The following is a 262408-nucleotide window of genomic DNA, read 5'->3' as shown; positions in this document are numbered from 1 at the left end:
TGGATTATGTAGCTCCTCTGAAAATAAGTTTCATGAATCACAATGCTTTGAGTCACCTGGTCAGAAATTCAGTTTTCATTTGCAAATGTCTGTAGCTCTCCCTACAGCTTTTCAAGGGGACTTTAGCTCCAGCTTCAAAGAAAAGCTATTTCACGCCCAGTTGTGCTCAGCTGGAACTAGCACATTTGCAATTTGCTATCATTTGATGTGTAGAGGTTGAAAGCAAAGGAAATATTTGGAAATGGCAAAAAAATATACACAGAAAGTAGGCAGAAATACACTTTCCTTCTCTCTCAGTGAATGTCTCAGTGTGTTTGGTGTTTCCTGGAGTAATTCACTCATCACCCCTGGCATGGGCCAGGCTGGGGCTGCATGCTGGCATTGCTGGAGGGATCCACAGTGGAGCTCTGGATCCTGACAGGCTGCCCTGCCTAAGGAATTACCTTCAAACCTTAAGTGTTCCACAATGTCCCATGTAGTTTATATACATATGTATAACATTATTTTTAGAAGTTCTTTACTGACAGCAGTAAGATTCTTTTTATAAAACATACCTGGCAACTCTGTCTTCTGCCTAACTCATCAAAGTACTCTAAAAAAACTGTGTCGGTCTTTAAATAATTTGAACTATTCTGGGCTTCAAGTCAAAAAGATCCTTAAATTCCTGATGAGCTAAGGAACAAACAGGGAAATCTTTTAGTACTTCCCTATGTGTTCTCCCTTCTCCAATTTTATGCTGGCTGTAAGTGTTCTCCTCAGAAGTTTTCTCAAAGTTTTCTCCTCAGGGTTTTCCCAAAAGCTTTAAGCAAGTCTCTCCTTTTTCTCTTCCTCTAATCCCATTTCTTCCTCAGCCCACTTATCTGACCAGTCCTTAAACTCCTTTGTTTCTCTTCCAGTTCCCCAGAAGATGGGAACAGCCACTGGGCTGCTCACCAGCTCCAGACCTCACAGGACCCTACAGTTCCAGCATCAAATCAGCTTTGAAGGACAAAAGGAAGATCACACCAGCTCCCTGGATTTGTGCACACTCATTTCTGGGCAGGTTGTAGCTCCAGCCAAAATTCTGCTGTTCCTTCTCATACCAGATGAACCCTGCCTGCTCTGAAATGTCACACTCCTGTGGCCATGGCCAGGCTGGGAGGTGACCTGCATTCCAGCCAGCCCTGCCCTGCCCTCGCTGCTTGGTGCCCTGAGTTTGATGTTAATGCCTCCCATGCTGTGCGTGCCACGGCTGTAATGACTGCAGGCACAAGCCATTATCATTATCCCTGATTCCTGAGCACTGGATGCTGCAAAAACTGCCTGAAGCACAGAGGGAGGCGTCTTCATTATTGCTTTGTAGCTCATGTCTTAAAGCCACATTTCCTCCTGCATTTTCAGCCAGGCCAGGTTTCACTAAAGAACTGGGTCTCTAATTTATCAGGTTTTAATATTGGTATTTTTTCTCCACTTTGTCCTTTTCTAGTTCATTCTTTATAATAATACAAGTGATTTCCCCAGCTTTTCTGTGGAATGCATTGTCCAAACCAGCCTCCCAAGGCCACTGGCTTTTCATTATCAGGGTCCAAGTACAGCCACTAAAGTGCCAGTCAGATGCACTACTTTATTTTCCCATTCAGCAGCTTCATAGTAGAAGAAATGTATTTCATCCATACATGCAGTAATGTGAGAGGAAACCACTTCCCACATACACAAATTCCTGACTCATTCCTTTCAAATGTGGCTGAAACAACTGCTGAATCCAAACATAAAAAGCTATAATACCCATTCAATAGGCTTTTGCAGGCTCCCCAGTATGAGGAGGAGGATCACAGGGAGATGGCTTGTAACTAGAGCACTGATCAGAAGTTTGAACCTCTCTGGGTGTGTTTTCAGTTCAATTACTCCATTTGTTAGTCTTGGGCATCTGGTGTCTCTGCCCAGGTTCACCCATGTGAAACAATTATAATAACACATCCTTAAACATTTTGTGTGGCTGTCTTGTGTGTTTAGAAGGAGGGGCTCACATCTCTGCAACCTGACATTTCACATATCAGAAAGTGTTGTACAGAGGTAGAACAATAACACTGTTCCACTGCTCTCACCTCCTTGATTTTTGGTGACACATTTGTCCCCAGCATTCAGAAACTGAGCTTTTCTGGGAAAGGAGAGATTGGGTGTTTGCAGCCAACAAGAACATTTTATTTACTCCTTTATAGAAAAGCAACACCACATATCTAATTGTTGATGTGTTAAGTAGAAGGAGGAATGTAGGGCTTATTACATGTACCTTCACAGCCAGTCTCACTTGGACACAGGCAGAGCTAATCTCAGCAAATTGAGTGGTCACTAATTGAGGCTAAATTTGAACAGTAGTAATTAGAAGGATGAATGAACTGTCTTTTTCTCAAAGCAGATCTGATTTAATAAAATACTCCACTTAGACACAGTTGCAGAGAAGCAAAAAAAGAGAAGGTGTTTTGCAGAACTGTAGTAGATTTACTGGGTAACTGAGACCTGAATTTAGAGGATCTACCACATGTTTTATAGGAAAAATTCAGCTCTCTGGGGAGCTCTGTAACAAACCTGTGACTGATTTAACTAGCCACTAAAAGGCCCTGCTGCATCCAAGGAATCACCTACAGAATATGCATAAAAGGGTTGTACAATATTGCTGTTTTACAATAGCATCTATTTGCTTAGCTACTGAATTAAATAAAACTAAGTAAAACTTAAGGGGTTCTTAATTTGCTTATTCCTTGAGCATCCTTCAGTAATGACATGTTTTAAGGTTTTGTTGCCCACTTAACTAATTGAATAGTCCACAGGTACACTATAAAGTGTACAGGGAAAGGTAAGAAGATTAAAAAGTAAGAAGAAAAGTGGCTTTTAAAGGTGTCTGATTCCATCTCCCTTCTTCTGTCAGAAAGAGCACACCTCCATTAGGCAAAGCTATGGCCATCTTGGTGCTGTGAGATGTGATTTTTAGCTGAATAGATGTCTCCAAGCCAGATGTAATGATCAGCAATGAAGATTCAATAGTGCAGGTGCCAGCTGTCAGAGCAATTCAGTGTGATCTCTGGCTGGCTCGGACAGCCCATGCTGAAGCCCAAGCTGTTACATGCTCGCTGCTCTCATTAATTATCAGCCTCAGCTGAAGCTAACCAAGGCATTCACTCATGTCGCATCAGAACTCCTAAATGAGTATAAAAAAGACCAAATCTGTAGTTCATCTGCAGGATTTGAAAAAGCATTTTGCAGTCAGATAATTTTGTAGCCCATGCTGCCATGAAGCTACAAATTGCTTACAGCAGCACAGCACAGAGAGAGGCACAGAGAACAAATGCTCACTGAGGGGTGTGTGGCACAGCAGCTGCTTGTGCCAGCACTGCCACTTGAAAATTCACTTATCAAAGGCTGCCTGGATGCACCAGCATTCACCTCAGCTCTGGAGCCAGCCCACTGTAAAGCCAGCTCTTTGGAGTGCTCAGAGGGACAAACAGTCAGAGGCTGTACAAAGACTGAAATTGCTCCAAAGCCTTGTCATAGCTGCTGCATTAATAGCTTACTGCTTGATGGCTTCTTGGGTTTTTACACAAAGATGCCAAATAGCGGATGAGCAAAACCACAGGAACAGGAAATTTACCCTCTTTCCAGTATTCACAGATGATAAAACCTTCCTGACAGTTATTGTTCTGTGTTTTTCAGAAGGGATGAGGAATCCACTGCCACCCAGCACTGCAGCATAAAGCAGCCATCTGATGCCCAAAATCACAACTCTCTTGCCAGGAAATTTGCCATACTAATGCTGCTGCCCTAAGCAGCTCAGTCTTTAATCTGATTTCTTTGTTTCTTATTTCAGGCAAGCTGCTGTAACAGCAATGTTCACTGAAGGCTGCTAAGCCTCTTGGCATGTCTGTAAAACTCAGGCGTGTTAGCAATTCTCTAGCTGGCCAGAGTCCTGCCCACTTGCATTTAAGGAGGACTTTAATGTGTTTGTACTGCTCTGATATTGCACAGATCAGGGTGTAGTTACTGTTTTATTTCCCTAGCTGAGCTAAGTAAATATTGATAAAGATTTATATGGCCTACTTTCACAAGGAAAGTAAATCTTTGTAAGTAAAAATTCAAAGTGAAGTTCTAACTTGCTTTTTTTGGAGCCATGTGTTCACTGTGTATTTAATCATATTTCTGTTGTTATTGGATTTACTGGATGCATTTTATAAAGTGCATTAGGAGATCCACAGGGATGTCTATTCAGAGGATGTGACCCAGCAGGATTTTTTGGCCAATGATGGAAATAGAAGCCAGATCAAACCAAGCCTGTTAAATTTTAGCATTTAAAAAAGCCTTCTCTGAGATTGAGAGATAAACAGTAATCAAAGGTAAATAAAAAGAAGTGATGTATTGTAATTTATATCTAGTCTGGATTTAAACTGCAATTTTTACAAGGAAAGAGATATCAAGAATACATTTTGTATGCCCAACCTGAATCCAAACCTGAAATTATCCATCTGCTGAAAGTCACTATCATTCCACTGAAAAATATGGGTGGATAAATTCTAAAGGGACTAACTACAAGGATCAACATAAAACTCACTGTTGAACCACCCATAAAGATCATCTGCTCAATTTAAGCCATAATGGTTTTTTGAGGGATCTCAAATCTACACAAAATTCCATGTCAGTAAATCAGCCGAGACAAAACTGGAGTCAGAAAACAGTGGAAATATAGCTGCCTGGGGACAGCCCACAGGCTGACTGCAGAAGTGCTGGTCACTGGGTTAATGACACATTGAAACCCTTTTGTAGTATGGGGGAAAAAAAAAAATCCATTAAAAAACCTACAGAGACATCTAGCTCTATGACCTAACAGCTGCAGTTGTCTGCCATACAGTGGATTATTATGGAGATGAGCAAGCATGACAAAAAGGTTACAATAATGGAGAGATTTTAAAAATGGGAGACTGGAAATACAATGCTGTTTTACTTGCAAAGTGTTTCTCATGCAAGTGTCCCTGGGAGATTTTTAAAATAAAGTTTGAATGAAATACAATAAAAATCAAATCAAAGCCCATTCACTACGTACCAAACAGAACAGCTTAGGTTTCAGATTTGGTTTTAAAGCCAGGAAGACAATTTACTTGATGAATTTCTGCTGCTGCTCAGAATTCCAGAAGAAAGAAAAAGACAGTTGCTCAAAAGGTAGTTTACAAAGAGTTTGGATTTAAAAGCTGATGTTGTCAAGAGATGAAAATTGAAAGAATCACAGAATTATTCAGCAAGAGCTTCAAATATCCATAAAATAAACAGAAATCAGTTCTATTCCAGGATCAAAAGCAGAATTTTACATGTACAGCATTTTCTTTTCAAGCATGCACATGATAATTACTGCATGCAGAAGTGTCAGTGTATTACAGGTTGAATTTGCATGAAAAAGCCATGCAGCTACAGGCAGAGCTCAGCCTCACTCTGTGTGCACCCCACCAGTACAGCTTTGTGTGTAACTCCACAGCCCTGGGTGCATGAGGTTATTCAAATTCAATATCCAAACACTGATTTGAAGCACAACAGGTGGTGCTGAAGTCCAATGTTCACGTTGTTATTTGACCACTGTTGGAACTTCCCAGCTGGACTCGAGGGAGTCAGGTAACATTTGCTGACTTGAAAACCAAACACCTCCTCTGGTGGTAGGTTTCCATTCCCGAATACAGGTCCAATGTGGTTGCAGCCCAAAAGGTATTTCTGCTAATGATTCATAAAATTCTAGATGAAATTAAAGCTCCGTGCCAAAAGCTGTCTCTGCAAAGGTGTAAAGGCTCTCAGGTTAATAGTGGTGATTTCCAGCCCTGGCCAATTTCCACGTGGGGAATGTTACAATCAAGCTGGCAGTGATTTTTATGTAAATTGGTCCATTATCAGAGCTATATATATCTGGTTACTGGGCCCTTAAGGGAAATTGGCATCAGTATTTGCAAGACAAGCACTTTTTTCCTTAATGTTCCAAACACTGTTGTTTGTTGGGGTTTTGGGTTTTTTTAAACAATGGTTCCAGGTCAATAGTTTGATGACTGAAAAACAGATCATATATGTAAAAGCTAGTTCTTAATACCCAGAAATATGAAAACATTTGGTTTTGTTAGGTCTATTATCATTTTTTACACAATCTAGTTAGATAAGCCACAGAAAAACAAGTAGGGCATGAAAAATAAGCAATCTATGAGGGAGAGGAGGGATTTAACATAAATAAAAGCATGCTGAAGGCTTCTGAAACCTTGAAGAAGCTGTGAGAGAACACATGGGAAGCATTTAGATGGTACAGAGAGTTTAACCTTGTATTAGCTGTAGGCCTGTCAGTCTTGCTGCAGTACTCACCTGCTGGTTCACCGTGGGCAGGTACAGTTTGCACAGAACCAGCCATCATCAGTCTAATCTGGAGTTCTGTGGCCAGCACTCACCAACACTGCATCCCCCAGGGAAGGGTGTAGAACCATTTTCATTCCTCTTGCATATATTGCAAGTGCCCATATTGCATGAGCTGGTGGTGGTAAGTAACTCTCTGACCTTGCTGGCTGATCTGCATAATTTTACCGTAATTTGTCATAATTTGTCCCCTCCATGGCATGGTTTAGCAAACAGAAGGTAGCTCGATTACAGAGCTTTTTCTGAATCAGTAGTGCTGCTCTCATTGCAAAACCACACATTACCTTTTGTTTCTACTTGAAATATTGAGGTTTCATGGAAAGATGCAGGATGGAACAATACTCCTATTGCAGTTTTCTTGTTGTTCTTTGACAGGATCAGGGTTTAGCTACTGACTCCTTGTGCTACACAAAGTGTGTGTTATGTAGAAGGTCTCTTTTATCAGAAGCAGAAATCAGGATCCTCATTACTGAGCAAGCACTGCTGTAATGCTGCCAGCTGGGAGCACAGCTTGTTAAAGGTACAGTCTTGTACAGTATTTTAGACACCTTGTTAAGAATTGCCATAAATACATGGAATAAAATGATATTCTAGGAACACCTGGGTGAACAAATTTGAGAAATAGGGAGGTGAGTCATAACAGAGTTCAGGACCCAAAACACTTTGTGCAAAGCAGTAGCAAGATATTCAGTTAGCCTCTCATGTCCTGATAATGATATTGGAAATGCTTTTGTGCACTGCAATTTTGGTCTTATGTCTGGCAAACTTCTTTTGATGTATTCTATTTGATCAATGGTTTGGATATCTCACTTTAGATATTGAAATTGGATTTTTGTTTCCAAACAGGCACAGGTATGAAACATCCAAAGGCAGGGCCCAGCACTTCACAATCATTGAACCTCATGCAATTGGCCTTGGCCCATCAGTCCAGCCTGTCCAGACCCCTCTGGAGTGTCTTCTCTGGCAAATCAGCATTCCCACCAAGCTTGGTGTCATCTCTGCAACTTCCTGAGGGTGCCCTCCACCCCCTGGACCAGATGATATCTTTTATGAAGATATTTAACAGAACTGGCCCCAGTGTGGAGCCCTGGGGAGCACCACTTGTAACTGGCAGCTGCTTGGGGCTCCTCAAACTGGGAGATTTTCTCCTGATTACAGACTACCAGGGAGATTCTAGCTCTGTGGAATCAATGGAGTCTGGCTATTGGATTAAAGGAGCTACCAGCTAAGTCTCTTTTAGGTTAGTAGCAAACAATTTACTTCAGGAATGTTGTCTACTCAGGGTTTCCTGAAGGTCATCCTTATGTCTGTGCCCCATTGTCACTCAGATCATGAACTACCACTTAGTGACTCGTTTCACACATGCCACCACCCCTAGAGCCCATGTACCTGCATAAATAAACCTTTAGGGACATCTAACAAGCACCTGTCAAACAGCCTGAGAGACAGCATGGGGGAGGCAGGCAAAGGGGATGTCAAGCATGTCACACTTGTGGTTGGTCCCTGGAACACTCTGTCAGAGCACTGGAGCTGCTCCATCTGAGCAGGATCTCATGGAGCTCCCCACGTGATGATCTTTCAGGGACTCACAGTACAGCTGCACTCTCAGAGGGGTCACAGGGATCTCCTGCAGCACCCTGAGGGCCCAGGGATCTGCCTGAAAGAAGCTCAATGCAGGACTGTGGGCTGGGTCACATTGCACTTAACATAAGGACTTCTGGTCCTGAAAGTGGCCCTTGGGCATTGATGTACTGTAACAATTAAATAATGACACTAATGAAACTTGCCAGCACAGTTGTGTGCATTTCATGCAAGCTGAGAAGGCACCATAAATAAAGCAGCTCTTCCACCTTGTGGTTACACAGACAACTGCTGGCAGGGAACTGGATACCAACACTGCAGTTAAACAGAGCCAGGCCATGTGGCTGTTGCTGTCTTCTTGTAGACTGATGCTACAAATATGAGCTAGCCTTGATTTGTAAGGTGAATCCCCGTGTGTATGTGCGTGCACTCACACAGGTGTGTACAAACATCAGCTTTGCAGTGCCCTCGGGCCATCCCAGCCCACAGCATGCCAACACTGGAAGGATTCCTTCATCCTCCCTGCTGAGGAAAGGTCCTCACTCAGCACAACAGGCAATCTGGGCACACTGATCAAATGTGCTGGTGTAAGAACAGGGCGTGAGCAAGTCACAGACGTGAAAAATTTGATTTCTTCAAGGAGGGATTGTAGCTGGTTTCTGCAAGCAATGACTAGAACAAAAAGGAACCATTTAAAGGCAGACACAAATTCATCTATGCTGGTCTCCCCATTTCTACACTCTGCCCCCATTTTCTGCTTTTTACCTCTGGCTACTGAAGCAATCATGTAGTCTTTGCTGTTTGCATCAGGGCACAACTCAGCACCTGCAGTCAGTCACCACAGAGCAAAGCTTGATTTGCAAAGCAGTAATTAAATGTCAGCTTTGCACTAATGCAATAGAGGTATATTGAGATAATTTTGCAGTAAAGGCTGAAGATTTGCGCTGTGTGACACTGGCTAACAAACTCCAGTGCCAGTAAGTGAATACTACTGTGTTTAATGGTCCTAAAGTACATTATTTCTGGAGCAGGATCAGCTTGGTTATATGAGAGACTGATTTAGTTTGAAGAAGAATAGCAAAACATGAAAAGAACAAGCTGTTTTAAGTCTACATCTGCTTCTCAGATGTTGCTGCTCTCTAAAGAGCAGTTTATTAATTACATGCTATCCTCCTCCTCTTCATCACCAGCATCATCATCATTCCAGCTGTACCAGCTGGCACCACTCCACGCTGAGTCTTCTTGCAGTAGTAGGTGCTTCCAAAACAGTGTAAAAATCAGCCCTAGAGTATAAAATTCCATTTTTGTCACACTGTCTGCAATTAGCTGCCAAAACAGTTCCCCAGGATAAACTGTCAAGGTCAGGGAGTCATACCAGGCCAAAATTTGATTCAGTGTCTCACATGGCTTTACTGAAATAGTGCACCAAGAACTGTATCTTCAGTTTCTTTTGCTTTTCACTTGAGCAGAGTGACACTTGATTATACAAAGGAGCTGAACTTGTTTCCTCTTTATATATTTTTTACCTCAGTTGGCAAAGCAGTTTCCTTTTCTCTCTCTAAGATCTAAGGAAAGCTTGCTTTCAGGAACCACTATTTCCACCTAGAACTGAACTTCAATGGCAAATTTCACTTGAAGGACTGTACCCTCTTCACCCAAAATGTGAAGCTGTTTAGGCCCAGGATGGACAAAATACAGAGGTAGGCAAAATCTAATGAGTTTTCATCCTCCCTAAGCAGACAATTCTGTGTAATTATACTTTTTTTTTTTACAATAGACAACCAAATTATCTTACTGTCTAAAATTATTTAAAAAATTAAAAACAGGAACACAAGAAGTCTGACAGGTGATATAAGCATGCTAATAACAGTCTATTAAACTTTTTTTTTTAATATTTTTATGGCACAGACAAAGTTTGCTTACACAAAAAGCATGTGTGACTGTGCAAATTCTGGCACCTCATTGCATGCTTCTACCATCAATCCCCTGATCACTGCTGTGCTTCCCTATCCAGACTCCCAAAGAGCCATTGCTGATTCTCCCTTTTCCACTTATCAGCTCTGATAAACCAGCACAGTGCCCACGTTACTAAATCAAAACCATCTCATCAAATCAACTCTGCAAGACAGCATGTCACTTGGAAAGCAGTTGTTTTATCTCTAATTAGAAATGGGTGGATTGAAACAAGTTTCAATACACTGGATGTTTTGAAATGAGCAACCCTGGACAAGAGCTAAAACATTCTCACAGCCATTGGCAATGTCTTCAGTAACTCACAGATGAGATGCATGGTTTCAGAATCCTGGAGAAGGGCAAATATACAGACCAACAATAAAGAAACGTTAAAAAAAAATTACATGGAAATTAGGGCTGGTCTTTTAAGGGATGAAATAATCAAACAAAGCATACCTAAGTGCTCAGAAAATATCAGGGAGATTTTGTGGAAACAATTACACACTTTATAGAGTGTATACACTGACTTTAACTGCTTTGTATCAGCACCTCTGTTTGCTTTAATCTTTCCCTTGACTTGTGTTTACCTTCCCTTTCAGACTGCTGCTAACTGCCCCTGCAGAGGCCTGGAAAGCGCACAGAACATTGAGTGCTTCTGGCAAGAAACACCTCAGACAATCAGCCCCTGGAGCACGTGTCCCTTGCTGGTGCTGCCGGGTGACAGTGACATGTGGCTGGCCCGTCACTTCCTTGACACGCAGCCCAAATTTTCACCAATGTTTCACATTTCCACCAATGTTTCACATTTTATTAAAGCCCAGCTGGATCTAGGTGCGTTACACACGGCGCCTCGAGCAGGCAGGGACTGACTGTGGGACACTGATACCTGGAGCTGTCTGACATGGTGTGAAAAATGCCTATTTTATGATTGGCTTTTTGCAAATATTAAAATGAATATTATATGTGTTGTGTTAGAAAGAGATGCTGTATTAATTCTCTTAAGTAGTGTGTTAAATACAGTTTTAGGTTATAACAAAATGTTAAAATAGAAACTGTGCTATGTAGGATACTTTTTTTTAAAGAAAGGACTTGCAGTGAGATAGCAGCCACAGGACACCTAAATCTTTCAGAGAAAGAGAATTTATTTGTCCATTATCAGGAGAAACGAACTTCTTCCCTCCTCGTTCAGGCAGGACGACGCTGTTAGGATTATGAAGAAGAAGTTGACGAGGACCAGACAGAATTCTGTATTTGAATGCAATTTATGCATCATGTATGAGATGTATGAATATGCAACAGGTTATTGTTTTTCAGGGTTAATCCTCTGTTAACATGTGTCCGTTTTCAGGCTTATGCTGCTCAGAAAAAGTACCCAGACGTCCGTAACTCTTTGCTTCTATTGTCTCATATTGTCCTAATTCAAATTATCCAAATTACTATTACTCTAATTGTATTACTATTTTATAATAACTTTATTCCTACTAAACTTTTAAAATTTTAAAAACAAGTGATTGGCGTTTTTCACAATGGGACACCCAAAATACAGGGTGAAGCTGTCACCTGAGTTCCCTCTATGATACAGATAAATACCTCTGGAGGATGACTCAACTCATCTGAAAATATGTGAGATGCACAGTGATTTCTCCAGAGATGAAAGGTAAGCAGAGTATTTCTCTACTTGTATCTCCATTAACCACGGAGTCCAGAGAATGACCTACACAAATCATTTCTACATGGCCAGAGGAGCTGAGACATTTGCACACAGCTGCTCTTTCTGCCACCTGACGCACTTGTTGTGTGGCAGGTGCCAAGAGATTCTTACTGCACAGCAAAGCCTACAACGTCCTGCTACAAAAACACACAACCAGGAAACGAATTTTAAGTGTTTATTTATGTATTTATCTGTTGAAACCTCTTAAACCAGCGCGACGCTTTGTGGTAGCCAAAACACGCGTCCCTAACACAGGAGCCAGTCCCATACCATATCAAGATGGCGGCAGGCAAGGACTACAATTCCCGTCAAGCCGCGCGCCGCTATGGGCGGCACCCGCGCCATGGGGGTTATTGTGCTCCCTGACCGCAGAGCACGATGGGAGTTGTAGGCGGAGGGCCTTGTGGCCGCATCCCGGCGCATGCGCGGCGGCGGCGGCGGCGGACGCGGCGCGTGGCAGGAAGCGGAAGGGGGCGGCCGCGCTCGGAGCCTGACGTGTCCCTCCCGCCGCGGCCGCCGCTCGCTGCTGCTCGGCCGGCGCCGCCATGGGCAGTGAGTACCGGGGATCCGCGTCCCGCCGCTCCCCTTGCGCTCCTGCTTCTCCCCTCTGCCCGGGAAAGAGCCGCTCCCGGGGGTGGCAGCTCATGGCGGGGAGGGAACCGGCGCCGTGTGCCCCGTGCCGGGCGCTGCGGCGGGCCCCGCCAGGCTGAGGGTGCCGGGCGCGGTGCCGGGTGGCGGGGCCGATGTCACCTCGGGTGTGACCCCTCAGGGACAGTGGCACAGGGGTTACAGACTGTGCCTGCATCCCGCGGTGATCGATCCGTGCGAACCTGCAGGAAAAGCTGCTTGGGAGGCGTCTTAGTCGATTGCTGTGTTGCTGTAGACCTTGATTTGGAGAGACCTTGATTTGAATTAAATTGAATATCGCGGTCCGATGTAGCTTTTCAGATATAATCGTTTGAAATTAAGAAAATATCTTTTGTGGTCAAGTCTTAGCTTGCTGCTGAAGTTGCAGCCTTCCGTGGAAAGGCAGCAGTAGTTTCAGTTCTGCACTGTTGTATTCTTAGTTCAAATCACTCCAAAATACGGATGCAGCTCTAGATTTGTCCTTGCGGTTTTAGAATTAACTCTCCCAATTCAGAGCTCTCTGCTTATGGGAGACCTTGTGACTTTGCAAATCCCCTCTTCATTTAATGCTTATTTTAAGACAGACTTCTGACCTAAGGATGTGTCTTTTTTTGCTAGAAGGGGATCATGGCATGAGATATTCTGTAGACTAACTTCAGTTGATGTTTCTGAATTGCTTGGGTAGGAACTGTTAAGTTGTATGGCCCAAAAGTGTGTAGGAATTCTTAAACTATGGCTGAAAAGTACTATATATATATAATACCCAAGGCAGTTTTTTCTCTCTAATATTTGGCTGAGGAGAAACTACCATGAAATAAAAGTTCAAGGGTATTGGTAAACTCGTGTAAAGCAATTAAAGGTTTTTTTGGTGCTGTCAGCCTACTTGGTGGAATGGGAAAATGCTTGATTTTCTTTAATTCTGTTCCTAGTCCATACTGTACTTAAAACATGTTAGCTTAATGTCTGTGTAATTAGAACAGATAAGAATTTAATAATACAAAACATACACCCTGCCCCAAACTAACCAAACAAAATTTCCTCAGATTTGGGACTTTTATTTAGAGTACATGTTCAAATTCAATTCAGTTTGAGCTTTTTAGTGTTCATTGTGTCTGTGTGCTCACTTTGTCTTTTAACTTATTTCTGTACAGTAAAATTCCTTGAAGTGATCAAGCCCTTCTGTGTTATCTTGCCTGAAATTCAAAAGCCAGAACGGAAGGTAGGTTAATAAAACTTACTTCCTAGGTTTGTATTTGTGTGCTATAAAATCAGAGTTTGCATTTGTGGGATTTGGGGTTTCTTCCCTGAGGGGAGAATAGCAGATTTAGGTACAGCTGTTTTTAGTGGAGTGCATGTGGGGTGCATCTCATGTGGATGTGGTTGTACAAGAATGAATGGGGTTGGGCAGATTTGTTTATGTCACAGCAGTGCATGGTGAGATGTTGAAGGCAGCACAGATTGAAGTGTAAACTAGAGTAATTTAAAGCAACAACTTTAAAATCTCTGCTTCATAAGCTCTAATCTAAGATTATTTGCTGAGACAAGCTGCTCCCTATTACTGTTTTTTTCTCGTCATAAGCTCTTACTCCTGAAAATGTAACATTCATTTCTGTGGAAGTACTAGAATTACCTTGCATTGACATGAGCTTGTTTATTTGGGTTAAATTTTGAATAAAGCTTTGTAGCTTTCCTTGGTCTTATGTGGGATGAAAGGGATGAACAGTATGTTGTTTTCTTTTGGGTATTCTGTTGTTTGTACCTCCACAAGAAAATCAAATGTGCAGCTGTGAAAGTTTACTTGATGTACTAGATCTTATTATCTTGACAGCTTTATCATCTGTTGTTGATTTTTGGTTTTGTGTTTTTCCCTTTAGATTCAGTTTAAGGAAAAGGTACTATGGACAGCTATCACACTCTTCATCTTCTTAGTATGCTGCCAGGTATGTTTCCTTCCCTTTTTAAGGAAGAGCTGAAATGTTTCAAGCATGCTATGAAGTCTCTAATTTAATCTCTTGGTTGGAAATGCAGATTCCCTTGTTTGGCATTATGTCATCAGACTCTGCAGATCCTTTCTACTGGATGAGAGTGATTTTGGCATCCAATAGAGGTATGGTCAGACTTTCAGGAGGGAATGTTTTTTATCTTGAATCAAAATGGTTTTGGACTTGCATTCTGCTCCATTGTAATGAATATAAAAACTGGAGAGTGAAAAGTAATTTTTCTGTATTATTTAAAGTGATAAATTAGTGTGGCATTGGGAAAGGCACATTCTGGACAAAATGAGTTTATGGCTGACTGTGTGCAATCTATTATATGTAAAAAAATTGAGCTTTTTTTTTTTTTTTTTGGAGGGAAATGGTTAGGAAAGAGAGAGTTCCTAATTACCTGCATTGCTGCTGTTGCAATCTTCAAGATTTGTGTTTCAAAATCATTTGTGTTTCCTTGAGTGCTGTGGTTTCCTGGATGACTTCTTTGAGTCTGTCACAGAGAAGATTGAAATGCACAGTAGTTCATGTAAATTTCATTTTCTTGTAGAGGCTTTCTAATACAGGTGTGAAAGTTAAAATTCATGATAGCTTCCCCAGGAAACAGAAATTTATATAAACTTTCTAATGCAGCTATAAATTAAGAATGTTGACAGTTTCCTGAATGCTCTTTATCATTCTATATCATTTGATATATCAGTTTACATCCTACTTTGTTTTATGTAGAGTAAATATATTCTTGACAGCAAAAAGCCTTTTTCAGTGAGCACAGTATTTTTGAGGTACTGAGGAGTACTACATGTCAAACTGACTTGTAACAAACTTTTGTTATGATTGATAATTTTTACATTTACAGAGATTTGGAGTTTTAGATCTTCTCCATTGTGATGTAAAGGTTGATAAAAACTAACTTAACTAACTGTGTCTGGCAGGAACATTGATGGAGCTGGGCATTTCACCCATTGTCACCTCAGGGCTCATCATGCAGCTCTTGGCAGGTGCTAAGATAATTGAGGTTGGTGACACCCCAAAGGACAGAGCTCTCTTCAATGGAGCCCAGAAATGTGAGTAACAGCTCATGTTGAGCACTGGTGGTTTAGAGTATCTCACCCTGACAGTGGAAAGTGAATTTACCAAGGGATGAGTAGTGCAGTTGGGCTTGTGGGTTTGTGTCATTTTCTGCTGCAGACACCTGCATTTCATCAGTCTCCTACTGACAGCTCTCTGCCTTGTTGGCTGTGAAGCTTGAGAAAGGTGTGAAAAGGAAAAGAGTCAGTGCCATTGGCATTGCTGCTGTAATCTCCCCAGATAAGTGAAGCAGTATAGAGACTGTGGAGACTCAACTTTTGAACTGTGTTAATCTGAGTGTTTCATGGTGATAAAGATGTTGGTTGTAGCTGTTTATACCGTGCAGCTCCAGCCATGGGTCTTTCTCATCAATAAGGGGTCTCTGTGGTCACCTGATAATGACTTCCAGAAAAAAAATTGGGTGTTTTGTAGCTATTTGATGCTGTACACTATTTACTGATATGTGTACTGGAAAAAATTATAAATTGCTACAGTAATATCTTAACACCCCCAGAGTTTTCAGTATCTAAAGCAGCCTTTGGTAACCAAACCCACTTGCTTCTAAGTGCATTTGAACTATCTGTATGTATTTCTATTTTCAGTGCCAGATTGCAGACAGCAAAGTTAACTTGCTCTTGAATTTAAACACGGTGTGACTTATGTATTCCTTCCCAAATGTTGTGGTTTAACCCCATCTGGCAACTAAGTATCACATGGGACACTTGCTCACTCTCCTGTGGGAAGGAGAGGAGAATGAGAAAAAAAATAATAAACCTCGTGGGTTGAGATAAGAACAGTTCCATAACTGATACAAAGTATAATACAATAACAACAACTGTAACAAAAAGGAGAAAGAGAAGTAAAACCTTAGAGAAACAAGTGATGCACAATGCAATGCTGACCACCTGCTGGATGCCCAGGCAGTTCCTGAGCTGAGATCAGCCCCTCCTGGCCAGCCCTCCCTGATGAGCCTGACATTCCAGGGTATGGAATATCCCTGTGGCCACTTAGGGTCAGCTGTCCTGGTCATGCTCCCTGCCAGCTTCTTGTGCACCTGCTGGCTGGCAGAGCAGGGCACACTGAGAAGTCCTTGACTTGGGGCAAGCACTGCTGAGCAGCAACTAAAACAGCAGCACATCAGCCTCTCATGGATTATTCTCATGGAAAATCCAAACCTCGGTACTCTCCAGCTACTACAAAGAAAATTAACTCTATCTCAGCTGAAACCAAGATTCTCTACCAAAAAGTGATTTCTGTTTCTCTAATTGCCCACTGACATAAGGATCCAGGACAAATACATACTTGTTCTTTTTATTCTGTAGTGTTTGGAATGATCATTACCATTGGACAGTCCATTGTGTATGTAATGACTGGAATGTATGGAGACCCATCTGAGATGGGTGCTGGTATCTGCTTGCTTATCACAATCCAGGTAATTTCTAATCTTCTCTACTTACTCTTTCCCTGAAAGGGTCAAAAAATCAGCCTTACGTACAGGCTATCCCTCATGCAGAGCAAAAAGGCCCAAGTGTACTTGCTTCTTCACATATAGCCTAATCTTTTAGTACACATTATTTTTCTAACAAAATGAAAAGGACATGGAACTAATGCTGTATTTCTTTTGTTTGCTGTAGCTTTTTGTTGCTGGTTTGATAGTTCTGCTCTTGGATGAGCTGCTCCAGAAAGGATATGGTCTTGGTTCTGGCATCTCTCTCTTCATTGCCACCAATATCTGTGAGACCATTGTGTGGAAAGCATTCAGCCCCACCACAGTGAACACCGGGCGAGGTAATATGGCACAGTCTGTTTTCTTTACCAATAGTTTGTAAAAAAAGCAACATCTTTTTAATTTTTTTTAATGTTAACTTAATGCCAAATGCTGTTGCTGCCATCTTGACTGTGTAGTGAATCTTGCTAGTGCAGCAGGTGCTGCTGTGCAAAGTGCAAGCACAAAGATATTTTTTCTCAATTTGTAGTATTTCACAGGATATTTACTGAACTTGAGTTTCTTACAGTGCCTTCATTAGAAATCAGCAGTAGTGGACTGCCATTGTATTGTGGCTGCTGTCCAACTTACAAAATATTAGCTGTTTCTTTCTGCTCCTTGCTTTTTGTACACTTTGCCCTAAAGACCTTAGTCTCCAAACTCCATCTGGAGATGATCCTGTTTGCTGCTGTATAGTAGAAAACAGAAGTGAGGTTATGCCATTTGCTGTAATCCAAACAGTAACTTGTGTCTTACCACAACTGACACTAGAAAGCCTGATATTGGGTTATGATTTAGATTCTAGGCCACTACAAGGGGATTTAAAAAAAATTTGGAAATAACATAGCTGACATGAAGGGTGTAAATATAAAAGTCTGATAATGTGCTCAAGATGCAAAAGACTCAGAGCAATCCCATTCTGAATCCTGTAGTGCAGAAATACACTTAATGGGACAAAACACTGAAACTTGGAGATAATCACAGCTCACCTAAGTTTTTCTTTTCCTTTCCAAGGCATGGAATTTGAGGGAGCCATCATTGCTCTGTTCCACCTTCTGGCTACTCGCACAGACAAAGTCCGAGCTCTTCGTGAGGCCTTTTACCGTCAGAACCTCCCCAACCTCATGAATCTGATTGCCACCATCTTTGTCTTTGCAATTGTCATTTACTTCCAGGTCAGTTGGAATAATGGGGGTTGTAAAACTGTATGGACTGTAGGTCTGAAATTTGCTTCCTTCTACATGACATATATTCACAAGGCTCATTTTTGTACATGCAGCATCTGGTTGTTCATTATACACTGTCTTCTCTTAATCCGTTTCTACACTTATCATAGTCACACAGAAGGCTTGAGGCTTAGTTTGGTCTCTGAAGAAAGAAACAAAAAACCAAATAAAAATACCCCAGATGCATGTGCACATGTGATACTGTATAACCCAAATGCTATTGCTTTTTACTGGGAAACACTTTGAAGTTTTTAGGCCTGTTTGTTGCTGAAGAATATAGGAAGTTGTAATGTTTCTTTTCCTGGATGCTTTGTTCAGTCTTTCTGAAACTTCAGATTTCTTCTGGTCTGAATCTTTCATACCTTCTTGTGTGTGTCTGTGTGTTTAGACAGCCATGCAGTTTTGCAGTTTTTGGGTTCACATCCAGATGTAACTGGGGACTTTTTTTTGAAAACTTTTCAGGGCTTCAGAGTGGATCTTCCTATCAAATCTGCTCGCTACCGGGGCCAGTACAACACCTACCCCATCAAGTTGTTCTACACTTCCAACATTCCCATTATTCTCCAGTCTGCCCTGGTGTCCAACCTGTATGTCATCTCCCAGATGCTTTCTGCCCGCTTCAGTGGCAACTTGCTGGTCAGCCTGCTGGGCACCTGGTCTGTGAGTATTCCTTCTCCTCCTGCATACATCTTTACAAGGGCACCATTGAAATGTGGGCTTGAAGAGATGGTCTCCCAATATGAAGACACACTTTGATGATTGACTTTTTCAGTCATACACTCTGAAACTCCTGAATTAGTAATTAGTTTGAATTAATAGTAGCATATGAGGCTTGCTGTGATGAATGTAAATTTGTGTGCTGCTGCAGTAGTAATGATGCAAAATGACACAAAGGTGATACAAACTTTTCTAAGACTTGGCTTAATGGCTAAGAAATAATGAGAAGATTGATGACTGACTGCTTGCTTTCTTCGTCCAGGACACATCTTCTGGAGGCCCTGCTCGTGCTTATCCAGTTGGTGGACTCTGTTACTACCTGTCACCTCCAGAGTCCTTTTCTTCAGTGTTGGAAGACCCTGTACATGCAGTTGTTTATATTGTATTTATGCTGGGCTCCTGTGCTTTCTTCTCTAAGACATGGATTGAAGTCTCTGGCTCCTCTGCCAAAGATGTAAGTTTAAAATGACAAATTATGTGAGCTTACATGATGAAAACAGATGGGCAGTTGTAAGAATAAGACTGACTTTCTTCTGAAAAGCTGTTCTGCTGGTAATATTGTTGGTAATATTCATTGTTTGTGGAAACAGGGACTGTATCTTTTTTTAATTGAGAAAGATTAGACAGAATGGGGGTAATTTTTTTCCTGTTTTCTTTACTGCTTTTTCAAAACAACATCAAAACTTAAATTGCTTTAATTGGAATTAGGAAATTTAGAACATAGAAATATGTGATCAGTGTGAGAGTAGAAAAGGTAACAGGAGAGGTAGAAACTCTTTCAGTGCCACATGACAGATGCACTGTGTGCAAGGCAGTTGCCACTTAAAAACTTGCAGGTAAAGCTCAGACAGCCATTCCTGACACAGAGTTCTGAGCTTCCTTTGTGGAAAAATTAACTAGAGGTTGTTACTTTTAACTAGAGAACACTGACAATGGAGAATATAATGCAGTGCATTGATGTACTTGAGGCTAGCTTCTCAAAATTTCCATTTGCTACAGGATATTTAACATTCAGGAGCTACATCACCCTGAAATTGGAGTTGGAAAACAAAATGGAAAATTGCTGTCATTGTGGTATATTTGTATTGTGTGATTCTGGGTAGGAGGTGAAGTTTGGCAGCCATGTGGAATGGTTTAATCCATTCTTTTACAAATAAGTAATTGCATAGTTACTGTAACAGTGTGAGCACTCTCTTGTTTTGCATCTTGCTGCTTCTCAGGCATGCAGGGAGGCACTCACAGCCATGTCCAGTCAGGTTTTATTTCAGAGTAAACCAATCCAGTATTCAGAGTAGACAGTTTTTAACACTTTAATACTTTTTCCTGATACTAAATAAAATAATTTTAGGTTAATGCAAAAAAGGTCGAAATAAAAGTTGATAAATCATTAATTAAATTTCCACTGTGTAGTGGAAAGCTGACAGCTTGCTCATCTCAAAGTGTGTTTTCTCAGTGCATAGAGTCAGTGATGAGCACATTCATGTTCCCCTGCTAGAATTTGTTACCCACAGTTGTTAGTGAAGTGTTTGCAGGGCTCTGCTGTAACCCTGTGCAACTGCAGAAATCCAGTTTAAGAATAATGTTCAAAGAAGGGATTCTAAGTCTAGTTTCTAGTGTGGCTCCACAAATAAATAGTTGACTCAACTGAATGCAGGAAACTAAAATGGAATAAACACTTCAAGGAATGATTTTGCAACATCTGCAAAAACCTCATCAGGGGAGAGGTAGATGGGAAAACATGGATTGAATTATGTGTATGAGAGCCTACCAGTATCCAAATTTTCCTTTTCTCACTAGGACTAGAATTATCCAGAAAGCTTTGAATAATTGACAGGTAGAAAAGTGCCTGTGCTTGTAATTTATATGAAGTTAAAATAATGGATGTTTTGAACTCAGATGAATAATGTAAAACACAATCCAAAACACAAAACAATACAAAAAACACCCAACCCCACCACCATTTATTTCTGTTTACCCACAGTACTACATTGCATGGCCTTGGGCAATCACAGTAAATTTGCTTACACTATTCCTTGATTCAATACAGGTTGCCAAGCAATTGAAAGAACAGCAAATGGTAATGCGAGGCCACAGAGAAACTTCAATGGTACATGAACTCAACAGGTGAGCTGCATATTCACTGGCTGTTCGTGCAAGGTGTTATGGGCAAACAAAGGGCAAAGTTTGCTTTGACTTGCATTTTCTAGATCCTAGAACACAGATATTATTTCAGCTTTGATGTCACATGCATAGGACATAGAACTTCATCTCATTAAGGGAAGACTTGTACAGTACAGCTTATTTTTGCCTTGCATTTAAAGAATTTGCCTCAAATTCTGAACCTTTTATTTTCCTGGTTTTTTGTTTTTTTCATTTATGTACTCTACTCAGGGTAGCTAATAATGAGCATTTCAGTGTACTTTACTATTTCAAGCTGACCCAGAAATATTTTCTTACTGTAATTTTTCTTGTGTTATTAGTCTTGAGAGCTGTTTTCATGCAGACCTTGCTTCTAAAACAAGTAGTTACTTAAATCTTCTAGGTGCAGAGGTGGGCGGGGGTTGATGTCTTTAGGTTTTCAGATTTCAGGGCAGGACCTATGTACCCTTTGTGGTACCAAAGGTACCCTTTGTTATGGTAATGTTATTATAACTTTGGATTTCAGTCACCTACAGATGATTTGAAGAGCCAGTAGCCATGAGTTTAATATTTGTGCATAATTGCATGGTGGACTGTAATACCTTCTCCTCTCAGTGTAGCATTTTTTTCTTCTCCAGTCAGGTTGAGCATTTTATATTCTTATCCAGATTGCAGATCCACAAGGGAAGAGAGTATTCTGCCACTGACTTTTTGTTGCTATCTAAGCAAACTCTAATGCCCCTTTCCTATTCTCATTCATGTTTTCCAGGTACATCCCTACAGCTGCTGCCTTTGGTGGGCTCTGCATTGGTGCCCTCTCTGTGCTGGCAGACTTCCTGGGGGCAATTGGCTCTGGAACTGGAATTCTGCTCGCTGTCACCATCATTTATCAGTACTTTGAAATTTTTGTAAAGGAACAGAGTGAAGTTGGCAGTATGGGAGCTCTTCTTTTCTAAACCTAGCTTCTCATGGACCCAGGAAAGAGAGGAGGGACATTCTCAAAGTGTAGCCAGTCAGGAGAAAAGAAGTACCATAAACTTGATAGTGTCATTCTATAGAAACGCATATTTTAATAATGTTTCCAAAGCACATTCCCTTATGTTCAAACTTTTCTAGCATACTCTTTGCATTTTATAAATTGATGAGGAAGATGTGCAAAAAAATTTTTTAAGAAAATTGTTTTTTAATTATGTGTTAGGAGGGTCAGTTTTCTGACTTGGATTTAGTTGAATGACTCCTAAAAATTTTTTGAGCCCCTTTCACATTTAGTAACCTGAAGCCTTTACAGGTTTTAATTAATGTTTGTTAAATGAATTTTTGGAAGGGATTTTTTTTCCATTTAACTTGTTTTTGCAGCTCCTTTGCAGTAATGGTGAAAAAAAATCTCTCCATCTGACGCTCAAGTTCCATAATTACGGTTGTAAGCACAAATGGTGTTTCATGTGTTAGGGGTTTCTTTTTTCAGTATGGCAGATTTGAAAGGCAGTTGTTTCTTTTTACTATGATACAATATCTATAATTCCAAATGTTGTCTCGTGTAATTACTACACTAGACTTTGTCAGCTGTTGAGTATTGGCTTGAGACTGTTTTCAAGTTTCTGTGTAAGAAAGGGATGTGTCCTTTCCCACCACCTCTCCTCCACAAGCAGAAAACTCAGGTAAATCTAGATTCTGCCAGAACCTGTGCCTAAGAGTTGCTACTTTGACACTTGGTTAAACCAACTTTGTAAAGCCTTCTAATTAGTCTTTATTGCCATTAGTGGCTGTGCTTCTAGTTCTCATGTCAGCTGAAAGGAATGAGTGTTATGGCTGCTTAGATGCAAATCTGCCTGTGCTCTTTGCTAAAGTGAAGTTTCTCTCCCTGATAATGAATTCTGGTCACGTAGCAATCAGGATGTTATCTGATTACTCATATCTAGTGAATTTTGAGTCTCATTACCACAAAAGAGTGGAAAGAATGGATGCTACTTGTCTGCTTTTGTAGATCTAGATAGGAAACCCTTGTCAGATAACTCCACTAAGGGGCTTATGTAGAAGGCTTTTCCATCCTATAATCTCTTGGATTTGAGTGGTACATAGGCAAATACTCTTTCAGAAGGTATTGGGATTCCTTTTTTGAAGATCACACCTTCAAAATGGAGAGTTTACAGTTAAGGCTGTAATGGACCATAATAAAACTTAATTTTCCATTTTAATTTCGGTTGTCAGTGCTAATCAGGTGCCTAGGACCAAATGCAAATATTTGTGTATGAGTCTTGTAAATGCACTTCTCCTCAATCAGTATTGGACAACATGGAAACCAGAAGGAGGAGTTGTGGCTGCTGGAACTTTTCTTTACACTGCATCAACATGCATTCTGTGCATTTGTGCATGTTGGGCAGACAGTCCTTGAGTCACTGTTCCTGCTGGAGTGGTGGGACTCTGTTACACACCCAAGGAGCACAGATGACATCCAGAAACCTTGTTAATACCCTGAACTCAGATACCAAACATGTGGGAAGTCTGCAGATGTGGAATGAGATGCACCTATCAATGAAAGCCAAATGCCCGGGATGAGGATCACGATTGGAAAAGGAATAAAAGAATTGGGATGAAGTATCCATGAAATTATCACTGTCAGCCATTCACTATGATGTCACACTACATTGAATAATTTTTGTGGTTTTTATGAAGTATTAATGCACCACAGCACAACTGTGATGTGAAATGGGGACAGTGACAAAGTGGCATTAAAAGGAAAGAGTTCTGATACAATTCTGCTTTGGGGATTCTGTTGTTGTTTTTCCAGGAAACCCAATACAAACTATTTTAATATAAAAATACTCCACTTCTGTGCATGCTGCTCTGGCTGGGCTGGAGCTGTACTTGTATTTTTGGTCATATCTGTTTGAACTGGTTGCAGTTTAGACCATTTGCTCTATGGTATCTAAGCAGCACTTGTTCTGTGCATCTGTATTTTTGTGGTCTAGTGGTGAATCTTTGTTATCAAACACCTATGTCCTCAAAGCAGAACCTGCTGGCCATACAATGGATGTTCACAAAAAGAAATAATGCCTATAAAATCTGCTTTATAATGAAATAAAGTACATCTTTGGAGCTAGTGCTTGGCTTTTGGTGCTTGGATACTGTTAAAATTCTAACACTTGTGGAGTAAGGTTACCCACCTATGACACTGAGATACTGGTACCCTCAAAACACCTGATCAGAGTGTCAGTGTGAAATAAAGACAATTTGTATTTGCTCCAAGGACTCTCAGTAGTGGGTTGCCAAAATTACTGGATCCTGACCATTCCTTTGGGCTTTTTTTTTTTTGAGTTGCTATTTTAAAGGCACTGCACAAGTAAATAGAAGGTGAGTGGGGTAATGATGCATTACTTTAACAAAAACTATTTCCGTTAGAGATACAATGCCAGTCATTTTGTAGTGTGATAAGACAAGAAAACTTAAAGCTGATGATATTCCCAATATTGTTTTGCCTTCCTCCTGAATAGCTATATCCCAGTACTTGAAAGCAAATTTACCCAAAATACTGTTACTAGATGCAGGAAGTTCAGCCACGATTTTGGTTGTGTTTGAAGCAGCCTGATTTCTCCCTTGCTGTTTTATTTTCCATCAGGAGACTTGCACTGATGACTCTGGTTGCTGTGGGAGTTTTATGTCATCACACATATGATCACAGAAATAATTGAGGTCACTGTAGATGTGATGAGTTATGTGCAAGAGCTGGATGAGAACCAACACCAGGGCAACATCTGACATCTTTCTGCTGGGGCTGTTTTGTGCAAAATTCTTGATGTGTCCTTTTCTTCTGCACTGCAGGTTTCAGGTGAAAGTTTCTTTAGCATTTAAGTGCTGGCTGTTTAATTTTTGTCCCTTTTGTCATTATTCATGAAGCTTTAAAAATCGTCTGGTTTATTCTAGTTCACTTACTCTTAGGGCCTACTTCCATGTAATTTTGAGGTGGCAGACAAATGGACTTACCTTTCTAATTTCTCAAACATTTAAAAAGAAATTAAATCGTTTTAGTTGCAACTGTAAAGGTTGTTGTTTGAAATGTTTCATGACTGTGCTCCCTGATTTTTTCTGGGGATAACTCTGTCCCATACTGTAAACAGACTGATTTATGAAATTTGTGATTTAGGTTTTTTTAGCCAGCTTTGGGAAAAGGAGGAAGCCGAGTGGCCCAGTGACTGCTTGTCCTAACTGTCCTCTCTGGAAGGAGGAATGACAAGCTTTAGGTGGCCCTGCATTTCCCCACTGCTGTGGGGAGGCTCCGAGGTTGCTGGCAGCTGTTTGCTCACGAATGTGCTGTGACACTGCCGGGTTCGGGCCAGCATCCCTGCCTGCATCCCAGACCTGCTCCGGGGGCTGCTGACTGCGCCCTCCAGCCCTTCCCGGCCCGGCTGCCTCCCTGCGGCTCCGTGCGGGCTGTTTCACCCGTGGGGAAGGGACAGGACAGGGACAGTGTCCCTCTGGGCAGCGAGGGACACCGGTGCCATCCCTGCTGTACCCGGTGTGCGCTTTGCCTGTCCTTCAACCTCCTTTCCCCGCCGCTCCTCTGCCGGGATTCTCCTGCCCCTAAAGGAGATGCGGGGCTGGGACAGCGCCGGGGGCTGCGGCTCCAGATCGGATCCTCGGTCCCGGGACGGCTCCTCAGCCCCAGAACGGATCCTCGGTCCCGGGACGGCTCCTGAGCTCCGCCGAGCCTCCCGAAGCCCCGAGCCCGGCCCGGAGGCTCTGCCCGCCGGGTGGCAATGTTACCCTGCGAGTCAAACGCAGCGCTCGGGATCAGGGAAAGACAAATCCAACCTGTCCCAAATGTGTCCTTTCCGTACAATGTAAAAAGTTCGGAGCAGAGTTTGCTAATATTTACTTAAGCTTCCTGGAGCTGCGGCCATGCTTGAGGTTGTTTTAAGATGAAACGCTGAAAATAATATGTTAGAGCATTTATAATGTTTATAATATTGTCTAATATATTTCAATCATGCTGGGTGCCAAGGGGCACTTGTCTTCTTCTGCCACTTAAGCCTAGACTGAGACAGTCTATGGGATTGGAAAGAAGACAAGAAAAGAAGCATTTAAAAGCAAAATCAATATTCTAAGCTGGGGACCTAATTAGTCAGCTAGACTTTAAGCTCTGGTTTATAATGTGCTTCTGGATGGATCTGCTCAAATTGAAACTCTTCTGTGGGCCAGGTTGTAGCAATCCTCTGGCCAGTGCCAGCGTGGTTCCAGCCAAGCTGGCAGCATTTGGCAGAAAGGAAATACCCTGACAATTGGCACCTCCTTTGGCAGCTGTGTCACACAGGCTGGAGACTGAGGGAGCACAGACATGATACACTTTGTCATCACAGAGGGGGCTCTCAAGGTCAGAGACGGGATGCTGGCTCTGAGATATTTCTTGCCGAAGAACAAGAAGACTGGGCCAATATCTCAGAAATAGGAATACCTGTGAGCTTAAAACAGAGGGAACAAATAGGACAGTGAGGATACATATTTTTAAGAAACTGTTTCAGATATTTTTATATTGCTTTGAAGAAAATCAGGATACATGGCACATACATAAATCCCAGATTCCCCTTCTTAGATATTAAGGCTAAAGTGGATGGTTCCAAAAATGATGTGAGCACGGCTGGGGAATATTAGCTATCTGAAATCTCAGGCGAGTATTATCCACTTTAATCTTCAGCGTGTCTGAAGCTCTCTGATGTTCTTACAGCTCTAATGTGTCTCTTCTTTATACCTGTGGTGTGAAGATTTATGAAAGAAGGCAGCTCCAGACATACAGGAACAAGGTACAGTGAGCAGAACATTCTGCCTGATTAACTTTGCTATATAAGTGTGATTTTTATTTTTGTTTAAATAGCTTCATCTTTTGGCAGTGCAAGAACGTGAAATTGTTGCTGCTGGATTCCCTTGGGCTGCAGAACTGTGCCTAAGGCAGGTAGAGCAAGGGCTCCCTGAGCACAAATGTGGTCACTTACACAAGGATGTGGGATTACAGAGCTCAGCTGCAGGAAGTAACTGGAAGTGTGTGGAGAGAGGCCATGAAGGAGTTGTGGGAAGAAGCAGTGCAGGAGCCAAGGGGCAGTGAGGGGATGTACCCTTGGGAAGCTGGGATGTGGTGGCATGATGTGCCTACACCTAAAATCAGCGCATCTGAAAATGGTCTTGAGCTCCAGGATTCTGAAGAACACCCACAACAAATTGTGAGTGCTTTGTGTGGCTGTGGATGGAGATTAAAATGCAAAGGGGCAGCTGCCTGCTGGATCTCCCCTGCCAGACAAGCCCAGAATACCTGTGTGCTATAGAAATCAATGATTTGTTTAACCTTGGTATTCCAGACTGACCTCACGTTTCCTTAACACTTTCCAAAGTTTTCTTTGTGCTCTGCAGATGTAGAAACTTGTAAGATAGAAAAGTGTATTTGTTTATTCTTTTTCTAAGCACTTTTATCTTGGATATTTGAGGATAAAGCTTAAACTGTTGATTTTTAAGTTATTAGGAGAGCATTTTTTTTAACCTATCGCCCTTGCTTTGAGTGACTCTTGAAAGGAAGAGAGATTTATTGGGGGGGACATGTTAATTTCCTCAAGTAGGTAGAAAAGGGCTGTCTCTTATCTCAGTGCTTCCCATTCCTTAAGCAGAGCAGGCTGGCAGAAACAAGCCAACATTTGGGATAAGACTTAGCTAATTTAGTGATGGAACACAGTAGCACAAGCCAGGGAGTGTGACACTACTTTCTGCAACTGAGGTATATCAAAGTAAACCCAAATATTTTTATTTGGGTTTAAACACAGGTATCCACCTTTTTGTAGAGGATAGCTGGAAGCTCACAGGATCCATTAAACTGGAATGGTGACAGGGATGCAGCACGTGAAGAGTTCTAGTTGCAGAGCAAACAGACTAAAAGTGTTTCCATTTTTATGAAGTGGGTTGTCATCTGTAATTTGTGCTGCAGAAGTTGTTTCTTCTGCACGTGAGCTCTCATTTTTGTGAGTGCTGGCTGTAATTACAATATCATGGAGATTTTTGCTTCCAAAAATTGTGCACTCTGGGAAAAAAAAAGTCCCACATTTAAAAAGAAAAAAAAAAAAAGCTGCAGAGCAGGACAGAACCTGTCCCCAGTCCTAGAGCTGATCATTACAGGAGTCCTAGCTCAAACAATGTCTGTCACTTCTTTACTTGCCTCTTCCACTGATGTTGCCTCTTAAAGAACCAAAAGTGTTAACTGAAATGCAGATCCAAACTGCACACATGTATGTATATAAAGCAGCTGTCTTTAAAACATAACTATCAACGCTTAATTAATGAAATAATACCCTTAATTCTGTACTTAATCCCAAAATCAGTGTGTGAGCAGTGAGCTCACACCTGTAGGAGAATGAGGGTCAGAGAATTGAGTGGTCCTTGTGCCATCATGGTCATGTTTTCCTTTGTTCATACAGAATTGCTGATGCATCACAGTCTTGATATTATTTCACCCTTGCAGAATATTTCTGCTTCTCCAGAGAGTGTTTCCTTTATGCATAATCCATTAAATGATGATCAGAGCTGAGTGCCTGCAATTCATCAAGTTTAACACTTTACTATAAGAGAAGACAAAACCATTTCTCTGTGGTTTTGGTTGTTAAACATAATAGCTATAAAATCGACTCAATCTAGACCTTTTACCTAAGCAGAGGTGACAGATTGATGCTGCTGGGGTTCTAGAAGGTGTTACTGGAGACATAATGAAGTTTCCTGCAGGCTGTTACATTGCTTCAGCTCAGGGAGCTCTGTGTGAGCATAATGAAGCTGCACCCTCTAATCATCAGGAAAAAAACATCTTCATTTAGCCCAGGCTCCAACCCACAACTTGAAAGCAAAATCCTCCACTTTATTTCCTTGTGTTCCCTGGGTGGATCTGAGCTGGGAGGTTCTTGCACAAACCAGGTATTTCTCATGTCAGAGCTTCAGTCCTGAAGTGGAAGTGACCTTAGACAGTCCAAACCTCACTTTTCTATAATAATGTGCTGCTGCAAATGCAAACACATTGGGGAGCACCCTGTTCCCCTGCCTGGAGCCCCTCAGCAGGTACCTCTGCCATCTGAATAGAGGCTGTTTCGTTCCATTACCGTGCAGAGCCATTACTGCAGCAATGAGGAGCAGCTTTGCCTTTCTCTTGTCAATCCTCTGGCAGGAGCACAACGTGGCTCTTGCCAAGTGCCTCTGTCAGGGGTAGGAAGTGCCAGGGGGTTTGAGGAGCAGGAGAATGCCCAGAGAGGTGAGCAGCAGAGGTCAGAGATGGCCTTTCTTCCCTGTGCATCAGAGCTTTGAGCACACACATCTATCTGCTGGAGGGCACAAGAGCCTCGTGCCATTGGCTGCCAAATCTGATGGGGCACAGGAGCTTTGTGACCTTGCCCAACATGACCTTTCAAGGGTGTGAGATGAGCTTCACGCAATTTATTCTCACCTTTCAACAGTAAGAGCAACTTGACCGTGTAAAACTATTTTGCTATATTTCTATCTAAAAGGCTTAGCAATTCCTGGATGTCATTTTTTTTTTATTTGCTCACTTGTTCCTATATACGTGTGTTCCGTTGGTCTTTAAATGCCATTTGATGAGTGCTTTCCTGCTGCCCCAGCCCTGCTTGGGTGGGGTTGCCTGCACTGATTCTGTGTGAGGGAAGGTGACTGGTTTTTCTGATGATATGTGTGGATAGCCCTGGCAAGATCCTGCCTTCTGGATTGGACAAAGCAAATTCATCCTCTAAAAAAATCTATCCAGAGGGACAGGACCCTTTAGGAATATATAGTTATCAGTCTCTGTAATCTTAGGTGCCTATCACCTGTATCCAAGTTGTACAATACAGATGTCCAGAGGGGCTGGAGCCATTCAATAAAGCTGCTGCAATAGTTCTCTACATTAATACTGAGTTTGAACACATCACTCCTGCAGTCACTGCTCTGGAAAACCACGTGCAGCTCTCAGACCTGGAGAGCTTTGGGGATAATAAAAGAACAGGCTGAAGCAGGGCTGAGGGTCCTGACAGTCCCCACTTGGGACCCAGCAAAGGTGGTGCTGAGGAATTGTTTTTGGCCCCTGTGGCAGCACTTGGCTTGCTAGTTCCCAGTATTTACCTAAATATATTTCAGATTGCTGCAGCTGCTATTGTTTGTGATAAAGGCTCGGACAAAAGGTCTATTGATCAGGCAGTGCTGGCCATCCATCTCTGTCTGCCTCTGCAGACAGCCGGGCTGGGCTGGCAGCGATGCTGCTGAGCCTGTGCCCTGCACCAGGGCTGTGCTCCCTGCCAGGGAAAAGGGTGACCCCACCACAGACCCCTTTGCCTTTCTCCCCACATGCACACGGGAATCTCTGTGTGATCACAGAGCGATTGTTGATGGGCTCTGAGCCTGGTCCAAAGCTCATGGTGATCCTGCTCCCATGGTCTGGTTTAGTAAGGAACAGTCTGCCAGGTTTGAATGCTCATGACATTCAAGCCTCAGAGAGCAGAGAGATTACCAAAAAAAAAATTCTGAATTTTATACTTTTTTTTAAATGAAGTCAGTTATTGAGTGGAGAAAATCTTGTGACTGGAGGAAAACTTCTGGGTTTCTTAGGAAAAGTGAAATATTTCCTGTAGTTATTGTTTGAGCTAAACTTTTTCTGCTTGTCTAATGATGAAAAATGGTGTGTGGTGCAATTAGATAACACATGGAAAATAATCATATTTCTGGAATACTTGTCAAAATACAGGCCATATTAGAAATGAAATTGTATCTCATGCAACAATTCTTGCATTGACAAAGAAATTAAATACTTTTATTCCTAAAATAGGAGAGAATAAGATACTGAAAATAAAAGGCAGCAATATTGTTAATATACAAGAAAAGATGGTTATATCTCATGGCTCTGAAGTCGATCTTACATCCAGACATAATAATGCAGATACATAAAAACTTCTATTTTGAGGAACTAGATGGGGGAAAAAACAATGTGAGATTTCAGTATAGATTCTTTTTAATGTAGTTAAGAGAGTACAAACTTAAGGACTGACAGTAAAGTTGGCCAACAAGTGGGAGTTGTAGTTACCTGTTTTAACATGTAACAGCTCAAATTGAAGTATTTATTAATTTTATAGGAGGCTTTCTTTCCAAGCAGTGGAGTACAGAAGTAACAGTATCACTTCAAAAATTAATATATTTTATATGTGTTACCATGTGTTCCTAATTTTTTTGTTTGTTTTCTCAGCTGAGCCCTCCCTGTTTCTGACACCTCCTGTTCCCGATGCTGCTGTCAAAGGTGGTGTCGGTGTCCCCTGGCTGGACCCAGGGCTCAGCACAGCACAGAGGTTCTGGCACTGCTGGGTCTGGGGGATTTTAGAAGCCCGGAGCGGGTGGTGCCTGTGGAGCACAGACAGGAGGGAGCTGGGCCGTGGGTCATGGGGCCATGGGGTGTTTGGGCAATGGGGTGATGTGGCTATGGGGCAATGGGGCCATAGGGTGATGGGACAATGGGGCGATGGGGCCGTGGCGTCATGGGGCAATGGGGGGATGGAGCTGTGGGGCCATGGTGTCATGGGGCCATGTGGTGATGTGGCCATGGGGCTGTGGGGCAATGGGGCCATAGGGTGATGGGGCAATGGGGCCATGGGGCCATGGGGTGATGTGGCCATGGGGCAATGGGGCAATGGGGCCATAGGGTGATGGGGCAATGGGGCCATGGGATGATGTGGCCGTGGGGCCGTGGGGCTGTGGGGCCATGGGGTGATGTGCCCATGGGGCTGTGGGGCCATGGGGCCATGGGGTGATGTGGCCATGGGGCCGTGGGGCCGTGGGGCAATGGAGGCAAGCGCCAAGCCCCGGGATGAGCCCGGCTGCTCTCGGGAGCAAGGGAGCCCCTGTGTCCCCGGCATCTCGGCAGGCTCCGGACGGGCTGATAGGAAAGCTGAAGTGTGGGAGTCATTAACTCCACCCGGATGGAGGAATTGTCCTGTGCCTCCCCTCCATGCCCTGCCCTGCCCTGCTCACCGCTCCCAGGGCCGCTTCCCCTGTCCCCGCTGTGTCCCCCGGCCCGTCCCCGCTGTCACCCCTCGTTTGCCGTCGCTCACATCAGCGCGGGGCCGGCGGGGATCCCCCGTGACCGATGTGCGCCCCGGGGAGGAGCAGGAGCGCTCGGACAATGGGACGCTGTGCCCGGCTCTGTGCCCTGCCCGGGACAGCCAGCGTGTCCCCACGGCTGGCAGGGCACGGCCGGGTGATGCGGGAATGATGCTGCAGATGTGAGGAAAGAACTCTGGGGGAGTGAATTGTGACTGATTTTGGCCGGTGAGGTAATTGGGGGGAACTGAGTGTTTTGAGCAGTATGATGAAAGGGGTGCAGGTTTGAGGTCCCCCATGCACAGAAATTTGGAAATCGTGTGTCCAAGAAGGTGTCTCTAACAGTAACTGAATACATGATTTGATTCATAACTTGAAGTAAAACTTCTCCCTGAGCTTTTGGTGGATTTGCTTCTCTACTCAACACTCTTTGCCCCCCACCCTTTATTTGTTTAGTGGCATTGGCTTCCTGGGAAGAAAATTGCCAGAGAGCCCTCTGCATTTCCAGGGGATTCCTCTTTCTCTTGCTTTCTCCATTTCACCTTTCTACTCTTCCTCTCCCTTTCTCTTGTCTTGTGATGCACAACCTTCTTTCAAACATCCCATCTCACTTGTGCTTCTCCTCCTGCTTTCTCTGGGATTGCATCTGCTACACAGAAGGTTTATTCCTTCCCTCTAGTTGTGCTTTCTCTTGCCTTTCTTGGCATATTTCTGCCTTTCTCTTTTTCTTTCCTCATTCCCTAGAATTTCTTTCTTCTTCCTCACACTTTCTTCTCCTGTTTTAAGGAGTTTTATTTTCCATTCTCTTCTTCCTTGTATCTCTCAGGTTTGCCATCCTCCGTTGCAGAGTCTGCGCCTTGTTCATCAGCCCTTTCCTTCAGTCTGTTCTGTTTTCTGCTGGGTGTCTCAACAGGCAATAAACTGATGTCCCATGGCCAGGCCAGAGGTTTTGTCCAGTGTGAAGGGCAAATAGGATCCTCCAAAGGAGCAGAGGAGTTTATCTTTGTGAGGTCATTGGAAATTACACCTACCCTGCCAGCTGCCCCAGCTCTCCCTCTCACTGGCAGAGGATAGGGGGTGTCTGCTGATCAACCTTGACTTCCCAGTGTGGAAAAAGTGATGTTGAGCCCTGCCCATGCTTGGTGAAAGCAGGCACATGGGATTATTTTGTTAGGTAATGTGCACCCTGACCCATGATCCAGTCAAACCTCATCACCCAAGAAATATTGGAATGAATCAACTCAGATGGGAAACTTAGCTCAGATGCAGAGATGTTGCAGTGAATGATTTGAGGATGGTCTTGGTTGCTGTTGGATGTGGGTGATAATTCCATATAGCAGAGAGAGTCCTGGGCTGTGAGAGGTACTGTGGGTCAGAGATCCACCCTCACAGCCCTCACACCTCCACACTTCAGGGTGTTCTTGTCATAGGATTGAGCCTGAAGAATCCCCACTCCCAACCACTCAAACCCAGTCTCAGTGGTTCAGGAACATTCCATACTTTCTGTTCTGGGCTCTATATTTTCCCAGACTTTTCCAGTGTGGCATTACCTTGCTCCATCAGTCATATTTCACCCAAGAGATGGTTGTCTCTTGGTGGCAGATGGAGTGATTGAAGCACTACTAGGCTGGGCCACTGTAAAATATTCTTTATCAAAAATGAGCCCTGCAAAGAGGGCTGTAATTCTTTTGACCCCCTCCCTTTTATTTTATTTTTTCCTGTAGGAGTATTTCAGCTATGTAATTAATTTTTTTTTAATATCTCTCTTTCCAGACTTTTTATTCCAGCCCCAGTGCCTGCGGTTCCTGCGGGGTGTGAGGAGGAGGGCTGAGTGACAGGCTAATAACCTGCTCTGGCTCTCGCTCCAAGCCCAGTGGCAGGTGTCCCAGAGCCCCTATTGAATGCCACCATCCAAAAAAAAAAATTATCAACAATCTTCCTTCAACAATGATTTATTATTGCCATAATTTGCCTTGGTACAATGAGCTGCAGAGTGTATTTCTGCACCCGACTGACAGGTATTTGATGGCTCCAGGTTCCTATTTTATTTAGTCTTGAGCCTAATATGATTTGGTTACCCTCGCTCCCTCCTTCCCATCCCTCTTCTCCCTCCCCACCCAACCTTTTCTCATTTTGTTTTGTTTTCTAAGAGTGTGTTTCGCATAACCCTGGGCTGGCTGACAGCGCTTGTAAAAACCAGAAGTCGATCTCGCCGTGGCTTTTCACCATTAATCAAGCTGCCTGGAATTGGAAAGTAACACTGACAGGCTTTTATCTTGGAGAGAAGGAGGATGGCAGATGTATTTTATGGTGGATGAGCCTTCACGGCTTCTATTAGACCGGGACTTCAGTGGTACAAGGCGGTGGTTTGGGGAGGAGGGAGCGAGGGGGAGGAGAGGCCGGGAGCAGCCTACAGATAAATAGATCCGTCAGTCAGGCGATGTGGAGGTCTCCAGGCGGCCAGCCATTGTAGGTGACAGAAAAGGCAATCAAAGACAAAACAAATCAAAAGGTACATCTTATCAGCAGCAGGCCAGCTGGACTTCCACCGCACTCAGAGGCCCCGCCGAGGGCAGGAGAAATTAATCCTGCTGTCGAGGCCAGAGAAATTGTCGCTGCTGAAGGTCCAAGTTCAGGGGAGCGGAGGTGGCCAACATTAAAGGAGAGGAGAGCAGGAGGCGGGAGGAGAGGAATGGGGGAGCCAGAGCCCTGTCCCAGCACCTCTCCCTCCCTCCCTCCCTCCTGACAAGTGCATTCATCGTGCGATGATAGCTCGGCACCTATGATTGGTACCTTTAATAATATAGCCCTCGCTCAGCTGTCACCCTGAAAGAACAATTTTTCCTCCCGCTTCCCTTGATGCAAAGATACATCTGTAATGAGAAGGGTGACAGAAAGTGGGAGCACGGGGAGCCAAGGAAAGTTTGGAAGAACATTAATCTAAAAGTGAAGTTGGAGGTGATGCTGGCTGCTTGAGGTGCCCGTGCCTCCAGTGGGGAGCCAGCAGTGGATTTGAAGCTGTTGTTGTCATGTTTCCTGGCCTTCAGTGCTATGGGGCCCCCTCTGTGAAGGGAGAGGGATCCTTGGCCCGACCTTTAACAGGAGCAGCTTTGAAAGCCACCATCCTCCTGCATGGCAGAGCTGGTCATGGTGGGAGGGACTGGCAAGCAGCCCCGTGTGCTGGGAGTCCTTGGCATAAACTGGAATGACTCCATTGTGTGGGGATTTAGGCTGGGCAGGGATCTCTCTTCACCCCTGCAGCCTGGAGGAAGAAATGTGTGGTTATAGATCCTGTGAGTATTCCTGCAGCAGGGCCCTGCTCACGTCCCACTCTGGTTTATCCTTTGGTGTCAGCCAGACTCAAACCACAGTGCCATCATTAGCAGCACTGTGCAGAACCCGCCCTATTTCCCCAGAGCAGCTCTGCCTTCCAGGGCAGGATGCCCTCATCTCCAGGCTGTGGTGTGGCTGCCCCTGGCTCAGGTGCTCTTGCGCTTCCTTGTGCATTGGCAAAGCCTCCCTGGAGCCCTGATTTCAGACCAAGCTGCAGTGCTGGGCTCCCTGGAGCAACTGCCCACATGTGTAGGCACACGGTTTGGGGTGACTGGGAGTGGGGCTGAGCCTCATCATCCCCAGTGGGCACAGCTGTGAGCAGCAGGTGAGCAGCACTGGCAGCAGTGAGCCAGGGAGTGCCCAGGGCACTGCCCAACCACCAAAGGGAGCAGAGGGCACACAGGTGCAGGGCATCAGCAGGAGGGGATAAAAGGCTGGGCTGAGGAACAAGAGCAGACCCTTGCAGGCTCCTGAAGTGATGGGATGTTACTCTGCATGGGCGGGTGCCTGAAGCCTTCTGAGGAGGTGAGGTGTTACTGTATGGGTGGATGCTTAAAGCCTTTTGGAACTCTCTGGTGATGCTCTATGTGTTGTGGCCCTCTCAGTTGCAGCGGGTTCTGTGGTGTGTGCTGTGACACACTGCAGGAGGTGCCCAAGCAGCCTCTCGAAGCAATTGTGTTACAAATCTGGGGAAGTTTGTGGGGGTCTATTCCACCCCAGTGTAAAAGAGACACTGTCAGCCCTGTTCTGGGGGGCTGGGGAGAGCAGCAGGTGCCCAAATCTGTGAAAGGCACTGAGGAGCTCATTTTGTTGTATTTAGGGAACGTGTCTATTTTAATTTAAGGCATAAGCAGCAATGCTCTCAAATGCAGTTATCTCCAGTGGTTTTCAGCAGCTTTCCTGGCTGCCCAGCTCTGCTCTGCAGTTGTCAGTCCCTCCCTGGTAGGAAGCCCCTGGGCTTGCATTCTTTAGCATTAGCATTTGGCAGTTGTTCTCTCATTCTGTGCTCTCTTGTCCCTACAAATGATTTGCTAATCTGCATCTGGTTTTGTTTTTCTCCCAGTGAAAGTGGGGATTATATGAAGAACTGTATCAAACAGGTTGCCTGTAAAATCAGGGGTGCTGCTCTCTGTGGTGTGCAGCCTCAAATCCCACAGGATCAGGGGGAAAGCAGGGAGGGTTAGGCAGCATCTCCAAAAGAAGCAGTTTGTTCTATCTGGTCTCCAAAAAAATCAGTGGTGATTGCTCCATGGAAGCAGATGATAACTCCTGCAGACAGTGGTTGGTGGGTGTGGGAGCCATATGGATGGGATCAGTGTTGGTAAGAAGGAGTGGTGAGAACAGTCCTTGAGGAATGTTTCCTCATGCAAAGGGAAGTGTTGAACCCAGAATGGACAAGCACAGCTCACACAGGGAAGCAGAGCTCTGGTCTCCATGTGGATCTCACTGAGGAAGGGAAATGTGTCCTGCACTGTTGGTTTGGTCTGTCCAAGCAGGAGCCTCAGAGGATGCTTAAAAGGATGAACCCTTCATAAACACCCCACAGAGATGGTTCAGATGTGTTTTTCTGGTGCTAAAATGAGTAAATAATGCTTTTGTCTGGTAACATTTTCTGTAGTGCGTGAAACTGTAAGAGCAGGGATTTCTAACTCAAATGTTCAAGATAATTTTGAAAACTGAACAACAGATGTCCCATTCAGGACACACACAAGGTTACTAGACAGTTTAAAAAAACTTTTCTGCTTTGCTTCATCTCTGTTGCAGTGCACTGGGGCTCAGTTCAGTTACCTGAACACACCTGGGGTGAGGTGTGTGCCATGGGACCCCACAGCAGCTCTGGCAGGTGGAGCAGCCTCTCTGCAGGGGCACAGTGGGTGAATGTGGGGCCTGTGATTGAGTGTTGGGGTTTTGTGGGCAGCTGCTGCTGTCCTTGGGCAAGGTCTCCACTTCCACGAGGGAATCCAGAGTGTTTTGTGGTCTGTGGGTTGTGGCAGTGCTGGTCTCGCTGTTCTGCACAGCAGCAGTGGCTTCAGATGGGCTCCCTGGCAGCCACAGATTTGTCTGAAAGCAGAATCTGTTTTGTCCTTCGCACAAGTGCTGATCCCTGAGGGCTACCACCATTGCTTTTGAGGGTGAATAGCACCGCAGGGCAGAAAGCAGCAAGGCAGGCACCAAGGGGATGGATCACTGACCCAGAACACACCAAGTGTGCTGAGCACCCTGTGGGGCAGAGCCTGTCCTGGCCAGGGGAGCTCACAGCACTGGGAGGGGGGTGACAATTGCAGGGACAGTGTCCCGGTTCTGGGGATCAGGCATGTGCTGGGAATGCTGCTTTTGTCCTTGCTTGACCAATGAATAGGCAAATGGCTTTTGCTGCGGGGAGTGCAGTGCCACCCCTCTCCTGCATGGCACTGTAGGAGCTCTGCCCAGGGCTGGGTCAGGGCAGCCCTGGTGCTCTTGGCACCACAGTGTTCCCAAAGCCCAGGAGCCAGGGCTGCCCCTGCCGCCTCCCTCCTGTGCTGCTTGAGCCCAGCCTGGGTGTTGTTTTCATGGCAGCTGCCTTCAACATCCCTGTGGATTCCGGCTTCCCCCAGCAGACAGGATCTGTGTGATCAGTGGAATCTGGGGCCATGTTGAGCTGGCAGTAAAACCTCAAGTTGTGCCATTTTCCCACTTTTCATTGCAGACTCAGGAATCTGAACTTTCTTTGGGAAAGAAAGCAAGCATCAGCTGCAGATGTGAGTGCGCTCTTGGCCTCTTTGCTGTCCCTGCACCCCTTCCTGTGCCTGGTTTCCAATCTGAAATGTGCTCAGATCTCTCCTCTTTACCCTTGCTTGCCTGGTTTTACACCAGAAACCATCACAGGCTCCCCTAGCAGAGTCATGGGGGTGTCAGCCAGGGCAGATGAGCAGTGCCAGAGCTAGAGATCAGGGCTGGGAGCCCAGCAGTGCTGCACAGTCACAAGGTAAAGTGTCCTCTTCTGTTTGGAAATCTTTAATTGGCACCCAGAATAAAAACCCAAGTGAAGGCTGTTTAGACTGTTTTGTAATAAAAATTAATTCATTCTTAATTTTGTTGTTTAAAGGGGAAAAAATCTGCCCTTTCCCTGGCCTGCTCACTTTATCAAAATATTGCCACTAAATAGAATTTGTGGCTGTAACTCCCAGGATAGCAGTGCTGCTGCTTTGCTGGTGTCAGCGACTCACTTTAACATGCACAATTAAAAATGTGTGTGGATGCACAGGCTCCACAGGTATTAATTGGCAGAAGAGATACAAATTGTGAACTGAGATCCCACAGTGTGCTTACACCCAGCTCCCAGAGCTGGTGCAGGGCATGGCACTTGTTCATTCCTTCCAAAGAAACCAAAATGTTAGGCAGGAAAAGCTCCTGTTTGCTTCAGGGCATCATGAGGCTGGATGAGAACCGCGGAGTTTAAAATAATCTCCTGCTGGTAATGACTCTGAATACCACGGTATCTTCTGTCAAAAGAAATAAAAAACATCATCATCTTCACCCCTCTGAAGTGTTTCCAGCCTGAGGAACACTGATGTACCTCACGCTCCAGCTGCGAGTGCAGGCACTGGTGCAGAGGAAGGGTTCCCAAATGTTTTGGGAAGTGTTTTGCTGGCCCTGCAGGGAGTAAAACAGGTCACTGGTGTGACACCAGCACATCCTGAGGAAAGGTTTCACCTGTGTGTTGTGCCTGCTGACCACAGCAAAACTCTTGCCATGCTTTGAGCTGCTGCATTCACTCTGGTGCTGTTTGTGGGTACCCCAGTTTCAAATGGTGAAAGCCAATGCACCAAGGGAATAAAAGCTATTTCCTCTGAGGGCATCTGGACCAATTTTTGAGGTGGGAAGTTGTCAGGATGTGTACAGTCTTGAGTTTTCATGACAATGGTGGTTTCCTGGCTGGGTCAGCTTTCAGACTATCTCCTGCTTTTCCCCTAGAGGTTAATTTTGTTTTAAATGTTTTTGGCCACATGAAAACTAAAGACACGGCAATTTCTGCCCTTGGTGTGTATAAACAGGAGGAATCAACTTTCAGGTACCAGCAGCCCATGGCATCTGCACAGGAGGCACGTACACTGGATTTATGGTATGCCCTGCCTCAGAGCAGGATCCAGTGTGGCATTGCTCCACATTGAAAGGAAATCACAGCTTATAATATTCAACTGGTTACTAGAGCCCCCACCCACCCCAGGTTTAATATTAGAACTATTTTTCACGTTGAAAACGAAATAGTACAAAATATGGGCTTGCTGTAATTGTTGTTAGATTATGTGTCACCCTGATAAGATGTAACAAATATTTTCCTATACAGCAGGACCCGTTTCCCTGCAAGTAATGGATGGAGAAACTTCTCATAGTGTGTAAGCAATCGGTCGTAAAAACTTCCCTGAGAAGATTAATGCACCAAGTGCAACCTTTGTGGAAAATAGAAAGAAAAGAATTAAAATAATAGTTTGTTCTTTCATGTTTAATATTAATAACCAAACTTATTTGGTGGGAATGTTCCTTGCTGCCTGTGCCTTCCTCCTTCAAGGGGTAGCTTTGTGTCAGGAGTATTTCTACTTTTTCTGGAGATCTTTCAGCACCTATTGTATATGGTGCAGTGATTCTTTCAACACAACTATTTTTATCAGTAATATGAAAGACCTTTTTTCATGGGCACAGCTTTGACACCACTAAGTCTGCTGGACGTCCCTTAATAGGCCAGATAAACATTGGCTCACGGTTCAGAGTGGAAGGATTTTCCCTTGGTAGCACAGCTCTACATCTTCCCTGGGCCCTTAATGGCCATCAGAGAGGTGGCACCAGGGGACAGGGGCCTGCAGGGCCAGGGCTTTGTGCTGTGCACACTTGAAGGTGCAGAAGGGAAAAGGAGCCCTTCTAGAGGCAAATTCTGGGGGTGACCCCAGGCTAGCCCCTCCTGAGCACACTCTGCACCGAGTTCTGCCCATTAGAAGGGTCCTTGCTCTTCCTGGAGATTCTTTGGGACCAGCCACTGCTCTGCCACAGACTTGGCAGATGTAAAGATGCTGTTACACCATGATGTAATTATTTTATTTTTAATTACTCAAGGTTTAGAAAGACTGATTTAGTTTGATTGGTGCTGCTTTCTCCTCTGTGTGTATTTTGAAATCTTGTTTTCTTACTGAAGTACCCTTGTACCTGCAGTGAGTTTCAAGTGACAGGCACCATCAGTCATGGAGTCTGCTGAGAAACCAGGGTCAGATGGAGCTCCTAATTTGCAGTGTGTGGCACACAGTTCACTTCTTCCCAGGTCTTTGCTTGTATCTGAGGTCTGGCAGGCTACACAGCTTGAGTTTTACAGAGAATCACTTGTTTTAGTGTTGTGAGAACAGATATTTCTCCCCAGTTTTACAGAGCTTGAATTTTTATAAAGAACATTTTGTAAGCAAAGAAACAACTGGCTTGCTAAAGTAGAAACAAGAGTTTCTGTCCCTTCCTGCTGATGGTAATTGGGAACAGTGGTCTAGGGATTTCAGTATCCCAGGAAATCCACACTTCACTGCCACAGTAGGTCTTTTGCTGAGTGAACAGAGACAAATTCATCACTAAAAAGCCAATGCCATCAAACATTGATTGGGCCTTTGAACTGCTCTGGCATTCAGAATTATTTAGGGCTTTTTCAAACTTCTTTCTCAATTGATCAGTTAGATATTTCAGAAAACTCAAAGAAAAATGGTGCTTATATTCTTAAATAACTACATTCATCATTGCCAAGAAGGACTTTCAAACTGCAACAGAAAAAAAGAAGGTTCAATTTTGATCATGCAGCAGCTTAATTCACCGTGTCTGTCTCTGTGCTGCCAGAGCACTAAAACAGAATGTGCCATCCAGCCACAGTAAAAAGAGATTTTAGAAGCACTGTGAAAATTATTCTGCTGGTGTAATTGCAATCTTTATTCATTTGGAGTTAGTAAGAGAGCAGATTTTTAGGTTTGAAAGGAGGAATGCTCCTTGGCCAAAAATATTCACAGATAAACCAAAAATAATTAATTAAATGTATCTGTCATTATTGTTTATTTGCAGATGTAGAGAAAGGAGTAGGTAGATTATTTAAAGTACAAAAGCTAATCAGGGCTGGCTGACAAGAGTACTGAATTTTACTTTGAAGAATGGGACAGGTTTTTACATGACTGAGATGGTAGAATATGATCAAAACATTTTTTAATCCAAACCACCCAGCTTCCTTCCAGCTCTATTTTTTTCTCCCCAGCAGACTGCAGTCCAGTCCACAGTTACTGGAGCTGAAAAATCATTAGCAATTTCCACTAACAGCACTTCAGCACAAGGAAGAGACAAGCCTCTAGAGCATAAAGGGGTGAGGACAGAGATTTTTAGCAGTTGATCTCCTTCCCCAAGGAGATGATGACTGAGCTCCTGCGTGTTTTAGGAGGCAGAATTCCCTGATTTAACAAGGGAGCTTTGTTACATTTGGTATGTATCAATTAACCCATGTACATTATTTTATACAAGTGTGCATGCTATGGCTTTGTGATAATTTTAGCTTCTTTAACTACCACAAAGTCTCAGATAAAACCTCTTAGGAAAGCAAAACGAATAACAGAGGTAGATTCGCCTGTAAGGACAAAACAAAAAATCCACCCCAAAGTGTGATTAATTTCCCATTACTGAGACTCTCCCCACATGAGGAACCACAGACTTCCTGTGAAGGACTTACGGAAGGCTGAGTATGTTTGGTATTTGTGAGGCAGTGTCTCATTCAGGAACACAGATTTAAATTTTTGATGAGTTAACTGAAGTCATCCTCTTCAATGTCCACTTTGCACATGCTAAAAAGGACACTTAGACCTTGCCTCCTGTGGTAAATTACTATTTTTCCCACACTACCCCAAGAAATGCTTATTTAAGTAGTGTACATAGATCACCTCAAAGTGCTGTGAAGCAATCAGGTATCCATGCTTCACACAACTGAGAACGTGAGACTAAGCTGAAGTTCATCCAGACTGTGCAGAGAGGGATTTCAGTTTTAGTTTGAAAACTTTTTCTGGTTCTGAGTGATCAAGAAAGTGGGGATAATGCAAAAAATAGCTAATCATGATGGAAATGAATTTTTTAAAATCTGCTTTAGGAAAACCCAAGAAAAATTTAAGTTTCTCTGGGGAAAAGGCTTTAAATAGGGCAAAGATAATGATTATGTATTTCTGCATTCTCTAAGGAAGTCTTCAGAAAATAAAACCCAAACCCTACAAAGCAGTAATCAAAAGGGCCCAATCTATCTTTCCCTTTGCTGCAATCTATTTTTGTGTTGAAGATCCATTTCACTCATATTTGGCTTTTTAAATTTCAGTTTATTTGGACTGTTTCTTAGGTCAACATCCAGAGTGAACACACACACACTTCCAATATTCTTGACATGTTTTATTATAAAGCACTTCAGACAAACTTTGATTCAAAACCAAAAAGTTATCATCTGTAAAAGGAAACTATTTTAAAACAGGATTCATAAAGAAAATAGACTGTTCTTAAGCATCAACTTCAGTTGGAGCTCTTCGTAACGAAATCTAAAGACAAAACTGATGGGCCAAGAGCTACTAATGTCACATATACTGATAAAAGGGAGACTAAGATGTTACACACAAACCATGGAGCATCTTATTGATAATGAAACAGGAACACTCAATAGTTAATTCTGGCCTGATAAAGCAGTCCAACATCTAAATATTCTTCAGTCCCAAAAGAGACAAACCATTAACATTTCTCATTCAATAACTAAGCCAGCCTTGGCTAAGGGTTAAAGCTACTTCAAAGCATGGAACATGATAAGCTCTTCATTTCATGTACTTCTCCTGTTGATCAGCCAAGATTTTTGCTGAGGATTTAGCATCATAGAAAAGTTCATTTATTTCTTCAATATGCTCTTTCTCAATGCTGTCTTTCCCATTAATCTTGGCAAGCAGGTTAGCTGGGGTCAGCAACTGCACAGCATACCTGTGATCAAACAGAGGCAGATGAGTAATTACAATTCAGTGCATCCCAGGGAATGATGACAGAGAGCTGGGACATTTGCTAGGAAACACAGCTCTAGCAGCAGTATGAGAAAGCCAGCAAGCACTCCAGCACGTTCATTCATTAAAGAAGAAAAGAGGAGCATTACCACTCTCTTTTTAATGATTGCTAACAGACCATGTCATTGTAAAGGAAGGTTTGTCTGCTTCCAACAGTGAGTTATCCTACAGTGGCTTTAGACCCAGTCATGCTGAACAGAAAACTGTGCCCAACTTACCTTAGGGTTGTCTTGGTACCAATTTCCCCTAAGTGGTTTAGAGCTTCTTCACTGATGTTAATCCCTTCTGTCTGAGCACGAAGTTTGGTGATCTGTTGGGAAGAGTAAGTGAGGTATGTGCCCAAGCAATTAACATGCTAAATTACTTAACTTAGTATCTGTAAACTGTCAGCTTAGAGATGAGACATGCTACAAAACAAGACGGTGTGGAGAGTTACCCTGGTGTAAATTATCACTAAACCAGAATTTGTAGAATTCTAAGTCTTTGAAGAGGCAAATATAATGGTAAAAAATATTATCACACAAGGAAGGTAAAGTAACACATCTGGACTGCTAATCCTTCACAGTAACTCTGCACACTTGGCAAACCCTATCTACAAATAAGGAGCAGAATATGAGCACTTATATAAGAAAATGGAAAATGTATGCTAGAAGTTAGTGGCAGCTGGAGGCTTCTGGATAGCCACGGCAGTTACTGAATTCTGCAGTGTATCACTGGTGCTGCACAGCAGAGCCCTCCTAAAAGCCCTACAGAAAACTACACCCTTTCCTTAGCAGCTCACAACACACTTTTTATTCAATTGACAAGAAGATAGTAAAATAAATCAAAAAGTTACTTTCTATGATTCACCTATTCCTTCAAGAAGAAAAAAAAAATCACTAAGAAAAATCTAATCTTTCAAGAACAGTCTCAGGCTTGTACCAGTCTGAAGATCTTTACAAAGTTGGAGAGGAAGATATCACCAATAAGCCTGAGCATATAAAGCTGTAACAAAAGTGGCACAAGTCTCTCGGTAGTCTGTATTACCAGCTGAGTGATAAGGGGCAGACTGGATAATGATGTTGTGTTGTAGTGCAGAGATAACTCTGGAACTGCAAGCCTCATATAATACAGGTATTTTTCACTTTGGCAGCTTTGTAAACAAGATATCAAGAAGCACTCGTTTAAATTAAAGCCATAAAAATGCACTCAGGGAGCAGAGGAAGAGAGGGGCCTGAAATGGCAGAAAGTTGGTGCTAAGATATGTGCACTGAATATTGGCAATGCTGCTGCCAATTGCAATTTCAGGCTGAAGATTTTTTTTTACCTGTAGATCACTCAGACTTCCCCTTCCCTTCATTCAAACACTGCTACTTTGTTCTTCCTCTGCTACAAACAAGGTTTTGAATGTCGCATCTTCAACAATGTTTTTTAGAATAACTTTTTATCTGTAACCTGGTAGAACACTGCCTAAAGACTAGGGCCCAAGCCATTAATCCACCACTTGCTTACATATCCATTTACTATGGAATAGGAAAACAAGTGTTTATCAGGTGAAATACATTAGGAACAAAACATCTCAATTATAACCTTTAATATCCAAGGCACATATGCAAAAAAGTTTGATTACATCACCTGACTAGAATAAGCATAAAAGTGCATTTTTTCCCTATTCTAGCTGCACTAAGGTTACTGTGTGTCTTGTCTCAGAGCAGCACTTCACAATGGGATTTCTACTTTATCAACATGCTCAAAAAACATTTTGAACTGGTTATGAACAAACTTTCAGTAGATACATGACCAGATTCTGTGCTGATAAAGGACTCAATGGTGAAGGCAAAGAGTCTCACACAGAAACATCAGCAGCAGAAACTTCCTCCTAACATGAAAGACAAATAATGAGAGCAAAAATAGAGAACTAACTTACTTATGCCTTGTTTTTACCCCCATCCCAACTGTACTTAGAAGCCAAAGTTAAGTGTAATAGCTCCTCCTCTTCTCCCATGAGAAGTTGCCATTCAAAAGCCTTAATTTAAGGGAAGATGAGGTTATCTGACTATGGGAACATGATTTATGGGGCCAAATGTCTGAACTCTACCTTTAGGAAATGTTACTCTGAACACTTCCTTTCCTTCAGCTCTGGGGAGGTGGAAATCCCAGCATTTACCCAGCCCTTCTGAACAGCAGCATTCAGAAAGTGTCTTACCTGCATGGTAATCCAGCACTAACTACACAGAATTCACTTACACTACAGGGAAATCCAGACAGTCTCTAATATCCCCAGGTTGAGTAAAAGTCACACATGAAAATTTGTTTTGTAGACTAAACCTAATTGTATTGTTAAATCACTGGGCTGCTTCTACTGCAATTTACACCACAATGCTTCAAAATGTCCTCTAGGTACAAAAAAAAATCATCCTGAGAACAGCTCAGGACATCATCAATGAAAAGCTCCTCAAACCAAGTGAAATGAAGCTTTGCCTCTGTTCCATAAATGCATCCACATCACCTTGGCACTTCTCCAGCAGCAGGAGACCATTATCTGGCATAACACTCTCCTCCAGTGACACTATCTCTTAAATAATACAAAGAATTGACATGGTAAACCCTAATGTCTTCTGCATTGTGTCACTTCCCAGCACTGAGAGGCTAATGAGGGGGGGGGGATCTTTGACACAATGCATCCTAATGGCACCAAGCATTATAATCAATATACAATGCATTGTGATGGCCCCACAGGAAAACTTCCAGGCATTTGGAAGGATATCTCTGCAACACTTTCTGCGTTTATATTTCCAAACTTAACTAGGGGCATTAAATTCTCCCTATTTCAGGAGACAGCCCCAGTAGGTTAAAGGTACATAAGGGCATAAAGGCAAAAATGCAGCACATGAGGGTGTATTCCTCAATCCCTCTCATGTGAGGGAAAAGCCTGAGGTCTGGGACTAAAGATCCCATGATGTGACACTTCATCTTACACCAACTGAAAAAGCATCACCTGCTGAAATCTGCAAACTATGGCAAGTACATCTGTGCAAGAGGTAGCTTCAGCTAACAATTCATCCCTTCCTGCAAGTGAGGTGCCACTTTCAGCTCCACATGTGCTCAGCAACTCCTCAGTGGCTGGAGTCAGAGAGGTTGTGTGCACAGCTTTAACCAGCTCTCTGTATTGACTCCTAGAGAAGCAGGCTTTTAGCAAGCAGGGAGCTTTCTGGCACAAGCCCTGGTGACCACAGAGCCAAACATCTCTACACTAACAGAACAGACAGAAGCTCTGGGGACTTGTAACAAGCTCTTTAAAATGCTGTGCATACCTGCTTCATTTCCTGGGGTGTATAGAGCATGGTTCTGATAATCATGACTCGATCCAGCAGGTCCAATGGTATTCCATGAGGAGACACAATATCCTCTGTGCCTCTAGAGGAGAAACCAAACAGAAAGAAATCAGACATTACTGGGAGTTCAGTACATTGATTTGGTTAAAATCAGTAAAGAGTGACTATATTAGTTTACAATTGTTGTGTGTCCACAGAGACACACACCCCTGGGTCAGAGACAGGAAACATTCTGGTCTAAGGTTTATTCCAGACAGCCCCAGGGAAACAAACACTATTGCTGGAGCTCTTAAACGTGCCTCAAATATAGTGAGAGGTGCTTTCTTGTATTCTCACAATACAGCCTTATCTAATGTTCCAAGGCATCCTCCAGCAAGGAACAAATCATTCTTACTAAGTTGTTTAGCAGTATCAGCAGAAATTATATATATTATCATTCATTTGGAGAACATGCCCTGTGGCTGAGCAAGGCATTCTCTCCAGTCCCTCCAGTGAATACTTTGGTGGTTTACATTCCATGCCTGCAATCCAGCAAACTGAGAAGTTTAGGTCTCTGTATGAAGGACAGGGCAGGATCTAGATCCCCAACCACTTTATTTGTTTGACATACAACTCCCAACAGCACAGCCTGCAGACACATGCACTCTTGGTTTCCCAGGACCACTGTAATTTACTGTGAAGTCAAAAGATACCCAGATTTAATTTAGGAGAATTACACAGATTGCAGTAAGAACAGTGAAGTGCAGGTGGAGAATTATACTTTTAAGTTCAGTGCTAGTATTTAGGTAGCTGCAGCTCTGGCCATGTTCTCCAATATTAGCTGTCACTAATATATGGAAAATTTCCTTTCTTAAATCACAGCTTTTTCATAACAAGATCTGCAGTGAATCCATGCCGACGGATCTCTACTTCCTTTACTTTTACAAGACAGCTTTTTTACATCTTTGCAAACAGACTGAAGTAATGTCCATCCTAAACATTTTTGAAGGGCTTATCATTCTCACTTCTACCCAATGCAAACAGAGAAATATTAATACCAGATGAGCCTCTATGAGGGAAAGGAAAAGCTGGTTATACAGCTGAATTAAATCAATCCAAAGAGTAGCAATCATTGCTAATGACAGCTTGTTTAGACGTAATTAGACCTAGACCACAAACTGGTAGTAGAACTTACAGAAGCCTGAAATCAGAGGAGGGAACTTTTACTGAACATGCAAAGAATGCATTTTGTGGGTGCAAAATATCAAAGTGAAGTGGAAATTAAAAACAAGTTGGTTGGCAAGACTGAAGAATCACAAAATGTCAGACCAACAGAGCAGGAAAAGGGAAAGGCTGAACTGTGACACACTTTACCAGTATGAACTAGAAGCTGAAGTCTGACGGAATTAGGATTGCAAGCAGCAAAATAATCCAGAAGCAGGAAACAATGGTTTTTAGAGGTTTGTAGCTCTGGTGCTTTTGATGTCCCCAATGTGCAGGTAACAGATGTATGGAGGTATACAATGACAATGGTAACTGTCACAGATCACCCAGAAGTGAAACAATTCAGAGACTGTCAGAGGAGAGACGGGTTAGGGGAAAGGAGGAATTCCAGTCAGCCTGGTGTTAAATGCTTGTCCCATCATGAAGCTCTTGAGCATGAATGCAGCTTGCAACTCATGCAGAGGATTATCACAGGTGCCAATTTGAGAGACAAAAGCCTTCTAAGATTGTAACTCTACTGACACAGCTAATTCCAAGATTTTTGTAACAATGCAAAGTGGCAAATTCCAGTTTAGCCATCCTACCTGATAATGCAGTTTCCTCGGTTGGAAGCAAAGATGACAATGGGGGAAATGGAAGATTCCAGGGCTCGGTGCAGGTATGTGAAACACTCAATGTCCAGCATGTGAACCTCATCCACAAAGAGCACACCTGGCACCAGCTCTGCAATGCCTTGATCAATGTATTTGTTCACCACCTTATTTATCTCTCCTCGAAGTTTGTCTGAGAACAAAAAGAAACTGTTGGTTGTTCTGCCAGTGAACTATGGGTCAGAGGGTAAGGCTTGAAGTAAAGAAAATTCTTGAACTTTTCCATGGTTTGGTATCTTACTGCCACAAGGAAAATACCTGTGACTCTAAAACTTTGTGACATTTCATAGTGCTGGGGAGACATCTGTGCAACAAAGTATTTCTAACTGAAATACTCACATTTGAAAAATTCATGTCCTTAGACAGCTGTTACAGAGGTGCCATTCTTCTACCCCACCAAAATTCAGTATGATTGCTACATCACTTTCTAGAATTTGTGACTTACTGCTGTATTCAGTTTGGCTCTTTGTTGAAAGCCTGAACCTCACACTGTGGCAGGGATGTTGTAGGATGGGCGCTGGCATTCTGACCTCTCACCAGAAGATGGGTGCAGGGCACTGGATACATTTTACCACTACATGCACGAACCAGTAACCTGTACTGAGTCCAGCCATTGTAATTCTAGCAACTGTATCATGCTTTTGGAAATCTGAGTAGTTGTGAATAGATAGTATGTAGTTACTCATTTAAATATAGTAACACTATTTAAAATCATTTTCTAACTGGAAAACACATAGATTACACAATCTCAAAATGCCATACAAATTTCATACCAGTAATTTCAGTTTTCTTAGGTTTCATCAACTGTCCCATCATAGAAAGGATGTCTTGTCCTCCCTAGGAAAAGAAAGTGACAGATCAGCTTTGAGGTCATGTAGTAAGCACACATTTTGGGAAGTTTTTAGATCAGGAATTAGTCAAAGAAGTTGTTTCTAAGAGCAGTCTTTGATAATCTGTCAAAGTTTAGGTCACCTCACCACAGGAGTATTCTAAACAATCACCTAGCTACCCCCCCATCCTTGCTCATTTGGAGAGCATAAAAAATCAAAATGAGATATCCTCTCTTGAAAAAACTGTCACAGAGGAACTCTTAAGGAATGAACTTGTCAGGGCACACAAAGATGTGGACTGCCTGCATGCACAGTAGGTGCTCAGCCTGTCAACACAGGAAGAATAATTCTAAATTTTATAACTTTTTAATACCATTATTTTTATCAAATAATTCTTTTTGTAAATTATTTTGAAATTGAATAAGTTAATGAGTTGTATTGTTTTACTGTAGGGATTCCAGCATTTAAACTTGTTAGTGACTTCTGGTTTTGACAGAGATAGAATTCCCTCAAGAGTGGATTTATGTGAAGACACAGCAAGGAGTAATTCTTCTATTTTCTGGGGTTTCTTTTGCTGCAATACATGCAGAGCCCTACTGAAATTCACAAAGAAGTTTAACAAGTGACTATGAAACATTTCTGAAACAAGTAAGAATATCAACAGAATCCACAGCAGTGAAAAATACTTAAGACACCTTTTATCACAGTCCTTGCAGTTTCCACTTCATAATTATAAAACCATAAACACAGAGCAGAATATATTAATCTGCATTCAGAACCTCCATTAAAATGAAATTATGCAGGTCTGGCTGTTGCTACCTCACACCTTACCTACCTCAAACCTAGGCAGCTTTCCCTCTAGAGAGAAAGCAATAATCCCTTTTTCTGGTCAGAGGCAACAGCCCACAATGCTCTTTTTCTGCAAGTGATGAGGCACAGCAGTGGAAGGAAAGAGAGCAGGGTCTAGATTTTGCATTAACTGTGAAGGTGGTGGATTCCAAATACCTGTGTGGAACCTGTCCTACAACTCCCAGACCATTCTCTGTAGTGCCAGGAGTGTTATCCTGACAGTATTCCATGACCAGGTGCATGAATTCTAAGGAAACAACTGCTTTAACCTCCTTAACCTCCATGGCAGAGCCCTGGGCTAGACTGGCTTCCAGGTGTAACACCTACTGCCTTTCCTACAGTGGAATCTTTGAGGGTGAGTTAGCTCAACTTCCTACATCTCAATTATTCTGGTAACATCACATCTATCCCAAATAATTTTTCTGTAAAGACTTAATCTGTGAAGTCAGATACCTGAGGTCGAGCATTGGCCACATCCAAGTCATGCAGGGTGACATCCTGAATAATTTCCTTTTTCTTGTGCACGTCACCTTTTGGCAAAGGAACATACTCTTCAGCTTCAAGGTCAAATTCTGTAGCATAGATATCACACCTGCCTTGCCTCTGAGGAACAAAAAGGAGAAACCCAGGTATAGAATTAATTTCAGTACCAAAACCTTGAGTGACACGAATTTGATAACATGGTTAGTTCACAATTCCAGTTCTGACAAGCTTCAGCTGACAGTTCAGACATCCCAGTCCCTACTTAGCAACAGGCATACCCTATCTGCTGATCAAAGCTCAAAAACTCTGTTGAGAAACACCTGATATTTTCAGTGGCAACAATATTCTACTCCTCTCTCCCCTTCTTTTACTGTACACAATTCTTGCTAAAGGACAAATCCAGCAGATTAACCAGAGATTGGGAGAACCTCCTTTGTAGGTGGGTGATTTATTATGATAGAAAATATTATGCTCATCCATTAAACAGCAAGTATCACTATACACTTTCTAAATCAGATATGAAAAGAATGCTAACTAATGCAGTATTCCCTTCTACATGTATATATCTTGTGGAGAAAATATCAGAGCGATAAAAGAAAGATTAAATACACTGCACATGTCAGCTTGAAAATGACTAAAGTTGTTTGGCTCTTCCCCTCTTCCCTTAGAGATGCCTTGATCTTACAGAAAAGAAAACCCATCCAGACAGCATCAGTGATAGCTTCCTTGCCAGATGACCTTAATTGTGAACCAGATCTCCACATCCTTTGGGTGCAAAAGAGACTTTTCTCTCCCGATAAGGAAAGCACTGGGCTCTTTTTAAAATTTCCATGTAACCATACCATGTCAGTTAAGGTTAATAAATCAGAGAACCTTCTGACAAAGGCAGAGAAAGGTCTGCAAAAAACATACACTTGCATAAAAGTACAGAACTTTTCTTTTACCTTGACAGCTCCACTGTTTGCTTCAATATAAATAACGTCACCGGTTTCCACTCGCTCCTTCTGCAAGCTCTCAAAAATGCTCGGGTCCAGCTGGAGACAAGCAAACAGCACAGCTGATCAAAACAGCTCCATATTGTTATGGTAATCAAGGTAAAGAAATTCTGTTTGAAGCTCACTCCCATCAGCTGAAATTAAACTGCAACTCACCCTGACAATACCTCTAGGATTTTATAAAGCTGTAACGTTTGGAGTAGGGATAGCGAATAAATCTGGAAGATGCACAGAACTTGCTGTCTTACAAAAAAATCTGCTATCCAAAAGGAAGTGACAGTGCCAGAAACATAATGGTACCAGCTACAAAACATACCTCTGAGTAATGTGACAATGTATTTATACTCAATAAACAGTAATTCTCTAGCTTTCCAGGAAAACTTTTATAAAAAATCTGCCTATAGCATTGAATATATGAATCAATATTCCTTCATTTCTTGAGTCCTTATCCTCTGTGGAGCTCTGTGAGGGAGAGTGGGTGTGGAATATATTAGATGCCTTTGTTTCTCCTGGTACATGTTTATTCACTTTTGCTCTTCATTTCCTTGTTTTCAGAGTGAACAAATGAAAGATGATACTTAACAACAGAGACAGCTTTTAGTTCTCTCCAAGTCTGACAGGGAAATTGAATGGAGACAAGAAAACAAAAGGAAAGTGGGCCTGAGTTGGCAACACACCAGCTCAATTTCCAGTTCTCTATCAAATATTCACTAGAGCATGACACCCCATGTAGAAAGAAAAGATGTGACAGAAAGAATAATTTATATTTAAACAGGCAATATTTCCCAAGCTATCCTCAAAAATTTGGTTCCTGACAATCACAAAAACAAAACCAAACAAGGCCTTTCTCGTATGTTTATTACCATGAACATTAATTTATAGCCAGGGTCAGAGTGTATCACAGACTGAGACAGAATGAAGCTCAGATTGTCAACTCAGCCCATTTTTTGTGGTATTTGTCATTTACAAAATTGCATCTGGATCTCTTTCTATCAAAACTCACTTTTAACTCCTTGAAGACATACAGGTGAGTGTTGCCAAACAGAAACAGCAGCTGCTCACCAAGTGATGATGGGTTTATCTCCTATTTCTATTAGTAGGACACAAGACCAATATCTAAATATCCTACATAAAGCAGATAAACAGTCAGGATAAAGTTGTCTAGCCAAAGAAGGCAGCCTCCTGGCAGCTCCACCTGACAGAGTGGATCAAGAGCTTGAAATGGAAATAAGAAGTGCTAAGAATAGAAGCTGCAGACCCAAAATACTTAAGGAAATCTCTGAGACTCTACCAGACTTACCTTCAACTGTTTGGTTCCCTTTGCAGTTTTGAGTCCTATAATTACATGGCTGATGGTTTTGCCATATCCCCCCATGGGATTCTCAGTCTCACAGGGAGTCAGTTCTGTGACTTCTCCTTCATAAACTTCCTTGGTCTCTTTAATCCTCAACCCTGTAAGAAATTGTTTAACATTGTTTCAGTATACACTTGTGAGTCTGCTGCTTTACATTTACAAAATGTAATTTATTGTTAGGGTGCATTACATTTCATGGTAATGCTTTACTTTTAAAGGCAGAAAGATGAATTATTGCTCTCTTCTTCAATATTAAGCGAGAATATCCATCCTGTGCACAAGAATGAAGCTCAGCCCAAGTTCTGACCTGCTAAGAAGTTTATTAAACTTTTAGAAATTACTTCCTTCTATTTCTTATTATTAGTTCTTGAAGTAAATGCTAGGATCCTCTTTTTTCCCTCCCACAAACAGGGAATTGCTTGATTTGCTCCCTATGCTGAAGCCAGAAATACAGACCATCTTCTGAAACTAGTGACATTAATATGACATTTATACAATTTCTGGACCATCAAAAAAGCCCTGCAAAGTCACCAAAAATATAGAAGAAAAAAAGTAAACTTTATATTTTAGCAACTGAGTTAAAAACACAACATAAATTGATTAACAGGTATTGTGCTAGAACATAATAAAATTACTAAAGGGTTTATGTATAATTCTAAATATTTTCCAGTTAATAGCAAAAGGTGAGTTAGATAAAATTTAGCAGAAACTGCTACAACAGAAATTTAAAACTATTTCAAAATAGCTGAAAATTACATCCTCACTTTGTCATTTTTCAGACAGCCAAGCAATCATCAGAATATCTGGCTATCTTCTGTTCCAGTCAATTACTGTAATTAACTAGGTTATTTTAAATTGATAAATAATATAGAGCTGAAGACATTTGCAGGCAGACTGTTTCAAAGCAAACCCACTATCATCACCACCACCACTACAATTATGTATGCTCTTACTACACAGAAGTTCAAAGAATCCACATCTGAAGAAACTCCATGAAGTATTTTATGAGACACACATGCCACACCAAAAATAATGAATGGACTGTAACAAGATATAGGGAAGTCATCCTGCCCAGTCTGAGGGTATTGTGACTTTATAAACCTTTGCTTGTTCCGTAACTTTTCATTTTGCTTTGAAATAGATCAGACACTTCACCAGTAATTTTGAGCTGCTGATAGAGGCTATAAAGAACTGACAAACACGAGTCTGTCTCCCTCTACTGGGGCCAAATTCAGACAAGGATCTGAAATGTCAGAAACAGCCTAACTGTGACAAGTTCTTGGTAGGAAATGTTTGCTTTCTCTTACTTACGATGACATAAAAATTTGTGTACAAAGTTAATTTCAGTAGTTTTAAAAATGTTCTTCAGGTGTGCCAAAGCATCAGACAGAAATTAATGAACCTCTGAATTAAAAAAAAACTGACCTAGACAAGGCTGCATCACACTGGCTCATGAGCAATGAGTATGAAACAATATGGGAATCTGCACACTGAAACTGCTATAGCCACCAAGTGGACCAGGTTGCTTGTCCTCTTTGTTTTGCTTTAGATGTCCAGCACAAGCTCTACCCTGCTCTGAAAATGTGGCAGCCTGTTTGTGTTTGGGGTATGACTTGTATGCTGCTGAAGCATGCAATGAATCTTCCAGTTCCATTTCATCTGGAAAGAATCCAGTTCAAGTGCTCATTCTGCTCCACAACACAAGTCAAAGCCAAGTCAGCGAGGGCAAACCCAGGGATTTGCTTCAGAAGCATTCCTCTAATCCAGACTAATGGGCTCTTAGAGAGGTGTCTGTAGAAAATATTCACAGATGAATGTGATCTGAACAAAGGTAATTGATGCTTTGAACTTGCTGCTGATTATCCTTTGATTTCAAATGAATACCTATGTGTCAACTACAAACTTCATTCTCAGTGTTCTCAGAGATCTACTTCCAAATCAGACCCAAATCCAAGGCAGCAGCTGTGGGCTGTTTGATGCTTTGGTTCAAGAGCACTCCATGGAGATGAACAGGGTTTGCTCCACCCATTGGCAGGTACAGCTTGGCAACACAAGGAACAGTTACACCACAGAAGTGGCTCCTGCAGCAGTTATTTCTTACTGCAGCTGAGCTCCTAACATTAGCTGCTATCATCATCCTCACCAGCTGCTAATGAGCTCTATACTGAATTATCTCTCCCAACTTAAATTACTTTTAACCCATACAACAATTTGATCTCCTCATTTCCACTCTGTCCTTTTAGGTTTCTTACATATTATAATCTCTCTACTGCATCCCAAACACTACTTGGCCATGAAACTACATTATTAAAAGACACTTAACAATAAAAATTCTGTAGACTCAGAATAAGTCCTACTTTCTTGTAAAGTGACCCAAACCAGTCAGACTGTAGTTTCCAAGGAAAAAAACCCCAACTATTAAGTAAAAAATTTGATGTTAACATCTCTGATAATTTTTAACAATTCAGGTGGCTAAACCCCTTGAAAGCAAAATGCATATCAGCAATGATGATGCACTCAGAACCTGCTACCAAGGAGACATACAAACAAAGCTTAATAAAACCTAAATTAATACTTTCAATTACTGATGGACGTGTGAACCAAAGCTTCCCTTGCAACCAGACCCAACCACACTGCACAGAATATTTTTTTTAAATATACCCTTGTAAAATATTTCTTTAACTAGCAGGGAAGGTAAAACCTGAGATTAAATCTCAACTGGAAAGTGTTTCATTATAAGAAATGGTGGTTACTAGTCCTTTAAAATAATTTGGAGAACTTTTTTGAAACACAAAAATATTCAATAAAGGCTGTGTTACAAAAATGTGACATGGAATTCAACAGGAAGGAATAAAAGAAGCTCCATCTTTCATTAACATTAATATTTGTTTAGAAGTGTCTCTCTACTGACATTCAGGGAATGCAGGGAACTAACAATGTAGCTGGCTGTTAAATCTCTGCTATCTCTAGAACTGACAACATGGATGGCATAAGTTCCACCTGCTGGTTCAGGTTTCCAAACCTCTGACAGGGAACTTCATCACATCAAGGAAATTTTGCAGACTACTGAGGCTTCCCTCCCCCAGGCCCTGCCAGTTTCATGGTAACCAGAAGACCAGAGCCTACTGAAAGCTGCTTTCTTATAAAAGTCAATAGAATACTTTTGTTTCACTGAAGAGCTGAGAGGCTTCACCCTGCTGCTGCCAGATGAAGTCCAAGAGGAAACATGGTACTGAAACAGGAAAATTACTGTTAATATGTTCAGGGCCAAAATCAACTGGGCTCTCTTTAGCAAATCCTCACACAAACAAGGGCCACTTCTATCTGCATTTATCAGCTGTCAGCAGCAGCTGTGTACGAGATTTTAGATAGTCACTGAGGCTGTGCTGCAAATTAAACCAATTTACATCAAACTTGTAAATGCACTGTAGAATTGAGGATGACATTAAGTTACAGTGTTTATTCAGTTGGCATGGAACTTTCTCTGTGCTCACTGGAACAGTAAGTCAGGCTAATGCTGCTGTTTGGGAGCCCCTGATTAAGCCTGTTTATTTAGTAGAGCATTTTTCTGTCTACAAGTATTTCTGCTAACATAAGAAACTAAAAATTATTTTTTTCTTTTGGCTTTATTAAATCACAGGCAAAACAGAGAGGTGAATGTGGAGGATGAGAGAATCTGGTGAAGTATAAACCAAAATACAAAAATTGAATTTTGTTTTGTTTTCTGTTTACAGTTTGTAAACAGAAAACCTGACTCCACTAAGTGTGAAAGAGATTCACTAAATTAGGATCAGCACTGAAGAAAATAAGCATACAAAAATCTGAAAATGTCTTGACCACTGAAAAGTTTTTCCTTTTTAGATGACTGGGAAAAAGCAAAGTCAGTATCATGCAAACACTTAATTCTTCTTTTCCTGAAACTTACCAATTGCACGTCGGAAGTTTTCCATTAGAACTTCTGTTTTCTTGATCTCAGTGGAATAGACCTCACTTCCAACCATAGGACAAAAAGGAACTTTGCTTCCCAGTTCCTGAGCAATAGCTAAAGCCAAAGCAGTCTTTAAATGGGAAAAAAAAAAAAAAAAAAACAAACCACAGACATTCATTTTGGAGAGAATTAAGAAATTATTCCTTTTGCACAAAGTTAACTTTCCTCATTACATCACCTTCTATACATCAATTACCAATTTAATGGTAAGACCATTCTGTCTGACATGTATTTCTCACATATAACAAACCCTCCTCCAACACTGGTGACCTTGGCCAAAGACTTTAAAGAAACCCCTGAAAACACAAAACTGGGCATTTGAATTTGAGAGTTGATCCAGATGTAAAAAATAAATAAATAGCATGGGGGAAAAAAGAAAACCAAGCAAAAAATATTCTGGCTTTTAATATAAAAGTAACTTCTAAAACTTTTTCAGAGACCTTGTTACCTATGTGTTTAGTAACCTACAAGAGGTGGTTTCACTTTAAAGATGCTGAACACATCACTGGGTACTGCCAGTGTCAATGACACCATAAAAGTAAAAATATCAAGTAGAAAACTACATCAATACGTTGACTGAAAACAAATTCTAGTATATGAAAACATTTTGTAACCACTATCCCAAAACAGTTTTGACAAATTAAAATACATTTGAAAATACTTTATTTTGTAAAAAAATAGAAGAGTAATACCTTGCCAGTTCCAGGAGGTCCTGCCAACAGCACTGCTCTGCCAGCCATTTTTTTGCTTTTGATTAGCTCCACTATAACCCCACATGCCTGTAAATTAAATATTTATACTGTTAACACAAGTATTGCTATAGTATCCTTTGTTTCAATGCTACTTAAAGTGTTTAGAAATAACAGGTTTAACAAAAAGTAAAGATTTCAATTTCATGCACACAAAAAGAAATAAAATATTAGGGAAACGTACTTTCTACAATCATTTTATCTGACACAGACATTAAAAATCACAGAAAACGAAACTCAATCTGTGAGCCCCGACTCCTTTTCCACTCTTGCAATCCCAAACACAGAGACAGGTTTGAAAGTAAAGCCAGAAATTAATCTTGGCTGCCTGAGCCGAAGATGCTCTACAGATCTCCTTTCACGGCCAGGTTGGACGGGGCTCTGAACAACCTGCTCCAGTGGAGGTGTCCTGCCCTCGGCAAGAGGGTTGGAACGAGAGATCATCCTTAAAATCCCTTTCAACCCAAACCGATCTGGGACTCTGCGATGGTTTTCCTTAAGATCCCTTCCAACCCAAAGCAATCTGTGATGGTTTTATCCGGCCCCCGCACTGAAGCGGATGCTCCAGTCCCCATGTGCACCAAACCCGCTGACTTTTGCTCGGTTCCGTTGCCTCTAACGCCCCAATTTCTACGCCGGTACCCGGGAGACCGCCACGGTCCCTGCGCGGAGCAGGAGCAGAGCAAGCACAGCCCCGACCGCCGCCATCGCATCTCACACGGCAGCGGCCACACGGAGGATCCCGGGCACGGCTCTCACTCTGTGCCGGGGACTTGTCACCCTCACCGGCCCGGCGCCGCGCTCACCTCCCGCGCGTTCTCCTGCCCCACCAGCCCGGCCCCCGCCGGTTTGGCGGCGCCGCTCTCATCCAGCCCCAGCCCCTTGACATGGCTGTGGGCGGCGATGCGCTGGGTCTTCGAGGTGCTCTTCACCTCCTCGATCTTCATGGCGGGGCACGGCGGGACAGCGGCAGCTCCGGCCCGGCCGCCCCGCGCTCCTCGCACGCGGCCCGCGCGTTACCGGGGCTCCCAGCGCGCGCCGGCGCGCCCCGCCCCCGCCCCGCCATTGGCCGCCGCCACGGCGCTCTCGGCGCTCATTGGGCGCGGGGCCTGTCCGTCAGCCGCGGGGGCTCAGGGTTTTAGGGTCCGCCCGCCCGTTTCCGCGTGCGGCGCGAGCGGTGGGTCCGGGCGGGCGCGGGCGCTGCGGAGGAGTAGGGCCGGGAAGGAGGGGGGCGGTGGAGTGGCTGTGCCTGGAGTCGCTCAGGGAAACGCTGGACTCGGTGCCAGGGTCTGGTTCAGAACGTGGTGACCCCTCATGGGCTGGAGCTCTTTTCCAACCGAAGCGGTTCTGCGATTCCCTGAGTCGGCGAGGGGGGTTTGGGGAGAGGCGAGTGGAGCCCCCCTGGAGGCGGAACCAGCTCGTTCTTGCTCGCAGGTTTCTTGGCCCTGCAGCACCAGGAGCGCTTTCCTTCCTTCTTTCGTTCTCTCTCCAATCCGATGTGGCTCTGGAGCCAGTGTTTGTGCTGCTGCCGGGGCTGGGGCAGGGCTGGGTGCCCCCGGCTCGGTGTCCTGCCCCCGGCTCGGTGTCCTGCCCCCGGCTCGGTGTCCTGCCCCCGGCTCGGTGTCCTGTCGCTTGCCCGCCCACAGCTGCTGACAGCGCGCCAGGAGCCCCTGAGCTTTATCAAAACCTCGGCTGGCTTTAGCTCATAAAAATAAGCTGAGGCTTTCCCAGGGTGTTTTCTAAAGCTTTGTCAAAGATTCACAAAATCGTTAAGATTGTAAGGGACCACTGGAGACCGCCTAGTCCACCTCCCCTGCCAAGGAAAGCGTGGTGGTCTCTCACCTGCTAGGTTTTGCTCACTGTTTCTAGCGCTCAGTGAAACTGCAGAATAATTCTGTTCTACATCTTGAAAGCCTTCCTGTAAGCTTTAGAGGCTGTGACATGTGCTGCACCTACAGCACGTATTCCTTATGAGCTTTGAGCAATTGAAATGGGTGAAACCACTCCAGCTTCCCATCAGTTCTTTTCATGGCCTGGCAGAAAAATCTGTATTTCCAAGGTCTGTGATGCCACAGCTCCTTACTGGGGCTTGGTGGTGACTCCTGCACCTTCTGTGTGGGGTTTAAAAGCTTCATATGGAGATCACTGACAGTGAAATTTTAGATGGGATCTGGGAGCCTGCAGTTCCAGTGAGTTCCCTTTGTTGTAGGTACTGTGATCTCTCCCACAGAAAAAAAGACAAGGGACTCTTCCCATAGATACAGAGAGTTTTCTGTGATTATAAAACCATGTCTGTGTCTGCAGTGTTTGAAGCCAGTGGATTAATGTGGTATGAGGCAGGACTGATGTCTGGTGCCATCTTGGCTTTCCTGTGCACTGCCAGGGGAGTTGCACAAGCAGTCCTGTGACAGCACAAACTCAGAGAGCTGTTTTAGGGAGAATGGGAGTTATGGTTCAATTTGCAAAAGCCCAGTGAACCATATACATGCTATTCATTCCCTCTTTGTTCAAGAGCTTCCATTAGTTTTGTTATAAATGTAATTTGGCAAAGAAAAGACTTTGCTTATTGTTGCTTGCTTTCTCTGTTAATTGTTCTGTCAGTTTATATTTACATACTCTAGTTTAAATTTGTAATTACAATATAATTGCACACATGTGTGGTTCAGCACCTTTGTAAGGGTATCCTGCTATAGAACCATTCAGCTAAGAATTTTTGACTAGCAAATATGAGCTATTCTTTAAATAATTAGAAAAGTGTGTATGTCATTAGACTTTCTACATCCTCTCAGGGTCATATTAGTCGCAGAATACAAACACCTAATGGTAGTGAGCTGCAGACTTTTTCCTTTGTAAAAGAGCAAATATACAACTCTGATTTCTCCAGTGCATTAAACTGCCCCAAGTGCTGTGGGTAAGTCTGGTCAGAGTTCAAGTTTCTGCCAGTTCTGGAAGAATAATTAGCAAGTCTGGTAAGAGCTCTGAAGGCAGGGGTGTTGCTATCAAGGGGTTCAGGCTAGGAATGACCCTCCTTCTCAAAAGGGTGAAATATATAATAATTTGTTAACTTAGACTGAAACTTGTCCATATGGTCCACGTTATCTTGTTGGATGTTGCAACAAGACCTGTTTTTGAGATTATGGCATTTCAAAGTCTATTTAATAATATTTGCTTATTTATTTTTGGTGAAATTCAATATACAGGAATGTAGATGGTAGGAATAGAGAATTGCTGTTAATTTTCACTGTACCTTGGAGGAAGGATAGAAATATTCTATGTCTATAAAAATCAGATATGCTACATAAGATTCTTCAACTTTGGAAATACTAATTAGGGATTTTTCCTGCTTAAAGTGGATAAGAAACAGAGTGTTAATTGTTTGTCTACAGCAATAAGATATCTCAGACTCAGAATTTAGAGCCTAAAACTTCTGTCTGCTAGTGACCATTGCTGTTCAGTAAATAAAATCTGCTGCCACAATGAAGGTACAATTTTAATATTGACCTGCAGAAAATGTGATTGAAATTATTTGGGCTTGTGTTTATAGTAGAAAAGGATACCTCAATAGAAATAAAAGTAAAAAATAGTTTGCAGGATAAATGTAAGGCTGGATTCTCCTTATTTGCTCACAGGTAATAACTGTGTCAGGTTTGGCATTGCTCATTGTATTGACTGTTTTACTCATTCCATATGTTCTTTGAGGATTGTCCTGAAGCTGCAGTTAAAGAGGGACAAAAGAGGATATTCATATGAGGGAAAATAAACAATAATCCTTTAGACCACACAGGATTAATGGTTTATTCCCTAGGAAGAACAGAGTACAAGTGGAACTACTGGGAAGTTTAGAACTAAACTTCCACATTGTGTATCATCTTTTATAGCTGGTCTCTTGTGTTGTGATGCATCAGTACGAGGAAATATAAAACCTCAACTTTTACATGATTTTCTGTGATTTTTTAAAGCTAGTTAATGTATTAGAGAGGGAGGATAAAATAATTCAATTGCAAACATGAGTCTTCTTCCTCCTTTGTCCAGGCCACCAGATGGAACATAGGTTGGTTGTACAACCATCCTGCCCAGCTCCTTCTATGGATGCTTTGAGTATAATTTAATATTTCACTAGCCAGCTAACCAGAAAAAAAATATCACTAACAGTCTGAACTGTTATTCCCCAGGTTTAACCAACTCATTTTACCAAGGTTTCTTTTGCCCCCTGGTTTGAGGTCCTCTGTTTGGCACAGACGTCATGCGATACCCGAGGTGGGAGCTGGAGACCTGAGAGCTGTTTTCCTAGACTAAATGTTTGAGGTTACAGGACGTGGCCTAGTTTCACATAAGCTTTCAAATTTCAGTGGGACATGCTGAATCCTGAAACTGTCAAATAGTGTATTATTTTTGGAGTGAGAGAGAGTATGTGTGTGTGTGTGAATGACCTTTACATTTTTACCCTATCCCAAAAGTCTGACTTCCTGCCCTTTCTCCCATGAGTCCATAAACTTGAGCATTAAAGTGAACATGTTTTAAGGAAGAAATTCCATGCAGGAGAGAACAACTGGGATGGAGAATGGTTTATTTATGGGAAAACGGCTAAATGCTACAAATTTTGGGAGGGATATAGAAAAATCTGGAGAAGCTGGGATTCTCTCATTTTGCCAGCTTTCCCTCTCCCTCTCAGTAATACCAAGACCTTCATGTAGGGGTGGGGAGTGGTGGGGATAGTGGTCATGTCTTGTTTTGTTCCCTGCAAAAGAAACTGATTATTTTTCTACTCTTCAAAGGAATAGGAGTGATGTGAACTACTGAATGCCACACCTTAATTTCAAAATTTGTAATTAATTCTAAAACTTTGGAAGCTAACAGAATGGACCTTTCTAAATGCTGAATAAAAGTACTTCTGTCTGTCTTTATCATATTTCTTCTTTGATATTGGTGATTGAAGTTATTAATTTCACAGCTACTGTGTGCACTGTGATATTTCCTCAAGTGATATGTGACAAAATCAGACCCACAGGCTTTAAAACGCTGGAGACAGAAGTATGATCTCAGTGGTAACAACAAAGGTGTAGGCACTGAGTTTTTTTCCTTCCTTCTACAGAAGAGCAACTGCTTCCCTATGTTGAAAGTTGCAGATCTTTTCTGTGTCTAAAAAGATAAAATTAAACCTCCATTTCTATTCCTCCTTATTGCAGGTCACTCAGGAGTAAAAGAAGGGCCCATATTTTTATGTGAGGAGTGGAATGAAAACCATTTTCCTGTGGATTTTTATCATCCTTCCTTATTAGCTATCCTTAACAGAAAGAATTATATTTTTTTCATCCCATAAGTTCTATCCAGTATCTCTCTAAATTCTGGCTGAGCAAAATGCATCTCTTTGTTATGCTGGCAGACCAGAATGGATCTCAGGTGAGTCCTGCTGTGGCCTCTTACAGTGTGAGTATTGAAATGGGACCTCCTTGACCTCATTGCCAGTTTGCTCAGGAGTTGTAGAAAGTTTTAGACCTTTCTACATTGTCAAGGCTTGTTGAAAAATAGCTGTTATTTTAGATATTTCGAGAGGATTTCTGGATACTACCTTTTCTGGTTGAAAATCAGATCTTTTCCCACCTCTTCCTTCTGAACTCATCTAATAATGCTAAAAGAAAATAATTAAAGGGTAGGTTATATGATACAGGGATATCTGTGTGGATTCTGACTTTTTGGGGCCTTATGGGAATTGATGTAAACTTTCCCTTTCCTTTGCAAGTGCACATTAATGTAACATATTCAGCACAAGGAAGTGTATATGAGCCTTATGATTTAACAGGAAACTATTCAAAGCCTGGGAACTTGGTCTGAAAAGTGACATTATGCTTAATTTTGCTCCCATGACAGATTCCATCAGGCTGAACTATTCTGCTCAAGAAGCTGATTAGCTAGGCTAGCTCAGTATTCCTTGAGAGTTCATGTCTTTCCTTCAGGGAGACAGTTGTCTCTCAAATAGCACTGAGTGCTAGGAAGAAATGCAATTTTTTTTCCTCTTTTTCATTTGAGTCATTGATTCTGTCATCTTGACTTCCATGTGTTTGGGAAGGAGGAGTAATTTGCACCCAGCTTTAAACCAAACTTTTTATATTGAAAGTGTTGGTATATAAAACAATTTTCATTGTAGGAAATAGCCTGGAGTTTGGAGTCAAAGCCTCAAAACCAAACCATGATGTTGACAATAGCCTTAGGCAAGTCACTTTACACTTTTGGCTCATTCATTAGTTATTCGGGTGTGAATGTTATTACTATGAGCACTATGTATTACTGCACAGAGTGAGCAGAAAAGCAACTGCACTTCCCTCAAAGAAAAAAAAAAAGTAGAATATAGAACAAGTCTAGTCTACTTTGACACCTGTGAGAACTCCAAGTCTGTGACACCGTCTTGGTTTCTTGGCTTGCAGAGAGCTGTAATCATTTGAAGAGGTACTCTGGGCTCCTTAGTCACTGTTGAAATGCTGAGCACACGTATTAAGCTTTATCCTGTAAAGCATTTATCTCCCTGGGTAATCTGTAAAGCGAAGCGACTTAAATCAGTGAAGGAATCACGCCCTTAGCCTCTAAATTGCCCTCAGGCTTCTCCAATGTTCATCTGCTTGTTGTTGTCTGTTTTGGTGGCGGTAGCGGTGCTTACCAGGAGATCTGTTCACCACTGTTAATAATCTTGGATTCTGCATTCATTAAAGATATGATTTTTAATGCAGCATTTAACCTAACTTAGATATCCCTTTAGAGGAAAATTAATTGAAGGCTCGAATTTATTAAGTGTAAGGTGAGTAAATGATCCAAACGTGACCTTCTTCTTCACGTGGGTTTGCAATGTCCGTGGGACTTCAAAATCAAACCTGGTCACCGCAGTTCCAGCAGCACCGGGGCCTGACTGGGGGCAGAATGGAGGGGGTGATGTGACAGTGAGCGTGTTTAAGCAGCTGCAATGTTTAATTAGCGTGGGCGGGGTGTGAGCGAAGGTGTGGATGCTCAGGGTGAATCCCATGCCCCCTTCAGGCCGGGAGCACATGGGGAGGGGCCCCAGCTGATGGGTATTAAGGTAACCTGCTGAAATTGGTACTCCCTGAAACTGATCAAAGAAGTTGAGGTTCGTGGTCAAGTTCAGGGAGTGATGCTTGGGGCGGCAGGTGGTTTGCTGGATGGAGGATTTATCGATACCAATGACACGAGTTTAGGTTGGATGATTAAGGAGAAGGTGAGTCATGAAGTGAGCATGATAAAAAATCAGGGGCTGGGATTTAGTTGAGGCATATCATTAAGGAGGGGGAGAGCCCTCTTTCTTTAGCTTAAAATGCTAATGTTGGTTCATAGCTTCTTAATGATTAGGATGATATTAGAGAGGACCAGCTTTTGAAGTTAGCGAGTGCGGCAGATTCTACCACGACTGGCATGAAACTGCAGTTAGCTCCGCAGATTTCTGAGCGTTGTCCGGAGACGACTCCGGGTCGAGAGGCGAGGAAAGAGGTTTGGTTGAGGCGTCCTGGGATTGCGTCGGTTTTCACACCTAGGCTAGGACAGCTCATGAGTGAAGTACATCGTCTGCAGTGAAACTCAGGTGAGGTGAGCTGGGGCGTGTGCCGGGCCGGCGTTCCTCATCCCCGGCCGCGGAGCGGACGAACCGCGCCGGCTCCGAGCAGCCCTGCCCGGCGCTCGCTCGGCCCTGCCCGCGCACCGGCCCCCGGCGGGCGGAACGGCGGCGGCGGGGCTCGCGTTGCCGCAGGGGCGCTGTGGGGACGGACCGTGCGCGTGCAGCGCCGCCATGGCCGCCCGAGTGCTGAACGTGAACGTGGGAGTGCTGGGCCACATCGACAGCGGGAAGACGGCGCTGGCGCGGGCGCTCAGCACCACCGGCTCCACCGCCGCCTTCGACCGGGCGCCGCAGAGCCGCGCGCGGGGCATCACGCTGGACCTGGGCTTCTCCTGCCTGCGCACCGAGCTGCCGCCGCAGCTGGGCCCGGGGCCCGGCGAGCTGCAGCTCACGCTGGTGGACTGCCCGGGGCACGCCTCCCTCATCCGCACCATCATCGGCGGTAAGGGGGGTGCACGGGGGCCGCCCCGGTGGCTGCCGTGCCTCCCGGGGCGCTCCGGGCCCCGCGGGGCTGCGCCCGCCCGTGTCCGCGGGGGAAGCGGGGCCGCCGGGAGCCGGGGTGTCCGCTGTGCCCAAACCGAGGGGACGGGGCGAGACGGGTTTTTCACGGGCCTATGACTTTGCTGGGCTTGCTCGTAGTTGCTCTTCACGTAAAACAAACTGTGCTCATGGGAAAGCACTCTGCACACGTGAGTTCTTGGAGTGCTGTTTGGATGGGCAGATGTGCTCAGGTTTCTTACACTTACTAGAAAAAAGGTTTTATTTATCGTGTATGGAGGATTATTAATGGCACCGCACAGCCCTATAAATTGCTGTTTTCTTGCCCGTTAAAGCTGTCAGAGTTTGATGTTGTCTGTAGTTGAGAGCTGTGATGTAGTGGCTGAACATGCCCATGTCGTCTTGGAGGACTAGGGAGTTGTAACATGATAATTTTAAGCTTACAAATAATTTTGTGGATTTTGGTAACTCTTCGTTTTAGTCTTCATAGAGTATGTCAGAAGGTTAATTTGGTTTGCATTAGGACTCATTTTAAATTAGTTCACCGTATTCTGTCTCCCCTTCCAGCTCTTTAGAAGAGTGTTGAGAGGTGCTCGGTGCTTGGCTGAGGAGATGATGCAGTCACAGCTGCAGGGGTTTAAAGTGGTCACAGGTTGTTGTAACTGCGAGGATCCGCCTGCCAGTTCAGTTCCTCTGCCAGTGTCTCTTTAATGCCAGCTTGGTGGTTGTTTGGTGGGACAATGTTTCTTGGCTAGACTGAGGTTCGGGCTGAGTTACTTGTCCCGATGTGGGAATTCAGCTCCCTTTTGAGCAATTGTGCTATTTGTAAGTTGCATTAGTGGTAACGCTGTTGTATTGTTTGCACTTCTTGTGGGTAGGATAATAAATATTTACTTATTTGTGCGTTTCAGCAGCAGTAAAATGGTCTGTTCCACACCCGTGTGCTCCGCAGCTGCAGGGAAGGCGTGCCCGTGTGCTTAATTCCAGGAACCTGCGGTCTTGTGCTCATTTCTTGTACTTGGCAAGACCTTATTATTCTTTAGTAATTGTAAGCACCTGATTATCTTCTAAAGAGCAAAGTTGATTTTGGCAGATGTTTCTTGGATGTACTGAAGAGTCACTTGTCAGACATTCCTTTCTGCCAGAAGCAGCTACTCTGAATGGTGTGAACTTTCTCATGGAGGGGACGTGGGAAAACTTAGAGATCAGCTTCGACCAGTTTTCTTTTTCAGTAACTTTAACACTTATTTGGGTGGTTGTTTGATACACAGACTTCTCATTGCTTTCTGTTATTTTTATGAAGATCTTTAAAGTATCTCGTCACAGCTGAATAAGTTATCCAGATTTGCTTATTGATAGGCTGTGCAGGGAGAAGGAAGCATGGATGGGATGAGATGATGATAATTTTCTTCCCATCAAAAATAATTCTTGCTAGATGGTAATTCAGACACATAAGCACATCAAACTTGCTTAGTTCCACTTATGCCAGGTTATGTATTTTATTGAAGTAAAACAGGTGATTAATGTGACTTACTGGTGTTAAGAAAGGGTTGTGGAGAGGATGCAGTGTTGTGTTAATAGTTTAAAGAATTAGGAACTTCAGTTTTCTGCTTGATAATAGATGTATTTTGACAGTGAATGCTTTTTTTTTTTACTATCAGGTTTGAAAGGTGAAACCTTGATGATAAAACCTGATCAGTGCCTGTGGGACTACTTAGGTGCTTACAGGTTTGGTGTGGTTTGGTGAAACTCAAACTGAAGTGTAGCATGTCCTGTGTAACAGGATACATTCTTTGGTGTTCACGTGTGTTTCAATAATGCCAACTTTTTCATCACTTCAGGAATGGAAAGTGAGTCCTCCCAGATAATGGTACTTGAAAAATTTAGGTTATTTTCATCTACTTCCTTGTTACTAAGCATTAAGGGTTCACCATTCCAAACATTTTCTCTGCAGCCAGGAATGTCACTACCCTTTTCTTTTTGATGGAATCTGTGATTTCCCTGTTACTATGTGGTTTCTTTATGTATGGCTTTTCATTAAGACATAAGTGCAAAGTACTTAATCTTCCTGTGTTTATTCTGCATTTCCCATACCTCTTTAAAATGTCACTGTTCTGAATTGAAACCCTGGGGTAGCTACAGGTGGAAGTTGACCTGCAGAAAAGCTAGAATGCCTGTGAGCAAGGGAGCTGGATGTGAGGATTTGGAAGATGGAGTGACAGCATGGGTGAGAGGGCTGCTTCAGGACTGTTAGTCATGTGCATGCAGGGTTTGCAGGAGAAGCTACTGCTGTGAAAATGTTTCTGCATCTTCTTGTTTGCAGTTCTCCATTACTTGTCTTCCCCTTGAGTTCTCCCAGCTCATGGAAACACCCTCTGCTGTGGCAGGGTAGCACCAGCATTGTTCACTCAGGTCTCCCATGAGGTGAGGAGCTCAGGGGTTTCCATCTGAGGAGTCACTCTCTGCCTCTTCTCTTCCAAAGTGCCATTTTCACCAGTGGTGTCCCAGGTTATCTCTCTTGTAACTCTCATCTTTTCTGTGCTCCCAGAGTGCTCCAAGAGTTAATTCCTTTGCTGTACAAACTGATAAATCTGCTCACAGGTTAAATGTTACTATTTACCACTCTTTAACATATTTCTGTACGTAGCTAATTCCTGAAGTGGATTTTTTCATGTCAGAATCTAGCATTGCATTTTTGTCATGCTGTGCCAGGTAGTGCTTGACCTTGTGAGAACTTCTCCCAGTCACTCACAAGATGCTTGTTCAGACACAATACCTTAGGATTAAATGAATGCAGAATATTTGAGCAGTAACCAATTGGAATGAAAAATAGAAGTCGTATTTCATTCTGTGTGGCAACATTTTTCTTGCAAAACTTGTCCTTGAAAACAAAACATATCAAATGTTAAATCAAAAGTGTTTTGTTTTGGATGTGCTTTTTTTGTTGTTGTTTTTTTTTTTTTTTTTTTTTTACCTGCATGCTGGGAATGGGAAATGTTGCAGACAGTTTCACCCAAGATGTTTTGTTTAAGTTTTAGATGGAAGGTGATAGTCAAGGTTGGAATGGAATAAGTAATAGTCACTTGGTGTACTTCATCATGCCTTTCACTTGTATTCAAACCATACTGGTTTATATTCTTCTGAGGCTCTTGTGAGTCTGTGGCAGGAAGGCATTAAGTTATTGTGGGTAGCTGTGTGGCTTGGACTGTGCTCTGTATTTCTGTCTTACTCTTTCAAACAATAAGAACAGAACTCTTTATTTTAAAACACAATTTCAGACTTTTCCTGTGCTTTAGCAGGATCTTGTCTCAAGCAAGGCAACAAAACCAGTATTTACAGCCATTTGTGTCTGACTTGTGCCAAGCAGTAAGAAGCACTCAGATCTGCCTTACACTTTGGTTTGTGCACTGAAGGAATGACTGCAAGATGCAGGACTGATATTTGTCACTACTGCATTCTTCTGTTGCTGTAGAGATTTAGGGTGGTATTTTTGGTAAAATTTCACACTGAGATGGGATACTTTCTATCAGAGCACTATGGGGTTTTTTAAGCCTCTGTTCTTTTTTTGATGTCTGGCTCCTCATCTTCCACAAAACTGATGTTAATGTCATTGAAATAAAATAAGAGTTGCTTTTACATTTGTTTGTCACAGGCCTGTGCACCAGTAGGGTCTGGAATGGTTTCTCAAATGAGTTCAGCAGGAAGGGATGCCTGCAGAGAGGTTAGACAAGTTAATCTGCCAGACGAAATTCAATCCCCATATTTCATTTTAAGACCACTTTGCGTAGCAAAGTAGTTTAAGCGGTAGCAGATTTTTTCCTTGCTGATGGTTAATTTCATGCCCTACAAAGGGTCAGCACACTAATATAGGAGAACATGATTACCTCATCCCAACTTCCCCCACACAGGCAGCCAAGGGTTACTGAGTGTTTGCTTTAGGTGAGCTGTTGTTGGATGCCCTTTATCTGTTTGATTTTGAGATGGGTCCTCAAAACAACTTCTAAATCAGAAAATTGTCCTTTTTTTCTTTCCCTGTGAAGTTCAAAGGACAAAGTATCCTTATAGGGTTTTAATTGGAACGCTACTGCTTGACCCTGGTTGTTTAAACCTGGGCTGGGGGGAACTCTGACAAACTTGTAGTTTTGTAATCCTTATGCCTGTCTGAACCTTTGACCTTTTTACTTTATAACTAGAACTTCATTGTCACCATTTGTCCCTGCAGTTCCTTTCAAAGCACACTGCCTTGCAAGTGTCTGTTTCCACTTTGCTGCTGTGTTCAGCTAAGGAAGGGTATTAATTCATACCTGATACATTGGAAGGGCCAAGACTTTTGAACTTGCACTAGAGCTTGGAGAGGGGGAAATGAGCATAGCAAAAGCATGTCTTGCTGATGCAAATGAGTACAATGAAAACAGGCCTGCGAGATCAAGGGAAATGTGGTCTTGCTACCAGCATCCAAATTCAGTCAGATGCAGATTATTTGTAAGATTAACATATCACAAAAAATCCCCACCTTTTATCACAGATTAGTTGTTTTGCTGAGTTTGTTATAAGCTTTTAAGAGGATTTGTAAACTCGAGGTTACCTTTGCTTTACTGCCATGAAAACACCCTTCTGTCAATGTGAGCTTTTGTTTGTTGAGATCTTTGTGAAGATATGGCAGTTCTTGGTTTTTTTTCTATTCTAGGTGAGTGAGCAAGTAGAGTTTTATAGTTGTAGATATATATGTGGATGACTTGCTGTTGAGTACAGATGTCAAAGACGGGAAACCTCTGGAGGGAAAGAGTGCCCTGTATTTAGTGGATATCATTCTGTTCAGAGAGGAGTCACCAGAGAGTCTTTGGCTGCCAGTTGGAAGTGAGAGTAACATAAAGAACCCTGTTCTGGTGGAAAAAAAATAAAATTAACATACATCTTGTGTAATGTAATTCCTATCCACAAATCTTGATGTTGTGGTTGATGTTATGGAAGTACTTGTTAAGGGACTTCAGCTAGCACTAGTGGGAATGTTTTCTAAAACCTATTAGACTCTTTGGGTTCATGGTGCTTGTGAATTGCTGACACTGCTTTGTATTAAAATTTCAAATAAACTTTATTTCCTTAAATGAAATTGAAAGAGTGTCTTTTTTTTGGTCCCTATAATTTGGCTGGTGCTAGATACTTGTCTGACAACACAAAGGAGTATTTTTATCGATATTTTAAAATGAAAGCTACATTTTTTTTTTTTAAATTATGCATGAAGAAGGGCAACCAGTATAAAAACTTTGCGTGGTCTCCACAACCCTGGAAATGGGACTTTGTCTCCTGGATGTTGCAGTGCACAAGAGGGCAGTGTTTGCTTGCATCGCAGGATCTCAGGGATAAGTACTCGGGTAACAGGTCGGCCTGGGGGGAGTGACCTCACTGTGAATCGAAGCAGAATTAAGTACACGATTTGGAACACAACTCCGGGTTAATTTTCTTGTTCTTAAAGAAAACATCCTCTGTGTTTTAAGGAAGGTTAGTCTTATTTCATCTATAATTTGAGTTGTGCTTTTTATACCTTAGGCAATAAAAACGTGTGGGGTGTTGTCTTACACATGACATGAGACACAGGTAACAGGTGAGAAAAAACAACTGGTTTGATGTGGGAACCATGGAATTTATTGTGTACAAGTCTCTTATTTCCTTCCTCATTTCCCCATGTGTGTAAATAACTGGGTAAAAGGAATCTAGTTGTACTAAATCTGCTCTGAACCACTACTGTGTGCAATAGAATTTGTTGTGTGATATTGGGTAGAATGAAACTTGGGGGGCTGTATCAGGGTTCCTTAAAACAGAGATCTTGTGGAGTTTTTATCTGTCTATATCATAACTGTAATAGTTCTAACTTTCTATGTATTGCATTACTTCTTGTTTTTGTGGGTTTTGTGAGTGATGTGACAGTGGAAAGGGATTACTGTTATTTCTGTTCTATGCCCTTTTCTGCAATTTTGACTTGAAGCTGATTTTGCTGTAAAAGTTACACATTCAACAACTTCCTAAACTTAACACAACAGCTCTTAGGCAATATTAGAGACTGGAGCAGGAGGAGTCTTCTATTCATTTTTTGAGTCAAGTAGTTTACAAGGAGCAAGAGACCCATTTTCTCCTGATATCAAAAGTTATAGTGAATAATCACCTTCCCTTCTGCTGCTTCTTAGAATCCTGTCAGAAATGTATTGGTTTCTGTATGGGGTTTAAAAGATAAAAATAATTATGCATTTCATGTTTGGAACATGTGATTTATAATGGAATTCTCAATCTAAAGTGTAGATTTTAACCAGGAGTGGTTTTAATGAAACTTGTTTGAATGTGAAATTGTCCCTTGCTAATATATGACAATTTTTCTACAAAGCTTCTGAGTGGTTGTGTTTGTTTGCTTGTATACAACAAAAGTGTGCTATTTGACACTTTGGTATTTGACACAAAACCATGACAGCTTCTCAGGAAAACTTAATAACCAAGCATTGTAATTATGCTGTTTAAGTCTGCTTGATCATTTTTCTTATTGGTTTTAAAATGGAATTTCTTTGTTCCAGCATAGTGTGTGCAAGCATTCATCAAATAACCACTTTTCACTTTTGCTTCATGTTTATTCTTGCTTTAAATTATTTTGTAAGCTGTTTGGAAGAGCAGGGAAGCTTTGTTAATCAACTTTTAGATGCTTTAAAATATTAGCTAATGTAGTGAAGTATTAAAAATAGCTGCATAAAATGTAGAACAACTTACTGTAAAATATGGAACATATTTATAGTTAAAATTACCCTTGTCAAAGTAAATTTAAAGCACATTTTTCAAAGTAGCATTTTTAGTAATGATGGATATGCTTGATTGCTAAATAGTACTGTTGAGCAACTCCATGATCTGCTAATCAGCAAACCAGCCTTATAAGATTCTACTGTATGGGTTCTGCATCTTGATTTAAAAGTTGTCTTCAATTATTAGATGCTAGATATAAGCAGAGGGATATGTTGCTTATGTATAAACCTATTTCTAATAGTTAGTTAGCTTGATGGAGCCATGAACTGTATTTTCTTAATATATTTATTTTGGGGTTTTTGTAGTTAAAATAATGCATGTTCTTGCATGGCTGTTGTAAAGTACTGTTTATAAAAACCCCTAGAGAAACAAAATGTTGATGGAAGAATTGAGGTTATAATTGTAAAGCAGATATCTCACTAAGGGTGCAAACCAAACCTGCACACTGTCATTGCTAAAGTCCTTTAAGTGTAATCAGAGTTGTTTTTTCCTTGTGCCAGTGAGTTTTCTGTCTGGCAACCCTAAGGTTGGCCTGGCAGGCTGAAGGGCAAGGGCAGCTGTTTCACAGTGGTCATTTCCAGCTGGATTCTTGAACATGTTGTGTTCTGTGCGTCTCAGCTCCTCATGGGGTAAAACTGAGCTAAAATTACCCTTGTGAGCTTCAGCAAAGAGACTCGAACAGCTCACAGGATAGCTGGGATTGCAGAGATACTCTGCATTCTGTGAGAAAATATTCCTTGTGCTATCTGTGAAATTCAGATTAGGGAGCTGGGCTGAAGTGCTTCCTTTAAACTGTTTGCTTCCAGAAAGTGTTGCAGGCTAAGTAAATACCAATAATTCTTATTTCCTATCTCCTTATCAATTATTTTACCAAAATGTTCTCATGCAGTTTATCTAATCTCTTCAAGTGAACATGAAATGGTTTGTATTGGCTTCCAAATTGAATGACAATCTCAGTTTCAAACTTAGGCTGATTAATCCTACATTAGATTGTAATTATCAGCATTAGCAACACTAGGAGTAGTTGGGACCAGACAAACAATAATAAATATTTATTTCTGTTTAATGCAGCAGCAGAAGGAGTTGGTGGATAGTAGAAGGAGTGGAAATGGAATAGACAGGGTAGCTTAAATAAAAATGAAGAAACTGTATTCAGGAGTGTCATGGAGGTAAATAATGATAAGGGGGAATAAAAATTGAAGTGTGAATTTTGAGATTTATATTGGTCTGGGTAAGAATCCAGGTTCCCTCAACTCAGGCTCTAGAGAAGAGATGATTCATTTGTGCATATGGTTTTGTTGTGAAGCTCCTTACTTCATGTTATAGAAAGGATAATGATGATGACTCTTGTCCACTGCAGATCCGGCTTGTTCTGCAGTACTGGAAAAATGAATTTAATATTGTTGCCTGTAGCACTTTCTTGTTTTTTGTGCTTATGTTTTCCTTTGTTTTCTGTCCTATTTGGGATGAAACGTATGATTGGTATATGATTGTAAGCTGGTATTCTTGGATCTCAGGAGCTCTTTTTAGTTGTTAAACTCTGCCATAATTTTTTTGCCCAAGTTTTACCTGTCTTGTTTCCATTAAATGCATTGTAGAGCAGATGACATACTTTAGATGTGATTCTTCAGTGTATGTAAAATTTGAAATGGTCTTGAAGAACCTGTTGGGTAAAAAAAAGCTATAGGAGTGTTTGAGTGTTGTTGGTAGAACTATCCTATCACATTAATAAGGATAGGCATAGGAAATGTTTTTTGTTGTTGTAGATGTTTATTTATGCTTAAATTTACTTCTCTTATTTTAAAAACTAGCCTTGCAGCAGTATTGCTTTGGGGAAGAAAGTTTTCCAAAGTATGCAAAAACCGCATTTCAGAGAGAAAAACAAAATTGTAGCTTTCTTTTTTAGGATCCAGAAGAGGGGGAGGGAAAATGGTTTCCTTGTATTTGACTGTGCTGTTGGATGGAAGACAAAGCTCAGTCTCTCTTGCTGACTAATGTCATCATCAAGGCATTTTTTTCTCCCACAGAGCAGTTTTGTCTCCATTGAGACCCCCACAGCCATTGGCATGACCATGGCCTGAGATTAAATCTCACGCTTGGGTGAAATTCTAATGACTGTAATTGTTTCCTCTTTTTAAGTCTGTGGTCCCTTCATCAAAGAGTGGTGTGGAAATTATGCATTTATGTTGTAAAAGGAGAGGCCATGATTACCTGAACCTGTGGTTGACTTTGGGGGGATTGCGTGTGGTGTTCTGGCAGTGGTTATGCATGCTGCCATTGCGGTGTGTGAGATGATTTAGAGAGGCTCAGAGTGCAGAGTGGCACAGCTCGGTCCTCGCTGCCTCTGGGCTGTCCCTTCAGGTGAGAGTGGCAGCAGCAGCAGCTCTGGTGTGCTGGTCACCTCTGGGACAGCAGGGGAGAGGCACTAAAGGTGGGCTGAGGGAGTTTCTGTGAATGATCCTGTTGAGTTTGTGAGGGTTACCAAGGACAAGGTGAGAGATGAGAGTCTGACTCTGTGTTCTCAGAAGGCTGATTTATTATTTTATGATATTATATTGAAAGAATACTATACTAAAACTATATTAAAGAAAGAGCAGGATACAGACAGGAGGCTTAACAAGAGTGATAATGAAAAACTCATGACTGACTCCTCAGAGTCCAACACAACTGATGGTGATTGGTCATTCAGTTAAAACAATTCACAGGAAACCAATCAAACATGCACCTGTTGGTAAACAATCTCCAAACCACATTCCAAAGCAACAATCAGATAATTATTATTTGCATTTTTCTCTGAGACTTATCAACTTCCCAGGAGAAGAAATCCTGGCGAAGGGTTTTTTCAGAAAATACGACAGTGACATGATCCCATGCAAAGGGCCTGGGACTCATCAGCAAGTGTTAGTGTTAACCCTAAAAATGCTTGCTGGAGGTGTTCAGCAGCTTGAAGGACAGCACCAGTGTGGTGGGGCTGGTTGTGGAGGAGCCCAATGTTAGTGTGAATATGGATATGCAAAGAATTGCAGATAACTTTGTAGGGAGATTGCCCCATCCTGTAAAAATTGGAATGTATGCGTGCAGCAGTGTTGCTGTGTGATGGAAAGATTCACATAATTATTTTGTGTTCTTTGGCTTTAATGTGCAGTTTTGTATGTATACAATTTTGGGGACTGTGCTGTTCCCTAAGTCTGAAGATTTATGAAAAAATGAACTGTACATTAATTAGAAAACATTTTGAGCTTGTACTCTATAATTTAGCAAGTATCCTTTAGACATCAAAAGATCTGACCAAGACACATTTCATCAGAGAATAAGGAAAATTATTCAAATAATAGTACCTAATTTTAGGTGCCTAGGTTACATTTAAAAACTAAAGAAATCCCAACACATCATCATTCTTAAAAGCGTTCAGAATTAGAATCTTTCCCTGATCTCTGAAATGATGAGTATTCAGTTTAAAGTATTAAAAAGTTTATCAACAAAAAGCCACCAAGTGTCAGCAGTACTGTTCCCCTCAGGGACTAGCTTTGGGCATTTGACACTGAAACTGGCCCCTGTCTGGCTATATAATAGCTTCAAATCATATGATAATATGCCTAATTTTAAAAAATCCTTAAAGCCGAAAAGCAAGTTTTTACACTGAAATTACATCTGTTTGTTTATATATGTATAAATAAAGGAAATAATAAAACCATTTAAATAATAGTTAATATTTATTCTTGTGTATGGCTAAAAATTCAAAAGTCACAGGTCAGGCACACCTGATGGGTTTTTTAAGGAAAAAAAGGAAAAAGATTTTTAAGGAAAAAGTGTTGTTCTTGGGATTTGCTTGCTGTTTAAAAGGTTTTCACCTGTGGGAGGGACCATTATGAGTATTTGTTTCTCTGAGTGGATGTTTCACCTGACTAACAGCTGAGATGCTCCCGTTATTTCAAGTGCTGTGATGGAGTTTTGATGCCTATGTGTAGTTGAGGTCTCCATTCACTCTCTCTGGTGTGTATTGCCATATCCAGCCATTGTGGCTTTTTCTGTATAAAGCTGGTGTTGAACTGAAGTTTCTTGTGGGAACAGATTCACCTGTCTGTGGTGCTGCATAGTGCTTTTAGGGGAAATACCAAAAAAAAAAAAAAAAAGTGTATTTGGTTAAATTGAACTGTATCAAACTTGTGCAGAGAAAATACTTTTCCGGTTAAGGGAACAAAAGAGTTTGAACTGAAGCTAAATTCTATTTAAGAAAAACAAAACAAAAAACCAAAACAAGTGACTGAGAATTCAGTCTTTATAGAAAGTTTGTTTGAGGTGCTTTCATTACTGAACTGTGTTCACTAACAAATTATGTGGAGGCAGATGTTTGGGAGTTCTTTCATTGTATGTCCCTAAGTGTGCTTTTTTATTTCTTTTTAACTTTATATGCAGTATAATATAGTTGATTATTTTGCTAATGTCCAGCCCTGCTTAATGTGCCTGAATGTTTTCTTTGTTGTAATTTAAAGCCAAACAAATCAAAGTGAAGATAAATTTAGCTGTCTGTTTCTTTACTTACCCTGCACCAAGAAACCAGGGAGTCCTAAACTTACTATGTAAAAGAATGTTGTTTTTTTTAAGACTTGCTGTCAAATTGATGCAAGTTATTTTGGTCACTGTACTTGGGTTTTTTTTGGTTTTTTTTTTTTTCCTTTGCATTACAGATATTTATTTTTGCCTCATTAAGAGAATGGTGGAGTGTAGCTAGGAAGAGAATAGATCACATAGAAAGTGATAACAGGTTTATGGAGTTTCTTGTTATGTCCTTGCATATGATTGAGTCAATCCTAGGTAAAACCAGAAATTACTAATGGGACTCAGCAGTATCCAAGCCTGAGTTGCAGTTCATTCTCACAGCTGCAGGGAAATGGGCTTCTCTGCCTGCCCAGTGCTGCTGCAGAGGGAGGAGATTGATGCTGCTCTCTTGGGACTGAAAACTTCAAAGCTTTCATTTTGCTGGTGAAGCCCTTCCTAAAACTTGTGTGCTTTGAGATGTTGTGATTCAGTTTTCCATTGACCAATAGAATTTAGGTCCTGGAGAGAGGCAAATCTTCTCATTGTACATTGAATTCTTGTTTTTCTGAGTAAGAGAAAACATTAGGTAGGTTTAAAATATGGTGATTCCGGATGAGGAAACTGTTTTAAAAACTCTTTTCCTGAACTCTTGTGGTGTCTCAAGTCTTTGTCCAGCCCCAAGGAGTACCTTGCTTTTAACACGACACTAGAAGTAAAAAGCATATAAACAGATGCTTTTATTACTTCATTGAGGGAGGAAAAAAATTAAATATCCATTTCTGTGGTTATTTGATTTTTTCTTCTATGTACACCAGTCATTAGACAATTCCATTTTATGTGCCTACATACCTTTTTTCCTCTTTATATGCTTTATTTCAATGTTATATTTTTACAAAATGGCAAGATAATCTTTTCCTCAAAAGCAAATTAACTATGACATTTTAAATATAATTAATAAAGATAATTTATTGGAAGTACTTTAAGGAAATCCTCTAACAAAATTTAATTTAAATCTACAGTAAATTGTCAATAAGAATATACTTAATAATGTTCCATTGTATTTCTCTTCCGTTATTATTATTATAGGCTTCTCCAACACCAGTTGTCTCCATCATTTGATGCAAAGGCCAAAGTAGTTAGATAACAAGTATATTTACTTACGTTCATTTGAAATTAAATTCTCATTCTGATTTTTCCATCCCTTGTTCTGTAATTCTAGTTCTTGCTGTCAGGAAGTTCAATTTAGAAACCATTGTACTCTCTGAGTCTACAAGATATGAATGGGAAAGGAGACCTAACAAAATGTGAAAAGCAATAATTAAAAATATAAAAAAGGCTCGTACAAGGCAAGAGTATCTAAGAAGGGGTTTTGTGAAGGACTGAAGTATGTCATCTTTAAATATTCTTTGTGTACTTGATATACTTTTGATCCTGTTTTGTATTCATGCTTCGGAATTTCTTCTCTAAGTCACAGAGATTAGATTAGCAGGGGCAGATGACTTCATTGCACTTGTGGGTGCTTCGTTTCCAGAGCCCCATCCAAGCTAGAGAGTGATGGATCTGTGCCTGCACTTGCTGCTCTTTGAATTTTTGCTGGGACTGGTGTTCTCTTGCCATGTGCAATTGAATTAAAATCCACTGTTATAGCTTTGGAGTAGCAGCATTAGTGCCTTGCCCTCCATGTTGTTTTGTTGTTTATCCAGGATTCCTGTTTGTTGCTTATTTTGAGTGAATAACTTGAGCAGTGCCAGCATTCCTGAGAGCTGGTCACATGAGCCTGGCAGAGCAATGTGTATTCTGAGCAGACTTTGTTTTGTGTAGGCTTTCTTCCCACTTCCCTGGGGATGCTGTCAGCCTTTGTTTTAACTTGAAAATTTCAATTTTGATTTGTGAGGAAAAAAAGTGGTTTTCAATGATTAAATGAAAAAGGAGGGTGAATGTGGGATGCAAAACTGTGAGACCTGCTGTACTTAGCTCCTAAAGATCCTCCTCTGTCACAGTTTTGTTCTTGTTGAAGGTTTTGAGCTTGAGTGATGTTTTGCTTAACCCACAGGTGTTATTGCTCACAAACTCAGCTTACAGAAACTGCTACTACTGCTTGTAAAATGCTTGTTCCTTTGTGTCAGCACTTGTATTTTATTCAGTTGTTTGTTCATCCTGGAGAAAATGCTGGAAGGGCTTGCACTGAATTTTACTGAAGTATCTATGATTAGATAATCATGTTCTGGTTTGTATAGTGTTTGAGCTGTCTTATGAAATTCTATGTGAACAACTTCACTTTTGGAAATTCTTCAAAATACATAATTGAAAACTCTTTTCCTATATTTATGAGAGCTTTTAGAGATAAAGGGCCTGGTTTTGTATGTTGATGGTTTCTGTATGTTCACCTCACAAAGATCTGTGCTATTCTAAGTATAAAACTTGAAACAATAAAATAATGTGGTTGTGTCAGAGATTAAAATACTTTCCTTATTTAAGGGAGCAAGGGTCTAAATTTAGTCTATGAGCTTTGTGAACCTAGGGCCTTCTTTTGTGTTTATCTGTGAGGTGCCATGCATATTTGCAGCTCTGTAGAAGTACCAGTTCAGTGCCCAGCCGGGTGTTCTGAATCCATGAAGCCTTGTAGGAATGAACTCAGTAAGGGAGACTGCAGGATTAAGGTCCAAACCAGAATGAAGTCAGACCAGGTCTGTATTTTACTCCTTGGCTGGAAAAGTTCATTCCCATGAATATCTAATGTTAAATAATAAACTATATAATTCAAAACGTTTAAAGTATTTATTTTTAAACTAATATTCCCCCAGTGAAATTTGGAATATCTTTATGGCACTCACTCTGCTGTAACTTTTTTTTAAGATGTCATCTGTCTATAAATCATGATAACTTAGATTTTTAACCTTGCCTTTTCTTAGTCCTATGGACAACATTTACTCAGGCATTGCTACTGACTCTTATCTTGGTGTGGTTATAGATCATTAAATTCCAGCCCCTCTTAACACAGTATAAATTTTAGTCTTGACAAGAATTGTGCCTAGTTTTATTTAGTAATTAAACTTTGCACAGCTTTCTTCCCTTACGGTGAGCTTCACCTTTTATATTTTAGTGGACTTTTATTAATTATATGGAGAATGTAATAATGTGAAACACAAATGCCATGCACCCTGCAATTTCTGGAGTGCTTTGTGGTGTTGGCAGATTAGATACCATATCCACATGATATAGTTTGTTTTGTCCTGAAGTGCTGGGATGTGAAATCTACGTGGCTGTTGACCCCTTGGGACTGCTCCGAAATGAGGTGTGTATCTTCTGCAATCCTAGTCAGCAAAAATTTAAATAAAAATAAATCCACTGTCAGAAGCCCTTGTGCTGGCCTGGCAGGAGGTATGAAATAGTACCCTGTGCTTGATAATGGCCTGTTGGAGAAAAATCTCTAGCACAAGGGGATGCGACTTAGTGGAATAACAAATTATGCAAAATGCTTGCTATTGTCATTAGATAGTGAATTGTTGGGCAGGGCCTGGTGTCTGCCATGGGCTGAAGGCCTGACAACTAAATACAAAATAAATCTTGAATGAAATTTGAGTGGTGAATCCAATTTATCTTTTAAGACAAACAGAGGTTACAGCCTTTGTGTATAAACATGGAAAACTCTGTTAAAGTAAACCGAGAATAAACAAATATATCACTGCTTTGACTGTGGTTTTCAAGTGATATGTTTGTGGTGATTTTTCCATATACAAACTTCCCTTGGTAGTTCAGTATAAAGTCTTAAAAACCTTAACCAGAATAATGTAATAGCAGAATTAACTCTTCAGCTACCCTTCTGCTGAAATTTGCAAGTTAGCAAAGCATAAATCAGGGTAACTGACTGATGCCTAGAATGTGTCCAGAAAAATTTGTTTTCCAAAGTATTGCTTGTTTACTTTGGCTCTAATTATCTGTGTACACTGCAGAGAATAAAAGTATTTTCTTTCTCAGAACTGGCATCCACAATTTGTTTGGGACTGATTTGTTTGAGATTTCTTTCATGCACTCCTATGGCTGTCTAGTAATGTGGGTGCTTAAAATAAAGATTGACATAAAAACTAAGCTTGTTTGCAGGGTGTCTTTCTTGAAAACAACCTACTTTTTGGACATGTATCTTATTTTTCATCCTTGATCCAACTACTATTCTGGTAAAGATTATAATTCTTTTTGGTGTTTAGATATGGTGAAGGTTTGGAGAGTAGTAGTGCTGTAGAAATTTCACAGAATTTTTTATTGTGACATGTAATTAATTTCCCAATTTGCATGTGTGTGGAGTTGTATGTTGAAATATTAGACAGAAGAAACAACCTAATTGTTCTCCCTTTTTATTTCCATTTGGTTATGTTCTGCAGCTGGAGTACCATCATGACAGTTTTCTGCATTACTGTCACAGAAATCCAGAAACTTGCATCAAAACTGGGGTTCACCATGCTCCAATGGACAGGCGACTCTAAGGCAAAATGCAACATAGTTCTGGTAACTTGAGGTAGTTGTCTTCCAACTTCCCACTAGGTATTAGTAACTCTTCTGCCCATTCTACATTGACCTGCTTAAGATAAGCAAAACTGTAGTTGGAAGAAAAGAAAAATCACTTGGAGGACTCACTGCAGTTGAGTGTATGAAAAGGGTTATATGTCAGATTTTCTCTGGTACGGGCATGTTTATTGCTGCCAGTTTTAGGAATGCTCTTTGTTCCATGTTATCCCCCTCCATTTGGTTCTCAGTTGTGGTGAGATTTGCCCTTGGTGGATTGACGAATTTTCAAACTGTCTGCGTAGCGTTCTGTCTATGCAGGCGATGACTTGGCTTTGCAGCCTTGCTGTCACTTTGCAGCTGTGCACCAGGTTTGGTTGTTTTGGGCAGGCTCTCCTGACTCCTGCTCAGAGCTGGGGCTCTCTTTGAGAGGAGCTTCTTGACCCTTTGTACTTTGTTTGGTACCCGCCTCGCAGGCGGGCTCTGGAGCCGCAGTGTGGAATGCGTGTCTAACGCGTTCCACTCGGACCTCAGTTCCATTCCATAATGTTAGCTTTAATTGGCTGCTTTGAAACTTTCATGTCCAATTTGGTTGTACACGGTAAATTACCACCCTCCTCGCCTTCTCCTAGGAGCACGAAAGTAGAATCCAGACTCTGCTTTCCCTGCTGCCTTTTGGTATTGCCCTTGAGCTCTTTTAGGGACAGCACTGATGGGTAGTGTTTCTGTTAGAGGACAGAATTTTTTTCTAGTGGATTTTTTTTACATCTTATCTTCCAAAGACTGTACCTTTTAAACATTGTGTTAAACATTTTTGAACTGAATTCTGCATTTGAAAGTTAAAAAAAATTAATGCTTCTTGCCCAAAGAAGTATCTCTAGCTTAATAACTGTTGCCTAACTCTTAATGTGGCTAGATAGCCAGTGTGTCCTCCAAGTGATTTTTATTTTCTTTTAAATATTCCTGTATTTTAATTTTAGTTACTTTGTTTGAGTGCATGAGGACATTAGGGCAACATCAATGATCTAACCAAGGCTGGACTTTACCATGTAAGAATGCCTTTGTAGGTGCTTCTAAAGTGTCAGAATGTGTAGTGTGGGCAGAATGAGAGTCTGTTACTAGACAGATTTCATCTAGGCTTAAATATATGATTGGAGCATCACCAGAGCTACTTTTGAGAAAGATGAGTAGTTGAGTTACTTGAGGAAAAGGATGGGCAGTGCTGCCTACAAAACAAATTTTGCAGTTCAAACTCAAAACAGTGATGAGTCTCTTGTTTGTACTTGGTATGAATGAGGTAAAACAAAGCCTGTCTTTATTCTCCACATCAGGCTTATAAGCTCATGTTTCGGCTTTTCCTTTCCCCTCCCTTTCTGACATGGGCTCTTGCCTTTTTTTTCCTTGCTGAACAGACAGTAACTCTCCACAATATTTTTAATCTCAACAAGATGTCCAGTGGCTGATGATGCAAAAGTGTTGCATCAACAAAGAGGGGATGATAGCTGGAGCATTCCAGGTCTGACATTTTTGGCTGAGGAGCTGTGTATTGTGGCCACTGATTCCTCCTTGCACAGCATGCTTGCTTGGGGCAGGAGACTACTTTTCATTGACTCCTGTTGTGTGGCTCCCTGCTCCTTATTTTAGGTTTCCCCAAGAAGTTATGACTGGGAGTCTCATGGTTTTAGATGAAAGAGCCTGTTGTCTTACTGAATTATCTCCTTTCTGTCTATATTTAAACCAAGTTGGCAGGTAAAAAAAGCCAAAAAGATACAGTAAAACAAAAGCTCTCTTATGGTAATACCTGAGGCTCAATTAGAATAAAAGTGCAATAATTATTTAATATTTTTTTATTTGCATATGTTTGTTGAGGCTACTTGCTTACCTGTAGTCTATTGGCACCCAGCAGTGGAACTGACCTCATTGCATTGACCTTAAGATGGGTTCCTGGGCCCTGGTGGGATCTGACTGGCAAAAATTTTTCCACTGAAATGGATCATACAAAGTATTAGATTATTTGGAATAGAAAAATTAATATTATGGAATTTCAAAATAATACACATTTGTAATTATGGATATTGAGTAGCCATGTAGTGTGCAAGTGCTTTTACTCCTAAATTTTTGAGAGAAAAATTACTTTAAAGTGTAAAAGAAACATTTTAAATTTTTTTTATGCTCTAGTGCAATATTTTAAGGTAATAGCATTTTTACTGACTGAAGTGAACCCAACTAGTGCAACATTTCATTCACTAAAACTATAGCTGATGCTTTTAAAAACTAAGGGCTTAAGAACTTCCTCATGACAGCTAAACTTCTTGAAACCATATAAAAATCTGCTTATACCATAATTCAGCCTTGCAGCCGTGCTTTTATTGTGTGCAGAACCTATAAGAAATTGATTTATAAGCTTGTTGTTCCCTAGCTGTGCCTGTTTGTTATGTACAACTGTTCTTGTTCATAGTCTGTGTTCCTTCACAGCATCAAACCTTCACCATCTCTGCAGCCCTGTCTTACACTCTTTCCATCAGGTAATACTTCCAGCCATGAAGTTATCCCCAATTTAATAAAGGTAAGGTGGCATAATTTGTTGACTGCTACCTAAAAGCATCATTAACCATTGCAAGAGGGGAAATGAGGGCGTGGGTTTGGTGACTTTTTTCCTTTTTTTTTTTTTTTGCAAATCTTATTTTTGATGCAAAGGCAGTTCTGTCGCCAGCCAGTCCAGCGTGCAGAGACTCTCCCCCCTGCCATAAAACAATGAGCACATTCAGGCACAACTAGTGTTTTCAGTTATTAAAAAACGGAGCCGTCTGTCTCTGCCTGTGACTTTAATCTTTAAGCCTTTATTCCCTACACCCCACCCCCTCTTTCTTTCCCCAACCTTTTGTTTGTGAAGTGCAGAGCTACAGGATATGTGGGCCTGGAGTTGCTGAATGTATTGTACATTCCCCTGGCAATTACAGATGTTTATAACCCTGACTGATGTTATTTCAGTATTGTGGAGGGTGAACAGAAAATTAAAGATTGCATTTTTCATTGCCCCTAGCAATCTTTAATTTTTTTTTTTTTTTTTTTTGAGGACAGGGGAGAAAAAAAAAGCAAAATGTAAACTGTTAATTTAAGAAAAAAAAATCTTGTTTCAGATGAAGTACATCTGAGAGCTGTGCAGGAATATCTTCCCATACTCTACCATAACTCTTTTGTTAGGACAGTGTGTTACATGCTGTGTTGTAAAAACATAATAGGACTGGATTTTAATACAAAAGAAGCTCCTTAATGCAGGGTGTGAGACTTTTGCATACTTTATTTCAAAGACAAGGTAGCTTAGGGTTTGTAATGACTTAAGAGCAGAATCACATACTTTTTTTTTCAGCTTTGAATGGAACTCTGGATATTTTTTGTAGAAGAATGATTTAGAATCTGATGAGTTCGAGTTTTACTTTTGGACTTGGTGACAGAATTGTTTGAGAAAATTTATTTTTGATAGTCTTGTAGAAATATGCTCTTGCTCTGTACAAGGTTTTAAATCAATTTCTTACTAGTGGTGGTTTAGCTATCTAAAGCTGCAGGTGCACTGTAAGATTAGTGTCCTTGAATTGACAGAGGGGTGGAGGGAAGAGAATCCTGTAGCAAATCTCTGTGATCAAGGTGATAATTGGTGTGTTTCTTGGAGACCCCAGTGCATTCCATGATTTTTCAGAGTAGTTGGCCTAAAACATTGAATTTAAGTAGAGAAAAGTTAATTGGAGTCAAGAATTTCAAGGTGGTTCTGCAGTATCTCTCTGGTACAACTTTCATATCTCTACCTGTTTTCAACTGCATGCAAACTGCTGTTTATAGGTTTTGGAAGTTTGGAGTTGCATATCTAAATGTATATTCAGGTCTGTCTACCTGTGTGATGGTCCTTATCTCCAGTGACTGCTGCATGGAACTTTTCTTTAGACTGATCTTTCAAAGATATGGCAGAAGAGTGAGCAGGAATTTACAGTGAGATATCCTTTGGCTAGGCAGGACTTGAAGAAGTTAACACAAAAGATAGCAAAAAAGTCTCCTTGTCATCTAATATTAAACTGATAAAAATATGCTTAAAGAAATTCTAACGTGTTCCAAGATGTTTATAATTCAGTAATTCCCCAAAGCACCCCGAGGGAGGCAATAGATGCACTGTGGTAACAGCTCCCCAGTCCTCTGGCAAGGAAAAACCCAACTAGTTGGTCATTAAGCATAGCACATTCTTTTCATCCTGAGAGAATCAAGTACTAAAGTTGTGTGTTGCTTGTGTAAGGATTTCTGAGATGTGCTGGTTCTCTTTGTGGTAAAACATGGGGGCACGGGTGGGATTGAATCCTAGATATGCTAATGGAAAGATACCATCTTGTACAAATGAGGTTAACTTGAAGATTCAAGAGCTGAGTGTGAAGTAATACTGATAGAGACCAGAATTTATAGAAACTTCATAGGTGCTGTTCATGAGTCTGGTTTTGCCCCCACTCTGAGTCCAGTACTGGGCTTGTATGCAATAGTAGATTCAAATATGGGCAGAAATATGAACACATTGGTTGGGAAACTTATCAGTTGGTCTGTTCTTGGAAATCAGAGTGTTAAATTGTCTGAAAAGCTAACACAGGAGTTCACTTATTGAAAGAGCTCACTGCTTTGAGGGAAAATGTGTACACTGGTGGCTGTTTATGGGCTTCTCTGCCTGACACAGTCTTGGAAAATAGATCAAGTTATTCCACTAATTGTTGTACTGCTTTTCTCTTTCCAGTATAAACCTGGTTCTGCCTGACTTATCATTCATAGTGGAAGGCATACTGGTATAGGCTGCTGTCAGCTCTGGCCTGAGCATCCTGTAGTGTCAGGGAGGCAGCAGGAATTTCCATATTTGTAGGTACCACAGAGGCTTTCACTCATTATTTGTCTCCACACTCCAGTTAGTGGAGAAACCTCAGGTGCAGCATTCTTGAAGCTGGGAATAGTCTGTGTGGTGTGAACTGAGCCATTAGAGATGAGCAGAGGACTCCAGACATGTGGAAGTCAGTCAGAACTGGACATGGGCTCATGTCCTCATTGGTGCAGGTTCAGTGCCTTTGCAGTTCTTCCAGATGTTTGATTCTTTTTATACTGCTAAGTTGCTATTTTCTCTTTCAGGTCTTGGAAATAGCTTCAGAGATGGTCTCTGCTGTAATCTGTGAAACATGCAAAGGACAGAATGGTCATACTTGTAGTTCTGTTTTTTGCCACATATTTAACATTATCACATGCAAATATAGTTACTTTTTTTTCCTTGAAACTTGGCAGGAGATCTTGTAGAGAGCAAATGTAAAGCTGATATGGGTCAAGACTTATAAAAAGGGTAATTTTTTTTATTCTTGGTCCTCTGACCTGTTTGCTTTTCAGTGTTTACAGTAAAGACTTTATGGACCATCAGGGACCATTTATGGTCACTATATAAGGCCCAAGTGTAATGTTACCTCACATTTAACTCTTCAGAGCTGTGCAAAGACACATACCAAAACAAAATACCTCTGAGTAACAAGTCTGAAACTTGAACTAATCACTCATTAGGCACTAGGAAAGCTTACTAGAACCCTGAGCACGCAATATCATCTGAGGAGGTCAAAGCAGGGTTTTACAAGTATCCATTTTCCATTTTTCTTACTTTGCATCTTTTTTCCTGAAGCATGAACATAAAGTGTTTATTTCTTACACAACTTACTGTCCCATTGTTTGAGAAAGCTTATTTTATGAACTGAACAACTCCAGACAAAAGGAACAGGGCACTTCATTGCCAATCTCTTAAGTTTAGGTTTGATATGAATTGGTGGAATTACAGGTGCCATTTTTGTATCTCATTTGGGAACTTAGAGATATTGAAATAGCCTGAAATGTTTTATAGCCTGAATTCCAAAATATGAAGCTGAACTTTTTTCTGCTAGGTGTAATATAGGTAGTGCAAAAACCAGACAAACAAAATCCCACCAAACACCCCTGGACAAACCAGGTTTGTTACTTGGATAGTAATAATCTAGTTGGTTTCTTATATGCTTTCTTTTTCTTTCAAGTCTATGAAATAATAGTTTTTCTTACTATATGCTACAGATTATACAGCTCATCAGCCATGGAGTACAATGACATTCAGTCTAAAATGCTAAAACTGTAGTTTTGTGCGGTATCCTAAATATTTAAATTCTCAGCTTTTACTGGTGTCTATATTTGCATATACATATGTATGAATGACACTTTAAAAAGTTAATGTTTGCTAACTAATTCACAATTTCTGCACTTTTGACTTCATGCCAAGAAAGAAATTAATGCAGCTGAAATACCACGGTGTTGAGTAATTCAGCAAATGCTACCTTTTTTTGTAGCAGTCATCTGTGTCTACTCAGAATGATTGTTGCTCTTCCAAGATATGTAGGCTTTTTTCAACTGTACCATAGTTTATGTTTTCAGCATTAAAATAAGTAGAGGTCTGTTTTGGACTCTGTCCAGTTTGTGCCCTGTCAATATAGAAATTCAGATCTAGTAATAGGTAATATTACAGAACAGGATTTTTGTACATATGGAAGAAGGATGACGTCTTCTCTCATATGGTGCTTTACCTCCATTTTTACACATGCTATGTATTACATGGCATTTCGTGTTACAAGGCAAGGATTGTTTGCTTTGCTCTCCCCTCATTGTCCATAGGATTTCCATTTGGGATGATTTTCTGGTTTTTGACAAATATTTATTTAAAGAGCAGGAATTTAAATGCCAGACTGTAGTAGTCACTCATCTGGTTTGCTACATTTTCTTTGGAAATCACTGAAATGATTGGTTTTGAGGGACAAACAAGAAAGTCAGTGATGGAATAAAGTATCCCTTTCTTTAAGTTTCATCTTAATACTTCTTACACAGGATAAAATCATAAATGTTTCATTAAAAAAAAAGAGGCTTCATCTAGCTGGATGTAGGTCTAAAATCTTAATGATGTAAATATCAAAGCTGTGTTTTTATTTGTGTAAAGACAAATGGTATTTAGCATTTGAATTTGAATTATTGTTCTGCTTAAAATTATGTGATTGATTGTGCTCTTTTGTTAGAGGTGTTTTATTTCCATTCTTTCACTCAACTTCATTTGCTTTTCTCAGTGTGTGCTGTTAACGTGAATTTTTCTTTATGGAGGACCTAACTGCATTTGTCTTGTTTCGTTTTTTGAAGCTACTTTATCTTTAAGATTCCTTTTCCAGAAAGTGACCAGATCAAAATGCAGTATTTTATTTCAATATGATATTGTATATAGGCAAAGTCTAATTCTTTACTTTTCTTTGCTGCTTCTAAACTTAAAACAATTTTGCATTGAACAGCATATAATGACTGTATCTTTTCACCATTTTCTGAAGTTATTGCACTAGTTTTGTGTATATACAGATGTAGTTCAGTTTCTTTCAATTCTTCCTAACAATCTGTGGACTATTTATTCAGCTTTAAGTTTCTCTGTAGTTCCTCAGGCTGCTGTTCAATGAGTCCCTTGGCCTGCAGCAGCATCTTGTCCCCAGAATCGGGAGGTTTGCTTTGCTCTTCCCCTTGTTACCTTTGCAACTCTTGGCTGGTCCTGCTTGTGCCAGCTCTGGCTCTCCCTGGGGTGCTGCAGGAGCTGGCTCAGGGAGAGCTCTCTGCTGTGCCTGGGTTGAGCTGGCTGGTCTGAGCATCAACTTTGCCTTTCATCAGACCCACTATAAGCTGTGGGAAGCCTCAATAAACACAGTGTTGGGGAAAGGTAACTGGGAGCAGGGACTTCCCAGCTCGTGGAGCTGCAGCCTCCATGAGCAGGTGCCAGAGCCTTTTCACTGACAGCTGTTTCTAGATCACTCCTAGATCACTGCAGGTAGTGATGTAGATCAGCACAATAACAAAGCAAAGTGTGTGATTGCCCTGGCTTGAAACCACGTGGGTAAAATTGCCTTTCTCCCTTGCATGTTTTGTCTTCATAGTGGAAGTGAAGGATGTTAGTCATGGCCTTTCCTTGGCTGTGGAAGGATGTGAGGATGTGTCCTTAGCAGTGGCCATTATTGTGCTGCTCTAGTTTATGCTCAGGCTGCAGGAGGTGAGGTGTACTGAGGTTCTTTTTGTGCTGGGGAGAGGGGAGGACAAGAATAGCAAATTAATGTGTTACCTAAATTTAAAAGGTTCATAGCAATCTCTCTTTAATAGTGTATTTCTATTTGGAAGTCTTTGAAAGAAGGTTTCTCTGTAATTTTGCATATTTTTTTTACAATACTATGTGTCATTTTAATGTGTGTTTAACCAGTGAATTTAGTCAGATTGCAGCAAGGGCATCCTGTATTTACCTTGTTTAAGAATAGTCTCTCTTCCATAAGTGGTGGAAACTACCAAAGTGTTCAGACATTTCTCAGGCTTGGTTTTCCTCTGAAGAGGCTGAAGACAACATGGGAATCCTTACATTCTGTAAATCCCTGCAAAGGATCTCCTGATAATATTTCTTCCTTTCTTCCAATCTTTGTGTTGTTCTATGTTTTTTGAGAGTGTTTTCACTTTAGGGTTTGTTTGTGATTTTTTTTTTTCTCAGTAACTCATCCATTTCATGTGAGCTTAATCCTGTGTACTATATTGCAATGGCTAGACCAGCCTGTAAAAATTATTGGAAGATCCTCGTCAGTCTTTCTTAGCTTGACCTTCATAGAGGCTTTATCAGCTTTGTTTGTGCTACTTCAGCATGGCTGATCAAGCTTATTGACATACTCTAATCATTACAGGCATTTCCTCCCTTTGAAGAACACAGACTTGTTTCTGACATGTTGTTAGAACTTAGTCAAACAAGACAGATCCTTGGATGACTTGACAAAGGAGATGGTAGAGGCATTATCCTTTATCCTCCTCAGAACAATATGGCACACTCTTTCTTCTCCAGATGAAGTATAAAGTATATTCAAGGGGATTTTTGTGTGACATACTTTCAAAAGAACTCTTTTATTTCTTATAAAAAGTTATCACCTACTACTTGAGTTAGACTCACGTTTACTGAGTAAAATAAATAACTGTAATAGATCTGTTATTTGGCATACAAGAAATGGACTTCTTCCAATTATGTATGTCCTTATGGCCACACTGCTTTCCCTTTCTAGCTCTCAGTTACAGACCAACCAGAGTGGCTGGTTTTCATCTGAAGAGAATTCATGCAATGACCTAATGCTTCTAATTTTAAGCTTTACTGTGCATTCAGAAATGTTGTGGGTGATGCTTTCTATCTGATGTTACAAATGCTCTGGAGTTTGAAGCTGCACAGCTCACTGTTTGTGCTCTGAGCTCCTTTGGAAGTGATGGTGGGATGCTTGAGCTCCATGAGCTCCTTTTCAAAGTATTTCCTTTGCATTGCTTTACAGAAGGTTTCTTCATGTGTAATTCATGTTCCCCAGTTGAGTGCATACCTCTCCCTGCATCACACCTCCTATTTCTATTTGAATTTTGGGGGATTCCATATCCTGTAAAACATCTTCCTTATTCATCACAGTGCCTCCCCTAAGGTAACTAGCAAAATCCTGTGTGACTTGTAACATCTCCCAAGGGTGCAACTGTATAAAAACAGGGAATAATTCAGTTGTTTCTGAATAAAGTTTCTTAACACAAAAAAAAGTTGGGGGAGGGGGCTGTGAAAGGGGAAGTTGGATACTCTCTGCATGATATAGACAATATTTCCTGAGACAGGAGATACTAACCTCAAAGAATTTAAAATAAAACATTGATTTAATTTTTTTCTTTTTTTTTTTTGGAAGTGGAATAGCGGAGGTAAAAATGGTAGAATAGTTGGTCTTTTTATCCTGTGTGCAGATGAAATTGATTAAACCTTAAAAACTCGCCTCAGTCCACCCGGTTTATTAATTGAAGAATTTCCTCTTCCCCAGAATGGGAAGTGCACATTAAAACAGAGCTTTGCCCTTGAGTAGCAATGATACTTGAGAACGGTACATTTTCTACAATCCTATTTTCTCTTCTACACTAGAGGAAATCCTAACATGGTAAAAAGCATATTTAAAAAAAACCCAAAAGTATGTTTAAGGAAGTCCTCTTTCATTTCCTTGTAGAGCATGAAATCAAATTATAGCCCATGGCCCACAATTATTTTATTTTTACATTTCAAATTCCATTTTCTGCTTCCTTTTGCTGCCTGTGAACAAGAGTTGTACTGTTTGTGCAAAGTCAGCTAAAAAGATTACCACAAACAGGACAGGACACAGTAGCTTAAAGAAGGCACCACTCAGAATCTGTGCCTATGTTCCACGTGTGACAAGCAAAACGTCCCCTTTGTTCACACAGGGACCTGATCCCCTCTTCTCTCTACTCACCAGGTTTCACCTTTTGAAGCCAAGTCAGCTTTATATTGATTTATTATTGGGAATACAATGCAATATTTTAGTTACGCTTGCCAAAATAATACTGCTTAAAAGGCTCTCATATTCTATGTCTGCATTTGGTAAAGACAAACCAATTGAGATTCTGCTTATTTATTGAAAATGCCTTTTGGGTGAGCTTTTCAGTAAGGAATTGGTAGCTAATTTAGTGCTTGGAAATTGTAGCTAGATGGTTCTGAAAGTGGGCTCAGTGCATGTACAATAAAACACTAATACATTTTTGGAACTGATAAATTAATACATGAGGCTGAAGTGTTTGTTTGTTTGTCTTCCTAGATCTAATAATGTAATTTTTTTCTAAGTTAGTGTTAATATTATGTTTTGCTGCAGGGACACAGCTCAGTCTGGGAGTTGGGGTATAAAATTTACAAGCATGCAGGCTGCACCAATGGAAGGTGGTTTGAGTTCCTGTACATGCAGAACTGCAACAGCCTCTGTGGTTGAGGTTGAAGAAGGTTTATTATTTAATATGAAATGTTCTGCTGCAGAATAAAACATGGCAATTACAGTGCTTTACTGTTTTCCAAAATGCATCTGATATCTTGGCTACTCCCATGTGAAACTGATATAAGAGCTGATTTTTACTAATTGTGTGTGACACTAAACACATTTATGAGGAGTGAATTTGATGGAGGGGATGAAGGTTTGCAGCCTTGTTGCCTGGAACTCTTGGCAGGCTTTGTTTCCTATTTCAGCAATGGTTTGAAGATACATTGAACTAAATAATGCAAATAGAGAGAATGCAGTGAATTTTCTCCAAAAGACTAAATGTTGATCAATACATACTTTTGAAAGGCATACTATTCTTTTTCAGTGTACTCAGGCTGGTGAGTTCTTTCAGGATCCAAGAGTGAGAGCTAGCTAGGAATGATGTTGCAAGTGCACTTTAGGGAAGCTTGAGTTGCTTCCTTCTGCTCTTTGGAAATATGTCATAATCTCTGACATCTGTGATTCAAATCCTGAGTAAAGAGTAATAAATTACTTCCTTGATGACTTTATATAATCAGACACTCTTCAAAATTCAGGAGCAAGCATGGGTTGTGTGTTCAAAGCAGTAGCTGGACCTTTTCTTGATCTTGTCTCTGAAGGTATTTTTCTTATTTTCTGAGTTTTGTGTTCCCTGTCACTTTTGTGATACAAATGAGTGCTGCTGCCTCCAGGTTTAGCTGGCACTTGCAGTCTTTGTGATGCTGTGCTGCTGGTCTTGTGTTTTTCCTGTATCTGGCTGTCATCCAGAATATCTCAGTTCATGTTTTATCTTTCTTGTTTGTTTTTCTTCACTCAGACTATCTACTTTATTTGTGCTGTGGTTTAGCTGCTTATCTTTAAAGTATAATGCCCATCTTTCTCCACCCCCTTGTGTTTTCTGATGACAACTTGTTTATTTCATTTGCTTTTTGCAAGGCTTCATCTGAGCTGTGTGTCATCACACAAAGGGTACTCCAATAATTGATCTTTCATTTTCAAGCAAAGTGAGAAGTCACATGTCAGGATTTATCTTTTCAATGTTCTTGAACATGTCTTTCATAGATGAAGTGGTAAATAAAAGGTTACACCCCTGTTTTCTCTGTAGAAGAAATAATTTGAGTATCTTAGTTTAACTTTTTCATTGATTTTATGTGACCTGCTTCAGTGCAGATAAAATGTTTTTGATTGCTGTGCTTCCTGGTATGCAGACCCGTCCTTTGCGTGTGTCTCTGCTTGGTTCAAACTAATTTCAAGCCATTTTCTTGTTCTGAAGGTTTGAGGAATATTCAAGTAGTCCATAATCTCTTCCCTATTACTAGTTTTAACTGTGTAGGCCCATATTCTGTCTCCTTTTTTGAGGAGTGCTTTTTTTTGTCCTATGACTTCTTTCAGTTCTTCTGTTCCATTTGGCACAAGACCCCATGGCTGACATTTTGTTATCAGATAGTGCAGGTGTGAGTAATATTTTCACCTTCTTTAACTCTTGTTACTGTTTTTGAATCTCCACATAGTATATCTGCAATATTTTTATGTCCCATTTGAAAAATCTTTCCAAGTGAGGTTGTATTCAAAAGAATATTGATGTAGTCCATCCTTGCTTCACTGTTTCTTGTTAAATCTTACTCTGCTGGAGAAAATTATTCAGAAATATTGTTTCTTTTGTTGACTGAACTCTGATATGATAGTAAGCTAATTCTTTACTAGAGATTTAGTAAATTTGAAGTTAAACATATTCTAAGTCTGCTATTACCATTTATATGTTATGAGGAGAAAATGTATTGCATGAAAATGTTCCATGGGAGAGGGTTACAGTTTTGTCATCTTGCCAACTTTCCTGATTTGAAATGTGACATTGGTGAATCCTAGTACACTTATCTAGATGATTTTTAGTGTTTATTGAACTTTATGCATGACTGATGGGCAGTGAAAGAAATGGGTTCTAGAATAAACCAAAATGTAAAACTATGTAGGAGAAGATGGGGGATTGAGAAGAAGGTGAATTGTCAAAGATGGTTTATTAATCAGCTCAGAAAGGAAAGTTGAGGAACCAAGTTTTAGCAATATTTTTTCACCTTGTAACTCAAGGGTCCTGTAAACCTGAGCACTCTTGCCTTGACATGCGTGAGTGGACACATACAAAACATTACAAAACATCCTTATGCCTTGGTGAGAAGGCAGTTCAGGTATTTCTGTCAGTGCTGTTGTGGTCTTTGCCGTGATTCCGTGATCCTGTGAAGGGCAGCACTTCCCACCCTGCCCTTGTGCCAGCTGTGCCTTCTGCCCCAGCTTGTGCCATCTCTCAGGAGCTGTGGCCAGCCAGTCACTGGGGCTTTGGAGAAGGCACAGTAGTTGTGCTGACAGTGTTTGTGAACTCGTGTGTGCTGCTGCTCTCCTTGACTTGAAATATTTTTGTCTGGAGTGTCATGGTGCATCTTCTGGTGTTTTTCATGGACTGTACCGTTATTTCTCTTAGTTCATCTTCTATGAAGATGAGGCAATGCCACAAGGCAGACATTCTCAGCCTTCTAGCAACTGGGTTGGTGATTTTTATGGCTCTTTTAAGTTGTTGCTAATAGATTCATAAATATAGCAATTGCAAGCATTTGAGTATAGCAAATGAATTTGAAGCAGTTGATTTGGAGCTTCAAGGTAAAGTGACCCCTTTTACTGAAACTGCATATTACAACTCTGTGCAGATTTTGTGTTCTTTTGGAGGGAAAGATACCACACTGTACATAATGCATCTTTTCAAGGCCAGGTTTGGATCTGGTGGCTTTGGCTTAGTTCTGGAGCATGAGGATCACTGTGCTTTAGGAGTCACAGTAATGTTTGGTAAGGCTCAAGCTGCAGCATTGTTGTGTTACCAAAATGTCCCTTTTAAAGTATTAATAAAGAATTGGACTTGATGATGTGGTTTCTATTTATTCCCATTCCTTTTCAGGATGTCAGCTGTGTAGAACAGTGTAATACAAAATCTGTGTATTAGGTTTAAAACAGCCCTGCTGTATGCATTCACAAAAATGGGTCCATTCTGATTGTTAAGTGCTTTGTCCCACTCAAACCATTTTCATGCTGTTTGTTTCCCTTGGTTTCTGACCTTCAAGTCTGCACTTGGGTGGTGTGTAAAGTCTGAGCCTTTTGTACAGGCTTGATGATGTTTTTATTGAAATTTAAGCAAGCTCTAAATCACTACAATTCCCAAAACAATAAAAATGCAAACTACTTTTGAAGATATAATGCCCATCTTTGGTTTGTCAGGGAGAGATATTTGAAATGATTGGTGAAAATTCTGCAGGAGCCCTGGAAATACTATAATTATCCAACTAGTGCTCTGAAGGGCTTAACATTCATTTTTACAAGATGAAAGGTCTTGTAGGTTGAAATAGTCATTTGTAGCCATAATTTTTTTCTTCTTGTAGTTCCCACCCACTCATTCACCCATGCACTTCAACCTCGGAATGATTTCCTATCCTGAGTTCATGGGAACTGGGAACAAGGGGAGCTGTTGTCATAGCCATTGTAAAAGCCTTAAAAGCAAAAAAAGGCAAGGGAAAGGCTGGACAGCCTGGAGAAACAAGGAACAGTTGTATTGATTTCTTGCTCTTCTGATCTTAAAGCCAATATTAAAAGTACTTAAGTTAGAGAACTGGAATTTTACATGATTTCCAGCTTTTATCTTTCAAAATGTGCTTTTTTTGGCATATGACTTTCTGGTACTAAAGCTTTAATTTTTTTGTTACTTTTTTATGTTTAAACTTTCTCAACACTTGAGTCTGTTGCACTTTTCTGTTTTAGTATTCAGAGCATTTCAGTTACCTCAATTGAAACAAGAAAATTCTGAATGTAATTAGTGGAAGGCCCAGTGTTCATCAGAAGCTTCCTTGAAAACTAAATCCATGAAATTCAGGTTGCTTCAATCAAAAGATTAAGGGTTCATGACAACAATATTTTGAAAAATAAAAATAATCTATAAGCATGATAGGTAATGTCAGCCTAAAATTTAGGATCCTTTCTATGAAGAGATCTAGGAATCAGATCTGTTCTTGTGTTTGAAATTACTTGTTCAAGTTATGTGGATCAGAATTGGGAGTGAATGGTGATACACTGCAGGTTTTGAATTGTCTCTTTCTGACACTGAGGGATTCAAGAATTTCTTTAGACTTGGGATAAACCTGTCTCTGGTGGTGGTCATGGTCTTCACTTTTATGAAATTTTGGGCTTGGAAAGAAAAGTGATAGGAGGGAGGTAGGGACTGAGGCTTGTGGATGTTTTATGGGGTACCTGGTTGGCTCTTGTTGGGGTTGCTCTGAGTGTGCAGCTCCCTGCAGTGTTGCTATGTGTTTCTTTGGCTGTATTAGATTCTTGCTTGTCTGCTTATATTATAATTTTTAATTGAGGCAAATGTCATGCCTGTGTTGCTACAAGCTTAATTTTCTTAGTATATTTTTAATGCAATGATAACAGCCTTGGACTTGAACTATCGCATTCTTCCCTGGTTCTTATGACTCAGTGATAGCCTATAATAGCTTAAATTCCCAAGGTCTTAATTTCAAAAGAGCTGTGGAATTCAGTGCTTGTGTTCTGTTTGTCTTTCTAGGCATTTGTACATATGTTGACAATTTTAAATGGAAACTAGTTGAGAAAATGATCCTTAATCTTTTTATGCTGTGGCAATACTGACTGTGAGTTCTCCTCCAGGTGCCCAGATTATCGATTTAATGATGCTTGTGATAGATGTGACAAAGGGGATGCAGACACAGTCAGCAGAGTGCTTGGTAATTGGGCAAATTGCCTGCCAGAAGATGGTGGTAGTCCTGAACAAAATAGATCTCCTTCCAGAGGGGAAGAGACAGAGTGCCATTGAGAAGATGACTAAGAAAATGCAGAAGACCTTGGAAAATACCAAGTAAGTGAGCAGTAATACTAACAGATAACTTATCACAAAATTTATTTTGGCAAAAATGCCAACATTTCTCTTCCAAGGTGCTTCTAAACATGGTGGCATATCTAGCAAAAATTATGTGAAGAGAGTGAAAAGATTTACAGAAACTCAGAAGCAATTCCAAATTCACCTCTGCAAGTATCATGTATACAGAAATGTTTTCCTGCAATTAAGCTTTTAGATTTAAAGAGCTGCTTGGAGTTTGGATAGGATAATGCAAAGCCAGAATATCCAGGTGAAGAACTGTTGGATGTGGTTACAGCACATCTTTGCTTTGCTCAGAGATATAAGGGGACATAACTATTGGGTCACATTTTGAGTTGAAGGAAAAAAGGAATAGGATTCAGAGTGCAGAGGAGAGAGAACCAAAATTCAGTTTTGTCATGTGCAGTCTGTGCTTGATGGTGCTTTGAAAGCACTGCTGATGTGGGTGGGATTGCAAAGTGCCTGCTCTGTTGTATCTCGGGCATTTGGAGTTTCTCCACAGCGTTTTTTCCCACTTGACTTTGAATCTCCAAATGTGTGGTTTTAAAATGCTTTTCTATTCCTCAACTATTCTTATTAGCAGGATATATGGTTATACTGTTTGACAACTGCCTCTAAGGACAATTGTGGTTTTTTGGTTTCGTTTTTCTTTAAAAAAGCTTACTTGTTGAAATACTTTCTCTACACACATAGGTGTGCATGTGGAATTCCATAGCAGTCAGCAAAGCTGAAGGCTGTTGCAGTTGTAGAGAAGATGTTGCCACCAATGCTGGGGAAATTATTGTAGTGTTGTCAAGAAATTGTATGGAAGGCAAAAAAAAAAAGACAGAGAAATGTAACTGTTGTATATTTGCATAGTTTGATGCTTCTGAATTTACCTAATCAAAACTCAGTTTCCTCTGAATTGGTACCAAAACTAAAAGCAAACTGTCCCTGTGAATGGAATTTCTATTTTTAAAAAATTTTTTGCACATCAGCTTCTCCCTTTGTCCAGCAGGATCTAAACTCTGCAGAGAGAAATTTGGTTTGATGGAGTAAGAGTTTCAGTCGGGCTGGATCATGTTTGAAAGTGCCTCCAAATGCACTATACAATTACTCCAGTTTGTTCTGGTGTATGGGAAGAGGAATAAAGCATTTGGTTACATGTAAATTTCTGTTTATTGCCATACAGTGCTCTGAAATACTTCTATGAAAATGCATTTCCAAAAGTTTCATGGTTAATCACAGGAATTTTTAGTGCATGTTTTTATTACCCTTTGTCCTTAGATGCCTCAGGCTTATGGCGTGTAAACAAAGAAAATACCTCATGTGCCTGGTTATAGCTGGGGCACCGAGTGAGCTCCCTTTCTAGAACTTAACATTTCTTTAGCAAAGCACCATCTCTTCCCTCCAGTTTGGTACCTTTTGTGAGAAAATCAGTGAGGGGTGGGTGTCAAGAGGATAGCCAAAATAATTAATTTTGGTCTGAATCTGTTGCATAAGAATGAAGCTAAGAGAGCAAGTCACTTTTTCGTGTAATTACTGATTACACTAGGTTGTATTTTAGAAAAAAAAAAAAGAGAAAATCTGCTGTAAGTTAAGGACTTGAAGAATAGAACTGATTGTAGGATAAAAGGTAAACTGAGGTCAGCTGGCTGTACTGCTCCTCTCTGAACCTTTGTGTATTTGAGATTTGTGAGTTTTGCAGACTTTGATTTCAGAAGATTTAGATCTTTCTGTTGTCTGCAGATCTTGCAGACTCAGGTAGGCATCATGAGGCATCTTGCATTTGGCTCCCATTTTGAAGGTTATGACTTTAGAATTTTAATTGTTTAATGAAAGTTTAAAAAATGCTGGTCTCCAATTAAAGTGACTTTGGATGCAAAGCACTTCATTAAGACTGGATAACAGTAGATGTTTGCTTGTGAAATAAGCTGAATCTTGCATTTGATGTCACAGCACTGAATCAGTAGCTAATGTGCAAGAGGACTGAAGCTTTCATAGTGAGGTCCAGTAGTGCTGATCTGCTGGCAATTCAGGAAGAAATTGTCAGTCACAATGGGAGAAGAGCAGATTTATTAGAATTTTAGGGAGTTTCCTAGCCTTCAGATGAGCCTGGAAGTTCTCTGTATTGACATGTGTAGGAGATATGTGGTCTGATGGTGAAAGTCTTTCTCTTTCAGATTCTCTGGGTGTCCTGTTGTTGCTGTGGCAGCAAAGCCTGGTGGACCAGAAGCCCCGGAGTCTGAGAATCCACTGGGTATTTCTGAATTAATTGAGGTACTCACTGAAGAACATAATAATAACATCAAAATATCCATTCTCAGATGTTAAAAACTCTTCGTTACATGGTATGGTGTTTATACTGTGAAGGGCAGGATACCTAAAGTAACTGAGAGCAGTTTGTAGCTTGCAATAGACTTGTCACCCTTTCTGTCATTAGCTTAGGGAGAGGAACATCTTTGCCCTGGAGGGATGCCATTGTTTCTTAAGATAACAGAAAAAAGTCCCAAAACAAAGGCATCATTCTTTGAAGACTTGTCAAATTCTGACTTGGGTGCTGCCAGGTTTAAAATACTTAAAAATTGCTGAAGTTAAGGTGCAGCATCATCATCAAAAATCTAGGGATGCCTGGCCCTGGGCAGCCAGGCTTGTGTAAAGGCAGGATATTGCACGAGGCTGCTGAGCTCTGAATGCTGCATCACCTGCCAGGCTGTGAGAGGCAGGATGGGCACGGGGATGTGATGTAGTGTGGCCTCAGACCAGACTTAGCCAGGACCAATCTGCCCTCAGTAGTTTCTAGGGATGAAGATATATGCAAGTGCTGACTTCTGCCTTTATCTGCCTCCTGTTGGATTTACTGGGATGTTCTCCAGGGTTAAAACCTTTGAAGGAAACTCTCATTGGAGCTGTTTCATCAATTGAAACCTAATATTAGATGAGCTGGCAAATGCTGTGTGAGCCCTGCCATTGAACTTGGAGCTGTTATCCCTTCTGTCCTTCCTAAGAGACTCTCCATTGTTCTGCCATTACAACCTGGGCTTGGGCTGCAGTTTTTGACCTTAAAAACAGATGTTAAAGGCAATACCAATTGTATATGCAGGTGATATAACAGAGAAAGAGATCAAAAGTGATTTGAGACAGGAGTGAACCAGTTCCTTTGAAACATTGTTGAGTATATTACTTCCTTTCTATAATTAAAATCTTTTGTCTGTTGATATATTTTAAGAAATGTAGTATTTGTCAACAAAAGAAAAATGCTAAACTCAGAGAATTTCTCTAGAAAATTGTACTTATGTAGTTTTATTAATGGATTGATCCTTCAAGAGGCACTAACAAAAATCTGAAGGGGAAGTTGAATTTGAAACTTAACCCAGTATTACAGTTTTTCTGGGAGGGAGACAGAGATGGGCTTTATGGGGCACTAATATCTGTATGTAAGTTTATTTTCACAAAATCCAAAAAAGCTGAAGTAGCAAAATGCTCTGTAAAATTGTCCTTTTGAGAGAGACAGGAAAAAGGGGGAGATGACACACATACAGTTTCTTTTCCTCTTTGCTTTGCTGCAGTGTTTATATTGAGTTTGGCAGCAACGTTATCGCCAGTGAGGTTTTGCTAACCAAGCTAAATGTGCAGCACCAAATCTTTCTAAGGCAGAAAATCGAACTGTTCCTGCTGCTAAGTGTGCACCTCCCCTATGGCACACACAGTTAATTTGACATTGGTGAGTTCTGAGCTCATTGGGAGATGCCTGAAATCAGTAAAATTGCAAGCTTGTTCAATCAATCATCCATTTGCCTGCCTTCTGCTGTGTTGCTGTCATGACTTTTCACCCAGGCATGGTGCTGCTTTTATCTTTTTTTTCAGGTCTTGAAGTCTCAGGCTTACCTGCCATCAAGAGACCCCTCAGGACACTTCCTTATGGCAGTCGACCACTGTTTCTCTATTAAGGGTCAAGGCACAGTGATGACAGGGACTATTCTTTCTGGCTCTGTTAGCCTTGGTGACAATGTGGAGATTCCTGCCCTGAAGGTGAGTCTCTCATTTTCATTCCCCCTGGTTTTCCTGATAGAAAGAAACACTCAACAAAGAAGAGAGTGTTCTCATCCAATCTGAATTATTTTCAATTTTTATTTTTGTACTCTATTATAACCCAGCTTATAACAGTAAGAGGCATAGTGATTTTTAAATAAGTCAGTAAAGTTACCTGCTCAATAATTTAGTTGGATGAAGAGAAGACTGATCTAGATTAGCATGTTAGGCTTTCAAATTCAGAGAAGCAAAATGGGCATGTTTCCAAGCTGAGATGCACCCAAGGACTGAACAAGGTTTGAGGGAGGTTACTCTCATTTGAGATGTGCTGCAGTGAGGATGTTTGCAAAAGAATCTATGTAGGTAGGCTTCCAGAAATGTCTGAAAGCAAAGGTAATGACAAGAAGAGGGCATTGAAATGCTTGATGAACATTCTCTTTGTTTGCTGAGGCTTTAATTTGTGTCAGCATGTTCTGAGAGAACTGCTGGGATGCAGGAGGTGGCTTGCTGCTATTGGGCTCTTCAGAGAGCCAGTAGAAAGTCAAAGAGACCTTCCACTGGCCTTTGAACTGCTCAGCTGTTCTTACTATTTAATTTCCTTAAAATATATTCATCCTTTAAAAGAAAACAAAGTGACTTTATGCTTGGAACATGTGAAATCTATTTCAGAGGTGCTGATTATCACTGCTTTGATTTTCCCTTAGCATTAATTGCCCAAAATGAATTAAGACTTGAGGAGTATTTTGCAGCTGCCACTTAAATGGGGACCGAGCTCATTACATTCTGTGGGCAGGCAAGTTCTGGCCTAACAAGCCTGGATGGGACTCCTTTGGTGCTGTCAGTATTATCTTCAAGTCATTTTACTATAAGGACCTTAGTATTTCATTGAGTGAACATGCTGTTTTCTCATTTTTCACTGTACTGTTTGGGCAAGTGAAGGGCTACAGGAGGCATCCTAATTTCACCTGAGATATTTGGCTGGTAGTGGACAGTTCATTTCTGGCCAGCCTACTCAGTGATACCTGTGGCCATCTAGTTTATATCCTGTTGTCCTTTGCATAGAAGTGATTTGTACTATACATACTCTGACATTTCTACTTCCCCAGTCGAGTTCCTCACTGCCCATATTCTCATTTACAGCATGCAGTCTATTTTGGGAGCCGTGCTTTCAATTCCTGCATGGAATATACTGGCTGGGATTGTAGCTGTAGCTTCAGCCTCTCCTGGTTTCCACTTGGCAGCATTCTTTCCTCTGCTGTTGTGTCCTGTTCTCAGTCCTGGGCCTGCCTGTGCTTGGGGTCCAAAGAGGGACAAGTAGTCAGGAGTGCAAGGAGTGGGAGATGGCTCCTGCCCAAACAGGGCCTTGCATAGCGAGTTCACTGCTTTCTTTCTGGCATAGCATTTGCCAAACTTCCTGTCATTTTGTGCTGCAGGAGACGGGGGAGACAGGGCAGAGTAATTATTTCTTGCAAAGAAAGAATGCATCACTAGATTATATCTGGAAATTACTATTCTGCTTTTCATCTGTAGTCCAAGAATGTTTTGAAGAAATGTGTTTAGAACTAAATCTGCTTTTTGAGAATCCATATGAAGGAAGAAATGACAAAAATATAGTAAATAACTTGTGAATTGGTATTTAAAAATGGAAATAGACTTTGTATGTTTTCCAACAGTGGAAAAGACTTCGTGTGAGTTTTTTAGTGGGCTTTCTTCCCAGGTGACTGGGAGAGTAGTCACTGAAGTGACAGACAACTTAGCAGATGAACAGGTCATTTGCCAGACAAGCCAGATCACTTGGCTCTTATGGCATTAACTACTTCCCTCTAAGTTTTAGTTATTTTTCCAGTTGCTGTTAATGAATTAAACCTTCCACTGCTGTGTGTGAAATGGGAGATGTGTCCATGCCTTGGGATAATAATAGCTGTGGGCAGAATTTTGTATTTTGGCACTAGCAACTTGTGGGCATTCACCTTCATGTTGCACAGGTATGGAAACCGAGGCACAGTAGAAGGAAGCAATGTTTGTAAGTGTGAGCTGTGAGTTGTACTTACCCCTGCCAGCATCATGCAGAGCTGGGTTAGGATACCTATGAAAGGTCAAACCTTTCTCAGGCGTACAAGGTAACGGAGGAAGCACATTTCACAACACATTGTGGTTTATGACTCTCTCTGACCTTTTTTTGCCCTGACCCAATGGTAACTGAGATTGACAGCTGGTACATTTAGGGACGTTACAAACTAGCTGCTTTTTTTAAATTTGAAGAACCCTCTCACCAAATGGAGTGGCATCACCTTCCAGTTCTGCTAATGGACTTCGACATCTTTGACCGCTTGAACCTGCACAAAGGAGGGACACAGCAATTAAAAATAAACAGTGACATTCTCAAATGCCCATGCTGGCTCTGATTGAGGCTGAGAGCACCAGCAGTGCATGGATTCCTTTATGCTTTGCCTATGTAAATTGCCATCTGGGGTTGATTATCCATATGGCAAAAAGAAAAATTATATATGTGTGTTTGGAAAAAAGCTTTGACACAGCAAACAGTTCACTATCCAATTGAGTTAGTACTATTTGCTCCTTAGCACTTGAAATCCACCTTGAAGAGCATGAATCTAGGATTTCTGCAGCAAAAACATAGCGTTGGCAGAATTCTAAATGTCATTTAAGATAATTTCAGTGGTCTTTCAATCTCTATAGTATTTGAGTTTATAAACTGCAACAACTCGTGACACTTCTATTTCTGCTTTATAAAAGTTACTGGAGTTTGAATAATAAGAATTTTTTGCAATTTAGTTTTGTTTTTATTTTACTGATATCTAAAGTATCTGTTGTTTAGAAATTTCAGTTTAAATGAGGATGAATGTCAAACTCCAGTGCTGCTGGGTCTTTTTATAGCACACTTAACTGAAAAAGAAAAGTGTTTTCATTTCAGTGGAGGAAAGTATCTTTTGCCTTCCTTATCCAGGTGAGAAAGATTGTAGAAAAGGTCAAGTCTGAATTGGGTGAGGAGGCAGAGAGGGGTGTACACAGCTCATGGACCTGGTTATCCTGGAAGTGTCCACTCAGCATTGCCTTGCTGTGATCAGGGCTGTGGGTACACAAGACCCCGAGCACAGATGTGGCAGCCCAGTATGAAGACCACTGCTGGGGCTCTATTTCAGGAATTGCAAGAAGTAGAAACTTTTCTCTTTGTCTTATAGTCAGGTTCCTGTTTGTCCTGTTTAGTGAATTGCTAACAAATGCTGGAGCAGATTGGTGCAAGCTGAGTGGCTGCTGGAGGTAAATAACTCTGTAAAGTCCAGTGCTGCCATTTGTACTGTGTGTGTGTGTCAGAAGTTGGGAGTGTCTCGAATGCTGAGTAGCTGTGTTCCTGCTGAGTGGTTACATCCATGTTTTTCTTTAAGGGATCGTGTGGGGATTCTCACTCTGCTGAATCTGAATAACTTATCTGGTGTTGTATTGTAAAAAGTTGTTTCTTGTGTAATAAGTCTAATTAAAAGGAAAGAGAAATATTCTTACCAGTTCCAACCTTGACCATCCTGGAGGTTGGTACTAGTCAATTGCCATTTTTAGTGTGGAGCATCTCAGTCTCAAAAGTTGCAACCACACTTACAAAATGCTCCCCTCCTGTTGGAGAGCAGTTAAACAGATTGTTTCAGTACTCAGGTGAACTTTCACAAGCTCATGTGAGACTTAGATATGAAAAATGTGAGGAACTTGCTTCTGTTTATCTCATCAAGCCTCCTAGTAAATGAGAGTGTTGGTTTAACCCAGTAGTGATTCTGTCTTGGCAAGAGCCTATTGACTGTCAAATTAAACTGACTTTATGAACTTTAAAGAAGCATAGTTTTGCATGATACTGGGAAGCTTCATGGCTTCATATACTTTCATCATATGAAGAGAGATGTTTCCTCCTAAGCTTTTTTGTTGGCTAGATAACCTTGGTCTGTGTTTTGGCAAATGATCTGTAGCTTTTATCACTGATACAACAAAAAAAATTCCCCACTGTCTGATGGAATAACGCAAATAGTATTTGAAAGGCTATTTCCTTCAAACCATTGTAGCTGTTAAAATTGTAACAGAGATGTACTTTTGTCCATGTAAGTGCCTCAGTCTGTCTGATGTCCCAGGACCTCTGATTAGTGAGCTTTATTATGTGTATACATGTAGTAAGGATTAATTTTAGTTTATTTAAGGACTTTTGCACAATCAGAGTTGCACAGTTAAGCCTTGTCAGAGGACAGTTAAGTCTCAGAAAACAAATTTGGATCAAACCCCACTGAATTGGATCACAAAGATGTTTGTATGTGGACTTTCATGGTACAGTCTTAAAGTTAAGTTTTTCCTTTTACAATTTTGAGCGCTTTGGGCCTCCTAATACTCTCCTTCCAAACTGCAGTCAATGTTGATTGCTTTTAGCAGATAGAGAGAACCCTTGCTGTATATTCTGAGAGTATGTCTAAATATTGCTTCTACATCTCTTTCTTCCTGTGCTACTTGGGTTTTTCTTGCTCAATACTGATACAAACACCCTTTAAAATGCAACAAGTCCTCTGCTGAAGGGGAGTTTTGCTTGCCTTGAACTTTTTTTTTTTTCCACTCATTGGAGTGCTGTGAAGAAGGGCAGTTCAGAGAATTGAGTTGAGAAAGAATTACCTAAATGTAGCTGGTAAATTGTGAAAAGGTAGTTTATGGTGCATATTAAAAGATGTGGGTGCAAAAATGCAAGAACTTTAACTCCTAGAGCAATAAACGAAATGTAGAAACATAATGTTTTACTTGGGGTTTAATTCAGGACAAGAATGAAACTTTTTTTTATTATTTGTCTGCTGCTTGAAACACGGGTTATGGTTTTTTGGAGATTTTCTTCTTTCCTAGAAAACATCAGTGTGAATCCTACTGGTTTTGCATCTGCTGTGGCATTACTTAAAAGCAAAATATGCAGGATTTGGCTTATACTGAAAAGTACTCTGCTTTGAGCATTTAGGATATTATCAGTTGTTTTGGAAGAACAAAATTGCTCTGCACAGTTCTTTGTGGTTAAGTGGAGGATGAAAGATCTGATCCCGTGCCTGTGGAATGAAATTTAGATCTGGCAATAAAAACTTCTCAAATCTTTTTGGCTCAATCTCTTAAGAGAATAAGGGTAGCAGATGCTGAGTTCTTTCTGAAGATCAGTTCCCTCATTTTCAAGCATGGTTTTGTAACTTTTTACTGTGTGGTTTGTTCGGTTTTGTTTTCTTATTTCTGTTTTAGTTCACGTTTTTAAAAAACCCAAACCAACACCAAGCCCTCAAAAAAAAAAAAACAAAAAACAAAACAAAACAAAAAACCAAACCAACCAAAAAAAAACCACCTAAAGACTGCGAAGCACAAAATCCATTTTAAGGTTGTTTTAAAAAAACATACAAAATTGTGGTTAACTGTAGACCTTTAAACTTACAAAAACCCCCTCAGGAATAAAAACATTCAGCAAGAGATTTGTATGTTGCTATTCATTCTCTACCTGTTACCAAAGTACAATGTTTAGTTCAAAACACTTGCAATGTTTTCTTGAGTATCATGTAGGTATAGTAAAGTGAGGGAGCAAGATAAAGGACTTTGTGCATTAAGGTTTGTCTTATTCAGGACCAGGGATAATACATAATAGATATATGTTGTGGGGCTTTTGATTTTTTCCTACTTGGTCTGAGCAGAAGGGAAGGAAGCCAGGGGAGAGCAGCCAACCTGAGCAGTGCTAATCCAAACCATACACTCTATTTCTGGAGCTTGTGTGTCTAATGTGATCTCTGCAGGCAGAAAAGTGGCCTAGTCAGTGCTGGCCAATTAACTCTTCAAATACTGAAATTCATCTGCAGCTTTTCTGCTTTTATTGGAGGTCTAGATGTACCATGTGCTCCCTGCCAGATAGAGACAGTTGGGTACAAGATTGGGTGATTTTTCTCATCCATTAGAAGGCAAAGCATATGAGTTTCTTCCTGCAGGGAATCTGAAGAGAGTTGTAACTTCTGTGTTGCTTCTGTCTATTTAAATAAAATGTCTGTTGAGATCAAGGCTCCACCTAGACATGCAGCATTGCTGGAAACAGCATTGCTCTCCAAGGTAGAATTAACTTCTGCAGCATTTCCATGGCACTGCTTGCTTGTGCAGGGTTATCTGCAGTGTTGACTGGTAGTGGCTAATGCATGAGATTAATTTGGAGTGTGTTATTTTGTGCCATTGCCATGCAGATAATTTTGCCTTAATATTTACTTAGTGCAGAGAACTGTTACTGTCTAAGAACTGGCACACTCTTTAGTGGAGCTAAAAGTGAAAAAATAATGCAAGATGATCTTGACTCTAAGTAGAAGAAAATACTGTGTGATATGAATGTCATACTTTTATTTTATATGATGACTGATTTTCTTAGATAAATCAAGATAGATTTTTTTCTGTCAAGATTTCAGTAAACATTTTGTCCCCTGAGAACTGCTAGAAAAGCTAAAGAAAGTTGTGACAGAAATAAAAGGTGGGGAAGAAACTGAGCTGAAGAAGAAGGAACCACTGTACTGACAGGAAAATGATCCAGGCAGAGTTGTTCTGAGGTTGGTCTTGGCACTGAAGTGTGATGGTTCCACTAGTGACTGCATGTGCTGCCCCATGTATGTAGGAGTTCTCCCCACTCATTTGCCTCTTTACTGTGCTCTTCAGACTCCTGGAGAGTGCTGGCAGATGTGATGTCCATGTGTAGTCTCTCATGCTCAGTATTCTGTAGCTCTTTCGGAACTACCAGCATACTGGGTTGCAGGATCTGATGGTAAATGCCAGTGCACAGGTGTGCCACAAATGGAGAAATGGGTTTTGTTCTTGTTTGCTACATGAGTGAGCAGTTTGGCCTTTTTATAGCAGCACACAAAGATAAACAAATATGCAAGTTTGTTATTCCAAAATGAGGTTGAAAAGAAAACTAAACATCTAATGAGCTACTCCTGACATCTAGATTTTTATGTATTCTCTCAACTTTCTGTATCTGCTCACTCTTACTTTTTCTTCTCCCTGTGCTTTTTTGTCCATTTCTACCTTCCTTTCCAGTCTCAGAGCTTGCTCTTCAAAGTGATTGGTCATTTCTACTTATACCATAGATTGAACTTTTTTCTTCTTGCATTTTCTCATCTGCTGTTGCAAATTTGAGCTGTGACTGGGATACAGCTGAACAAAAAGGCACATATTATCCTGAGACTTAGTAGGTAACATCTTTCCTGTTGAACCATTGCAGCTCCAGGGATCAAGTGTTGTGTTCCTGGCTTTGTGTACCCTGGGGTTCAAGATCAGTTTGGAACTAAGTTAATGGGCATTGCTGTAGTAGTCACAAGTTTCATCCAAATGCCTTTTTGTTTAACTTTAGGGTAACTCCTTAAAGCAAAGGATGGCTGGATTGTGTTTGCATAACTTGTTTGCTTAAGCATTGCCGCTGCCAGGTCATTAACTTTATTTTCATTTCTTTTAATTTACCAGGTAGAACTGTTCTCAGTGCAGTTTAATTGAAAGCAGACCAACATGCATGTACACAAACAGTTGGAGCAGGAATCTTAGTGGGATGCTTGAATAGTAATTGGGAAGGTAACCTCCTGTATGGTGCACACAGCCTTCACATGGCATTGCTGCTGGGAATTTAACTTTATTAGAAGGCTTAGTAAAGGCAGAGAGGAGTTCTCATGTTTTAAATATTCAAATTCATGTGCTGGAGGCTTTGGCAAAATTTCAGTAATCAGAATGAAGGGAGGGAATGTCACTCTTCTTCTTCCTTGGTCATCCATACACAGTACAATTCCTCATTTGATGAGGCTTTTAGAAGCAGAACAGCTCAGCAAGTGCCACATTAACTAAGCTGTGGTCTGTAAGTTATAAAGTTCTGCTCAGCTCTGGCCACTGGCAAAGAAAGGATCTGAATATTGAAAACATTACTTAACCAATGCTGCTGAAAATAAATATGACCCAGAGACAGAAGAAAATGGATTAGTGCATAACTGCACAGAAATCTGTATTTATTACCAGAGTACTTTCTTGAAGTATTCCTATAACACCATAGGAAGTTCTGTGGATTTCGTGCCTTGTACTCTGTGTTTCTGAGAGGGCTTCACTTAGAGAACTCTCTGCATTTTATTCTTTGATACTGCCATGAAAATTATGTGAGAATTTACTTTGCTCTTAAGTGTTTATTCAGCTCCTCACCTGAATCATCATATGCCTGTGACAATAACATGTATTGCTGAAACTAAATATGAGATGCATCTTTTCACTAAAATATTCCCATCACTTCATGTTATAATAGTTGGTGCAGTTTGAATTGGAAAAGTTAATGCTAGAGAGAGCCAATATTTACAGTATCAGCTGGAATGCTAAAATTAGTTTAGCTGCCCAGATAGTGCTGTGATGAACATGATACGAATGCCTAGATACAGATTTCCATTTGCAACTGTTTGAAATGAAAGCTGCAAACTCCCAGGCTCTTCAAGGGAGTAAAGATTAACTTCAAAGCATATGACATAAAATTGGCTTCTCTTTCTTTCTCCTCTAATGAATGAATAATCAAGAATAAACATTTCACACTTTAGAAATAGCAAGGAAAGCTCAAATAGCCTTTTAAAGAGTCTCTTTAGCTAATACAGCTTTAAATACTAAAATTGTAGACTTAAAAACTGTCAGGCCTTTGTGAAAGATTTACTAGTTGAGCTGTCCCTCTCTAGGCAACCTGTATTTAAGATATATTCCCTCAATATTTGTCTATAGGGTATGTAATAGGTTCTGCAGAAGAATAGCAGAGGTGGCCTTAATCCTTGTGCAGTTTAGGTGGCAGAAATCAGCCATGAGAACAGATTAACTCATGGAAATAAATAATCCCAGTGTATATATACAGCTGTCAAGGTTTTTTCTTCAACAGAAAGGGGATAGAGGTATGGAAACCAAGTCAGAAATTTGTTTGTCATGTAAGTTTTGTGTGGGGCTTCAGAATGTCTAGAAGTTTTTCTGCTCTTTCTTGGTATTCCTTTAACTTACTTGTTTTTGTTTTCTTAATTTCAATAACTGTATTGTAGTTGCTTTTTCTTAATATTAATTATGTGATGAATTTCAATAGACTGTTATGCTAAGCATCCCTAGAGGAGGTTTTTGTCTGATGTGCAATACCTAGTACATAGGACTGCAAAAAGTTAATTGGTGGCTTAAGGACAAAATATGTACTGTTATTAATAAGTTCATTTTTGAAATATGTGTATTATTCATGAGGTATTTTCTTGCCTAATTGAAGACGTCAGTCCTGCTGGTGGAGATTAGCTGACAACAATTTAAAGTCTTGAGGGAGTGAGGAATATGCAGGTATACCGCAAACACTCAAAACCACAGAAAAAAAGGGAAGCTTGAAAGTATGTATTTTTACTAAAGGATTAGAATAAATGTTCAATACATGAAATAAATGTCCAGTTTGGCCTTGAGTCAGCGCAGAGCAACACCAGTTGGTTTTGTCTAAATGCAGATCTTTGTAAAATAAAGTAAAATACAACAGTAAATCCCACTGGGAACTATTTTGCATTTGGTTTTAGGAGGGAGTTGGAGTCAAGTGGTGATTGAACAAGAATAATGTTTTGTATAACATGTGTTTCTGTTTCAAATGTTCCCTTTTCTGTTGCTGACATGATGTTCTTGTTTGGGGGAAAGCAGTTGTGTGTACAAAGGGTATTAAAGTGGCAAAGACCCTGATATTAATGCTTCCTTCCAGCCTTGTCAAGGGCTGCTCTGTTGTTTGGGTCAAGAGGAGGTTATTGGATATCTTCACCCCAGGGTAGGTCTTTAATCTCCTAAGGATGGAGGTGGAGAAACTTCTCTAAAATAGGGATACAGAGCGAGGCCCCAATTGTTCTGAGCCCTCTGGTGAATCTGCGATGTTACCTAAGAGTGAAGTTCAGTATCATTTATGCTGGTGTGTTAATATATTTCAGGCATGTATTTCCCTAAATAGTAGCAAAATGGTGGAGAATTACTGGGTTGGTAGGAGTCTCAGTGTCTGCTTTTCTTTCTTGCAGAAAGCACTAACAGATAAGTCAAAAGTTCTAAAATACAATTGTGGTCAAACATTTTTCGTTGTACAAATGTTGGGGTTTTTTTCAGGTCTTCCCTCTCACTTGTCTTTGCCATGTTTTCATCTTCACTTTTCCTGCCTACTCATCCTTTCTGTGGAGGTTTTTGAAGTTCCATTTTTTAATCAGCGTTCCAGATGTGTGATCTGTGCAGGTAGCACATCCCTGTTGTCAGAGCTGAGATCACAGGCTCTGGCTGCACTTCTGGAGACATCCTTGGAGATTTTAAATCTTTGTGGCAGGGGGGAATTTTTTTACAACTTGAGATTTACTGTTGGGAATAGAGAGAATGGGATTAATAAGAGTAAGGAGAATATTTTTAGGGAAGGCAATTGTGGCTTCATCTGCCTCCACCTCTGTAAAACGTGTATGCTGAACTAATGTGGGGAATTACTAGAAACATTGAGGTGCTTTTTCTTAAAGGGGTATTTTTGGCAGGAAATTAATCAGTATCTTTGAAAAAATGACAGTAATTTTCTAGTAAAAACACACAAATAAGAATGTGAAGGTAAGGGTTCTATTCAGTTGCTTTGTGGGTTTTTGTGGTTTTTTGTTTTCTTTTTTGTTTGTGAATTTTTGGTTTTTTAATTTTCAGGAGGATAAGGGTTTTGGGCTTTTTTGTTTGTTTTGTTTATTTAAATAAGGGTGGTTCTAATTCTTGTCGGAGGGTTTCATGTATTCAATATTGGCAAGATGCTTTGAAGGTGCATATATGGGTAAAGAGGCAAAGAAGTTTTTATGTCAGATTTAAATGGAGTAGGGGAGAAAGAAAAGTTAATGCTCAGGCATAGTTCTGTGGTTATAGTGTGACTCACAAGAAAGACTTAGTCCATGTGACACATACATTACAAACAGTTGTAAAAACATGCCTTTAGATATCCAGAATGAGGAGTGGGCTGAGTTAATGTTATTCTGAATCCGTAACATTCACGTTTTCTGGCACAGTGAGAGTAATGCTGCAAATCAAGCGTTGTATTACTGCTCTTGCTTTTACATTACTTTGTTGTCCCTGATGGACAATGTCCTTTCTGATCAGCTAGCAATGAAGTTTTAATCCTGCCTTTCATTTTTTCCATGCCATCTAGTGATGCTGACACTAGGGCTTTTTATCTGAATTAGGATTTAGATACACTTCGACAGGGAACTCACTGATGTGATTTAAAATTTTATAGTTATGTGAACTGCTTTAAAGTACATGCTGATTTTCTTGCTGTTTTCCTACCTATGAAGAATCAAATTTTCAGGTTAGATTTATGTTTAAATGTGATTAAGTTTTTATTAATGTCTCCCTCAATCTCCGTTGTGTGGTGATAATTTTCCTCAGTGTATTTGCATAAATATAATTTTAAACCATTGGAGCCATACCTGTATCTGGGCATGGCCATGTAGAAATGGGTCTTGTATCTTCCTAATGTTTTGTAGGTCATTAATATTCATTGGTAATCTTTGTTCAGAATTTCAATTCTTGTGTTTTAAGTTTTTGAAAGTAGTGGATTTCTTAAGTTCAGTCTTGGGTCTAAAGGAGACACTTACTGTAGTTTCTAAAAAAGTTTCTTTTAAAATTATTATCTGTGGCATGTGCTGTATCTAAAAGGGGTTTTTATATTTTTATTTCAGAAGAGTTGTTTGGTTTTTTTCTAGAAACCAATGAAAATGAGCCTTTTTTTGTGATAAAGACTGAGCTTTAGGATCTGTTTCATATTCTGTTTAATCTTAGCTTTAACAAAGTTAAGATTTCATTCTGTGTTCAAATCCCCTTGCTAACATAATTTATTCCATCTATTTTTTTTACCTGTGTTTGTAAGTCAGCTACTAAGACTCCAGTAGGTTGATAAAGAAATTAAGAACAGCATGTGAAAAGAAAAAAATCTTCTCCATATGCAGCAATTGCAACAAGTGGGATTTGGTTTGAGACGCTGAATGTATCTCTTACACTGATAGTAACAGGAAAGTTTCAGAGTGCACAGAGATGTCACAGCAGGTCTTGAAAGCTGAATGTGTAGGGGTGTTTTGTTTTTTGGGGGGGTGGTTGTGAGAGTGGTTGTTAGATTTTTCTAATACAGATACTAAAAGTTCAAGTCACAAAGGAAAACATATTCCCAGAGATGCTGATTATCCCAGTTACCACTCAAATAATTTGCAGCCACGAGATCTCAGCATTAATATAAAGCAGACTGCTGTGATTTAATGATAGATTTAGTTATTTAATTGTAAAAAAGGCCAATGAAGTATCATAAATGTGGGGGTTTTTGGGACTAAGAGTTTCCCCTGTTACATTTAAAGATCATATTAGATGCATTTCTCATATGCAATTTTTCATGTGGCAGTTCTATCTAGATTGAGTTTGTAGTGCTCTGATAATGATCAGAATTCTGCAATAATGAAAAATAAATCAGAGTTGGAACAGGCAAATCTGTGTGCTTTTGAACCTGCAGAGTTATTTTTTATCTTTTTTTATTTATTCATAAATAAAACAAGCTTTAGTTTCTTTGAAGGAGACATCTCTCTGCAAATGGGAGAAGCTGAAACCAGCACAGGCAGGTGTTGAGCAAATGTCTCCAGTGAGTTTTCACAAGGGTTATGTTACAGATTTTTCATTCTTTTTATTACTCTCCTCAGAATCTCACTTCTCAGGTTTGTACTTAATTTCTGGGTGATTCTGTGATATAAACCTCCAGATGTTTACCTGTTGTTTAAACCTGATTCCAGCCATTCTCCCAAGCAGAATTGTTTACCCCTTGTACATCCAAGGTTCACTCAGGTACCTTCTCCTCAGAGCTGGAATGTTGTTGCTTCAAGGTAATTTTGGCAGACAAATTTACAGGACCACACACTTGGGGTATTTAGTTGTACCTTTTGAACCACACTTATGAAAATGTAGGTGATTTACGTGTTCCAAAAACATGAGCGTTTTCAACCTCATCAATTATTTTTAATATTAAAAGTCAGCAGATGGAGCTAAAGGCTTGTAGAAAAATGACTTGTGCTGAATGTATATTAAACCACAAAGCCCACTAAGTTTAACTAATAATGTTTCTACTAAAACTTAAAACAGCAAAGCTATTTATTTGCTGCTAAACCTCACATTAGGATTCTTCTTTCATTCCCTTTTGTCTGTGCAGAGTGAGAGCTCATCCCTTCATGTACCAGGGGTCTAGCAAGACTAAAAAGAGTGAAGTTTGAGTGGGAACCTGATTTTCTTTGTAGATTTACATCTGTGCAGTATTTTCTGTGGCAGGCATTTACTACTTTATCTGAAAAAATGGTGTTACATTTTGTCAATATTTTTCCTTCTCCTGTGAGCATGGTAACTGGAATCCACTATTGAGGGTTATACTGGAATTCATTGCAAGCTCATTTCAATTGTTGCATGCTTGGTAAGGTACTGGGATTTTGTGTTTTTCTTCTGAAAGGACTGAAATAATTCTTTGCCTTAGATAACTTGCCAGATTTGGTATCCTAATAGGCTAATCCTATGCTTTTTGTTAAATATTAGCATCCTTCTGGGAATTTAAATAATATTTTCATAAAAATAAGGGGATGGGATGTTTTCTAAACAGTGTGGGCAATTTATCCTGTTTTTATAAAATTAGAAAACCCCAAAGGCAATGTAGTGCATACTTTTTGTAGGAAAAGGGAGAAAAAACTATCATAGTTTTAAAATATGATATCCAGAGGGGATGCAAAAAAGTATGATGGCTGACCAGAGAATATTTCAGTGGTACAGTGATATTTTGCATTTTAAGAAAGACAGAAAAATGAAATTGGAAAGTGACTAATGGCAGCTGTTTTGTTGAACTTTATATAAAAACTTTTCTCCTCTAAATCTAATTTTCTGATGGAATATGAAATGGGCATATGTTACACATAGAATCTACAGCCAGTGGGATATAAATGTATGCTTAAATATTGCATGTATATTTTTTCTCATTTTTGTTTTACTGTTTCTTGAAGCTTGGTCTCTTCAGTTTGGAGCAGGAATCTCCTTAGAGAGGCTTGAGTAACTTGGCGTCCTGGCCAAATTAAAAGCTTTTCTTGTTTTTCTGTTTATCTTTGGCCTCATCTCTGTTTAAATTATCTTTCCTGCACTCCTGCTGTTGAAAGACAGTGATAAAACTTCCACCAGTTGTACCAACTTGCTGACTTAATTTCCTCTAATGAACATTGGCTGCAGTAGCAAGAGTTTCTAAGGTTGACGTTTTTCTTTCAATTGATACGGTCAGGTTTTAGTTTCAGATTCACTCTGGACTTAGTCATAGGCTTTTCTAGTTGGCATTTTGCTTCCAAAATGTGCTCAGTCACTTCCAATGAAATTATATTTTCTTTTCAAGCCCCTTGCATTGTGTTAGAAAAGTCATACAGGACTGGGATGGTGCATCCCAAATTATATCTTTATGCAGTCTCCAGGTAACTGAACGTTGCAGTTTCACTGTGATGTATCTTCTATGCTTCTATTTGCTGTAGATGAACATATTTGCAACTTTTAACACAGAGAAAATAAACTGATAACATAGGAAGGTACAGTGTTTTTTGCTATATTGGAGCTACGAGAGCTAGTGACTGTGATAAAAAATATCTGCAGATAAGGAAGGCTGATTGTGAAGGAGTGCATCTAAAAAAACTGATTAAAATTTTTGAAATATGTTGCCCCCACCAAAGAAAAAATGCATACAAAAAATCTGATGAAACTTTTTAAAATATCCCACCAAAGAAAAAAATCCAAACACCCAATCCTAACAATCTAGTTTCTAATAATGGAAGGTATTGCGTTGCTGGATAGGCTAAATAACCTTCTTTGGACTGGATTCAGTCATCTCATAGAATTTTTTTTGGCCTGCACACTTTGGATTACATGTAATTTCAACTTTAATTTTAAAAAATAAGGTTCTAGCTTTCCAGCCTTGGGAGGGAGTGACACTTGGGAGGGAGTTTTACAGTCTTGAGTGCAGGCAGAGCAATCATATGGAAATCTTCTCCCACTCCTGGGATATTAATTTTGAAGCCCAGTTTGAATTGCTTTGAATTGGCCATTTTAGTGAAGGTTGTCTCAGCAGGTGTGATTCAGCAGCTACAGCCCTGAGACCCAAAGGACAGGAAGTGACAGATCCTGTGAGGAAAGAAACGGAGCAGGAGAGAAATACATAGAAAAAACTAAAAGGAAGTGAAAAGCTGGTTTTTGGTGTGCTGCAATACTACATAAAGAATTGTTCTTTACTCTGTGAAATAACTTTATGTGCCAACAGGCTGCTGATCTTTCATAGGTTTCAAGTTGCTCCCATAACTTTTACCAAGCTTCTGTCCTTTGTGATTTGCTGGCAGGTGTCCTTGCTGATGGCTCTGAAGCTGTCTCCTCTGTTAAAAATGCATGTTGCAATCCCAGTGAGCCTATTTTTAAGGTTCTCTCATAGACCACATCCAACTTCCTTTTAGAAGGCCCATAATGGATTAAAATTATTTATAAATTGACAACTGTATACCATCTTTGTCCTGACTGATGACTGCTTCCTTATCATTGATATATATATATAATCCCATTGAGCATTCTCTTTACCTCAGTGGTTCTTGCACATCTCTGCTTGATGGGCTTCTTCCCTTCCCTGAGGTGCACTGGATTTCTGTGGTGTCTGTGACACTTGATACTGGAAAATGATGCTTGTTTTAAATAAGAAATGGATTTGCATAGTGTGAGAAATGATGCTCACTTTTAACTTTTAAAGGTTTATTAAACCTTAACAAAATATAACAAAGGACTGAATAAGGAAAAATGACAGTGCTGGGAGCATGGGGCTTCTCTTAACATACATGTAATATTCATCCCTTACTTGTGGGAGCCAACCATCACATTACTCATCTATAACACATAGGTACTCAGAAATACGAAAATATGCTCTTGATAGTTGTAATTTCCTTGGATCTTGATGAAGGTTTTAAAAATCATGTCAATAGGACTGCCAGTAAGAAATGCCTGTGTGCAAAATGTGGAAATATTTATTCACCTGATGACAGTTGAAAGGTTTAGGCAAATAGAAAGATAAAAGAAGATTAGAAGTGTTTAGAAGATAACAGTTTGTACTTCTATCATTTGAATACAGCTCCTGTCTGGCATTGTCAGAATATACTGGTGTGCTTGCAGTATGTATGGGGAATTACTTATTTTATATAGTCACACCTAGGGTTTTTCAAATTGGACAGCTCTTCCACAGCAAGGTAACAAATCCTTGAGAGGCAGAGAAATCCCAACTCTTTGTCTATTGTAAGTGCTTGTTGTATCAGAGGTGAGGGCCCTTTTCATGAGTTAATCAAAAAGACCTATGCAAACAAGCAAGAGGATTTTTTCTTTGGTCAGTCACTACAGTTTCTGAGCCTGACATTATTAGTGAACCTCCGTGATCTCATAGGCTGCTGCAAACTCTTGTGCACCAGAACCCTCTTAATAAAAATGTGAGGCACTGGATACACAAATTCATAGCAGCTGTCACAGCTGGGCTGTGGTGAAGTTTGGTCAAGACCCTTTGAACTTTTTATTTCACACTAATCCCATTTAGTGTGATCAATATACAGACCTCCAGCTCCTAGGTCTGTTAATTGGGTGTCAAGTGTTGGGTTGGCCTGTGTCAGGCTGTAAAATACAAACACAGAAGAGACTATCAGTAGGGAAGTAAAGTGTTTATTGTCTGAATGTATAAGATTGAAAAGTTGCCTTCCTAGCCTGAGATGTCCTTAGGGATCTTAAGGGTGTTTTGTTTCTCTCAGTAAGGTAACAGTATAGTTAAATATGCATTTTACCAAAAATAGTAGAGCAGTTGGGGGCTGCCGAATGATGTAAAAGATCTAGTTCTGCTAATAATTTGATGCTGGAATACCTCTTTGTCTACCTACCCTCCTGCTTTTTTTCCTGATAATAAATATACTTAATTGCTCCTGTGACTGTTTGAGTTGGGTTGCTTTAAGATGGGAGTCTTTTCTTGTTTTGCACGTGTACGTCTAAAATGAAGTTTCTTCTAAGACTTAACAATATTTATTTTAACTTGTGCTTTGTAGCAGTCAGGGAATAGACAGGATAACTTAGATCTTCATTTCCCCATCTCGGAGAATCTCGGGAGGTTTTTTAACTCCCCCATCTTTAGTTCTCTATCATTCAGGGAAGCGTAAATATGTAGAATGATATTTCAACTTTCATACATTTTTGGATTCTTTTATTTCAGCCTTTCAGTGACAGAAAGGACTGGGGAGTTGTGAGTAGTTTGTTTCATCTCCTTTGAAGAAAACCTAAAATTTATAATCCCAGATCAGACCTTTCCTATAACTCACGCAACTCATCCTGTTAACTGTTTTAATATATGGCACCGCTCTTTCATTAAACAACATCCAGGAATAATTAGTTCAGCAATGATGCCTCGGAACAAAAGCCCTTGATTTAGTTTAACTTTATAAGTTGGTCTCTTTTGATCTGCAAGAACACATCTGGGGCCTTTAAGAAAGTAGAAAGAAAAATATTAAATGTTTAGTAAGGCTGTTGGTGAAGGTTTCAAAGCACAGTAACCCTTTGGTACCATGACGTAGCTCAGAAGCAAAAAAGTGTGAATTTCTTGTTTCATAAGCTATCACATGGCACCTCTATATAGTAAATGCAGTTTTTGTTACCTGATGATGACTACATTTTGCCTTTATTTCCAGTTTCAGAAGAGGGAGTATCTTCATTCTTCCCCCGCTTTTTTTCATTCTTTTTTCTGACCTTTTACCTCCATTTTCCCTTGGATGCATTTGAATGAAGTAATCAGAATCATTACTGTAAACATGACATTTTTTTACCAGGTATCTTTGCATCAGAATTTATTTTTGCTGCATGAAACCTTTCACTGTACTGCTTTGTTCCTTTAATAGCTTACTATAATTTGCCAAGGTGGTAGGGATAGATCCATTTGTTCTTTACTTTAGACTTAGCTGCTTAGATTTTGCAAATATCCTAAGGACTTGCAAAAGTTCAGAGGATATAAATTTACTTGTCTAATCTTAATCACTGTTACTGACTTGTAATAGAAAATTGCTTACCAGTTGAACTCTTTAAAATTTGCCACTAAAAAAATCCTGCCTCGAGGGAAAGCTATAAAGATTTTGTATACCAATTGTTTTTTATTTCGTCAACTAAAAAGTACTGCGAAAAATACTTGTCTGATCATAATTAATTTGATTTTCTTTTCTTCTCCTAGCAGAGGTAGCCTTTGTTTTGATTGTAATTAGTAGAAGGAATTCACCAGGAGTAGCACTGTATCATTTGATTTGTACTGTTGTGTGTGTTGTGTTTGCTTGTTTGCTGTATTGCACCCGGGTGCTGCTGTGTTTATATTCCAAGCGTTGCCTAGAAAATGTACAAATCATCACAATTAATGTTAGCGTTTGCCATAGCTAATGAAGCCTACCAGATCTCTCAGTAATTATTCATCACCTTTGTTTCATTTTGTATAAATCATGGCTTCTATTAACAAGCTTATTTTAGAGAAAGGACAGGAGAACTTTGTTCATGAGAAAGAAATGAGCAAAACAACTTTTTTCTTTTTTCTCCCCTTGGCCATTCAAAATAGAAGTGAAAAGAGTTGAAAATATTATTTTTCATTATTTTTAAATGCAGCTTTATGTTCACTCTGTTTGTTTTTCTTCGTGAGCCTGTAACTCTAAGGTTGTGACCCAAAAATGACCTCCTTTTCCACTCTCAATTGCTTTTGAACTACTCCAATAAGTAAAAAGAAATAACCCAACAGAAGGGTAACCAGATCACTGCTACCACACCAAGCAAACAGGCAGGCTTTGGGATGCTCTTCTTTAATCTCTCTATCCACAGAGCCTTCATTTTAATTTGCAAAATTGAACCCAGATCGAGAGCAGTAAAGCCTGAATACGGTAAATATTCATGCCTCAGTGATCTAGAGTGGCTCCATTACATTTTAGAGATTGGGAGAATTACCTTTTGGATTATGTGTATTCATGGGCTGATTTTTATTTGAGATCTAATATTACTCACATTGGGCTACATGTCGCATATTCTGTCAAAACCAGCCTTCTCACAAAGCTCCAAATGTTCCTTACATGTTAAAGTTTTACTTCTTTTCCCTATAGTTTCCTCCCTTTTATGCTTTTCAAAGACTGGTAGTAAACAAATTTCTTTTAAAGAAGAAGGGGGGAAAAAAGCCAGTACAAATTCTATAAAACCTTCAACCCTGTGTTTACTGTGATATATTTTTTTGCATGTGACTTTGAAGTCTTCAGATAAAAGTATTATTATTGTTCTAAACCTAAATCTATTTAAAAAAAATTCAGTTTGTTGTGTTGGAAGAAGAAAATTCCAGACAGCCTTTCTTTAACCTATAATTTTGCATTGGTTTTGACTTGTTTTCTCTTTGAAAAATGTTTTATTGAAATATTTTTGATAAGTTGCAGAAATTTTAATTGGAATGTAAATGTTAAGCTGCTTCTGTGTCATAGTTTTACTATGGGTCTGACATTCCCTGCATTGATACTTGCTACCTCAACTCATTGGCAGTATACTGTGCTTTTAAAATGCTTACCTAGTCATCTGTGGTGGTAGGTGGCACAAACAGTACCACTTAATTTCGGATGCTTGACATCATAATATTCCATTCTTGTTAAAAACAAACCAACAAACAAAAAAACCCAAAACCCTGAGATATTTTAGTCATTTTGAGATGAAAGGATTATGGTAGGTGTCTGCCTTCTGCATCCTTCCACAGATCCAGGGGTCCAGGGATGTATTCCCTACCTGCCAGACATTTGTTGTGTGTGGCTGTTGGGCTCTTTTGGCCAGAGGACCAAAATGGGAGGTGATCCTCTCCTGTGTGAAAAGATTAACCCAAATCTGGAAGGGGCAAAGCAGAGAGAAAATGAAAGTGCAGTGGAGCTTGGCAGAGGCGAGGGGTGGGATCCCAAGAGTTCTTTAAGAACTTGTGTTACTGGGAAATGCTGCAAGGTGCTTGAGCAGCCTGGTTGCCTTCTGGGGCAGAACAGAGACAGGAGGAGTCATGACCTGAGTGGGGTTAGGACAGCATCTCTCACAACAACGTTCTCATGTGGCATTTGGGGAGGGATGGGATGGGCTGGGGGGGTTGGTGTGAGTTAAAAGTTGTCTGAAATGGTTATGTTTACTGGAAACTTTGCTGTGGATGAGGAAGATTGCTATGAAGTTATAATAATTCTTTAATAAGTCATTATAATTCTTATAATAAGTTGGCCTTTTCCTCTTAAAAAGTGGACATTGTTGGGTTTGTTTTTTTCTTGAGAATTTGAGTTGTGACAAATGATGCAGTTGAATTTATCTGCAGTGAGGCGTAATGCCATGTTACATCACAAGGGTGACAAGATTACTGGAGTTTACCAAATAAATACTCCAGTAAGATAGCCTACATGTAATACAGAGGGAATTTGATGGTTTACAGTAAATAATGAATTCTGGGCAGTTCAGTCATGAGAAGAAAATAAACAGAGGACAGGATTTTTTTATTCAGTGAGATTTGTCCAGCCTGTACATGGGATAGATTAGGTTCTGTTGAAAAAAATTTGGGTTTATATGTTTAAAGGCTAGAAGAGACTGCTTAAGCACAGAAGGTCACTTAAGTTTACCTGAACAATCTTAATCTTTGATTTTTGGCTGTCTGCATGAATATAGCATACATGTAATATAAATTAAAATTATGGTATTGGAGTTGCATGAGAGTAAGGTCACTGACCTGCTTCTTTATATATTGGGTGCATAGTCATATTTCAGATGCTGGGAAAGGGAATAACCCAAATGGATTTTAGTATCCCTTTTTATATTGCTTTATTCCAGTGTTGCAGTGCAGACTCTTCAGGCTCTGGTGTTATTTTATCCAGAAGGAGAATATATTAAATATAATCTTATAGTATATGTGGGGTGTTACATAAGCACCACAGTGGTCTTATGGTGAATGCCTTTATAAAACTCACTTTAAAAAAATTAGAGTTAAAAAAATCATTCAATATGAAATTTTTTTTTTCTCCAGATGCTATATTTCTTTCCCACATAGAGGTGAGGCCATGCAGAAATAATAGAATCTAGAAGTATTCAAGGTCTTTCAGATAATTGCTAGTAAGCCCCATGATCTTGCTGGAACCCACAACACACTTGGAATTATTTCTGACTCTTGGAGGTTTCTACTCTTTGTAGCTGGTCCTAGCTGCTCCTCCTGTGATGTAGGCTCAGAAGAGAAAGGTCTCCACAACCTGAGCAGTGGGCAGAGGCTGCATTGTGTGATTTGCTGTTCAATGATGTGTTATTGACAGCTCTTGTATTATTGACACCGCCTGTTTTATCTCCATTTTATGCTGTTTTGAAATCCTGGTTAAAATTTTGTAGCTAACTATTTACTGTGTGAACCACAAAGGCATCTTAGAGAATCTAGAAAATACTTCCTACATTATTTCTTAAAACAAAAGATTTTTTTAACTTCAGTGGAGGATGTGACTTTTTATTTCTGATGGTTCATTGTTGCTCTCTTGTGCCTTCATATCCTGTATGTCCTTTTAATGCTTTTGAGCAGGAGTGGTTTGCCAGCTTCACTAAATATATGGCTGCTTGCTTATTTATGGGATTTGGCTTTGCCATCCCTCATAAAGCAAAGAATTCAACATTCTTTGTGTTTAGAAGAGGATTTATAAAGATATCTGCTTATGTGGAAGGAGCAGTTTTATGTTTGAATTGGAGCTTTGCTTTGCTTAAACACAGGCTGACTAAAAACTAAAAATTTTCAGTCTTCGTGGCCTTTCAGATTAGAGGCCAGTGTAGTTTGGTACCTTCTGGCCACCAAGAGAGGATACTGGAAGAGAGAAGGTGAGATACCTTATTCTTTATTTGAGTTTGTAGTAGATCAACACGGAGGAAGGCTCTTGCTTTGAAAAGCAGCAGGTATGGGATTGGTGCTTGATGCACTGATATTGCATTTTGGTGATGCACTTGGGAGTTTGCTGCTCCCCTTCTGCTTATAAAGATGCACTTCTGGATGATTCTGGGGTGGTGTTTCATGCATTTGGCACTTTGCTACAAGGTATGGCCAGCTGGGACTTCTGGAGAGAGAGGGTTTTTCTTGCTAGGGCACTGATTCAGGCAGGCTTGTGCTTGATGTATTTTTAAACCTTTAAAGGGTTGAAATGATGCTGTCTTAATTTTAGTTCCTTTTTCAATGTAAGTTTAAAGATGCAGCTCTTAGTGGATGGGCTGTGAAGTGTGATTTTTATCTTGAAACTTCTTGGAGTCCTCACTATTTGAAGTGGGGTAATTTTTTATACTGCATATGCAATCCTCCTTTTATAATACTGCACTCATAATCAGTATTTTCTCTAACATATTATTGAGACTAATTATTTTAACTTTGCAGTTTCTCATCAGCATTACAGGGAAGCCTGGTTGCTGTATCTCATATCAGAAAGATGCACTCACAGCATTGAGAGGCAGCAGGATGGCTAGGATTTTATCTAAAGAAGCTATGAGCAATGGCATATGGCTGATAACTTAATGGAAGTTGGATAAATAAAGGAAAAAAAGGTCTGACATATCAGTGCAAAAGGTCATTAGTGGACTTCTTCTGTATCCTGTTTTCTATTAGTCTATAGTAAACTGCTTTGAAAATCTTAGTGGGCTTTTCCTTTGGTCTTAAAATAACAAGTTCTCATATATTGGATACATTTGTTTATCTCAAGGGCTGAACTGTTTGGGTGCTTTTGATTTCTTTTTTGTGTTTTTCAATCTGCATTTGAATACAAACTTCTTTCTCACCCTTTTTATGGCTTTTTACATAATGCTTTAGGAACATTAATGTGATTATGCAAACTAAAATTTAAAACAGGAAGCAAATCTCTGCAAATGATGTAAGATTTCAACATGTGGCTCTTGATTTATATGTTGATATACAATCAAGTCCCCTGTGCCACAAGAAAACAAAATGTGAGTGATTTTCTTAGCAAAGTTTGTGACAGGTTTTGTAATGGTATCCATGTTCTCCATGTTTACCTACATAGTTCACAAGCAGTAAAGCCTGTCACTTTAAAGTTGCACTCAATAATGTTCACTTTCTGTGTCTGAAGGCCTAATTTTCCCACTTTGAGTGGATTGCTAAAATGGGCCTTGGGTAATTTTAATGGAGGACAGAAGATAGAAGTTGTTTTCCGGACAGAATTTTGAGAACTAAAATAGGATGCTTGAAATAAATGCAAAAAAATGCCAAAGATATTTGTCATAGCTGGTCTCGGTTACAAATTCCTGTTGCTCAGGACAACAGTAGAAGTATTTTACCTCATTCTAGTGGTGGATGGGTGGACTGAATGATCCAGCCCCAACTCCCAACTTGAAAAATCCATTGCTGTAAAGCTAAAGAAAATATGTGAAAGCTTAGAACTCTGTTATAGCTTGTAGGGATCCCTTACATAGGGAAACTAGATATGCATAAGAGAAACAAATCTAATACTGGGGGTCAGTTGCACCCTTTTCAATGCTTCTGGGTTTGTATTTTAAAGGCCAGACAAAATAAAGATGGATGTTACTTATGTATTTGAGCCTCTTGAAGAAAAACCCTACATTTGGAGTATTTTAAACCATGGGCAAATGTCTCTGTCAGTCAGGATCAGAGTGAAATGGAATGAAATACTGTACTGATGTTCATGGGCTGCTCAGCAAACAGGAAATCAGTGATTTAAAGCTACTCTGGCTCTTGTTATTTGATACAGTGGGTGCAGACCAACTCCCTGATTCACTTCTCTGCTGGTTCCATGTCTGACCTTTTGGAGGAGAAGCAACTCCAACTCACTTTGGGTGATCTAATCCACCCCCCAGTCACACTCTGTGTTCTGGTCAGATTCCAGTTTCTACAAACATTATGCTCTTGGAACAGAGGTTGTGGTCAGTTAAGGTGCTCTGCTGTGTGCTCCTCTGACAGTTCTGGCACTGAGAACAGGAGGGGAAAAAAGAAATGGCCTTGGATGTGTTCTTTCTCTGATAGGCTTATGGAAACTTCAGATACAATAATAGATACCAATTAGAGCCAATATAGATGGGCTGATCAAATAATTTGCAGGGTACTGGATAGATGAGCATGAAGTGGTGATTCTCAGTAGGCTGAGTGATGCAATGGCATTTCCTACTGTGCCTGAGGACAAGCAGACCTGTGTCAAAGCCAGACCCAGCTAAAAGGAAACCAGGTGATTCTGAGAGCTCTGCGTGGGCACAGTCACAATTCCCTCCTGGGAGAGAGTTTGGGCCAGCACAGATAACCTGCTTTGTTGGGGGGGGGGGGGACAGGTGCGGGTGGATCTTTACATGATTCTGCAAATTTTCAGTGTGTTTTCAATTAGTAGGCTAATGTTTTCTGAAAGAGAATTAGCGAGGATCCAAACTGTTCTTGAACTGGCATTTGAAACTGAAGACCACGAGCAAATGTAGGAGCTTCATTCAACACTGGGAAATACTTTTGTGTCCATACTCCACTACAGTGTTTATCTTGCACACAGGAATTACAGCAGACTTTTTGTCACAGGAAGTGATGCTTTACAACTGTGTATTGTTTAATGTAGATGAACTGAGGATTTTGGCAGAACACAGTTATATTCTGATACAATCCAGCTTTGTATGTTATGGTTGAGAACTGTAAATCACAATGAAAAAAGGTTAATCATGTGAAGTGAATATTTGAAAAGTACTTGTTCATTCTCCTTCTGATCACTGTCTATGAGCTGCATGTCAGATGTGCCTAATCATTTGAGCTAATTTAAGAGGAGAGAGTAGGCATAACATAGGAAAGTTTCATGGATGCCTAATTAAAAGCCACTATGTGTTCTGAGTATATGCACACAACTCTGTTTTCTAATCACAATTTTTAGTTTTAAATGTTATCTAAAGTCTGTAAAAGATATTTCAGATTAATATACATAGACTGTTTTTCTAATACTTTCATTCATCTGTTTAGGTGGGTAATTGCTAAAAAATAATATTGTAATCTGGAATACTACTAATAAAGTCTTTGTGACTTCATTTAAAATAGAAAGCTAGACAGATCTCTTCTGCATCTTCTGGTTCCAATTCTGTTTTGAGGAGTGACAGTACTGGAAGATTCCTTAGTTTTTGCCAGTTTATTGACCCCATCCATGGTTGTAGAAGAGGAAAGATTCACTGTTGGTATTATCACATGTGAAATCACAAAAGTCTTTCAAAATTGTTTGGGCTGGTACTTTTCATGCTATAGATTCATTCTTGTAGTGCTTGTAATGTCATTGAAACACTTATGTTTAGAAAACCTTGGGTTTTAATGTTTCATTTTTCTTCTTGAAGTCCTATATAAGAATGAGGCAACCATAAAAATGGTTGAAACTGGAGAGGGAGGGGTAGTGGGTGAAAGAAGGAAGGGTTTGGGAAAGGTTTGATTCAAGCCCCTCTGCTTCCAGCCTTTAAAATACAATCTTGGAAGTCAGCAGAAAGCTGGAGGTAAATGCCGAATTGTTTCTCTCCAATGTATCTGTTTGGTTCATATTGTTGAGGAGGTTTAACTAAAGGGGTAATGAATGTTTATTTGAGTACAAAAATGCTTTAAACTTAAACTACCAAGTATTTACAATGGCCTTTTAAGTCTGTTTTGACATTAGTTAGTATCTTGACAAACTACTGTGGTTCAGGCATTTTTAGTGAGAGTTTTTTCACTTACCTGAACATACCTCTTGATCTCCTTTCTCATAATATTTTGTGGATTCTTCAAGAATTCACAGGCATTGATGTGGCATTTGATTTGAAAAATGTTGTAGTAATAACATTATAATCTGTAACAGAGTGTTTCTTTTGGTTTTGGTTAGCAGCCAGAGGCTCAGGGAACCCAAACAATATTCATAGTGGGGAAGCTCATGGGTATTGTTATTTGTATAATTATGATTTCCAAAAGGAATACAAGATTTTGGTTGTTTTCCAGAAGGCATGTAGCTGCTGTATTTTCTGGGGTTTTTTAAGAGCTTTGTGTGTATTGCCTGTGACCATTTTTTGCTGACTTATTTGGAGACTTCTTTATATTTCAGTTACTGAAGATTTTAGTTCAGCCAATAGACTTTTCATCTGCTCTTCTATTTTGATCTAATTTTCTGCAATTTGTTCCCCTCTGGGTCAGGTGATGTTGGGAATAGGCATAGACAGATTATTTGGAGCCAAGTGAGATGTCCTCCATACAGGGCAGCAGGCTTTGTGGAAAAAGGGAATGTGAAAAACATCATTTTGTTTCCACTTGTGTTGCAGCTAACATGCAGAAAACAGCTGATACATTCAGTATTATGAATTACTGAGTAAATAGCTCTGTGATGAAGATAATTAAGTCGCCTAGACTGTTCTGAATTGTCCAGCCTAAATGCTGTGCTCTGAAGCTGTGTGACATCTGAGGATGAAGCCCAGCTCTGCTGAGTCCAGTCCTTTGGTTTGGAATTCTCCTCATCAGTGCTTGCATATTTTATGGGTTTTTTCAGGAGTTAGAAGATAAATGAGTGGGCTGGGATTAGAAGATGGGCTACCAAGGGACATGGGGTGGTTGGAAATTGATTTGAGAATAGTTCCAGCTGAGCAAGAAAGTAAAAGCTTGAATGGTGAGAGTTGCACAGTAGCATTTGGCATGAGCCTTTTTGATAGCTGTAGAATTGATGATAAGTAAAGGGAGATGGAAGAAGAAATTATGCTGAGAGTTGAGATCTGTCCTGGCAATGTTGTTGTTCTGTACACATTCACAGTATAATCTATTGCATGTAGATAAATGCATACTAAAAAAATTATCTCTGGAATTGAGCATTCTCATGAAGACTTGAGTTCTTGGATCTGAGTGTTGAGGTTTCAGCCCTTCAAAAATGCTGTGTATTACTTTTCTGTACTAAGGACTTTTGTCCAAGTACATGATATTTATTTAGGAGATAGTTTTTTTTATTGCCAAAGATAAAATTTCAGTATTAAAAGCTATCTGATGTAGAGACTTGAAGCAGAGGGGTTACCTATAGAAGCATCCATCATTAGTAGGAATACAACAGGTGGCACCATAAACATATTGCCAGAAAAAACTTTTGGTTACATTCAACTTGAGGGGATGGGGGTACTTACTAAGGGTGAAGATTTGCTGAACTGAAAAAGGAAAAAACCAAAAATGAATCCTTGTTAAACTAAACCAGTTTACTCTGATCAAGCTGAGCCTAGACTGATCTTTAAAAGTTGATTTCATTCTTCTTCTCTCCTTGAAATAAGTAATACAATAGCAAGCTCATTAAGGCCAAAATTTGATAGCACCTGGGAAATTGTAATAAAAGTAGTGATTGATGTTTCACTTTTCCTATGATATTCCTGAAATATGAAGCCCCACCTTTTAGTGACAGCAGTGCTAGCTGTATGTTCATTCCAATCTTCCTAGGAAGGCTTTGAGGCTTTTCTTTTTTAGTCTATGGAATATTATAGACCAGGAATGGGTGGGCTTTTGTATTACTGATGATTTTGTAGTGATGGTTCATGAGTTCATTGTGCTTGGTGCTGTGCAAATACGTTTTTTTTTTTGCTCTGCACATTTTACAGTTTATTCAAGCATGCCAGAGAAGTGTGTGAAAGGTTTTTCATGGAAGGGGTGGGAAAGCAGACACATAGGTGCATGAATGGGTATTGTAGTGCTAAATTTTTGATGCTGCAGATGCTCAAGGGAGTATATTTAAGCTATTCCCCAGTGTGGGTATATCTGATTATTTGCAGATAGTATTGTGGGTACTGCAGCACAGATGATGTAAATATCAACAGTTGGGGTCATGATAGTCCTCAGTCTCATGAAGAGAAGAAGAGTAAGCTGGTGGTAATTTTAAATGATGGAGTTCTTCTACTTTTTGATTTGTGGACTCTTCTAGAAGGTCAGTTGTCTTGCAAGACAGCAGGGTGTCATGTGGCTGTACATCACAATATAAGCAGATATCATGTGACATGAGCATATGAGTGCTTATGATGCACTCATGTGCAATTAATTGTTTCATTCTTTTTGTTGCCCTTTCATCCATAGGTGACAAAGAAGGTCAAGTCCATGCAGATGTTCCATACTCCTGTGACTTACGCAATGCAGGGTGACAGGGTGGGTGTCTGTGTGACCCAGTTTGATCCCAGGCTGCTGGAACGAGGCCTGATTTGCACCCCAGATTCACTTCACACCATCCATGCTGCCATCATTTCCTTGAAGAAAATTCAGTATTTCCGAGGAGCTCTTCAGACTAAGGCCAAGTTCCACATCACGGTCGGCCATGAGACAGTGATGGGAAGAGTGATGTTTTTCAGTCCTGCCCCTGCTAACTTCAATGAAGAAATTCAAGAAAATGTGTTTGATTTTGAAAAAGATTATCTTTATCAAGAGCAATATTTGTCCAAGGACTCGGTTTCTTCAGAGGAGAACAAAGAAAATGACCAGGCAGGAGAAGTTCAGCTCCCAAAACAACAGTGGGCTTTGCTGGAGTTTGAAAAACCAGTCACTTGTCCTAAACTGTGCCTTGTGATTGGCTCCAAGCTGGATACAGATATTCATGCCAATACCTGCAGGCTGGCATTCCATGGGGTGCTGCTCCAAGGCATGGAAGACAAGAACTATACAGAGACTTTCCTTCCAAAGCTGAAAGTCTACAAACAGAAGCACAAAGAAGGACAGGTGGAAAGGGTAAGGCGTCTCTCTGTGCTATATATGGAAATTGGAAATATTTGTCCTTTACATGTTGGTGGACTAAAGAATTGTCACTGCTATTTTCCAGAGCCCTTACACAGGTTTTTCTAATTTTTGTATTACCCAGTGTATTACATCTGGTCTGCTTGCAAACTGAAATCACTGTTTAAAGTGACTGGTTTATTCAGTGTAATCCAATGGTGAGTAATTTGGTGCTGTTTTGCACTGATCCTTTCAGAGTCTCTGATCAGTGTGTTCCTCTCAGAGAGTGGCTTTCTGCACCTTCCTAAGTGACAAAACTTCCAGGTTTCATTGATGTATTTTACAGAGTCTGTAGTGCATTGAAAATGTGGAAAACAAAGTAGCATTTGGTTAAGTAACACAAATAACACAAGTAATTATTTTTTGGTATCTTTACTTTTTAACAAATAAAGGCATTTACTTTAGTAGGCAAAAAGAAATTTCCTACAGGATGCCTTACAAGTGATAACATGTTGAACTTGGAATCAGGTTCATGACATGGAGAATTTCAGCCATGCCTAATGCACGTTATTTCTATGTCACACAAGTAATAATAATTATCATCATCTGCTATAGGGTTTGTATTTGACCCATCTCAGTGTAGGAGAAAACAGAGATGCTTTCTGGAGGAGTTAGCAGCTACAGTGAGAATTAAAGGGGATTTGTTTGTACTCTGCCATCAGAATTGGAGAGATGCCCTGTCTGTAGTGGTTGGTGTTACATTGCTGGCATAGGTTTGGCCTTGGTGCTGGTTACCCTTCAGTCAGCAGTGGAGAATCACTTGTTGATACATTGCACAGTGGAATTTTTCATGATGAATGGTTTAGGTGCAGACGTAGAATATATAAGTAACTTTATTGTTTGCCCCTTAGTGAACAGAGTTGATGCAAACTTCAGCATTTGTTTAGTTGCTGTATTGGTATGATAGATGATCTATTAAACATTGGGTAAAGAACTCTTTTAATTTTGATTTTCCTAACTCAAAACTTCATTGTTTGAACAAAATGTTTAGCATTATTTTCAAAATTCCATGAAGCTGAGTTGAGGATTGCATAATATCTCTCCTTAATTTGCTATAGGAGACTAAACACTTGGCATATGATACTGTGTTTGCCATATATAATGCAGACTCCTTGAATATTGTTTGTCTGCTTTACTAATTTAATAGTAGGAAGATCCCTGCTAGGACATGATTAGTGAGGTTCTTTGAAATGCCTCACTAAATTAATTGATCAAATAGCTAATTCATATTTCTTCCCTTTTTTCCTGAGGTTTCTATTGAATTTTTAGCTCTTAAAATATGACTTTCTCCTTTGAATTTTCACTTCTGATTTTGGAGGCCTTTTATTTCAAAGGAATGGCAGACCTGTGACATTGTGTTGGTTTTTTGAATGCCAGTTGTGTTGCTAGAAAGGGAGGTAGTTAGGAGGGGGATGTCTGTAGCTTTCTGAATTTTTACCTTTGTTTATGTGAGTTATCTGAAACACCCAAAATCTGCAGTCACTCTTCCCAATTTTGATAGCAGGTGTGTTGTCTGCTTGGTTTGACACGTCCAGCTGCCTTTCTCTCTGGCTGATGGAGACACTGAATTAGAACCAGGAGTCCAAAGTGTTCTGGGCTCTAAGCTGCAGAGAAGCTCTAGACCAAATATGTGTGTCTGTCATTCCTCTGGCACTCAGGAGCTTTCTGAACTCATGAAACTTTTGTCTTTATCTTGGCTCAAGATTGATGCACTTGTGCATGGCCTGTGCTGCCAGGATCCAGTGAGAGCTGGCTTACAGTTACAATGGGAATGGAAATTTGTGTGAGCCATGGAGACAGATGCCTTTCTCTCACTGAGGTGAACTGGTCTCACATTTTTATTTTTCTTCTCAGTGCCTGGCACTGATCTTTGGCACTTAAAAACTTGCAGAGTACCAACTGTGTGAGTTGTCTGTTGGGGTTGACAGTTTGCTGTTAGCCCTGGTCATATAATTTTAATTGTTTTTATTTAGTGTTATGTTCAAACTGTGTGCTGGTTTATATATTCTGCTCTAGATTTTACTGTGTAAATAGTGGAATAACATTAATCAATTACACATACTTTATTTTCTGGCCTAAACAAAAACCAGTGAACGTGCTTTATTTAATATTTGACCAACAGAATAATTTATTAGGCTATGTAAGTGAACTATTTTATCTTCCTGTGCCTTTTAAAATGTAGATCAGGGAGGTTTATTATTTTATCCTGCCTTTGTACCACAGTGTGCCCTCTATATGTGCCTTGATCACTGTGTGTGTGATACTAACTGGTCCTGTAAAGGGACAATTGTTTGTACCCACATTCTGCCTCCTGTGGTAGATACTGCAGGTACTTGGAGCTGGCATTTTCCCTGGTGCATGCTGGAGGGATGATGGAGCAGACACTGCAGGAAAGGCTCATGGTGTGAAGCCCCAGGAGTGCTCAGGGACTTGGAAGGGTTGGTGGGAAGAGGATTGTGCCAGGTTTAAAGGCCCTGCTGGGGAAGTGCTTACGGCCGAGGGAGCTGCTGGCTGAGCCTGTGCTTTGCAGAGCACAGCAGTAGGAACAATTGGGTGGTACAGAGACTTATTTTAGTACACAAAGTCACCAGCTAATAGAAAACTTGAATCAGCTGGTCCCACCCTGCTGCTGATGGATGGCTGGAGATTAGGATCGCTGGATTTAGGGTGTCTGTTCTTGGCACTGATACAGGAAAATTTCTTTCTCTGTTGAGCAAGGAAGCTCCCCCCTCCTCACCTTCCCTGGGGAGGCATAAAATAATAATAATAATTAAAAAATACATGTTACCTTCACAAGAAGTGAACTTTTTCCTTCAGAGAATACTGCAGGGGAAAATTAGCTTCACAGCTTCCTGAAAGGCTGGGAGAGACAGAGGCAGGGCCATGTAAGGTCCCTCCTCAGGTTCACCATAGAAACGTGCTTAAAACTGGGATGCAGGGGAATTCAATAGTGCCCATTTATAAAATATTGCTGCTAATCTGATGAGGGGTCTCCCAAGCCCCCCTGCTTGCTGCTGGAATTAAAATAAATTCCCTGCAGTTTAACTACCAGTTTACCCAGGAGAAATCAGGCATTTATGGTTTGGCTTTTTGTTCCTATTCTGATTACTTTCAGAGCACTGATGGAATAGTAAGAACTGTAAATTCATTAAGTTTCAGCATCACAGTATTTTTCTTGTGTGCCCCTTGTGTGTGGCACACTTCTGCACTGTAAGGTTTATTTTTTTTTTAATAAAACAAGAATATTAATTCTCCAACATTTTTTGTCTCTACAAGAAAAGGTGACATTTTTCCTGTTTCACATAGAAATGAAATCCATGGAAAATTATGGCATTTACTACACAGTATTTTTTTAAAAATCATACTTAAGCTAGCAAACAGTCTTTGAGGAGTACAGTTTACTGAAATTTCATGCCTGAGCTTCCTGTTTTTTCTCATCTGCTGAAGTGGTGGAAAATGTTCTACAAAAAATCAAGTACCCTGTCATTGCACTTTTACTGCTCACTTTTCCCTTTTGGTATCTTCTCTAATGCCAAGATTGAGTGGAGCTCTGTGAGAGAAAGAATCACACTTGACTACTGTTGCTCATCAAAATCTTTGTATTTACCTGTCTGCAGTGCATCCTTGTTTATCCACTTGAGCCTCCACTACTGATTTTTTGGCAAGAGAAGCAGAATAAAGGGGAATATATATTACTGTCAATATATATTGATACTGATACTTTTTTCACTCTATGACAAATTACTATATGAGAAGTTAGTGTTGTCTGAGGTGCAGCTTAGTCCATGAAATTGAGGTGCTGGGATTGCATGTTGGTTATGAAAATGTTGCATGATTCTACTGCAGTAATGGTTTTTATTTGGTATTATACCATTTGATCTTTCTGAGCTGTTATGAAAATGTGAGAATGCTCTATTTCACTTTAGACCACGAGGGGTTTTTTATGTGTAAGTATGGTAAGTTTTAAGGAAAATCTAAATATGCTGTTTCATTTGGACTAAGAGTTCTAAGTGGTAGAGGTTCATATTTGCTTAACCTCATGGTTTCAAAAATAGTGTGAAATGTTAGTCCAGCTTTCTGTTGCAGAGGGGACTTGAGAGAGGGGAGAGCTTCAGTGGGAGGAAGTTTATGTCTGGAGCATCTTTCGGGTGTGGTTGTGTGGAGGCAGAGACTGTCGCCCTCTGGGTGTTTTATTTTTGCAAACCCTTGGCTGCCTGACAAATGTGCTTTCAATAGGAAAAAGCTAGGCTGGCAACAAGTGGCTTGTACTGATAAAAAGGTAAAAGAGAGTGCTATTGTGAACTCCAGTGCAGCTCTAAGGAGTGTGATGTGGGAATCTTGGTGGAAAAGGGCAAATGAGTGAGAGGGAGGTTTTGTCCCTCTTATTTGGCATTCAGTGCTGGCAGTGCTTGCTGCCGTGGAGCAGGTCAGCTGTTCTGGAGCTGGAGACAAATGACAAAGCTAAGCAGCAGCTGTTGTCCTTGGTCTTGTGCTTCCAGAGACAGTGTTCAGCTCTTCACAGTGCTGTGGGCAAAAAGACTTGATTAATCCTAACACCATCTCTGAAATACCTTCTTTGAGTTTAACCTCTATGCAGCCTTGCAGGTTCATTCCAGTCTGACTCATGAAGCACTTACTCAGTTCCTGGAATAAATCCTTTATATTTGTCACATTATTTGCTCTTCGGCTTCCACAAACGTACAGGTTGAGTGCAGAGAGTTTCAACTGAAAGGTGAACTGTAGGAGTGCATCATGCTTTCCTGCATGACTCAGATATTCTGCCTGTTTTGAAAATGTTTGCATGAGTAGGATTTATCTTAGGATGGTTGCCACAGTGTCCTGTTGTCACGGGCACTCGTAAATCCAAAGCTCTGTGACGGAAACAAAAGGAGGAGGAAAAGTCTGTCTTGCAGTGTGAGCTGCACCTTCTGCACTTTCAGGCTTGTGTAGCGAAAAATATAAATGTGCTGGCTGGAATGGGTTCCCATTTTAAGTGTAGAAGAATGCTTTCCTATCATAGTGGGCTTGTCCTTTATAAAGATGCTTTTTCAGTTAGAAGAATTAATTCCCTCTATTTCAAAGTTTTTAATGTATCTTTCTCATGATTTGCTGTCCTCTTTGGGCTTTACTTGGTGGTAACCATGGTGCATGATGTCCTGGTTTTGTTCATCCCACTTTGTTCACAGGTGTTGTGGGTTGCTGGATGGTGAATTTGCTCATTTTACTCATTCTCCTGGGGACTGAGGCCATCAAGTAGCCAGAATGCTTCATTTCTAGGGATGCCTGTTGCTTAATAACAGTATGTTACTAATTGTTTGCATATTGGTGTGGTCTAAGTGTCCCCAGGGAGAAACACATTGTTGCAAGAGCAAGAAGTGAAAGCAGGGTGAGTTACCAAGATCTTTATCAGTGCATCTCTTCTGAAGCCGGAATGGAAGAGAGAAAGCTTATCTTTCAGCATCTCTTAAAAGTGTTGAGTTCTTTCCTCTTCTTCCAGCAGGAAAGGAAGAGCTTTGTCAGAGCAAGTGGATTACCTGAGTGGTCAAAGGGAAGGTCTTTGTCACCATCACTTCACAGATCCTTCTGGCCTTTCAGAAGAAGGATAGTATGTTGTGGAGATGAGTGCCAGTAAGCAACTACAGGAACTGTGAAAAAATGGTATTAAATTTGTAGATGACCAGGAATGACCCAGACTGTCCTTGGGGAACTAGATATTTTCAAAAGCAGCAGTTTTGAAAATGGTGGGTTTTTAAAAACTATGAGCAATGTTTGAGTGGAAATAGCACCTTTAGTTACTGAGCACATGCCAGGTTGTTGTAGCTCAGCCACACACTTTACCCCACTGCTGAAGGAGTGTGCAAAGGAGGAGAAATGGACTTGCCCACGAATGAACAGGAACATCTGATGTGATTCATTTAAGGGATGAGACCAGTTCAGTGGTGGATACCTTTGCTCGGGGAGGCAGTAGGTTAGTATAGGAGTACCAGAGTATTCCTGTCTGGAAAGATTCCTGAGTAGTGGATCATTTATAAACAACACTGGTACTTTTTCCACTTAATCCTTTGCAGTTATCCATAATAGCAGAATTTGTTTCACAGTTGTGCCTTTAGACTGTTTTCAAAGTACATGTGACAGAAACACTGTCCCTTAAATTTTCTGTTGAGTGATTGCATGATGCTGCTATGAATGAAGATAATTAAAATTTACCACCTTGGATAGTTAGACTCTTCCATCTAACTTACTTCTAGGTACAGGATGTTTCATTGTCTTACTAGAGCTAATGTTGCATCTACAGTGACAGTGCCAGGGGCATAGCAGATAAAACACTGCATCAACCAGGTGCTCTCTGGGTGACTGAGGTGGGGTTTGCAGACTGACAGGGGCACCCTGTGAGTGACAAGGCCACTCTGAAATCTGATGGAGTGCTGCCTGCATGTACAAGCAGCGACCTGGGCTGTCTGCAGAGCCCTCTGTGACTCCAGCTGGGAGAAGTGGTGGATGTCACTCCATCATCTACTGTAAACATGCAGACGCCACAATTACTATTTTTCCTGCTTTGAAGTCTGAACATGAGTTTGTTTGGTTCTGCTTGGCTGCTGATGGTATGCTAAATACAGTAATAATACAGAGATGAAGGCAATCAGGTGAATAAAAGTGCACAGCACATTCACTAGTTAAAATGCACTGTTAAAGAGGAATGGAAAAGATGCATTTATTTATTGGCTCTTGTTTAGTTTTTCAGTAAAAGAGTTTGAGAAGCATAGTGGGGGAAGGGAGAAGAGGGGGCTTACTGCCCATTAAACAGAAATACCATTTCTGCTAAACAGTGCTGAGAAAAGGATGGTGATATTTCCCAACTCAGCATATGGATTAACACAGTACAATAAATTTGTCATAAAAGTGTACCAGGTAAATTGCAGAATCTGCCTTCTTGCCCATAGGAAAAAAAGTTCACTCACCAGCAAAAAATGGCTTACTCCATGTGACTGGGTAGTAGAATTTTGCAAGGTTTGAGTAACACCTATGGTTATTATTTACATTATTAAATTTAAAATGCAGACATGCTTTTGAGCCTTGCAAGTGTGTGGACAGCTGGTCTTGATTTTTCTGAGGTTGTGTAACAGTCACCTGTGGGGGAATCAGTTTGTCAGCAAGGCAACCAATACACAGTTTTATTTATTGGATACAAAAATAAATTAAGAATGTTGCTTGGGTTGCAAAATCAAGAACTTGAAAGTTAGGAAATACCAGATTTACAGTTGCTTATGCAACATTAATTCTGCTCCCCTGTGCACTTAATAAGGCAAGGTTCCTCTGAAATTTTTTTGGATGTGGTCATGTTAAGACTATATCATGGAGCATATCAAAGAGCAACAGGGATAAGATTGTATGGACATCTGGCATTTCTTAACTTCTTAAGTGCCCAATTCTGCAACTTACTTTCCTATAAAACCTAAGTTATTTAATTTCCTAGGTATTTTTAAAGTCGAAAGATGAGGTAAAATAAAACCTCCATATTGCTGAAGCTTGGCCATCCCTGTACTGTGCATCTTCACTGGGGCTGCAGTTGCAAACATCCAGTGTAGCACAGCTTGTGTGGCTTGGTAGCACAAACCTTGTCAGCCAAATGGCAGAAGGAGGCTGTTACCTGCTGGAGGAGGTGGCTCTGGGCAGAAGGAGGCTGTTACCTGCTGAGGAGGTGGCTCTGGGCAGAAGGAGGCTGTTACCTGCTGAGGAGGTGGCTTTGGGCAGAAGGAGGCTGTTACCTGCTGGGGAGGTGGCTCTGGGCAGAAGGAGGCTGTTACCTGCTGGAGGAGGTGGCTCTGGGCAGAAGGAGGCTGTTACCTGCTGGAGGATGTGGCTCTGGGCAGCAGATCCAGACTCTGGAGTTGGAGATGCTCAGGGGAGGGGACAGACTCAGGGCATTGGAATGTCATGAGAGGGAAATGCAGGTCTGTCAGAGACAGTTCTCTCTTCTTCCTCAGCATCAGTTGCTTCAGGCAGCTCTTTCCAGGCCTGTCCTGTCATTGTTGCCTCCTTCCAGTGAGAATTTTGTAAGCCTCTGCTCTTCATTCCCCCCTGCCCTCCTCAAGCTATTTGTGGGCAGTTTCCTTTAGAAATTTAACTTAGTGTGGCTATATCTGACCTTTTGCTATATGCCAGCATTTGGTGCACTGTACAAAATGAAACTTGCCATGTCCCACTGATGTCTCCTTTTGCATGTTTAGGATTTAAAGACCTGAGATCACCACAGCTAAAAATACTTTAAAATAGTTAAGAAATTGCCTGTGTGCTTTTAAGTCATATAAGTACCACCAGCAACCCTCCTGGCTGCTCAGAACCTCCTCCAGGAAGAGGAGACATCTTCAGCTTGGCATTCCTCTTTGTGTCATGCTTACAGAGCCAGGTCAAGACCTGTACATACCATCTTGCCTAGAGAACAGCTTGTGGTTTGGTTTTTATCCTTGGATAGTAAGGATCACAGGGTTTTTAATCTGTGTAGCAGGCCAGGGCTGGCTGCTCTGGAGATGGATGGTGTAGGATGTAGTAACAATCTTGAGCCTCCACATTCCCATATCTGTTAGTGTTGCTTTTTCCACATAATGGGAATGCAGCATAGATTAATAAAAAATGAAATCATGACATGAACCAGTTGCTTCTCACTTGGTAAAACTAATGTTTTCATTCAGACCATGTCAGGAATTCAGTGTTTATTTTGGGATTCAACCCTGCTAAGCTTTAAGCAGAGATGAAGGAATCTTGCACGATGAAGGTGCTTAATGAATGAACAGTGCCCTGTTGAAACCCTGTACGTGCCTGGAGGATGCTGTTAGGGAGGTGTAGAGCTTTTAGAATCTAGAGCAGTCTGGTTGTGCACCTCTCACTCATTGTGCTCATTCAGTACTCAGCACTCTTGGTTTTTTGCTGCCATGCAAGGTTTTACCAGGCTCTACTGGTGGCACAATGCTCAGCAAAGAGAAGGGCATTTTACGGGCTTGTTAAATGTTCCCAATTGTCCCTTTACTCAGAAAGGGAGAGAAAAGAAAATGTTTTTTGGATATAAGAAACAGGCTGGTGAGAGATGGGACAAACATCTGAAAACCAAGTTAATGGATATGTGGAGAAGTTAATGTGATGGCTTCCATTACAACAGCAGTAATGGGATGTGAAGCTGAAGGCTGCTAGTGCTAGAGGAAATTGCAGAAAGAAAAGTCTTTATGCTGCTGTAATTAAGGTCTTGAGGAAAAGCTGTGACTGACCAAATAATTCTTTGTCCCATGTTGTTCAGCTAGTTCTCAGTAACCAGTTATAAGCTAGAAGTTTTTGTAGAATCAAAAAAGCTGGAAACTTGGTCATTGGTGCAATCCTCTCAGTTCCTTTCTCCTTCACCCTTTTTGAGGCCTCATGTACCATCATTTTCCCAATGCATGAAACCTTGTTTTAAAAGAGAACAGGAATTTGCAGGCTCAAAAATATTCCCATTTCTGACACAGAAGTAGAAAGTGCTTGAAACTGTTTTCTAGAAATAAATGAGCTGTCACTGATCATGATGAAGATGTCTCAAGTGTACTTTTTCTGACGTACAAAAAAGTAATAAAAATGCTTTGTATTTTCAGTATTAGTCACAGGTTCTTTTTGTTCTTTTTTCTCTCCTGTTTTTCTGCTTTAGTTCCAATTAACCTTTTATGAGTTTGCTCAGAATAATTCTTAGGCCTTTAAAAGAATTTCTTTTTAAACCCATGTAACTTTTTATTAAATCAGAAAAGGTTATTCCTTCTCTCTCTCAGTATCTTTTCTAGTATTTAATATTCAGTGCTTTTACTTTGTCTTAGCCTTTCCTTATTTCCTTCTCATACTGGCACCACTTTGTTTCCTCGTGTGTTTCTGTTCTGATCCACTTTTTTTTCCTTACAAATACATTAAGAGATGAGAGTTATTTGCTCTCAAAATATGTGTGATGGATTGTTTAAGAGGGTGTTCAGGTGACAATCATTTTTGAATTGTCCTAAAAAGGAGGGTTGTTTAACAGGCTGGACAGTGGAACTTGCTGTCCTGCTCAAAGGGACATCCTGGAGGTTTTTTTCCTTGGAATTAATACTATGGTTTGTACTGAATTCCAACACATAACATGAACTGTGGTTCTGCAAAGAGTCTAAGGCAGGGTAAGTACTGAAGAGATGAGGAGTGCAAGTTGGTTATTTTTTATGCTAACTTCTTGCTTTCAGCACAAGGGTTATGTGCCAGAGATGCACATACTTCACCTACAGTTATAAAGCACTGTTTACTTTTTTTTGTGCAAACACAAAAGCCAAGTGGGAAGGGATATTTCATAAACTCAGTGCTATTGTGTCCTCTGGTCTAAGCCATAAAACAAGAGTAACAGAGACATTCCCTTTGAACTTGAAATCCTTTTCTAAGCTGCTGATCTAACCTAAGTGAGAGGGGGAGGCTATACCAGCCAGAAAATTTCTCTTCTGGGTATTTTTCCCGTCTTGCCCCTTTTCTTTTTTAAACGTCCTTAAGTGAGTTTGATACTGCACCTCTGCCCATAAATTTAAAAAAATATTATTGTAATGTAGGTCAGTGAACTGAAACGCCACTGTACACCATGGGGGATTAAAGTCAGAGAGGCAGCCCTCTCCCACTCCTACTAGGTCATATGACAATATAAACAAGAAATGCAAGGAGCCTTCAGCTTTTTCTTGCCCTAATCCTTTGTTTATGCAGCACTTAAACTGACTTTTGGGGTCGTCTCTGTCTGGCATTAAAGCCCTAAAGCTTTTTGAAGTTTCCCTGAAGTTAATAAAATTAGTCTGCCCTCATTGCTAGGCCCCTTGCTGCTGCTTCAGAGCAGACTGCGGATCCCTTACTGTCTTTGTGGCATTTGGCTTTGTAAGTTCATAATATTTTATACCAAAAGAAAGAGTGTTTGAGAGAAAAGCAGAAAGCTCTCCCGAAAGGCTGTTCAGCTAATAGGCAAAGTGATTGCCATTGTAGATGTTCTGAGAACTCAAAGGGGATTAACTTAAAATCCCGCGATTGGAGGTAAATTGCTGGTAAAGTAATTGGAAGTGTTGAGTTTCAGTTAGAGAGAACAACATGCGTTTCATTCCCTTTTTACAAAGCAAAGCTAAACCAAAAATATAATTTTTCTTTTTCTTTTATTATTTTCTAATGCAATCTTAAAGTTGAGAAAATGAGCTTTCCTTCATAGCAATTCTCTGCTACACTCATTTATTTTAATGCAAAGACTGATCCAGTTATCTTAGTTCCTGTTAGGACAGGCACTCTAGTTATTTTGTCTTTGTCAGGGATAAATTGGTGATAGGCTCACAGGAGGGCAAGAATGGCACAGGATGGGGTGTGTAGTATTTAGTGTGTGAGACAGATACTTTGGGTCATAGAGGTTTTATTCCAAACAGCCAGTCAGGCAAGTCACTGATCACTTATTATCTCAGCACCACTAAAGTGGTTTTGTTTCTAATGGCCTGTAGAGATGCCCAAGGAATCGTGGTGATACCTACAGAATGTATTCATTGGTTAAAGGAAGGGGTTTTTTTTAAACAAGTTGGGTTAATAACTGGCTGGATGGCCGAGCCTAGAGAGTGGTGGTGAACGATGCTGCATCCAGCTGGCAGCCAGGGACTACAGGGACCACAGCCCCTCAGGGATCTGTGCTGGGGCCAGTTCTGTTTAATGTTTTCATTGATGACATGGATGAGGGGACTGAGTCTTTCATTGGTAAATTTGCAGATGACACTAGGCTGGGAGCGTGTGTCCATCTGTTGGAAAGTAGGAGGGCTCTGCAGTGAGACCTGGAATGGTTGGATGGATGGGCAGAGTCCAATAAGATGAAGTTTAATAAGTCCAAGTGCCGAGTCCTGCATTTTGGCCACAAAATAATCAATAACCCCTGCAGTGTTACAGGCTGGGGATGGTGTGGCTGGACAGTGCCCAGGCAGAAAAGAACCTGGGAGTACTGATCAACAGCTGAGTGACCATGAGCCAGCATGTGCCCTGCTGGCCAAGAAGGCCATCCTGGCCTGTGCCAGGAACTGTGTGACCAGCAGGAGCAGGGAGGTCGTTCTGCCCCTGTACTTGGCACTGGTGAGGCTGCGCCTTGTTCTGGCCCCTCAGATTGGGAAGGACCTTGGGATGCTGGAGCGCGTCCAGAGGAGGGAACGAGGCTGGAGAGGAGCTGGGAACACAAACCCTGTGAGGAACCACTGAGGGAGCTGGGGGTGTTCAGCCTGGACAAAAGGAGACTCAGATGTGACCTTATCACTCTGTACAACTCCCTGAAAGGGGGCTGTAGTCAGCTGGGGGTTGATCTCTGTCTCCAGGCAGCAACTGACAGAATGAGAGAACACAGCTTTCTTAAGCTGCACCAAGGGAAATATAGGCTGGATATTAGGGAAAAGTTTTTTACAGAAAGGGTGATAAAGTACTGGAATGGTCTGCCCAGGGAGGTGGTAGAGTCACCATCCCTGGATGTGTTTAAAAAAGGACTGGATGTGGCACTTGGTGCCATGGTTTAGTTGAGGTGTTAGGGCTTGGTTGGACTCAGTCTTAGAGGTCTCTTCCAACCCAGTGATTCTGTGACCATTGGAGTGAAAAGAACAGTGCAGCTGGAGTCCTTGGTTACTCTCCTAAACTGAATGTACAAGGGCAAGACCCTAAAAAGCACCTTTCTTTATAAAAGATAAGGGTTTTTTAATTCAAAGGTTTTAAGTGAGTGTGGCATAACTGAATGCTGATAGAGTTTCTGTTCTAATACTCAATTTTTTAAATGTTTTAATACTCTATTTTTTAAAGGTTTTTTTAAAGGTTATCATTGCTGGTTTACTCTAAGGCACTTGATGCCTGTAACACTCGCTCACAGAAGTCACTGGAGTTTCTGACAGCCTTGCTGGTGAGGCTCTAAACTGAGCCATGCTAGCCTAGTATGATTGCTCATCCCATAATTCCATTTTAAATTAAGTTAAAGATAACTTTGAAGTGCTCTTGCAAAAATAAAAGATGTTTAGAAAGATGTTGGCCTTTTAACTTGGCTTCCTGTGCCATTTGAGGGATAACTGCAAAAATAATAGATATATTAGAGATCATCCCTGGAGCTTATTGTACCATCTGTATTTCAAACACAGGGGAAAGAAACACTAGCCAGCAGTGGACAAGAGGGATGAACAGTTTTGAAATTCTTGTTTTAGGAATAAAAGATTTATAGGATGAAGTAACATTTTAATTTCTCCAGCCACTGTAACAGGAAAAAAAAAATAGCTTTTGAGAATGTAAGTTCTTCCTCAGGTTGGAATTAACAGCTTCTTTTTCTTCTAGGCTAGGCAAAGAAAGGCAAGTGTGCCTGAAAGCTTATCTCCCCTCTCAACCTCCACCTATTATCAGGGGCTCTAGGAAAAGACATTATTCAGTTTTGCATTTAAGCCAGAATGTTGCTGAGCAGTGATACTGCCATCATTGGTTCACAAGCTGTTTTGAAGCAGTGGGAGAGGACAGACACAACAAAAAGGCAAAAATGTGTCCTTTTGGGGAAAGATGAGGAGTTTGGGCAGTGAGTGCTGTTGAAGCATCTGAGTGTTCCTGCTGCACCCAGCCCAGAGCAGAGCTGCCTGTCCTGCTGTCATCTCCACGTGACAGAAGCAAGAAGGGCTGTGGATATTCCTCATCCTGCACTTGGTCTGGGACAGGGAAAGGTCCTGCCAGTGCTCTCTAATACTGCACAGTCCTTTCAGGACTGTTTATAGCTGAGCAAGTAAGTTCTGTTTAAAATAAAACAAAAATGAAATTTCTGATGCTAGGTTTACTACCATACTGAGACTGGCATTAAAATGGAGGCATATATATGTAACAAAATAATAACAATTCTAGGAATTTGAGTCCTTATACGCATTATAGTTTATGGAGGAGGCTTCAGGGAAGGACAGCTGCTTAATAAACCAGCAATATTTTGAGTCATCAATATTTTGAGTTCAATTAAACTGAATTAAGGGGAGTGTTCAGAACTGATTGCAATTCTTTACTGTTCTAAGTCACTTTGGTCTTTGCAACCCTTAAGTATAGCTAAAAATGATTCCTGAGATGTGAAGAAGAGCTGCAACTTTTACCACATAAGATAATCTTGGAAAGATTGAAGTAATATCCCCATATTTATTCTGATAAATAAATGTTCTTTCTGCATCTACAAGGTAGAGTAACTGCAGGCAGTGGGTGTACAAGGATATTCACACCTACAGGATTAGGCTCACTTGACTGCACCTTATACTTTGTAATGCCTGAGGGAGGGTTGTTTATCTTGCCTTACCCACCAACCTCACTGCCTCTTGTTCCTGATAGCTTAATTAACAATTCAACTTGGAATGGTTCTTCCCACTGGGTTACAAACCTTGAAATTAAAATTGGATACAGTGGTCATAAGGCTTTTGGTTTAACAAATCAATATGTATGTAAAGGTGAGTATTTAAAAGGCTCTGTTTAGAAGCTGTGTCATTTCTTTGGAAGTGTCGCTGTTGGAGTGCAGGTCTGGAGCTAAGAGAAAGAATGGTTATGTAGGTGATAATGTGCTTAGCTGTAGAATAAATAATGGAATAAACTTTTTGTCAGCATAGGTACTTCAGTGACTTTTATGGAAAGGTTTCAACGCAGAAAAAATATTTTAATTAACTAATCTTTACACCATGTTCTGATGTAGGTTTTATTTTTCTTATAGTTTGATAAGGGAGGTAGAAATGTGTTAGCTCATAAAATCTATGGTTTTAGACACAAATTGCCTTAAACTCAGCAATTTAGATGACTCACACAGAGTTTTGCTCATTTGGGGGAAATGGTTTGTGAAAGGTGGAGTCGTAGAAGTTGCCAAACTTGGCACATAACATGGACGATTTCTTGTCACTTTAGCTTGTGGATTTATGAATCCTTATTTTTGTTTGCAGGTGATGGACGATTACAGTGTGATTGGTCGTTCATTGTTTAAAAAGGAAACAAACATCCAGATTTTTGTGGGTCTGAAGGTGAAACTCTCTACAGGAGAAGATGGAATAATAGATGGTGGTTTTGGACAAAGTGGTAAATTCAAAATCCGAATTCCAGGTAGGTGTTAGCAGTTAACTAATAACAATCTATGTCCAGTGTGGAGGAACTTTCCATATTGCAAGGTGAAGTGCTACCAGTGATCTCCTGAAGTTTTGAATGAGCTCACACCCAGTTGGAGCAGTGATCTGGTGGGACCTGTACCTCTTCCAATTACATGATGGTGGCTGTGACTTACAGTGTGAGACTGAATGGCCTGAAGCCACCTCCCCTGTGTCAACAAACTCAGGTCTCAAAATGCCTTTTTGCTAAGTGGCACTAACACAGAAATCATGCTGTGCCCAGAGAGGTTTGTGGTAATCTCTCCTCTCTTTATGTATGATTTGCACCAGAGCCCTTCGGAACAAATAAAAGAAAGCAAACCTGCAATCATTTTTACCTGTGGCTGCTTATTAAATATAGTATATTGGATGCAAGTTCCTTAAATTTGCTCTGTTCTGCATGTTATTACCTAACTTGCCTTCAAGCAAAACCTGCTTGATAAATGGGGTTTTGGACATCTTGAGAGTTTTTTTGTTGCTCCTGTCTCCTGGTTTTATAATATTATATGTGACTGTATTTTTCGTTGTTGGTGAATTGCAGGAAGGATTTATGCCTCCTTAGGTTAGAGCATAGGAAATTATGGGTGCTAGAGTTTATAAGTGTCATTTATTGGGGGCTTTTTTCCTCCTTTTAAGGCAGGAGAGTAGTTCTGAGCCTTTTCAAAAGGCGGTAATTGGTGTTGCATTTAACTCAGATTGCAGGATAAGATTTGTAAGGATACCAGGCAGTACTTTTGTATTTCTGTTTTGTCTTCAGCCCATTTGTCACTAGTTAATCCCCCACCCTCTCAGGGAGATGAGCAAGATTGCTTCTGTTGAACAAGTGGAGAAAAGAAATTACAATATTCTATGGCAGCAAACATTCAACATAGCCATTGATCTTCAGAGAAGGGTGAAGTTTCCTGATTCCTTGCAGAAGATGGACTATCTTTCCTTTCAATTTAGAGTGGGATGCAACTGCTCTAATTTTGACCCTCTGCAAGTTTCTTTTCTTCTTCCTGTCACAGAATAAGAATTTGTGACTATATAAAATATCTCATGTGTTCTATCCTAGCTGTACTTCTAGTTTTATAATCAAATGCTAGATTTTGCAAATAGGTCTGAGAGCCTAATTAGCAAGCATGCTTCACATTTAAAGAAAAAGTTTGCAGCAGATTTGTGTTTACTTTCAGTTTTCTGGTATAGAAACGATTGTAGGGATTCACTGAGGTGCCTTTAGGTAGGTGATGAAATGATGCATAGATTACCTTAGAGCTAGAAAGCTGAAAATCAAGATGGTGTCTTGCTTAAAAATGCAGTTCTGTAATGTTCTTGGTAACTTTTCTCTCCCAGAGGGAAAGATCTGATGAACAAAAAGAACAGGAGGAGGGCATTTACATTGCCATTTCTACTTATTTGTATGGAGGAAATGGTTCTTCCTGGGACAGAGAGAAGCCTTATAAGGAGTCTCTGGCACCCTTGTGGATTTAAGCAGGAACTGTAATTGTGAACCAGCAGTTACATTAAGAAAATTATATATAGATTTAGATAATGGCATTTTGCTCTGTCCATTAAGCTGGTGGGAAGAAGTGATACCTTTCACCAAGGTGTTCATTATCTAATCTTGGTTACACTCATCAGATGTTCAACAGCAGACCTTGAAACAGAGGACCCTTTATGGTTTATTCTTTCAATGAGAAGAATATGTGGCAGAATGCTAGAATTTAATACCTCTCTAAAGTAGGCAGAATAATACAACTTAGTTTGCTTTGCTTTAGTCTGGGTCAAACTTGGGTGCTCTTGTTGTCTGGAAAGAAAAGGCAGTAAGTTAAGTCAGGTTGAGGGTATCAAGGAAAAGAAGCACAGAATTTGAAACAGTCTAAAAACATGTCTCTTTAGGAGTTCCAGAGATTTGTGTGTAGGGGGAGGGCAATTGCTGTGATACTGCTTGAGTCAACTGCAGTTCACATTCCTTTGTTAGATCAGTGTTGCTTTGTCTGCACCCTGTTTGTGAGTTGGTTGGTTTTTTTTTTAACTTAACTGGTCAGACTTCTCTCTCCCTCACCCCCACCTCATCTTTCATCCTTGTCTCCTCTCATGCAGTCTCTTTCATATTTTTTGGGGTAGACCTTTTTTTAAATTTTTCTAAAGTTATTTTTCTGTGATTCCTTCAGAAATGCATCAAGGTGTGGGAGGGAAGGAAAGGAGGGAAGTTTCCAGGTTGAAAACTGCCTTGTACTGCCTCAGCCTGGCAGTCATCAGTCCTCTCATATTTAAAACCAGTCAACCCTAGAATTGAGTTGGTTTGTTCAGCTAGTTGACCTGGTTCTAGAAACAAACCTCTCCATGGCAGTAAAATTCAAAGAGATCCATCAGAGATTTGTGTTCTGACTACTAAAGGTGATAATAGACCATGGCACATCTTAGGGTGCTGCATGGTCCCACTGGTGCAAACACCTCTCACATGGGCAAGTGTTGGGCTCCCCAAATGTTCTTCCATGCTCCCTTGGGAAATGGCTTGTGTTTGCTATGGATCATCCTGGGAACTTTGTCTTGTGTCATCTGTGGGCTGACACTTGACAGAACTCAGCTGGGAATGGCAGAATGTGGATCTGTTTCTTACTCTGGCACTGCTTGTGTGCAGCAATGAGTCAGATACTTCTCTCTGCTCTTCTGCTTTGTGAAACAGGGATAACTATTGTCCATTCTGGAAAAAAAACCCCAAAGTAATGAAATTCCTGATTTAGATTTATTCCAGGCTTAGAGCATTAATATTTCTTGAAAAGACATAATTATCTCTCTTTAGAGTACAAAAAGCACATCTAGAGTACAGCATGCAATTGGAAGTTCCTCAGTTGCTGAAAGATGTCAGTACTTTGGAAAAAGTTCAGGGAAGAGCAGCAAGAATGCTGGAGAGGCTGAAGGGATTGATTTACGAGGGAAAGAAGATGAAAAGAAATGCATGAAACTTGGCTAAACGATGTCTAAGTGGGAGATATTATTATCCACAAGTATTTTGAAGAACATAATGGAGAAGAATCCCTTAGGGTGGTCCAAGGAGGTGGAAGCAAAGCTTAATAACAGGAAATAAAGTGTAACTTGACTATTGAAAGATGTTATTTAGCAGAGATTTCTTGCACTGCCAGATCATATTTGCAGATGAAGATGTATTCCAGTTTGACAATATTTTTGTGTAGTTTGCCTGGATGTTTGCTAGTGCAGGGTAAAACAGGCAGGCAGTAGGGTGGTGGGTGGAAGTACAATTTATTTTTCAGCTCACTTCTGATTTTTTGTCCAGGCATACTTTTACTGCTTGAATGACAAGGTATAACCTTTCTAGAATGTTTGCAACAGCATCTAAAAGGAAAAAAAAAAGTATTTGCTGGCAGATCTGCTGTTCTGTAGGGCTCAGTTGTGGAGCTGTTTGTGCTTTAACTGAAGGCAAAGTTTCAAGGCCTGTTAATTGACAGGATGACGCTTCCTTTCCAGACTGGTTGCATGATCAAATGCATAAAAAGGGGAACATAATCTCTAAACTCACAAGAGAGTTTTGTGTAGTTTAACAAGCTGCTTAAAAAGCAAACGGGGTTTGAAAGGCAATTTAAACTACACTGTTTTTAAAGATCTGCTTTGTGTGGATGAGGGAGCCAGCTACTGATGGGCCTCTGCTTGCTGAGGTGGGTGATGTGTGGCCGCTGTTTTAGTTGTAAATGGAACACTGTACAGGGCAAATGAGTGAGAAATATTGTTCAAGAACAAGTTTGGGGAGGCAAGGACTGTATGCTTGAGTGTCTTGTTCTAAAGAAGATAAAAGCTAACAATGGCAGTCTTTGGAAAATGCTTATTTCAACATACCTTGCACCAAGGAATGTTGTGCCAGTTGATAAGACATTGAGAGGAAAGTTCAGCAAATCATTTGAATAACCTAGTGCTAATTGTGGATTTTGTTTAACTGTCTCTCACCCAAGAACTGACCCTGTAAAACTGTGCTTGGTTTGCAAAATCATGAGCTGTTGCTGTGTGTCTTGATATCTTCTAAAAGATTGGCTTTAGACATGCCTATTTCTTTGGTTTTGGCTCATTGCATTTGTCATGTGCTTGATTATTGTAAAATGCAGCAACTTTTAAAATCTAATTGGAGCATGTGTGATATCTCAGGCATGGTTCACTTTCCTTTCTGTCTTTGTCTAATTTCTAGTGAAGTGTTCATCCTTTCTGAGGCACCGCAAGGTGTCTACCATTCTCCTTCTTTTTGACTAAAAATTGCTGTACGTGACTTAAAGAGTCACCTTATTTCTTAATGTGAAAGAAGCAGTGCATATCTAACACTCCTAAGAGCTGAACACATTTCTGAATTGAGCAAATTTAAATGTAATAAAAGACACTTTTCATAAGAAGAGATAAAAATGGGAATATTGGAGTACAAGCTTTGTGGCTTCTCTGTTCTTTTTAGCCATACAGGATAACAGGAGTTTTGGGTTTCTTAAAACAGTTGAAAACAAACTGGTTTATGACTTTGCCTTTTGTTGCCAGTAACTTTTTGCCTTGCAGTTGAGAGAACAAGTCCATTTCACTGTTTCCACTGCTTGTCAGGGTAAGAGGGGTGCCATAAAGGTCGGTCCTGAAGTGACAGCACAGTTCTTCTCCCTCACCTCTGGGTTCCTGCAGTGTCCATAACATGACATACAGTGGTCAGAATTCAGCAAAGTGTCTTATTCTTGACAATTCCTTGTATTCTTACATATGAAATTAAGGGTAGAAATACAGAATATGTTTCCCCCTTAGCATATTATGGATTTGGTGCATCTGTGGTGTTTTTATATTTTGCTGCTTTTTCAATTGGATGAGATTCCCCACTGGTTTGCAAAATACTTAATGACATAGTGGGAGAGCTATAATGTAAGAGCTGTACATGAACAGCACCACTCTGCATGATTTCAATTCCAGTTAAAAACTGAGGGTTTAAAAGTGCAATTCAATTTCTTTTCTGTATTTTTTAAGGATTCCACTTAAACCAGGAAGTTGACTGGAGGTTAAATAGCATGAGGGCAGTTAAAGTTAAGTGAAGATTGAAAAATACAACAGCAAAATAATTTGTGTATCACATTGTCTTCTGTACCCTCCTCCTTAAGAGCCATCTTAATTGTATTCTTTTTTGATATTTGATTTTTTTTCATTACTATTCAAGGCACATGTCACTTTGTTCAGGTAGGTTTCAACACTCCAAGGTGGCTGGCATTTGTGGAATATTACTTTCAGGGGTTTGGGTTTTTCTTAACAATTGTAGGAGACAAGCTTTAAATGGTTGACTGTAGTTAATGTCATATTCCCAGCTCTGTCATTTGGAGGACACTCCTTACTGACATCAGTAGGAATGGGGCAGCCTAAACCTTTTCATTGCACTGAGAATAATTAAACATCCTGTCACTGAGCAGCATACCTTTTTTGTGGGAGATCTTGACATTTGGAATTCTTTGCTTGTGTTGCATTAGAATAGGATAATCTTCTCTTAGGCCAAATGGAATTTAGGCACATTTAATGTCCTTGTTTTCCCAGCCTGGCTTCTGTTTTAATAAAGGAAAATAAAAAATTGTTGGCTGCAAGGGTCTGGTGGGTTGCCATCCCTTTCAGTATCAGGTGAGGCTGAGCAGTATTTCAGTCAAGAGGAAAAACAAAAGCCCAAGGGCAAAGAAATCTGTGTAACTGTGTTTTATTTAAAAGCTGGAGATTAGCTCTGCTTGTTCTTTCACAGTCTCTTTTCCCCTACCCTCTAAACCAAACAAAACCTAAAATCCTTAAGGGGTACTTCAGGCATAAATCTCCTTCTCTCCTTTTTGTGAGAGTTGGCTGGTGCAGCATGGACAGAGGCTGGGAGAGGATTGTTGCCAGAGAGGCATCACTCCCTGTATGATCCCCTCTTGAGCAGATTAAACTGTAGTGATGTGCAAGTCCTGGTGACCACATAGGAACAGGGAATTTGTACTGCATTTGCACAAAAAGGTTGGCCTGAAGGAATCAAGCCTACTTTTGAGTGGTGACATCATGTGAGCCCATATTGACCTTTGAAGCTGAATAACCAGATTTATCGACCTTAGAGAGTTCTTGTGGAATCAAAGTCAAAATTTGTGTACATTCCTTCTGAATGAAAACAGAAGTCAAGGAAATAACAACTTACTAACTGCCTGTCTGCCTCATTCATGATGGGATTGGGAGATCCTGGTCTTGTCTGCAATGACAGAGCTGCAGGATGGAATCTCTGCACGGGGAATGTGTTGATAGTGAGGTTGGTTTCACAGGCAGCAGGTCATTGCACACTGGAGCAGATGCTGCTCCCAGGGCACGTTAGGACTCTTTGGATTTGAAGTTTCCATTGGAGTATCTGTCCAGCAGGTTGTTTTTCTGGCATCAAGCAGACATGGACTATGGAATTATCAGGCATCAGGTGATGTAGCAGCATTTTAGTGTGTCTGCAAGAAAGGAGTCCAGCTCCTGTGTAATCCCTTGTGTTGGGTACAGAATGGGCTACACGGTGAGCCTCTGTGTCATTGAAAAGAGTGAGAAGGAGCCTTTTATTTTACTGCCACCCACCCTTTCTGTTCTTGTGCAAGAGGAGCTCGATGGAAGTACCATTAGTGCAACAGAAGGAACATTGGTGCTTTTGCACCACATGATGTGACTGCAGTGTTCATTTCCTGAAGCCCACATCTCACCAGTGCCCACCACACTCCCTCGAGGGCAGGGCTATTGGTGGCCTTCAGGAAGCATTCTCTTGCTCTCTGACCAGCCTGTTGTGGCACTTAAGAGCAGTGTGTTCTGAGCCCTTTCTGCTTCCCTGAGTAGCAAAGCACCTCACACTTGCACAAGTGTGAGCTCAGCCCCAAAGCAAACTGAGCTTTCATTCTGGGCTTTGCTGCCTCCTGGGTTCATATTCAGTTTGTTTGTGTTATTCTTCTGTATTCTGTTTTTCTGAGCTCTTTGTATATGGAAAGCAGTAAGGATGTAGGTGCTGCCTCAATCTATAGAGACAATTACCTTGAAAAGACAAGGTGGTGAAGTTAAGCATTTAGATATTAAAAAAAAATCTTAATTATCTCTGCATTGTGAGATGCATTATGACAGCAGGTATAATTAGATGATTGCATTCCCCACACTGACACAACAAGGAACTTTGCTGGTTTTGGTGATGCTTTGTAACTGAATTGTCCTGTACTGGGGGATTTTTTTTTTCTCCACGGTGAGTAATCAACTCCTTTATTTTTTGCATTTTACTGGAGTCCTTCTGTAAATATGAAATCAATTATTTGTGCTATTTATGAAAAAAAAAACCTAATAAGAAAATTAAAAAATAATTCCAAGGGATGGGACTTGTTTGACCATAGGGTAACAACTTCTACAGATTCTACCACTTGGGGAAGAAAATAAATACACAACCCACGACCAAAAGAAACCCCACTTGCATACATTTTCTTTTCTTAATACTTGCTTTCCATCTCCATTGAGCCTCTCTTCATTTTGACTAAGTTTTTGCTAATGCTCTCACCTCTCTCCTCTTTGCTTCTGTTCTTTATTCATCTGCTTCTGCATCCCCTGCCCATCTTTCTTGGTCCCTGAAGCTGGATGCCAGTGACAGCTTGGTTTTTGCCCTCAGATATTTTTGCCAGCATTTTCAGGCTTCTGTAGGGATGTGCAAGGTAGAGGTGATTTTTTCTGACCTGTGGATGTTCTAGTGCTGCAATATTGTGAGCTCTTGGAAGGAAGAGCTGAAGGGAAAATCCAGTCCAGCTCTGTGCCTGAGATTGCCCTCTGCAGATGGAGGCCACTGGGAATTGAGCTGCCAAAATAGTCTGCTCCAAGTGCTTTCTAATTAAGTTTCCTTTTTTGCCTCCAAGAACAGCAACTGCTCCACTGGTTATTCTGAAGTTAAGTTTCAAATCCCTGTTGCAAAATAGAAAGATGCTATAATAGAATTTGTTTATCTTAATTTGAGGATAAAATCAGGATCTGATAGTGTGGGAAGAGCTTGGGAGACGACTGTGGGTTTTTACAAGTATTTTTGAAACTGAGCAGTTGTTGTTTCAATTGGCAGTGGCATTGGTAGTCAGCTGTCCAAAGTACTCATGAAAGTAAGCCCCCAAAGAATGATTTTCCTTTTATTAAAAAAAAAAAAAATCTGTAAAGATTGTTTCTTTTCTTAGATAAACTCAGGTCATATATAAGATTCTCCTAAGCCACAGGAGCTAGATACATAAATTAAACAAACTGAGATTTGCGCTCAGTTGCATGTTTTTAGGATCTGGAATTTCAAAAGAGGTGCACTTATCTTGAGATTTGTGGTAAAACTGAGAGCTGGAAATGCTGCTGTGTATAATAACCTTACTTCTGTGTAGAGTCTCTTGTGGTCGTAAGTCTTTCCAGTTAATCCAGGCTTTGTTATTTTGGGGGAATGTAGTTATTGTGGAAAGTTGCATTCCCTGGGAGAAAATAAGCATCTTGCACATTTAGGGCTGTTACTTTGCTGAATTTTGAATAATTATAACAGCAGCTGTAAGCTCTTGGAGGCCATTGCCCAGTGCAGCTCCCTGGCAGGGCATGTCTGCAGGGGATGTGGCCAAACAGGAATAAATTGTCAATTTATTGCTCCATCTGCCTGTGTTTGTTCTGGGTTGTATTTGCCACCACATCACTCTTAATTTCCAAATTCTCTAACACCTCTTGGCTCCTTGCTGCTGTTATGGGAACTGCTTGGTGGGCTGTGGTGAGTCTTGCTTCACCTGCTTAGAAATCCTTTGTTTAATGAGGTCCTTTACTGGAGGTTACCTTTTTGAAGAAAAAAGGAGGAAGAAATCCAACATGTGGGTGGGAGGCAAAATTAAATATTCAAAATGAGAAACTGAGCAAGTTTATTTCCCTTATAAAAGCCATCCTACCCTGTTTGCATATGTGATGGTTCCATAAACACACAATTTCAGAATAGCACCATATTTATGTTTTAAAATTTCTGCTGCATTTTTATTTTGGATATTTTTAATTTTTAAGTGGAGATGCCTTGCACAGTCACTACACAACTACCCAGTTGTCCTGTTTCTTACAGACCAAATTCTTCATGTAATTTTGACTTCACTGGGTTTATGCTGCTGAAGTTGCAAACAGTTTGGATTAGAACATGGCATGGAACAACATGATTGCTCTTGCTTTCATGAAATAGTACAGAAGTTTAATGTACCACACATCCTGCAAACAAGAGCAGGATGCATGTGCTACTTTCTATCTGTTCTTTGTTGTTGTCCTTTTTAGGTGTTTCATTTTGCAAATTCAGTAATTTCAAATGTGAAAACTTTTTTTTCTTAAAAAAGAATATAACCAACAGTGAGTTTTATTATGTGTTTATACAGTTTGGCTGAGCAACCTTACAGCATCAAAAAATAATAATTTGGTAATATCTGGTCTCTCCTAGAACAAATGGGAATATATATGTATATATTTATACTTAGTTCTCATATACTTGCCCTTTGCAAGTTTGGGATGCTTCAGTGACTGCCTTGGAAAAATGTACAGAAGGAACAAAATACAGTTTATTCTGAAGAGTTAAAAGACATCATAAAAATGTGTGTTGGTTTACTGCTGCTCAGTTAAGCATTGTCCTTTTGGGAAGGAAGGGCCCTTTTTCTTGCTGAGGGCTCAGCTAATATCACTGCAGCTAAATATGTGGAATTCAGGTACATGACCAAACTGCCCAAATATGGTACTTTTAAAAGTGATCCTTAAATTCTCCAAAAAATACGCGGGGGATATACACAATTTATAGTTGCTTCTTTTGATGTTTTAGGTGGAGTTTACTTTGAAGGGTTATGGGTTTTGGTGAGAGATGGCTGAAGTACTCTCTGGACAGGTGGACCAAGGGTTTCAGGATGAGCTGGTCAGGAGGAACTTGCTCTGTCCTATTTGTAGTGGGCAGCTTTCTCCAAGACCCCACTTCTTTATGTGGAGAAAGTAAGTGGAAGCCATGAATCCAAACTTTGTGTTCCCAGGTCTGTAGTTTATTTATGCAATACCAAAGAAGGAATTATTTCCTTCATCTTTATTTCTGCTTTCTTGTGTGCAAAACGGGATGCTAGTTTTTGGATGTTACAGTTCTCATTCATGGCTTTGCAGTATTTGGGTGGAAAATGCTTAGGTTACAAGCCTTTACATAACTTTGATCTTCTTAAGTCTCCACAAGGCTCACTCGTGCATTCAGGTTGCCCCCTTGCCATGAAATTTCTCTCCCTTTCTGTAAACTGTTTGTGCTCGTTGACTCGATTTTGATCGTTCATCCCCTGGGCCTTTCACCTTCCCTTTCCACCAGTGTTTGTTCTGATAGCTTTTTGAAGTCTGAGTAAAAACATACACCACGGGGGCTTCCTGGAGGCATAGAGCTTTGTGGTTTGCAAATTGTAGAGTATTTGAAGTATCGACTCACAACAGTGGCCAGTGCACAGGGTATGAGAACTGTTGTGTGACAAGGACGTTAACCTTGAGAGCCTGATCCATGTTTTGAGTTTGGGGACAAAAAAAAAATAGTTGTTCTTAATAGTGTGCATTGATTTCAAGGAAGTCTGTGTAAAGGAGTCTTTGGTTTGTGTTTTCACAAAGGAATTTGAGTGTTTAATAAAGAATAGGAAATAACTGGAGCTTCAATAGACCTGTTTTCATAGGGAGGGCTCTGCTGTAACATGATTTTGTATAATGCTATACATAAGCAACAAAAGCATTTCCTGCCTGTAGCTACAGTATTACTGCATTTAGAAGAAAATTGCAAAAAATAACTTACAAAGTACTTAATACATGGAATATAACTTACAGGAAAAGTAGAGAAGACCATCATCCTGCTTAGAAAAGTCTTTCTTCTTGTAATATCTGAAGTTGTAACTTCACTTCCAAGAATTCCATATTGCATGCTTTTGTACTATGGGTTTTATTGACAATATTTTTTTAAACCTCTGAGCCCTCAATTCCCCTCACCACTTTCCCCTCATCTCCCTCACCTACTCCAGATTAGCATATCAAGACAATTAGGTGATTCAGAGAACCTCTTCTTTCCTGTTATAACTGATGAGTTACCCAGGTTGATGTTTTACCCTAATCTATTTCTACTCTCCCCTCCCCACTCAGTTCCCTCTCTGTTTGACCATTTGCCTTTTTTCACTCTGCAGCCCCTTCCCCTGACCTTTCCCATACAACCCAGAGCAGCCTGTGCTGCTTTTTAGGGTATTTTTAATGAGATGTGTGTATGTGTGTGTGTATATATATAGTGTATATATATATATATATATAGTGTCTGTGTGTGTATATATATATATATATATATATATATATATATATATATATATATATGCAGAACCCTGAACCAAGAAGATGGACCTGTGCCATCCCTTTGATTACTTTGTTGTTCCATCCTAAACTGTGTCATTGTATGTAAATGAAAAACATTGTTTCTGTGGTGCAGGATTTTTGCTGTGCACCTGAGGATTTTTAATTCAGTACAAGTTTGCTGCCAGGTATGTATTTACTCCTCAGTGCACTTGTTTGCCTTAGCTTTCTGTCTGTGAAAGAACAGTTCTCTCTCCCTAACATAGCCAGTTGATGTATGGATGTGCTAGGCAAGGGACTGAAGTATCAGCTCATCAGGATTGGTATTACAACATGAATGCAGCCTGTAGAATATGCATTTGTTTTCCTTATGATTGCAATGAATTATCTTCTCAAGCTCCCACAATGGTAACATGGGCTCTGCCAAGCAGCATAAGAGAAAGAAGATGTTTATTGAGAACTGAAAATGTGCTAAAGAATGCAAGTTCCTGCTGACAGGAGAGCAGGCTGTATATCATGAACTGGGGATTTTCTTTTCATGGCTCATTACAATGGATTGTTCTCACAAGTACCTCCTCAGAAGATGTTCAAAGATTATAGTCCCTTTGGAGTTCATGTGGAAATTGATGCCTGCTTCCCCAATCCCAGACTTTTTTCCCCTAGTTTTTCTTGGTATTTTCCTTGTTACGCTCTGAAGTGAGTAATTTGAGGACATAATGTAATTGGATTTAGTTATGGGTTTTATTTTTCTGTCTTGAAATTGTATGCATTCAGAGAAAGATTGACTTATTCAGTGAATTATCAGTGTTTTTATTTTTCACTTGAATTGAAATTTAAGCTTGGGTTTATTGACCCAGGCTCTCTGTTGAGCTACTCTTCCTTTTAAGAGAAGCTGAATATTTTTAAGAATATTTTTCCAATGACCAAGGCCAAATAGAAAGGTTTTTTGGGAATATACTAAAATATGTATATAATTTAATATTTGATGATTTATTCCTGTGAAAAATCAAATTAATGTCTCACATCTGTGAAACATTTGTGAAACTACAATTTGACTATTTCTGTTCAGTTGATCATTGTGCAATTCACTAGTGTTAAGTCTTAAATATGTGATTAGATTTCAGAGTTAATGTATGCCGGAGTAAAAGCAGGAGTGAGTCTCTTTTAGAACTTATTTCTTATAAGCACAGGAAAAAAAGTTTTATTTGGCATTTGGAAAACATTATAGGTAGATTAACAACAGATTTTAAATGTTGTTTCTCTGTAAGATTTTGAGCTTTAATAAATACTGATTCTTGTAAGAAGACTATACTGTAGAGTTTTGCAAATGAGTTTGGTTGAATAGCTTTATTTTCTCTAATCATTATAATGAAAGGATGGATTTGTAGTGTACACAAATGATTGCTTTTTGGGTAGCTAAGAAATGAGGGAAATCTTGTAAAGATGGAGAAAGGTCTGTGTTATTCACACTCTGAAGTTTCCTGGGTTTGCTTGCTGATGGTTGGGAATCTTCTGTTATAGACCTGTTGATTGCCTCTGTATTTAAAGCTTTTACTCTTATATTAGATACTAGGTCTTGATTTCAGGACACACATCCATGGATTACACACAGAATAAGTGGAAGCACGTTATGGATTCTCTGCTGCTTTCACTGAACCAGGTAGAATTGGCTTGGGGAGGAAAAGGAGGAAGAGACCATCTGTAAGCAAATTGATGGAGGGTATTTCAGCCCACCCTGCCAATTATTTCTCATCGAAGCTGTCTGAGCCAGTCTTGATACAATTTAGCTCTTGCCAGCCAGAAGGATTTTATTTATGGAACAGGGCCTGTTGAAATTTCCTCCGACCCTGGAGAAGCTGTGAATGGGAGAGGGCTGATCAAGCAGGCATGTCTGGCTAGCGTATGCATTTCTTTAATAAGGCAGGGATTGATGTCTTTTGCAGTTCAGGGGTTAGATAAACAGCAGTCCCTGGGTTCAAGGCTCTCCATGTTCAGTTGTTTGTTTATACGGATCTCAGAAGGTTAGCTTAGCCTTCTTGACATCCCCAGGGAGCTTTCCTGACCATGCTGTAACCTCGTCTGCTCCAAAGCTGCTCAGGAGGTGTCGCATCGCCTTCGAGGAAAAGCACTGCCTCAGTGGGGTGTGCAGCTCAGACCTGCTCTCAAAGTGAGTGTGCAGCTCAGACCTGCTCTCAGACTGAGTGTGCAGCTCAGACCTGCTCTCAAAGTGAGTGTGCAGCTCAGACCTGCTCTCAGACTGAGTGTGCAGCTCAGACCTGCTCTCCAATTGAGTGTGCAGCTCAGACCTGCTCTCAAAGTGAGTGCAGTGTGCAGCTCAGACCTGCTCTCAAGAAAGGTAGATGCAATCAGAGTGGTTGGAACACTGGCTCTGTCTTCAGGAACTCATAAATAATTTGCACATGTAACTACGGTGCTTTCATTCTGAGACTTGATGTTTGCACACAAAGATGCCTACAACATTCAACTCAGGATCTTACTGATTGCAGTTCTGAGAAATCAGTGACATACATGACTAATTTGACCAGAACTTTGAGGTTGTTTTACTAATTTCTGCTTCTGTTGACTTGCAGTGGTAGCCCATTAAATTGAACAGGATAAACCCCATAAACCACAAATAAATAAGTAGCTATGTTAATAATTTTTCATTAAAAAAATTAGTGATGGTTACATGTTGAACAATACAGAGAGTTAAAGCATGCATCTAATTAGGCTCATTTCCATAGCTGTTCTGTCCCAGTTTTCCTCCTTCACAGAGGAGGATGATGATGGTCACATGAGAAATGATAAAGGAATGGTACAAATTCATCTGGGTCTTATTGCAGTGTAGTTCTGATGAGTAGAGTTGTTCTGGAACTTGAGGATGGCTTTGCTCAGGGTTAGAAGTGTGCTTTATCACAAGTGGGACTGGCTGATTTTAAAATGTGACATGTTACAAAGTTGGCATAAATCCCAGAATTTGTTGAATTAGTTTTTGCTGATTTGATGTCTGGTTATTCGTACTTCATTTTTCTGCAGCAGCTTCAGTCTGTAGCTGTGCAGACCCAAACAGACATTAATAAACTGGCTGCACACCTACAGCACAGCTTGTGAAATATCCTCTCATACAGATGGAAACTGAGGCACAAACATGGGCTGTTAATGGCCGTTTTTGAGAGAGCAGAGATCTGAACAGACCCTTCCTGTCCTGTAACCCCCAGTGTTGTGCTGCTTGACCTGCAGTGTCGTCATTTCCTTGAGATCAGTTTGGGCACTCCTAGAGCTTCTGAGGAAACCTGAACTTGGTCTGGTGTTCTCAAGTAGGACAATGCTCCTAAAGCACCCTGTCCTGTACAAATCCACATGGATGGCATCCCAGCTGAAAGGTGTTCAGAGTGGGGGAGAGGTCACTTCCATGCTGGCTGAGGTTTCAGAGTGCCAAAATATGAACATCTTGTCACTTTTAAATGATGTGTGGGGTCTGACTTCAATGCTGGGTTTCGTATTTAATCAGTATTAATATGATAACAGGAATGTGGCAACTGAAGCGAACACAAAGAGATTATCTTCTTAGCCAAATGCATCCATTAGCTAGGAAATATAGGTTTCTATTAAATGAAGCGGACAGATGGAGTATTGGAGGTGACTGAGAACAGCAGGGGGAGGGGGCTAAGAGGTGAAAGTTGAGGTTTAGAAAATCTCTATAAAAATAAAAACAAACCATCCATCTTGATGGCTGGCGTTTTACCCTCGCGTTGCACTCTCAGGATGGTGCTCCGATTCCTATCAAGAACATTATGCTGAAATTTAATCTAACAGAGCACTTACTCCTGCCAAACTCTGCCTCAGCAACTGCTCCACGCCCACAGAAAGAAGTGGCCAACAAAGCTTCAAATTCAGGACAGTGTTGTGCCATCTTCAGGAAAGCTGCTGCTTTGAGGTCCCAGGGGAAGACAGATTGGATCTTGTCCCTCTAGTTTGTTGGGTTTCTGGTTTTTTTTTAATTTTTGCTAGAGAAGCATGTTGGGGAAACAAAATCATGTCCCAGCATTTCAGAGCAGTTGGAAAGTAAATTATTCATCTCTTTGTGTGTATGTATAGGAGCTCTGGTCTCATAACTGTTGTAACAATGTTTATAACCAGTGTTTGAAACCAAGGTTATAATAGTATAAATAATTTTAGATAATGCAGATAACGAGAAGAAAATAATATAATTAGAATTTTACAAGGTGGACAATTCACTAAGATAGATGGAGTAACACAATACATTAAAAAACATAAATCTGTAACAGCACAAACATGACACTGGTGACAGGAAACATCTGCATTGCCAACCATCCCTGGGCTGGCCACAGCCTCACATCTGCACCCCAGCCTGGGAGCTGTGTGTGCTCCATTGTATGAGTGCACATCACACCCTCTGTTCTGCCACAGAGGTTTGGGTTATTTTCTTTGGGCATTTTGTATTGGTTTTAAGTCTATAAGCATTTTACTTGAAAGTGAAATTGAAGAAACCATGTAGGATGGTGCTGCTTAGAAAGAGTGGACTAAGTGTGAACAAACTGTAGTTCAGTTATTTTTTTTGAAAGCTGTTTTGAATTGGACCTAATTACTGTCATGGCAAATTCTGCATGTGAGCACTGAGAGTCTGGTTGGCTGCAAACAATTTTTCATTGCTTGTTCTTATCTTTCATCCTATTTTGATTTTGCTGCCAGTGATTATTCCTCCCCTGGATTTTGAGGAATTTGCCAAGCTTCCTCTGGCTAAGCTTTGTGTGGAGTTTTTAGATTTGGTGGTGGGGAATGGGAGAGGAAAAAAAAATGTGGTAGGAGGGAGAAGCAGCATCTCTCTTCTGTCTGGTGTTCCAGACTTCACACAGTCTTACAAACAGTTTGTAAACTTCACTGTTTACAAACACTTTACCGTTTTGTAAATGAATTTTATGTTCTTTTACCTAAATTCATGCATTACTTCTGCTTGATTTTTCTCTAAAGCCTTTAGGTGCTAATAAAAATCGGACTCATGGAAAGTCCACAGTGGACTTCTTGATCCTCTACACTTTGCCCACTGTCCATCTCTAAGCCATTGCCAAATTAACGGTGGCTGGTTCATTTGGGCAGCACAAACCAAATGCTATTGCCATCTCTGGATCCAAGAATAGTTCAGAAATTCAACTTTACAACCAGATTGGGTTTTTATTTCCCCATCATCCATGATGTTCCCTGCTCATGTTCACTGATTTCCTTGCTCAGCATGCAGCGAGTCCCAGGAAGGAGAGGAGAAGCCAGGGCAGGTGTGTGGGGCTGGCTGATGGTGCCGAGCTGCTGCTGTTGGCTGTGGCAGGAGCTGTCCCAGCAGGGCTGTGCGTGCTCTGCTGCCTTCATGGGAGGGTGCATGAGGTGCAGAGCCATTTTTCAGGCTCTCCTGTCATTCCTGCTTGGGAACCTGACACGTGGGCCTAACTTTGTTGCTTGTGTTGTTTTTCTAGGAGGGAGGGAGGTGACTGAGCAGCTAGCCCCTTGACAGGGCAGTTTTAAAACATTCATAAAACTTTTATTGGGCTGCCACCCTTACAGATAAATATTTTCTGAGTTTATGGGTTTATTTTAGGGATTGAAGTTTAATAGCAGCTTTGTAGCCCTATCTGTCCCCAAAATAGCCTTTTGGCAAGCCCCATCTCTGGAGGCTGCCATGCTTTTCTAGGTCTTTGGAGTTTCTTCATTACTAAATTATTATCCTTTTGCCTCCTTCCAGCTTTGTCTGACTAAATGTGACCAACTGTTAAGTCTTTCCCCTTCCTCCAGCCTTGCTGAAAGCTGATGCTGTGTACCCATATTTGGTCATCATAAAAGGAGAAAGATTGCAGTAGTTATAAATTAATTTCTTTTATTAAATTGGGTTTGTTAAACCTGTTTTATATGAATCTTCCTTATCAGTCTTTTCTTAATGCTGCATATTATTTTAAGATGGTACAGGCTGGTGGCATTTCAGACATCTACTGGAACTTTTCAGGCACTTTCTCAATGTGCTTCCACAAACATAAAAGCTTTGCAGCTCATTTCAGCATTAAGTGGGAAACCAGTGGGCTTGCAGCCAAGGCTGTACAAAGGAATGCTGTATGTAGTGCTTGGAGGAGGATGGAGCTGCATTTGGAGCATCCCTACCATTTGATTTCACTGTGTCCAAAGAGGTTTCATGGATTTCAGGATGGGCTTTTGCTCAGCGCTGACTCAAGGCAGTGTGTGCATTTTGGCTGCCCTGGGAGAGCCATGTGTGATCCCCAGGTGTTCCAGCTCCTGGAAAGTGAATGCTTTCAGCACCTGGAGCACTATTACATGTTATAGTTTCTTTCTATCCCAGTACAGTTGCTGAGCTCCCTTCTTTTCTTACCAGAGGCAGTTGTAATACCTGGAAGGAAAGGAAAGTGTGGGACTTCTTTTCTCTTTAGCTCAGCTGTCTTTTATGACACTACTTTCAATGCCTGATTTCCTGAACAGAAAACTGCTGGCACATGATATTGTATCAGGCATTTTTCATCTAATCCCAAGTTTTTGGGGGTGTGAGTCTTTTTCTGCACAGGAAGTTCTTTTCCAGCATATGTGATTGTTGTCCCTCAGACATACTCAGAAAAGTGCCAAGAGTAGTAAACAGCTTAAAGGTTGGGTTCAGGGGTACTTGTGAAGGACCAGTCTGTAGAACTGACACAGATAAAATCAGATCTTCAGGACAACTGAAGAGATTAAAATAGACTTTACCTCCCTTAAGAGGGTCACTTGGTCCTAACAGACGTAAAAAGAAAAAAAACAAATGAAAACAACCCACTTGCTTTATTTTGGGTGAGGCTGACAATTTATGTAGTCAGGGAACTCCCTTTTCCACACCAGTCACAGTTCAGCAATACATTTGCTGTTGTTTTATTTTTCCTCCTAAAAATAGGAATATCTATTTTTGTACAAAATAGTGCCCTGAGACTTTTGTTTCTGTATTTCCATGACTTCTGTTTTTGATGTCAGCACATCTTGGGGCTTGTCCTAAGAATGGAGCTGATGTAATAATAATGGTTTTCATCACAGCCATCTGATTTGTTGCTTAGAATATAAAACTGTTTACTTTTGCAGGACTGTTTTTCTGCAAGTTTTACACTGATGAAGAAAAAAATCCATAGGAGTCAAGAAAGTTATATTCAATGTAAAAGTTAATTCAAACAGCTTATATGCTGAAATAACCCAGCAATATGTGCCTACCTTAGTACAAGCAAAGAGGTTAAGGCTTTTTTTTCTTTTTTTTTTTTTTTTCCAGAAGACTGTTTAGTTCTGGCAACGTGCACATTATATGCAGAGTTCTTGTCCAGCAAAATTCTGGGCAAAGCTGGACAGTTTGAATTTTTTGTATATTCACATGAGAATTTTATTGCTCTATCCATAATGTAAATATGAGTATAATGGATTGTAAGTGTTTCAAGTCCTTTCCCTGACATTTGGTAGTGGTAGCCCCCAGCTATTGCCTGTCTCATATCAGATGGAGTTTATTCTTTTCTTCCTCTAGAAAGCTGTGGAGCAGAGATGTAGAGATATTAAATAAGTTGCCAGCAAGTTTATGGCAGTACAGTGAAGAAGACTTTGGAGTTTTGGTTTAGCACCAGTATAATTCCATCTCCTGGAGCTTTTGCAATGTTTTGTCTTTCAGGTTAGTGATTGGGTCAGCCAGCAGCCTGTTGGCATTGAGTGTTGGTAAATTTATTTTTAATTGCTTGTCCTAATAGTGTCTCTTGATCCACTGCATTCATTCTCTATTAGGGATTAATCTTCAGAAGAAAACTGGAAGTTGTCTAATTCATAGGAGTTGTAAATGCATCTGGAAAGGTAACCAAAGGTGTACTTTCAGGAAATATCCTGTCTTAAATTGAGATGTTCTCTGGATGATCTAATAATTTTCCATAGTTATATATGCATCTTATAGTTGTAAGGACACAAATAGATGAAGTGTTTAGCAAATACAGCTTACTAGTTTGGGGTTTTTTCACTCGTTCTTTCTGGCACATTTTGATTGTGTTGTGAGAGGACAGTAAGGTTTTGGTTTGTTGGTTTGGGGTTTTTTTGCCAGCGGCATTCAAAGACCCACAGCTAGGCAAGCTGAGAGGTACTTCTGATTCATATTTGACTTTTGAACTCTGTCTGTGTTTTTTTTTTTTTTGTTGTGGTTTAAATTTCACATCACTCAGAAGTTAATGCTTCTTAAGGATGTAATTTACCTTCAACATGATTCTTCTTGCTGGTGTATGAATGGTTCAAGGTCTGTGGTTCTGATGGGAAAATATGAACTGCAGGCAAGAGTTCCTGCTGTGGAAACAGAAATAGTAAAAAAAGGAACAAATATGGCTTCAGGGTAAAAAATACACTTCTCAAGTTTTGTTGTAAAATAATTAGCCTTCTGTGGAGGCGCAGAGATCATAGAAAAAGCACAGGAGCTGCTCAGTTGCCTGTGATTTGACTTAAAGTTTATGACCTTGAGTAATGTGCCTGCTCAACCACACTTAACAAAAGCATATTTGATGAAATGCTAAAGTCATGAATTACCCTCCATGGAAAGCCTTTTTTAAAATTTGTAAAATCAGAAATAAATCAACATCTTCAGACCTCAGCAGAGTTGTTTAAACATGGAATTAAAAGGAGCAGGCTGTTTCATCAACAATGACACTTTGTAAACTTATGCAGAATGTGTAGATTTTCTTCAGGTTGAAAAAGGACTCTGTATTCCAAGGTATTGTATAAAGAACTGTAGCATTAGGAGCCCTGTTTTCTAAGTGGGGAAGCTGAGACAGAGGTGAAATAATGTTGTGAACTGATGGAAGGCAAAGAAGCAAAACTGCCTAAGCCTGGGTTTCTTAATTTCCAATCTAAATGTCTGCCCATTAGGGCTGCAAAAATTTGAGAGCCTGTTGTGTGACAATTTGGAGGCAGTATCTGTCCCTCTCTTTTCATTGTTTTGAGCAACAGTTACTGGTTCAATCATTCTCTCATTTCAACATCAAATGTGTAGTTACCCCATGTTTATACCTATAGAACAGATTTTACTTGTGAGAGAATAAATGTGCTGTCCCTGCTCACACAGCAGCTCTGGCTGGTATCCCTCCCACAGAGCTGTCAGCCCAAACCTTTGCATGGCATTAGAGCCTTCTCTCTTTTATGGCTTCATGAGTTTTATTTATCTGCTTTAATGTAATCTGTTGGAATTGTTATTATTTATTTCATTTGTTTGAGGTTTTTTTAAAGTAGTTGGGTGCCACTGTGTTGAAACAAAAATAGGAAGTGTTTTCTTTGACTAGATGTTAGGGTTACTGTATAACAATGAAAATACAGTTTTTGTTTTCTTGGAGAGCTTTTAGCTTTTTTTTTTTCACATATTAGGCATCACATCTGATGCTAAAGCACTGTGTAAAACTTCTTTGTTGAAAGTGGAAATTTCCCTGTAAAGTTGGATAGTTTGATTTTTGTTTTTTTTAAGGTCACAAGAAAGTTTGAAATGCACAATAGCTCTGAACATTAACTTTTCACTTTGTCCCTGGGACTTTTGAAGAGAGGCTTGCATTTTTTGGCATTGGTCAAGTAGTCTGGTCTTGATAGACTTGCAGTCTGTAGTGTCTTTGTATTAAGTGTTCCCCCTGGGGCTCCATCCTGTGTTTTAATTCTCAGTTTGTGCTGATGTATGGGCTCTTCTGTTTAATAACTTTTATTTTCTATGCCATTATGCCTACATACTTTACTTGATTTGTGTTGCATACAGAGTGTTTTCCCCTTGTTGTGTTTGGAACTGGTTTGTAATAGGGTTATTGTTATATAATTCTGACTGAAAGTTAAAACTTCATCAACAAACACAAAGTACTTGTTCTGTTTGCAAATTTGTATCTTACACTCATCACAAACTATTTATCCATTATGTGTTGGTTTTTATAGTTTAAATAAAAGAAACCACTATTTCATCCATGCTGCAATTTAGGAAGTATTAAAGATTCACTGGTATGTAGAGCACTTACTGCTGTGAACACAAGTGAAGAGCTTCTGTAAACAATTGATTCAAGATTTCAAAATAACACAAGTGCTGAGAAAACTGCTGCACTCAACTGTACTGTCACATTTCCATGGATTAATGAGTTACTGTTTGTTATCTCAGTGATAGTGACTGTCTGAGTGCTCAAACCCCATCACAAATGTGCAATAAATTCATAACCTCAGATCTCTCTTTAAATCCCAATGAGGATGCTTTGTGGGGAATACGATGTGCTGAGGAGCATTTTGCAGTTACTGAAGCTCAGCTGATAGGCCCTGACTTGCTTCTGTGTCTGAGCTGTAAAATAACAAATGGTTGAAAAATATATACTTCATGCCAAGATCAGAGATTTCTGCCTGCAATCGTAGAGTGCTTCAGAGCAACTCAAGAAGATATTCAGATGTTGGCTGGAGAATGCATTTATTCTTCCAAGTTGTGACTATTCCACTAGTCTGTGACTCTACTTGTGTCACTGTAAGTCATGAACTTACTGTGCTCAGTGATCCCCAGCCTCCCCATGCTTTCCAGTCTTCCTGCCTGTCTTGCTTAACCCCCAGCTTAATTTATACTTTTATCCTGCAGTGTCTGTGCTGGAAAGCACTGTAAATATGAAGAGAATTCCTGGTCTGTTGAATCTATTACTTGTGTGTACCTGTGGTGGGCATATTAGTGTGTAGATCTAGTCAGGCTTGCAGTGTCCTTTATCTGGAGCGTGTTCAATCTGTTTATCTAAGTAGGTAATATTGCAATTAAATTTTTTTTTTTCAGTAGTTTGTCCTTTTGAAATTATGCTTAAAAATTCCAGAAGCTTTTTGGAATGCAGGCTGGCTATGCTTGGCTTGGGATGGCTGAATGCTGCATCCAGTGCACATCACTGCAGTGTATCCTGGACAATGTTTTGGTATTTAGGAAGATGCAGCATGTTCTGTGTGCAAACCCTGACACACAAATGCTCACACACAGTGTATTTTGTGGCTGCACATCTTCAGCCTGTGTGGTATGATGTGCACACTCGTGCACGCCTACACACTAAACCTCTGCAGGTCAAAAAGGGAGGATAAACTTTTGAACCCAGCTGCTTCCAAATTAACTACATGTGCAGGGACCACCAAAGCTGGGGTTACCGTATTGCAGAAGAGTGCTGGACACTGACACCCACATCTTGTACTGCAGGAGACTTCTTGTTCTTCCCTTGGAGCCTGAAGGATGATGCCTTGGAAACACACCGTCCTCTTTGCCCTTTCCCTGTCACCAGAAAGGACAGGCAGCAGTTTGGTGGCTTCTCCCTTCGTTATGGAAATGGGACTGATACAGTAATCAGGATGCTACATATGGAGCTTTTTAAATTACTGCTCTTCAGTCTTTTGTTAGCCTTCATTATTCCTGAAGATTTTTTCCAAGTCGTAAAAATGACATTTTTAATATGCAGAATTAAAAAAAAAGGCAATATGAAGAATACATTTTTGTCAATAAGCTTTTACCTTTTAAACCAGTTATCTTAGTTTCTGCTCTAGGTATTTTAATTGAAGATTAACTACTCTTAAAGAGTATACAAATTTAGGTAGTATATATTTGAAGTAGTAAAATAGGACTGAATAAAAGCTGGGAATAGAGTGGCCGGTCCATTATAATTTTAGATTGCAGAGCACAAACTAACCTTCATTTGAAGTCAGCACTGCTGACTGAGAGACTCTTCTAATGTTAAGGCTATTTTATTTAATTTTTTTGTGTGTTGTTCTGAAGAAGTTCACTAGAAGTATACTTGGGAGTTGCAAGTTGAGCAGGTCTTACCTGGAATTTTTGTTTTATTCCTGCTGCCTTTTCTAATAAGAAGTTGTTGAGTCAAAGCTGATGCATGCAAGCATGAAACAAAATACTAAACCATAATTGTTTTATGCTTCTTTTGACTTTTGCTAAAATGACCTTGGCGAGTTCCTTTTTACCTACTGCAGGAAATAAGATCAGTTCATTTCTGTCTGCAGACTGATAATTTCTCTTGCATCTTGAGCAGCCTTGGGTACCACACGGGTTGTCTAAGCTATGGGCACTGAAGACTTGGGGTGCTTTTGTTTCAGAGGGAGGCAGTTGAAGAGGCTGCTCCATTCTGAGCACCTGCCTTGTCTCTGGGGCAAAGTACCTGGTTCCCTTCCAAAGAGAGGCTCATGTCTTCCTCAAGTATCCCATAATTTTTCCAAGGATTCAAGGATAGCTGTCCTCAGGAAAATATTGTTAAGATTTATAGTTTAAACCTATTTGGAAGGGAGTGCATGTAGCAGGTTTTGTAAACACTCTGATTTTTCTTTCTACTTAGAGTTTTACTAGAGCTTGAATTTTAGCAGCATAAGTTTTAATGTAAACCTCCTGCAGACCCATAGCCTTGTGAACTGCATGTAAAACACACACTTTTATGAACACTTCGATGAATTCCCTCATCATGTGCAAGGTGGGAGAATGCTGCTGCTCCCATTTTGATCCCCAAAAGCTGCAGTAGCCTAATAAAGCTGGAGCTGGTGCTTGTGCTGGCACAGTGACCTGCTTGGAGATGTGATTCCCAGCTGGACCATTCCCTTGGGCAGGGCCTGAGGCAGCCCTGCCCTGTCCCTCAGCCTGCAGGACATGCAGAGCTTTACAAGGAGAATAAGGCTCAATATTGTGGTGTGCTGCAGGCTTCTCCCTCTGCTGCCTGCCTGTAAGGAAGGAACCTGGATAAGATAGGACCTTGGGCTTGACTTAACATGGTGTAATAGTCTCTGTGTTCCTAGCTTTGCACAGGCAAAGCTGGTTTTGGCCAGGGCTGTGCCCTTTATCCATGGCACTTCCCCAGTCCTTCCCTTTTCTTGGGTTTTTGTTGATTTTTTTTTTTCTTGTTGTTTTCTTCCTCCTCATAATGAAGAAAGGGTTGAACTACAGATTTGCCATAATTCTGCTGCAAAATCAGTAACAGCTGTTGGAATTGTAAGTGGCTTCTTGGTTGCCATCATAGAACCTGCAGTTGATCATCTCTGCCCTGAGCAATAACTGGAGACATCACAGCTCTAAATGGAGAACACAGATGGGTATGGGAAGGGACAGGGTTTCCTTTTACTGGATGACTTTTCAGATGCTGTGAAGTGCAGAGTTCACTGGAGCAGTGTCATAATGGGAGCTACAAGAAAATTGTAGAGGAGCTACCAGAGAAAATGTAATTTGAATGTGAGTAGTTCTTAAATTAGCCCCTCTCAAAAATCCAGTATTATAGGAAAACTCAGTGGGCAAAAGATATTCTATGCTTTCATTGGGTCTCTACAAATTATTTGTAATGATAGGCTAAATATGTTCCTGTGTTGTCTTTGAGTAATTTAGATATAATAAACATTGATATGTTAATACATGGCAAGCATTCAACAATTATTTGTCAAGAAAAATAAGTCTTCAGATCTGACAGCCCCCTCTCCTGAAATGGACTGTATAGAACCTGAACTTAATGAAATCCATAGTCATCACAAAGGTGCTGCCTTTGTGGTTTTGGTAGTGGGGCTGATTTATTCTTGTTTGTGTGTTTTGGCTGATCGTGTTACATCTCCTGCAATTTTATTTCCCTCCCCTTCAATGCTGCCTTTTACTGCACTCCCTAGAAACACCGCCTTTATTTGTGGGGGTTGGATGTTTTGGCAGTGCAGTCACACAGGGTTGGTGTGTTGGAAATGTGCAGAGGCTCTCCAATCCAGGTTGTCACTCCACGGAGCTGGGTTGGCTGTTGTAACACTCTGCAATTTAAGCTGCAAACCTTTTCCCTTTCGCAGCTGCATTTGGACCCAGAAAAACAGCTTTGCACTGGCAGTGGGACTCTTGTCCATTAGGTTGCTGTAATTTGTTCTGTTCCAGCCAGCCACCTGTATCAGGACACTTGTTAATAATTTCTGCATCAGAGCCCTGTGAATTGCCTGCATCTTATTTCTAAACATTGTGATCAGCACCTGGAAATGTCGGAAAGATGAGGAGAGTCTTTTGGGGTGATGGTTCAGGAAAGCTAATCTCCTTCAGCCTAAATGTGATCTGCTTCCCTGGGCTTGGACAGAGGCTGTACCTGTTTGCTGATATTTTAATTGACTGGGTTTTAGAACACTCTGTGCCCCAGGAAGAGTGCAGTGAGGAAGGAAACCCAGCCCTTGGGTGCTTGCCTAGAAAAATGGAAGTATTGCTGTGGCATGGATTAAGTTATTAATATGTGCTGGGTCTGTGTCACTGTATCTCTGCAGCTTGTGCTATCTCATTTAAAGTCTGACCTACTGTGCCTGGCCCTTTGTAAACATCACTACTCAGGTTCAACTTGGTTGGCATTGCTGTTTGTTTGGAGCCTGAGTACTATAAAGTAATTATTAGAAAGCATTAGCTTTTATATTCAAGGTTTTATTTCTGGTCTTTGTATTTACTGCAAAAAAGCATGGAAATATTGAACTAAGTCTTGATACTTTGGAGGGAAATATAAATAAATTGGTACTTTTAGAATAATGCTTATATCAATTTTAAGCATTTTTATTTGTAGAGTGGAGCGATGACATTGCATTTTTAAAATTTACAATATTGAAGCAGCTTACAGAGTCCCATTCTGCAAACCTTCCCCCCTGCTTTCTGATAATCATTGGCTAATTTATTTCTATAAGAACATTTAAAAATATCGTGGTTAAATAATACAAAGAGAATCAAGTTAAGGCTCAGTAGTGTTCAACCAGCATGTGAAAAGCATAGTGTGTTAATTAAAAGAAATGCAGAAAGCTTAGTTATTGGAAAGCATTTTTTACTGCTAGAGGATTTGTGGGTGACTAAGAAATTTATAGACTTGAGTTTTTTATTTTTTAAATAAAAGCCAGATACATGTCTTCATCGTTTGGCTTGTTGACTTAATTTACTTGGATGGAATTTTTCAACATTTAAAACAAGTTAAAATTCATGAATCGTTTGTGCTTAAAGGCACAAGCCTTTTTAGACACAGCAGTTAAGACTTAACTGGTTACATACATAAAATACTGGTTTGGATATGCAAATTTGGAGCTTGCTCCCTTAAAAAATGCAGATGAAAGTTGAAATAGTTGGGATAAAGCCTTGATTACCTGTTATACAGTAATTACTGTGCTCGAATAAGTGTTTATATTAGCATTGGATTGTCTTTCTCTCTTGATTCCTGCAAAAGCAGTGACTGCTTTGCAGGACAGCTGTGAAGAAAACATTCCACCACAGCAGAAGGCAGCAATGTGGTTTGTAAATCTGGTTTGTGCTGCCTCAGTCACAGTCTGCAATTTCTTGGTACTCAGGTTGTTTTCAGTTTTGATCTGTTGATCCAAGCTCACTCTTGAATTGGGTTTTGCTGCTCTGTGCTGGTGTGACTCGTTCAGGAGGGGAAGGTGGTGTTCCAACCAGGGTGCCATTGGTGTTAGATTAGGATCAGCATTGTTTTATTCTGTGGTAAATGCAGCATGTGAATTTTTTAATTGTTTTAATTATCGTTGCCAGTTGATTGCTGGTACAGCTAAGTGAGCTTTTCCACAAACATTTTGTAGATGTGGCAGGCTTTATTGGCAGGTTTTAAACTCTGCTTTCCTGGAATTTGCTTAAAAACTTGACTCTGGGAATGTAGGTGAGCAGTCAGTGGATGTCGACAAAAAATGACAATTGTTCAGATCAAAATGTCTGTTCTCTTTGAAATCTATTATTTCAAGAATATTTTGAGGATTTTATGTATTCACTTAGAAGGCTCATTTCTCTGCTGCTGTAGTAGCCAGACACCCACTCACTGCGACACAGCTCTGGGCACTGTGTTGGTGTCAGAGGAGTACCAGCCATGGCTTGTTTCTTTCCTCTGGACTTCTTTTGCAGAGAACAAGGGGGAGCAAAGTGAAGGGTTTGTGTCTATACATGTGCAGATGCATATGTACTGCTGAAAACTTAAAGCAGTGAAATTAGAATGTACAACTTTTAAGTAAAAAGAAAGGTAAAGCAGTAGACAAATTGGGAAGCAAAGACAGACTAGCCCCTTTTGGATGTTCCTTACTAAGGCTGCTTTGTATGTAAAGACCATAATTTGTACATAGAAGTCCATAATAGATTTTCACTGAGAGCTGTGTTCATTTTCTGCAGGAGGGATTTTTTAAAGAACACTGGAATAGTTGAGATTGAGTTTTGACACGTGAGCCAGGTAATCAGTGTTTGAGCATCCACTATAGCTGGAAAACCTGTGAGAGCAAACCTGTCCAGTCTTGTCCCTCAAGTGGCCTCTACTTATTGAGTGGCCCTTGCATTTCTCATGCAGCCTTCCCTGGTGTTTGATGAGATCCTGCTGTGGATGGGGTTTGACCCTGGGAGCCTCACCCAGGAACGTGTGTGCCCATGGAGCTGCTGCATCTGAGGGTGTTTGAGTGCCCCTTCATCCTCATCATCATCATCATCATCATCAGTGTCACTGTTGGTCTTGGCAGACTGGGAAAGACACTGGGAGGGAAACACACTGTGGAAATGTGAAGAGTCATTTTAGGGAAGAAATATATGAATAATAAAGGACAAGAGCTGGCAAACATTTGATTTTGTCTTGGTAAAACAAAATTATACAAATTTTTAATGGGTGGGGGTTTTTTCTTGTTTGGTTTGGGTTTGTTTGTTTTTGTTTGGTTGGTTTTCTAGTAGAAAGCCATAGAGGAGAAATTTATAGTTTATTAAAAGACTGAAAACTTCATAGTAATCCAAAACTCTCATGCTGTTTATTCTCCTCCACCTCCTACAACATTTTATTTCCCTTGTAATAATTAGTTTGAACTTTCCTCTATTTCTCTGGATCAAGTAATTTTCATGCAACTTTGGGATTTTTTTAATATGCTTTAAATCTTTCTTCTAAATAATGTTTTTTATAACAAAAAAAAGCCATGAATACATTATAATTTCAATTTTCATGGTGTGTGGAAGATTTCTGCACTAGGTCTTTATTGTTTTTGAAGAATTCATCACCCTAGTTAAGAAGCTTAATATAAATTAAAGAAGGTATTAAGGAACATTAAGACATCAAAATGTGGAGCGTTCTTTTCCTTTCGATTGCTCCAAATGCAAACAAGTTGAATAAAATGTAATCAAAGGGCCTGTTTGGAGAACATTGAGTGGCTTTACAGCTGTGCTGTAGAGAACCTCTGGTAAGAGCATAATTCAAATAAAAAGGCCTTTCTTTCCTCCTCCTAATTCTCTTTGTTGTGGTGACAACAGAGTACAAGCCCGATAAAAATTTAATCACCTTATCTTTTTAAAGCAAATTGCATATTTGTTTACACACAATATACATAACATGAAAAAGCAAAAGCTGCTATCCAATCCCCCTCCCCTTCTAATCGCCTTAAAGGCCCTTGCCTAGAAGTTTAAAAAAAAAAATATTTAAATGTTTTAGTCTTTATTCTGAAGTCCCATTGTTCAGGATTGCTTTAAAAAGGCAGCCTGGGGAGAGATGAATATCACAAAACTTAAACTCTGGACCAGGGCTGAGCAGCAGATGCCTGGGATGTGTCAGTGGGGTTGGTCCAGCTTAACTGGCTGCTCGGTGCCTCCTCCACATGGAGAGTGGCAGGGGAGGTGGGAGGATTACAGAGGGGCCTGCGGATTGAGCACTTTGATTTGGAGCTGCTTTGTAATGAATTGCCTTTGATTCTGTGTCAGCTCTGCTAACCTGGACCTCTTCTGCATTGTAAACATTTCTGAGGGGCTGCTGCAGGAGACCCTGGGCACTGCTGCAGGTTGTGTTGTTGTTGTTGTTCCCTTTTCACTGGGATGATGAAGTTTTAGTCTCTTGTGTTGAATGCAAAACATGTTTTCAGTTGTTTCTGCTCACCTTGGTGCACACAGCTTGAGCATTGTTGGTTTTGTTTATTTACTGTTCAGTAGGTACTGAAGTGCTGACAAAAACACAATCAAAAGTGCCTTCTGGCCCACTGCTGAGTGGCTCTGGGCTGAGAAACTCCCTCACTGGATGGAAATTTAGTGCCAAAGGGATATTCTGTGGTTTTCAAAATTATGAAAGCTCCTGTGCTTAGTGATTCCTTAGTGGTTCCTATTTTTGCATACCTAACTGTACTCTCTGAGGACATGTTTGTGATACTGCTCCTTTTGATCTGAGACTTTGATCAGCAAGGACTACCTCAATAGTAAAACTTGTGAAAATCTGTCCTGTATAACAGTTGTCATACACTCTCCCAGATTCTACTCTGTGTTTGTCTGCATGTTTATTAGTACTCTGCCAGAAGAGAGAGAGTTTAGGAGATCCAGAGACAGTAATTGTGATTTCAGGACACTGTTCTGAGTGTTTTGAATGGTCTTGGGTATTTCATGCTGACCTGCCTGCAATTTTTCTACTGCTGAATATAAGAGCCTGTCTATAATCCCAAACTTTGAACATTACATTTATATGCATAAATAATTTGATTCCTTATTAGTTCCATAATTTTTTCATATTTCTTTCTGTTATGCACTGGGCATTTCCCATGCATTCAGTTTTTGCTTCAGGGAGCTTGAAGAATGTGTGGACTGAAATCACAGCACCAGTGTGAGTGGTGCCTCTCCCTGCAGGTATGCTACAGCACTTAGGCATGATCTCAGTGGTTCTCTGGACCTTGATTGACCATCAAATAAAAATAGAGTTGTAATAATTGTTGGTATGATACATCAGCTGGCATAATTGCAACCTTGTTAGTGTACTGAAAGTCCGTGCAGAAATTTATTTGAAAATTTCCTCCAGGCTAGTGGAACAGTGTTGGATTTGAGGGCACAAATTTGATCATAAGGGTTGTCTTGTAGCTCTGACAGTTGATCTATTGTGTGTACACCTAATTTGTGTGGCCTAGACCTAGAGCATGGTGCACTGGAGTCTCCCTGTAACCTGTGTTAAGGTTAGTCCCTGCTGCACAGAAACACAAAGTTTTGTAGGGCATACAACTCATAGTTGTGTTCCAAGAGTGCAAGATAGAAAGTTCTCTGCTGTTAGGGAAGTTGTTACAGGAAGACCTGGCCAGCAAATGGTTGTGGTGCACTGTGCAACAGCAGCTGTGCTGGCCTATAAAATGGGGTCAGGTTTGGTGCTCTCAGCTGATTTCTGCTGAAGGATGGCCAGCTGGCCAAGAAATGAAGACCTTAAGTATGTCACTTCATCTCCATGCTGTCATTTAGGGCTGAAGGGTGTGTTGGTGTATTTTGGCAAACCCACAGTGGGAATTGCAAATACCCTTCTAAAGTGTGTGTGGGCTTGTGTAGATTTACTTAAGTAATGAGATGGATGCAGAGCAGTGGTGTGCATGATACATGATGGGGATTTGTCAAGTTCAGAAATCTCTCCTGCTTGTGTGGCTTCAGATGACAGTGGTCCATTTGTACCTGCTGTTTAATAGTTGTGTTTTATTTTTGAAAAGCAAGGTTAAAAATGTGGTTGTATTATGTAAATTTGGGAAAACAGGTAATATATCCTCATCATCTTGCTGGAAATTGAGCAATATAAAGCTGAATGAATGGCATCCTCAATGCACTGTGTTATGCTGGATCTCCTCAGTGTGGATGACAGGTTTAGGAAGAAGAGAGGAGAGGGAATGGACAGGCAAGGGAAGCACAGGGATGTGTTCCACTGATACCCACTCAGCAGCTACGGTGTGTGCTGGAGTCTGTGCTCCATTTAGCAATATGAAAAATATCAGACTGAAAATCAAGACGCTGACTTCATGTAGAAGGTATGGCAGACTAATTAAAGAAAAAAATGTGTACCAATTGAGCCTATAAAACTCTTCCTGACCTTGAGAAAACTCCCAGAGAGCTGTGGGAAACTCCAATCTGTCCCCTCTGAACTTTTTTGTGTTGTTGTTTAAATATAGTAACTGCTTTTTTAATTAAAAAGAAAAATTAGATGGCATTTCAAATTGTGTCCATGGTGCCTTGGGGACCTATTACAGTACAAATTACCCTCTACTATTTAGTGAGGTCTTGTTTACTATTGTGTGAGAGGGGGGTTACCAGTGTAAGGATGTAGGACAAGAAGGGCCCTTCTTTGAAAGTCTGGCTCTGCACATGAAAGTGACGCCAGCAATTGGAAGCAATTTGTGGAATTGTTTGATTATATTAATTATGGCACCAGCAAACAGTGCTTGGGAAACAGTTTTGTTTTCTTGCATTCTTTCTTGATTGCTTGCAGCAAAAGCCAAGATACAAAATGTGCCTTTAAGGACTGCCAGAGAGCGCAGTTCAAGCCATTGTGTGGAATTGGCACTGAGCTTGAAAGGGTTGTGTCCAGCTTGATGGGAGAGTTTTCCAAATTCAGCTTCGGCCTGAACTTCACCCAGGTCAGCTGCTTAAATTAAAACAGCTTCTGTCTTCCTCATCAGGGAAGATTGGCTCTTTCCCTGCGAAGTAGGAGCCCATAATGAAATCCATGTTATTTCCAGTAGTACCACTTCTTTTAATAATATCTCTCAGTCCAAAAGCCTGTATAAACTTAAATTGATACACAAGACTCAATCCTGCTCACCACTGAGCTGCAGCCTTCTCTGATGTAGTACAGGGCAGCTGTTCCCCAATTTATGGGAAGATGTTTAATTTGTGAAGGATTTCCAAGCAGTCTGCCATGCTGAGCCTGCAGGAATAGTGCTGCTGATGCAGACTGGCTGTCACAACAGTGTTTGCTTGGGACATGGGGTCATCTACTCCTGCTCAAAGTCACTGTAAGAATTTTTTTTTTCCTTGTCTCTGTCATCAAACAAAGAATTATGGATGTTTTGCGTAGATCCCAAATACCATGCTGAGGATTTAGCACATTTGGGAGGGAGGAGTCTCCTTTCTTGTCTTCTTGGAGGCTGATTGCTCCCTGGCCAACTTCTTGCTGTAGCCCTATTAATATTCACAGGCCAGGCAAGGTGATAATAACTGATCTTGTACTGGCCAGAAAAGAAAAATTACTCTTCTCTGGAGTTTGGAACTCTAGCAGAATATTTGAGAGAGCTGACAAGAGATGTGGAAAAGGTGGTGTGAATTCAAAATAGAATTACTGGAGAATTATGAAGGGATTTACATAAGTAAAATTCATTGCCTGATCTGTGGAAGTAATTGAGGCTGAAATCCTGAGCTCCTGAGGGTAGCAAGAAAAGGAGTATGTATCTCTTGTTTCTTGAGTGAATCTCTGGTCAACTATTACACTGAAACTGTCTTGTTAATCATATTATATTTGTTATTGTGGTGATGAACACCTAGGAACAGAGTCAATGGCTCCTGTAAGAGAACTCAAATGTTCTGCCTAGAAAAGGTTTATAGGTGTTGACCCTGATGTCAGGTAGAGAATTCCTGTCTGATCCTGTGCTCCACTTAGCTCAGGACACAGTTCCACCCCTGCTCTTTCTAAAGCAAATTCATGAGAGGCAGATGGGATGCCAAGCTAGACAGGATCAGCAGTCTCTGGATGACCCATCATCCAGGCCACTGGGTGTAGTGTGGTCCATTTGAGGTCCCTGTTATGGTGTTTATGGGTACAGAGATCTTGTTTTTCCTGATCAGTTTGGGGGCTTTTTTGGTTTGGGGTTTGGTTTTGTTGGTGTTTTGGGTTTGGTTTTTGTTTGAGGGTTTTTTGTTTTGTTGGTTTTTGCTTTTGGTTTGGTTTGTTGTTTTTTTTTTTTTTTTTGCTGGGATATTGAAGGTGCAAAATTGCATTAATAAAGTCAAAAGGTAGAATTTGGGGTATCTTTAGGAGAGGGGAAGAGAAGCAGAGTTGCTAACTGGTGTGAGGAGTTGAAGCAGCAGGATGTTGTATTTTGTCGTTCTTGTTCTTTCTGCCTGACTGCAGAGGAGAGGCTGGGCAAACAGATTCTCTCATTTTAGAATGCTTCTGCCTTTTGTTTAAATCAAAATTCCAGAATGTTACTTTGGAGATATTATGTGAGCTTTTCAAGTTCTTAGGGTGCATAGAAAGTTTTGTAGAACTGCTGATGTGTTTTGGGACTAGCTGGAAAACAAGTGTGTCCTTTCTAGTGTTTTGTGGGATTCTGAGAATCAGTTCTTATAACACTGGTATTTCTATTAATTTTGCTGGAAACCAATGATAAATTTATTATTCTCATTTTAAAGTTAATCAGAATGTGAAACAAATGGGAGTACTACTCTATTTGAACTTCGTACCCTTCTTTGCAAACAGGTAGCAATGTTTTTTTAACAATGGATATTTCTAAGGATGGATAAATATATATAGCTGTTACAAGAAAAGAAAAATGAATTAGTTTTTAATTGTGTTGTGCTGAAATACAAGGTTCTGGAGTCCTGCACCGGCAGAAAGTTTCTATTTCCTTTCAGTGGTCCATCCTTGCAGTAAGCTGAGGGAGAGGCTGATTTTTGTACACTCTCTGGAGAAGCCCCTCTGCATCAGACTGTGGCATGGACATCTCCATCTGGGCCTCTAATTATTTCTGATTTTCAGGTCAACCAGCTTTTGTACTCTCTGTTAGCAAGAGTTGATACAGCCACACACTCTCTAACTGTGTAATTAGGGTTCAGGCTCTGAGAGTTCAATTTGAGGAAATCCTGAAATTGTGCAAACCAGCTGTTACGAATAATCCATTGTGAGTGAGGATTATCCCCAACACTTTGCCTCTTTCAAGTTTTGCTCTTTTTTTCCTTCCCTCGGGAGGAAAGAAAAATGTCTGCCTGTCATATTTAAAAGGTTACGTTTGCCTCGGATAAAAATTATTTTCTATGTCAAATATGCAGCGTTAACTTGTTCTCTGATGTTCAGTCCATTTTTAGCATTTGAATGTTGACAGGAAACAAGAAGTTGTTTGTAGCTGAGTCTTCTACCTGCAGCATTCAAAGAAAGGGAATAGGATATTTTGTTTACAGAAGGGAGAAGAAAGTTCAGTTTCCCACTGAAACTCTGCTTGTAAATTCCTGAATGGAATGGGAGGTTTGGCAATAGTATCAGCAAGTCAAGAATAGTCCACCAATTTCTTAATAAGTAATGAAGAAAGGAATATTTTCTATTCCCAGGGTAGCTGCTGGTGTTGCCTCAATGTGCTTTTTCCTAACAGCATGGTGAGGATCCTGAGCCAGCACTTTTCCAGCAAACCACGGCAAGTATCAGTGCAGGGTAGGATGAACTTTTCATTTTGGCCTGAAAGCAAAGTTCTCGTTAATTGGGAGCATTCAAAGCTTTTAACATGATTTTTTTTTCCCCCATTACAATTCCTATGCTGTAAGAAAACTATAATCATGCATGCAGATACTTCCATATTCACCAGCATAGTTTGCAATAGGCTTTTTTTACAAGTTTGCACAAGAGAAGGGAGTTGTTGAAGTTCAGCAAAATAAATTATTCTTCCTGGCTGTGCTGGAAAGCCTGCCCAGCACCTATATTATTACACCTGTTTTCAATGATGGGTTATCAGTTGCTTAAAAATTGCTCCTGTCTCTGGCTGGGCTACAAGGAGATACTGTATTATCTTGCTTCTCATCTAAAGTGTGTCTGGCATTCAGTCTTTAAAATCTTGCATTCAAACACAATGTTTCATTAGCTTTGAAGGAGACAGGACTATTCCTAAATTTTGAAGAGAACTGTGAAAATAGGAAATGGAAATGCAGAGTTGGGAAATCTGAAAAATGAAGTTGGAAAAGGGGGGGAGAGAGATAAAACTCCTGAAGGGCTGAATAGCAAGTGCAGTTGTGAGTCAAGGAAGGAGGAGCTGGACTTCAGAAAGAAAGAATGGGGACTGTTCTTGGAGACCTATAGAAGGAGCAGGGAAGCAGAAGGCTTATAAGGAAAAAAGTCAACAAATCTGACAAGGGATGTTCATAAGGAATGACAATATTAACTGAAGGAGAACGTGTAGTGGAGAAGTTAAAAGTGTAAAAGGCAAAGAATAGTCCAAGGTTACAGGTAATAGATGAAATAAATATTTATATGAGGCAAAAGCACAGAGGCGCTCCTTCACCCTGCTGCTGGGTGAGCAAAAGGAATTAGAGGAGCAGATATTGTGTCAGCTTTCATCGTCCTTCCAGCTGAAGCAGGAGTGAAAACAAAGCAGAAGTGAGCCTGATTAGGTGCTGTGTGTGGGTGTGTGATTTGTGTCGGGGCTGGCATTCCAGGCTGGCTCTGTGGAGCCCATCCCAGGCACAGCAGCTCCAGGGAGGGATTCAAGGGCAGAACCTGTGTCCATGGGAGTCATGCCCTGCAGGCACGGAGCTGAATTCATTGTGTATAGATAAAACTGGATTTTAATCTATACACAAGAAGGTGTCCAGAGTTCTACAGTATGAAGTGGTTAAAATCTGTGTGTTTCCATGCAAATTTCTTGTGTGAGCAATTGTAAAACTCGACACTGCCATTCATTTAACTGTGTAAGGTACTGCAAATCACTAAGCTGTTAGCTTTTTATTTGTGAAAACTGTATGAAATACTGTGGTTTTCCTTTATTTTGTGCATGTGAAATTGTTTTTAGACTTGGAAATTGTTTTCCCTGATTTGGTATTGTTTTTTATTTGAACTTCAAAATGCATTGTTTTATTAATATCGCTTACAAATTGATCCGTTGGGACTAAATCCTTCAGGCCATTCTGAGACAAAGGATATTAGAGTCTGTATTTTTATCTGTTAATTATTAACAATAGTTGAAAAGAATGAAGTAAATTACACTGTTTTGCAACTAGATTTTCGTATCTAACCTGAGTTAGTGGATGCTGAAAGTAGATTTTGCATAAGACCTTGTCTGGGCACTTCTTACAAACATGGTTTTGATGGGAAGGAATGAATTTGCTAAGCCTTCACATATCTTATGTGCCTTTGAGGATGGCCCATTAATAATATTAATACATAGGTATTTTTCCATTGTTGTATGCAAGGCATTTTTTAGAACTTTGAAGCTAAAGTCTTTTTTTTAACACATGGACCTTTTCAATTTAATCCATTAGCAACTTGGCAAAATAAAGTAATTGTCCAACAGAGGAAGAAAAAAAAATCTATTAACATTTGCTACAAATCCGAGTAGTACAGGCAGCACTTAATTAATGGAACAGATTTCTCACTATGTGTTCAAGCTAACATAGCTATTGTTCAGCAGAGATTAGACCCTTAATGTAAGTAAGTTAAACTAGACCTCCATCTAAAAATATCTGTCATTTCAGCTATTAAAGCTCTGATGTCTTCTTCGGTGACAGATATATTTCCCTTCATTTCCTTGGTTTTGTAAAATGTAAAGTATGCATTGTGTGTAATGTGAGAAATCCGCAGAGGTAGATGAAACCCCGATTGTGGCTGTCTCTCTGTGCCTGCCCCTTTGTGCTGCTCCCTGTCTCAGAGCCTCCTCAGCCCTGAGACCTGCTGGCACCAGAGCAGAAAAACAGAAAATGCCATTTGTCAGGGTATGATGCCAGCCACCTAATCTGTTTGCAGGATGAGGGCCATGGGATCTGATTAGGTAATTTAGATACCATGTGAGTTTAATAATACCTGAGCTGCCTCTGGCTGTCAGCCTGTCACTTCACCGGTAGAAACTGCCACTCTCTGCCATTTTTTCTGTAAATTCTTAACTGGAATACCTTATTTAGTCCAAAGAGGTGTTAAGTGCTGCAGGTGAGGTAAACCTTTACTTCTGTGTGGAAGTTAGTGATAGGGTGGAGGAGGTGGGATGGCTCAGTTTTAAATGCGTTTTCCCCAGCAGAATTCCACATGCAGCATGTCTTTTTTCTCAAAAATGGAATTTTTCAGACATGAGATGTTTGTTTGAGCACCACAGATGCTGCACCAGGTTTCAGGTGTGCTGGGCCATCCAAGCTGATGTCACTGGTGGGTTTGAAGCTCAGTTTATCCTCGGTGGTTGTTTCACCCTCGTGACTGAGAATTCCCTGACTTTCTGCAGCATCCCAGCATCTCTGTGGGGTGAGAGGCCAACACTGCCATGTCCCTGTGGGCAGAGGCAGCCTGGGTTCTTCAGATACCCATAAGGGGAAATTTTGGCTGCAATTTTAATGCCACATCTCCTCCCTTCCTCTCTCCTTTCCGCCAATTACCATTTTTTGGAAATTAGCGTCTCGCAAAGCCTGCTAACATAAATAAAAGTGTTTTAGGATTTGTTTGCTTTAATTAAAATGTGTCTTTCTGAAAGGATTTAGTTAAACATCTTTCTTAAACAGTGCTGTGCCAGTAACAGCAACATTTGTAATAGTGATAAGACCCAGAAAGGGAAACCAACTAGAAAGCAAAATGAAATGTTTCTTTGTCCAAAAAATAAATGGTAGTCTCAGGAAAGCAGAGGAAACCCTGTGCAGGGACAGTTACAATTAGGTTGATCAAAACAGTAGAAAGCATAAAATATTAAATAAATTCTGCAAAGGTAGTGAGTGGGGCTGTGTGAGGTCACTCTCTCTGGTGTTTTTATTTTGTTTTCCCCTTTTTTGACTGTTGCTATTTTTTTTTTCTAGCAGCACCCACTATGGTCTCAGAGCTTTCCAAACAGGAAATAAGTTGCTTTTCACGTAGTGATAAATTATTTTTCGTAGTGAAGATGGAGTGATTGTAAGGGTAATGATATTAATGGGATTCATATGAAAGCATCCAATTAAAAAATCAAAACAGCTGCATCAAACATGACTCTACAATGTAATAAAATCATATAATAAATATGTGGTCCCGCCACACCATATTACCTAGTTTGATTAATTGAACCTTACGTGTGCAAAGATAGTCATTATCAGACTTCTCAGCCATCAAGGAAGAAGAGTCTCAATTATTTTCACAATGAAATAATCACTGCTTTTTTTGTGTCCTGCCATCTGGAAAGAAAAAACAGCAGCTGCCATGACTGAAATGCATGATCTTGCAGAACTGTACAAAGTTGATTGTGCTTGATGCTGGACTCCTGCAGCCTTAGTGAGGGCTGTAATTTATTTAGTTATGTATATAACAGGTTGATTTGCTCCTCTTTTGGACTGTTGCACTTTTTTCCCTTTCTTTTTCTTTTTTATTGCGTTTTTTTGGGGGGGGGATTGTTTGTTTGTTGGTTTGGTTTTTGGTTGGGTTTTTTTTTTGGTTGGTTGGTTGGTTTTTTGTGTGCTGTTTTGTTGCTGTTGTGTTTGTTCTTTGTTTTTTGTTTTTTTTTCCAAATAAAGACCCCTCTCTCTATGAAAGTCTCCTCACTGCAGGGCTTTAGGGATGGTTTAGAGCCTCTGGTTGTGAAATGGCAATTGGGAGCTTCCTGGTTTTGCTTCAACACTTGCTCATTTCCTCCCTTCCCTTGGCCGTGCGCTGGGAATGCTGCTGGGACAGTTTGCTCCCTGACACAGCAAGATGAGAAGCTGGGGCTGTGTCCCCCTGCCATCAGCTGAGAGTGGCGCTGGATGTGTGTGAGCTGGAGCAGTTCACCTGTGCTGCAGACCTCCTGTCTCCAGTAAATCATAAGCATCTCAATCTTTTTGTCAGGCCGTGATACGAGAATCCGCATCTGAATTTCAGTTTGAAGGGAGAGAGGCTGATTAAGTGTTTGAGATAAGGTTATGTGACACCACAGGTTAAAAATACCTGAACTGATTTTGGCCCAATGCCTGAAAACCACATTGGAGCATATTCAGGTGGTGCTGGAAAAGCTTTGAGGAGTTTGTTGCTTTCTGCTTTATGCTTCTTCAGGAGTGGTCTTTTAGGAGCTGCATCTCTCTTGTTTTACAGCATTTCTTTGGACTTTGCTATCTTGCTTTTCTTATCTAAAATGTTACCAATGTGTTGAGTTATAAGAAAAAATAAAGGTGTAACAAACCCTGGCTGTTTAGGAGGAAAAGGACAAATACTTTTGTTTGGCACAAATGCCTGGAGAAACAGATCCCCAAAATACTATGCAGCTTAATTCTCATGCCCCTAAGCAATAAGCAGTGCAAGTTGAAATCCCTAGCAAATACTTTGTCTTAACAAAATAAAAACAAAACCACAACAAGCAAAAACAAACATAAAACCTGTATAATTTACAAAGTGTAAGTTATAAAGAAGCAGTGTGCTTCAGGTAAATCCAGGTAAAATAGATTTAAAGAAATTCAAGAATCTTCTGAGCCTCTATAATTTTAGTGTTTTACCAGTGGTTTTTTATTCATGACTTATATTTTTATAAATATTCTCAGTGATGACAAGAAACTTTGGGTATGTGTCTAAATAATAGGAAAGGCCTGCCAAGTAAAAGACTGAGACCAGGCAAGCTGGTCTGGCTTGTTTAAATTCTTGCCTGTGTTTAATACTTTAAAAGCTGTAGATGGACACTGAAGGATTCAGGATACTGCACTGGATTTGTGGTATCACTGTTATGAACTTTATGTTTAAAGACTTCTCTTATTTTCTGTGTAAGCTACCATACTGCAGGAGTCTTATACAGAAATTTTACTTCCCTAATGCATTTGATTTACTTTATTTTCTTTGGTTAATTTCAGAGGAAAACATGCCTGCTCATTTTTTCTAGTTCTCCGAAATGTGATGTTGAGAGTGTTATTCATGTGTGTTCTTGCTCTTTTACAGATGGGCTGAAGGCAGACACCAAGATGCTGCTAACTGCTGCCTCCAAGAAGAAATCCAAGGGAGGGAAGGGGGATACGAACAAAGAGGATGAAAGCAGCAAGAATGATTCAGCCCAACCTGTTACTATCTCTCTTATCTTTAAAAGATATGTTTTTGACACACAGAAGAAAATGATTCAGTCCTGAGGAAACAAGAGAGGCCTTTGATTACACCTTAAAGTTCAGACCCTGAAATGCATTGAGGTGGAATGTGTTTCTTGTCCAAACACATTAGACCTGTTCCTTCCTCACAAACAGAGCCTGGAAGCTTGTGCTGACTGTGCCCCTTCCAAAATCTCTGCAATCTCATATTGTTCTGTTCAGATTTGCATATTTTGTCATCTCTGTGATGTGCATCTTTGTGGCATCTCATCTGGCCCACCTGCCAGAGGAGCACCCTGGGTGCACATTCTAATTGCACTGTTTGCCTGGATAATTGTGGTGAAGTTTCTCTTGATTTAGAAGTTTGCCACCAAGTCAGGATGTGAATTTCATGTGATCCACAAAGTGAAGCTGATTATTCTAGGCTCACTTCCTTGAGCAAAGTGGGAGACCAAAGGCATACTATTGAATAGGTGAGAGCTAAAATGGATATTTCATGTTCCTTCAGTTGCAAATATGTAAGATGCTGTCTGAGAGATGGTCTGGATGTTTTTTATAAATACAGTTTATATCTAGAAATGTTTTTCATATTAAACATAATGATCTGTATAGCTGAGAGTCTTGATTGTTCTGTTTGCTCTTCCAAAGGTTCAGAATTTATCTTCAGTGACATTTTATGTAACTTTTTTTTATTTTCCTGCCTGTTCTGCAATGAATCCAATGCCATAATTGTTTTCTTTTTCCTTTTTTTTATTTTTTTGTAACCAAAATGCCTTTTGTGTGTGAAAGAAAAAGTTGCCTCTGGAAACAGTCAAGGGCTTTGTTTCATTAAAATAATGATAGAAGATTGCTGCATAAGCCTTGTAAAATGAGTGTCTCCAAGATGCTTTAGAAACCATTAGTTTTTAATAGGGATTTCATGGCTGCTTTAGCTCTTTCGCTCAATTTCATGTCCTAGGCTCATGAAAAGGAGAGCAATGGTAATATCCCTTCCTTTTTGCATACAGAGTATAGGACACCTTAACATGAAAACTAACAGCAATTCCACAGGTATGAAAGCTGCAGTCTGGAACAGAAATTGGACTCAGGCTTGGCAGCATGGCAAATGTTGGTTCCTGCCTTTTGAACAAAAAGAGTTCCTGCTTGTTGATGCTGAATGGCAGCCTGTGACCCCTTTGCTGAAGTCAGCTCTAGATGGTGACCATATGTACAATGTAATGCTGCACATGGAGGTAAATAATTCCTGCATTCATTCTTATTAATCTTACTACTATATCCCTTGATGGGCACAAGTCCATCATGATCCTGATTTTTTTCCAGTCTTTCCCTTTTAATTTCTAGGTAGCCAAAGTGGCTACAGATGGCAAAGTTATCAGCTGTTGAGAGGATATTTACAGCTGGACACTTGTGAGACAGAGCAAGCCTGGTATCTAAACTAGGCTGATGGTCCCCCTTTGAATCAGAACAGAATTAGTGCTTTGCGTAATAATCCCAAACAGTTTCTGCTGAGTGAGTCCCAGCAAAGCTTTAGCACATCCCTTAAGATGATGGGGAATGCTTTCAGTGTGATCCCAGAGGAATTAGGCAGGCAACTTCAGCTATTGGCTTAACAGAACTTGTGCTGCCAACCTTGCTGGAAAATGTTTCCTTCTGTCATGGAAAAAATGCATTTCACACCCCTGTCACCTCTCCCTCCCCATTTCTCTCTTCTTCCCAAACACCCCCAAAAGCAGTCTTTGGAAAGAATATTTATAATGTTTTCTTTCTTTTAAGCCTTTATCAAATCCTGTTTTGTACTCTGTTGTTGTGCACCGTTACCTCTGCCTAAGATACTGTAGTGATGAAACACAGAGAAACAGATGACATTGAAGGAACAGTGTTAATATCATCCCAGGTTAGTCTAATTATGGATATAAAAAATCTAATTAAATGCTTCTAGTTATTAAGGAACTTATACTTGTATCTGTATAGTTCTAGTGTCCTTGCCAAATTTTAAATGGGTTGCTAATTTGGAGTATTGGAAAGAAAAGGGGAATGATCAGGAAAAGTGCTTCCAGAGTTGTTATCCTTGCACTTAAAGGATTTTGTCTTCTCTCATTTCTAAGACACTTTTGAGTAGTTCTGGAGAGGAGGTTGTCAGTGTAAATGGGGGTATGTATTTTCACAAAAGCCTATCTGAAGAATGTGTTCCCCCCAACACCGTGGATTGCCCTTAACAGGATCAGTGAGTCTGTTGTTATGGAACTTGATCCCTTTGAAAACTCATTAACCCTGAACACTTAGATTTGCAGTTCTCTGCTTGGCTGAAAGGACTCCAGTGCAGGGAGTCCCATGGTTTATTTGCTTGGGTACTCCAAGGGAGTGAGCAGCAATAATTCCAGAGCTGGACCTACATCCCTTTCTCATCCAGTCTCTTGTAAACGTATTTTTAAAATCTCCCTCCTATCTTCCATTTCATTTCCAGACTAGCATACTAGCTTGGCATTTTTCTTCCATCTTCTCAGTCTCAGTGCCTGATCTCTTCCTCAGTGCTCCCATTTCCTTCTTTGCTCATTGCTGCTCGCTGCTCTGGCTCTGCTCTTGCCCCACGGCAGGGCTCCCACGATGGTTGCTGGAGCCCAGTGAGGTGGGGAAGGCTCTTGGTCTGCAGCTCATCCCAGCTCCTGTGTGCATCCTCTGTTCAGGCTTTGACCCTGGGCAGCTCTGATGGACCCACAGGAGCAGGCAGTGCCTTCCCCTGTCCCCCTGCCCTGCCCTTGTGCCTTGGAATCTTCTGCAGAAAGCCCCTGTCACAGAGCCTCATCCTCTCCTTTTGCTCCTGCTGCAGAGGTCTGTGTAGGACACACAGCTGGGGAGGGATCTGTTGAAGACTGGGGTTTGGTTTTGTGTTTCTCTCAATGTAGAATTCTAAAGGGAGAACCTAAGTGTGCCCAAGAACTTTGATTATAATGTGCTATTACTGCAGATCTCTGGCTACTGTCCTGAGGCTGTTGGATACACATTCGAAAAAGGGTGAAATGGTGGAACAAAATGATTATGGGAAAATCAAAGCTTTAAAAGACATTTGTAGGATGAACAGATGTTCAAACATTCTTTTATTTGGTTTCCAGACAGACGTAGAGACTTTCCTTTCATCCTCATAATCAGTGCATTATGCTGTAATTTGTAAAAATGGCATTAAAAAAATATTAACAGGGTCATATTGTGATCTACTGACTCTGTGTCATTAAGCCGTGAAGTTAAGAACGGCAGCTGGGAGCAGGGGTTAAATGTTGCAGAATGTACTGTACTAGCATATATTGTCAGACTGTATTATAATGAGTCCAAAATGGAATAAAGATGTAAGGAGTTTTTTTAATGCTCCTAAGGTTGTCAGTGTTGCAAAACTAGAAATTATTATGGCTGTGCAGATATTTGGTGAGTAATACATCTTCGGGCTGTGGAGAGAGTAGCAGGGAGAAAAGCTTCGTTTTTACAAGCCTGTTTTCTACTTTTCCTTGGAATTTATTTTGGTACTGCAGTCTGGCTTGTGATCGTGCCAGAGGTCTGGAGCCAGGAGGGTCAAAGCTGTGCTCATGGTAGCAAGGATTCAGTAGGTGGCATCCTTTGCTTGGAATCAAAGCTGAGTCTCCCCACCTAAAAAGGGGGTTTGCACTGGAACTGAGACTGAAGGGTTTGTATCAGGCTTGCAACACAGCTCTTAAAGAACAGCTTCTGTTAAAAACTACAATGCATTTAATGTCTGGGACAGAGCCATCAACTCCAATCTGTTGACCAAAGCCTGAGGCACCGGTGTCCTTTCTGTGTCTGTTTCTGGCTCAGCTGAAAATAGCTCTGTCTCTTAAATCCTGCATTGGCTGGTTGCAAGTAACTGACTATGGAAAAGTGAACCATCTGCACCAGGGCAGTTCTTGGTGCGTACAAGGCATCTATTTCTGGGCAATAGCACTCTCCTTGCCTGCTGGACTCTGCAATTGAACAGCCATGGGGTGGTAAAGCACAATGAGAGCCCGTCACAGCTCGTGGGGTGATGCAGTGGTGAAGGCACAGCCCAGCCCAGCACTGTTTGCCTCTCACTGCTGGGAGAGCAGCTCTGTGTTTACATCTGCAAAGTGCTCTGGGATCTTGTGAAATGAGGGATGAAAGGCAGCAGAGGAACTCTACCTTATTAGCAGTTTCAAAACCCCTTCATGTTTCCCTTTTAGTTTAATATCCACAGTGAGCTGGAAAGCTCTTCATTTACAAACACATGAGTTTTAAACAAACTTGTTGAGGATATAAATAGAACTATTTTTAGATAGAGCCTAGTACTGGGAGCTAACCTGCCAAGCCTAGCAGAAAGGGAAGGACTTTAGGACTGCAGTCTGTGGGAAGGCCAGTTTTGCTAGATGAGCACCCAGAAGGAATCCAGGGGCTTGGGGAGGCTGAGTTTAAGCAAGATACTGGCAGTCCTCTGGGATTCCCCACAAATTCTCCTGCTGTTCTGTGCAAAAACAGGTTAAAAGCACCAGGTTACACTGTAGACAATATATGAGGAAAAAGAGTACAGTAGATCTGCTTATTTCCCATTGTCAATGCCAGAACATGGAGCCTTGTTCACATCTCCTGCTGTGCATGCTGTGCTAGTTGAAGTTCCAATTGTTGGGTTTCCACTCCTCAGTAAGTGTTACAGTTTTTATTTCCATTTGTGTGTCTGGTACAAGTGCTTCTCCAAGGTGGTGTAATCAGTCTGCAAGACTTGGATCATCCACTTCTCCCTCCAGGAAAGTGTTGCTTCTCAAAGGTGAGTCCTCCAAGGGGTATCTGAGCCATACATTTCTGATATGCATTTGTATACTTTTTCTAGTAAAGGACAGGAGAGAGAATGTATCAAATTATATTTTTGTATTTCATAGTCAGTTGTGAAAGGAACTCATTGAACAGGATCAGAAAATACTGCAAGATCTTTGGTAAATCTCAACCCTGCACTGCTTTACAAGGCACATTCATTAAAATGAGACTGTCTTTTTGCCTATTGAGTCCTTGCCAGTCCTGCCTGTTCTAGTGCATGTTTCTTAACCAAAAGGTAATTTGAGGTCTGGATCAAGTGCTGCTAAACTGACAACCCCAGCAGTGAATGAGGAGCCTGCTAACACCCTTGCACTGCATTTTGGCTAAACTGATCTGGTTACTTTTGATCTTTCAGAAAGCTGGGCTGTTCATTAGCTCTAGCATGTTCTGTTTAGATCAATTTCTTCTCCTTTGAGTGGGAGTCATGCAGTTTTCTTGTGTTTTGGTTGATCATTCTGAGATTTCTCAAGGGCCTTGTTCATGTCAATCAGAGAGACTCCATCCTTTTTTGGACCACAAAATTGCTTTTATTAGGCTCTACATGGCCCCCATTCAGATGTGTAGGAGCTGATTCTTTTATACTATTTTCTGTGAAAACTGATATTTTAGTGCCTATAACTTGAGTCTGACAGTTAGGAGTGATCCATGCCCTCATGGTGAATTCATTCCCAAAGCAGCATTCCACAAGGACAAGCTGAAACTTAGACCCCACACAGAAGTTTTGCCTAAATTTCTTCGTTTTTGCTTAAGTAAGCGATCCATCATCTAGTTTTCTTTCTTAAGCCTCACTTCAACCAAAGCTGACTTGAACTCTGCACTCTCTGAGAACATAGTTTTGTTACCTGGAAAGATCAGGGTCTTTCAGAAGCTCTTCTAGACCTTGTTAAGTTACTGAAAAATTATCTGCGTTGGTGCCCACCTCTGTTAAATGGATATGGGGATTTTTTTTCTGCAGAGTGCTGGTCATGCTGTTTGTGAGGACAATAGAAATGCAGATGGAGTACTTAGTTACTTATTGTGCAAGAATAACTAAAATTATTCCTCAAAAAAAAAAAAAATCAGGCATCTGAGCAGTGTTTTCTCATGAACATCTTAGTTGTTTCGTCTTTAGATGAACTAAGGTAGGTGTCAATTGCTGATGAATATGGAAGGAGAAAGGACAGGATGGTTTTGTGTCCTCTTACCTTTTAAAAAGATTGTTGGAAAGCTTTGGGAAGATAATAATTTTGTTCTGAAACAAATGCAAATCACTTTATACCTCAGTGTTAGGGGGGGTTCTGTTGTTTTTAACTGTGAAGATTGATCTTGCTTAGAACCCCACTGGGTGAGTGGATGGTTTGGTCTTCACCCAGTTCTAAATTGAGCTTTAAATCTCATTTTCCATCTGGCAAAGCATGGCATGACTGGGCAATTTCAGGCAGAGGTCTGGATTTAGAACAGTGGAGGAACACACAGGTTTGCCAGTTTGGAATGAAAACAGAGCTGTCAGGAACACAGACCTCAATGAGAGGCATGGGTTTAGACTGAAATGTATTGTAGGGACCTTAAACTGTTGTATCTGAGCACATTTATTTAGTAATTCTGTTGTTACAACAGGTACATAAATCTTTAAGCATCACAGTTTAACACACACAAATTCTTTTAAAGCTGAAGTTGCTGTGAGATCAGTATCGAGACAAGATCTTACAAAGTATTTTGAGTTCTCAGTACCAAGTGCTGACAGTATTTGACAACTTTTGCTTTTGATATATGGTGTATTTCAAAGCCACGTCATTATGTACAACTTGCACTCACTTATGTGTTTGTGCAGTGAATGGATGCCCAGCTGATGGGTACAAAAGTGGGAGAAGGAGTTTGGTCAGTTGTCCACTGCCACGTGTGGGATGTCACAGGGGTGGACCCGAGTCCTCTGACTGTGACTCCTGCTGCTTCTCTTCCCACGTTTCCCTTGCTGCCATGTGAAGGCACTGATGAGCCTGGCATTGCCAGCCTTGAGGGTAGTCTGGGCTCCTCAGAACATTTCTTTCCTGTGACAAAAGTAAGAGGAAATCTGTCATAACTTTATCTTTCACTGAGGCAATGCAGACAGAGTTTGTCCATGTGGTCCATATTCGGTTTTGTCCATCTTCCAAAGGAAGGTTCTTAAATGGATTGTCTGTGGATTGCCCCCCACCCTAACAGAGAAGGCGCATGTAGGAATTGGTACTTGTGTCCCACTACTAAAACAGGCAGAAGTGGACTTGAGGTAACTTTGTCCACAATTTGCTTAAAATACAAACATTAAAGTCATCTGTGAAAGAGCAGCAAACACCACCTTCAATTTGTACACAAGGCTTGCTAATTTGCAACATTAGTTTTGCTGGTTAGTCTGGGGTGTTTTTTTCCCCCTTAATTAGAAATTTTAATTAGAGCATGCTGTGTATTAAGATGTTAAAGCTTTGACTGGCAGTTTGGAATTGCAGAAGGATCAGCTCTCTCTGCAGGGTTGCAGCACAACAGGGATTAGCTCGCACCCTCCTGCCTGCAGGTGTGTTTGGCTTCTGGAGGAAATGTTCCTCAAGGTAGGAAACATTCGTCTTCCTGATCAGACCTGCCTGTTCCAAGGAGCCTGAGCTTAGGGAAGAGCTGCAGATTCACAGATCATACACAGGGTGTAAGGACAAAGTCTCAAACCTGAATGACAAATAGGTCAATTGTTGGAGTGCTTCACCTCAGCACCTCTGTCTGCTTAACCCCAGTTGTGCCAGTGCAGGAAGGCTCCTTGTCGCTGGAGATCAGCTGCTGTGCTGGCCCTTCTGCAGCTCCAGTTTTCAGTCCTGTAATGTAGAAGAGCTGCCTGAGGAGATTTGCCCATGCCTGATGTGCTGATCTGGGCTGTCCGTAACACGGCATGCATAGCGAGCTGCTGGGTGTGAGGGAGCCTTGTGGGCTCATGTGTTTGGAGTTGCTCAAGCTCCCTTACCTCATTTTTCTTCTTTCTTGTTTTAAAGCAGATTCAAGGGGAGATAGGATAGATTTTTAAACATTAGCATTTAATGTTTCCAGCATCACACTCCTGGAAAGTATGAAAACTTCTGCCATGGATAATTATGGAATAACCTATATAGGGGAACTGTTTCCCCAGTCTCCTCACAACTGGTGGATATCTTGTGTCCTTTGAGCCTGAAAATTTGTATTTTTGTTCTGTCTAGAGTAAGTGTGGGTTTTTCTGTTAGCCAGACAAATACACAATCATTTAAAAAACTGCTGAAATGCATTTTCCAAGGTATCTTGTGGCACTCTAACCCACAAGCTAATTATGGTACTGCAATTATAATTTGCTATTTTGAGTTGATTTCATGTTCTGCAGGAACAGAAGTCGTGATTTTCCTCATTTCTTGCTGTTAGTTTGTTTATCAGATGTCATCTCTCTTCAGAAGTGCAAATCTTTGCCACCTCTGTTGGTACAGAAAACTGTCCATGCTTCTAATGGTTTTAATTAATCAATATACTCTTCCAAATGAAGATTGATAAGTAACAAATAATTTCAATATTAACTGTCCCTTTTGGGCATCATCTCACAGAGTTCTGCTGTGCAGAGTCCCTGCTTTATAAAGTGTTCATTTCTAATGGGGGTTCACATTGATGCCCAAATCCTTCATCATGGATTCTTCTGTGAATATATTCACATAGTTCAATTTATATGTTATTGATGGTTAACTTTCACTTGTCAATACTCAATTTCAGCATTGCTTTGGTGGTGCTTATGTTCTACCCCCTCTTCCTGCCAGCTGTATTAACCTCCTGCTATTTGCAAATCTTGTCCAGTTACAGTTCTTCCCTTTCTGGAGGGTCACTGGTTAAGCAATACTGAGTTAGTGTGGACTTTTTTAGCACTTTTTTGATTTTCATTTGATTAAAGCCAGATTCTTACTCCTGTTCTTCTCTTTCATTGCCTTTCTTGAAGAGAGTCTTTGGTAGCCAAATGGTTTATGAATGTGTGTGTATAATTCCAGTATAGTAGAGGTATCCAGTTTTCCTTGGCTTTTTTTGGTGCTTAGTGAATGACATTGGTCAGGATGATTGACCAGCCTGGTTTTGATTGATGCCTCATGGTTTTATCTGGAACTGAAGTAACTTCACACTGGTCTGTAATTCCTTGTAAGTTCTGTTTTAAAGAAAGTGGTAACTCTGGTAATTGACTGTAGTTAAGACATATATATCTGTAAATGTGTAAATAATTTTAAAATACTGTCAATAATCAGTGAAGTGTTTTATCAGGTATTTTCTGCTGATCGTGCACTTAGTGAACTTGTCATTTTTATACCAATCATAGAAGTGACTAAGTTGATAATTAATGAATGTTATTGAGCATCTCCACTTTTTGCTGAGCAATCCTAGATCAAATCCCTCCTTGATCACAAACACAAATTTTAGAGTTTGTCCCCTGATAGTGAAAGTAGATTCATTTTTAAGTTTGTAAAGATGAAATTTTTATTTTCACCTGAACTTTAGGCTAACACTGTCAGCATCATGTAATGAGTTTTTTGCTGGAAGGACTTTTGCAGGTATTGTGGATGTTGAGGTGGGCAGTGCTTGAGGAGTGGCTGAGCAAACCCAGTGTCTCAGTTCTGCATTGGCTGCTCTGGCTCATGCCTTGTGCAGTGACTTTGAGACCAGCATTTCAGTGTCTTAAAAAGGGAACATCAGGAGAGGCTTTGCAACAAGTTGAAAATGAGCAATGATGTAGAAAATATGCCATGATTGAAAGAAGGCTGATTTAATTAAATGTTTATGGCTGAGACACTCTGGTGTAAATAAATAGCCTGTGGCTCCTGCCTTGCAAATTAGGTGTCTTTCTGTTTGTGGCCAATCTCACTGTTTTTGCTTGTGGTACTGGAGTTTCTGTCACTCTGAGCTCAAAATCTGAAATCCAGGTGAGTGACTTGCACATTATGGAACAGAAGAATGCCTTCCCTTCACCAGGTGTGCAGCCTTTCCTGGAGGGGTGGTCAGAAGAGCACAGTGAGTTACAGAGCAGCAGTGCCACATCCACCCCAGCTTGTGGCATTTGTGTGTGAGGAGAGGAGCTCTGTTACATCCATTAGGTGGATGTCAATGCAATAGTGTCTGTCTCAGACAGCACCAAATCCTGTTCAAAGTACTGTGTACTAAGCTCCCACTCTGTTTCTGACCTCTCTGTTTTTGTCTTGGAATCCTGTGGCTTGCTTTGTTGTAAATATAAAACTATTAAGAGAGGGAACATTTTCCCTTCCATTAGCAAGGTCTCTTCATAATCTGTGACTGACAAGCATCTCTCTGCACCTTCTCAGTAAGGAGCTGTATCTGTTAGATGTATGTAGAAAGGCAGGAACTGTTATGTTTTGAAGGAAATCCTAAAGTCACCTTGTCCTGTCCCTACCCAGAGGAAGGATCAGTTGCATTCAGTATCATTAGGGTAGTTTGGGAGAGCAAGGGAACAGATTTTTTTCTCCCAGTACCTTCCTTGTTGCAGTGTAAGCCTATTTATATATTTTTTTTTAATCCCTATCAACTGTGATACAGAGAACAGTCTATTCTTTTTCACTTTGCAGCATTCTTTATATGCTTGAAGACTGAGCATGGATGTGATCAATCTTCTTTCCTCTGGACTAAATGTTCTTTGTTGGTACAGTCTCTCCCTTTGGGGGCTGTGTTTCCTGGACCTGGACTTGTTTCTGTCTCCCTGAGTTTCTCCAAATGGTCAGTGTCTTTTCTTAAGTACATTTCTCTCAGCCAGGCAGTGCTCTAGCTGAGCTGAATAATTCAAGTAGGATTTTAACTTTGGGGGTGCCTCATTATGTCGTCCTGTTTATGCTTCCCTGTCTGCAGGTTTTGCACAATTAGGAGTTTATTGCCTTGAGTTTAATGTGTGAGCTCAGATCGTGATGCCTCTCTGTAGGTTTCTTAATAGAGGCTTCCATTTCTCATTCTGTACTTGGACATTTCAACATCCCATCTTAAATAGCTTCTTATTTTTTCAGACTACTATCCCAGTTTGCTGGGTTCAAATTCTAGACCTTTCCTCCAGCATATTCATTCCCAGCTGATCTATCCAGTCATTGAGATCATGAATGAAGATATTGAATAGAATTAGCTCAAGGACAGGCTTCTGTGAACCATACTTAATAAACCCTCCCAAACAGCATACCATCAATAGCTATTCTCTTCATGTTCTCTAGGAGACTTTTCCCTAGCTTGCTTATACAAATATCTTGTGGAAAGCTCTCAAAAGGTTTTTCTAAATCAAGCTACCTATGCCTATATTCTAGGTGATATTTTCAGAGTTACTCACTCTGCTTTTATTTATTTTTATTATTTATTTTATTTATTTTATTTCAGCTGCAAAACTGGACCTGTGTGAAGCCTGCTGCCCCAAGGCATGTGTTTATTTTTGGGTTTTACTAGAATCCATTTTTCTTACAAAAATTTAAATTTCTAATATGTAAGAGGATGCTTAGGAATGTGGACAATTTGGTGTAAAATACACTGTACACAGGTAATATGCAAGTTATCTTTGTTCTGTAGGTGCATTTAAATCTTGACCTGCAAGACTGTGTTCACAGCCTGGTTTAAGTGTTCTGCACTCACAGCCCTAAATCAGAGCTGTCATCAAACACTCAGGTGCCAAGCATCCAAACACAGCCTGGACCCACTTTCAGCCCTGCAGCTTTTCTCTCTCATGGCTCCTGTCTAAATCACAGCTTGTAAGGCTTTCAGGGCGGGCTAAGAAACAGCAAATTTTGCAGTTGAATTAAACAATGTTTTGGTGACAAGGGTGAATCCTAACAGCAGTCCAAGGAGACATTCGGGGTCATTTTCACACATGGAATAAGTGGGGATTTGAATTGCAGGTTAGTGTTGGGGTTCATTTCAGTATCATGATGCTTTCAGGTGTGATTAAAATGTTTTCATTAAAATTTAAAAATCAAGTCAGACATTTTCTGATAATTCCTTCTCCTTTCTTGGCCTTGTAATAAGCATATAATAAATCCAACAGCTGATGTCATGAGGAGCTATTGGATTTCAGCCCATCTGAACATGGAGATATTAGGATGTCTCCTGCACCTTTGTGTGTAGTGAATGGGTCTTAGTTATTATAAAGTGCTGCACAACTTCACCTCTGCACAGGGTGTTCAGCAAACAATTCCCAGCAGAAAATACCTGCTGTTTCCTAAGCCATGGGAAATGCTGTCTTGCTCCATTAGCCCCTCTGCACTTGCTTGGTTTTTCCCCCTGCTTGCTCCAAAGAGGAGGGAAACCTATCTTTACAACCACACTGGCAAGAATTAGCCCAACTGTATTTTACAGGTAAACTAACAAATAAGAGGAGAATCTGAGCAGTCCCCAGGGACTGAGCTTGTTTGCTGCTGGGCTGCTCTATCTGCAGCTGGCATCAATAGAAACCTGAGTGCTCCATTAAAAGTCCACAATCTCTGTTGTCTGGGGCATGAGGCAAACAGAACCAGCCTGTTCTGCAGACAGACTGATGGCCTTTGTCTCCCCCCACCCAGCTCGGGATGGGAAATGATGAGACTGAACAAAAAAGCTGGAAAATGGGACCTGGAGTCCTCACCCTGTAGCTGTGGTTGCCTTCAGGGCCCATGGGGGAAATTCACTGAGTGTGAGGCATTAAGTGAGGATTGGGGCTCATCTGTAGGAATGGGAAATAATGCATGGTGCTGGTGTGGGCCCCAGGTAGTGATGTGGGGGTGTGAATCTGGAAATCTTCATTCCAAAACCTTGGGGATGGTGTGGGTAAGTTACCACTCTGAGCTGAGGAGAGCAGTAATCTGTTATAGGGTCTGCCCTTTTAACCATGCCCATGGATTAGTGCCTTAGGCAGCAGCACACTGTCCTCTCACCCACCCCAAGGAGGCTCGGGCCTGGCTCTCCTGTACCATTTTCTTCCAGTAAATGTGACTGCTCAAATGATGCTTTGATGTTCTGATTGCTCACAAAACAAGAAGTAGGGGTTGCATGTACTTTAGTCCCCATAGTGGAGCAGAATTAGATTGCATCTCAGATACCTGGGGTTGGGGCTGATTCATGGGAAATACCCAGCATTTGATGTTTTCATCTTTTCAGAAGACAGCCCTTCAGCCAGGGGACAGTGTGCCACAGGAAGTACACTGGGCTTTGATGGTATCATGGCCTGAAGGGAAATGCATGATAGTACTTCGAATGCAAGGGAAGTGGTCTTTCCACTCTGAGCTTGCAGATATTTGAGTGGTGAATTCATTGGTTCTCCCATGCAGAAGAAGTTATCTTTACCCCATCCTTACTGCTTCTCTGTCCCTTTGTTCCACCAACAATTTTTATCAGTAAACTCTTTGGTACAGCCAGCAAGCTGTTGGTCGCAGGCTTAAGGCCTTGCTTTGTCACTAAATGCTGCTGTTTTGTTACTTGCTTTTTTCTTTTGCAGTCTGGGTCTGTGAGCTACCCAACAGTAACCCTGGAGTTTTGGGGCTGTTGGGGGATTGCATATAGTCTTGCTATGCTTTTACTTGCTACTTCTATCAGGCAATGCTAGAAATGTGTAAAGGGAGAGTTCCCCATGTCATCTGCCTTTTGTTCATCTTAATCTCTAGTCAGTGAAAGTGACCTTTAGATAACAGCCAAGATAGTATTTTGTGCTCTAAAAGGTTGAACGTGGAAATGAGTGCTGCAAATATCCCTTTTGCTCTTAGCTGTGTGCCCTGTGTTGGGTACATATGTTCAATCATTATTCTAATTACCTTTTGAAGGTAAAGGTGGTATCCCATGAATGGGATTTTCAGAGGCACTAACCCTAAACCTACTCTTGCAACAGTCAGAGTTTCATGGCTGACTTCAGGGGTAGGAGTGTGCCCACAGCATGCAGCTGGCAGTCCAAACCCAACTGCTATACCTGGCTTGGCATGGCTGCAGGAGTGACTTTGGTTGATCTCCAACAGAATTAGGCTGTTTTCCCCTGAATTACAGGCATTTAACCTGTTATTTGTAGGGCATACTCTGATGTCTGTTCAATAGTCTGTAAACCTCTCCTCACATACACAGTAAACTCTGGTATTGCTGCAGAGGAGGGGAAAAATGAAGGGAAAACATCTGGGGAACACAGAACATGAGCACAGATCACTAAATGCATTTGGATATTGTCTTTTGGTTATAACAGTGTGTGAAACCTTGGGATCATCCACTGCAGAAAGAGGGCAAGGATGGCTCTACCAAAAATTACTTCTGGCTTAGAGCTTGTGCCCATTTTTTTGTCAATTGGACCATGGTGTTGCACTATATGAAAGAATAATACATTTTGTGATTAGCCTTTAGCCCTTCTCCCTGCACCGTGCATAGGTCCAAGTCTACTGCTTGACTTTGTGGGTTCTGAGACTTCTCAAGTGTTGGAATGAGGAAGAAGCCCAGTGATCCAAACATCAGCAAGGATTTGGCCATCCTGCAGTCCCTTTAGCAAATCTCTATGGTGTGCATGTGGAATATTTTCTGCCAGGTAAATGGATCATGTGTCTTTTTGGTCTTAGTTTCAACTGCTTTGTGTCTGTCATCTTCTGACTCCTGAAGAATAGCCCTGGGTGTCTCATGGTCTCAAGAATACCCATCTCTAAACATTTTGGTGTAGATGTCTGATTTGCGCTGTTCTCTGCCTCCTGGTTTGTGACCAATGCTTTTTCTCCCTTCCCTGTTTTTTCTGAGATGCTTCTGGTCAAGATGTTTTGTTTCTTGTAGCACCAGGAGTGGAGTTAGAGGTGGAAGCAATGCAAAACTCTGATATGTCCACATCTCTCTCCAATCTGTTTATCTTCCGCAGAGGCCTGATAGTGACTGACATTCATATAAACAGTGGGTGAAAGACCTGATGTGCACAGTTCAAACATCCTGTCATGGTCTGGGCACATGTACCTGATTGAAAAATAAACACCTAACATGCATAAACATCTGATGTGTTTTCCTGGTTAAAATCTTGTGTCCCTGTGCAGTGTTTTTGGAAGACCTACAGTTCATTCTTCTATTTTCTCAGAATCCATAACATATTACCTGATTTTAATTCTGCCTTGAGCTGCTGGCCATGACTTGATTGATGCTGTAGACAAGTTTATCTGAATGCAAGTTTATGTGCTATAACAAACAGTACTTCAGAGAAACACTTAAATGCTTTTCTGTTTCCACCAGTGACCTGTTAAACTATTTCACACAATTTAACCTTGTTTCTCCCCTCAGTGCACTTGATGGAAAGGACAATGCTTCAGTCTGGAAAGCCACGTAGGTTGGACCAGGCTGACATTTCGAATTCTGGAATCTCTATTCTTGCAAATTTTTCAGGACCAACCTGGATAAGGTCACCAGGTCTGAAATAACTTTGCTTTCAGCAGAAGTTGGTGCTAGATGGTTTCCTAATATCTGAGTGATTCTATGAATCTGTGTGAGACTGTGTGCAGCCATAGTTAAAATCAGGTTTGCTCACCCTGAATTCCTGCAGCTGGAAAGAACATCATCCTTAGATAATGCTTTCATTGCTGCTTCTTTGTGTCAGCCTCCTATAGTGGGATTTCTGACCTGAAGATCAGATGTTTCCTGGAACTGAGGGCATAAAAAGAGATACATTGCTGAAAAAGGTGTGAACAGAAAGTGCAGTAAAACTCTTCTAGAGGCATAATTTGTAGCAATTGTAGTCTGGTTCCAGCTCCCAGCTGTGCACAGGGTGGGACAGTCCTGAACATCTGTGGGGCTGCTCTGTGCTGGCCTGTTAAGGTAAAACTGATCTGGCAGAAATGGCTGGGAAGCTGCTGACTATGCTCAGTGATTTCACTGCACTCATCTGCCTGGAGGGACATTACAGAGTCTCAGAGCTGTGTTTCCAGAAGAGAATTCCTTTTCAAGGCAGGAGGAGATTGCTCTCCCATATTGCTTAGGGGATGGATCTCAGGCAAAGACCTTCAAAGTTTGAGCTTTCTCCTACATCTGGGGAAGAGGATGTTAAGAGGGGGTCAGGCTTTGAGTCTGAAAGTCCTCAATAAGGACTATTTTGGCCTTGGTAAGATCTCTGGTAGAAACTTACTTGTGCAGTTGAATTTTGCCTATGAGAAGAAGTTTGTTTTTACTATGAGCTGCATTGTGCGTGCTGTTCATCCCTAGCTGTCTCTTTGCCCTCCTGCTATCCTCAGCTCTTTTCAGAAACCTTAGATTTATCACTCTTGGATTGTCTGTCTGGTTCTGGCTTTTAAAAATAAAAGCTTTTCAAAGGGCCTTTGGAACAGGCTGTGTTATTTTTGGCTCAGTCTCGTAGTGACACTCATTGCAGAATTAAAACTTCTAATTAGAAAGCAAAAAAAAAATTGCAAGGGAAGGAAAACACATTGCTGCAAAATTAAGGTGGATATTTTAATTGCCCCAGAGGCATGGAATTGCAGTCCACTGCAGAGTTTGCTCTGCCCCAGAATATCACTCGAGAAAATGATTACTGATTTCCATAAGTAATTTACAACCTTTTAATTTTAAAAGTTCAAACAAACATCTCTGCCAAGATACTTGGATGCTGCCTAAGTTGGATGCAAATATCCTAATAAGAATAATTTCAAATTTTCACATGTGATGTTGGGAAGACAATGTAGAGGGGAAAAGTAGTGAATTAAGGATGGCAAGGGAAAGAGATTGTAGTAATAAAACAAGAGATACAATGGAGTTAGAAGTGCAGGTGACCTCTGTGACCTTGGACTTTTCAAGTGATTCATTTTTCCTGTGCAAACTTCTTGAAAATTGCTTTGAGATCATATGCCCTGAGGCTCTACATGAAGGGACATGTCTGTAGAAATTCGTGTGGGCTCCTTCTGGTTTGGATGGGTGCTGACTGATGCTGCCCTCTTTCCTTTTCCGTGTGTGCATGCTTGGCCCTGGTCAAATCATCGGTTTTTTCCATGGTATTTTCACTGGAGCAGGGGTGGGTTGTGCTTGTTGGTGTCTGTGTGTGTGTTTGTGTCTGCCAGAAACCCCCCTGAGGTCCCAGCTCTGCTCTGCAAAGCTGTTTTGAGGGGAGAGGAAAAAGAAACAGAAAAAAGGAGATGATTGACAGTAGCCCTTTAGATTTCTGTTGTTAATGCACCAGTAATAAGATAAGGCTTATCTTTAAATGTTCATGGAATCGAGACTTTGATGGAAACAGGCTTTTGGGTTAATATATTTTTGATAGATAAAGCAGAATTAAATGAATAGACCAGGGCAACATACAGTATTTAGAGAAAGAGATATTTTTTGTTTAAATCTCTCTCCTGGCATGCTGTCTGGGAGCATGTGACACTCACATATAAATGGTGTGTTTGTAAACACACACTTGGTGCGTGTGTTTTAGAGGGACACAGGGGCCTGAAAGGGGTGTTGCTGGGCTAAGAGGCTGCTGAGGGAGATGAAATCTGCCAGCTGAGATGAAAAATCTCACCTCCTGTCCCTTCACTTCCGCTCAAGTCCAGCTCTTGCTGGGTGGGTAAATGTGAACAGATAAGAGTTTGCAGTGTAGAGATTTTGCCTCCCCCGTGCTCTGACATGAAAAAGGAGTGGCGTGCCAGCCCCTCTGAGGAGTTTGGGCAGCAATGTTCTGCTGTTTGAGCTGCTCAGGGGGAGTTTGGGGTGTTGTAGTCATTAATGCATTTCAGCTCAAGCCCTTTGGATGGTCTGTTTTGCATATTTGCACATTTGGATGAAATTATCCCACAACTGTGTGTACAGTGTCTGGGAAGGCCATGCTGAGGGGACAGAGCCTCTTGCAGCAAAGAGCTGCAGCATCTGGGGCTTGGATCCCAGACTGCTTCCTTGCTGCTTTCCATTGTGTGTTTATACCACAATTGCCGAATTTCATCTGCCCAGCTTCATCCCTGTCTTTTACACCTCTTCAGTGAGGAGTCATCTGTCCTTCCTTGTCTGTCCCTATGAACCTCTGCACTGCAGCCCCACACATCTGAACCACTCAAGTTCATTTTCTCCTTAACTTGCCTGAACTCAAAATGATCTCTCCCTCTTGGGACATGCTGACATAACCCTAGCATTTTACCAAATCTTACAAAATATCACTAAAAATGGCTTCTAGGGCATCACTTGGAATTGCTGCTAAATTCTGCCTGGCAAGTGAGTGGCACAGCTGAGAGAAGAAGGTGCCAGAGTCTTCGAAGACAGACAAAGGGGTCTATAAAACCTGTAATTCACATCAACCTGGGGGAGCAAGAGACACAAATTTTCATTTGATTACACAAAATCTTTGGTGTGGTAATGCCAAATTGGGACTTTGATTTCTCCTGTTTTAGTACAACCTTTTTAGCTTGGTCCAGGGTTTTGCTTGTTTTAAGGGGTTATAAAGTGAGGTCTGGAAACACAGAGTGAAAGCTTTGGTTCTTTTCAAAACTGGTGACAGAAGTCTGACTTAATGCCATTAGGATTGGCATCAAATCCAGGCAAACAATTTTTCCAGGAGTAATTTCGCATAGAACAGACTACAAGTGTAGTACAGTCCAAATTCCCCATTCATTTATCATTTCTTGCTTTTTCAGCCTTTCACTGAGTGGTGAGCTGTGGGCTCTGAGCTTGCTTATCCCTGTTTGTGGTGTCCCTGTTTTCAGCTGGATGAGTGTATCTGTGTGTGTGGGCACCTGTCACAGGTGCCAGTCTTTGCACCACCCTGAAATTTGCTTCCTTTTTACAATTTCAATGGGTTTTGTTCATTAGGAAGCAAATGCATTTTAGAGACCTGCATGTATGTTGGTTAGGATGCATTTGTGTAGCTCTATATACAGATTAAATATACAGACCTCTATATTTAATTAACGTGAAACAACCGTCCTGAATCTAAGAAGCTATCTAGTTGCAATTAGTTCTTGTTTGCTAATTAATTACCAATGGATGATTAAAGACTTGTTTACTGAGGTTTAGCAGCTATCAAGACACACATCTAGTACTCAGGGGATTTGCTATGCGGTAACTGGATTGTTGAATTAAATTCTTATTGGAGACCTTTAAGCTGCGACTGAAGAAAGCTGCTCTGCTGACAGAGTTTCCTTTCCTCCAGGTCCTGCTGCCCTGGGTAGCTTTGCTGTAATGGCAGGGGTGGTTAGGCTGCACACCTGACCCACTGGAGTCAGCAGCTGGTTTATTTCTGCAAATTAAAGGCACAGAAATCCAGGATCTCAGGTCTTGGCTCTGTTGGTTAAGCAGTGCTGCTTGCACACACTCTGTCTGTCATGTCTGGCAGTCATGGTTTACCTCTGTCTGTTGGTGGGTGCTCATCACATCTTGCTCTAAACAGACAGCCATGAATTGAGCCTTGTCCTGTTGGGATTTGATTACAGACTGGCTTTGCTCCTGCATGTAGGCTTTTGGTTTTGCTTCTTCTGACAATTTGCTGGGTAGTTTTGTTGGATTTTTTAAGTCTGTGGATTTGTTTCAGATTCAGTCCCTGTGTTTATGGACTATTTGATCACCAAAACCCCAAGTTACTGCTCACCACTTGATGAATAGGATCAGGATTTATGGTGGCAATTAGTGGTTTTTCGGGTTACCAGCTGGAAAAGGCTTGAGAGGGTGGTGTGTTCACTGCTTCTCAAAGCCAAGCTCTTGAGGTGCCTGGAGATGTGCAGCCAACATTGCTCACTGCTTTTGAGAGCCCTGCCCTGTGTGGATACAACAATGGAAGGGAAAGTTAAACACTGGAACCCACACACAGAAGCTCTTGGGTTTGCCACAGAGTTGCTTCCTGCACATTGGCCTGAACAAAAGTTGTCCATGCAGGTGTTGGTGAATAATAAGGGACAGCAAGGTGCTTTATGAGAGCAGCAGTTCAGAGTTTGGGAGGTTGGCTTTAAAGCTGTCTGCAGGATCTTTAGCCTCTGTCAAGGACTGCTCTTGCATTTTGGTTTTTAGCCAGTGGGTCATGAAAGGAGGCAGGAGACCAGCAAGGGTGCTGGGAGTTTCTACATGGAGAAAAGTGTGGTAGGATTTCATGGAAGAATTTCATCCACTATTTAATTTTCTCTTGTGCTTTCCTTATTTATAAGCCAGAGGTTTGGATTGCTTTTCTCCAGACTCTCTCACTAAGCGGAGCTGGCAGGAAAAAAAAAAAAATCAGAGAGAACGAGCAACTGTGGCAGAAAACTGATTAAAAAGAATAATTAGCATTTGCCCCTGATAAATGAGCAAAGCCATTAATTAGACTGATTTACTCCTGGCTTTTTTTTTTTCCCTTCTCCCTTTCCTCTCTCTCTCTTTTTTTTTTTCCCTCTTTATCAAATGGCAGTGCCGTGACTGCCCCTTTGGTACGTTTTCATCAGCTTTTCACCAGTTGTCAGAGCTAACACCCTCCTTTCCTGGAGCCCAAGCAGCCTCTTGTAGCTAATGGATATGGAATGCAGCCAGAGCTGATAGCTGCAAGATCTCCACTGGCTTACAGGTGTTTCCATCATTACTGGCATATTATCTGCCACGGGGTCTCCTTCTTCCTCCTCCTCCTCCTCTTCTTTTTTTCTCTCTGTTTTCAGCCTCTTTGCAGTGTTCTAGAAGTAATTACAGTTTAAAAAAAAAAGCAGCTGGCAAATTTTTAAGAATTTTATTTTATGCAACACGATGTCCCGGTGATCAAATCAATTTCTTTTTTTGGCACGGTGACAAACAGCGATGCTGCTGCTGTCGCCTGTTTGAATGTAATTACCAGGATGAAAGGGAGAATTTTAATTAAGACAATTTCCCCCCACACCTTCTTCCCTCCTCCTTGTTCAAATAATGAGCTGGGGGCTGTGGTGGTTTTTTGTTTTTTTTTTAGTGCTGGGGTTTTTTAATATGTGCTTTTTTTATTAAGAAATACTACTAATCGTCAGACTATTGCATATTATATCATGACTATGCCCCCCCACCCTGATGAGAGCTGGCTGAAGGCTTGAGTCCATGCAGAATGGGAAAATGATGTATTCATAGTCTCAAATGGGAGCTTGGCACTGTACAAGCCAATAGGAGCATAAAAGTCCTTGTTTCAGATCTTAAATGGTGCAAATGGGATCGCTGGCATGTATATGGTGCTTGGAGACTTTTGTGATTAATTGTTATATGCATTCCTGTAATGCCCAGAGGCCAAATCTTTCATGCTGTTTAGGGCCCTGGAAGCAGAAACAGGCCCAAGTGGCTGCCTGGGAGCCAAAAGCCACAGAAACATCACAACATCTGGATTTGACCTTCATTCTTTAGACCCAGCTCTAATTTAGGGAAGCATTTGAATTGTGTGCTGGGCAAGGGGTAAGAGTAAGCTGCTTCTGGGGTGGAAGGAGGAAGAAAGTTTCTGGCAAGGACAAATGTACATTGAAATGGGAGAAGAATATGATGGAATTTGTTGGAAGGAGCTGGTAGAAAGCCGAGGAAAAGTAAATGGCAACTGGAGCTGGGAAATAAGGCAATGAAAGTTTATCTGGAATGGGGTTCACTTTTAAAGTTCAAGCAAGCACAAATGGATAATTCTGATGAGCCTCTGGCATGGGAGGTGCATTGGCAATGGGTTTGCAAGGTAGGACAATCAGAGTTACGGCTTTGTGAGGAGCAGGTGAGGTGCTAGACTAGGATTTTGAGGGGTAGCCAACCAAATTCCCTAATCATTCTGTGAGTCTTATCTCAGAGGGTTGCATGCTGAGGATGATTTTAACTGGCTGTTGCCTTGGAGGCAACAGCCTCCAATTTAACTGGCTGTTACCCTGCAGTTCTGTCACCTCTGTGCCCCTGAGTGTCAGCACCATTTGCAGGAATCAGACAGAGGTCAAGTTCTCTGGGACTTGCACCCTGCTGCACAGGCAGGAGCATGGAAAGGAATTTTTGGTCTTTCTGTTGTTGTTGTTCTTGTTGTTGTTGGGTTTTTGTTGTTTTGGTTTTGGGGGTTGTTTGGTTGGGTTTTGTCATTGGTTTTGTTTGTTTATTTTGTTTTTGGTTTTTTGTGTTTGCAGAATTTTTGTAGGGAGGGCAAGGACACCTTCCTGGTCCTCTGAGATTTGCCCCTCTCTGGGTTCACCCCATAGCATGCATCACAAACCTGTTGTGCTCTTTCAGACACAGGCAGGGCATCCTGTGCAGCCTGGCCACCCAGGTCTGTTAGCAATCCAGAGAGGCTGGTTCAGGCTAATTCAAATTGCCTCCTTCCCCCAGGGCAGGACACACACTGCCTCCAAAATGTGCTTTTTAACCTGCAGCCTTGGGACCAGGGCAGTGCCATTACTTGGGACTGAAATTAGGTCTTCAAAGGGTTGGTGCTGGAAGGGGCTGCAAAAGAGGAAATTGATTTCCCAGATGTGTTTTTGAAGCATGGCTCATGTCAGTGGAAGGTAATTTAGACCAATGTGGGCGCTTGGTTTCCCAGAGCAGCTGGAAGTGGATGTGCAATTCCTTGGCTGTGCAGCCTGTGGCAGGTACCCTGAGCTGGGCTGGTCCCCAGGCTGCACCCTGCCTTCCCTGGAATCACTTCATGAACATTGCTGGACAAATAGGAAAACCTGCAGAACAAGGTAGGGGTGCCTGACAGAAAATGAAGGCAGCAAGCTCTGTCTGGGTCTCTTCACTTGTTCAGGGATATTCAGAGGGGTCACAGCCCTGCCTCCCACCTCTCCTGTCTCACCAGCTGCCATGGAGCAGTGGAGCTCAGGCATTTGGGCAGAGCTGGATGGAAAAGCTGAAAAAAAGGGAACTGGTAGAACTTGAACCTTGGCCGAAAGGCTGCCCTTGTCCTCTGCAAAGAAACCATTCCTGCTTACAAAATCCATGTGCTTTCACCTGAGTTTCAAGTCCAAAGGGGGAACTTTTCTCCTTTATTCATTGCCAAGTGAGTTGAGGGATAGGTGAGCTGTGGTGTAGGGTGTGAGGACTAAAGTTACTGGATAGAGGGGATCAGGAGTTTAGGTAAGGAACAACACCAGAACCAGGGTGGTAAGAGAGTAGAGTGGATATATCACTGTGCTTTCAAAGGCCTTGGGCTCTGCTGGACCTGTCCTAAAGCTGACAATGGCTGGTTGTTCTGGCAGAGATGCCTCCTTTGGGGTGGCAGCCCTCAAGGGTTTGGCAGAGCTTGGGTGCACTGGTTAATGAGCCAGGATCGCTATGCACGCTCCTACCACACACAAACAGATGCAGTAATCTGAATTATTTGTGTGCAGCCCAGGTCCCTGGCTTGCTCAATCCCAGAGAGTGGAAATTGTGCCTGGGGTTAATGCACTGCAAAGAATGTAGGGGAAATGTTTTGCGTTTTAAACAAATAAAAATCAGTGCGTATTTTTTTAACGCTTGCTGACCAGCTCTTCACATCCTGTTAAGCTAAATATTTGCATGGTGGTGGGGCAGGGAGGGCTGAGCCAGGAGCCCCTGTGTTTCGTTTGGGTGGCTCTATATTGCCATCAGCTGCTCTTTCCTCTTCTGTCTGTTTTTCTTAGCAGGGTCAGGACGAGTTTCACAGTCCAAATGGTTCACTGCAATTCTCTACAGGATATCCTCATTTTACTTTAATGGGGAGGAAATTAATGAAACATACAGGCCCTGGGGCTTCAAATACTATACATTAATATTATCCCAACGTATTGTGGTATGTGCACTTTCTCAGACTAAACTTTACACTGGACAGAGGAAGTTGTGATCAGATTCAGGTGCCTGTGAAATTTAAGTGGTGGGGGGGAGAAGGGGGAAAAAAAATAAAGGGAAAGAGAAGCTTGAAGCTGTTTCCTTCCATTTCAGCCCCTGATCAGTGTGAGAACACGGATGTTCAAATGGGATCAGGTCAGTACAAAGCAAATAAACTCTCCCAACTCTTAGGACAGGAGTATTTAGCTGTATTTGTGTATCTGAGAGACTCATTCTTTTGATTTGTTGGTTACCTACTTTAGAGACCAAATTCTTCCCATCTGTTACTAGGCCAGTAGTGATCTAAGACAGTGGTGGTTTTGCAGAAGATGTGCTGCTAAAGGATTCCAAATCTTCCCACCTCCCTTTCCTCCAAGTGAAAAACACCACGTAATAGGAGAGTGTCATAGGAATTAAAAGAAAATCAAGTTCAGTTTTCTGTGGTGGTTACAGGGAAAGATGAGAAGGCAGGTCTGAGCACTCAGATGTTACCCTTATGCCAGCCACCTCACAAGCCAACAATTTCCATGCAGTGATGCTCTCTGGCTTCAGCACAGCCCAGAACCTTCAGCTGGCCCAGACAGTGGATCTGGATGTTGTTAAGCCTCTCAAGACAACCAAGAAGGTTTGGCCATGTATTGAAAACAGCTTAGATGGAGGGTGCTCAGCTGCCATCCCACTCTGAGCTGCTTGCATGCAGCCCCTCTGGTGTAGCTGCTCCTGCAGCTGGAAGGGGTCACTAACACTGGGCTATATTGGGCCTTTCCTCAAAGCTGCTGACTTCTGTGAATTCTGGTTTTCCTTCTGGGATTTTTGTTTTGTTTTCTTTCTCCTCATGCTGCAGTTTCCTCATGTTACAGCAACTGGCATGGCACTGCCTTTGCATCAAAAGGAGCAGTTCTTCACAATTCTGGTGGAAGAATGTGGAGGAGGGGATCTTGTTTGGAGAAACTGGCTGCATCAAGGAAAAATAAGAATTTAAATGGTCATCATGGGCTTGGGGAATAACAAGGCTTTTTTTTTTTCATTTTCTCAGAAGTGCACTAAAATACCTTAAATTTTATATGGGCTGAAGCAGAAAGCAACCCCCTCCCATTCCCATATTCCACATCCCCAACTCTGTCCATTTGATTTTAAATGTAGCTGAACCACTTGCCTGGTGGAGAAAACCACAACTTGAATATTACCACATTTTGCAAACTGAAGGCTCTGCCTTGGGATATGGGGACAATTTATTAGTGGAAATATCTTTAATTAATTTGTGCACAAGTTCGTGTTTTTCTTTAATTCTTCTCCCCAGGCACTTGACCCATAGTAATGAAATCCGGGAGTCCTTTTCAGAAAATTACTTTCTCAGCATTTTTGTTCCTTTTAAAGTTAAGTGTATCGCATAATGACCATGAAATGTTATCCTCTATTAGGAACACACTTTTCACTGAGAGTCTTCAAATAGAGTTTATTACCAGGAACTCTGGGGTAAGCTGCCATCCACAGCCACACGGGCCTGGCTTTGAGCTCTGCACGGGATCATCTTTGGGGACAAGTGGAGCTGGTTGGCACGGGAGGAAGGTAGGCCCAAGGTTTGGTTCCATCCTCAAAGGCCAGGCCCAGGAGAGAACAGAGCTCTGACTTCAGTGGCCATAAGCTGGGCAATGGGCTCCTGCAACCCAGGAGAGCCCAGGAGTTTGGGAACCTCATGCGTGACCTGGTCCCTGGGCAGTTCTGGGTGCCTCCAGCATTGCAGCTGGAAACACAGACCTTGGGACAATGGCCAGAATGGCTCCTGCTGGCCCTGCCCCACTGTTCTCATACTGTGGTGACATTATCTCAATGGTTTCTTCTTGCCCAGACTGGCTCAGGAAAGTAGGCCATGCCTTGAGAGGTTCTTTGGTGTCTTGGGTGCACTTTGCCTCTTTCTCCATAAGGACAGAATGGTTTCCTTTTGCACAGGGATGGGCCAACAGTCCCCTGTGGTTTGGCATGTGGGGATGTTGGCACTGACACAACAGACACTGGTGATTGAGGGGTTGTTTGGGAGGTTGTTTGTGCTGCCAAGGCACAATGGGATTTTTCAGTTTTTTGCAACGGAGAAAGACGGGAGGGGGGGGATGCTCAACAGCAACAGGCGATGAACAGTTCTGATTTATAACCCATGTGAAATATGTTATCTCCCCAGCCCACCTTCTGCCCCTCAACTGCCGCTGTCTGAGCCTGGCACCTTCTGATGCAACATTTAGGTGCTGATTCAGAGCAGCCTTGGAGGACACGGTGTTGTTGTGGAGGAGCTCAGATGGGTGTTTCTTTAAAGGTCTCATTTGAGTACTGACTGGGCTTCTAACCCCCCTGGACATATGCCAGGGAATTCACCATGCTGCGACATTGCTGTGCTGTCCTGGAATGGACAGTGTTGGCCAGGGCTGCAGAGCTCCTTGCACCCCTCTGACTCCATGCCTGAATCCTTTTCTGGGGCAGTAACACAGGGCACTCACTGCTCTCTTCGCTCTCTGATGCTCAGTCCAAGCAGAATCAAAACCCAGGGGTCAGAGCTGGTTATTCATCTTGTCATAAAGATATTATTAGTGTTTAGAAACCCCCTACCAGCAGCAGGAAGGGCTGTTGCACAAAGAGCCTGCCCCCATTGTTTTGAGGTCATCCATCTCCCTGTCCTGGTCCCGTTTTCACTCTAATTTGTTTAGACCACAGAATGGGTGCATGAACAACTTGTTTTGTTTCTGATGGGCGACCACAAGAACATTGGCTGCATGTGCTTTTTGTTTGGTTGCAGTTTAACAGCTGTTCCCTTTGAAATAACCCCATTTCTGCTGGCTTGATTTCCTAGTTGCTCTTACCCAACTTTTCTGTCCAGTGAGGTTTCTCCCTCCTCCCCACACACCTGGCCCCGTTCCCTGCCCTCCCCACCACTACCCCAGGAACCCTTTTGGTTATTTCAACCTCCACGATTAAACTGGCCCCCAATTGTTATCAAGAACATTCAGGAAGGAGGATGAAAAAAGGAAACATAATCTTATCTGAGAATAGAAAATATGATAAGGGCCCCCTATCTGGAGGCTGCAGTGTCCCTCGTGGTGGGGCTGCAACAGTTCCTTTGAAAATAATCACCGACACCATCTCTGCTAAATCACCTTTCACACAGCTCAGGCCTTTGATACAAAGGCCCCTGGCAAAATTAGAGCAGGATTGTGGAGACCCCAGAGCAAACGCATTAAATGCTCAAGAGATCAGAATTAGGGGGCACACAGATATAATTGCTTAGGAGGAACTTGTGTTCCTGGGGGTGACTGTGTGGTGGATGGGCACGAACATTTGTGGCTCTGTCTGGTAGCTACCAGATGATGACTGCAAGTTATAAGACATGATGAGGTGCTAATTAAATGAATTAAATTACCTTTGTATGTTTTAATCATCCACCTAGGATGTTAAAACACCTAGGATGTTAAAATCATCCACCTTAGGAGTTAATGCTGGACTATATGCAATGTATGATGACTGAGTGCTCAGCTCTCTCAAAAATATCAGATAAAGTGTGAGCACTCTTGTGCTGGTTGTATGTAAACAGCAAGACCAAGAAAGTAAATTTTGCTTTTAGATTTGTTGTTTGGTTTTGGTTTTTGTTATTTGTGTGTGTGTGTGTTTTCATCTCCTCCCCACCTGTTTTGGTATTGAAGCCTCAGGGTTAAGCTTTTCTTATTTTATTTCAGCTGAATGGGATTTCATTGGTTTTTATGTAATAGATCCTGTTAGGCACATTGCAAAAAACCCTCCATGTGCTGCTCCCAAGAACCTGACAGACCTTTTCATGAATATACCTGGCCTGAAAGAGCCCTGGTGAAGTGTGGGGAAGCTGCTGGAGCTAGGAAAGCAAAGTACCCTGCAGGGACAGGATGGAGGTGCATTGAGGAGAACCATAGGAAATACAAATATATGGGCCTTAAGTATGACTTACTTCAAAAAAGAAAATAAAATCTCCTCTGTATTTGTTCTGAGATTGTAAAAAATGCTTAGGGATTTTGGGTGCTCACTGATTTTTTGAGTTCTTAGCATTGAGTGCCTCTCAGAGAGTGGCATAAAATATCTCTTTTTAAGCAACTAAGTTATTTTAAAATGTCTGAAATTAGTAACCTAAAAATTGAGGTTTCCCAAATCCAAGCTCACTTGAGAAAATTGTATGCTGCTAATTGACTCCATACATTTCTGATCATCATGGTTTATCTTTTAGAAAATGATTTGGCTTGAACTGGGAAACTCTGAGCCACCCCCCTGACTCACAGGTGTTAGCCATCAGCCAGTCAACCCATTTCCAAGGTACTTCAAGGCAAAGCTCAAAAATATGCTTAAAAAAAACCAAAACAAAACAAAAACCTGTGAAAACCCTCAACAGCCAAGCAAACTCCACTCCTCTGTGAATATCAGGTTAGGAGGTCTTGCTTGGGGCATAGGAAGTGCTGAAATTGTCAGATCTTGTAGAATTATTTAACTAAAGAGTCCAAGCTAAATCTGGCACAGCTCAAACTGTAACAAAGTTCCTCTGCAACATAATAATCTGGAATTAAACCCTTCTTCTCATTAGAGGGGAAAATACTTTTTTTCTCCTACATTTTTGGTAGGACCCTGCGGCACAGGGAAAGGGCATTATAGTGTTGCCACCTGGTATCTCAAAGTGTTAACTTCAGCACTGAATTCTTCATTATTCTAAGGTAGAAAGTTTGTAAAGAAACCCAATTTTAAGTACTGGCCAGGAAGCAAATTGCAGTGGTGGGAACCTGGCACAAGAGGTAAGAGATAAGCTCAGAAATCCTTGCCTTTCTGCTGATCTGGCTTTCAGGGGCTGGCATTTGTGAATGCAGCCCATTGAATATGAGTGCTGCAGTTTGCTGGTCTGTAACAGAGACGTGGTCCATGTGGAATAGGGTTGTGAATGACTGGCAGAACCTTCTGTCCATTTTTTTCCAGATACACAAAATATGCCCTTTAGGTTTTTTCCTCCTATTCTTCCCCTTGACAGCCCAAATTATGGATGAAGGTGCCAGCCTGAGCACTAAATTTCCTGTTGCATGCTGATTTGTGGGTTATTTGTGCTACTGAGAAGCATGCTGATTTGTGGAGCAGTCACAGAGGGCTGAACAGTGAGTTTGGACATAAATCCATTTTATCTTTCATAGGTGGGTGGAATCCTTTGTCATTTCTGTAGCTGGCTATGAAATGCAGCTAAACCAAATCCTCAAATTTTCTTGATCCTTGTGGGAAGCTTCAATGTGAGACGTCCCAGAAGAGACATCTAGAAGAAAAAGCTGGATTCACCAAAATGGCTGTGTTTTATTATTAGATATAATTGCTGATCCAGACACAGCTCTGAAGCGCTTGCAGGAGGATGAAGGAGGCATGAGCCAGCCAAGGCAAGCCCAGCTCTCATCTGCAGAATTCCCTGGCATCATGGCCTGGGGCATTCCCAGCCTGCAGCAGCCATCCCTGTGAGGGTCACTGTGTGGCTTTATAAGGCAGGGCAGTGAAATATCTCAGGGAATTGATCCAACTGCAGAAGAAAAGAAAAATCCTGGGTTTGTGTCCTGTGTGTTTGTTGTTACAGTGGATCAGCTCCCCAGCCAGGCTGATGCCGTGGAGCACTGCTGCAGCACATGGAGGGGATCACACGTTGCAAAGCAGAGGCACTCAGAAAGGATCCCCAAAACTGGAATTGCCACCAAATTTCTGGTATGAAACTTTCCTTCCCAGCAAAACGGGAGGGAAAAATTCTGTGAGCAGTTTAGAGAAAAAGAAAGACCCAGCCAACAGGGAAATCTGTTTTGCTGAAGAATGTACTTGGGGGGGGGGGGGGGGGGGGGAACCAAAGAACCCTCCGAACAAGCCCCAACCCAAGTCCTTTTTCATAAGAAAGAATTGAAGATCAGTGTTCTTCAGCCTGACTCAGCAGCGTGGCTGTTTTGGGAAGCTTTGCAATGCAGGAGTGGGAGAGAGTGAGGAAAACAAGCAATGAGACTCCAAAGGCCCATTTGGGTTCCAGCAGCAGAAGGTGCTGCTGGTGCCTGGGAAGGGAAGAGAGTTCTCCCAGAGGGTCTGACCTGGCATCCCTGTGTGCACCCCCATTCCCAGGCCCTTTTTCTCTTTGCACCTTTTAAAGAGGGGTTCCCAGGCATTGCTCAATCTGTAACCTTCGTGTGCTTCCTGTGGAGCGCACTCTAAAATTATTTTTTATCAAAAAGGCCCAGAAATTTGATAGGGGAGATGAGAAGATGGGTATGATCAGGGAGGATAATAATGAAGAACTGTCAGTTCCCTGGCTGTAGCTTTGTTGGCCCTGCTGCTTTCTGAGATAAAGACACAGTGGCTGGTCTGGGCTCTATATTAAAAGGCCGATTTGGCTGCTTGATTATATATGAAATATAGATTTAAAGCTTAACTTATGTTACCAAAAGCTAATCAATTTCAGGGTAAAGCTTGACACATTTGTTATGATCACTAAAAAGCTTTTCTTGGCTTGTTGGTGCTCATACTGGCTGGAGGGGTTTTAAAATGCTGCTTGGATCCAGTTTAGTGAAATTGTACCTGTTCAGAATCTATTTATATATTTAGTAATAACAGCTCAGGATGGAAATATTCTCCTCTCTTCTATCCTTCTCTACCTGAGTTCCAGGAACCTCCACAAAGAAGGAGTTAAAACCTCCTTTTAGCAGGTAGAAGGGGAAAGAGAGGTAGAAAAAATTCCAGAGCCAGTGTCCAGAAGGACTGTGATCCTGCCGAAGTATTTTATTTATATTCTATTTCTATTTGTTTATTATATTTTTCTGGAGATGACCTTGCTCAGCTCCTTGGTTAAATGCTTTGCTGGATCTGTTGCTTTAGGCTCTGTTCCTGGAAAGCTGAGTGCACCAGAGCTAGAGAAATGCTGCCTTAGCATCACTAAATGGTTCTGGTACCCATGCAGGCCCTCAGAGAACACCCTGGAGCATCTCTGAGGGTGCTGGAGGCAGAAAAGCCTCTCAGAGGCTGTGGCTCCTTGCCATGGTCACCTCCCTGGCAGGCTGACAAGCGCACAGAGCAGCCCCAGAGCGTGCCAGGGAGCAGGGGCTGATCCATCCTGCCTTGGCTGACAGGCCCTGGGGCTTGTCTGCTCACGAATGACACACACATGCAGGCACAAATAAAGCCCTGGCAGTCGCTGCCTGCAACAGCCTCGCCGCTTCCAGGGGGAAGGAGTGCACAGTAATTTGATGCCTTCATTATCTTCATAACATGAACCAATTTGTCAGCAAACTACTGTGCAGCCTGATTCCTGATTGCAGGGAAAACCAGGCTGGGAGAGAGGACTATTATTTGCAACCAGTTTAAGCATTGTTCTTTTTCAGAGGAATATAAATACACTGTGTAGAGCTGGCTCATTAGACACTTATCCGTTTGTATTTATGGTTTAATTAAATAACTGCACGGGAGGACTTTGGTTTCTAATCACAGTCACAATCCAGTTTTGCCCTCTTTATGGCAGTCTCTTTCCAAGAAAGGTATTTTGGCACAAGCACATTCAATCTGCCAGCTCCCATTCCCTGATGGAAAGAAGAAAGTGAAAACTTTAAGTCTCAATGTATGGATGGGGGAACTGATGGATAAAGAGTTTCAGTGACCAGCCTCATGTTATGCCCTTTACTGACTTTTTGTGAGAAATGATTGAGGTTTTTTGCTGAAAAGCAGGGCAAGGAACTGAGTTGCTGATTGCTCTTTGCTTCTAAAGGGGTGATCCCCCACAGAATTTTGCAAGCACCACTTTTACCTGCTTTCTTCTTTTATTATAAAGTCAAATATTTGCCCATCTTTCCAACCACCCTGAATCAGGTTTTGTCTTGCAGATTTGCTTGTCGTGGCTCTGATTTTAACCTGAAGCAGCAAGAATGCAGCACACTGGGCATGATTGCTCTGAATGAGCCCCTGCACAGAGTCCTGTCCTACTTCGCCATCCCAGGAGCTGGATTCCATGCAGGATATGGCAGGAACTACCTGCTAGGCGGGGTGTACAGAGATGTGAGGTGAGTTACAAACCAGCAGAAAAGCTGCAGACAAGTGAGGTCACCCTCTGCCTGTCTCTGGCATGGCCCCTGCTCTGGGGTTGTTTCTGTTCTGGGGTTGTTTCTGTTCTGGGGTTGTTTCTGTTCTGGTATTGTCTTCTGGTACCAAACCCAGTGGGTTTCATGCCACACCATATTTCCTGTAAATACCATTTCACAGAGGATTGGCTTTGAGATTTTGCTGAGGGAGAGTCTGTGTCATGAGAGGCCAGGTAAATATAAAGGTAAGATTTCTGTGTCTGCCCCTCCCCTCACTTCTTGCATCAGCTCCCATCTCTGGTCTCAGTGTGGGACAGAGGACAGCAGGGTTATGAGATCGCCTGATCAGGCAGGCAACTTTCAGCAGTGCTTTGACTTTGAGTGTAAATTTTCTCTCTGAAATGTCAGGGGAAATCTAAAGGATCTGCCTGTTGCTTAGAGAATACAGAGGAAGAGTGCAGTGCTTTGACATTATATTTTCTTATCCCTAATCCCTGAGGTACCTGATGTTTTTATTTAATATTTTTTACTCCCTTCCATGTTTCATGTGCTCCTTTAAATTGCTTAAGCTTCTTTTTCTTCTCTTTAACTCAGTTAAATCAGATTCCCCTGTACCCTGAAATATAAAATACATGGAGGTTTTCTCTAAAGCATAGTTTATGCTAATAATTCCCTCTCTGCATTCCTGTGCTAGAGTCAAGCACTGCATATCTGATTGGGCTCTTAATGACTTTTGGGAATCATTTAAATATCTAGCTGACTAGCCCAGTTAATAATCAGAGCTGCAGCTCCTTGAAGCAGGAGTGACTCATGGAAGAAGAAGAAGAAACCTTCTGGTTATTTCTGAGCCTCTCTGCTGCCCCTTCCCTGCTGAGCAGGCTCTGAAGGGCACGGCCTTATCAGATGTTCCCAGGCAATGTGCATCCTGTCTGGCTGGCTCCCAGGCACACCTCCAGGGGTGCAAGGTGCCAGCCTGGTGTCTGAACATCTGTTGCCTGTGCACCCATTGCAGGCAGATCACTGGAGCTTGCAGATTAAGCAGTTCAGGGGCAAATTTGGTTTTTGAATTGCAGATTTTTTTTTGGGGGGGGGGGGGTGGAGGGGGGGAACACTTGAATATTGCAGTGGGGATAGGTCTTGGGAGACAACTGGCTTTACTCCTGTGTGCTTAGGTGTGCCCTGATGCTGCTGGTTCTGTCTGTGGAAGAATCAGAAAGCAGCAGACTTTGGTATTGCTTGTCTAATTCAATGTCCTTTCCCAAATGAGTGCTACCCTATCCCAATGTTTGTTTTCATTCTTAAGGTATTTTCTGACCATCTCACCTGATAGCTCCTGAAGTTTCATTTAATTTCTTTTTTTTTTTTTTCCCACATTTTTTGTCCTAGAGTGCCGTGGATCAATGTCCTGTGCTGTTGCTGCTGTCTGTGCTGCAGACAGACAAAAAAACTGCTCTGGTAATGGAAAAAAAAAAAAAAAAAAGCTGTGTTTCCCCTCCTCCTGCACCCCAGATTACTCCTGAGCATTGGCATGATGTTAGGACTACCTTTGGCATCTCTGCATTTCCTTTTGTGTCCTGAATGGCAGTGCTCACTGAGATCCCTGCTTCTGTGATTTATGAATCAAGATATGTTCCACCAGAGAGAATGAGTGCCTGGGGGAGAGAGAAGGGCTTTGATCTCACTGTGCTTTTGAAATATGACTGTAAAATCAGAATTAGATGGCAATCTCTTTGGGGCAGGGACATCTCTGCTTGCCCTGCACAGTGCCTGGCATGCTTTGGGTGCTGTGTTACCAACAACAGAGGTTGAGTAATGGGTGATGCTCTCAAATCTTGTCTGTTGACCCTGAAGAGTTGAGGAGCTGTTCTCTCCTCATGTTATTATTAATAATGCTTTTGTTTTCTCCTCACTGCTCCACAGTAACTGGACCTTGCTGGCCCTCTGGCCATAGATGTGCTGGGATGGAGCTGCTGCTGAGCGCTGGCCTGGTGTCTGTGCTGTGGCAGGAGCTGTGTCCTCTCCTGGGCACAGCCTCGTGCCCCGCTGTACAAACCATGGGTTTTCTGTGCTATTCACTCTCCACACTTGGCCTTAAGCACCAACTGTGGCTTCAGAAAGCCTTAAAATAGTGAAAGTAGCAAGGAAAAGCACTGGGATATTTGCAGCTGTTCAGACCAGTCATGGATTTTTCCCTTTGCCAATGTTAGTGCAGAAATGCCATCACATTCTTTCTCTTAATTTGAAGTTTTGGAGAAGATGTACAAAGACTGTGAGGGATTTAATCACTGGGCTGAGTTGTTTTAAATCCACAAAATGATCCTTTGAAATTTCTTTTCCTTAACTGTCTTATTTTTTTCCTTCAAAACTTTTCTCTCACCTCCAGATGTGAAATGTCAATTTCTGATCAACCTAAATCAGAGTTTTTCAGTGGAGGAAGTACAGCTGATGTCCTCTCTGCTTCCAGAACTGCTGTTCCTCAGCTCTAAAAACAACACCACACTTGAAGGTTTCACCAAGTTTTGCTGTCACTGCTGTTAAAGGGCCTGACTTTATTCACAGTCATTGCATTTGAGTGGAAAACTTGTGTTATCATTATAGGGCAAGAGGAAGGAAAGGATACTCAAGGTGTGATTGCCATGATTGCTAAATGAGTCATGGATTTTGATGTGGAAAGAGCTGCCTTGTCCTCCTTGACTGCATATGTGGCTTTGCTTTTTAAGGTGAAAGGTGGGATTGCTGTCTGTTCTGCACCTGGTGCTCCAGATTTGAGGGTAGATGTTTCCAAGACCTTTCCAGTTGGAGCTGTAGTTTTGGGATAGAGGTGTGCCCCTCTCCAGGGTGCCCTGCTGCAGTGGGGAGTCTGTTGACCCAAGAGCAATCATTTCTGAAGAGGGGGAGCAGGCTGGGTGCTCTGATTATTTGAACTGAGTTGGCTCTGAAACACGGTCCTTGTGGAAACTCTTTCAAAGAGAAATGTTCCTATGCTTTGTCATGATGATCGTGCTTTCCTAAGAGTAAGAAAAATTAATTGGACTCTGGAGAGAGGCAGAAAAGAAAAAAAGCTTTTTTTAAGATCCACCAAGCTATGGGTAAAGCTGAGGTGCACTCAGGTGGTGTCTTCAGCTCAGTTGCTTATGGTGCTCTGCTCTGAAACGGGACATGCGACACTTCCTGTGGGCTACTGACCTGTGTCCTGAAACTCTCACCTAATTGTCTTGGTTCTCCAGCTGCAAAGATTCATGAGAGGAGATGGAAATTTCTTGCCTCCCCAGCCAGGAATCTAAAGGCAAAGGGATGGATGCAAGGGAGTGGGGAGAGCTCATAAGGAGAATGTGCTGGCAGTGCTCTGCAGTGGCTCTCAGCCCCATTCAGCACATCTGCCTCTCCAGAGAAGCTGATGGCACATGTGAAATGCAGTGACTCCTTGGGCCATTGTGTAACTTGGGGGATGCCTGCAGCTGCTGCTCATAATTAATCATTTAAGCAACAAAATCAAGTGACTTTACTGACAGTATCCAAACTGCTGACCTCAATGCATTTTAAAAGTTCGTTGGATACTGAACCTCGAATGACCCATGGATGGATCTGGAATAATAATTTTCATAATCCTCAAGTCATTATCTTAAGAGGGAACGTATTGTTCTCCTAATTAAGTCTGTCCACACGCTGTGCAGCTTCCCATGCAAATGCACTGTGCATAAACTAATTAAAAGAAATATACAGCCACAAGGACTTAAATGGTCTTTTATGCAATCTCTTTAAATTATAGTCTCCCTCCTCCCCCCTCACACACACAAACTAACAAGGGATTCGGCATCACATTCAGCAGGGAAAACCACTGAGCAGTTTTGGATCCCAATCTGGAATCCCCCAGAATTTATTAGAAAGCTTTTGTTTTATGACATTTTTGTGAGGGCCCTGGATGTGTAGAAGACCCTAATTGAGAATTACGATTGTTTAATAAGAGACAGTCCCTGCTCTGAAGAGCTTACAGTCTAAACAGACAAGACAGCCAAAAGCTGAAAAAGCCTTGTTTTGCACTTGAGCAGCTCAGCCATTGAAAAGTTGAATGACTTTTCCAAGGTCATATAGACAGAGCTGGGAACTGGAGGCAGATCTACTCCAGCACTGTAAGTACCTGAGTCTTCTACCTTTAATAATAAACCCAAAAGATAATATATAGAAGCCTGTTTTGTGCAACAGCACCAAAGGGCAATTTCACACTGATTCTCACTGGTATTTTGTTGGCTGGGAAATGGCTGTGAGACGGCTTGGCTGTTTTCAGTGGCTCTTTCATGTTCTCTGGTGTGGTGGAGGTTGTGCCCCTGGAAAGCAGCATGTTGGAGGCATGTGGCCATTGTAAAATGTTTTCTGCCAGGTGTCCCCATTGAAACCTCAGCAGCACTGTAGAATACAGTAGATACAGCAGGAATCCCCTGGCCAGCAGTGTTCAGGCTGTCTGTGTGCCTTGCATTGCATCGTGAGTTTGATGAACCCTGGACTGGCCTCTGTTTGTGAACATGAGTGAAGCAAGATGAAGGAGATCATCAGGGTTATTTTTACTGTCATTTCCCTTGGGACTGTTGCTGACATTGCCTTGGCTTCTATTTTGCAGAAGAGGAGTGGAAGCTCTGGGTGTAGGATGTCCCACTTACTGTTTTCACTCTTCTTCCAGTACATGGATCTGGTGTTTGTGTGTTTGCCAGCCAGCCAGCCCAGGAATACTTTCTGAGCAGAGTACCCAAACAAAGAAGCTGTGTTTGCACTGGGACAATGCAGCCATGCCCATCCATGGGAGAGGATGTAAGCAATTGTTGTGCAACTCAGCTGCTCTGAACCAGGTGGGATGATATCAGCTGCTAGATGAGAAGGGGCTGTGTAGCTTACAGCATTGCAGAGGCCTTAAGTTCTGCCAAATAGACATTGGTTGGTGTCTGCAGCTTCTGAACAATTATTAAGGCAGTGGAGCTGCAAGCTCCAGAAACAGCCCATCAGTGTGTGAGTGCCATCCACAGTGGGACTGGTTCAGGGGGAAGTGGCAGCCAAGCCCTCAACAGCCCAGGCATGGCTGGATAGGAATTTGCACATAAATTTTGAGAGAGAACAGGGATTTTCTTGCTCTCTTTTGTAGATGGGTGTTTATGAGTGTGAAGTGGAAGATGAAGTTTCCTTAGTCTGTTCTCAATTACTGTCTCATTCTTTGCATGTGGCAGGTTTCCTGAGAGCATCCCTCCCGATGCAGCAGCCATTGGAAGCAGCAGCTGGAGAAGGAGGCTGAGGAGGAGCCTGGGAGGCCCCTGAGCCAGGATCAGAACCACAGCAAACAAGCAGTTCTCCTCTTATCTGATGTAGCCTGGAGAGCAGACAGATAGGACTGCAGCAATCAGTATGATGGGAATGTGGTGGGTGGACTCTATCAAGAGAAAAGAAACCCTCCCCTCCATGGATGAACCTTCATGTCTCTGTTTCCCCCCTCTCCAGTCCTCATTCTGGTGAGAGGGAGGATCTTTTCTCCATCCAGCGATGAGATGAAAGAGTGCCCCATATTTGACACTTCATGAGTTGGCTGAACCCTACAAAGTGATCTTCATAAAATCCTGATTCCAAAGCATCAAAGCCTTTTCCTGACTGGTAAAAACCCTAAAAATTCCTGGAAGAACTGCCAAAGGGCAATGGGGCTGATTCTGTCAACTGCCTTTGGTTAGAGCTGGGTTTGGTTATTTATGGGGGCCGGGGGAGGCAAGAACTCTCCAGATGGGTGGCTAAACCAAATAAAACAATGATAAAAATCAATGGAGTTATGTGCAGGGAAAAGAATGCCTGTGCATGAGGCACACGCTTCTCTGTGCTGAAACATCCCTCAGCACTGGTGTTGTTCTGGGCACTCCACCCCAGGCTGCCTCATCCCCCTGGCTCTGCCCAAATGTGCCCTTTGCTGGGGGAATTCTGCCTTGATTTATTGACAAATTGACTGACAAATCGATTTATTGGTACCTTCCTAATGAGACTTCACACAGATTGAGGCACAAGTCCTACTAGAAACCTGTACAGGTGAGTAATCACCCAAATGCAACAAGAAGTCATGCCACTGCAGTGGGATTATAGCAGGGCTGGTCTGTCAGCCCTTGCAAGAGGCCAGGAATGGATTTGAGAGTGGCTTTCATCTCTCTGGAAAGGTGACAGTATTCTGATGGTCAGGTCATGCTGGAACTCCAAAGAAGCAGACGTGTGTGTGTGTGTGTGTGTGTGTGTGTGTGTGTCTCACCAAACTGTGCCTCAGCGCTGGTGGGTCAGGGATGGAGGTTGGGACACAGGGCTGCACAGAAGCCCTTGGATGAGAAGCCAGGTGTAAAGGTGAAGATTTCCTGTCAGAAAAGGCTGAAGAAATTTGCTGTTGCAGTGTGATGGTGTAAAGGAACTGAGTGAGCAGGAGGACAATCTTCCAAATCATCTGAGTGCTTGAGGCATCCTGAAGCATTAATTCTGAGTCCTGTTGGGGTGTGTGTCACTGAAAACTGTGAGTCAGAGTGAAAAACTATCCCTTCTCCAAAGACTTGAAGTCTAGGCATACAAGGGAAGAGAAAGCATAAGAAAGCAGTTTGGGACTGGCTGTTAGATCTTTCATACATCCAAGATTAGAGGAAGAGGATTCAGTAATTCCTTCAAGAAGGAAGGTTGCTTGCCATCTACTTTGCCAGGAAGCATGCTGAGCAAGTGGGAAGATGACCAGGAGTCAGGACTGAGTGGAGTGTTGAAATATCTGATGAGAAAGGAATTGGTGGAGAGGGGTGGACTTGGTGACTGCAAACTGCTTTTGCATGAGTGCACCTCTGGTTTTCCTATGTTAGGGAAATGTTGGATGTTTGCATGGGCTGTTACACAGCCATACCATCAGCTGGTCCAGTAGTCACATCTCCTTAGAGCTGGTTTTTATTTTTGGAGGCATGCTTTGGTGGAAAACCTCCAGTACTGTCATGGAAAAAACAGTCCCTTGAGTAATTCCTTTCTTTCCACCGAGTCCTTTTGGACTTCAAGGAATCACAGAATTTGGGTTGAAAGGGACCTTAAAGGTAATCTAGTCCCAAGGCCCTGCCATGTTACACCTTGCACTAGACTGGGTTGCTCAGAGCCCCACCCAACCTGCCCTTGAACACTTTCAGCCTGGCAATTGGCCTCCCCTGCTCACCACTGTTTGTTTATGCTGTTAAAATGGGGGTGAGGATCAGCCCACTGAGGCTGCTGTTCATCACTGTGCTGTGAACTCCAGCTCTGTAGGTAAGTGTAATTAATTTTTTTCTCTCTTATCCATCAGACAGAGCTTTAGTGAGTTCTCTGTTCAGGCTCTGCACCTGTGTGAGTGGTCCCAGCCTGGGTTGCCTTTGCCCAGCTTGTTGTCTCAGGGAGCCCAGCCCTTGCCACCATCACCTCCCAGCTGAGCCCCTTGTCCCTCTCTGCTCCTTTCCACAGGTGGAGCCTGCTGGCAGCAGGAGAGGGACAGGATGAGGTGAATGATCTGTTTGCTAGTCAGATGGCAGGACCCTTGTTTCTTGTTAAAGGCCTGTGAGATAAGAGATGCCATTGATGTTTCAAGGTGTTCTTATCATAGGCCCCAGTCTGAAACAACACTACTCACCCACACTTTCTCTCCAGCTTGTTGATGAAAATGGAGAATTTTCTTCTGCTGTTTCCAGTCTCTGGAATGCCCCCAGACAAAAGAATTTTTCAGACACATCTTTTCCTTTTGTGAATCAAACTCCAGCCCCTTAATGTTCGGCAAATAATGAGTTCCAAAGAGACTGTGTTGTATGTGATCGTAATTACATTTGGGTTTTAATAATCATAAACACTCCTGTTTTCTAAGAACCAGCTAAACTGATTTCCAAATAATTTAGTTTGAATGGCATGTTTTGTTTTTGTGTAGCATCTTCTCCCCCACTTCTAAAGAAAAACAAACAATATATTAAAAAAAAAAAGCAAGTGTGGGGTGAAAAAAAACCTTGGAGAACTTTAAAAGACTCTAAACCTGAAAAGGGAGGGTGGGATCAGCTAATTTGTCCCTCTTTTGTATGGTTTATTAAGCCTTTTGTTCTGGAACGCATGGGTTCAGTGGGAAAGCGGTTTTTGATATATAATGTATTTACTTTTGCTAATTAATTAAAGCAGTATTCATATGAAAATGCCGACTGATAATGGCTTTCACAGCAACAACTGTGTTTTTTAAAGTAGCAACTTTTAATTACAAATTGACTGGCAGAAATATATAAACCCAAATATTGTTCCACTGATTTCCTTTTAACTGTGTTACTCTTGCTTGATTTATCGGATTAGGGCTTTTCACACATAGTGGGTACAAGATATTGTTTTTAATGAGAAATTAAAAGATTACCAACAATACCCATAAACCATTAAAAACACAAACTCCAGATGAATGGTAATTAGACTGAATGATTTGAGGCTGATAAATTGAAAGCAATTAATGTATTTGTTAGGGATTCTGCAGATAGCTCTGGGTGTTCCAGAAAGCACTGAGGGGCTCAGATTTGGTGTGGAATTGCACGTGGAGATACCTTTCAGTGCCTCAAGTGTCCAGGGTGCCAGTGGAGGAGATGCTGGCAGGGCTCTGGGGAGGGGGAGAGGTGAGGAGTTACATCAGGGGTTTTGTGGGGAGGGCTGAAGGGATGAATCAGGGCAGGTTTTCCCTGGATCCGGCCTTTTCTGTGTTTCACTGTTATCTGTGACATAATTGGAAGAAAACTTGAGGAGGTAAGGCAGGGGAAGTGCTGAGGAGAAGTAACGTTTTCTTGTCTCTGCTGTGGTTTATCAGGAATGCATCTTCTGCTCAACTCAAGCAGCCCTGAGTCAGTAAAGCTGCGCAAGATGCTCTCTTTTGGCATTTGAGGAGGTTGCATTTGTTAATGGTGGCTTGTAACCCCAGCAAGAGCATCCTGTTTCTATTCTTTCTCTTATTCTTGGCAAAGCAAATGTTTTGGGATTCTGTTTCAGCAGAAGGAAGTACTCTTGAGTGCTGATGCCTTTTAATGTTGTTCCTTGTACTTGGGTCTAGAGCAGAGCTCACCATGATTTCCCATCTTAGGAGAATTTTTCAGCACAAGAAAAATAGCCAGAACCAAGTAATCTCCTAAATCAGGACAGTGATGTCTCTACCCAAAATTCTTAAAACAAAAACAAGCCCTCCCCACCATAAAACATAAAGGCTCAGGTAACATATGACCTGAACAACTGAAACATCTAATTTTAGTTTTTACTATTTTTATTTCAAGTCTTCTCCAAGTGTAAATTAAGGCATTCAATTTAAGAGTCATGGCAAACAAAAACCAGAAACCTTTCCCCACTTTTCCCCCAAGTCAGGGATGTAATCAGTCCTTTCTTACACACATTTTCTTTGTGATAATCGAGATTTCTATTGAGGGGTGGGATGTTTTTCCAGAAAAAAAAATATCTTGACACGGAATTCTGAAAGTAGAACTCCTTCTCCATTGGCTTATCTCTGTTCTAATCCCTCCTTCAGATGTATTCCTTCCACAAGGCTTTTCAGTTCTTATCCACCATAGAAATGCGTTATTTTAAAAGGCACAGTGAGCCCTGATGGTAGAACCCTTCATGTTCTGCCATCAGCTGCTGGTACCTTGCTCAGGAAACCAGATTTTCAAAGTTCTTGAATTCACTTAGCACTTGAGCTGAGTTCCTTTGTAAACCTGGTCATTGCGTTCTGAATGAAAGTTGTCGGACCAAGATTTTTTTTTTCTGAATTTTTGCCCAAAAAATGGTGTTCTCTATGGAAATGCTGTGGCTTGTTGCATTTTCTTACTTGTTGTCTGTCTCAAAGGTGCACTGAAGTCTTGCAGCTGTTCTGAAGCTTTTATTTGCCCTGACGTAGCTTCATCCCTGTGCAGCATATTTTAGCTCTTGTAGGGTGATTTGTTACAGCTCTTTTCCATCCTCCTGGAGCCACAGTCAGTTGCAGGAAAAAAGCAGGTGTTTTATCAAGGATGTCTTGCTTCCAAGGATGGCCTGGACAAGGAGCTGCTTCACCCACAGCCTTACTCTGGGGAGCATTTCCTGGGTTGCTGCTGCTGCTGCGGTGAAGTAGCATCTTGGGCATTGCATTTCAGTACTTTTCATTCCTCATGCACTGGTTCAGCCATCAAATTAACAAATAAGGCTCTTGGAGGAGCCACCTGGGGCCTGTTGCACAAGCTGGACGCCAGTAAAATCCAGTTGTGTGCAGCAAAAGGGAAAAGACCAATAAGGAAACAATAACAGAAAAGCTCTGTTAAAAAGGCATATGGGTACAATGCTGCTGGCCCAGTTAAGGAACCTGTTATATTCAGTAGTGCAATAAAATCCCCAGTAATTGCAAATGAAACTTAATGCCTTGTAAAAGAGCTCAGCTCCTTTCTCCCGTAGCTGCAGCTTTTTGAGAGGGTCCAGCAGGAGGTGTATTTGTGCTGCACAGCCCGGGAGGCTTTGGGGAAGCAGCTGATCAGCATGGGCAGTGTAAGGGCTGTTTGAAATGCTCCAGCTTTTTGGCCAGCCTGGCCTTCTGCAGTAGGACATGGAGCAGGGCAGCACACAGGGAATTTGATTCCAACCTGGAGCATGGGGGATCCAGAGGGTTCTGGTCTTCCCAGCAGGTGCAGGATCACTTCAGACTGGTCCAGCTGCTGAGGGGATGGTTACTTTTTCCTATGTTTTCAAATCCCTGTGTTCCATCATCATCATCATCATCATCCTGACCAGAGCAGTGGGCTCAAGAGCCATCCAAAAGCAAGGCAGAGAAGCCCTCCTAACATTCCTTGTGTGTGTATTCCTTCTGGGCTTTTATCCACAATTCTACCTGAATTTTTACAGCACAGGATTCTTGCCTGCTTCAAGCAAGCCCTGTTTATTTGGGGAAAAGAGAGTTGTGGTTCTGCTCTGTATTACAGATTTTGGATCATAACAGCTTCTTTAAGTCATAGGGCTAAATCCTGATTGTCTTTCCTCAGGTCTCACGTCAAACTCCCTTTATGTGGATAAGAAATATGTAGGAGGCAGGGATTTGCAGCACCAGACTTTCCAATGAGGATAGGGATATTTTTTATTGTTTAGTGTCTGGTCTTTGGGAATTAAATAACTGCTTGATAATTTTAACGTCACTTCAAAGGCATGTTTCTAGTCCTTATGTTTGTGCGAACTCCACCCCCCCACACACCTCCCCATGTAATTGGAAGTGTGATTTGGTTATGCTTGAAAGAGTCAGGAGCCAGAAGACAGAGAAAAACAACCCAAACCTGATTGTTATTAAAAACAAACACCACCATCCCCTCCCCAAACTAATGGTATTTGAATTCCTGGGTTTGCATTGCTGGTTTTGGGCCAAAGGAACTGAAGGCAGGTAGAAGTCTGATTTGCATTAGAACAGAGAAGCAAGAACTGGTGGTTTTGCTTGCAAATGGCCTGAGCCTGCATAGCCTGGTGTGCAAGTGCCACAAAGTGGTGTGAGCAAGGACTGAGTGCCATGGAAGGAAATACCAGCCCTTAGAGAAAATCCTTCCTGCTTCCACACACTTCCCTCACTTTTCAGTCCTGCAAAGTATGATATCCCCTCCTCCTTTCTTAATCAGATTTTAATTTAAACTGCAATGCTTTGTTTCCCCACATGATTAACTGTATTTGGTAAAGATTGAATGGCCCTTCTAAGTTCAAGTGATGGTTCTAGCTGCCCACACTTCAGTTGAAAATGTACAGTGTCCTTCTTTCCTGGCATGAGCTGGCAGAAGTCATGGGGTGCACTCTGGGAAATAGCCCCTGCTTTCCTTCTTGTTGCTTTTTCCTTCCTCTGGTGGCATGAGTCAGGGGCACTGTCAGTCTCTGAACCAGCACTGCCTCCTTTTCAGCAATCAACCTGCCTGTTTCATTGTTTGACTGAGCTGTGGCATGCTGTAGGATTTGTCTAAATTCTCTGTAGCTGACAATAAAGAGGCAAATTTCTTAAATTCTAGGAGGATTTCCAGAGAAACTTCCTTCCCACTTCCCCCTGCCTTGAAAAAAAGCAACCTCCAAACCTGCAAACTCATCAGCCCATTTCTGTCCTTATAGGGTTAGGGCTGGCACCCCTTGCTAACTTCCTGCATAACTATGGGTTTGACTTGGCTTCTCTAAACGTTCCTGCTGAAATTGCTCCAACACTTTATCCTCACATCCACCCACACGTCTGAATTTCTCAGTGTCATAAGTTGGTTAGGATCCATGGAAGTCCTGGCATCTCTTTGGCTCTGCCCCTTCATCCACCCCTGTGAAGAATGTGTGGTGTTTGAAATGGAGGCAAATGCAGAGAGACATGAGGTGGGGAAATGGAACAGAGAGAGGAGGGCAGTGAGAACAGGGTCTGTGGGGTTTATTTGGCTGTTTCAATGCTGAAGTGCAAGCCTGTCCCTTAAAGCTGGATGTGAAAACTGCTGAGCCAATAGAGAGGTTTGTATTGATTTCAGTGAGCTCTGGATCAGTCCCCTCAAAAGCACAACCACTATGGACCTGACCAGATAATGCCCCCATGGCAAAGATAAGGCTTAGCACCCATGCAGGACCCTAAATAAGGCCTCATCTCTTTCAGAAGTGCTCCTTAGGAAAGGGCAGATCCTATACTCAGGGAGAATTGTAATGGTCTGAGGCCAGTGCTTTGGAAACTCTCTTCTCTTGGCTAAATGAGAATGCCTTGGATTTTCAAATCTGGTTCCAGCTGTAGGTGTTGAATGAATGAAAGTCAATTTCTGAACAAATTTTTGAAGACTGCCTCCCCTTAGACATCTAAACTGAATTTTGCAAGGTGTTCCTTCAGCTTTTAGGGCTACACATACACACAATCAAGGACTTAGGAGGATCACTGATGGGAAATTAAAATGAAAAATTCAGATAAAAATAGTGTGGGTATTTATATAAAGGATTTGGACACTTGAGACCATTTTGGAAATGGCAGGCTGGCTAGCAGTTTCAGCACCAGATCTTGGTTTGAACTCTGAAACCCCAGCAAAGTTGGGGTATGTGATCCCAAGACTGGGGTTGTCTAAACACGGAAATCACTCGGAACTCCAGTCAGCAGAAATGTATGAATGTACGTAAAGGCACTGAATAAATGCAGCAGTCCTGGAGAGCTGATCTCCCCACCCAGAGCTCTGCAGTTCTCAGTATGCAACCATTGTCATCTAAAATATTACCTGTCCTGCTGCAGCCTGGATTTGGTCTCCTTGCCTGTGGATTAGACATAAGGAATATAAAACAAAATACATGCACAAAACCCTTGTGTTTCCTTTGCAAAATCAGGCTGTGCACATAGCTAATTCTTTTCATGTTAATCTACACTTACAACCCGATAACAAGCTAGAGCTTTCTTCTAACCAGGCTTGATTAAATTTGGAAGATTTCTTCCCAACAGGAGAACCCTTTTTGCTTTCATGCAGTAAACATGATTTTGTGCTTTCTGTATTTCCCTTTTTATTTTTATTTCAGGAATTCTTTTTTTTCTCCCTTATTATTATTATTATGAATAAGCTAGTTTTAAATCAATTTCAACAGCTGGAATTAATTTTCCTGTTACTGACTCTTCACTTGGGCCTGTCACAGAGAGGGAGGCTTTCTATTAGCATAAACATAACTGAAAGCTCTGGAATTTGCATTAATGTACTTTTAACAAGTTGACAGTCTTTTGGCACACGCTCCTGAGATCTGAGAAGCAAGGGAAAAAAAGACTGTATTATACCTTACACTGGCTGGATTGTAAGAAGCTGTCAGGTAAAACCTCTGGTTTCTTTTTCTACTACAAAAATATGGGACAAAATATCCACTCATAAGCAGGTGCACATATCTGACAATTTTGCAAAGTCCTCAGTACTTCCCTCCTAGTGCCTGGAAGAGGCTGCTCTCAGCTTGGGAACAAGCTGTTCCATTGTTGTTTAAGGGATGTGGAACTCTCACAAGGGGTGGAGGTGCTGAGCAAGATATTTTACAAAGCTTTTAAAGGGTCTCAGGAAATGTATATTTTGGTGACAGGAGCAGGGACCCTTTGAAAAGTGATTCAAACTCTGCTAAATAAATATTGGCAGATGTGCCAAATAAAAAGCTAGTCCTGCAAGCTCCTCATTACCATGGGGTAGGAATTTAAGAGGATTCAGCATGGCAGTTTGGCCAGAAGATGACAAAATCTAAAGGGATGACCTGAAGGCTGACATAGTGGTTTTCTACATCACATAATTAAAGTGAGGGTCTTTCCATTTGATCCCAGCTCCTGCATGGCAAGTGAATTGTGGCTGAACTTGGCCTTCACTGGCCAGAGGAACCAGAAACTGCTGTTCCTGCCAAATCACTGAATCATTTAAGTTGGAAACAACCTCTAATATTTGAGTCCAACCTTTGGCTGATCACCACCTTGTCAACCAGACCATGGCACCAAGGACAAAATGACATGGCAGTGGCAGCAGGGCCTGAAAGGAGGATGGTTTTTAGGAAACCTGGGGTTGATGGCATTTGGCTGAACTCTGCTGGCTCTGCAGACATTGTGCAGAAGTAACAGGACTGCTGCTGGGTTGGTGTGGTCAACCAAGGGCTGGTCTGTGCAGCCCTGCCTGCCTGAATGGCCTCTCCATGGGCTGAAGGTAAGAGTGAACTGAGTCCCTGCACTGCAGCCTTCAGATGGATGGATAGGAAACCTTTGAGTAGCTCTGGGTCTCTCAGTTACGTAGATGTTCTGCTTGTGCATCAGTGCAGTTGATGTGTTTTTTTAAAAAAATGCAATGTGCTTCCACCAATTACTTAGAATAAATGTGTTACAGTATTTGCAAGGACTGTACAAGCCAACATTAAATTTGTGTATGTTTCTAGTTACGCTAGAAAAGGAGGCAGGAGAAAATATTTGGGCTGCAGATCAGACTCACATCAGTTGCCATGGGAATAAAAGAAATACTGAGAATTAAGGGAATCCTTTAAACTACAGGATTTTTTAAACTGAGGTCTTATTTGATTGTTTATTTAGGCCCTACATTAAGACAAAAATGTGCGTTTAGCCAGCTCCTCCTGCTGGACCCAGAGCAACTCTTAGGGCTTATTTCCATAGAAATATTGCTGATCCTGGCCCCAGAACAGAGCAGAAGGAGGCCTGGGAGAGCTGCTGTGTTTAGTGGCACTGGGCTCACTCGCTGCCAGGGGCTCAAGCAGCCCCCTTGCAGTCTGGCAAATAGAGGCCAGCTTCATGTTCACAGGGTAAAGCTGCTGCCAGTGGTTTGGCAAAGCTGCAGTATTTTTCTGCTCCTGGCTTTGTTCCTGGGTTTGTGTCTTGAGTTTGGAGAGACCAAAATGGTACCCCTTTGGTCTGGAAACTGTGACTTGATCTGGCCAGCACAGGAGTGATGTGATGCAGCTCACAGGATGGGAACTGTCTCACTGCTGGGAAAAGTCACTGAAAGGTCTGCTAGTTAATTAGCAGGGGGATTCTAAATAGCTAAAACCTGACTGAATTCCTCTGTCAGCTCAGGACAGGATCCTCCTGCCACTCCTCTTCCTGTTTCTTCGCTCTTTGACTACAATTAGTTATTCTGGAGATTATTTTTCCTCTCACAGCTTCTGCTCCAGTCACTGCTATGGCTCTGTGTTATTTGTTCCCTCTAGGAAAAGGAACTCAGTGCTGTGGAAAAGCAGGATTCTCTCAGTCTCCTTCACACCCTTTGTTGTTTTTTCCTTTCCCAGGGAAAGACTGAGAGCAGCCTGTCCAGTGCTGCTTGACTTGGATGCTCCTCTCCTCTCTTGCTTCAGCTGATGGAAAGCACTTGAGGCAGATCTGCCTTGGCTGTGGCTGAATCACACAACTTTTCTGAGCTAATCTGCCTGTGTACTTCTGGCTTCACAGAGCCTGGTGCAGGTTTCTCATCCAGCCAACAACCACAGCCCATGGCACACTGGATGGCTGCAAGATACCTTGGTGAGTCTTCAGTTGCCATCATTGACCAGTGCACAGGGCCACATCACTGGAGTAGGGAGTAGGACATTAATTCACACAAGCCTCCACACTCTAAGGTCATGAGGTCAACAAACCTTCTAGAAGGTTTATTTCCTTCTTAAGACACTTCCAGGGGCCCCTGGAGGAGACCTGTGTTGGTATAGGCAGTGCACCCTGAAAATGCATGAGGATATCACCTTACAACTGCGTGTCTTCCTTTGATAAAGACAATTCTCATCTTTCACATGAAGATATATTTTCCCTACATGCCAACCCACTCCCTTCCAATTGTGTGAGCTCAGGAATTGTCCCAAATGCAGTCAGAAGTAAGTTGGAAGCGGGTGTCAGCACCTGTGTGGAGAGGGAAGCTGTCCCAGGCCAAAGGCCCAGTGCCTCCATTGGCCTCAGCAGAGCCAGAGTGACAGCACCAGACCCCTGGCAGGCTGTGAGCTGTGGGCTGGGAGGACTTGGCAATGGTGGGAAGAAGAGTGTGGGAGGGCAGAAGGGAAGGGCAGTTTTTTTCAGAGATACTGTCCCCAGTGCTGATTCACTGGGCTAATCACATCTTGGTGGCATTTTCCCTTTGGTATCTGCTCCGTACGTCTGTCGCTGTTTTTGAGAATTTATCTTTCTCATCACAGCTTGGGGTTTTTGTTGGGTTTTCTCCTCTCTTCATCCAGTGCCTGTTAGAGGAAAATCTTTGAAAACAAGATGTGTTTTTCTTCAGAGCTCTGTTTGGTAGGTCTGAGCTGTCATAGTGTTTTCTCTTGTTGATTTCCAAGGAACATGGGTGCTCCATCAGCAGTGGCCAGCCAGTCCTCCCTACAGCCTCTGCTGAATTCTCTTTTTTTTTTTTAATTTGGTAGAAGTTCTCAGTTATGCAAACTCTAGAGCCTAATTCAGCACTATGCAGCAAAGGCTGCCAGATGGCCCTTTTATGTTGAACCATACCCTGTGGCATAGACCCTGTGGGCAAGACTCATTCCTTAACTTGATACTGTTTTTGGCAAATGTGAGAAGTGGCAGACTGTGATTGAAATGGGCAGCCCTCGTGGGTTTGGAGATGGAGAGGAGCATTGTCTTCCCTGGTCCATATCCTCCTAGAGAAAAAGCCTAATGACAGATAGCTGAGAAGTTTCTATTATAGTTCATGTTCTGGTACAGCTGTTGGAGAGGTCTGAGCAACTCTTGCAGAGCTCCACTGTGTCCTGTATGGATTGATGTGAAGTCAGGAGCTAAGCTGAGCTCCTGGTGACCAGTGTGCCAAACCTCTGAAGTCCAGAGATTTGTAAAAAAGGATTCAATGTTGATTATTATCTGCCAGCTGAAAATCCCCCTCCAACCCCTGTTGAAATCTGCAGATTTGGAAAAAAGAGTTCAAGCGTTGGTTATTATCTGCCAGCTGAAATTCCCCTCCAAGCCCTGTTGTATCTGTTTAGCTGAGCACAGCATGAGAGAGGGGCTGCTTGGGGAGTGGCTGATAAAAGAACCTTAGCTGTGCAAAGCTCCTTCAGTGAGACTTCTCCATAAACATCATCTGTTATGAATTCAGCCTTGCATGATTACAGGCAGGCATCTGTGTTGATTATGTGGGTTTTCTGGAGGAAAGATTTTAAAATATGGAAATGAGTGGAGGTATTTGCACAACCGGTTAGCATCCGTTTCATGTTATTGTTGAATATACGTCTCAGAGAAGTGCTCAGAGACCTTAGGTCAGAGTAGGGCTCCACTGAACAAGGTACAGAATATGCCTGAGGAGAGACACCTTGCTGCAATAGCCTGAGACAGTCCCAGCCATGGCACACAGCTGGGCAGAGGGAGGGCCAGCGAGGGGTAAGGTGACCTGCTCAGGGCTGCGTGCAAGAACAAAACTGGGCCAGGCTGCAGCTCCCGTGGCTCTGCCCAGTCCTCAAACACTGCTGTGCCTCCAGGCCTATGTGGACAAATAAGAATAGCCTTGTAAGTTAGTGGTAATATTGCTCTCTCTCTCAATGTGGTGTTGTCACCATCCTTCTCATGATGTCTGCTTTACACACTGAATTTTCGAGGAAAGAGACACTGGCAATCTCAAGGATAAAGCATGATGCTAGTTTTACACCTTTACTGCATTCAGAATGAAGAGGCAATAAGAGAAATGTTCAAGTTTAAGAAATATCAAAACTCAGAGTGATCTCAAGAGTGTATATTAGGTCTAAATGAATCCACACATTTGCTTGTAGAAATTTGAGAACTTGTGATGAGGCAGTGAAATGAGATCAAATAACATTTTGAGTGTAGATGTAGGCTGTTCTGATCTGGTTTAGCAGAATTTGGTTAAGATTTGGGTGTGAGTGAAAATCAGAATCCTCCTTCTCTACAGCTGATATTTTCTGCATTTCATTTTCTACGACCTTGAACATTGTGAATGTAGGAGATCAGTCAAGGATTATGACCATCGTAACAGAGTTACCCATGGGGCTGGTGTGGGAGCAACCCCAACCTGTTTCTTTCAGGCAGGTACTGACATAAGGAGTTGAGCCAGGGACAAAAATAAAAATGTCAGTTGGCAGAAGTGTCCCACTATTCTGGAGTGACCCTTGTGATGACTCTCTTCTTGTTGAGTAGCCCAAAAGGCTCATAATGATCTGGGAGTGAGCCACAGCCAGGAGCCCTTTCCCATCTCAGGGTGAGCACTTGTCCTTCAGATAGCTGGCATGCTGAGCTCTGAGGGCATGGGTAGGCTGTCAGAAGGACCCCAAGTTAATGTGGCTTCAAGAAAACCTGTCCTCACCTTCTGTTTCTATGTCATCACAAACCTTCAGACCCTTTCTGTGCTCCCAGGATGGCCGTTTGCCACGGTTATCACAATGGTAACATTGTCTACCATCCCATATCCAGAAATACAGAGATGGAAAGAAAACAGCATGGGCAAAGGGGCCCATCCTCCACACCACACTTCCCCTCTCCCCCTCCACACTCAGGAAGTGGCAAGGCTGTCCTGTGTGACCAAAAACAAGGCAAAGAACCCTAGTGAAAAAGGGAGTTAGGGCTCATTGGTAAGCCAGGCATGGGCACTGAACATCTCTTGAGAGATAAGCCTCTGATGCTTGATTCTTTTCAGTCTTTTGGAGACTGTGATAAGGAGAGGCAGTTGCTTTGTCAGGGTTACTCACACTCTTTGTGCAGCATGTTCAGTCACTGAATTTGTTCAGATAAGACAAACATCTAAACTCCATTTCCGGAGACATACACCAGTGTTTGCACGCAGGCAATGGTTATACCAGGGTGGGCTGCTGGAGACAGGGCTGATGATGAATGCTCCTGAGCAAGATGCTCCATTGTAGCTGGTGGTTCTGTGTCTCCTTTGCTTCCCCAGAGCTCCAAAACTGTAGTCCCAAATGGTCCAATATCTGTGGTATTTGGCAAAGGTGGCCGTAAGCATCCCTGCAGTGGAGGGGGAAATACTTCTGAAAAACTCACCTAAATTCCATGTGCTTTGGGCTGAGCAAGGGTGGACACTCCCAAAGTCTGGTCACATCCAGACTGGTGTGTATCCCCTTTTCAGGATTTGTGAGCCATCAGCCATCAGAAGAAAACTTGTTGTAGTTAGTGAGTGCTTCAGTTGCTGCTGAAAGGCAGCCACGGGGGAATAGAAACGCAATTGATTCAAGAGAACAATGTCTAGACACAATTGTTAGGACAGACAATACAAGAAAATAATGTAGGCAACTGGAAATCTGCAGGGAATTCTGTAAAGTGTCAGAATGTGATAAATGCCCAAGGTGGAAATCATTCAGGTGTTGCTCAGCACTCTTGCTGCAAGAAGTACTGGGGCAGCTCCAGTCACTGAAGTTGGCTGGAGTTCTTTTCCAAACTCTCACACAAAGCAAGGGGTTTGTTTGGGAAGCAGTCCTGACCAGAAGGAAGAAGCACTCCCCATTTAGTTACCCTAATTTTTCCGGCTTCTATGTTTCCTCTAGAGTGCTTCCAAACAACTGCTCATCTTGGCTTTCCCTGAGAGCTCAGAGGAGCCTTTCCTGGGCTGATGAGCAGAAGTGCATCAGATGGCAGGAGCTGTCCCTGCAGGAGCAGCAGGCTCAGAGCAGTCCTGCTGCCAGGGCAGGGGGGTCATGGGAAGCTGTCTGTGGGTGTTATATCTTCTGTTTTGAGACTTAACATGAAAAGGTTGAGATATAGTTTGTGTAGAGACTTCTGGGTGAATGACAGCACCATTTTAATTTTTTGTCCTCTTTTTTTGAGGAGATGCCTCATGAAACTGCCATTGTACACAGGATCAGTTTATAAGCTGAGATGTGAGGAGCAGACAGGTGTTGACTTGTCCTAAACTGGGCTCCTAGCTCTGCTGTTGTTCTGCACTGAAAATGAATCTACTTTACATGCCTCCTGGAAGTCCTGGAGGGAGAGGGACTGCCAAAACTTTGAGAACTTGTTTCATTAGTCTGTCCAAATCTCCCCTAAGAGCTTTATGTGAACAGATTTCACATAGGGAAAAGATTTTCACAAAAACTCCTCTCTCCCCTCCTTAAGCAGACTTCATCTGAATGCCACCAAGAGAGCTGGGGATCTTTGGCACTCAGAGGATCTGGTTCACATTGAAAGCACTATCCCCACTGTATCCCAGGGGGATGCTCCTCCTGGTGACCCTGCACAGTGCTCAGCAGTTGCATCACTTAGGCATCTAATTGCTTTTATAACCCAAGATGCCAGGTATAAGATGCCAATAAATTTTAAAATCCCTGCAATGGACAGGTTATACTATATATTACCAGGCCTTTGAGGATGCAACTCCATCAGTACAGTGTTATTCAATTAACTGGGATCCAAGCAATTAATATGGCAGCATTTTATTCTTTCGTTTGGGTGGGGGGTTTTTGTTTTGTTTGTTTGTGTTTGTTTTTTTGGTTTTGGGTTTTTTTTGTTTATTTCTACCACCAGAGCAAAAATTTAAAGCGTTCCTGAATTTCAGGGACATTTTCGTTCACTGCCAGTTGCCCAAAGAAAATATTAGGCCCAGGAAATATTCTGGTATTGGGCTGCTGTGAACAGCAACAGAAAATCCTGTCCTGAGAGGTGCTTGTTCTTGGAGGAATGGATGCACACAGCCCCCCTCTCTTTTCTGGTGTTGCACTGGATTCACCTTTACAGGTCTTTATGGTTCCCAGTTTTCCCCTGTGTTCTGCTGGTGTGCTGTGCAGACTGGAATAACACAGTCTGTGTGCAGGCAAACCACAGAGTCCTGCTGTCCTGCAGCAGCACTTCCAGGGTGGAAACACTTCTCTTGCTTTATCTGGATGTGCCTGTCCCTGTCTGAGCTGGCACACACCTGCTGGTGCCTATTCCATCCAGGCTTCAGCGTCCTCCTCTTTCCTCAGCCTTTAATCCCACCTTGCTCTCCCCATCCCAGACCAGCTGCCTGCATCAGGGAGCTCCCAAAGCTGTCCACGTCCTGAGCAGTGAAACTTTGTTGTTTCAAAGTCACTTTGACCTGAGTGCTGCAGCAAACGTGTACAGTATCTGCTGCCGCTGTTTCGCATGAGGGAGCTGCAGTCAAATATTAAAAAGGCAGCAAGAGCATTAAATTATTCTGCAATGGAACATTGTCATTCCTCCATAAAACTACTTTGACCTGTAGTTTTCTATGGAGTCCATTGCTCTTAAATGTGCAGTGAGAAAGGAAATTAAAAATTAATCTTTATTTCCATCTCAGAAGAAAACCTTAATTCTCTGCATTGAAATTATACTCATAATCCAGGGTAATAAATTATAGTTTTTAATTGCAGCTAGTCACAGCCAATCAAATGGGAACCTCTCTCTCTCTCTTGCTTGCTTTAACTTTGCTATACAGAAGAACTCGTGGAGTGCTGGAAAAAATTCACATACATTGACCCAGGCTCTAACATTGTGTGGAATAAGCCCAGGATGTGTTAACACAGCCAAGCTCTGTCCTTGCCTGGCACCCTGGAGCCAGTGACCTGAAAGCACCCCATGGGCACCAGCTGCAGCAGGCACACAAGCACAGGGAAATGGATAAATTGTGCCACTCCACGTGGGGAAGGTGTGGTGTGGGATCCTGTTCAAGGTTACAGAGTGAGTCAGCGTTGAATGAGGAACAAAATCTTGATCTTGGTTCACCTGTTTTATGACTATGAGACAAAGCTCTGTTCCAAGCAGGGGGCAGGAGCCAGGATGCCCTGCTCTGACCCACTGACCAGTGCTGCTGACCTTCAGGCACTCAGCCACGACATCAGACCTCTTCTGACAAAAAGGACAGCTGGTTAAAGCAGGTGCTTCTTTGTGCCTGGTGTCTGTTGCAAGTAACCTCTGAGTTCTTTCATATCACAGTGTGCTGCAGACAAGTGGAGTGGTTTTTTGGGATTTGACATTGCTGCACTGCCTATGATGAAAGCTACCTTGCAAATGGGGTTACTGAGGTATGGCAACCTCAGCACAGCCAAGGAGCTGTCTCTGCTCCCAAATAACTGATGCTCTGCATGTGCCAGCTCTTCCCACAATGTCGAGCTGTCATCCCAGCCCTTGTGTAGTGGCACTTAGCCTGGGGTTGTTGCCTCCAGGAGCAGCCCATAAGGTCTATAAATACCTGTGCAGTGCAGGTACTGAAATGTTTGCCTAGCACAATTCTCCCAGCAACTCAGCCTTGCTGGTTTGTGATTTTTTTTTTTCCCCCACTCTATTATATCCCAGACAATGTGATGGACCTGTTCTAACAAGGAGGATTTGAAGGGTGGCTTACCATGCCCAAGCTCAGCTAGGGAAAGGGAGAGCCAACAGGAACACAATCCTCAGCTGGAGGGAGAAGCAGTGGGAGTGGGAGTCTTCTATTCTGATAATCACTCCTAACTCTGTTTTCTTTTCCTCAATTATAGCACAATGTGAGAAAATGGACAAGTGAAGAAAATGATGGAGAAGTGGCTGAAATACCAGACACAGCTGTGAGAATCAAATGAGGCCCACCTGACACAAGAAGATGTAAGTGGTTATTACCAATATAATCACAGCAAAGGTGTTTGTTACTGATCAGGATTAATCTGGTATGTCCCTAGCAATTGACTTGGAAAAGGCTGTAAAATCTCTACAGTGAGGATCTCCACTCTGTGACCACACCTTTTCATAGTACTGTTAGCTGCTGTGAGGACAGTGCAGGGAAATCCTTACCCAAGGATGCATGAAAAAGTACAGACAACAAAATCTAACAACAGGCTTGTGCAAAAGCACTGATGTTCTTGGTTAATAGTTCCCAGATTCCAGACAGAAGGTTTTATGGGGCCTTATTCTGCACTTTTTAGCCCTGGCTGTTCCTAGACATTTTCAGGTGGACAAAAAGAAGCATTAGCATGGGCAAAACATGTTTTTGCCATTACAAGAGATTACCACGCTCAGAAATTCTGCTGCCCACCCTCCCTCACTGGCAGTGAGCTGCTGTCTATGGAGGATCTCTGTGTGCCCTGCAAAGGGCCCCAGTGCAAACCCAAATGCTGCAAGCCCTTCTCCAGGTGCCTGGTGATGACCAGTTTGCACAGAGCTGTCCTGCTTTTGCTGTTATCAATGTGCAAGGTTTAGCTAAAGGTAGCTAATGTGTGTTCATATATGGTGAGCACACCTCTGGTTTCTTTTATCTGAGCTGCTTTTAGATGTGAAATCTCTCCCTAAGCAGGATTAGCCAAGGCATAATGAGTCAAACTGCTTGGAGGCTTTTTCTGGTGATCTAGTTGAATTTGGTAGTTAACTTCCTTCCTTCTCTTCTAGTTCTACAGACTGGATTTACCTCTAAGTTGTTCTCTTTTCTTGCAGCATTTAAACAGGAGAAGAAAACTGCACAGCTTTTCTACTCTTTCATTGTTTTGCCTCCTAAGCCCGTGCCTCACAATTCTTGCTCATTTTTTATTCTATCGTTATTTTCTACTTTTCCTCCCAGCTTCATACAAATTTAAAAAAAAACAAAAACATTTATGAGCCTCTTCTCCTAGGCTGTGAAACTGTAGAACAGCGTACTTGGATTGCTGCTGAGGTAAATAACACAGTTTCTTACAGTTCTGTAAGAACTGTAAATGAAAGTGATTCTTAAATTTTGAATGAGACAGCTTTGTGATGCAGAAAGCTGAGACTGCCAGTTACTCGACCAAAGCCTCTGCTTCCCAACAGGGAGCAGTCAGGGAGAAAGGAGAATACCCAGAAGACTGTGTGTATACAGACAAGGCTCCTTCTGGAAATTAAATAGTTTATCTAGAGTTATCAAACTGCTGACTGCTCTTTTATAGAGGCACTTCAGGGCTGGGGAAAGAACTGCAGTTCTATTTGTCAAATCCAAAGGAAGAATGATCCTGGAATTTATTATCCTATGTGTAATTTCTGTATTTAGCAGAACACTGAGGCCAGGATTTATGAAATAACCAAAGCTGCTTCCGGAAGACGATGGCAGCTCTGTGCCTTTAGCAGTAGTGGCAGCACAGTAAATGTATCTCACCAGAAAATCTTTTCTTTTATAGGACAATAAAATTAGTGAATGAAAGCAAAAAGAGGTATAATGGATCTGGGTTTTAACAAGCATATGATTCAGTATCTCATGAGATCGTACCTGAAAAAACCATCATTGTATTTTGCTGGGAAAAGACATGGAAAGAATAAAAGGAAAAGAGTAGGAGAAGAATCTTGTGACTGGGATTGGAGGTTTGACTAAGATGGGGTGACCTGGTGCTCAGGGCCTCAGCCAGTGGCTTTAAGTCCTTGCTGCCACAGACTTTGCAAGGGAACATCACTTTCTGTGTTTTTTTCACATCACTTCTTTTCTTGGTTTGCCATCATTAAATGAAAAACGGTACTCTTGTCCTTCCTGCTTGTGAGAATGATGGCTTTTAACATGGAGAGTTTCCATGAACCGTGGGAGTGCAAACCATGCAACAATATCAGATTTTTCCACTGCTATATGAGCAATTATAACAAGCCATCCATTTTTCATCCTTTCATGCTTCATGCACAGGGTGAGCAGACTCTTGATTTGCCTTTGTAGGAAGACAAAAAAATTTTATCTGGTGTTTTGAAATTTCCTGTAATGACAGCAAGAGAGAAAAAAAGGTCTTTTGCTTTTCCTTCATCCTGGAAATGGTTAAGAGGAGCTCTTTGGTGAGGCTATGCAGCGAGAGTTCAGACTCCTGGCCATGTCATTTAGTGTTTGCTTGGCTTCCTGGTGATTTGGAATGAAAGGGGATTGGCTTCCCTGTGCCCTGCAGCCTGGGGACACTCCTGTCCCTGGGCCCAGGAGCATTTGCTATGCCCACTCCCCTGAACATGTGCTAGCCAGAGAGATTGTCTCTAACTAGGCTGGGCAGCTCTGTCTCACACGCTCTTCTGTATCAAACACTTCCCACCTTGAAAACTTCCCTGGTTAACTGCTAATTTCAAAATCATTATTAATGTATTTGCACAGGGATTTTGGAATTTAATTAGCCTCTTTTGAACTGTTCTTAGAGTGTTTGTCTGGAGAAACAGAAAATCCCTCCATGGCGTTTGCTTTCCCCGTTTGTTGGTTTTCACTGGAAGGGAAAGATACTGGCTGGCTTTGCAGGGCTGCATCCTCCTGGTGCCACTGATGCTGCAGCTGAGGATAAGCCACGGGCTCTGCAGAGGCAGCAGCTGCTTTTGGGGTGCATCAGGCCCCTCCTGGCCATGGGTGGGTTTGTGTTGGCACAGGCTGAGCACAGCAGGACCCACAGCTGGTGACAAGGGGCTGTGCAGTGTCCCAGCACACAGCTTGCTCTTACTCCTGACCCAGGGGTGTTTGCACCCACACAGCCATGCTGGCTGAACTGCCCTCCCATTTCCCTCTTCCTTGGTTTCCTTTGGGAAATTCCAGTCCCTGACTGAGACCTGAATGGATGTCACTTCCAGAGGCCAATTGGCACAGTGTGATTTTCATCTCCCTTTTTGAAAGCACTGTGCTCAGAACAGCGTTTCTGCCATGCTCCATCCAGAACGTGTTGCGGGCTGTGCGTGCTCATGTGTGCAAATCTGCAGGCTCTCAGTTTTAATATGAAAGTTGGTTTAAGTTGGATTTTCTTCCTTTTGTCTGGTCCAGCTCTGAGAAGCCAGGCTGGGCAGAGCAGGACAGGGTTTCTGGTGTTCCCTGCTGCCTCAGGAGCACATGCGCTCTCCTCCTCTCTGGCAAACCACAGTGGTTATGACCACTGCCTCTGGTAGTGTTGTATTGGTCCCAAATTGAGGAAGGATGACTAACTTAATCACTCAATAGTTCTGATTTCTAAAATTAAACAGCCTGCCATATGTGCAACCCTGTTACTATATTTATGCCAGCAGTTAGCAGAGAGCACCAGCCAAGCTGGAGGGGTTTGCAGCTGCAGCTTGTGCCCGTGCTGCTGCTGCTGGGAGCACACAGATGTTTCTTTGCCCTTTCCCTAAATGCAGCCCTGTACACATTTCTCCTGTGGAAACAAAACCCCTCGTTGAGCTTTCAGGACACTCTTCAGCCATTGCTTTTTAAAGGTGTCCTGATGCTCCCTGGTGAGCCTCAGCTCCCAAGGATGGGTGGAAGGATCCAGGGGCTGGATCAAACCCAGGGGACAGCAAGCCAAGCTGAAGGCTCCAGCCCCAGTGCTCAGGCAGGGACAGTGAGTGAGCTGCAGTGGCTTCCTTGGGGAAATGGTGGTTGGTCCCCCAAAAAAGGCACCTGGAGGGCCATGCATGGCCCCAGGGGACACGGGCAGCTCCTTCTCCTGGGCTGCCTGAGCTGTGCAGTGAATTAGGGGGCTGAGATGCCTTTCTTCCACCGTTTGCTTTGTAGGGGCTCAGTTAACACTAAGCAGATTTATTTGGATTCTAGGAGAGAGGAAGTAAGATGAATAAGCAGTGGATAAAAGCCAAGGTGCAATGTGCTGAAGTGGAAGGAGTGGACCCTTGTTTTTTGGAGGAGGGCAGACTGAGGGATGAGATGTTGGTTATTATTTTGGTCCAGGCAACATTCCTCTGTGATCTTAGACATGTTGCTTGACTTTGTTTGCTAGCAGGAAATCTGGCTTGCCTAGCAGAAGGATTAAGAGATGGAATGAATATTTAGCACTAACTAACCAAGAGTGTTTGGGTGAAACTGAAATATTTTGACATATTAGATCTGATTTTACCAACTGACTTGGTGACTTATAGGTGCTTTTGTTTGGTGTTGAGCACGTGTTACTGCAAAGCATTAGCAGAAGTGTTTGGGTAGGGTTGCATGTGCTTTTTGAGTAGGTGGCAGGAGAGGGTTTGTTTTTCATTTGCTTAGGTTTTTTATTTAAAACAATTGGAATCTTTGGGGATTTCTTTCTTATGGAACAGAGCTATATGGATCTGGCATCTGTATGTAATAAAAGTAGAGAGTATCTCTGACCCTTAGGGCAATGTCAGATTGAGAAACCTACATCAATTAGATCCGAAAAAAACAAACTTTAGTTAAGTTTCTGTGCCTGTTGCACACTCTCCTCTAAGGATGCATGAATGATTTTGGATTACAGGGACACCTCAGAGCACCTGGGGTGACCTATGTACACCAAAACACTGTGAACTAACCTGTCTCCTTTGGAGAGAGGCACTTGTACTAACCCTGCAGCTTTTGGAGATCATCTTCCATACCTGATCATCATTTCAGTGTCCATACATAAACTGTCTAGAGCTAGTTCTTGTTTAACTGTTACAGCTGCATGAGACTTGCACACATCCATCAGTTTTCATTCTGGAATTACCCCACAATGTGTAAATTCTTATAAATTTCATTGATGTACAGAGCAATTTTGACAGACCACTTTTTCAAAAATCTTCCCTCCACTATTTTTTCAGGGGGCTGGCTCATGGTTTTTTCCAATCTACTTCCTTCTGCTCCTTGTTTATTGGGAGTCAAGGAGGAGGCTGTTGGACTGATTGCTGTTGTTTATTAAGCTTGCTTCCTTTAGGAAGATTTTCAAGCCCACTGTGGTCAACACAGGGAAATGCCTTCTCATGCTCCACCTCTGCTCAGAGGGCAGGAGTCTGGCATACAAAAACAAACAAGAAAACCTTGGGAATAATCCTTTCTTAAAAAGAGACAGACCAGACTCACAGCATTGGAAGTTTTCTGGAACCAGGGATTGCAATTTCTGTGGATTTACAGAACCTTGATGTTTTGTACCTTAAAACAGCCTTTGCCCTTGCAGGCAAAAGGAGCCTTATGTTTAGTGTTTCACTGTGCATAGTTCCAGATAAATTACGTAAAATTCTCAGGTGTCTGTATAGCATGGAATATTGGAAAAGGAGAAGAGATTCTTCTGTGCCAGAGCAGCATGGGCAGCAGGCAATGAGCTGGCTCATCTCTCTGGGTAGTTGCCTTGGAGGGGTCAGACTTTCTGCTCAGTTTCTGCATCCCAGCAGTACTGTTTGCCAGTGTTATTAGTAGTGACACATCATAAATTATTAATATTTGGAAGAGGCTTGGATTTATTTGTAGAGAGCTGTTCTGGGCAAAAGAAGGATCAGTCAATTTTTTGTTTGTATTGGGTTTTTATTAGTTTTGGTTTGGTGTTTTGGGGTTGGTTTTTTCGTAATTCCCTTTTTTTTTTTTTTAATTTAGTTAGCTAAGTTTGAGTCCATACTTTGACTCATATTTTAAAGAGCAGCATCTAGGAACTCACTATTTCTGCCAGCAGAGCATTTGGCCCTCTTCCCTTTGCTGTGCTGCCTCCCTTCTGAAAAGTAACGTGGGATGTATTGATCCCAGCTTTTAGGACTTGTTCTATTTCTGAACCCAGATTGCAGTATAAAGTACAAACACCATTTTAAAAGGGAAGATCTATATTAGAATGACAAAGAGAATAAATTAAAGCACTGTCCTGTCTCTCTGGTCTGCAGGCAGTTGTTAAGGAGGGAATGCCCAGTGCTGTCTCCCTGAATGATGCTTTGGAGTCTCCAGCATCAGGGGACTTCAGTGAGCATAGTATTGATTTTTGTTCCTACATTAAGCTTTTAGCTTTGCAAATGGTTTTCTTTGAAATCATTAACATTGTCATGTGCAGCATGAGGGTGAAGCAGCTCTGCTGCTCTGCAGGTACCACCTCTGATCACTTCCTTCTTCCCTTCCTTTGTTGGACCATCATCCAGCTGATGCACCTGCAGCAGAGTGAGCAGGAAAGGAAGTGAATTTGCACGCCAGGACAGCCTTGGAACTGGGTGAGGAAGACCAATTTTTCAATAAATTGGCAATGAAAGATTTTCTTAATGGTTGTGAGCCTAGGGTGGGAGAATTGGCACACAGTCAAGGGCTGTGTCTGAATCCTCTGGGTGGTACCTGGCTGTGGGTGTGGGGAGGCTGTAACAGCTCAGTGGGGGCTGAGAGCTGCCATCAGCATCTTTATTCCTGCTTGAACAAAGAATCCTAGGTAAATTCAGCTATCAGGTAAGCTCAGATTTCCTTACCTCAAGACTGAAGACAGTGCAGTGGTGACAGGGAAACATTGGAGGTCTGTTTCTAACATCAGACTGAGGATTGCACTGGGCCTCAGTTTGCTTGTTAGAGGATTAACACAGCTGAAGCAGTAATCCAGATGGTTATGGTTGTTTCTGATTTATCCAGATACTTGTTTGATGGGATCTGCTTGCAGACAGGATCATGACACTGCAGACAGTGCTTGGAGCTGCTCACTCCCTCTCTTCCTTCCCTCTGTTACTCTTCCCTCCCCATGCCTGGCTTTAAGGACTTTAAAATGTTGTAAGGGCTGACCCTCAGCCCTGGGGAGTGGGAAGGCTGCTGCAGTACAGGTGGATGCTGTGAAGCTGTAATCCTCTGGGAAAGATTGCACAGACACCCCCTGGTGTGCCCAGGCAGGGAGGGGATGATCCCAGGGGAATGGTCTCCCAGTTGTATGGAGGGGAAAGGAATGTATGTTTGTGTCTTTGTCTGTGTGCATGAGCCCGGTGACCTGAGTCCTTCAAGTCTAATTATACTGTTTTATTTCAGGACAGGACAAGGAGCTTTTTGCCCTTAACACTCCTGACTTTGCTGCTGTGGTGAGTTCCTGGAAGATGGGGATGTCTGTCTCCCCTGTTACAGAAGGGAGGTGGATGTGATGTGGTCACAGAAGCGACAAGTGCCCAGGTCCTGGCAGCTTCTGTGCCACCCAGCCCTCATGGTTACTTCAATGTCAGTTCTTTGTGGGAAGGAGGGCTGGAAGGGACATGGAGATATTGTCTAGTGCTCTCTGCTGCCCCAAGATGGAGTCAGCTTGCTCAAAGATTTCTTTTGGTGCAGCCTAGCACAGGATGGGCTTTGCTGCTGTGACCAGCACTGCCTGTCCTACTGCCCTCAGACCCTGTTGGACTCCTCCTCTGCAGTGAAGGGCATTGCTGCTCACAGGAACTGCAGCTCCCTCCTTTCTCTGTGCTGTGCAGCCCTTTGGGGAATACTGCAATGCCAGAGCCCAGTTTATTTGCAGTAGCAGGTCTGCAGTCATGCTGTCTGCTCTGTGTTGTGATCCTTCATCTAAACCAGTAACTCACATACACAAATAGTGCGTGTAGAGCTGGAACATTTGATTTGTGCTTTGATTTAGTTTTTGTCTCCATCAAGACAGCTCAAATAAGAATCAATTGTTTTCATGGCCAGAAAGTTTCCCAGGCTTGCTGACAGTGAGTGTGCTTCAGGAAGAGAACAATCTCCCACCTTAGCAAGCAGCAGAAAAGAATTTTCTTTTCTGTGATCTCCTCCCTCCCCCAGTCCACTAGTGTATCAAAACCTTGAGTTTTGTGTAAAGTTGTTAAATAAGCTTCTAGGCAAAATAAAAGATCAAAAGGGGTCTAATTAGTTGCAGTCTGCTTAGGAATTGTGGTTGTTTACCTAGTTTTATAAATTGACACTTTTAACATTAGAACTCAAAGCAAAAGCGATGTAATTATTCCCTTTTTATGAAGTTTAGGTTTAATGTCTTTATTGAAAATTCGATATTTCTGTGGCATCTCAAGATGCTTTATTCTATCAAATCTGGAGCAAGCAATTTTTCATTTTGGATTGTAATATGGTATAAATGATAAGGGCCTGATTCAGAAGGCTTTTTTCTGTCCCCCCCCACTGGCAGCCTGACGAGAAAGCTTCGCAGTCACCTCACAATAACCCTGAAGATAATCTAGGGTTTGAGTCTTTGTGAAGCTGCTTGCTCTAATACAAGGGAGAGAGTGAGATTTCTGAGCTCTTAGGTAGGGTGCCTGAAGCTAGCTTGTCATCACGGGATTTTCAGCTCTTTTCATATCTCTTACCAGTTGTAGGATGCCAAGGCAAAAATGTATTTCTCCTATAACCTTTCTGTGCTGTGATCACGTCCCTGGGAGTACTATGTGCCTAATTTAAATCTCAGAGAAGGTAGCAGGTAGTTGAATGGAGAACATCTGGTGATTAAAGCAAAGGAGGAATGAGAGAGAGATGAATGCTGTTATAAATTTTTCAGTTTTGCTCTGGCATGATCTGATCATGTGTCTTGTTTCCCAGTCTCTGATCATTTGGACATACCATGCATGAGTCAATTTCACAAGGTAAACCTCACTAAATCTGACCTCAGTAACTTAGAGCAGCATGGATAGAGGAGGGGAGGGTCCTCATGAAGTCGTGTTAGGGCTTGGATAGGTTATGAATTTTATTTATACTGTGGCAGGACTCTCAGACTCCATTTAGAACCAGAAGCTGATGCTGCTGGTATTTTCCTAATGCAGAGGAAGTCGTGGTGCCTGCCCTAAGACCTTACCACCCATCAAGACAAAGGGCAAATAAAGGATTTGTGTGAGGGTGATTGCAGGAAAGAGTCAGTCCCTCAGTGAACTTTTAACTTTTTTTTTTGGTGTTTATCTAACAGTTCATGCAAATTGAGGTGAGTTTCTTTGATCTGAGAACTGTCTTTTGTAATTTCAACTGCTCCTTGGCTTGTGTCAGGAATACTGAGAGTGGGGTCTCCCTGAGGTTTTTGCACAGCCCAGGTTTTAGCTGGGCTGGGAGGGACGTGAGGCAAGACTTATCCATCAGAACAGGACTTGCAGCTAAGAAATTTTTATTGGCATATTTTATATTGTCCTAATTCAAAAGTTTCAGTTCCTGATGATCATTCTGGGCACTGGTTCAAAGTTTCATTTGCACTTGGCTCAGCTCAGATGCTGGAGGAAATTTTCATGATGGGAGACAGGTCCTTTTCCTTCAAAAACAGAATTTCTCAGTAGATGGTAGGATTGGATAAGAGCTTCCTTTGAGAATCCAGAAGAGATTTGCTTGAATTTTTCTAACTCTGCTTCTCAGACGCAGTGTAGTGATTAGAGGAGAGCTTTTCAAGTGTCTCTCTGAGAGTCTGAGCACGGTCTGGCCTCCTGCACCTGTGGGGTTTCAGTACTTAGAGCTCACCAAAGGAAAAGCTTGGTACATCCAAATATTCTATAAAGGTTTCCCTGAGAGAATGGGTGTTTATTCTTTAGTAACCCTAAATCTTTTTATTGGCTAACTAGTAAAGAGACATTTGTTTCTAAGGCTGAGACAGCTGCTTTGTGGCAAAGGCTCGGTTATTCTATGGGCATGCTCTATATGGGCTGTGTTGCCATACAGCACAAGCACAGTCCAAGGCCTTTTCCCATTTTGTCCTTACAAGATGCCCAGTGCTTCAGTGGGAAGAGGCAGAGCCCAAGAGCAGCTCTGTGAGCCGCTGCAGAGAGATGCACACAGTTTGGGGATAATGTAACATCAGGCTGCTGTGAAGGGGAGCTCAGCCCTCTGTCCCACCCAGAGCCAGAGGAGATGGATGTTCTCCCTGGCTGTGCATCCAGCTGTCACACTGCCCTAGTGGTCATTAAATAACACTTCAGTGTTTTAGAGCTCAATGGTTTTGTTTAAGTATCAAATAAGGATTTTATTTCAACTGAATTTAGCTCAATCACCTGGTTGTGTGGCTGACTTGAGTAGGTGCACTGAAAGTCTGCAGAATTCCCAAAATACACCAGAGTGAAAATCCTTATGATTTCCTAAACTTTACAAATCAAGGAACTGGACTGATGGGCTTGTGATCTGCAACTGAGGGACATGAAAGTGTACACATGTTAGAGGCAGGAAAATAACACTTCCACCAGACCATGCAGCTGCTTCTTGGGTGAGGTGGATGCAATCTGTGGTCTTTATTTCATCTTCCCCAGGTAGCTTACACCAACATGCCTACTCTAAAAGTTTCCTTTAGACATATGTGATTTTTCCTTTTTTTTCTGACTCCTCAGGAACATGCAAGTCTTGTAAACTCCTATTATTGTTTAACCCCTTAGAAACTCACCCAAATGCACTATACAGCTGTCCCTTAAGTCCACTGTATTGCCTCTAGATAATGCCTGGTGCTTCAGTGTCAGTCCAGGAATTTCCAGGTTGTACATCACCAGGTAGGTAATCAAGAGAGAAATTATTATCTGAACATGGGCTTACAACTGCACATTATTGAACTGGATTAAACATGTTGTTGTATGTTTTATTGCCATGTTTTGACTACCTACAAGGTAGAGCATTAATCATGTAATTACATAACTTCTGATTACCTAAAAATATTCCCTCGTCAAATGGCTGTTGCAAATTTGTCATCTGCTCATTGTGATTCATTAAATATGTTGCAACTGGGTTATAATCTTCATTAGTTTCACAGAATAAATCCAAAACCAAGGATAAACCTTTTGTTTTCACTTAAGCAGTTGTGGGTGTTGATATATGTCTCCTTCACCAAGAGAAGTTTTCTCCTAAACTCACTTTCAGTGTTTCTGATTCTTGAGTGTTTCCTAGGTTTCAAGAATAAGCCTCTCATGAGCAATATTAGCAGCATACAGAAAACAGGGCTTTGTAAAACAATATTAACTTCTATAATTTATAAGTTTGATTTCAGATTCCTTTCTTTTGACTGTTTTGTTTTCAGAAGCATTCATCAGAGCACGGGCTTTTAATTTCCTTTTAACTGACAAATTTTGGAATCGGACAAGATACATTTCTCTGATTACTGCTGGATAAGGCTTGTAGGTAGAGATAGTGTCTTTTATTAGATGGAGCAGCATGGTTGGAGAGCTCAGGCAAACCTTGAGGCGCACCAACCCTCCAAATCTGAACAGAAGCTGTCAGTGCTAAGCTTATGCTGAATAAGCAGCTGCTTGGGGTTAGATCTGTGTGAATTAGACCATCTCAGAGAGGGAAGGTGCTGAGAGTAGGTATCTCTAGGTCATAACAGCCACTGGGAAGTGCTGCCAGGTTATTTGTAAGCATGATCTGGTACACAGGTGAAGGGTGGCAGAATTGTACAAGGAAGAGCCTTGTTGTGCCTTGAGTATGGGCAAGATGTGTTTCTCTTGAGTGATCCAGTAACAACACGAACAGGAAAGTTCCTATTTCATGCTTAGGAGTGTGTGTCCTTCTGAGATTGCTCGAATGCACTTCAAACTTTCTTCCCTATTAATCTCTGTGGGCTTTTGCAGAAAGCTGGGGAAAAAGGCTTCTACACCTACAGCTCTTTTTGCTCTGACAGAGGCAGAGTATTCTTCAACATGGAAGCTCAAACCCTGTCCCTGGGGTTTCAAGCCCATGGAGAAGGTCATGTATGACTGACAATGCAGAGCCAGTGAGATCTGCTGTTCTGGGTTTGTCAATTATTAGCCTGGTCTGACAAAGGTTCTGCCATGAGCATTGTGGTAACTTCTTAAAGTTGATTGGGAGCTATTAAAGAGTGATAAAAATCAGATATTTCTGACCATGGTGATCAAAGGAGGAATTCAGTGATAGTACAATAGGTGCTTGGAATTCTCTGGGCATTGCCATCAGTATTGTTTAATGACCCAATGCTATGGCTATGCTGGGTAAATAGCAGCTTTGGCAGGAATAGAGAAAAGAAGTCCTTGGGACACATAATTCATTGCAAACTGCCCACTGTCCTTGGTCACTGGTGGTTGCCATATTGTGACTGTCAGCCAGAAGGCTGACCCCACTTCCGGAATCCTCATTTATTCAGAAACCTGCAGATTTCCTCTCTCAGGTTTCACACACATTGCTTGTGGTCTAAAGGAAACAGTTCCACCAGCTGAGCTGTCAGAGGTTTCTTTCTGTCTGAGGTTATACATACACATATTAAAAGCTGGTGTCAGGTGAATTTTGCCTAATAAGATTCTGAAATTTCCTCCTCCTTTAAGAACAAGGGTAATTTAATGCTCCTGCCCTAATACAGGAATATACTGATTTGAGAGCACAAATCCTCCACTCTGCCACACTAAGAGACTTCAGCAGCCTGTGCTAAGAACTTGGGAGCTCAGCACATTGGAAGTGTTGAGCCAGAAGCTCAGTGAGTGGGGCCACAACATCCCATGGAATCCCAAAAGGTTTTTTACCCTCATTATCTTTCACTCAAAACTCATGGGCACCCTCACACTGCTTGGAGCTCACAGTGGTGGCTGGGAGGACATTGCCTTCCTGCATCTCAGGCCTTTGATGCCTTGAGTTCCCCAAATTCCCTGAACCTGCCATGTCTTGGAGCTGTGTGAATCTCCTTGTTCTTGCTGACCAGCAACCAGCAATTTCCCAGGCATCAAGTACATGTGTGTGTGGTATTGAGTCATTTCTTTGGGGCTATTGTTTAAGGCTTCAAACCATGGAAGGAAACTGGGAGCCTGTTTAGATGTCACTAAAGGTCACTGGCTATTTTTATAGATTACATTAAAAGAAACCAAAACTGCACAAAAAGAATATTGAGATTGTGAAATCAGGACTTTGAAAAATATTTTTCTGCATATCACAAATCACTACAGAGCATATGCAAACTGATTTTTCAGGGGCTTACAGCTTGGACAAAGGTGCATTACTCTTCCTGTAAAAAATTATTCCCTGGCACCATTGTGACCTTCCTGCCAAAATTTAAAGCAGAGCTCCCAATGATAGCACTGAGACTATTCAACCAAAAGCTTGCACGAGATATCAGTTGTTTGTTGTTTTTCTCTTTTTTTTAACTGGGGCAAAAAGCTTTCCTGTAGTAGATGAACTTCATTAGCTGAAATTTTCACCCTGAATTCCAGCAGGGCAAACAACCAGCATTAAAAGCTTTAATTCAAAAGATTACAGTCTGGCAAAATTCTAAGCAACCTGAGTCTTATAATAGTGAGTTTTGTACAATGTGGTCAGCATATCAAAGAGAAATGCTTTTTTCCGTCTGTTTTGATTTTGATGTCATTCCATCAAACCTTTAACTGGTAGACACAGCATTAGCTCCAAACTCATTTTGAAGCAATGGACATTAGTCAGACATAAAAAATTGGGCTGGGGGCAGATTAGATGCGTGCCAAATGGCGGGAGAGATTTTAAAAATGGGGCTTTGCAAACTGTGTCCCTTCATGAACAGAATTGTTGCAGAGCAGAATGTGGTCTCTGGTGGAAGGAGCAGGGCTTGTGTAGCACAAGGGAGTTCACCTGCATAGCAGCCTTGAGCCAGGTGTGCAAGTGCTTGGGAAAAGGAGGTCATGTTGGGACTGATGCAGGTCTGGCATCAGAGTGAGCTGGGCACAGGGTGTTGGACTTTGACTGTGTGGTGCAGCTGAGTGGTGGCTTGATCCAAAATCCTGCCAGCCTGCTCTCTGGGGGAGCAGCAGGGCAATGTTCTGGAGGCTTAGAGGCAATTTATGAGGTTAAACTGAAGGTTAGGAGGTGAAATTGGCCTCCATGAAAATGGGTCAAAATGCTAATATGTACATATACAAAAACAGTGCAGGCAGGCTGCAACCTTCTTGAAAAAACAGACTTGCAGTGACCAGAGCTCAGACACCATAAAATAAGGAATAACCTTTGCTAATTCTCAGCCATTGCCCCTGCAGAGTATTGCAGGCCAGAGTGGCAGGAGGGACTTACTCAAGGTCTTATCTTGAGTCAGAGCACAGCTGAAGGTTCATTCCCAGGTTCATGGTCTCACTGCTGGAACAGGCTGCCAGGAATTACTGGCAATGTGTTTGGTTTTAATCTTTGCACTGTTCTCCAGTGAAGTTCTCCAGGCTGAAGCGCCTGGAATTTATCTCCAAAATATTTTGGAGGGGAAATGTGATCATAAAGCTAAAGCTTTGGGCTATGCATGCTTCTTTTCAGGCTCCTTACAGGTTTGAGAGGGGTAAGTGTTAGTAACCTGCCTCCTTTGTTTTTTGACAAGAAAAGTAATTTAGAAAAACAAAAAACCCAAAACCATTTTAATTCCTTACACTGAGTTCATGTCAGCTTTAGCTTAACTCAACCCACATTGCAGGAACTTTAGGAGGCATTTTATGTTTGTTAAAATAGGTTTGAGTCTCTTACTGCTCTTATGACTATGTCACTGACTGGGGCCAGCAAAATCCTGTCGTCGGTGGCAAAAAGTGAGAGCAAGCTGCTCAGCCCCAGTTCCAGGTTTGCTGAGCACAGAGCTTGGGCAGAAGAGCTGAGCCTCCAGCTTCTGTCCAGTTCCCAACACACAGCCCTGTCCTTCCTCTCCTCTATCTCTGGAGCCTTGTAAGACCCTTCCTCTTCCCAGCATATCAAATTGCAGCTGTCTCAAGCTGACTGGCAGCAAATCGCTGCTCCCGAGCCTGCCCTTGAGTTTTTTTCCAAGCAGAAGGAAAAGGCTGAAAGTCCCCGGTTTCACAGCTGTCCCACGAGCTCATTTCTGCCCTGCTGAGAGACACCGGGCGGGCTGGGAGCCTGGCTGCAGCCCGGAGCAGCCTGTCAGGTGGGCATGGTGCCTGCCTTCCCAGCCTGACGGGGACAGACAGGGACAAAGGTAAGCTCCAGGCATGAAAAGGCTGCTTGTTGCAGCGTTTCATGGCCAGTGAGCATGACCAGCCTTCAGGGCTAATTACCAAAGGAGGGAGAAGTATGTTCTTGTCAGCAGACCTACAGGGTTACTATTTAATGAAGCAGATATGCAGGTAACTTGTTCAGTGAGCAAGTGACTGACTTGTGTCTACAGGGATGTAGGTGTGTGTGACAGGACACTTCAGGTGGCTTTCAGCCCCTGTCTTCTCTCTGAGTGCATTTGGGCACAACTCTCAGCAGTGACAATCTGTATCCCATTTCCCTCTTCTCCAGTTTTTCCCCTCTACCTTCTCTTTTCTCCTTTTACCTTTTTTCTCTACTATTGTCTTTTTTTCACCCCTAGCACTTCTTGTGTATTCCATCCTGACCTTTCATAGCTCCCCACCTTATTTTTCCTCCTCTCTTTTTTTAATTACCCATGCTGAGCAGTATTGAACAGTGGTGTCATCACTATTTCATCAGGCCTGCCCAAGTTCCTGCCAGTGGTTTATGGAGCACGTGTGAGCTTGGGAAGGGCCAGTATCCCCCATGTGCCTCATCAGGGTTCCCTGCTGATGTCAGTTTCTCAGCACATCTGTCAAGTGTTACTTGTCCTTTTCTGGGGACTGCCCGTGGAGGTGTGCAGGGGGCTGTGGGCTGTGCCAAACCCTGGTGTGGTGCTGGCAGGGTTACAGCCAGCCTGAGGATGTCTCCATGCTGCAGGAGTCTGTGTATTGCTGTGTAGGCAAAGCCAAAAAGTTACTTGTGTGTTAATCCAGTGCCTGTGTTGGTCTCTGTAAGAGAGAGGGGAGAGAACATGCAGGAATTAATCAAATGGTGGTTTGGATTTTTTCTGCCCAAGTCAGTGGATATAAGCAGATTCAATGGCTCTTTCTGAGTCCTAAACTTGTACTCTGAATTCATACAATTTAGTCCATCCAGCATCACCTCTCAGATTTGTCCTGACTTCTAGACTGGAGTAGGTATCACTAGGGAGGAGTAGCAGCATCTACAGTGCAACACCTCTCACATTTACTCATTTACTTCATTGCAAGCTATATTTTGACCTGATAGCAGCAAGATAGATTGTTTTGGAATACAGCATGAGCTTGGTCTCAGTTCAGGACTGCAGAAGTGGCTGCTACCCACAGGAGAACATGAGGCTGGGATGAGACAGTCAAAGCTGTGCTACTGCACAAGTGCTACGAGTCCTGGCCTCTTGCTCTGGACTCTAAGGACAAGGCAGGCCGTGGGAAAGCAGTCCTTGATGGCTCCAGGACCTTCACTGTTTCATTTATAGTGACCCAGAAAACACATTTCTTTACAGTTGTGCTGCTTCACCCTCTCTGTTTCTACCAGCAGGTTCCAGCTCTGACTGTGCTGTCCCCAGGGAAGGAAGGGTCCTGGTGACCTGGCAGGGGACATGGAGCTGCTGGCTGTCACCGTCCCAGAGGAAGGAGGGAGGGATGCAACAGCATCACAACCCGAGGTGGAAGGAGCAGAAAAAGCAGTTGCAATGCCAGAGGCAGAAAGCCTAGAGGGGAAGGGATTCACTCCCGAAGGAGCAGCAGCAACTGTGGTGGGAGCATCAGAAAACCCAGCAGCAGAAAGAGTGGCTGAAGCGTTTGCCAGGGCAGCAGAAAGAATTGCAGGAGCAGAAGTAGCCAAGGTGCTGCAGTCAGCAATAGCTGAGGTAGGCACTCCTGCAGCCCCAGGTGCCTGATGGGGTGGAGGGGCTGGCAGTGCTCACAGATCCCAATGGCATGGGAGCCTGCAGCTCCAGCTCCAGAGCTAACCCTGACCTCTCAGCCTTGCCCTCAGAATGCCTCAGGTGGATCAGACCATATTTATACTTAGCATCAAGCATTGGGATGAGATTTTTATTTTGGAAAAACTGAAAGCAATGTCCAAAAAAAAAAAAAATCCCTGTAATTCCTGCTGAGAGTTTGTGTTCTTTTCCCATCTGGTTTCCCTCTGTCTTTTAGATGAGCTTTTTTTCATGATAGCGGGCACTTTATCACGCCTGGTATAGTTAAGGTTACAAAGCACTCTCCATTCCAGCCCCGCTGGCCACATGCTCATCCTGTTCTAAAACATTCATATTTGGGGATCAAAAAAGGTCCACGCGTGGTGTTTGCTCAGCCGAGAATTTTTATTTGACATTTGAGCAATTATGCCTTGTGTTGATCGTGAGTTTGCTGAGGGTGATAAACGCACTTTTCCCATTTGGAAAACCTGTCTTTTAACATTGACGATGTGGTGACAGATTTTCAGCAGGGATGGGAGTTGGATTTGCCAGGGCTCAGTGCCCACTCTGAGCACCAGATTTTCAGCTGCACTCGGCACCCAGCAGCTTCCCGTTGGGTGTGAGGCCTTTGGACATGTTTGTTCCCATGTGTGGAGCTCGTTTGAAGAGCTGCCTGCCTGCAGCACCACTGAGCATCCACCTCCTGCTCTCAGGAAAATCTGGATCTCATCTCCCAGGGCTCTGATTTCATTTTGGTGTGCAGGGTCAGCTTACTGCTATCACTGTTTCTTGGGCTCAAGAGCTGTCTTGAGCACATGGAATTTCTATAGGATATCTTAACTTATCCCTCAGCTTGGGCAAGTGGCTTCACTGAGGAAGGGCTTCTCAATGTCTGTTTGAGTTTTGGTCTCTGAGTTTTAGTGCATTTTTACATCTTGTGGAGATCAGCTGCATTTAGGTACATGCCAAAACAATTCTCTAAATCAGCCTGTGAATAGGTACCTTTATTTTTAAAATCAGCAGTTTGCTTTATAGTGGCATTTCCAGTGCTTTTCCAGTGCTCATATATTTCTTCTCTTGCAGCTTAAAGGGAAGAGGAAGGACATGTGGATAAAGCCAAGGAACGCCACTCAGCAGGAAGAGGATTGGATGAAAGAGGGAGAGGTGAAATGAAATGGAGAGGTGATGTTCTGGGTCATACCTCCTAATGGCTTGTACCATCACTCCTGGAATGCAATAGGGCTGCCAATCACATCTCTTTTGTGACTCATCATACTGTTAAAAATAAATATATGGCATATTCTGCATGCAGTAATGTTGAGGGTCTGTCAAAAATCTTTGTTTTCTGGTTTTGTGAAAGGCAGCTCTGCATCTGTTCCTCAAAGATGAGGGAGAACAAAATGTGTTGTTAATAACAGAAAACATACTACAGGCATGAAATTACATAAAAAAGAAATACTTTCATAGAATCTTAGAATATCCTGAGTTGCAATTGACCCACTAAGATCATCAAAGTCACCTCCTGGCCCTGCACAGGACACCCCCAAGGCTTAAATTTGCATTAAATATGCAGTCAAGTTTTCATGTCTCTAGGATGAGAGATGGTCCATGGGAGCACTGCTAATGTGAAACAGTTTCAAATCCTAACAGAGCAGGTGTATTTACCAGTCAATCCACACTGCTCCAACTCTCTCCAGCTCTCAAGTGGGTTTCTTGCCTAGATGGGAATAGTAGCTATGTTCTTTTTTCTTTTTTCCCTAATTCTATTTATTCATATGAAGCATGGGATGGGAAAGGTGTCTCCATCCAGATTGATAATGGTGTGATGTGAGAGGAAGTCCAGAAGAAATTCAAGAAACAGGAAAAAATAGCTTCAAAACAGTGGTGGTCAGCATGAATGACATTCCCCAGATGGATCACTAAAACAGATTTCTAATTTTTGAAAGGAAAAGTATTATTTGTTGTAAGATTGTTTTCTCAGCCTGTGAGGTACAGGTAAGACAGGTTTGTAGAACAGTTGGATAATGGAGCAGTCACCATAAGAGATAAATGGTGATAAAGTGTTACAGAGTGTGGCATTAGAACAAAGCCACTCTTGGTGGGTGTCTCACAGGTTGTCTCATGAAGTATGATCACAACTCAGAAGTGCCTGATGCTTTCAGCAAATGTCCACTTCATTAATTCCCTCCAGATACTTCATGGTTTGCTGCTCCAGGTTTGTGTTTAGCAGACTGAGGGGATGGTGTCAAATCTGTACTTGGATAGGAAATTTCTGAACCAAATGCAGGAGGTGACACAAGTGCTTGTGTGTGACTTGTGGCCATAGCCCAGGTGGGGTAACCAGGCAGTGTCTCCAGGTACTCCAGGTAAAACAGAAAGCAGCTCCCTGACTGCAGGTGGTCACAACTAAAGCCATGTCACTTTTAGAAGGAGTAAAGACTGCAGCCCTGGATTCCACCCCAAAATCCATGAGTGTATTGACAACTCCTGTGTAGTTGCAGCTGGATGTGATATTCTCCATATACCTGACTTCCAGCTTCCAGGGGAGTTTCTGTGGGAAACCTGCCATTTGTTCTGGTGCACCCCAGAAGGGGCAGCACATTAGTTCCAGCATTGTACGGAGCTGCTCTCCAACAGACCCCAGGCGAGGAGGGTGTTGAGGAGGACCTGCTGCTTCCCTGTGCAAGCTGGCTGACCAGGGAGATCCATCTCCCTCTGGGGAAACATGTCCTTGCACTGCAGCAAAGCCAAGGGGCTTCAGTGCAGGCTTTCCCTTTGCCCCTCTGCAGCGCACCCGGTGCCTGTGCACCTCTGCTGGCTTCTCTGTGTGTGCAGTGACAGGCTGGGGAGGAGAGAGGAGGGGAGAACAGCAGCCTCTGATTAAAACTCAGCCCCTCTGGCCTTAGATCTGAGGAGACAGAGCCCGCCCTCCCTTCCCTTACCATAATTTTATTTTATTACAAAAAGAGCCCGTATTAAAAAAGCCCATGATTATGTTTTCTGTTCACCAAGACTTTTCCTGTATCCGACCTTTGGATAACCTCCAAGGCTTGCAAACATTTGAAAGGAGTAAAGGAGCTCGTTTTATTGCAGGGCCTCAGCATACATTCTTTCCAGCCTATCTTTAACATCAGTTGACAAGAATTATATAATTGCAGTCTGTGATCCCTTTAAGGCTAAAATGTATTCGTTTTCCCTCAAAGAACACTTCAGGTTTCAGAGTTAAAAGTATACTTTTTTCTCCCCCCATCTGGGTTATTCTGTGGAAAGCCGTTTTCTCTTAAACTGGCAAGCCTCATTCTACCCAGTTGCATGGATTTATTTTTTACTGTGGTTTTAAGCTCATATGTTAACAAGTAGAAGAACTAGTCTCCAAATCCCAACCTGTGTTTCCCATTCCATTGGAAAATTAGTGGGTTACAGAGAACACGCAAGGGGAATTACACTCCTTAGGTGGAATCAAATAAAATTTCAACATACCAATTTAATCAAATTAGTGTCTAATGCTAATTGATAGGCACTCTGGAGATGGACAGGTAGCTGGATTGGATTTGATTTTGCATTTCAGAGGCATGATGTAATCTGCTGGATCAGGAAGGAATTTCTGGTTTCCTATCAGAATGGCATCTGCCACCATGTTTTAGGAAGCCGTGGACATTGGATACTTGGATAGGAACTGGGGAAGGATGCCAAAAAAGAAGTCTGAAGATAATACCTGGAATTTAAAAAATGAATTAGCTGTTGCCACAATGAAGTTCTGTTTGCGTATGTTCCTCGCCATTCAGGCTTTCATGAGTGTTTGTGCTCCTGCAGAGTAAAACAAAAGCATAACCATGTGAGTATTCCTGGAAGCTTTTCATGCCAGTTGTGTTTGTGTGTCAGAGCCAGTGATGGTCAGATCCTCTGCTTGGAGGGAACAGAAGCGATACCACCACAGTGCTCAGGGCATATTCACAGTGCTTCTTGAGAATGGAGTGAGATGTTCAAAGAAGCTGCAAAAAACCTCACCACCGCAAGTATTTCTGGACAATGAAAAATGGAAGGTGTAAGTAGCCTAGTCATGGGCATGTGCATGCAGGAGGGGAAATTAAATTTGTCTCAAGAATTGGCTGTTAGGAATGATCTGGCTGACTGGAGCTGGAGAGGAGACTAGGCTCAGCGGGCCAGTTGTCCACTTTGGTGCTGCAAAGGGGCCTGGGGAGTTTTGAGGGGCTCTTCTCAATTTTTCTATGAACCTACCCCAGATCTCAGCTTTTCACCTGATAAAAAAGGACAATGGCAGCCAATGTGCCTGCCTTTGTGCCCTTTTATCTAAGCACTTGAGGAACTACAAACTTTTATTCCAAATAATGTTTGCCAGTAAAAGTGGATATCTTCTTCAAATATTTAGTTACTCTAATGCTGATTGCCCCCATTCCCTAAGGGGAGTAAGGGGGCAGGGGCAGCATTCCTCGTTTTATAGAGGGGCAGGCTTGAGAGGGCTTTAACTGCATGTCACGGGGGTTGGATGCAATAACTGAAGAGAGGGGAGCCAGTAATAGAATCCTTTTAATAAACTACAAGCCCACAGTTTATAAACTTGGACACAGATTATGCTCCTGCCTAGTGTATAAAAATAACCGCATTTCGATATCTTTGTGGCCAAAGGACCTTGTAGCCTGTTAAGTTTTTGCTGCCTGTACTTCTAATGTAGGCAGGACCAGTGTAATACCCAGCATTGCACTGAAAGGGAAAATCTCTGGTCTGTTAAGCTGTTCCCTGTCTTTGGTAGCCTCTCTGTATCAGGATTCACATTCTTGTTTCCGTTTCAAACAGGAGACTAGTTTACAAGGCAAGTTGCTCCTTGGAGATCACAAGAGGCTTTCTTTCTCCTTTCTTTTTCTGAGAGGAAGGATTAGGTCACGGTATTCTGTTTGCCTTTTTTTTTTTTTTTTCCTCCTTTGGCTAATCTGCTCTCCAAGATGTCCATGTCACAAGAGAAATAAAAGGCTTTAAGTGAGTGTGGGATTTTTTTCCCCTCACCTCAGCACTCCAGCCGATAAGGGCGATTTATAGAAATCGCCACATGGGAAAGCCTTAAAACAGAATTTCAGATGCTTATAAGACAAAGCAGAAAGATAGCAGAGCGGCAGGTGCCTTCTCCTTACCTCGCAGGGTCGTGTTCTGCCTGCTCTTAAGGAGTTTGGTAGATGGTGATTACAAATACGTCTGCACCGTATCCGGGTGTACTGTACGTGCAGTTACAAGGAGCTTGTGCAGTCCCTCACCTGCAATCAGGAGGTTTATCACTATTCAAAGACCTTTGTTTTCTATTATCTTTGTGCGTTTTGTCTGCTGGAGGCATTAATGGCACCAGGGTTTAAGATGTGCTCTTTGAGGCTGGCACCTTTCCTGGTGCCAGCGTGCGATGTGCTGCGCATCGCTTGGCTCCCTTCGAGGGGAGGACACACACTGGTGCCCATCCTTCTGTGCGGAAAGTTTCGGGACTCTCTAAACAAAATTACTTTGTTCAGAGCATACTGAACACAAAGATGATTGCTTTAATGAATGCTGAATTATTCTTGTTCAAATACCAAGTACTGGTGCTAGTTTGTGGTAAGACATAAAGACTTTTGCAGCAATACATATGAAGCTGGGTTTGGTAGTTTGTACCTAGCACAGGTACAGCTTGTCCACACTGGTCACGTCACATCCACCAAACTATGTTTCAAGGGTCAGGTCTGCCTTGATTTAAGTCAGCACAGCTCTGCTGAACTTTGTG

General features: G+C 41.5%; 3 protein-coding genes across 6 annotated transcripts; 2 read left to right on the top strand and 1 right to left on the bottom strand.

Moving 5' to 3' along the window:
- The first annotated feature begins 12120 nt into the window (after positions 1–12120).
- On the top strand, positions 12121–24863 carry SEC61A1 (SEC61 translocon subunit alpha 1). Its single transcript, XM_058812710.1, has 12 exons — positions 12121–12199; positions 13426–13493; positions 14149–14214; positions 14303–14381; positions 15192–15323; positions 16650–16759; positions 16962–17115; positions 17828–17988; positions 18502–18699; positions 19019–19210; positions 20804–20880; positions 21665–24863. The coding sequence occupies exons 1-12, from the start codon at positions 12193–12195 to the stop codon at positions 21849–21851; spliced, it is 1431 nt and encodes a 476-aa protein (XP_058668693.1). The 5' UTR covers positions 12121–12192; the 3' UTR covers positions 21852–24863.
- Positions 24864–42717: 17854 nt separating this feature from the next.
- On the bottom strand, positions 42718–58830 carry RUVBL1 (RuvB like AAA ATPase 1). The gene is made up of 11 exons (XM_058812895.1): positions 58601–58830; positions 57738–57824; positions 56983–57115; positions 53004–53155; positions 51653–51742; positions 50679–50828; positions 49320–49383; positions 48481–48679; positions 46673–46775; positions 43598–43689; positions 42718–43302 (listed from the first exon to the last, which is right to left on the bottom strand). Exons 1-11 carry the CDS (start codon positions 58739–58741, stop codon positions 43143–43145), a joined length of 1371 nt encoding a protein of 456 aa, XP_058668878.1. The 5' UTR covers positions 58742–58830; the 3' UTR covers positions 42718–43142.
- Positions 58831–64920: 6090 nt separating this feature from the next.
- On the top strand, positions 64921–186181 carry EEFSEC (eukaryotic elongation factor, selenocysteine-tRNA specific). Of its 4 annotated transcripts, XM_058812966.1 has the most exons (8): positions 64945–65016; positions 81606–81739; positions 97305–97512; positions 99696–99792; positions 101380–101544; positions 129722–130363; positions 145354–145510; positions 185433–186181. In XM_058812966.1, exons 3-8 carry the CDS (start codon positions 97325–97327, stop codon positions 185615–185617), a joined length of 1434 nt encoding a protein of 477 aa, XP_058668949.1. In that variant the 5' UTR covers positions 64945–65016; positions 81606–81739; positions 97305–97324; the 3' UTR covers positions 185618–186181. The 4 variants fall into 4 exon arrangements, with proteins under 4 accessions (XP_058668947.1, XP_058668949.1, XP_058668948.1 ...); XM_058812964.1 differs by lacking the exon at positions 81606–81739 and having other exon boundaries at positions 64921–65016; XM_058812965.1 differs by lacking the exons at positions 64945–65016; positions 81606–81739 and adding an exon at positions 65172–65376.
- Positions 186182–262408: the final 76227 nt, after the last annotated feature.

The sequence above is a fragment of the Ammospiza caudacuta genome, chromosome 12 (genome assembly GCF_027887145.1).
Source record: "Ammospiza caudacuta isolate bAmmCau1 chromosome 12, bAmmCau1.pri, whole genome shotgun sequence".
NCBI lineage: Eukaryota > Metazoa > Chordata > Aves > Passeriformes > Passerellidae > Ammospiza > Ammospiza caudacuta.
Note: the sequence above shows the minus strand (reverse complement) of the source record. Positions and strands in the feature narration are given on the sequence as shown.

Excerpts from the sequence above, each read along its gene's own strand:
- EEFSEC (XM_058812963.1), top strand. The coding sequence starts at position 65,581 with ATGGCCGCCCGAGTGCTGAACGTGAACGTGGGAGTGCTGGGCCACATC. Across the intron at positions 99,793-101,379 it reads GTATTTCTGAATTAATTGAG|GTCTTGAAGTCTCAGGCTTA; the intron begins GTACTCACTGAA and ends CTTTTTTTTCAG. Across the intron at positions 130,364-145,353 it reads AAGAAGGACAGGTGGAAAGG|GTGATGGACGATTACAGTGT; the intron begins GTAAGGCGTCTC and ends TTTTGTTTGCAG.
- RUVBL1 (XM_058812895.1), bottom strand. The coding sequence starts at position 58,741 with ATGAAGATCGAGGAGGTGAAGAGCACCTCGAAGACCCAGCGCATCGCC. Across the intron at positions 50,829-51,652 it reads CAAACAGTGGAGCTGTCAAG|AGGCAAGGCAGGTGTGATAT; the intron begins GTAAAAGAAAAG and ends TTTGTTCCTCAG. Across the intron at positions 46,776-48,480 it reads CGAGGAAACTGCATTATCAG|AGGCACAGAGGATATTGTGT; the intron begins GTAGGATGGCTA and ends TTTCTCCTCTAG.
- SEC61A1 (XM_058812710.1), top strand. Across the intron at positions 14,215-14,302 it reads TCTTCTTAGTATGCTGCCAG|ATTCCCTTGTTTGGCATTAT; the intron begins GTATGTTTCCTT and ends TTGGAAATGCAG. Across the intron at positions 16,760-16,961 it reads GCTTGCTTATCACAATCCAG|CTTTTTGTTGCTGGTTTGAT; the intron begins GTAATTTCTAAT and ends TGTTTGCTGTAG.